Here is a 284,751-nt window from a genome sequence, read left to right as displayed (position 1 = left end):
CCCAGGAGCAATTCCTTCCCAATATCCCACCTGACCCTGCCCTGTGTCCATGTGAAGCCATTCCCCCTTTTTCCCCTGTCCCTCCAGCGGGTGAGTTCCTGGTTACACCAGCTCAGATCCTAGAGCCCACCTATGGAAGTCCCTCAGATCCAGATGATTTTCCAGGAGGCCCAGCCTGTGCTGTGCCCTGGAGCTGCTGCTTGGTCTGTGCTGCCTGCGGGCAGCAGCAGGGTCTGCTTTGTGTCACAGGAGCATCTCCCATGAAGTGAAAAGCTGCTGTGCTTCCCCAGCCGCCTGCTGTCCTGGATTGCCCTTAGCCCATTTATTTGGGGAAAGGACAGATAACTCTGCCAGCAGGGAGATTCTCAATGAATTGTTCCATGATTTTCTTGACACATGGAATATCAGCCTGAGGCTGGCTCTGAGCTTGGACCTGCCAGGACCTGGTCTCTTTTTAGGGAGGCTGTGGGAGAATGCAGTGAGCTCCTCATACACTGATTATCCAGAGTTTATCTCACATTCCCAAACCTGCCAGAGCTCAGGGAGTGCTTGGACAATGCTCGGGCACAGGGTGGCATTGTTGGGGCGTCTGTGTAGGGCCAGGGCTTGCAATGGACGATCCCTGTGGAATCCAGCTCAGGATATTCCATGATTCCATCCCTCTGAGCAGGAGAGAATCCTTTGGGATCTTCTCCAAATCTCTCCTGGAGCCACCCCTCTGCCCCTCTGACCCCAGATCTGGGTTGTATTTCCCATATTCCATCTTTCCCTAGCCCAAAGGGTGTGTTATTCCTTTTCCACGCTGAGGCCCTGATCCCTTGTGTTGGCCGAGGATCGCTGTGTCCCTGGGAAACGAAGGACCAACACTAAGCCTTGAATCCAGCCCAGCTAAGCCTGAGGCAGGGCCTGGCTCCCAGCCCCAGCATTCTGAGCGCTGGAGTCAGCCTGCTCCCTCCCAGCCTCACATTCCCTGGATTTGAGCTTTCTTCAGCATTTCTGGCTGTGTCTGGTGAAGGGTTTGTGTTCTCCAGCCAAGACTGAACCACATTAGTCAGGAGAGTTCTTTGAAACTTGGGCTGCCACTTACGGGAACGGTGCTGTCCTTGCATTCCTCTGGCACCGGGAGAGGAGCTCGGCATCCATCCCGCTCAGAGTTCCCGATCCAGGGCCACTTTGGGAGCTTTGGCACTGCCCCTCGCTGTCCCACTGGCCAAGGACATGGGTATGTGGGGCTGCTGCTGCTGCAGGGCTGAGCAGGGCTGGGAATGACAGCTCCTATCCCACATATTTATGGACTGAGTGGACTCCAAGGCACGAACTCCATATGCTCTTCAGTCCCGGCACAGCTTCCCAACATCCCCATGAATCACTGGAATGGGCCCAAGCCCCACAAGTGCTCCATAATTATTTTATCTGCTGCTGTGTGCAGTAGCTGACTGACAAATGCAGTTTTTATTCCTCCCTGTTATCATCTCCCCTCAGGAAAACATTCTCTCCTGTCTTGCTAAAGGACGTTGGGAAATGGACTTGGAGCCGTGGCTCCCACCCTGGCAGCCTGACAGAATCATGGCATGGCCAGAGCTGGAGGGGCCCACGGGGCTCAGCCAGTCCAGCTCCTGCCCTGCACAGACACCCCAGCAATCCCACCCTGTGGCCCAGAGTGTTTTCCAAACGCTCCTGGCGCTGTGACCTCCCTGTGGCCAAACCCAGCTCCCTGTTCCCAGAGCTTCCCTCCTGCTCCTGGAGGTGAGGACGCCTCGGTCCTTGCACACCCCCAGGTCACTGCAGGTGGTCCCTGTTCCTCCAGCTGGGCCCTGGAATGGTGGAGCAGGGCAGGGAGTGAAAGGTGTTTCCTCCCAGGTTTTCATCCATTGTTTCCAACTCTTTAAACACCACTGAAAATTCATTTTCCTTCTCTGCAAACCCCATTTTTCACACACATCCCTCCCTGATGGATCTTTATCCAGAGCAGCTGCAGGGCTTGGGAAGGAAAGTTTAACCCTTAGGGTGGGTTTTCCCCAGCACTTGCCTGTCTGCCCGCATTTCCAAGCTGCCTGTTGGGCTCTCACCAGGGCACCATTATTGATGTGGTTGTTGCTGACTTTTAAGGCCTCTTGTGTTTCACAAGAGCAGCAGGAGATCTGCGAGGAGCGGAGCAGAATTCCATTTCAGTTGGGACTATTTCCCAAGGGATTGTGTCACAAAGGCTCTGAGAAGGAAGGAATTATATTTAGATGATGTTAATCATTTATAATCATTTATCTCCTCTTCCAGGCTTTCGTGAGGACAGATGAACGTAAAAGGAATTCTCTCGCTTGGACACACAGGGAAGAGCAGAAACAGAGCCATTCCAGCCACAGGCCGTGTCTGCCGTTCCCAGGCTCCGTGTCAAACCCATGGGCTGCTTTTGGGGAGGGATTTCATCCAAGCAGCCGGCTCTCAACTCATCTCTGCAGCATCTTGGATCAGGAAATGGCAAGTTTGGATTCAAAATTTTGGGCTGCCACTATTTGGGATTGCACAGCAAGCACCGGCCTGAAGAGGGAAGGGCCCCAGGACATCAGGTGGAGCTGCTCCTGGTTTCCAGACATTTGGCTCCTTGACCTGGGGTTTCTGTGGTTGCTTTTTGGAGGTGCTGTGGTCTCCTTGGATTCAGGGTGTGTTTCCCTCTGGGCAGGTCCTGCCTGGCAGCTCTGTGGGGCCTTTGGTGGGGGAGAGCAGCCTTTGTCCTTCCCCTCTTCACTGAAATAACAGAAATAACAAGAGACCTTAAATCCCACCCTGTGCCACCCCAGCCATGGCAGGGACACCTCCCACTGTCCCAGGCTGCTCCAAGCCCCAATGTCCAGCCTGGCCTTGGGCACTGCCAGGGATCCAGGGGCAGCCACAGCTCCCTCTCTGCTCCCTGCCTTTCTCCCAGAAATGCACCTGGAGAACTGTGCTGGTCTCCTCCTTTTCCAGGTTTTCATTAATGCTGTTCCCTTTTCCAAAGGTTTATTTGGACTCACTTTGGTTCCCAACACCAAATCTCACATGAGGGCCAGGGAATAATTCCCAGGAGCTTCATCTGGAGCCGTGCCTTTGCCAGCAGCCACAGCTCTGCATTCCCAGAACTGCTGCCTGCATCCAGCATGGATTTCTCTGGAAGCTCTTCCCAGGACTCTGGGCCCTCTCTGGCAGGAGTCCTTGTGCTTCCCACCATGCTGGTGCCACCAGCGCCCTCCTTCCACCTCCAGTCCCTGATGGAGCAAAGCAGGAGCCGAAGGACCACGGAGCACTCCATGGACTCAGTTCCACCTCAGCATTGCTTGGGAGAAAAGAGGAATCTGGAAAAGGAGCTTTGCTGGCCCAGGGAGCTCCAGGACCCCTGGCAGGGGGAGCCTTGGTGGGTTTGTGCAGATGCTGAAAAAGCTAGCAGAGAAATTTTCCTAATTTTTACAGGCGCTTGTGAGAGTCTCCTTTCTCACACAAACCAGCTGAAAACAGCGTGGAGGTTTTTGTAAACCAAGACTTTATCTCACAGGTGCAAACTCGTTGTGCACAGTCTTGTTTTCCACACTGGGAAAAATATTTTGAAATGGGTGTTGTAGCATTCAGCCAATCACTGTGGGAAGTGGGTGGTCAAGCACCCAATGATGTTACACCACTCTTGTGAACAAAGCTATATAAACGAGTCTGGAATTAATTAAATAATTCCATTTTATCCTGGACTTGGGTTCTGTGTCGTTTTTCTTGCCACCCCTGCGGACAGCTGCCAGGTTTGGGGTGTGGGAGGAGCATGAGCAGGAGTGGATTGAGCCCAGGTTGGACACTGCCATCCTGCAGGAACAGCCCGTCCCTCTCCCAGCTTGGTCCTGCCTTGGCTCCCTGCAGGCCCAGGGGCCTAAAACATTCAGAGACACTTTGCAGCTGGCAAAACTGATCACTGTTGATCCTTAATCCTGAATTGAGCTCCTTTCTTCTGAAACCCACCCTGCATCTGTCTTTGACTTGCTCCTTTTCCCTCAGAAACAATTAGGATTATCAGGGTAATTAATGGAAACTCCTCTGAGACTCCAAGAAACAAATGCCTGCATTTCCAGCTAAGGTTCAACTCAATTTACTCCGTATTAAATCCATTCCTCAAAGAGAAATCCAAACTAAAGCACTGGGCTCCGAGGGGATGTGGGGAGGGCTGAGAGCTGATCCCACCACTCCCTCTTTTCTGTAGGTGGAGGGAGCCATTTCATTCCCTGATGAGAAACGAGCTCTGTTACCCTGGCAATGAAGGCCCTGGGGATTCTGGTTGGTGGCAGATACGAGGCACCAGCTCTCCCCTCTCAGGGATCCAGGCACGTCGTGTTTTATCCCCTTGTTCCTCTCTGACACCAAATTTCCCCCTCAAACAAGACGTGAGCTCCACCTGCTGCAATCCCAGCTTCTGCAATTCCCTGTGCGCCCTTCCCCGGCTGCTGCAGAGCCTTCCTGCCTTTGAGGCTCCAACCAGAGCCCTTAATTTGACAAGGGCTGTGGGGGCTGATGAAGCTGGAGCCGGATTTAGCCCTTCCAGGGCTGCTGCCAGAGCCAAGCCCAGGCTGGGGGTGAGGGTCCTTTTCCAGCTGTACCTTGGAGCTGCTGAAATCCAGGGATGGGCAGCCAGGCAGGGGGTTCCTGTCTCCTGTGATCCATTGTTTCCCTGAAAGGTGAGAATCCCTGGCTGCAGCCTGTGCCTGTTCCCGTTCCCATTTTCCTGATGGTTTTTCCCTCCAGCAGCAGCAGCTGCTGCAGAGACCCCAGATCCAGGGCCACCTTCCTGCTGCCAGGGTGCCCTGGGGGGGACACAGGGGTGACCCTGGCCCAGGCAGAGACACCTCCCCTTGCTGGTACTGCACTCACCCTGGCTCTGCAGGAGAGGGTGCCTCTGCCTGCTGGGGGATGAGGGATGGTGATGGATGATGGACAGAGGACGATGGACAGTGCACGGGCTGTGCTGCCCGACGATGGCTCAGGACAGCAACAGCAGGAGCAGCTCCAACATCAAATCACAGACAAGGAGAAGTACAAAACTCTTCCCAATATGAGGGACTTCCTGCAAAGAGGATCCCAAAGATCCCCTGTGGGCCCTGGACCCTGCTGAGAGCCGGGCTGTCCCCCTGGAAGCGGTGCCCCACAGGTCACCCTGCAGCTGGCAGGGCCTGTCCTGGCACCTGCTGCTGCTGCTGCTTTGGATTGATCAGGTTTTCCAAAGAAACGCAGCACAGCTGAGGGCTGATGGCCCTGGCACAGCCCTCCTGGGGATCCCGTTCCCAAGCAGTCCCTCCACATTTGGGAAGGAATGTGCAGCCCTGTCAGCCTGGGCCGTGGCAGAGTTGGGCTGCCCAGGGATGTGGGAGCTGCCTCCCGCTGGCCAGAGGCTCCCTGGGATCCTTCCAGCTGGGTTTATTCCCTGGATTTCCCTCTGAACGGTGCTCATCGAACCCCCAATAGCACAGAAAAGGAGAAGGAGCTGGTCAATGTGAATAATAAAATGCATAATTTCTTCATTAAAGGCCCATTCTGGGCAGCTCTGCTCCACTGCTGGGGGAGCAGCTCTGCCCCTGTCCCAGGAGAGGGAATTCTACACGGGCAGGTGGTGATGGGACAAGAGGGAATGGTTTTGAACTAAAGAGGAGATTGGAGATTAGGAAGGAATCCCTCCCTGGGAGGGTGGGCAGGCCCTGGCACAGGGTGCCCAGAGCAGCTGGGGCTGCCCCTGGATCCCTGGCAGTGCCCAAGGCCAGGCTGGACATTGGGGCTGGGAGCAGCCGGGGACAGTGGGAGGTGTCCCTGCCATGGCAGGGGTGGCACTGGGTGGGATTTAAGGTCCCTTCCAGCACAACCATTCCATGACTCCTCTGAGGTGCCCTGATGCTCCTCTGAACTCCCAAGGAACTTCCCTGCTCACAAACCAGCAGGAAAATTCCCCTCCCATCCAATCCCACGGGAACTCAGCTGTTCCCAGTGCCTGCAGCTTCCCTCCCCAGGGTGTGTAAATATCCATGGGACAGGGACAATCCTTATCCCATCCTTTTTACTCCCACGTTTCAGTGGAGTGCTGCCCAGGCTCCTACAAAGCCCATTTACCTCCATCCCTCTGTCATTTTCAGACTTGGAGATACAATTCCCAGTGCTCCCATTCCCTCTGTTCTGACTCCCAGCCGATGTTTTCTCTCCGGGGTTTTCTCCCACCAATCCAAACCCTCGCAAGTCAGTTTGCAAATATCGCTGCCAGCCCTTAATGACCTGCTAAAAATACCAGGAATGATTCATCTCCCGATCTATGGAAATGGGAATTATTTGCCCCTGGCAGCTCCTGGCCCTGGGCTGGACTGCTGGAGAAGACGAATGAGCAGATCGGGGAATATTGAAGGGATTTTTCTTGCTTCAGGGGAATGAAAACGTTTTCTATAAACCCAGGTGGGTTTTCCATGGCCATGGGGGGTCCCTGGGGTGGTCTCAGGGCTTCTCAAAGCTGCTGTCCCAAATTCGGACAGGGCTGTCCAATTTTACCACTGTAATTTTTAGGCAGAAGTATTTAAACAGCAATAATTTTAACCAGGGATATCCCAAACTGTTTTTGAGAGCCCTACAAATGCTTAATATCCTCTAATCTTTTAATAGGGGCTCTTAAACGCCCTAATAAGAAAATAAGGGCTGTTGTAATCACTTCTTTTTAATTGAAATAATCCCATTGGATTTATTAAAGTGATTTAGGGTTTAATTCCAAACCTCCCCAGCCCTGCAGGATGTTTATTGGGAAGGTTTCCCAATCCCTGCTACACAACGAGGCGCAAAGTGCCTCAAATCCTGCACTTTCCCAGCTCTCTGGGGGCAGATCAGGGCCCCAGATCCACGGGACCCCAAACGGAGCTATAAAACTTCTGTGGGGAATTTGGGAACGAGGCGGCAGCTGCTGGCTGGAAATAAATCGACTTTCAGAAATCTGCAGCAGTTTGTGAGTGTCCTCTTAATGAAAATCCAATTATTCTCCTCAAATAACCAATTCACGCCTGGAATTTCACCGTCTCTGCAGGGGATCCCTGGCAAGGATCCATCCCGGCATTTAGGTCTGGGACTCCAGGGCTGGATGGATCAAAAAACCCACGGAGCAAGGAATTGCAGTCATCTGCCTTTTTATCAATGTTACTTTTGCAGTTGAAATCCAAGAGTTACTGGGGATGGGAGGGTTTGGGAGAAGGCGCCGAGTTTGCAGAGGGAGCTGAGGGACCGGGGGGTCTCTCCCGCAGTTCCTTCAGCCAGGAGCAATTCCAGTGAATGAAACAGGCGGGAAGAGGAGCCAAAAGCAAACATCCCTTGGAAGCCCTGTTTATTGAAATGTGCTTTTATCGCCATGCTGAGGAAGGAGAAAGTGGCTGTGTTTAACCGCAAAGGAAAATATTTACGTAACTGCAGAACCTCCCTGTGTCTGGCTCCCAGCGCTTGGCAGGAGGTTTCCTGCAGAACCTGGCACCTTCCCTGGGCCCAGAGTGGCACTTTGGGATCTCGGTGGGCCACACACCCGCTGCGGGGCAGAGCAGCAGCACCGGCACCTCAGCCCCTCATCCCCCCTGCTCTGAGCATCCCTCTGCATCCTGGGACACAGGCACGGGGGGAACGGCACAAACCCAACGTGGAAATCGGATTCTGGCTCTTATTCCCAGCAGGATGGACGGGGTGTCCTCGGTTGGTGAGAAGAGAGCCGTAGGGATGAGAGTGGAGGCGTGGAAGGAGCTGGTGCAGTTCAGGGCTCGTGGATTTAATGCAGGCTGCCAAGGGAAGGGAAGGAGAGGAGATGGAGAGCGGAAACTGGAAAGGCAGGTCTGGGAGTGCCGCAGCCACGGCTGCATCCTGCGGGGAGCTCCTGAGGAGAACTCGAAGGGTCTGCGCCAGGAGCGGGCGGCCGAGGAAAGGCCGGGGGGCCAAGGCGCCGTGGCCAGGCGGCGGATCCCGGATCCCGGATCCCGGCTCCAGCCCCATTCCCGAGGGGCGCCGTGCCAGGGTAGCGTGGCCGAGCGGTCTAAGGCGCTGGATTAAGGCTCCAGTCCCTGCGGGGGCGTGGGTTCGAATCCCACCGCTGCCAGCTCTGTTTTAGCGCCTCAGGGACCTGGGCAAGCTCCTCAAGCGGCCCCTGGGAATCTCAGGAGGTTTAACCAGGCAGGTGCTGTGGGGCTGCTCTGGGGCACGGCACGGGATCCCCTCGGAATGGGAGATTGGGTAGGAATTGTTCCCTGTGAGGCTGGGCAGGCCCTGGCACAGGGTGCCCAGAGCAGCTGGGGCTGCCCCTGGATCCCTGGCAGTGCCCAAGGCCAGGCTGGACATTGGGGCTGGGAGCAGCCTGGGACAGTGGGAGGTGTCCCTGCCCATGGCAGGGGTGGCACTGGGTGGGCTTTGAGGTCCCTCCCGATCCAAATGGGGTCATTTTATGAAAAGCCTCAAACAAACCCTGATTGCTCCCCCAGCTCCCAGGTGAGGTTGTCCCAAACCTGAGGTTGTCCCGCGTGTGTCCCCCCGGTGACTGTTCGGGGGGCGCTGGGGCACAGCATTAAATCACCTAAAAATGGGTTTGCAGAGCTGAGTGGGCAAGGCCAGCACTGACAGAGCTGTTTCTGTGCTAAAACAGGGCTGTGCTGGGCACCAGCCAGGATGTGGTGAGAGGGGGCAGGGGTGAAGGAAAGCAGCCTGGCCTAAAACCATGGGGTCATGGCAAGGAAAGATTCATCCTGTGGTTTGGGAGGAGGAGGAGGAGGAGGAGGAACACATCATCCACTGAACGGGGGAGTTTTCATTGCATCATCTCCTCAGGCTCTGTGCACAAAAGGAGATTATTTGTAATTTATAGAGCGGTTTGGGCAGGAAGGGACCTTAAAGATCATTCTGTGATTTTATGATACTCTGAGGGTCGCGATTATTTGCTGCTGGATCCAAAACAAAAGGGGAATTTTGTTCTGAATAAAAAGGATGCACTTTATCCAGGTGGTTCCTCGTGATTCCCTCCCTGCTGAGGCCCCAGGTCTGTGGTAATTGTCAAGAATTTTTCGTGCCCGGGCAGGCGGTGCCCCCAGCTCCCAGAGCCGCTGGATCCAGCACTCCCTGCCCCAGGCCATTCCTTATTCCCATCCCGCATTCCTAAACTGGAAGAAAACGCCGTTCCTTCTTTGCAGACTCGCTGAAAAGCAAGAAGCTCATTTTCAGCACAACTTGCAGAAAATATTAAATATCAACACTAATGAGATCAGCCTGGATCAGGGCAATATTAATATTAATTGGGTTAGGTCGAATTTAAGAGGAAACCATGTTTAACGTAATGCCTGTAATAAATGAGGAGGAAGGGAGGGAAGTTTTCCTCCTTTATTAAAAAAAGCCAGAGCAGGACATAAATAACATTTGAAAGATGCCATCGCGGGGGGGGGGGACTGCAGGGACCTGCACGGGGACCTTTGGAAGGTCCCCTCCGCCCAAACCATCCCCTGAGTCTGTGCCAACCCTCCCCACGTGTGGGGGAAAATGTCACCTTGGAGGAAAGTGTCACCTTGTCCCAGCCATGTCCGCCGTGCCTGGCACCTGAGACCCAGCGGGAGTTGTGCTTGTTTGGTTATCAGTGGATTTTATTAACTCTTAGGCACTTCCAAAAGGGAAAACTTTGTCATTTCAGTGGGGTTCTTAGGCCAGGTCAAGCCTGTGGTCTGAATAGAGAGATTGAATCCCCCAAATAAACGGGCAGGGCCATAACTAACGAGGCCATAATTATGTCCTGTTTAATGCTGTTATTATCTCATAATAGTGCAAACAGGATCTGCTCCCCTGTGCAGATTTGCAGCAAGAGAATGATTTAACTCCACTTTTCTGCATCTTTTCTCTGTCAGAAACCTCCAGGGTAATTAACACAGATATAATTGGAGCACCCTGCCCCATGTGAGTGCCCAAACTGCCCCATGTGGTCCCCGCTCTGCTGAGGGTCCCCAAAGGTGACGTGAGGGGCTGTAGGGTGTCCGTGCTGTTTGCAGCTGGAACCCCTCCGTGGGTGGGATCAGGGTGGGATGAGCTCTCCTGCCACCGCCGTTGGACATTCCCAGGACTGTCCCTCACTGTCCCTTCACCCCTGGGCTGGGACACGGGGTGCCATAACCCTTCTCCCAGGATTCCTGAGCTGGAAAGCCCAAACGTGGTGAGATTTTGGATACCCTGATCTGCTTTCGCCAGGCCTTGTTTGGAAACAGGAGAGATCTTGGAATGACGCTCCCGATATCCGAAATCCACGGGAATCCAGCTGTCCAGACAGCCCTCCCTGTCTAATCCCCACGGAGCAGCCTGTTGATCCTGTACCTTTCCTTGCTGCTGTGCTGGAAATTCCTCTGCTTTCCAACACCAGCTCCTATTTTCGAAGGATCCTAAAGACCAGGAGAAGGATAAAAGGGATGGAATGAGGGGACAGACATTCCTGCCATGCCCAAGATAATTCCCGTGCTCCTCAGGGGGGTGGGGGCTCCTCCTGCTAAAGGCCACGTGCGTATTCCTGCAGACATTTCTGTTTTCCACGGAGCAATAATGGATATTTATGGGCTGCCCACTTGTGCTCACGTCTTCCAGCTGAGATGACGCCGTTAATTTGGGACAGAGTGTGCCCAAACCTGGGGGGAAGTGCTCAGGAATTCCGGGCTCCCAGGGCTGACAAAGCAAAGCCTTTAATTAAATCCCACCTTGGATAGGCCTGGCTCAGTGGGAGTGATTAAAGGACGAGGTTTTGAGGTGTTGTCCTGCTTGGGATCTCCCAGATCCAGACCTAATCACGTAATTGCTTCATAATGGAATGATCCCTGCCAGCACCAGGGTCCTGTGGAATAGTGGGAATGATCCATGAGCCCTGTGCAGCAGCGAACCCCCAGCCCCCCTGGGCACCCCGGCTGGGGGGCACCCAGAGCTGGGCTTGGGAACGGGCTGGGAGAAGGTGCTGAGCAGTCTGGGGGATGCACTGCTGCGGGTGTGGCTCGGGCTGCTTTACCACGGGATCATGGAATGTCCTGATGGAAGGGACCCACAGGGACCATGGGTCCAACTCTGCCCTGCACAGACACCCCCAGAATCCCCCCTGTGCCTGGGGGTGGTTTATGTTGTGTTTTCCCTGTTTTCCATCCCCCACTGCACCTCCCCTCCACAGGAAAGAATTTCCTCTACCCTGAATTCCTGCTGTTCCACTGCTCCAAGGAGCTGTTATTCATCAAATTCCCCACTTAAAGAGCTGCTTCACATCTCTAATTTATATCATTTCCATTCCCCTGAAAAACACTCCTCAAAGCCCATCCCATTCCCCTCCCAAGGGCAGGGACACCTCCCACTGTCCCAGGCTGCTCCCAGCCCCAATGTCCAGCCTGGCCTTGGACACTGCCAGGGATCCAGGGGCAGCCCCAGCTGCTCTGGGCACCCTGTGCCAGGGCCTGCCCACCCTCCCAGGGAACAATTCCTTCCCAATCTCCCATCCAGCCCTGCCCTCTGGCAGTGGGAAGCCATTCCCTGTGTCCTGTCCCTCCAGCCCTTGTCCCCAGTCCCTCTGCAGCTCTCCTGGAGCCCCTTCAGGCCCTGCCAGGGGCTCTGAGCTCTCCCTGGAGCCTTCTCCTCTCCAGGTGAGCACCCCCAGCTCTCCCAGCCCGGCTCCAGAGCTTCCTCTGGACTGGCTTGGGTTTTTTTTTAAATTAAAACATGTCCATAAAGCACTTGCAGCAATGTACCTCCCACTTCAGGTGTTTATTTTATCAATATCGAGCAAATATTGGCACCTCCTCGGCTGCGTTTGTTTAACAAACGGAACGGGCCGCGATGGGTGTGGCTCAGGAGCCTCATTAAGGGCGATCCTCATTACAGGTGGTTCTCATTAAGGGCGATCCTCGTTTCTGTTAATGAGGAGCACAGGGCGAGGGGTTGGGGATGGGCTCTGAACCCCCAGCACAGGGACGGGAGCATCGGTGGCCCCCGGCAGGGCTGTCCCTGCCCCTCTGAGCCCCCTCCAGTGCCAGGAACCTCTGGGATCCGTGCCTTGGATCCCTCTCCCGGCTCCCTCCCTGCCAGACCGCAGCCCGAGCCCTGTAATTTGTCTTCTCCTCTGGTTTTAAATTGCTCTTTAAGTCCAAAGCCTCCAGACCCGCTCATTAACGATGCGATTTAATAACCTGCGCTCTCAGCAGCGGCTCGCGGCCAGGGATGTTTTTCCAGGCTTCGGAGGAGCCGCGGCTGCTCGGGGAGCCGGGGCCGGAGTGGCCGCAGCCGCCACCACCCCTGGGCAGGACAAACCCTCCTCCTCCTCCTCCTCCTCCTCCTGCCGCTGCCCGACCCTGCTGCTGCCCGACCCTGCCTCCCGTTTCCAAGGAATTGCCAGCAGACGCAGTGAATCAGAGCACCGGTGTGGGTTTGGGGCTGGTTTTCAGTAGATGCCCGGTTTTTGGGGTCCCTGTGTGCTCCGCTGTTTCTCCACGGCACAGAGCTATCCATCCTCCCGAGCGCTGCAGCCTGGCACGGCTCTGATGTGCCTGGGGATGATTTTGCACAGGCGGCAGCGCCAACGCTCCTCATTTGTAAGAGAACGGCTCTGCGGCTGCTAATGGGTGCAAATCAAATTTGGGATGTCCAGAAGATACCCAGTTTGGAGAACCACCAGGAATTCACCCACTGCTGGTGGTCTGGGGGCACCCAGGGAAGAGGAATTGCTGCTGGAAACCGATGAGTGCACCTAACAACAGTCACCTTCATACACATATTTAACACAAAATATGTATGTGATGAAAAGAAAATAAACAACCTGTTGTTATTTACAAATGGGAGAAGAACATTGGCCTGGAACATCTTCCCATCATCTTCATCTTGAATTACTGTGCAGGATCTGGGCTCAGACTGGAGATGGAACAGCTGATTCATTTAAAAACTATATTAAAAAAAGAAAGTCCTTTACGTGTGTCCTCTAATAAAAGTCAAAGTTGTTTTGAAAGCTTTCCTCTGTGAAATACAGCCCCAGAGAGAAGTGACACGTGTTAACAAATCCCTGTCTTTTTTATCTGCAAAACTTGTGTGCGTGGAAATTCCTTCTCCAGATGCAGGAGGAGTTTTTTCCTTGCTGGTCCATTGTCAAGAGAATTAATCCTGGTGGCTGTCCCGGGTTTGGTAGCTGGAGAGGGATGGGGGTGAGCTCACCCTTGGCTGGGGATGTCACTCAGCTGGGGCCATTGTGGGGATGCTGGGATGTCCTTGGATGCTCCCAGGGATGGGGCAGCCCCATCTCCTCGGGGCCAGCACCTGTCCCAGTGTCCCAGGCTCTCCAAGGGATCTCTGTACAGCAGCTCCCCACGGAGCTGCCGTGTGCAGAAGCCCTGTGTCCATCGCTCTGGGGCAAGTTCAGCCTTTTCCTGGCTGACGGTGACTTCCCAGGGCTGGTTCGGTTCCCATTCCTGCTGTGCCTCAGGGAAAGCCTCTGGAGCCTGGCCCAGGACCTGGTTCTAGAGCTCAGTGACCCTCCCAGCCACATGTTCTAACTGGTCCAGGTCACCAAGCTCAGCAAAACACATCCTCCTTCACTCCAAGGTTGGACTCGATGATCTTGGAGGCCTTTCCCAACCTTTCCCAACCTTATTCCACAATGCTATGGTTCTGCAAAGCCTCTTGTCCAGAGCAGTTCTGTGGGAGAACGTTGCGTTTCCTTTCAACACATTCATCTTTAACCTCTTGGGTCTCGTGTACTGAACCCCCAGGAAAGAGCTGGGAATGGAAAATCTGCTGGAAAATCTGTGCCTTGCAGGGGAAAATTGGCACACAGACTCCAGAATATGAAATTCTAAATAAACTGAATAACATAAATAAACAGAGAGGAGCCAGGAGGGCCTGTGTGCCACTGCTGCTGTGCCCTGCCCCTGGGGACCTCCAGCTCCTCTCTGTCCCTTCCTGCTGCAGCCAGGGCACGGATTTGGAGGCAGAGAGGCTCAGGGCAGGTGGGCACAAGGCTGTGCCAGGAACTGGGGTGGTTTCCCTTCCTGACTCCTCGGGGCTGGGTGGGGCTGGTGCTGCCCCAGCTCTGCTCCCTCCTGGGTGGGGATCTGGGCTCTCCCGGTGTCCCACTGGTGCCACTGGGACCCGCGGAGCCCTGCAGCCTCTGCTCCTGCTGCTCCCAGGGCTGTCCCAGCACCGTGCTCAGCTGGGAGCAGCAGGAGCAGGACAGTCCCCTCGGCACAGGGACACGGCCCTGGCACACCCTGGCACACCCTGGGCTGGCACCTGAGCTCCAAAGGTGCCAGGGAGAGCCCCCAGCTCCGGGATCTGACACCCCAAGTCACCCCCACCAGTCTGGGAGTGTCCCCTGCTCTGTGACGCCGAGGCCACACCGTGCTCAGGGTGCTGGGGCTCCTGGACTCCTGGGACTGTCACATTTTGTGTATCTTGGCAGGATATCCAGGAGAAGAAAATCTGGCTGGAAAAACTCGTATTTTCTTTTTTTTATTTATTTTAAACAACTTCCTCTGCTGCTTTCCATCCCCAGCACTGCACACAGATCCTGCTGAACCAAACACTGTTGTTGATTTACAGGGACAAAAACAATCTCCTGCTGCTGAAACCCACGCTGAATCTGCCCAGAACCCAGCTCTGGAGGGGCTTTGAAAGCACTCCCGTGCCAGCTGGCTCCTCTCATCGCCTCCTCCATCCTGCAGCTTGCGAAATGAGAAGCAGCAACCTTCCAGGCTGGACAGAAGGAATAAACTGCACCGGACAGCTCGGGTTACTGGGTTTAAACCAGGGTTTAAATCAGGCCATGGCCCAGAGGACTGAGGTGAAAAGGTGCAGGGGATGTTCCTGGGGACACCCTTGATGGAGATCAATGTTAATGGGACGTTTTGCTGGTTTTTCAGGCTCACATGCTGGGGCAGGATGGACATCTGCCCACCCAGCACATTCCTGTGGCTGAGGGACCTCAGGAGATCATCTCACACTGAAAATTGTCCTTTGCCAGCCCACGGGGGCAGGGCCAGGGTCACATCTGGGACAGGGGGTGAAGTGAAGGGGAGCAAAGGAGGCCCTGGCACAGGGTGCCCAGAGCAGCTGGGGCTGCCCCTGGATCCCTGGCAGTGCCCAAGGCCAGGCTGGACATTGGGGCTGGGAGCAGCCTGGGACAGTGGAAGGTGTCCCTGACATGGCAGGGGTGGGCTTTGAGGGCCTTCCCAACCCAAACCAGTCTGTGGTTCCATGATTCTGTAATTCCAAAATAATTTGGGAAAGAGCTGCACCTGCTGCTGGGGATTGATTGATCTATTTATCTATCTGTTTATATATTTATTTAGCTCTCTATTTATTGATTGCATTCCCACCCACCTTCCCGCTGAGCAGACCCAGCTGAGGCCCACCAGAATTCTTTGAGCAGGAGCCCAGGAGAATGCAGATGTGCAGCTCAGGGGCTGGAAGCTGTGAAGCTGCCCTGATGCTCTGCAGAGCCTGCCAGGGCTGTCTGGGCAGGGCTGGGCTCTGACCTCAGCCTGGGATGAGTTCAAAGCACTGGGTGTGTGCTGAGGGGCAGCTGCAGATCCCAAATTCCCCTTCTGCCCCTTTCCCTGTGCTCCCGGCACTCTGCAGATGCTCCCAAGCTGTGGCTGCCCCTGGATCCCTGGCAGTGCCCAAGGCCAGGCTGGACATTGGGGCTGGGAGCAGCCTGGGACAGTGGGAGGTGTCCCTGCCTGTGGGGTGAGATGATCTTTAAGGTCCCTCCCAACCCAAACCAGTCTGGGGTTCCCTGTTCCTGGCTAATTCTCTCTTTTTGAAAGTGGCCAAAAGCTTTTGCCAGCTTTGCTGCTTCAGCTCCACTTCCATCCCCGTTCCCTTCCCCACCCTCCCAGATTCCCTCCCTGTGCTCCACTGGAATTGAAGGCACCTCCTGGCTCTGGATCCTGCCGGACATCCGGACCCTGGGATGGCCCCACACCCATGCAGGGACCGAGTTAAATGGAAATAAAGGAGCTTAAAAAGGTAAATCCTAATTAGAGGCAAAGAAAGTCCTGTGGAGAGAAGATGGGGGAGAAATTGGATAGGATTGTCCAGATGGAAAGTCCTGAGCTGCTCTGCCATAATTGGTATTTATGAGCCAGAGGAGAGCACTGGTTTGCCCGTGGGTCGCTGATGTTTGGTGCCTTGGCAACAGCTGGTGCCGAAGGATCAATAAATAAACAAATGGAGATAAACAAATAGAAGTAAAGGCAGGATGTGGGGGAGCAGTGCCTGCCCCAGGTTAAAGTGCTGTTGTGCAGAGAGAGAGATCAGCTGCAGAAATCCCAACTGCAGCTGTGGCAGGGAGCTGGAATTGGCTCCATCTGTTCATTTCCCACACCTGTGGGAGCTGCGAGGGTGGAGGCCAGGCTGACACACCCACAGCACCTCTCAGCAGCTGCTTTTAGGGGCTTCAGCATTTCAAATTCTGGGTGCACAGCTGGGAGTGGGAGTAGGAGCATCACAAGGGCTGCCTGACCCCACTGTTCCAGGAGCTTTCACTTCAGAGGGAAGGAAGTGGTTTGAGGGCTGGTTTTTTCAAAGAACTGTGGCTATTTTGAACAGGGGAAGTCGTGATGTTCAACAGCACTCTGAGTCAGGGTTTTTTGCAAGAAAAAAGATTAGTTTAAAGGATAAGCACTGGTTTTTGTTAATGACAGACCAGCCACGTGCATCTCTGCTGCAAAAGCAAAACCAACCTCCACCCCATTTTGACCTATTTTGGGGTATGGATTAGAGGAACCCCAAAGGTCCCTTCCAACCTAAGCTGTTCTGTGATTCTCCAGCCCTGTGGAAGGTCTAAAGAAAAGCCTGACAGATGGAACACTGCTTTTTTTAGTTTTGGGTTGGTTTTTTTTTTTTTTTTTGAGGATGCTGCTGTTCAAGCTTTGGTTTAACAATCCAGCCTGGAAGAAAACAGCACAGCTGGAGCCAAGGGGAATCACAGAATATCCCGAGCTGGAAAGGATCCTCAGGGATCATCAAGCCCAGCCTTCAGTGTTCACTGGGAAGTGTGGAAATGTACAGATGTGGTTACAAATAAAATCCAAATTGGAACAGGAATGGGGCACTGGATGTGGCACTCGGTGCTCTGGGCTGGTGGGGATGGGTCAGAGGTTGGATTCTATGGTCTTTTCCAACCTTATTAATTCTGTGAATTAGCAGGCTCTCCCCTTCTTGTGGCTTGTTCTAAAAGCAATGATTTCCCCATCTGCACCCCCACTGGAGCCCGTGCTGTCCTGTGGGAAGAGAAATTGCCCCTTCAGAGCTGAATTCCTGCTGGGAGGGTACAAAGCCACCCACAGGGGCACTAGAGGCGAGGTTCACTTCCTCGTGCTCTTCTTGCCCAGCTTTAAAGCCAAGAGCAGGAAGGGCAGCAGGTTTGGGTTCTGGGAAATGCCAGGCTGGGCTCATCCAGCAGCTCTGCCCCTCAGAGAGGAGTGGGCTCAGCTGAGCTCTCAAACCACTGAGGGTGTCTGTGGGGTCTGAGGGTGTCTGTGGGGTCTGAGGGTGTCTGTGGGGTCGATCCCCACATGGGACTGACCCCAAGGAGCAGAGGAGCAGCTCATGTTCCCCTCGTGTCCAGAGGGACACTCAAACCCCAGGTTCCAGCAGCTCAGCCCTCAGGAGAGGTGCAAGGCAGCGGAGGAACGAGGATTGGAGGAGGCAGGAGAAAATCCGGGTGCTGGGGGATTGTTCCCAGCCGGGGTCATTGCTCAGGCTCTGCTCTGATTAATGCAGGGCTTCATTAAGGCCATCAAAGCTCCTGCAGAGGCTGTTTGGTTCTGCCCCCACAGGAAATGAATTGATGTGTTTGGTAAAATACGCTGCAGTTAATATTTAATGCCATGGTTGAAAGGGAAAACGGAAACAAAAATAAATTACCTTTCTTCAGTGCTTGCAACAGTTTAATTTCACTCTGCAAACACTTAGAATAAAAGAAACACCTTTCAGACTCCAGCCTGTGGAATTATTAATGTCTTTATGGGGGTAAATGTGCTATTTGTGCTCTCCCAGGCTGCAGAAACCAGCCAATGGAATAATCCAGCGGAGCAGGGGCTGAATTTCCCTGAATCGCCCTTCCTGTTGGGAAATGGGTAACATTCCGACCCCTTTCCCTTCCATGGGCCACCTGCCCTGTCTCCCAGAGCCTGTGGGGTCGGCAGGAGCAGGGCAGGGTCCCATGGCTGCATCCCAGTGCCCACCCCAGCACAGGTGGGTGACTGGAGCATCACTCCAGGCTGGAGCTCCGAGCGCTGCTGGGAGAGGCTCCAGCCCTCAGGAGCAGCAGCTTTTCCCAAATGCTCCAGTCCAGCAATCCCTGGAGAAAAATCTTTGTGGAAAGATCAGGAAAACAATGGACAAACATAAAACATCATCGATTGGGTCGTGCCCCACAAAATCCAGGGGACGCTCGGATCCAGCATGGAAACCAAACCCAGCTGGGAACCAAACCCAACTGGGAACCAAACCCAGCATGGAAACCAAACCCCACAGAGCGTAGGGGAAGAGGTGCTGGAGGGGGCACCTGCATTGCATGGGGACATGTGCTGAAGGCAAAGGCTGGGGTGGCTTTTACCATGAATCACCATGAATCACCATGACATCACAGTGACATCACAGTGACATCACAGTGACATCACGGTGACATCCCCGCTATTCACCCTCTGCCATGGGATGTCTGGGTCACCCCTCGGCTTCCCTGGAAAATGCCCCTCCAGGGCTCAGCATTTCTTCTTCTCCGCAGAGTTGGTGGGTGTAAAATGGAACCTGGAACTGGAAGTAGGGCTGGAAGTTGTCACAACGCTGTGAAAGAAGTAGATTTTCTGCTTTTTATCTTTTATTTTTATTTTTTAGGGTTTTTTCCTCCTTTTTCAGGCTGTGCTCATCCTTCCTCTCCCCAGCTGAGCTCCGTAGCCTCCCAAGGTCCTGACACAAGGAGCCAGCCCTGATTTGGTGCCTCTGAGCCTCAGCCAGGCCAGGCTCTTCCCAGGTACTTGAGCTGCCCTGACATTGAGCCTCTGGAGCTGTTTCATCTCCTGGGAAGCTTTGGGTCCGTGGGACGTTGTGGAAGGGCTGGAATTCTGCTGCAGCTCCCAGTGGTGGAGCAGGGAACAAGCTCACACAGCTCTCAGCAGACACTTGAGACTGAGGGAGAAAAGGTAAAAGCAGGTGCGATCAGGACAAAAATGTCCTTTTTCACAGGTTTTTTCAGCGTGGGCACAGGGTATGGCAGAGAAGGGCATTTTGTGGCCGTGAATCCGGCTGGGAACCATTGGGCTGCTCTGCCTTGGAGAGCCTCACCGGGAGCTTAAGGAAATTAAATGTGCTTGGGTATTAAGTAAGATTAGAAAACTTAATTTAAAAAACCCCATAAATAGTGAGCAAAGTACAAATAAAATCTCTGCTGCCTCGGGCTCAGCCCTCATGGGCTGGGTTCCCCTCTGCCTTCGGAGGGGGAGGATTTGCAGCGGGGATGTTTTGGAGGAGACAAAAAAGCTTCCCAAAAAAGGAATAAATTGTGGCTCTTGTGCTTAATTTACAGTGCTCCTTGATCCTGCTGGGAAATGCAAGGTGCAGCCCTGAGGCTCAGCTGTCCCCTGTGTCCCTGCCAGGAGGAGCTTCCAGGACAACCAGCGCGTTGGGAATGGCGCTGGAGTTTACAGCAGGAAATGGGAATTGCTGCTGGAGTCATGCCTTAAAATGTGCCAGGGACAGGCAGGGATTGTGTCCAATCACCCAGCCAATTCCCACTGCAGTTCCTGGGGTGTCAGGGTGTCCCCAGAGCTCTGTGGGGTCAGGGCCAGGTGAGGCTCTGGGTGGCCCAGCCTTGCCCCCAGCACTGGCCTGTGCATGGATCTGCTCCAGCCCCGGTGATCCCAGAGACCCTCAATGTCCCCAGTCCCCAAAATCCATCACAAACCTCAACTCCAGAGCCAGCATGGCCCTCCAGGCGGCCTGAGCCCACCCACAGGACTCCATCCATGGGGGTGTGTGGAAACCCTGGGAAGGAGCAGTGAAATCAAAGGTGGAAGATCACGGAATCGCAGAATCCCAGACTGGTTTGTGTTGGGAGAGACCTTAAATCCTATCTCATCCCACCCCTGCCATGGCAGGGACACCTCCCACTGTCCCAGGCTGCTCCAAGCCCCAGTGTCCAGCCTGGCCTGGGACACTGCCAGGGATCCAGGGGCAGCCCCAGCTGCTCTCCTGGGTCTGTGTGAGCGAGGGGCTCTCCGGGGGCCGAGGCTGAGGGATGGGGTGTGCACAGAGGGATCCAAGCCCTGTCTTTCCCCGTTCCTGCCATTCCCTGTGCTCCCAGAGCTGCTGGGCAGGGTCTGGGTCCCCTGAGCGAGGGCTCCCTGGGCTCGGCCCGGCTTGCTCCGCTACTGCAGCGGGGTTGTGGCCATCGTCACTCCTCGCCACTTCCCTGTCACAGAGGAACTCTCCGCTGGCATTTCTGCCTCTCTGCTTTGTTCTGCTGCTCCCGGAGCGCTGCCATCCCTCTCATCCCTGGATCCAGCAGGGGGGATGCTGCCCCTGGCCGCACGGATGCTCCATCCCTGCAGGGCGGACCCTGGATGCGCCGGGAGATGCCTGGGGAAATGCCTTGGGAAATGCCTTGGAAATGCCTCTGGAAGCCCGGCCGGGGCTCTGCTCCTGCCCAGCCTCCCGTGTTCTGCAGGATTCCAGCGGGACAGAGCCGGGGCTGGCCCTGGACACACTTCACTAGGAGCCCTGGAAGAGCTGAGCTCCGCACTCAGCCAGGAACAGGCTGGGCTGCTCCCTCTGATTCACAAAATCCATTGCCAAAAGGGAAAAATTCCTCAAATGCTGCGAGCACGATGCTGACTGCCGCAGCCGGAGGGGGAAAGAGCTGCGGAAGCCGGGGATGTTTCCCTGGGAAATCCCGGGATGTTTCCCTGGGAGTGCCGTGGCCGGGCTCGGCGCGGTGCCGGCCCCGCCGGTCCCACCCGCGGCTCTCGGCACCTTCACCTGGCCCAGGTGTGACCGCAGGGGCTGCGAGGGCAGCGGGGGAAATCAGTGACACCTTCGGGGGTGTAGAGTCCCAGAAGCGCAGACTGGACTGGGCTGGGATTCCCGAGGGACACCTTAGAGCCCATCTCGTCCCGTGTGTCAGGACACCTCGCAGAGCCCAGGCGGTGGCAGGAGGACCGAGCTGTGCCCTCCCTGTGACACAGAGACAATGAGTGATGTCCCTCGCCCTTGCACAACCCGGAGCCTGCCAGGATCTTGGGAAACTTCTCCAGGATTTCAGCACAGCTCCCTCTGCCAGAGTAACACTGTGTCCCAAGGCGAGAGGATTAGCCACAGACAGCTGAAATACAAAACAAGCTCTGCCGGCAGCAGTGGAAGCTCCCCGGGGTCACTCCTGCAGCTGTGCTGTGGCCGGCAGTGCTGGGGTGCCCCAATCCCCGGGCAGGTGTCACCCTCAGCAGGTAAAACCCCGCCGGGATCCGCAGGGAACAGCAGCACACACGGAGCTCGCCCCAAAGCAGGGAATTGGGGCCCCTGAGGGACATCCCGGACGGCTCCAGGAGGGATCTGATGGGGCTTTGGCTGCAGCCCTGTGCTGTCGGCCACAAAGAGGGAGGAAAGCCAGTGGGAAGGCCACACGTGGCACTGCAGCACTGGTGTCCCCAGCGGGCTGGCTTTGGGAACACGCGGTCACAGCCAGCTCCAGCCTTGGCACGGGTAAACCCAAGGGCTTTGGGAATAAAACTGGGCTGTGCTACAGCAGGGCAGTGACAGTGACAGCCCTGAGGGCCGGCCTGGGTGCGGCTGTGGTGACACCTCACTGCTGGCCCCTGGAATGCCAGCCCCTGGAATGCCAGCCCCTGGCACAGTGGCTCTTGCACTCTCACCACCCTTTCCCAACGGTGGCAGCTCCCATTCTGGGAAAGGTCATGCCTGGTGTGAATCCAGGGTGAGTCTCCAGAGAGGCAGTGCTGGGAAGCAGATTGGGAATGTGCCCTGGAGAGCTGGAGTGGCTTCACCCCACATCTGCTGCCGCCGTGAAATCCCAGGGTCACGCTTGCACAAACCCCTCTGGTGTGGGGTGACAGCTTTCATTTTTGGGGTGTTGCTTGCCCCGGTTATTTTGGGAAGGAAAAGGCCATCAGGATGTCAGGCATTGCTAAATGCTTGTTTTGTCAGGAGAGAGCAGTGGGTTTTCCAGAGGCTCTGGAGCTGGCTCTGTGGTTTTCCTTCAAACCCAGCAGACCTCTCTGAGTTTCCAGCACTGAGGAACAGCTCTGGCTGTGACAGTACAGGCAGGACAGAGGTCTGGATGCAGGCAGGGAACTCTCCACGATGTGTAATGCCTGCCTGGACACCCCCAGGACACTCCTGAGGCTCCCAGGTTGAGAGTTTAGGGATGGGAATAGGGCATGTCAATGCAGCTGAAGGCAGACGACAAGGTGATGTTAAGGCATTTATTTTAATATGCTAATTAAAATTATTTGTGTAAAAACGAGGGGAATTTGGTCTCTAGGTGTTTATAAATAGGACTGGAGAAGGCCATGGAATCACAGCATGGGGTCAGCCAGCAGCACTGAGTGATTCAGTTCCAGATTTACACTCAAGGTGGCCTAAGCCACAGATAACTGATGTCTAGATGGGATGGGGACCTTTGGATCAAGTGGGAAACTGGAATTAAAATGCCCTCCTGGCCAGGGGCACCTGGTTGGGGTGAGCCTGGTGGCCCAGCACAGAGCAGAGGGGACATGTGCAGACACCAACCCTGCCCGGGGGACACCTTCCTCCCGGTACTGGGCAGTGCCATGGGGAAACTCCTGTCAGCCATTAACTGCATCTCCTGGGGCACTGCAGAGGTTTCTGAGCTCAGCTGCACCCGCTCTGAGCTGTGCCAGTGCCCAGCAGGTGCTGGGCACGCGAGGGATGCTCCAGGCAGGGAAGTGTGACATGGGTGCAGTGACACTGTGGGTGCAGTGACAGCGTGGGTGCAGTGACAGCGTGGGTGCAGTGACACTGTGGGTGCAGTGACAGCGTGGATGCAGTGACAGTGTGGGTGCAGTGACACTGTGGATGCAGTGACAGTGTGGGTGCAGTGACAGTGTGGGTGCAGTGACACTGTGGGTGCAGTGACACTGTGGATGCAGTGACAGTGTGGGTGCAGTGACAGCGTGGATGCAGTGACACTGTGGGTGCAGTGACACTGTGGATGCAGTGACACTGTGGGTGCAGTGACAGTGTGGGTGCAGTGACAGTGTGGGTGCAGTGACAGCGTGGATGCAGTGACATTGTGGATGCAGTGACACTGTGGGTGCAGTGACACCGTGGATGCAGTGACACCATGGATGCACTGACACCGTGGATGCACTGACACTGTGGGTGCAGTGACACTGTCACCGTGAGCAGGCACATTCCCAGACGGGGAATACAGCTCTCCCTGCCCAGGCCTGCTCCTCGGAGCGTTTCAAACCATCAGCCTGACCAGGCTGGGGCTGGGACACTCTTCAGTGTCACCACTGGAGCCATGAGAGGCCTTACAGAGTCACCCACTGTTTGTGTCTGTTTGGGGTGAAAAATGCAAAGGACGAGAGACGCCTCCGTGTCCCAGAGCACCTGCTCTGCACCCACCCCTGGGAACAGCTCGGTGCTGGCTCCTGGCCCAGAAGGACGGCTGGGGACACTGGGGACACTGGGGACGCTGGGGACACTGGGGGCCGCGGTGACCCAGCCGAGCCGTGTCCTCTGTGGGAGGTGTTTGGTGTGAATGTCCCGCAGCCGCTCAATGATTAACCAGCTGTGCCATTGTTGTGTAACCCCCGGTGGCTGCCGCGGCTCCGAGCCTTCCCTTCCCGCAGCCGGGGGCTGTTCTGCTTGTGTCAACACGGCCGGCAGAGGGAACGCGGCCAGCACACGGCCGGGGGGTGCTTGTGAGGCCAGCAGGGGAGGGGACAAGGCGAACAGCGACACTGAGCCCCCAGGGCCCGTCTGGCTCGGCTTTTGCACAAATCAACGTGGATGAACTGATGGGAGCCTTTGGGTGTCTGAGCAGCTGATACGGGGTGTCCGAGCGGGTTAAACCCGGCCTGGGCCAGGCTCAGCCTGCCGGCAGAGCTCAGTGCCGTGGGGTGGCTCTGCCGGGCCAGGGGGGATGGATGGATGGGATGGATGGATGGATGGAGGGATGGATGGATGGGATGGAGGGGATGATGGATGGGATGGATGGATGGAGGATGGAGGGATGGAGGGATGGATGATGGATGGATGGATGGATGGATGGATGGAGGGATGGATGGATGGATGGATGGATGGAGGGATGGATGGGATGGATGGAGGGGGGATGGATGGATGTGGGATGGATGGAGGGATGGATGGAGGATGATGGATGGATGGATGGATGGATGAGGGATGGATGGATGGATGGATGGAGGATGGATGGATGGATGGATGGATGGATGGATGGAGGGATGGATGGAGATGGATGGAGGGATGGAGGATGGATGGATGGATGGATGGATGGATGGAGGATGGATGGATGGAGAGGGATGGATGGATGGATGGATGGATGGAGGATGGATGGATGGAGGATGGATGGATGGATGGAGGGATGGATGGATGGATGGAGGATGGATGGATGGATGGATGGAGGGATGGAGGGGCCGGGCTTGTCCCCATGGCCTCGGTGGTGCCTTCACTCGGGGCTCCTTCGGGGCACGCTGAGCAGTCCCGGGAATGGGCACTTTAAAAGGAGAACTAAGCCTCGCCCCGGGGTCACATCCCATCCCCTCGCAGCCGGGCAGAGGTTGGGTGGCTCCTGATTGGGGTGATCGGCTCCTCCCTGATGGGTTGCAGGGCATTTCCATCAGCCAAGATGTACTTCCCTGGATTCTGGGCTGTGCCTGGGCCATGGCATTGATTCATCCACTGTGAAGGATATGTGTGAGTTAAGCCTACCTGAAGAAATTCAGGTTTGGGTGGATTTTTATGCTCTGGGATTTTTCCCCATTATAAACTTAGAGAAAAAACCGCTAATTTTAACTGTGGTATTAACTGGGTTTGACTCTTGGTTGTTTTTGGAGGTTGCTGTCAGGCTGTCCTGGGGACGCCTCTGTGCCCTGGACACGGAGTGGGACATGCCGTGGTCACACTTTTGGGGGGGATGTCCCCACCAGAGGGGTGGGACAGAGCCACCTCCAGCAGGAGCCCTGCAAAGGTGGCACCCGGCTGTTCCTGGAGGGAACCTGTCCCTCCCATCCTCGGGCTGGGCAGCCCTGGCACCACTGCCACCCCCACGTCCTGCTGCGGGCACTGAGCACATCCTCGCTTGTCACCAGCGGCAGGGGACATAGGGACAGTGAATTCTTGCCCTTCACAGTGTAAAGGTCCCTGGAGGTGGAGCTGGGCAGCAGGGGCTGGGTCTGGTCTGAGCTGCTGCGCCCTGCTGGGTTTTATCCAGCCAAAGGAGATGTGCTGCAGAGAGCCGGCCTTGCCCTGCCCTTGGGACAGCTGTGTGCCGTAAAAGATTTAATGTTTCAAAGATCCATGGAATCACAGAATTATCCAGGTGGGAAAAGACCTCCAGGACCACTGAGCCCAAGCTTTGGCCGATCCCCACCTTGTCCCCAGACCACTCTTTTGGGTCCAAATGTTTAAAGTTGTGGCGTTTACAGGATGCAGATCCCTCCCAGTCCCAGGAACAGAGGGCCCTGGTGCCGGTGCTGGGGAAGGGGTGGAGGGAGGCTGGGATCCAGGCGGGTTTGGAGCATCCCCAGCCCGGAGTGATGCCCTGGGGTGCTTGGGCTCTGTGAGGGCACTTCCAGCCCAAACCCCTGGCTCCAGTGAGCCCTCTCTGGGCTGGGGCGTTGCACGGGACTGAGCCCTGGATCCTGCTCTGCTGGGCAGCTCCCCGGGGGTGGGGCTGGGCACAGCTCTCCGGTGGCACTGCCAGCTCTGACCTCCCCCTGAGGTCGGGACAGGACAAAGCCGTGCCCAAATGTGGGCAGAGGGTTTCCAGGCCTGTTTCTGTCTCTGTTCCTTGAGGCCTGCTCACGTTCAGGGAACTACAAACACATCAGGCAAAATCCGCCTGACTCCAAACTGTCATGTAAACCACGGACTGCTGGAAGGACATCCTCCCGCTGGAAAGCCACTCCAAGTCGGGATGAACACTTCCTTTCATGTGCCAGCCCGAGAGCCGTTAGAGTGCTGCATTTATTTGTCCTGATGGATGCATGGAAGAACTGTGGCTCCTCGGAGCAAACAGCCTGTGCAGGGAGGGGGGGCAAGGTCTGTCCAAGCACTGTGTTTACAGAAAGTCAAAATAACTGGGCCTTCTATCCCTGGCCACGATGGATTCTTCAAACAAAGCAGCCCCAAACATAAATACATTGTCTTTTACAGAATGCATTTGGGCATATTTGACATATTTCATATTCAGAGCATCTCTTTCATGTTGTGCTGTGGAGTGCAGGGGGGGCTCAGCTCCTGCACCCCCGTCAGTGCTGGGGCTGCTCTGTCTTGCTGACAAGCCTGGCTGAGCTCAGGATTAATTCTCCTTGGGACTTCATCTCTGAAAAATCCGAAATGCTCCGAGGGAAGGCAGAGCTGGAGGAGCCGGCCGGGGACTGCTGCGGGCTGGGGCAGCCGGCAGGGCTGGAGCCAGGGGAGCTGCATTGGCCAGCGCAGAGCGCTGCTGAGAGCCGCACAGGGCATTCCTGCTGCTCCCTGTTTTCACAGGGAATGCTGGGGAAAGGCAGGAGCACAACAGGCAGAGCCCCCGGAGCCTTCCCAGTGCTCGGGCCCGTTCCCTTCACCGTGTTGGGATAACCCCGAGGGCCCTTCCCAAAGCTCCAGCAGCAGCCGGATGGAAAACTCCTCCTGTGCTTCCCAGGAATGACAGACACATGGAGGCAAAGGGAGGGTGGGGTGCTGGCTAAGGACAGCCAGCGTGTGCAGCAGGGAGCAGGGTGACACCCAGGGCTCCCTGGGCATGGCAGCGGGGCTGGGAAGGGCAGAGCTGCCCACGGCGAGCGTGGCAAGTCCTTGGGGTGCAGGGCTGGGATGGAGCTGCAAGCAGCAGGGGCAGCACGGACGCTGCCCAGCACAGCCCAGCGCTGCCCAGCACAGCCCAGCACAGCCCAGGCGCTGCCCAGCACAGCCCAGCACAGCCAGCACAGCCCAGCCCAGCACAGCCCAGCACAGCCCAGGCTCTGCCCAGCACAGCCCAGCACAGCCAGGCACTGCCCAGCACAGCCCAGCACAGCCCAGGCGCTGCCCAGCACAGCCCAGCACTGCCCAGCACTGCCCAGCACAGCCCAGCACAGCCCAGGCGCTGCCAGCACAGCCCAGCACCTGCCCAGCACTGCCCAGCACAGCCCAGCACTGCCCAGGCGCTGCCCAGCACAGCCCAGCACAGCCCAGGCGCTGCCCAGGCGCTGCCCAGGCGCTGCCCAGGCGCTGCCCAGGCGCTGCCCAGGCCGCTGCCCAGGCGCTGCCCACGCTTCCTCCCGCCCGGGGCCAGCCCGAGCCATGAAGCAGGCAGGCAGCAGCAGCAGCAGGGTTAATTTGTAAGCCCGTTCTGCAGGGAAGAGCTGCCCGTTAATGGTGCCCCGCAGGGACCTCCGGAGCATTAAGTGCAGGAGCTGCTGGGTGACTCCGGCCCCACAAAGCCCTGGGGAGCTGCAGGGCTCAGCCTGTCCGGTCCTACAGCCCTTGCCAGCAGTTCTGGGAAATGTGCTGGACCTCAGCAGCCAGGGAAGTGACTGGAGCAGAGTGAAAACTCCATGAAGGAGCTGGAGGAGGTTGTGAGCCTGGAAAAAACACTTTTGTAACACAGGGCTGGATGGGATATTGGGAAGGAATTGTTCCCTGGGAGGGTGGGCAGGCCCTGGCACAGGGTGCCCAGAGCAGCTGGGGCTGCCCCTGGATCCCTGGCAGTGCCCAAGGCCAGGCTGGACATTGGGGCTGGGAGCAGCCTGGGACAGTGGGAGGTGTCCCTGCCCGTGGCAGGGGGTGGCACTGGGTGGGATTTAAGCTCCCTCCCAATGCAAACCAGTCTGGGATTCTGTGGGATCCCACCGAGGCTCCTGTAACCCCGGGCAGAGACTGGTGCGTGTTGAGGGAGCTGTTTGTCCTGACAGCACAGTTTTGGGGAGCCTTCTGCTGTCTCCGGGCAACCAAACCTATCAGCTCTGGCTCTTCCTGCTGCTGCTGCTGAAGATCAGAGAGATTTGCCTTTTGTGGCCCCAGCTCCCTTTCACTGCCTTCACAGCTCTCCTGCCTTCTGCTTGTTTTAAAACCTGGCTGCTGTGTTGCCTTTTGTTTGTTTTTTTTAAACTGAGATCAAACTGACAAAGGGAAACTCAAACCCAGCTGTTCAGTGGGGGCTGGCTCCGAGGTGTTTCTGCCACCGCCTGGGAAATTTTATTTGGGATTTCCTGGAGTCCCCACCCCTAGAGGTGTCCAAGGAAGGCCTGGACATGGCACTCAGGGGGGCTGGGGACAAGGTGGGGATTGAGCACAGGGTGGACTCGGTGGTCTGGGAGGGCTTTTCCAACCTCAGTGATTCTTGGGTTTGCCTGTCCAGAACTCCTGTGTCAGTTCAGACCCAGTGGCCATCAGGGATTTCCCAGTTCTGCTGAGCTGGGGTGGGGTTGCCCATCCCAGTGCTGCTTCCAGCACGAGGGGAGTCACTGCTCCCCTGTGTAAATCTGCTTTAGGAGCTCAAAAAGTTCCTGGTAAAATTCCAAAATGCAAAAAACCAGTAAAATAATGGGAATAATGGGATAAAAAAGTAGCAACAGCCTTGGTGGGACGGGCTGCAGATGGTTCACCTGTGCTGGGACACTGCAGAGCCTGAGCTGATTTGGGATTGGGGTGCAGGGCTGTGCTCCCCAGGGCACACCCGAGCTGGTTTGGGATATTGGGGTGCAGGGCTGTGCTCCCCAGGGCACACCCGAGCTGGTTTGGGATATTGGGGTGCAGGGCTGTGCTCCCCAGGGCACACCCGAGCTGGTTTGGGATATTGGGGTGCAGGGCTGTGCTCCCCAGGGCACAGCTGAAGCCCCAGCAGAGCAGCTCCCACGGGCACTCCTGGCTCACCGGGCAGATAAAATCTGCTCCGGCCCCACCCCGGCAGCAGGAGCAGCTCCTGCAGAAACCCAGCGAACACCAGGGTTACTCCGAGTTTTTATTCTCCCTGGTACAACACACTCGGGGTTGGGACACACGCCAGTGGTTTTCGGGCAGATCTCCAGGTGGATTTTCCGTGCCCTACAGCTCCCAAAACCCCCTGGGCAGAGGGACAACACAGAAAGACCAGGCTGAAAAGGCATCGTTAAAGCAACACAACACAAGCACCCCTTCCCATCCCATGGAAATGGGAATGAAAGCTTCCAGCTACACCTGAGCTCCTCGGATCAGGTTTAGAAAGTGCATCCCATCACAGAGCCATGGCTGGAGAGCAGAGCTCCCACTCCTCCTCTCCTGTAAACAAACAGAAAGCTCCCATTCCTCCCCATTTTGATGAAGTAGCTTCTCCATTTTACCACACCAGAGGGACAGAACTGCCCATCCCAAACATTGTGAATATTCACCACAAAAGGCAGCATTTTATGTGAACTGAGTGAAACCACCCCGATATTGAGAATAAGCTGCCCTGAAATGGCTGGAGGGCCCTTCCCAATGTCACATTCCCGGTTTTCCACACGGGATCGATGCTGCACCCTCCTCTTCCTGTAAAGGAGTGGATAAGCAGGGATGGATTCCCTCTTCCTCACAGAACTCCTCTCCATCCCAGCCGTGGTCCCAGACGATCTGGGAGCGCTGTGCTCAGGAATGTGCTGGCCAGGGCTGATCCAGGCAGCTGAGGTCATCCCGACATATTTCACAAGTGAGCGGCTCTGTTGAGTTCTTTCCCAAAGGAAAAGTACACACAGGGAACAAAAGGGATCCTCTGCACACAACAGGCTTTTTCCAGTCCCAAATAATTCCAAAAAGCCAGAGTCTGACTCCTGCAAGGCACTTTTTTAAGCAGAAAGAGCCCATTTTTCCCTCAAAGCACCGGCCAGGAACTGAAGCACTGACGTACCTGTAGTTGCTACACCCAGGAGAAGCTCAGCACGGAGCAGGGTCCATCAACTCCAGCTGAAAAAGGCATTTATCCCATGAAATTTAGGCTGGCCCTTCAATTAAAGCTAAACCTTGGCTCTTAGGCTGGATTCAGAAATCAGATTTATGTGGACAAGAATCAGACAATGCAGGACGAAAGTGAAGGCACACATTCTTTGCTGAGGAGTTACTTTTATGAACAAATTAAAGAGAGTAGAAATAAAGGTTTTGTGCAAGAAATTCCTCACAGATGCAGGAATTCATTTGCCTGTAAGGGCCCTGAATTCCACAGTCCCTGGTACATGGAATATCAGCTGTATTTTATTGTATTTGCATTTAATTTCACCCAAAGGCCACGAATCAGGAGATGAGAGGCTGTCAGCTCCAAAACGGTGAAGAAAACGAGTAAAAACACAGCTTTTAAAAAATAAGCCTCAGATGTGGCACAAATGGATTGAAACTGAGTTTGTAATAAAACATGGAAGTTTCTTTGGGAAAAGACCTGACTCACACACTTCCACGCACTGCTTCCAGTCTGCTGGAATTAAATTAAACATTCCCAAAGCTGCCACATTTGTGTTTTTGGGGGAAGATGAACTGAACTCTTTGGGATGCTGCTCTGGCCCCTCTGTAGGAACGAAGAGGTCCCGAGTGCCATCCCCATTCCTCACAAAGCATTTGCTGCTCGTGTTACTCCTGGACATGGGCACTTCCCAGGAAAACAGCTCCTGTGGGAGCAGTGGATTTGGCTCTGGAAGCCTTTGCCATTGATCCCCAGCAGGAAGAGCAGGAGTGTCTTTTCCAGGCTGTTTCTCCCCTCTCCATGTGCCCCCAGCAGCTCTGTGGGGTGCAGTGCAAACAGCAATTCCAGCCTGCCTGGGGATTCCACAGGCTGCCAGGGAAAAAATCCAGCATTTCTCCCCTTGGCCCAGTGCTGCATCCGCCTCGAGCTCCCTTCAGCTGCCACACGGATGAGTGTTTATCAGGACACATCCATGAGTCAGGAGACTCGTGCTGCCTTCTGCTCCTGGAAGAGGTGGATGTTCCATCCCTGCCACAGCCCCTGCTCAGTTTTAAGACACTGAAATCCAATCAAATCTAATTTTGTTTTCCTTATTCCCGTGGTTTTTCCCCTTTCTCCCCTTGCCCCTCCAGAAAAAGGAGGAGGAAGGACTCTCTGAAGGAGATAATGTTAGTATTAAACATAGTCAGGAGTGAGTCCCTGCAGCAATTCCATCCGTAGAATCTGCTGGCTGTCAGGAAAACCATTTTTTCCACCTTAAAGCAAGAGAAGCCCCCTCATGCTCAGGCCCAAAATAACCTCCTGTTCTGCAGCTCAGCCACAAGTGGCAACGACCGGGAACGTCCTCATCCGGTTCTGCAGTGCCCATGGAGTGTCCTCACCCCGTTCTGCAGTGCCCATGGAGTGTCCTCACCCCGTTCTGCAGTGCCCATGGAACGTCCTCACCCCGTTCTGCAGTGCCCATGGAGTGTCCTCACCCCGTTCTGCAGTGCCCATGGAACGTCCTCACCCCGTTCTGCAGTGCCCATGGAGTGTCCTCACCCCGTTCTGCAGTGCCCATGGAGTGTCCTCACCCCGTTCTGCAGCTCAGCCACCGCTGACCACGGAGTGTCCTGTCCTGCTGCATCCCAGCACTTTTGGCACCCTGCAGGAGAATGTGGCACTCTGAGTGCAGCAGCGGCACCGGTGATCCCCAGGAAGGTTTCCAGGCGCCCGCTGGCAGCAGCATTCCCGGTGCTGTGGGAAGGTGCCCTCAGGCCGCCGTCCGCTGGATCTCCTCGGCCAGGGTGATGGACCTGTCCCTGCACTCGGCGTTGGAGCACTTGGACACGGCGCTGGCTGCCTGGCAGAACTTGCGCAGCAGGATCTTGCGGAGCAGCAGGTACACCCAGGGGTCCAGGATCTGGTTGAGGGAGGCCAGGCGCACGGCGGTCAGCGACAGGTTGCATTCCCTGCGCAGCTCCCAGCGCTGGGATTCGCCGGAGCCGCCCCGGCAGGGCTCGGCCGTGTGCTCGGAGATCATCCTCAGCATGGTGATCTGGGGAGGGAGCAGGGAAAGGGACACGGGGTCAGGGACTGCTGGCTGTCACCACAGCTGTGCCACCACTGTCCACAGAGGCCGTGGCTGCCCCTGCATCCCTGGCAGTGTCCCAGGCCAGGCTGGATGGGGCTTGGAGCAGCCTGGGACAGTGGAAGGTGTCCCTGCCCATGGAACTGGATGAGCTTTAAGGTCCCTCCCAACCCAAACCAGTCTGGGATTCTGTGAGAGGGCTCCTGAACATCTCCATTTCCTGGACAGGTCTTTTTTTCGCTCTCAGGTCTTTCCTGGGCATGACTTGGAGTCCCCAGCTGTCCGAGTGTGCTGCCTGGAATCCCCGTGGGATTGGGGCTGTGCCCACTGTGCTGTGTGTGCTTCCAGCGCCACACACATGGATGCACACCCAGCATGGCCCTGAGGCACCTCCAGCTCTGTCCTGGCACAGCTCAGCACTTCCAGCCACTGGATAAACTGGCAGCCAGTCCCAAACCTGCTGGGAAGAGCCCGAGGGAGCAGACCTGCCGGGAATCACTCCCAGCCCTGGCCAGCCCCTTGGCTCCAGCCTCTGGAAAGAACCAGGCCAACCTGCCATTCCTCAGGAAGCCTCCTCAGAGCTGTGTCCCCACAAAGGTCACATCTGGCTGCTGCTGTCCCCACAGGCTGGGACAGTGGGAGCCACAGGGACTGGGAGCAGAGGATTTTTCCATTCAAAGGGATATTCTGGGTGCCAGATCAATAACCATGTGTTGACCTTGGAAAGCCTTGGCTGAGTTTGGAGGGCAGGGCAGCGTGGACAGCACAGAACTGTTTGTGTTTCTTTAAACAGAAGCAGTTGAGGATTCCACCCACGACATTTCATTGACATAAGTGGCCATGGATAGAGCCTTGTGAAAACAGGGATACAGAGCTTTGTGAAAACATGGATACAGACCCAGAGCACATCAGGAGCCACTTGGGCACCAGACCCACACAGCCACAACCTGACCACTTCCCCGGCTCTTCACACACTGTCCCTGTCCCTGTCCCTGTCCCAGCACTGCCTGCAGCACCCAGCTCCTGCCCCATCCCACTCCTGCAGCATTCCCGTGTGGGAAGAGCCTGATGGAAACCTGCTGTGTGCCCACGTCACACCCAGCACTCCCAGGACTCACACCGCTGTCTCCCAGGCCAGCTCCTCCTCTGGGAACTCTGCAAGGCCCCTGGTCCTGCAGACTCTGCCATCTCTTTTTCAGATGGAGCTTCAAAACCACCAGGCTAATAAAATACGTCTCCCAAGCACACAACTGCTGCTTATTGCTGGGTTTATTACGTAATATCCCTTTATTGCAATATTTGTTGGGCCAACAAGTGCTTTACTGGAAATTTTATTTGTTTGATATCATTAGAGGTTGTTTATCGTGGCCTGTATTGGTCTTCTAAATGGATTAAAGGCTGCACAAGGCAGAGGGACAACATCAGGTGGAATAAAGTCAACGTAATTTATGCCATTAAAAATTTGGCTCAAAATGCATATAGAAATATAGCTGCTGATTGGATTTATTCAACAAGAGCAGCTAAAACTTTACTGTTATCATGAATGTGGTTTTATACATCTTTAATTTCTGTCTGCCAGGAGGGATAAGGAGCAGAAGTATTTTAACAGGAAAAGCAGCAGAATTCCTGAGCATTTTGGCTTTAAATAACTTTGAAACAACTCTGGGAATGAATCATTTTGTTGCCTGGAACTGCAAGAGTTACTGAGAACTGAGAACTCCAGTTTGTGCTGCAGCAGTGTTTCTGTGCAACCATGGAGCAGCTTCCCCCATTTCACCTCGGAGTCATTTGTCTGCTGCCATCCAGCTCAGGGGTTGTCCCGGAATCCCAGACTGGCTGGGTTGGGATGGAGCTTAAAGCCCATCCAGTGCCACCCCTGCCACGGGCAGGGACACCTCCCACTGCCCCAGGCTGCTCCCAGCCCCAATGTCCAGCCTGGCCTTGGGCACTGCCAGGGATCCAGGGGCAGCCCCAGCTGCTCTGGGCACCCTGTGCCAGGGCCTGCCCACCCTCCCAGGGAACAATTCCTGCCCAAAATCCCATCCATCCCTGCCCTCTGGCAGTGGGAATCATTCCCTGTGTCCTGTCAGTACATGCTCCAAAACAAACAGAAGATCAGTGTGAACTGGAAACCACTTAAGATAAAGCAGCATCATACTGGAGTGGGGGGTTCCCCCCGATGCTCCATGCAGAATTCAACAAGCTCCTGTGTCCATGGAAAAAGGAGGCAATTCCTGCACTGTCTGCTCCCCTCCCTCCTTCCCAAGCCAGCCCAGAGCCAGACATGCAGGACACTCCATGGAGCCCTCCAGAGCACAGCCACGATGTCAGAGCTTTCCCTCTGCTGCTAAATCACATTTGATCTTGTCGTTTACATCAACAGATCAGCTCTAAAAATACCGTGTGTGGCGAGGGCGTTGTTTACCTCACAGCAGCAGCTGTCAGGATGCATTAGTTCTCAGTTACAAAACTCAGATGTCTTTAAAAAAAAACCAGAAACAAAAAAAACCTCTTCTGTAAAGCCCCGGAGTTCTATTTCAACTCCTTTTCTTACAGCTGCCAAGTGCTGCAGCTACAGGTTAAATGATCCCTATGAGCTGGCTTTCACTGAAAAGGCATTTGCATTCTCTGTGGTCACTTCTCCAAAAACCTGGTCTCTAATTCCGAACCTGCACTTCAGAGTTGTACGGAACAAGCTGGGGGCTAAGTATGACAATGGAGGTGTAGGTATGAAAATGGAGGTGTAGGTACAAAAATACTCCTGCAGCCATGAGCTGGATTTTGAGAACTCCACAGAACAAGATCCACACTTCCAAGTGTTGCTGCTGCCGAGGGAAGGGAACTGCTGATGAATTCCCTCGTGCTTGTGGGTTCACTTCTGCCTCTGAAACCACAGAAATGCCCAGGGCACCAAACCACCAAGAGGAATCTCTGCTTCCTCACTGATTTATCTGAGAGCCCTGGTTATGAGGGCGGAGGAAACACTTCCCTCATCTCAGGGATCTGCTCTCATGTGCAAGGCTGGTTACCTCAGGGCTCACAGTGCCGTGTCCCCGGGCTGGCCCAGGAGCAGGATGGATCCCAGGGCCTCGGAGGGCAGAGCCTGTCCCAAAGGCATGGCTGAGAGGGAAACGCTGCAGGGAGGGCAGCAGCTCCAGAAGGCCCAGCGGCTCTCCAGGGATGTAACATGGGCAGGGCCGACCCCAGCACAGCCAGCATGTGCAGGGCTGCACATGGACACAGGGGCAGGCTGCTGCCTCTGCTCACCCCTTCCTCCCTGCTCCCAGCTTCTCTTAACCCCTCAGTGTGCCCTTGTGATGACCACTGCCACTGCTGATGACCTCCAGTAAGTCACTCACACCTTCTGACTGATTTTGGGATGGAGGATTTGATGGAGTTTTAATTCATTTACAAGGGCAACATTACTAAACCAAAGCGTTCTCTTTAGCTCACCCCCACCAGTCGTTAACTTTGTCAGCCCCATTCACAAGAGCTCAAGGACAAGAAGAAAAATAAATCCTTCTCCAACCAGAAAGAACCTTTCACATAGCATAGCTTCAGCCCATCCTGCTCAGAGATCCCAAACACAAATTTTCCAAAAATCCTACTGCTCCTTGATAGAATAACCCAGCCTTTTGGGACAGGATTCCAGACCCCTGGGTGTGAGATGTGGATTCTGCCTCCCCCACTCCTGCATCATGAGGAGGGGTTCTTAAGGAAGGAGTAACAAAATAGTGGAAAGAAATGCAAAGATCCTTAAAAACCAGACTGGGCAAGCCCAGAAGGCTGCTGTAAATCAGACACAGCGAGGGATAAGAGATTATTTTGTAAAGAGATTTATCAAAATACCAGCCACAAGGCGCTCGCAGAGTCACGGGTTGTGCGTTTTCTCACAAGACACTGAAAGACGTTCTGCTACAAGGTGCGAGCAAATAAAACCCCCTAAACCCCATCTGGCCGCAGTGTCCTGCTCCCAGAGCCACTCCTCACGTCCCGCTTTCCTCCTCTGCACAAGGCCTTTGTTCTCCTCCTTTTGACTCCGGTTCCCGCACCTGATTTTCCCGAGCAGGCTGCTCTCGGCTCTCCTCCGGGACCTCTCCCAGCTCCTCTCCCACAACTTCCCACCCCCGGCTCTGTCCCTGTCCCTGCTGCCCTCCCGAGGGGCCGTTCATGGATGTCCCCAAGGAACAGGGATCTCCGGAGCCTCCCCCTGCCCGGGCCCCGCTGGCTCTGCCCCACAGGAGGAGGGAGGAGAACGGGGGTCGCCCCAGGTGGTGCCACGGGACCTACCAGCAGCGGTGACCAGCAGGCCGACAGCACACACATGATGCCCAGCAGCTGGATCAGCGTCTCCATGGTGATCCGGCCCCACTGCGAGCTGGGGTGCGCCGCGCTGGCCTTGGCGCGGCAGCGGGACACGAGCGCCTCGATGGTGGCCAGGTTGCAGGCGCCGGTGACCACGAGGGACAGCAGCCCCAGCGCGGCGAAGGCGGCGGCGAAGGCGCTGCCGCCGGCCGTGCTGATGAAGCACCAGGTGCCGGGCCACTGCAGCGCGTAGCGGCCCAGCCCGGCCAGCGGCAGCAGCGCGAAGGCCACGCCGGCGGCCCAGATGGCGGCCAGGCCGCGCTCGGTGGCCCGCGGGCTCATGTGGCTCGCGTACCAGTGCGGGGCGCGGATGGCCAGCGCCCGCTCCACGGCCATGGCGCTGGCGATCAGCAGCGGGCACAGCCCGAACACCGTCATGCTGAAGCCGAAGAAGTCGCAGAGGCGCCCCGAGGGGTCCATGGCCGCCCAGGGCCGGCCCGACAGGTACACGGAGATGACGATGGGGCTGGTGAGCAGCTGGCCCAGCATGTCGGTGAGCGCCAGGGAGCCGATGCACAGCAGGAACGAGCGCTTCCTGCGGCTGCCCTTGGCGCGGTAGCTGCGGGACACGAGCAGCATGGCCAGGGCATTGCCCACGACGCCCGTCAGCATCATGGTCAGCGGGATGGCCACGGACACGGCGCTGCCGCGCTCGGGCGCCCGGCCCGTGCCGTTCCCCCGCGGGCCCATCCCGCCGGCCGCGCTGGCGTTGGGCGGGCGCTGCTGCCAGGGGCTCATCCCGGAGCCGGGAGATCCCGCATGGAGCGGGCACCGAACGAGAGCTGAGCCGGCTCCGAGCCGGCAGCCCCGCGCGGCCGCTTTATGTGAGGGATGGGCAGGGCCCGCCCCGGGGCCGGGAGAGGCGGGACGGGAGCGAGAGCGGGCAGAGCCTGAGGGCACGGAGCGGGGCCGGGAGGGGAACCGGGCTGGGGAGGGAACGGAGCCCCCGCAGCGGCTGAGGGAGCTGGGAAGGGGCTGGAGAATTCCTGAGGGAGCTGGAAAGGGGCTCAGGCTGGAGCAAAGGAGGCTCAGGGGGGACCTTGTGGCTCTGCACAAGTCCCTGACAGGAGGGGGCAGCCGGGGGGGTCGGGCTCTGCTCGCAGGGAACAGGGACAGGAGGAGAGGGAACGGCCTCAGGCTGGGCTGGGGAGGGGCAGGGTGGACATCAGGAAAGGTTCTTCCCCCAGAGGGTGCTGGGCACTGCCCAGGCTCCCCAGGGAATGGGCACGGCCCCGAGGCTGCCAGAGCTCCAGGAGCGTTTGGACAGCGCTGCCAGGGATGCCCGGGGGGCGTTGGGGGGTCTGGGCAGGGCCAGGAGTTGGACTCAATGATCCCTGTGGGTCCCTTCCAGCCCAAGATATTCCTCGATTCTGTGAAAACAGCTTGAAGTTTTGTTAACGCTCATTTGCTGTTGAAATTAAAGTATTTTCAGTACTTAAAGAACTGCAACAGTGTGAACCCGTGGGATCCATGGGCCAGGTGAACTCACACACGGGATCAGGGTCAGTGCGGGTGACAGGGAAGTCTGAGTGTCCCCAAGACAAAGCACTCGAGCACAGTTGACTCACAGGTTTTATTTACACTTGTCTACAGCATCATTTTGCCTTACACGTTCTCTAAGCCAAATGAACCATCCTCCTCCTCTGCCTGTGGCCTATCAGTTGCTAACTTCAAAACCTCTCATCTGTTAAGTACAGCAACAATTGGAATACAAAGCACAAGAAAACCCAAGGCTAACAACAGAGCGTCTACTTGATCTGGTTTTACAGTTTAGTTGGACGTTGAAGTCAGAGGCACAGTTACAGACTAACCTGCTCTTGTGCAACCTACACACATTTAGCATGGAAATTAAAGAGAAAAGAAAGCATTAAAGAAACTGCATTTTTTCTGCAAAGAGATTTCTCAAAATACCTCTACACCAAAAACATTTCGATTCTAGACCAGTCCGTAAGACGTGGCTCAAAAAAAGAGAAGAAGAAAAAAACAGAGAAAAAAAAGCAGAGTGGAGTTTTTCAATTTTGCTCCATTTGTTTCTGTGCAGTTTATCGAAACAAGCAGCAAATCTGGCAGTTTTATTACTGAAATAAATGAAGGTATATTGCTCTTCGCTTGCTTAAAAAGAAGAATTTTCCTTACCATACTTACCTTGTGATGGCACTGAAGAAACTTAAACCTTTCTTAACCAAACGGAGCTCAAGAGAGACCAAGTTTTATACTCAAAAGGATTCCATAAAGCATTTTAAGCCATAAATTATGTTGAAGGGAAAAAGAATGATCGATGAAGAACACGTTGAAGATGCCAGAACTTTCTACACAGTTTATTCATTCTCATTTTTAAAGAAAAATAAAATTAAGATACCTTGAAAATTTTAGTCAGCCCCAAAGGAAATTTTACAGGCGGCCTGCAGAAGCTTCCCTTGATTCCAAGGAGCCAGTTCCATGCTCCTCCAGCTCAAGAGCAGATCCCAAATGATCCATTTGTAAGGAGGGATCCCAGAGTCTGGAAACCAGCACAGCCACAGCACTGTGCTGGCTGCAAACGTCCTCACTTGCCAGGAATGAAGGCTAATTCCCTCAGTGGAATCATGATGGACTGGGGGGTTTGAGCTGCTAGAGAGGCGTGTCCATCTGCACTGGTACTGCTACAGGGCAAAACGAAACCTGCTCAGCCCCAGGCCTCACTGCTGGCACCAGGTGAGCACAGCCCTGCCCCTGCTGTGGTCCCACGGGAGCTCCGTCCTGCTCTGGAAAACTCTCGGCTTCCTGCTCACACAAAGAGCTGTGCCGGGACATTCCCAACCTGCTCCTCCAGCTGAGGGAGCCAGGAATGGAGGAACTGATCTCAAAAAATAGTAACCCCCCCCCAACACCACAGAACTTCCCCCTGTGCCGGGGAGTTTATGGCTTAAAATGCTACTGCGTGTTTGGGTGATGGATGAACAAAGCTGCAGTTTGCCAGAAAGCCAGGACAGACATGCACCTCTACTAGCAGATTGAGCACTTCTGACCAAGTAAGACACCAACTTCTTAAAAATGTCTCATGCACTGACTGGAATTTTGGTGGGTTTTTGTAAATGTGAGCTTTTATACATTATTTCTTTTTAGAACTTGTACGGGAACCAGAATGGGAGGATCCGGAGGAAGATCTGCGGCGTCTGCAAGATACAAATGGAGAAAGCATGCACAGAAATGAGCTCAGATTCATCCTGGCATCCACTTTGAGCAGCATCCTACCATAGCTGGAAGCCAAGTATATCTCATGGGGGCCTTACAAGAATATACAAGTAACTTTAGGCCACTAATTTAATACTAAAGATCTAAGCTTAATACTGAGAGTAGAATACAATTTCTATTTCAATGCCATATTTACTTATGAAAATAATCCAATAATGAACGCATTAACACTGTCACACACTGAAAGAAGGGTGAGCCAGGTCTTTCTACGGAGCATGCTCCTACCAGGAGGAATTTCACTGGAGGGGGGGGGAATATTAAAAAAAAACCAATTACAGAGGGGTTAACAGGAAGTAAGAGTAGGGCAAGTGAGGAAACTACTTTTACTATGAGAACAACTGCTCAGATTCAATTGTTTCCCAGTGAATCTCAGTCCTTGGATAACTACAGTAAACCATCACACATTTCAATACAGCCATTCTTATTCTACATAAACCCAAACCTTTCGGGTGACCGTGATCTCGAGCGCCTTTTTTTGCGATCACCAGAGGAAGAGGATCTAGAGCGGCTCCGCTTCTTGCCTCTCTCGGGGGAAGATGAGGAGCGAGAGCTGGAGTAAGATCTTTTCCTTGGGGTGGAAGACCCCCTGTAGGACCTGGAGCTGGATCTTTATTGATTGAGAAATAAATCACATTTAATTCTGGGATCATGGAGAAGGCACAAAGACAGAACAAGCAGAGACAGTTTCAATCAACATTCACTACTCTGTTTACTCCAGGGGTGTGGAAAATGAACACGAGGGGCTTCCATACTTACTCTGCCAAGAACACTGCTACTGCCAAGGCAGCTTTCCTAAGGAATTTTGCTAAGTAGTGTTTCCTGATAATTGGACCAGCAATGGTTTGGAAAGCTCTTCCCAGCATTCACCAAAATGAGCCATTTTGGCAGAAAAGCACTGGGAGACTGCTGGCAAGTTCCCTCTGTAAGGACCTTCCTCAGCAGTTAAATTCACACATCAGAATAACTTGGAAACCAGAGATCTAAAGCTGATTTACCATGGTTCACTTTATCTTAAGTCATTTCACACTGATGTTCATCTGACCCAACAGTAACAAATCCAGCTGTTGTATTTATAGATCTCAAACTAAATTTGTGGAGAGAGTAAAACCTTCCTCAACCAAAATACTGCAAAAAGCCTCTTAGAATAGAGTCAGAATATTTAAAAACATCTCTTGGAATACACTGCCTCTCTGCTGGGGCCCAGGGACACCCCTCCTCTTCCCAAAAGCATGGATTCCATCCCATGCTGAACTCCACAGGATAATCCACAGCATGCCCCTGCCCCCAAAGGGTGGTGGCACCATTTGTGATCGTTCTTCCCAACCCAAGCTTCCTCATTTAGAGCTGGGGATTCTCTGCATGTGTGGAGAAGGGACAGCTCTTCATTCCATCACAGAGGGAACGTTCTGCCAGTGGAATGCCTGTGCAAGGACACCTCAAATGTGCTTTTGCTGCTGTGCCCTGCCCAGCTCAGCGATGCTCCACACAAATCACTCTGACTGCTCTCAGCCTCTCCCAGCGTTTGCTACCAACATTTCCCTATCGATCCCCCAGGTTTATACAGGAACGGCTGCACCGTCTCATGGAAGGGGCAGAGTTATCACTGAACACAAAAGCAGAAGTACAGTGGCATTCCTAATGTTCCTGCAGCTCGAGCAGCCCAAGTGGAAACAGGAAAAGCACCCAAATGCCTGCAGCAGGGCACCATGCACTCAAATCCTTCTTCCTCCACTGCAGCTCGGTGGCGTCCGCTCGTCCGGCTTAGGCCAGACTTAACCTCTTGCACCAAAACCTCTGCTCCTCAATGAACACATCTGTGGTGGCAACACCTGGTGCAGAGACCCAGCAACTCTGACTTCCAAGATAAAAAGCAGTTAATGTTTGTCTGAGCAGCACAGCTTTACGGTGGGATCAAAGCAGCTGGAGCCTCTGCCCCTCTGTCTGTGCAGGGACAGGGTGGTACCTCATTCACCTGGATTTGGACCCGCGAGATCGCGACTGTTCCCTGGAGCTGGAGCGGGATCTCGATCTGGAACTGGAAGAACTCCTGGAATGGGACCTGCAACAACATGGGAGATCTTTTTCCAGTGTCTGACTTTCATTTAGCAGAGTTACTGCTCCTGAGAGCAGCAGACACGAGGCAGCAACACAGTCTGAGTCCCTAAAATGCCAGTCCCCTCCTGTCCCCCAGCATCACCACAGCACATTTGAAACCAGACATTTTACACAGCAAGATCTTGCATTAAAAACATTATAAAGTCAGCTTTAGATTATGGTTCCTAAAATAAAGAACAACAATTAAACAGGATTGCAGTTACCTGGCAAAAAGAACTTCCTATCTATTCATTATTTCATGAAATCAATGCCTTAATTTGTGCCCTAACTGGAAACCCATCAGTTTCCTTGAAAGGCAGAGCACATGAGAGCATTGGGACTGGCCAGCTCAATTTTCCCCCCGCCAGTTTTCACAAGCACTTTGTAATTAGCTTCAAATTTTCATAAAGATTTTCCCCTGCATTAAAAATGAAGTGGTTCATTTGGGGCTAAAACACAGCCATATCCAGCACCACTTGTAACTGGCCAAAATTATTTCCCAGTTTTTCACTGATGGATTTTCTGTAAAGCACAAGCCACAAGAGAAATTTAACAATGGCAGCAGGCTCCAGCAACCACTGGAAACAAAAGCATTGCAAACAAATTCTAATAATATTTTCAGGAAAAACACCTTTTACTTGCTGTCAGCCTCTCAGTTTATACTGTTCCCATGACCTTCTCATTTTACTGGGCAGGACACAGCAGTGTGAACATTCCCTAGCTAGGAAACATATTTAAACCTTTTTACAACCCACAAAAACTATGGCAACTGATATTTCCAATTATCTGTAGCTAGAAACAAAAAGTTCAAGAGGAAGTTGAAATCTCAGTTAGGACAAGTTACTTTCTACTTCACTGTTAATGTTTGTGAGTTAATGACCAAAGTTATGGGCAGGGGAGGTTGTGGAGTGTCCTTGGAGCCTCCCAGCCAAGCACTGCACTCAAACTGCTCTGAGGGGTGGGAAGGAGGGGAGGCTGAGGAACAGAAGAGGCAGCAGGAGCAAGATCCAACAGTGATGGGGAGGAGCCAAGTCAGAGACTGGGGCTGACCCCTGGTTACCACGAGGGGCTGCAGAATTTGGGCAGGGAAGTTCTGAGAGCACAGAGGGGCAATGATGGAGCTGGGAAGATTAGAAGAAACTTGAACTTTATCTATAAGAATTTAATAAATGACCCTGGGAGCTTCTTCTGATAAATCAGGATCCTGCTTGCATGAGCTGTAAGGAAGCTCAAAAGCTCCAATATTAATGACATCACCCAATTTCAAAGCATTGACTGAATTGTTCATTTATTACTGAATTTAAACAGTAGTGAGAAAGCTTAAGTCTGCCCAGCTTATGTGTGGTCCCACATAAACCTTGCTATTAGAGAATTCCAGACTGCTTTGGGTTGGGAGGGACCTTAAAGCTCATCTTCACTGTTCCATGGGCAGGGACCTTCCACCATCCCGGGTTCTTCCAAGCCCCGTCCAACCCGGCCTTGGGCACTACCAGGGGTGGGGAGGTTCTGACATTGATGGGAATGTTCTGACAACACTGCCACTGCATTTAAAGCTTTGTCACTTGCCATTAACCCAAGTTCAAGTTTCTTGTCTTTATTCCCAGGATATTCCCATTGTGTCCTTCCCCTGAATCTGCCTGGGCTGCACCGTCACTGCCTCGTCTGCCTCCTCCTCCCGCTCCAGCAGTGCCCCCCTCTGTTCAACAACTGAACCACGCATGGCCAGCAAGCCTGAAAACCTGAAAACAAGTTACATTATTCAATTTATTCAAAGGATTTCATCAAACATCAACTAAAATCACTAAAACAAGCCCCAAGCCCCACGGAGCCTCCCTGCTGCGGCCCCGCGGTTCAGGCAGAGCATCACCACCTCTGTAAATGGAGAGTTATTCACATCAGTACACTACAACTGTAAGGCAGTCAAGACAAAGTAAATAAGGAAGTCAGATACTGACATTTTGCCTGGCGTTACCCTGGACCTGTACCCGTTTACCTGGACCTAGACCTTGAGCTCGAGTGAGAGGATGAGCGCGAGGACGAGCGCGAGTGGGAGGAGCGGGACTTGGAGCGGCTGCGCCTCGGCGGCTTCTTCTTCTTGTTGGTGTCCTCCTCCTCACTGGCATCCAGGTTGTACTTGGACAGGTCAGCATCATCTTCATCCTCATCCTGCGACAGGCACAACACAGCAAGCTCAGGCAATGCTTTTAGCTTCCCTTCAGTTTTGACTTATTCTAGCGTTTATCTCCTGCTCTTTTCCAACCTTTAAAAATTTAATGAGACCCCACAATTTTAAGGAGTAAAGAGGGACTGAAAATTGGTGTTTCAAACCAAAGTAATAAAAACCCTGCAACCCCCACCACCTGTTATTTATAAGCACACAGACACATTTTTACCACTTTAAATGAATGTTCACCCTTAGAATCTCTAACCAAAGCCCAACTCTGCAGAGACAGATATGCAAAGTTTAGTGACTGCTGTGTAAAACACAACCATCTGCACATGTCTCTGCAGGGCTGCTGTCCAAAGATGTGGAAAATCCAATAAGTGATGCTTATGTAGTTCAGAAAAGATGAAAACCCCCCTCTGAGTACTTTTTTAATTTTATAAAAAGTAGATCTGATGTGGTTTTAAAAGCCTAAGAAGAAAACTCAAGAGCACTCGCTATACGTGGTAACCACACATGCACGTTCCAAATAAAGATCTGGGGAGTTTTGGGCTCTGATCTCAGACAGGCTTCCAATCTACAATTTAAGAAGCTGTGCATTTCTGAGTGCAGGTATTTAGAACAAAGCAGAGCTTGTGCACATTTCTTGCAGCAGCTGTGGGCACCGTTGTCCCCAGTGAAAACACAGAGCAGCCCTTCCCCTGCTCCTGAGCAGCGCTGACATCACGATTAAAAACTGGTTCAAAACAACAAACCATCCTACCTCATCCAACTTATACTTGGAGAGATCTTCATCCTCATCCTCCTCATCCTCCCCCTCAGATTCCTTATCTTCCACTTCCTTCAGGATAGAGGCGGGACCCACCGGCTTCCCGCGGTACTTTTTCTTTTTGCGCCCAAACTGAGGAATTTTGTGCCAGGATTAGAACAGGATTTAATCAAAAACAATCACCAACTGCACTTTTTGATAACACTTCTATGAGAAAAGAAATGATCCATCAATTTAAAATAAGATCTTGCTCCAAGGGAAAGGGGAGCATCATGGAACATCGATTAGCAACAAACACACTTTCAAAGAGATACTTGTCTTGGGGACAATGAGACTCCAATTGTCTCTTGGGGACAGTGAGACTCCACAGAGAAGATGAATGGGAATCTGAGCGTTTCTTATTTCAATTTTATGGGATACCCTTATAAAACACAACAAGAGTCTCTCCAGAGTAATCCCTGCCCCTCCCTTACCTCATCATACTCCCCGTCAGACTCTTCCCGCTCTATGTATTCCACGTTCTCCCGTTCATTGAATCCTCCTCCGTAGCCTTGAAAAAGGGGCAAAACAACACAATCCCTTGAGCTGCACCAAACTCGGCTGCTTTGAGCACATAAACTTCTACAGGGGCTCTGGAAACCCTCACAGAACCATAAATGTGCCATAAGGACGTAACAGGATCCCAAGAGGAACATGAATTGCTCCCACACACGTTGATTAAATGCGGCTCCTCAGAAATCCAATTAAAAAAACGGATTAGGACCCACCGACAGCACAGCAGCAGGAATGTTTAAAGGAAGGGAAGAAGAGTAAGAAGTGTTTCAGGATTACAGCTGTGCCAAGAAGCAGCTTCCCAAGGGGCTCCCAAGGCTGCCCTGGGGTGGGTGCACACAGGGATGCCTCCAGGGGCTGGGATGGAGGGCACCACCCTCAAACCCCGAACTCCCAGCTCAGAGCAGCCAGGAGGGAAAGCAGGGAGGCAACACGAGGTGGGGTGTACACACAGATGTGTATACACACACAGATCTGTGTATAGATGTGGCTGCACTGAGCTGTACAGCTGCCAGTTCCCGCCTCCAGAATCCTCCTGCTCCTTCTCACAACAGCAGCGGAGAACTTCAAGGGCTCATTTCCAATCCAGCTGACTTGGTAACTCACTGCAGGAGTGTGCAATGTGCACGTGGCTGTAAATGCCCTCTGCAGGCCAGCAGGACTCAAATAATTAATGAAATACTAAATATTGGACAGCCACAGACTGGTCTGGGTTGGGAGGGACCTCAAAGCTCACCCTGTTCCACCCCCTGCCATGGGCAGGGACACTTTCACTAAAAGTATTTATCAACTTCATTATTAAACACTTCAATAAATTATTTAAGTAATAAATATATGAACATATTACTTGCACTTATAACAATTATATGAAATACAATTATATTCTGTAATATTCTTTACTATTTTCACAATATTCAATATTGAAATACTGTTTCCTTTCAAATAATAAGCTCTGTGCTCTTCTCCAGGCTTCTTTTTTCCTGTGCCTTTGTGTTCCACTCCTGCAGTAAACTCCCTGCCTGATCCCAGGTGCAAAGGGAAGAGTGCAGGAGCTGTAAGGAGATCCTGCTCCAGTTACCTCTGGGCTCATGTTCACGCAGGAGAACTGAGCCCCAGCCCTCCTGAGTAGATAACAGCCTTATCTCCACAGCCTTCTGCACACAGACACCCCACAGGAGGCCTCTGGAGATTAATAAAACATTGCTTCCAAAAGTCCTGACATGAAAATCCGACACAGGGGCAGCTTAGGCTGAATGTTCCCCGATTTCCCACATGGAGCCACCTTTTCCCACAGCACCAAAACTCACTGAGGCCAAGACCCCGCCGCTTGTATGAGCTGTGCCAGTTCTGCTGGGAACACACAGCGTGTCCACTCTGGTTCCCAAAGCCCTTCCTGACAGCAGTGCCAGCAGCTGAAGCAGCCCCATCTCACCTGTCCTCTCCTCCAGCTTGGCGTACTTGGGGGTGTTGCACATGTTACACTCCGACCTCCGTGCCCAGTTCACGTTGCCACAGCTGCAGAAAGGGGGCAGAAAGAGCAGAGACATGGGAAACATTAACCTTCAGTCTGGGGATAAAAGGGTGATGAGACAGCCCTCTGGAAGGTGACAGGACTGGACAAATCCAGGGCAAGAAGTCAATCAATGGGCAGGCTGGCAGGAGCAGGGACAGGAGCACAGCCACACAGAAAGGGTTCATGTTCCTCATTGTGTCTGAGTGTGGCATCCACACTTCAGAGCAGCAAACAAAAATGCTGCCATGGGAATAATGCTCATGGAATCACAGGATGGTCTGGGTTGGAAAAGCCCTCAGACCATCAAGTCCAACCATTCCCAGCACTGCCAAGGCCACCACTGCTCCATGTCCCCAGGTGCCACCTCCACAGGGCTTTGAAATCCCCCCAGGGATGGGCACTCACCCTTGCCCTGGGCAGCTGTGCCAGGGCTGGACAGCCTTTCCAGAAGGAATTTCCCCAATATCCACCCTGAACCAGCCTGAGGCCGTTCCCTCTCCTCCTGTCCCTGTTCCCTGCCAGCAGAGCCCGACCCCCCCGGCTGCCCCCTCCTGTCAGGGACTTGTGCAGAGCCACAAGGTCCCCCCTGAGCCTCCTTTGCTCCAGCCTGAGCCCCTTCCCAGCTCCCTCAGCCTCTCCTGGGGCTCCAGCCCTTCCCCAGACTCACTCCATGGTCACACCCCACTGCACAGTGACAGTCACCTGCTTCCATTTCTCTCTCACAGTACCCAGAAGGCACCTTCAAATAACCACAGCATTTGATTCCAGCTGTCATTTTCCAATTTCTAAATTTTCTCAGCTGATAGCCTGGAGAAGCACACATGTGTCTGTGTGCTCTTCTGCTCATTAAATATTCATGGCATTCCATGGAATTCCAGAATGGTTTGGGTTAGGAGGGACCTTTAAGCTCATCCTGTTCCAGCCCCTGCCATGGCAGGGACACCTCCCACTGTCCCAGGCTGCTCCCAGCCCCAATGTCCAGCCTGGCCTGGGGCACTGCCAGGGATCCAGGGGCAGCCCCAGCTGCTCTGGGCACCCTGTGCCAGGGCCTGCCCACCCTCCCAGGGAAGGCAGAACCTCCCAGCTCCATGTGGGTAGTAGTACCATGGCCACATTCCCTCCAAACCTGGGAAGTGTCTCAGCTTACCAAAGACAAACTTGGCCTTTTTCTTGGGCCCTGCTGCCATTTCAACCTTCCTGCTGCTCTGTTAATTAAGTGCTGTGCAGCAAACGAGGGCTGACCCCAGAGCACACCCCAGGGCTGTGGCCCTGAGCCCTCCTGTGCCAGCCACACAGCGAATTCCCAGAGAAAAGCAGGAGGTGTGTGTTTGGAGCCTACGTTTTGCACTGCCAGTCGTTGGCGCTGAACAGCCCCCGGCTCTTCTCCGCCAGCGTCTTCCCGATCTCCGTCCCCCCCGCCTTCATCATCTTGGCCTCCGTTGTCTTCTCTGCAGGGACGAGACACAAGAGCTCCTGATACAGCAGCCTCGCGATTTATGAGAAGTATTTAGGGTTTTTCTAAACAATAATAGGCGGACTTCTCGAACAGCCTCGGGCTCAATAGGAATTTTTAGTACAGTTTTACGGGGCAGAAAGAGACGCGGGGAAAAGGTCTGTGCTGGCGGCCACTCACCTCTGCCACATCTGTTACAGCTCGTCCTCCTGGCGAAGTTCACGTTCCCACACCTGGGCACGGAGCAGAGCACGAGGGACGGGATTAACCAGGGCTGGAAACCGCCCAGCGCGGGGCTCCGGCGCTCCGCCTTCAACCCGACTTTGTCCCAAGCCAAAAGCCAGCTCCCTGAGGCCGTGCCGGGCCCGCGGTGTCCCTGCCCCTGTCCCGTTCCCATTCCCGCTCGGTCGGTCCCGCTCCCGTTCCGGCTCCCGTTCCCTGACTCGCTCCCGTTCCCGTTCCCGGTAAGTTCTGTCCCTGCCCCGCTCCCGTTGCGTGCCCCGGCCCCGCTCCCGGCCGTGCCCCTCACTTCTTGTCGGGGCAGATCCAGTCCCCGTCGCTCACGCGGAAGTTCTTGGTCGCCATCTCGGGCCGAGCCGGGCCGGGCCGAGCGCCGCCGCCACACGCAGGACCCCGGCCCTGCGCCGCGCGGGCTGCCCGCCGCGCGCCTGCGCCCTGCCCCGCCGGCACGCATTTCCGCTCAGGCAGCGCCGCGGACGCCTCAGCCGCGGCTACAGGAGGAGGGACGGGGGCGCGAGCGCCCCCTGGCGGAGTGAGGGGCCGTGAGGGGGAGGCGGGGGCGGGAGAGAGACCCGGGAAAGGGAACGGGACGGGAGATGGGGAGAGTGGGATGGACGGGAGATGGGGAGAGTGGGATGGATGGGAGATGGGGAGAGTGGGATGGACGGGAGATGGGCAGGGTGGGATGGACGGGAGATGGGGAGAGTGGGATGGACGGGAGATGGGCAGGGTGGGATGGACGGGAGATGGGGAGAGTGGGATGGACGGGAGATGGGGAGAGTGGGATGGACGGGAGATGGGGACAGTGGGATGGACGGGAGATGGGGAGAGTGGGATGGACGGGAGATGGGGACAGTGGGATGGACGGGAGATGGGGAGAGTGGGATGGACGGGAGATGGGGACAGTGGGATGGATGGGAGATGGGCAGGGTGCGACACTGGGCAGGCCCTGGCACAGGGTGCCCAGAGCAGCTGGGGCTGCCCCTGGATCCCTGGCAGTGCCCAAGGCCAGGCTGGACATTGGGGCTGGGAGCAGCCTGGGACAGTGGGAGGTGTCCCTGCCATGGCAGGGCTGGCACTGGGTGGGATTTAGTGTCCCTTCCCACCCAACCCATTCTGTGATTCTGTGTCTGCCCCTGTCTCACCCCAAATCCCCCCAGCCAGCCCTGCCCAGCCCCTCACAGGAAGCTCTCTGGTGACTCCCTGCGCAGCTTCCCCAGGAAAGCAAACCCGGAACGCCCCAGCTGCTGATGGATCACGAAAAATCATCACGCAAACCCTCACCACAGATGGGAAAACACACGAGGTTGGGGCTGGTTTTCCTTCTGATGGTCCCAGTGAAATCCTGATGGGAACAGAGAGTGCTCCAGATACCACAGAATCACCCAGCCATGGAATGTCCTGAGCTGGAAGGGACTCACAGGGATCACTGATCCTGCCCTGCCCAGACACCCCAAATCCCACCCTGGGCATCCCTGGCAGCGCTGTCCAAATGCTCCTGGAGCTCTGGCAGCCTCGAGGCCGTGCCCATTCCCTGGGGAGCCTGGGCAGTGCCCAGCACCCTCTGGGGGAGAACCTTTCCCAGTATCCGAGGGACACGTCAGGATAACAATCAATGTTGGAGTGTTCCAGTCAATCCTTATTAAAATAAATATTCTTAATTTGGATGAATGACCCATGCCGTGGCTTGTGGGCTGGCTTGTGACAGCACTGGGACATTGTCCCCTCTTCCCTGTGTGTTCCCAGGGTGCCATGGCCATGCCCATCCACAGCGCTCTCCTGGCAGCTCCTTCCAAACCACCTCTGATTCCCCCTTCCCTGCTTTCTTTTTTGGACTGGGAATGACGTGCCAAGATCTGCAGTGCTTAGGTGGCTCAGCATTCCTGAATCACGTCCGTGCAACGTGTTTATTTATAGCAAATGTTACCCTCCTGGCAGCTTTTATTCCCTCTCTCCTTCTTGTAGCCACATCCTGTGGAAAAATCACCTGGAATCTGGTTCTGGAGCTGGTTTTTATCGCTCCCCTCTCTGGGTGATGAGGAAGATGACAGTGCTGTTGCTGTTTATTTACAGAAGTGCAAAGCAGTGCCTGGACACCTGCTCTGCTCAGGGGGCTGTGCAAATTCCCACCTGGGGAATGTCCCTGATAATCAGGAAGGACAAACCTGTGTTTTCCTGCTGCCAGGGAAGGGCTGGGCTGGAATTTGGAACGAGGCAGTGAAAGGCTCCTGGAAGGATCCGCTGCTGCCGTGTCCTGGTTCAGTCAGGACAGCAGGTGGCACTTGAGGAACGCGTGTTTTCCACGGGAAAAGACACCTGCTTTTCCATGGAATGTTTAAAGTATCAGCGTATTGATGGGTCCGATAAGGAATACCATCAGTGCCGCCGTGTGTGGCTGGCCCTGGGACACGAGCACCCATGGTCCTTGGGCCGCACCCGGCACAGGACACGGAGCTGTGGGATGCAGCAGGAGCAGCGGGATATTCCCAGTATTCCCTGCCTTCTCCTGGCCAACGGGCAGCCCCCAGCTGCTCCCGAGGGTTCCAGGGAGGGAACAGTCCCAGGCCTTGGGAGCTGATTCATTCCCGGGTGCCTTTAGGGAAAAGCCTTTCACAGAAGTGGGAATATCCATCGGAACGTGTAATGTCGGGGAGACAAAACCATCGGGGCCCAGGGAGTGAATTAGTGAGTGATGGAAGGGATTCTCCTGCTGTGATGTCCTTCTCCGTATCAAAAACGATCGGCTCAGCTGGAATGTTGGAAGGAAAGCTGTGTGCTAAACTCTGCTCATTTCATATTTGGGAAATTTAATGGAATCCCAGACTGGTTTGGGTTGGGAAAGAGCTTAAATCCCATCCGGTGCCACCCCTGCCATGGCAGGGACACCTCCCACTGTCCCAGGCTGCTCCAAGCCCCAATGTCCAGCCTGGCCTTGGGCACTGCCAGGGATCCAGGGGCAGCCACAGCTGCTCTGATTAAAAGCTGAAAAGCCAACTGGGAACTGAAAAATAGCCCCAAACCTTTAATTTATGACTAAAGCAATGCCCAGGTGGACAAGGGGGGACCTGGAGCGCCCAGACACAATCCAGTGTCAGTTCCATGACTATCCAGGATATTCCCTTTACCGACTGAACAGCTTTGCTCACGGATTTCTCTTGTGTTGCTCCTGTTTCCCCGTGTTCCTCCCACAAAGCTCCATTTAAATATCTCTCCCCGTATCCCAATAGCTTGTGAACACTTTTATTGGATTCCTGTTTCTATCACAGCACATTTGGCCTTCAGATGAGGGCGAGGAATTGATAATAACCCGCTAAATGAGAAATACATCAGCCATCATTTTACTGTAATGAAAGCGAGCAGTTGAGAATGAATCAATGTGCAGAAAACTGTTTAATTGGCCCGGCTCTAGACAGCCAATTCCTACCAACGAGCCCTGAAAATCAGTTTCCTGAAGAAAAACTAAATGGTACAAAGGCCAGGAAGATCAAAGACAGGTAATTAAGGAAGGCTGCGGTGCTTGCAGCCCTTCCCTGCCCTTCCCCGGGTGCTGTGTTTGTGCCACGCTCTTTCCTCAGCAGCTCAGGGCTCCCAGGTTTTTAAGCGTCACTTTAAAGCACTTAATACATTGTTGATGCTTTCCAAGACACAGTAATAATAATAATTTCAGCTCTGGGAGTTAAAGGAGTGCAGTGCTTCCAGCAGGGAGATCTGGCTGCTGTGGACCCTGACTCGAGCTGCTGTGATTGCACTGAGTGGCACGGGGGGCTCGGCTGTTCCTGCTCCTTGGACAGCCAGGAATGGTGGGATGGGGAGTGCCTGTGCTGGGAAGTGCAGGTGCCATAAACCCCCTGAGACACTCCCAGGTGGGGGGTCTGTGTGGAATCCAAGCAGTGCTGGCTGGAAGGTTGTAGGATGCCCATGGACAGTTGGTCATCCATGGTCTGTTCAGTGCCACGTTTGGTTGTAGAGCTTTTCAAGCAAGTGATGAGGTTTAGATTTAGGTGAGACATTGGGAAGGAATTGTTCCCTGGGAGGGTGGGCAGGCCCTGGCACAGGGTGCCCAGAGCAGCTGGGGCTGCCCCTGGATCCCTGGCAGTGCCCAAGGCCAGGCTGGACATTGGGGCTGGGAGCAGCCTGGGACAGTGGGAGGTGTCCCTGCCGTGGCAGGGGTGGCACTGGGTGGGCTTTAAAGGCCTTCCCAACCCCATCCATCCTGGATCCCATGATGATTCCATGGCACTCAAGCTGTCGTGCTTTTGGGATGATTTCCTTCAACGTGTGACCCATGCAGAAGTCAGATCCTGTGTGTCATTTGGTGATTTAATAATTAAAGAATGATTCAAGCCTGCTGAGCTCGTGTTAAATCACAACAGAAACGTTTGAAATAATATTCAAATGTGTTTTAGTTAGAGTTGGCAAATGTCCACTAAATCATTTAAAGCCGGGGCTGGAAAGGCCTTGGGACGGGTTTAGGCTCTGCCTGGGGTCAGGGTGAGCTCAGGCACAGCCATGACAGGCGCTGGTCTAAGCCAGAACAGACTCCAGGGAGCCCTGGTTCAGTGGGGCTGCTTTCCTCTGACACAGGTCACACACGTGTCACACACGTGTCACACAGCCCAGGACCTGGGCATTTCCCAGGGGGAAGGGGCTCACACGTGGCCATTTCCCTCCTCCCGCTGGAGGTGCTGACAGGAGTGAAGGGAGAATCCCTTCGGATATACGAGTTTTCATTTTCCATCAACCTTCTATTTTTTTGCTCCTAAACGAGTTATTTTCTGCTCTGCCAATATTCTCTATTTTCCCGTGTCATTAGGGAGGCAGGAATGGGGAATGCTTTGCCTAAGCAGTGTGTGAAACCCCCTCAGCTTCCAAAGGAGGAGCCTTGCTGCCTTGCCCACGTGCTCTGCTCTGAGCCTCCCCAGCCCCTGTGAGCCCTGATCCCAGAAAAATGCGGAATTTCAGCAGTCAGTCGGGCAGGGATGGTGGGAATGGATCACATCTCCTCATTAAATCTTTACTCCCAAACAATAGCAGCACGTTCTCCCCCGACTCCATGGCTGACAGAGCCTCTCCTGCAGTCTCAGTTTGATGGAGATGTGGGATTTTCTCCAGCAAATCCCTCCTGTCAGGCAGCTGCCTCCGTGCTGGGGCTTGGCTCAGGGATCAATCAGCCTCAAGATGCACTTCACTCCTTTGACAGGGACATCCAAGAGTGTGCTTGCCCTCAATTCTCCTGGCACTGGCAGCTCGGGTTAGGGGTCTCTTTTGGAGCCACAGGAGGTCAGGTTTAGGTTTTTAAACTAAGTCTTCAAAGCCGGTGGGAAATGAAGTCAAGTTTTCCTCGTTGTTCAGCAGAAGTCACCGAGCTGTGAGGCCTCTCCCGAGCCACGCCAGTCTGTGATTCTGTGCTTATCCAAGAAACTGCTCTGTGGTTGCTCACTGCTGTTTTCCTTTCACTTTTCCTTCTGTTCCCGTCCTCTGGGATGTCTTTGGGGAAAGGACTGCAGGATTCCCCTCCGGAATCAGAGGAGTCTGTCAGACAAGAGAAAAACCACAAAATCTTGTCATTTGTTCCATGGTGCAGATCATTCTGTGAGGACAGCAAAACCTCCTCCTCCGGTATTGCAGTGCCTCTGGAAAACACAAAAGGCATTTCCATCCCTCCAGCCTGGCAGTCCAGGTGGGCAGGGCGTGGTTCCAGGCATGGGATGTGTGGCACGTTGGGGAATGGCGCTGGCAGGGCTCTGTGCTGCCGTGGCGCTGCAGGAATGGCACTCCCAGCAGGAAAAGCAGGAACCTGGTGTCCTCTAAACCTGCTCCTTGGAGGGAGGGGATGTGCTCCAGAAAAACAGACATCAGTAAGCCAATATTTATAAATTTTGAAGGTGTGTTTGAACCCCAGAGGGGAGAGGCAGGATAAATAATGCCCCCATTGACAGCATTAATTACTGTGCTTCAAAGGACCTGATTCTGAACACAAATTTCTTGGAGCAAAAGCATTTAATGGGCAAGTGTAGGAGTAAAGGTGAGGCAGGTAAAAGGAAGATCTAATATATATATATTTAAAAGCCAGGTTGGAAAAGGTTCCTCATTTAAGGAGCGGTTGTCATGGAAAACAAGATGTGATTAACCTTTGCTGTGCTCCTGCCCTGCTCTCCTCACAGTCACCAACGAGGAATTCCTGGAATTCCTGGCTCATCCTCTCCAGGAATGTCCATCCCCGTGGCATCTGAGCATCTCCTGCTGCCAGTGTGCCCCTCCCTGGAGGCTCCAGCTCTTCCTGGGGAGGTTTCTTTGCTTCCTCAGCTTTGGCTTTCCACACTTCCGCCCGTGGCAGAACCAGCAGCGCTTCCTGCAAGGCTTTGCAGACCAAGTTACTCCTGCAAATTTCAAGTTTACTCCTTGAAATTTGGTGTGAAATTCACCAAAGTGTAACTTGGGCACAGAAATAATTAACCCTTTCACAGCAGTTGGTTTGAACCACAATTTTCTACTTTGTTCTTGTAAATGAAATGTATTTGCCAAAGTATCTCTTCCTCTGGCAATCTGCCTCCATAAACAAGTGCTGCAGTCTGTTCACACGGCTCCCAATCCATGGGAATGTGCCAGTTGTACATTTAAAGGGTAAGGAACAATTCCAAAAGAAACTGTACTGACAAGTTTTTGCACTAATTTTAACTCAAATATTATTACTCCGAGCCATGTTCTTGTTGAAGGCATTGAATTACACCAAACTCTGAGGGCAGAGTTTGGCTCCTCTGGGTGCTGAAGTGGCTCCTTACAGCTGGAGTTCACTGCTGCTCTCTGCTTTTGCGTCTCACTGGCAGGAAATGTTTGGCTTCTTCTCCAAATTGTGTTTTAACAAACTGAAACAACAACCAACCAACCAAAGAGGAAGAGTCTGGCCTAAGGAGCTGAGCAACCCCAAGGAGGGAAGAGCCCAGAGGGTCCTCCATGGTTTGCTGGGTCATTCCTAGACGTGCATCCCTGTGACCTGAGCCTCTGGATGTCCAAGGAGAAGCCCGAGTGTTCCTCGGCTCCTGGAGAATTTGGGAATCCCACTCAAGGCTGTTTACAAGCCACAATGCAAAAGTGATTTCATGTCCTGGATTTCCCAGGCAATTCTGGTGTGGCTTTGCACACTGCAGTGAAATCAGCCTGTGTTCCTGCAGGGCCCCCAGTTACAGTGACACCAACACCCAGAGTCATTTTCAGTGCCCTCTTTACAGAGAAAGGAATGGCCACCGAGGAGCAGAATCCTCTCTTCCACCTCTTTTTTCCTTTAGTGCAGAAGAAAACTCCTGGTAAACTTTGTTTGTCCTCATTCTCAAAAGAACGAGGAGTTCAAAATGCAGTTTCATTTCACATCACGCTCGAGCCAACGTGTGACTCCCAGCCAAGGCAAGGTCAGTGGATCAGAGCCAGAACCCACCCCAGGGAGGTGCTGGGTCTCCAGCTCAGGGGGTTTTGGGGGGTGACAGCTCAGCACCTCTTCAGGACAGAACTTCCCCCAAAACCTTTCTGAGGTGCATCAATCACGCTTTTCCCTGAGGCTGGATCAGGGAGTCCAGCCCAGACCCGTGGCTGGCGAGGGGACGATGCTGGCACTGTGTGGGGCAGAGGGGGGAGCAGGGCGATCCTGGGCGCTCTCCAGGTGCAGCAGTTCTGTCTCCAGTGTGGGATCAGGTCACCACGGCTTTGTCTGACCCCACGCACATCCCACAGCAGAGTCCAGGCCATCCCCTCCCCGCAGAGCCCCAGCAGCCCCCAGGGTCCCTCCCCAGCCCGGGCAGGGGGTGATTCTGGTTCCTCCGGGTGCTGCAGCTCCGCTTGCGCTACCAGCAGGGATTGGGAGCGCGATGCGCGCTCCACGTTGCCATGGTTATGGCAGAGCCGCTCTCAGAGCCTCCCTGAGGATCGAGACAGATCCAAGGGACACTGAAAGCAATCCCCAGGGACACGGGGCTTTCAGATGTTCCTCCTGCTGTCAGCGGCAGTGCAGGTGGCAGAGGAGGGAAGTGCCATCGCCGGGCTTCTGAGGAACAGAAAATCCACTGACAGCTAGGCACTTTTCCATTTAAATTACCTCCCAGGAGGTACCAGCTCAACACTTCAGGCTCCTTTCTACAAGCAGGTGCACTGTTCCCCATCAAAGCTGAAGGTGCCCATGGATCAGGGAACCACAGAACGGTTTGGGATGGAAGGGACCTTAAAGCTCATCCCGTTCCATGGCAGGGACATGGGCAGGGACACCTTCCATAGCCCAGGTTGCTCCCAGCCCCATCCAGCCTGGCCTCTGTGTTCTCTTCTCTCCCCTCTTTCCTCTCCCACGTGTTCACACCCTCCTCTGTCCCTGCTGAAGCACAGTCAAAGAAGCCATCCCCAGAATCCCCATTTCCACAGACCTGGGAGCAATCCCTCTGTGCCAGGCTCTGGAGTGGCTCCCTCGGGTGCATCCACACTTCCCACCTCCCTCTCCCTCTGGGGCTACCCAGCCAGGTAATTGCTGGTGCCAGGTAATGGAGAGTGACAATTCCATCTTTCAGCCGTTTATCAGCCAGGCTGTGCACATCAGGTGTCACAGGGACATGACAACTCTTGTCAGTGAAACAACAGAGCCCTGTGACAGCCTCTCAATTGAATCCCTCACCCAGCACTCCCGGCATTAACACTGCCTTAAAACAACTCCATTATTCAAAAAAGGAAAAAAAACCCAATGAGATGCTGACAAAATATATAACTTTTTTTGAGTCCTAAAAATCCACCTGATTTTGCTTCTTCAGTGCCTTCAGAACAAGCTGTCTGGGTTCATTAAGCGCTGCTTTATTTGTTGTCAGTGAAAAGCCAAGCTCAGGTCATTCTGCCAACTAGTGGGAGTCACTTGTTGGCCATGAATGATTCATAACTCTGATTTTTAATAAAACGCTCGTGTTAGAATTCTACATATGCTCAGAAGGAAGAAATAAAAATCCCTCTCTCTATTTTCATTGGAATTTGTAATAAATGACAACGTGGAGATTTATTCTCGTGTCGGAGTGGCCTCCCAGCAGAGGCACCACACGTGTGCACAGGGCTTGCCCAGGGTCCCTGAATCCCTCAGGGATGCCCAGGGTGGGGTTGTTGGGGTGTCTGTGCAGGGCCAGGGGCTGCACTGGATGATCCTGTGGGTCCCTTCCAGCTCAGGATATTCCACGATCCTCTGATTCTATAATAAATTCTGATTTCCTTTGTGCCTGTTCCCCCCTCCTGCTGCGCCATGCTCTTCTCCAGCCTCCCTCCTGACCCACAGGGGTCCAACAGACCCCACAGATTTCTGCATCCAGTCTGAACACCTTCTTCAGTTCTTTGTACAAAATCCTGTTTCAGCCTGCAGACCTCGGAGGAGGGAGAGTGACACATCTCCCGCTACTCCCTTCCAATTGTATTTTTTTAGCAGTGCATGCTGTCAGGTGTATTTTTTAATTAATATGTCTTTATTCTGCCTGTTGTATCCAAACATTTCAGAAACCCAACTGTTATTCCCAGAGGCCCTCTGGGTCCCTTTGATTTGTGTGGAAGGGGCTGGAATGTCAATCAAATCAGGCTCAGGAGGACTCTTGAGGTTTAATTCCTACCGTGAGCACTCTTCCCTCTCCCCACCTTCAATAGGAGAAGGGGCTGGAAAGGGAAGGTCAAGATGGTGTGGTTGGAGTGTTTAAATTAGGGAACTGAATAGGACGTGGGCAGGTGGGTGTGAGGTCACCCAAACTCATCTGAGAACACAATGGATGAGTGGCTGGAGTTCCGTGCTCCATCCCGAGGAGCCGGGGCCTCTCCTCGTTGCACAGCAACAGCTCCAGACTGAAAAAAACCTCCCAGACGGCTCTGGAGATCGGATTCCTCCCTGAGGTAAAACACGGAGCTTCCTCCTCGCTCTGAGATTAAAGTCTCCTGAGGAGAACGCAGTCCACTGGTGGTGCTAACAGCGACCGAATGTGGAGTTTTTCAAGGATTCCTCCATGTGCTCCCGTTCCCACTGCTCCTGGGCAGCTCCTTCACAGCTTTGACCAATCTCGGCCATTCCCTGGAATTGTTCAGGGAATCAGGGATGTGGCATTTTGTGTCCATGTTTAGTGGGCACAGTGGTACTCGATAAAGGGCTGGACTTGATGGCCTTGGAGATCTTTTCCAGCCTGAATAATTCCATGACTCTGTTTCTTTTTTTAAGCCATTCTTCCAACTCCTGTGGGTTTTTTAAACTCCTCCTTTGAGTCCTGAGTTGCTTTAATTGATGGAGAACAACTCCCCAGGTGGAGTGGGGGGCTCAGGGCATTGGCTGTGCCCTGCAGACTCTGCTGGCCCCATGCCCCTCAGCCAAGGCCAGGTTTGCTGCTGCAGCCCCAGAGGGACAGGGTGGTGCCACTGGCGTCTCCCTGGGCACGGAAATTCCTTTTGCTGCAAACAAGAGGCTTTAAACTGGTAACTGGTGGGGTTGCATCGCTGTGCCCAGGTTCCAGCATCGTGGGAAAGCACCGTGGCTCCATGGGAGGACCTGGTTCTCCTTGGGAAAACATTAACGTGGCTTGGATTGCTTGGGATGGCAGTAACGTGTTGGAATGGTTTTATAAGGATCTGCCACGTGTTGTGGAATTATGGAATGGTCGGGTTGGGAGGGACCTCAAAGCCCATCTCATTGCACTGTTCTGTGGGCTGGGACACCTCCCACTGTCCCAGGCTGCTCCCAGCCCCAGTGTCCAGCCTGGCCTTGGGCACTACCAGGGATCCAGGGGCAGCCCCAGCTGCTCTGGGCACCCTGTGCCAGGGCCTGCCCACCATTCCTCCCTGCTGGCCACAACCCTCGGTGCCTGAGCAGTGGGATCAGCTGGGGCTGGGTGGGATGGGGTGAGTCCAGGGCCTGGGACCACTCGCAGGTGCCACCCCCGTGCTGGGACAGCCCCCCAGCCCTCCCTCCAGGCTGGAGCATGAATATTCAGAGATGTAAAGCAGCAGGTGCAGCAAGGCTCTGCTGAGGATGTGTTCAAAGGGAGAAGGACTCAAACAACTCGCTATGGAAACTCCATCTGTAGCTTTTCACGGGACGTTGAGGGGATTTTTAAATTAAAAGCACAATTTATTTTAAAAAGTACAGATACTCTCGTAAAGGATGGCTTCATACAATTAAATGGCAAAGTATATTAAGGCCATTGATAAAAATGTAAAGATTTGAGTAATTTTAGGTTTCATCTGAGTATGTTCAGAACAAAAACCTTGTCCTGTGCAGTTCTTCGTGTTCCATTTCCGATGGGAGTATTCCTGCTCGCAATTACTCTCTTTCTTCTGGCCTGTTCTTCCTTTGTTCCCGTTTCCCCTCTCTTTTCCCCCAGCTCCTGCGGCTCCTTGTGCTTCCCCAGCAGCTCCTCGTGTTCCAGGGACACACTGCACATGTCCTCAAAGCCAAGGGCCTCTGCAGCTCCAGGGAGAGACTGAGCTCCCAGCAGGGCAGGTCACTGGCAAGCAGTGCCTGCTATTTCCATTTATTTCCCCAAAATGCCTTCACTCATCTCATCTTATCTTTCATTAATTGCTGTTTGTAGAGTCCTGACATTTACATAGGAAAATTCCAATATTTAGATCAATTTGTGCTCCACGGATCTGATTCACCTACTGAGGAAATCAATGGATGTCTTGACTTGTGCCAGACACTTCCAGCTGACCAGAGCTTCCTCCAAAGGAATCTTCCACAGGAGCTGTGGCTGCCCCTGGATCCCTGGGAGAGGGAACGGCCTCAGGCTGGGCCAGGGGAGGGGCAGGGTGGATATTGGGGAAATTCCTTCCTGGAAAGGGCTGTCCAGCCCTGGCACAGCTGCCCAGGGTCAGTCCCCATCCCTGGGGGGGATTTCAAAGCCATGTGGAGGTGGCACCTGGGGACACGGGGCAGTGGTGGCCTGGGCAGTGCTGGGGATGTTGGATTCAATGGGCTCAGGGAATTTTCCAACCTTCAGGATTCTGTGATTCTGTAAAGATCAGCTGATCTCAACATCCAAGAGCTCGTGGCTGAAGGTTCTTGCTGGAACAGAAGTTTTACCCCACAGCCTGTAATTAGCAGTTGCTGCGTGCACTAACACACACTGGTAATTACTCTTTAGGATGAGCTCGCAATCAAAGCCCTGATTTAAACCCACATCTATTTGTCTGTGACCTCTGATCCTCCAAAGCATGAAAATATTGATGTTCCAGTAATTAGCTGTTCCTGCCCTGCTAATCCATTAACTCTGTGATTCTGGGCAGGACAGGGATGGGCTGAGCCAGGGCTGAGAACAGGGAAATAAATTCCATGTGCTAAAGCAGGAGGGTTGAACTCCAGCTCCTCACCAGCATTTACAGTTGCTGCTGGTGGTGTTAACACTGGGAAATGTTATATTGCCGAGAAATTGCTAAAAAATGAAAATAAATGTTGTTTCCAGGAGGTCCTGAGCATCACTGGTGGGAATGGATAAATAAACTGAGAGGTTTATGGGCTGTTTGGCTGATGAAGAATCTGTGGGCAGAGCCTTAGCACTGTGGGTGTGGGAATGCACAGAGCAGCAGAGACCTGCACAGCCAAGGCTCCTGAACCCCCTAAAACCTGGCAAATCCCTCCTCCTCAGCCCTTCCTCAAACACAGCCCAGCAAATCCACTTCCTCTGTGTGAGCTGCTGCACCAAGCTGCTCTGTGGGGATTGTGCTGTGCGGGAGCTTCAGATGCAAGCACACTGCAGTTGTACAGGGACAGTGGTTGAGCCATTAATTAAAAAAAGTCCCAGGATGTGTTGAAAGGAGTTAAAATGAATAATGAATCTGGTTTTAATTAATGCATTGAAATTTATCATAAACCAAGGGCGTTCGGATCCAGGAGTGGGAAATACAAGAGGAAACTTCTTGGGAAGGGATTGTTCCCTGTGGGCAGGCCCTGGCACAGGGTGCCCAGAGCAGCTGGGGCTGCCCCTGGATCCCTGGCAGTGCCCAAGGCCAGGCTGGACACTGGGGCTGGGAGCAGCCTGGGACAGTGGGAGGTGTCCCTGCCATGGCAGGGGTGGCACTGGATGGCTTTGAAGTCCCTCCCAACCCAAACCATTCCAGGATTCTGGGGTTCTGTGATCTCACCAGTTAAACCAGCTCTGGAGCAAACAATCAGCCCTAAATCCCATTCCTAGACTGGACCCTCTGCTTTGGACACGTCTCAGAATGTTGATTAATTCTCTTTACATGCTTTATATTCCTGTTGTTGGATTGTATCTGTATTTTCCCATTAAAATGCACATCCTCTGCATCCCCTTTATTCCACGATCAGCTGCTTTTATTTCCCTTGCCCAGTGGATGGGTGTCAGTTCCATTTGAGCAGCTCCAGCCACAGACAGATCGTCCACACGGTGAAATAGGAACATTTTCCAGCAAAACCTGGAGATTTCTGCTGGGGGTGGCACTTATCCGGGAGAATGGTTTTCTGGGAAGTGTTTCATGTTCTTCAGATGTAGCCTGACAAAATATTGAAGCTAAAAATCGTTTCTCCTCAAGAAACTGTAGATATTATTCTTTGGATCTTAGTTAAACTCCCATAAATCCTGCCTTGAAGAAATCTCAGTATTTCAAGCTTCATTCTCAGCGATGTCAGGAGAGTGAATCTGAAAATTGGAGATCCATAGGAAACAAAAAATCCTGCTCAGAGGCAGGACATGGAACGCTTTAAACAGCTCCGAGCGGGGAGAGCAGGGACGGATGAGAGGGAAAAGGGATTATTTTCAGCGTGTTTTGATTTCAGGCACTTCTGAATCACTGCTCTGCATTAAGGTTGATACCTGGAGGTAATGGACTCTGTGTGGAGACTCCTGGAGATTAATATCCACATCCAGCTACAATGGGAAAAGTGAAGTGATTTCTCTTTACCTGGAAAAGATGGAGGTTGGGTATAAATCTTGTGGAAAACAGCACAAAATCCTTCTCTGAAAGACTCACTGAGGGGATAAAAGCCCTGCAGTCCCAGTGAGCTGGGTGACAAACGGGTCTGGAGGTGTCCAGGCAGGGACCCTAAAGGGCTCAAGCTGTGCCAGGAGAGGATCACGCTAGATACATGAGAAAATTCCTTCCTGGAAAGGGCTGTCCAGCCCTGGCACAGCTGCCCAGGGCAGGGTCAGTCCCCATCCCTGGAGGGATTTAAAAGCCATGTGGAGGTGGCACTTGGGGACACGGGGCAGTGTGGCCTTGGCAGTGCTGGGGATGTTGGATTTGAGAATCTCAGAGGGCCTTTCCAACCCAAACCATTGTGTGGGTCTGTGATTCCATAATCCAGTGTGATGGCTGGCAGCAGAAGGGAAGGGAGACCAAGCTGACAGCATTTGACTTCCCCAGCCTGTGACTCACCAGCCCTCGGAAGGAAGGAAGTCCCCGTGTCCTGTTCTGAGTGTGGCACCACAGAGCTGCTGCCACCCCGAGGCTGGGTCCGAAGCAGGACAGGTTTGAAGACCCCAGACAGACAATTCCAAGTGAGGATGTGTGGGGTTTAATTCCCAAAGTGAGCAGTGATGTGCTGAGCCCACGTTGCTCCCGCTGGGAGCGTGCGGATCTGCTGATCTTGTGCGCCCAGAGCATCCCAGAAGGGTTTGGGTCACACTGAACACCTCAATCCCGTGATGTTTCAACCCATGGAACATATTTCCAGCTGGGCAACAGCTGTGGGAAAGGGTTGGAGTAAATGCAGTGTTTGTGTGTTGCCAAGGCTTCAAAGCTGAGCACGGAGAAGAAAAATCATCTTGGGCCAGGCAATATCCCAAAATATTCCCAGCCAAGTGGGAGCTCGTGTTTCTATAGCTACTGGAACTGGCCAGGACAAATATCCCACTTTAATAAGCATTCCCACCCATCCCAGGAGAGCGAAAATTCCCTCTCCCCTTCCCTGGCTGAGCGAGCACCCGTCCCTGTCCTGTCACCCCTGGCAGCCTCTCCACCCCATTCCCTGGAGCCCTCTGCCCATGGAGCTACAGACCCCTTCCATTCCTGGGAGTGGCAGTGCAGGGAAGCACTGGGAGCCCAGCCCCACCGGGCCCTGCTGCCCCTCCTGCCCATGGCACGGCTCCTCTGGGCTCTGGCTGCTCCTGGGAACAGAGCACAGGGCTGAGGAAACGCCCTGGCACCATCAGCACGGAATTATCATTCCAGGGCCACGCTCATGCATTGTCATACAGCCACCAAGGCCTCCTGAGAAGGCTCCACTGTTCAAGGCTCCTCTTCTGTCTTGAGATATTCGGGCTACATTGTTATTCTTAAATAATTTCTTTTATAATGTGGAGAGTAGGTTGAAATTGAAGACAATCTTACGCCATTTCCCCCCCCTTCTGTTTAGTTCTAACTATTCAAGGCCATTCCCAAATATTTCATTAATTAATTTAGTCTCAAGAGTTGCTATTTTTCAGCATCCAAATCCAATTGTTCAGTGGGTTTCAGTAAATCATCCCTGAAAGCTTTTTTTCCTACTTAGATACTGGTTTTGCACAGCATCAATCATTCTGCTCGTTGACAGGAAAAAATGTTTTCTAAATCTGGCCTGCTTTATTGTTCTCCCTTACATAAACAAAATGATTTATGAAGTAAGAGAAGGCAAGGGGGAACAGTTGGGTGATCTTTTTTAGCACTATTTCTCCTTCATCTGGAGTTCTAGGCAGTTTTTTCTCCTGGGCTCACACTGCTGCTGGAGAAGAATTTCCACTTTCTGCTGACCTCTGCGCTGGTGCTTTTGCACCGTGCTCTGAGATCGGGAAAATCTTTGTGGGTGCTCCAGGAGGTGTTCATGGGGTTTAACTGGGGCAGTTTTGGGCCCCTCAGGATGAGACCCCGAGGGGCTGGAGTGTGTCCAGGGCAGGGAAGGGAGCTGGGAAGGGGCTGGAGCCCCAGGAGAATTCCTGAGGGAGCTGGGAAAGGGGCTCAGGCTGGAGCAAAGGAGGCTCCGGGGGGACCTTGTGGCTCTGCACAAGTCCCTGACAGGAGGGGGCAGCCGGGGGGGTCGGGCTCTGCTGGCAGGGAACAGGGACAGGAGGAGAGGGAACGGCCTCAGGCTGGTTCAGGGTGGATATTGGGGAAATTCCTTCTGGAAAGGCTGTCCAGCCCTGGCACAGCTGCCCAGGGCAGGGGTGAGTGCCCATCCCTGGGGGGTTTAAAAGCCCTGTGGATGTGGCACCTGGGGACATGGAGCAGTGGTGGCCTTGGCAGTGCTGGGGATGTTGGGCTCGATGATCCTGGAGAGCTTTTCCAACCCAAACCATCCTGTGGTTCCATGTTGTTCCAGTCCTGGATTTAATGGATTGCTGGGTGTCCCTGTGCTGTCAGGGCGCTGCTGGGCAGATGTGTCACTGTCCTGTGATGCCCCTCACACCCGTCCTGTGTCCATGGCCAGGACCAGCCCTGAGCCCGAGGCAGCCCCGGGGTTACAGCAGCTCCTGGCACTGCATTTCCATCCTGCTTTTCTCCTGGAGAATCCTCACCCAGGAGGCACCAGCAGAGCCCTGACACCTCGCAGTGCCCAGAGCACAGGGAGCCCCTGCCCAGCTGTGTCCTCACCCAGCTCTGCTTTACAGCAAAGGCTGGGGAAGAAAATGCTGAGACTTAACTTACCAGCCCTTGGTAGATTTTTCTGGGGCAGACAATAGCAGGGAAGGATCATTTATCATAAGTACGTTCCTCTAATATTCGGAGAAACAGGTTTTCTGCTCTGTGTTATCTGTTATTGCTCCTTTTATGTCCTTGTTCCTTACTATGAGTTTCTGTTCAGGAGAAAAAAATAAGTCTGTTTCAGAGTGACTGGAGTCCTACATGCAGCTCTTGTGTGATATGTTCAATATTTTATGATTCCTTTCTTCTTAAGTATTTCTAAGAAGCAGAGCGTCGCCGGCTGCCGAGGAGAAATCGGATTTGTTATTATTGAACAATCCTTAGAAAAGGAGATGGAACCATAGAGGTGTGGGGGAAGCTTAAAGGTTGAACTCTTCCATCTCCAAAGGAACACAGAAGGCAGCTGGAAATAAGAGCTGTGGCTTCTGACCTTTCTGTCATCCCAGTTTTGAAACAGAATCCGGGATTAGAAGCCAGAGGTGAATTTTGGTTCAAAGGCTGTCACTGCCTGATGTTTGTGCCTGTCCCTGGCAGCAGCAGGGTAAAGGATCTCCCTCCAAGGGGAGCAGCCGTGGGGAGAGGCTGGACCCCTGTCCTAGTCTGCCCTGGGCAGAATCCCAGGGTCATGGAATCATCTGGGTTGGAAAAGCCCTCCAGGATCACCGAGCCCAGCCTGTGCCTGATCCCCCCCTTGTCCCCAGCCCAGAGCCCTGAGTGCCACCTCCAGCCCTTCCTGGGACACCTCCAGGGATGGGCACTCCAAACCTCCCTGGGCAGCCCCTGCCAAGGCCTGACCACCCTTTCCATGCAGAAATTCCTGCTGCTGTCCACCCTGAGCCTCCCCAGCCCAGCCTGAGGCCGTTCCCTCTCCTCCTGTCCCTGTTCCCTGCCAGCAGAGCCCGACCCCCCCGGCTGCCCCCTCCTGTCAGGGACTTGTGCAGAGCCACAAGGTCCCCCCTGAGCCTCCTTTGCTCCAGGCTGAGCCCCTTCCCAGCTCCCTCAGCCTCTCCTGGGGCTCCAGCCCCTTCCCAGCTCCGTTCCCTGCTCTGGACACACTCCAGCCCCTCAGGGTCTCTCATCCTGAGGGGCCCAGAGCTGCCCCAGAGCAGAGGACGTGGTTGGAAGAGTGAGGGGAGGGCTCCCATTCACTTGGAACCCTTTGGCATCTGGAACCTCGGGAAAACAATCATTGATGGGAATTCCCGGCCTGGCGGCTGAAACAAAATGAGATGCAGGATATCAAAAACAGCGGGAATTTTATTAGGGCTGAACAGGGACAATAATGAGGGGCAGAAAGTGCCAGTGAGCAACTGGGCACTTGAGATAAATGTCACAGGGCCAGCCTGGGAATTAATTTGCTGTCTAGATTGTCCTGACACGTCACATTCCGGATGAAATGTGCCTTCTGTGGCATTTTTGAGCTCCAGCCCGAGCCTGGGAATCCTCGGAGCCTGCTCTGGCTCTGTCTAAGATTTTTGACTTGAAGCTGCATTTGTTTGGCTTTAAGCACTACACCCCAGGTCCCTGCAATTTGCATTTCAAACTTGGCAGGAGGAGAAGAATAAAAATACAGAGAGCAAATTTTGCTGTTATCTCTGGATTTCTGTGGGTTTATCGCTTCCACTCCGAACCCAGCACGTCTCAGCAAGACTGGCTTGGACAGATAAAAATAGGAATTTCAGATTGCCGAAGCAAAATGTATTGATAAAAGAAGGAAGGGAAAAATAATGGGGGGAAGAGACCCTTCCCATGCTCTGAAAGGATGCTCCAGGTGAGGGACCAGGTGGAAAATGGGAATCTTTAACTGTGGGAGGTGTTTCCTGGGGAGAGTCAGTGCAATCAGAAATCTGTATTTTTATTTGGCTGATGCTTGGACAATTTCTGGAGTGGAAAACTTAATCCTCTGCAGGAGGGAGAAAGAACAAAATTCCATTTTCTTCCCCTCTTGAGGCTCTCAAAGCTGTTTTCAAACAATGCACTTTTATTTGGATCACAGAACCTTCACCTTTCTGGGCCAAACGTGCTCCCTTCCCATTCCTGGGAATGCAGCTGCATTCCATGCTGGAAGCTGGCTGTCGCTGCTGAGGGAATGCCCAGTGTGGGAACACCAGAGGCAGGAACAGGCTGGAAACTCCCCGATCTGATGGAAGCAAGGGAGAAACCTCTGCCTGACCCCGAGCCTGTGCTGGGGGTGACTCCTGCAGCTGCTTCCCAGGTATTACCCTCAACATCCACAGGGGAGAAGGGGGTTGGGAACTGTTTGCTGGGGTTTCTTTTCCCCAGCTGAGGCCAATCACACAAACTGGAAGGTCCAGGGATGCAATGACAGAGGTGCACGGACAAGGCTGGGCACGGCGCTGGTGGGGTTGGGGAGCTCAGGACACAGCCCCAGTCAGGCTGCTGGAATTCCTGGGCAGTGTCTGATGATCCTGCTAGCAAATGCTGGTGGATATTTTGGGTTATGTGCTCCCAGCTGGTGAAGTTTTGCGTTCTGAAGAGTCCAGGCTGGGTGTTTGCAGGAGTTGCATTTTCTGTGCTTTGTCAGGGTGCTTCAATCGGCTTCTGCTCGTGAGGCACACCGTGGCAGTGCCCTGAGAGTGGGAACAAATGGGATTTACCGGGAAAACCGAGGGGGAAAGGACCTGAGGGTCTAAAGAGGAAACACAAACCATGGCCAAATCCAGCAGAGCTGTGTCACTGCAGTCTGTGACTGCCCCGGTGATAAATGCAGGGCTGAGGAAGCAACTGCAGGAGACATCCCTGTGGCTGTGCAGGTGTCAGGACGTGCAGTGGGATCTCCACAGGTGAGTGCAGGGACATTCCCAGGGCAGGCATTTCCCTGCACGGCCCCGTAAGCCGAGCGGGTTTGGCTGCAGGAGACACAGCTCGGTGCAGCAGGGGGAACTGTTCACCTGCACATGGCACAGCTGGGAAAGGCCCACTGCCAGGGGCTCCGGGATGCTGCTCATCCACAGCCTGCCTGGGCAGCAGGGGCGTAATCCAGCCCCAAATTCGGGAAAACAGCCTGGATCCTACACAGATGACAGCAAGTGGGGAGAGGCAGAGGACCTGCCTGCACCCAGAAATTAATGAACGTGTTTTGAGAGTTCCTTCTGTCAGGACTCCAGGAGTGTTTGGGCAACGCTCCCAGCACAGGGTGGGGTTGTTGGGGTGTCTGTGCGGGGCCAGGAGCTGGGGCAGTGATCCTGTGGGATTGTTGGGGTGTCTGTGCGGGGCCAGGAGCTGGGGCAGTGATCCTGTGGGATTGTTGGGGTGTCTGTGCGGGGCCAGGAGCTGGGGCAGTGATCCTGTGGGTCACTCCAACTCAGCATAGTCAGTGGTGATTACAGGAATGGCAGAATCATTCCCACTCGGTGCTCCTGTGGATGAACTGCCTTTCTATCATTCCCCAGAGATCCTTCCTGTATTCATGGTTGTAATCAGTGAGATTCCAGTGCCATAAATAACTCTGTGTGCACAATGTGTGACTTTGTTTTATGGATCCCCATCAATGGATTAAATTAGATTTTCCTGGATATAACATTTACTGGGGAGGAGCTCACTCATAGAGAAAGAGCTGCCTGGGTGACCTTGGGCTTGAACTTTGGGGTTTTGGCAAAAAAAGGGAGTTCAGGGAGGGTAGGAGATGATTCGAGTCAACATGAGGATGCATTTCCTTCTTCCATATCTTCACAGAGGAGTGGAATGGTTTGGGTTGGAAGCTCCTCTCATTCCAGCCCCTGCCATGGGCATCCCTCAGGACTCTCCCCTGCAGGATGGAACTCTCCACGTCCCTCCAGAGTTTTATTCCCATCTTGTGTTCTGGGGAGTGTTGTAAATGTACAAAACAAAAATCCCTTTCTTTGCAAAATAGCCCCAGAAGCCTTTTTTGCAGTGAGTCAAACCTTCCATCATCATCTCTGTCCTGCAGACATTCTCTGGGAGCTCCCCTTGCTCAGGACATGTCCTGCTCCTGGGCGGGAAGGGGAAGAGAAAGGGGAAGGGAAAAGAACTTGTTGTTGTTGTTGTTGTTGTTGTTGTTGTTTTGTTGCTGTTGTTGTTGTGGAAGGGGCTCAGGGCTGCAGCTTTGCCCTCTGGAACTTCCCCCGAGGGTTTCTGTCCATAAGCCCCAAGAGAACCAGAGAGGGGAATTCCCTTTCCAGAGGTGCTCTCGGGCTCCAGAGGGAGCCAGGAACCGTCAGGAAGTTCCACCCTGCAGCTGAGGAGCTTTGAGGCTCCACGGCCCCACAAAGCAGCATTTTTGTCGTGTTGGTGCAGTTCTAGGCTCCCCCAGCACTACAGATGCCACTGGTTTTTCCTTTTCCTAAGGAAAGAAGCAGCAAATAAAGACAAAGGGGTTTTTTTGTGTTGTTTTGGTCCCTTTTTTTAAAGTGTAGAAAACAATCTCTGTTCAGAACCTTGGAAAAAATGTTCCTTTCTGCCAACAAAGGGAGGATGGGAGAGCGTGAGGCATCAGCAGTAGTTTCTTTTTGGGAAGAAAGGACAGGAAAGCAGTGTAGCAGCAAGATTTGTGCTTATTAAAGACAGCACCAGGGCTCGAGGCAACATTTATTAGACACAGTCACAAAAGCCTGGTGTGGGATTTACCACTGCCTATCACTGGGAAAAATAACAACTAATGAAGGCTGCATTTGTTCAAGCAAGTCAAATATGCCATTAAAATTCCTGTTGGCATTTGCAGGTAGGAAAAGCAAGGAAATGCGTTTTCCAGAGGGGTTGTTTGTTAGGAACAAAGAGGAGCTGGGCCCTGGTGGCCCATCCAGGAGGAGCTGGTGTTGGGGTGTGAAGGATCCGCCTCTGCCAGCCCTGCTGGGCAGGGATCGCTGCAGGGTCAGTGCTCTGCGTGTTCCAGGCAGCAGGGATGGAATCCAGGGTTGTTCAGGCTGGAAAAGCCCCCTGAGACCACAGAGTCCAACCGTTCCCCAGCACTGCCAAGGCAACCAGGGCTGGACAGCCTTTCCAGGAGGAATATTCCCAATATCCACCCTGAGCCTCCCCAGCCCAGCCTGAGGCCGTTCCCTCTCCTCCTGTCCCTGTTCCCTGCCAGCAGAGCCCGACCCCCCCGGCTGCCCCCTCCTGTCAGGGACTTGTGCAGAGCCACAAGGCCCCCCCTGAGCCTCCTTTGCTGCAGCCTGAGCCCCTTTCCCAGCTCCCTCAGCCTCTCCTGGGGCTCCAGCCCCTTCCCAGCTCCCTTCCCTGCCCTGGAAGGGAAGAGCTGCTGGTGCCAGGCCAGGTGCTCACTGGAATTGCCAAATGCAAGAAGCAGAAATGCCTAAAAGTAACTTGCAGCAAAATTCTGTTCTATTTATAATATGATTTATATATATATATATATATATATATATATGTTTATAATATTTATATCTCATGCCCATTTAACTCCCTCCATACCAAGCTACTCAAACCCCATTTTCGTTATCCCCACTGAGACCCTCAGAGCACCCAGCCCCAGCTGTCTCTTTGTGAAATCCATTTGCAAAGACTTTGGTGAGAGGAATTGAACAATGAATTCAACTCTTAGTCAGTTTAATCCTAAGTAAGTATTTAAGTCTAAGTAAGGATAATTATTAGAGAGGACCCTCTGGTAAAGGTGATGATTAAAGTGTTCTTGGGCACTTTGCACTCCTCCAGAATTTAATGTGCAAGTTGCCCTTTCCTCGGGGTGCATGGACTTGGAGGTGAAGATCCTGCGGGGGAACAGATGGTTAACTGTGTGTGGGACACAAAAATGAATAAACAAATAAATAATCACAAGGAGTTCTTTAATCTCTTTTTAAGGCAGCATTCTTTGCTCTCCATATATTAATTAAAGCATGACCCGTCTGCTGAGCTTATCTGTACAAAGTCAGAACTGTTCATATTCTTCGTTTTTTGTGCTCCTTTTTATTGGCTTTGCAGCCCAGGCACCGCAGCACTGCTGAACCAATTAAGTGGCCGGAGTACAAGGTTTATTACACATGCTCAGAAATTAAATTCTTCAACACCCGGTAATGAGGCACCTTAAAATGCAAGAGAGTGGGCAGGTGCAATCCATCAAAATAAATCCAGCCTGATACTCTCTTTAAGGGTTTATTGGAGCTATAAAGCCGGAGTAGAGCAGCACTGATCAGAATAGAAACCCTCTGATTAAAATTCCCTTGGTTTCCCCTTGTGGGGTGGAGGAGGCTCCGTTGGACAGGGGAAGGGAATTCAGGCTGCACTCTGGGAAAACCAAAGGGAATTGCAGGAGGGCATCATCCCACTGGAGTCTGGAGCACAGGGCTGGTGCTCCTCCCTGGAATGGGCAGCCTGGTGTCCATGGGAAGAGTTAAATACACACATAAATCCCACATAATTCCCACAACTGCAAAGATGGGGTGTTTCAGAGAAATGTTGTTGCTGGTGTTGCCTGAGACCGTAAATGTTTGGGTTTCCACTCATGAACCTGAAGACAGAAAGCACCGACTCCCTGGGAATGCTGCGGTGCCGTGCCTGGGAGTGATCCAGGCTCGGGGCTCCAGGGAATTCCTGAGGCTGAGCAGGAAGCTCACAGAGCCCCCAGATTGCAGCTGGGGCTGTGTGCCCAGGCTGGTTTGTCCCAGGGAAGCCGTGCTGCTGCAGACTGTCCCTCTGGGACTGATGGTCCCAGGACGGGCCTGGGGCCTGCCGAGCACCGGCGTGGCCACGGGGGTTGGCAGATTTTTGGGGTCAACAGATTTTTGGGGTTACAGCTCTGAGGTGCCATCAGCAGCTCAGCCCTTCAGGGGTTCCTCCCCTGCCTGGCATGTGTCCCTGCCCTCAGTTTGTTTAATTCTCTCCTCAAGCTCATCTCTCCCTTTGGAAGTGGCCGCTCGCAGTGGGGCTGGAATCGGCTCTTGCTCCTCCAGTGGGAATTCCGTGCAGGTCAGCAGAGGCGGGGGGTCCCGAAACTGAGGGTGCTGCCAGCCGTGGGCTGCGGTACCTGAGCTCACAGACACCCCTGAGCTTTGGGCACAAACCAGAGCTTTGGTACAGCCAAGATTCCTTCTGGCAGATGAAGGAAATGACAAGGAAACACCCTCTGCCCCCCACCCCATCCCCGGTCCATGTCTCCCCAGCTTTGGATAAATCCCTGTGAGCCGGCGGGAGAGGTTTGGAGCCGTGCTGCTGCCAGGAGCAGGAGCCCCGCGCCGCCCGGCAGAGCCCAGCGCTGCAGGGATCTGGGGAGCGCTGCCTGGCACAAGGAACGCTGAGATGCTCAGGGAGGGCCATCGGAGGGGCAGCTGCTCGGGGAGGGGGGACAGAAGCGGGAGCTGCAGCCCGTTCCTGGGAGTGTTTATCCCCAGTTCCCTCTCAACTAGCACCTCATCAAGGCAGGCTCGTTTGGGATGCAGCTGCTCCGCATCCCCTGGGGTGTCCGAGATGTTCCCCGTCCTGCCCCAGCTCCCGCTCCAGCAGCGCGGGCACCGGGATATTCCTCATCCCCGCTCCCGCTCCAGCAGCGCGGGCACCGGGATATTCCTCATCCCGGCTCCCGCTCCAGCAGCGCGGGCACCGGGATATTCCTCATCCCCGCTCCCGGCCGCCCCCGGGGGCCCCTCCGCAGCTCCCACCCCAGGCAGCCGCGGTTCAGCGTCAGGTGAAGCGGTCGGGGAGCGTGCAAATGTTTCCGCGGTGTTTTCAGACCCTTCGGAGATGGAAGTGGCTTTAGGAGCCCCGTTATTCCATTGTGATTCTCCTGCCACAGAAACATTCCGAGCGGGAGCATTGTCTTGGCGGGGTTGCCGTGGAAACGCGGCCGATGTGGTTGATGCTTGGAAAAGGTGTCTCTGTGCCGGTGATTGCCGTGCGGTGTTTGGGGGACAGGCAGACGCTTCATCAGCTCTGTTTCCTTTGGAAAGCGGCTCCTTCCTCCCGGGAGCTGCCTCTCCCCCCTGGATGCCTCCCCCGCCGCCCAGAGCTGCCTTGCAGGGATTTATGCATAACCCGGACACCTCAGGGCAGCTGCTTCTCCTCTGAGCTCTTACTGGCCAGGTTTGTTTGTCCAGCAAAACTGCTGGGCTCGGGAGGATCCCAGAATCCCAGACTGGTTTGGGTTGGAAAGGACCTTAAATCCCACCCGGTGCCACCCCTGCCATGGGCAGGGACACCTTCCACTGTCCCGGGCTGCTCCAAGCCCCAATGTCCAGCCTGGCCTTGGACACTGCCAGGGATCCAGGGGCAGCCCCAGCTGCTCTGGGAATTCCATCCCAGCCCTTCCCCACCCTCCCAGGGAACAATTCCTTCCCAATCTCCCATCCATCCCTGCCCTCTGGCAGTGGGGATTCTCTCCCTTTAGTCCTAAGGCTGGAATGCTGCTGTCCCCAGGGATGTCACAACTCAGCCCCTGCAGGGTTCCCCTCACAGAGTCCTCGAGGACTCTCGCAAAGCTCTGCCTGAGCTGAAGAATTGTTCCTTTCTTACCAATAAACGGCAACGTGCAGGAAAATCCATCCAGGAATTCATTGTAGGAGCTGCAACACAAGAGGGACCTTCACTCAGGGCAGCTGGTAATTCACTGCGGAAAATGCGGTCATTCTTCTTTCTTTTTCCCTGAATAAAGTCAATTACTGTGAAATAAATGCACTTTCCCCCTTATAAAGAAAAGGTAAGAGTTAGGAACAATACAGCCAAAATGTTTTATTTGGGCAATACAAATACAATCAAATCAAAAATATCACAGATTTTCATACATTAGTAAGAAGTTACTGTACACTTGAACAGTTGCCATTTTTTACAGCTAAACAAAGCTTTACCTTTATTAAAATGTATTTTCCTCTCACATAAAATATACACTTTGCACTGACGTATTTTACATGGGACACCTCTCTGGGGAAGAACAGCTCACGAACAACGCACGACAGGGCCACCTTCTCTACCCCACACAGAGCACATCGAAGCGAGACACAGGGCTGCTCCTACCGGGCTGCGGGAACACGGCTGCATCCTAAACTGCCGGGCACGGAACGGCGGGAATGCCGCACGGCTCCTGCTTCCAGAGGGGGCTCGGGCAGGGTCTGGCGGCTCTGCCTGGGCTCCGCTGCAAGGAAACGCCCTCCCGGGATGGTCCTGATGCCAGGGCAGGGCGTTCGGGGGTATAACACCGCGGTGGGTCATTCCATACCGGCTCCATCTCCAGCAGCCAGTGGAATTCTGGATCCAGGGGAGTCGGTGGAAGTCTTGCCACGGACCCCAGTGGAACAGGCGGAACCCTGCAGTGGTGCTGTATCCCCGACTATCAGCACAAATCCAAGGAGGGGTGTGGGAACAACTCCGGATCCGACTCTGGATCACCGGGAGATTCCGCGGGAGCTGCCCGGCTCGTTCCGGATCGTTTTGGGATTGAATTTGGAGAACAGATGCAGCAATAAATGCACTCATCCCTACAGGCTGGAGGGAAACCTGGAATGAACTCAGGACTCTGTCAGCCTCGGGTTAAACGAATTAAAGAAACAGAGGAAAAGGAAATGTCACCGTGGTTTAATCCTGGGAGAAGTTCTGCTCTTAACCTAAGGAAAAACTTCTGGAAAAGTGATTTTCCTCCCTGCCCATTGCACAGCAGTGAGGGGACAGGGAAGTCAGCGAGTGGCTTTGGAAAAATCTCCATTAAAGAGGATTTTTGTGGAATTGCAAGGAGGGAGATCTGTGGGATATGGACACAGACACTGTGTCCTGCAGCACTGGCCTTGTAATGGTCTGCCTCGGCTTGAGACCCCCCAAAAAGGCACCAGCCACTTCCTGAGGGTTTGGAGGGGTCGGGCGAGCACTCGGATCTGGGAATGTCAGCCCAAGCCTGGGATCTCAAGGTGCCTCTCAGACCCCAACTCCTCTTTCTGGTCCTGTCCTGCTGCCAGGTTGGCTTTCCACAGAAACACCCTCCCTGCCTCAGGCACCCCTGCCTGCCGGGATTCCTGCAGGGACCTGGGAATAGGGGCTTGTTCCTCTTCCAAAAACTCCTGCCATCCTCAGGAATAAGGCATCCGTTGAGTTTAGTTACTGTAAACCACTTTTGAAAAACGAAAATCCTCACTGTGTCCAGGCATCCCAAGGGGATTTATTTAGAAATGAATAAAAAAGAGTAAAATAGATATTTATATATATATCATTATCCTTTGCTAATCCTAACACAATGTACAGTCTGCAACCTGATTCGGGAATAAAATACAATCCTGGACAGGAACAGAGGGGATGGAGGGAAAAGGGACTCAACATCTCCATTGTTTGTGCATTTACTGGGTTAAATGGCTTTGTCCTCTCTGGGGCTCGGGGTCCCTCAGGGAGAGGCAGCTCAGGGGTTCTGCACCCCCAGGCTCCCCCCATGGAGCCAGATCCTCCCTGGGAGTGAGGATCAAATCCTGACTGGGAACAAGGATAAATCCTCCCTGGGAGCGAGGATGAAATCCTGACTGGGAACAAGGATAAATCCTCCCTGGGAGCGAGGATCAAATCCTGACTGGGAACAAGGATCAAATCCTCCCTGGGAGCGAGGATCAAATCCTGACTGGGAACAAGGGTAAATCCTCCCTGGGAGCGAGGATCAAATCCTGACTGGGAACAAGGATCAAATCCTCCCTGGGAGCGAGGATCAAATCCTGACTGGGAACAAGGGTAAATCCTCCCTGGGAACGAGCCCCACGCGCTGGATTGTCGGGCTGAGAGAGGGATGGCCACACATGGAATGTGCAACCGGCCTTGGCTTGGGTGGATGAGGAATTCCCGGCCCTGGCTGCCTCTGGAGCCGAGGTGGGAGCTGGCCGTGCTCCATCAGCCCTGCCAGGAGCTGTGGGAATGTTTCTGCACGGCTGCAGCTGACTGATGAAGTTTAAGTGGAATTTGATGCAGCTGGAGTGGCCCCAGCCATGGGAATAGATTTCTGCAGCAGGGCAGGGGTGACCAGGGCACTGCCAGGGATTTGATTTCCTTGGATTCGCTTGGCCTGTGCTGCTGTCAGCTGTAAACAAGCCAGGAAACAAACACAGGATCTGATCTTTCCAGACAGACACTGGACGTTGATCTGGAAGAGGGATTTTGGCAGGGATGGGCAATGGGCATTGCCTGGAATGTGATGAAATTATGGCTCTGGAATTGTGAGAATTGCACATTTTACAGAAACACTTCCAGGCTGGTTGTCCAGAGCAGCTGTGGCTGCTCCATCCCTGGAAGTGTCCAAGGCCAGGCTGGACAGGGCTTGGAGCAGCCTGGGACAGTGGAAGGTGTAGGAGAGAGGAACAGGATGGGCTTTAAGGTCCCTCCCAACCCGAACCATTCCAACCCAAAGCATTCCATGATTTTATGATTATTCTTGGATTTATGATGAATTCAGGCAAGAATTCACCTGTGAGGGAGCTGCACGTGCTCCCACAGGAGTGGGAGCTGGTTTTGCTTTTAACTGGTGCAGTTGGTTTGTCTGGGATAAGCCCAGCAGTGTTCATGGCTCTCGTTACCCCCTCGGCTCGGTGCTCACAGACCTGCAGCTCATTAAGGGTCTGCTCTCGTGGCTGAGTTTTCTTCAGCCCCATCATTAATAAAATCAGAATAAATTTATTTAACTAAGGTGAGGTTTGGGAAATCCCATAAAAATGACTTTTTTACAGTTAAGGTGCGTGTGTGGGACATTCTTTAGAGAGAAGGGCATATCTGGAGTTTTTTGTCTTGGAACTGAGCATTCCACGTGTCCTTGCTTTCCTTGGATCACTGGTGTGGCTCTCGCTCTGCAAGGCCAACTTTGGAAACATTCTGGAGTTGTTTAGGATTACCTGGCCTTTTCCACTGTCCCCTGGACCCCAGTCAAACCCCTCCATTTGTGGGCTGATTTTTATTGTTCCCCATATTTAATTCAATGGCTCTGCCTCACTTTCTGTAGGAAATAAGAAGGGAAGGCCAATATTTCCCGTGAATGAAAATGGAAATTCATAAGTCAACACCCTGGGCCAGCCCTCCCTCTCTGTTACACAAACCCAGCAGGGTTTGCTTTGTTTAAACCACCGAGGTTTGCACCTCTCTGATTTTGTATTTATTTCAATAAGAGCATTTGAGGATTGTGGGTGGTTGGCTCTTGCAGCACACATGTCAAACCTGGCAGGTTTGCTTTTCGAGAGAACAGTTTTAGACTGGATTCACCTCAATCATTTATTCTGCAAGAAAAAGAGCACCGGGCTGCTGCCACAGGGCTTTTTTAGCATTTAAGGGATTGAAATGAATGGGAAATACCGGTTTTCATTCATCAGCCTTATGTAAAATGGGTGCTGGTTTAGATTTTCCAAGGCAATGTGATGGAATGGTTGGAATTGCTGATTTTGGAGGCCCTTTCCAACCTTAGTGATTCCATGATTCTTTGTGATTCGGTGAGTCACAGGAAAACCCAAGGGGTCAGGCTCCAGCTACCCCACAGTGAGTTCTCCCCGTGTGTTCTTTTCTTTTACTTTAAGCTGATTTTTAGCAAACAAACCCCGTTTAAATTGCCGTTTAAATTACTCAGACTCTTCCAGTGGGAATCTCCCAGGCTGCGCTGCATTCCCTGGGAAGTGGAAATTCCCTGTCAGCCGGCCGGGTTCTGGAACCACAGCCTGGGAGCTCCAGGGAATTCTGGCCTTTGCCTGCAGGGGTCACAGGGGACAGAGGGGACCCTGGAGCCTGCCCAGGGAAGGAGTGGGAATGCTGGGTTGGCCGGGGAGGGCACCGCATCTCAAAGCATGCCGTCAAAACCCAGCTGCATCCCAGGGCATCCCAGTGTATCCCAGCCATCCCCTCCTCCCTCAGTGCTGCTGTCATTCCCCACCAGCACTAATTCCCAGCGTGGATTAGATTCCCGTGGGAGAAGGGCTGTGGTGTTTGCTCCAGCAGCAGCCCTGGCACGGGAGCTCTGTGTTCCCGGGCAGGGAGGAGCCCAGAATCCCTTCGTGCCCCTTAATGCTTCCCTGACCTCGTTTGCCTTTAAGGAGCTTTGCCTCGGGAGCTGCAATTCCAGGGAGTGATTCCTGCGGGCAGGAGGAGCTGGGCTGGGTGACTCCTGCTGGGTGAGCCCTGCCCAGTGATGCAGTCCTGGGGTCAGAGCTGGGACCGTCAGGACAAGACCCTGCGGGGCTGGAGCGTGTCCAGAGCAGGGAACGGAGCTGGGAAAGGGGCTGGAGCCCCAGGAGAATTCCTGAGGGAGCTGGGAAGGGGCTCAGGCTGGAGCAAAGGAGGCTCAGGAGGGACCTTGTGGCTCTGCACAAGTCCCTGACAGGAGGGGGCAGCCGGGGGGGTCGGGCTCTGCTGGCAGGGAACAGGGACAGGAGGAGAGGGAACGGCCTCAGGCTGGGCTGGGGAGGCTCAGAGTGGACATCAGCAGGAATTTCTGCATGGAAAGGGTGGTCAGGCCTTGACAGGGGATGCTCAGGGAGGTTTGGAGTGCCCATCCCTGGAGGTGTCCAAGGAAGGGCTGGAGGTGGCACTCAGAGCTCTGGGCTGGGGACAAGGAGGGGATCAGGCACAGACTGGGCTCGGTGATCCTGGAGGGCTTTTCCAGCCTCAGTGATCCTCGGATTCTGTTTGGACCACACAAATGTGCTGGAGATTCTCAAAACGCTGGATTTTTTTGGTAAAAAAAAAAAATGAGGAAGCGCTATTTTGCAGCCCCTGCTGGATGGTGGTTTAGGAGTTTTTGTGGGTCTCTCTGGGACCGAAGGAGCCCAATTCCCCTCCCTGATCCTCGGCAGCACCACTGGAGCTTCGGTGCCGGATCCTTATGAGCGTTTACCGCAGGGGCGGTGCAGGGAGGGCAGTGCTTGTGGCTGGAGGGGGCCGGGCCGATGCCGGGACACAGCCCCCGGGCGCTGCTGCCGGGCAATGCTCGGCCACAGCCCGGCTCTGGGCCACAGCCCGGCTCTGGGCCACAGCCCCGAGCGCTGCTGCCGGGCAATGCTCGGCCACAGCCCGGCTCTGGGCCACAGCCCGGCTCTGGGCCACAGCCCGGCTCTGGGACACAGCCCCGGGCGCTGCTGCCGGGCAATGCTCGGCCACAGCCCGGCTCTGGGGCCGGGGGAGCGCGGCTGCCGCCGCGCAGGAAAAACGAAATCAAATCCCTGGGAAAGCTCTTCTCCCCCTGCCACAACGACCAATGCTGTTAACGGGATTTCTAATGGATGTTTTATTCTCTTCCCTCGAAGTCTGCAGCTAATAAAAGTCCCACTTTGTCACAGTTTATGTGTTTACTTGAGGGAATGAAAGGGAGCCGTGGTGCCGGCGGCTCCGAGGCGCCGAGCTGGGAGCCTGGCCCAAACGCACTGAGGGGAACGGGCAGAAAGGCCCAGGAGGGGTCAAATACTGAGGCAAGGGAAGCTAATTCCAGAGCAAGGGAAGCAATTCCAGAGCAAGGGAAGCAATTCCAGAGCAAGGGAAGCATTCAGGGCCACCCCCAGCGCCACGGCCCCGCTGAGCCCCGGGCAGGGACAGGACACAGCTCCCGGGGCCGACCTGTGCTGCTGTGGCTCTGAATTCCACCCTGGGACAGCCGGGGCTGGCTCCAGCAGGTTGGGATTTCCCTCATTTCCCTCATTTCCCTCATTTCCCTGGCCAGGAGGGGTTGGAGAGGCTTTTATGGAGCGTGGAGTGCTCTGCAAGCAAAGGCAAGGCCAGGCTGGAGGGCCTTGGAGCAGGGGTGGCACTGGGTGGGCTTTAGGGTCCCCCAAACCCAACCCAGCCTGGGATTCTAAAATGAAGAGGGAGCACCTTTGGAATATTGAATTGTCTGGGCATTGGCCACGTGACCTGTGGAATTCCAGCAGCACCTTGGAAAGGATGTTCGGCAGAGACAGTGGTTAATTTTATTTTATTTTATTTTACTTTATTTTATTTTATTTTATTTTATTTTATTTTATTTTATTTTATTTTATTTTATTTTATTCCTCTGAGCCAGGCTCTGCTGTTGGCCACTGTCACCTCCCTGGAGAGCTGCTGGAGCTCCAGCTTGCCCAGGCTCCCCTCGCTGTGCCAGGCAGGGATCAGCCCAGACAGAGAAGGGGGAATGGCTCTTTATTCCCTCAGCTGTGCCAGTGGTGCCCATTTTCCCTGGCAGAATAGCCTGATTTGTGGTTTTTCCCTCTGGAGGTGCCTCCCCTGGCACTGCAATGGTTCCCCAGGAATGCCTTTGCCTCATTTCTCCCTTTCCAAGTCCTGCCCTGGAGAGGTGGAGCTGCTCCTGGAGCAGCCTCCTCCCCATCCCCTGTGCCGGGCCAGCAGCTCTGCCCCCACTCATTGCTTTCTCTGGTTAGATAAAGATTTTAAACCAAATCTCTCCTTTAAATCATGTCCCTCACTCAGCAGCCAGGGAGCTGTGAAGTGTCTGGGGGGGCTTAGAGCAAGTTATTAACACGGTGAGATTATTGTGTTTATTCCAATTTCACTGTTCACAGCTCAGCACAAAGCCAGCACCACTTCATAATTCCTAATAAATCACCTTAAAACCACACTTTCATTACTTGTCTGCAAGTATTTTTGTTTTTCTAGGCTATTTTTAGCTTTAATCTCTGCTGCACCATTCAGGTGTTATTGTTGTGTCTGCTGCTTAGTGCCAAGCTGGGCGTTCAGGGCTTATTTATTCCTTGAAATTGTCTTATGAGATGATAATGCCCTAAGCCTTGTGCTCTGGCTCGCCCAGGAGAAGAGATCCTGTGGAATGAAAGCAGATGGCTCCGAACCGAGGTGTGACCCACGGCACTGCTGTACCTGCTCTGAAAAATCCGCCCTGCATTAGCAGAGTAATTAAAGCACCAGCAAGATGCACCAGGACCTGAGGGGTTTGTGCTCAGGGCTCAGTGTGAGGTTGTGTCCCTCAGCTCCCCGATGTAAAACAGGAGGGAAGAATCCAAAGTCTGCCAGGGCAGAGGGATAATCAATAGTTCCAGGCTCTCACAGACATGCTGTGTTTAAATTGTGGGGCACTGCAGCATCCCAGCCCTGCTTCCAGCTGAAGGGGAGGATTTAGATGGGATATTGGGAAGGAATTGTTCCCTGTTCTGGGCCCTGCCTGCCCAGAGCAGCTGGGGCTGCCCCTGGATCCCTGGCAGTGCCCAAGGCCAGGCTGGACATTGGGGCTGGGAGCAGCCTGGGGCAGTGGGAGGTGTCCCTGCCCATGGCAGGGGTGGGATGAGCTTTGAGGTCCCTCCCAGCACAACCCATTCCAGGATTCCATGCGTTTTTATGGAAGCCACAAGACATCTGATGAGCACAGGTGCATTGAGAAGGCCCAGGAGCGGTAACTAAAGCAGCCCCATGTCCCCCAGGACAGCTGGAGCAGTGGCCCCACGGTGACAGAGGCGCTCCCAGTCCCAGGTGTCCCTGAGCTGATTCCCTTCAAGCCCAGAACTTGGCAGTGTCACACCCCAGGGCTTCTGGGGCTGCTCATTCATTGCTTCGTGCCACCATTGACAAAGCTGACTGTTTCCTTTCCCCTTTCCACATCAATTCAGTGACTTTTATGTGTACCTAGGAAAGGTGTGTTTACTTTAAGGAGGCAAATTGTGAATGCCGAATTCCAGCCTGTACCATTGAATCTGCTATTCTGCTTCTGCCCATTGCTGCAGAGCAATATTCTGCTTTGGGAAGGTATTTAAACCTCTTCACAGTGATTTATATATTTTTATTTATTTCTCTTTACTCCAGTCTCTATTAGGTTTCCACAGATAGAAGAGATTTTAGGGATCACCCTTATCTCTGGGCTGAGCAGGGGCAGTACATCTTGCTGGGGAGCCCAGGAGCTGGCTGCTCCAAGGGTATTGCTAATTATGGACCATTAATTACGCAGTTTTAAGCCTTACCCACAGACTATCAGGTGGCTACCTGTGACAGCACCCAGGGACTCTGGGTGTGCTCAGCCTGTTCTGTTCATCCCTGCCCTTATCTGCTGCTCTCAAATTCTCCAGGAGAGGTGAGAATTTGTCACAGCATCGATTTAAAGCAACTCTCCTTTTACAAAACGTGTGTGGGATGGAGGATTAGAATAATAGACTCTAATTCTTATATAATGCTTTAATTTCCTGGGAAGTGCATTATAGGCAGGGCTGCTCCAGAACTGCTTTAGAGATCCAAATCCAAACCACTTCTTTCCTCTCTTAGTCGCTGCTTTCTTACTGCTTCTCACATCACTTTAATACACAACCACTTCCTGAGCCCAGACGTCCTCATTTAAATTGTTACATTATCTCTGGGGTGTTGTTTCTGTCTGTTGGGGTATTTTTTCTATCTCTTGGGGCATTTTTTAGCTGTTTCCCCGTGACTGCACTGGACCCCCAGGCCAGCCCCCGTGCTGGGTGGATCTCTCTCCCAGCCCTTTCAGAGCAGATGTGACCAGCGTTAGCTGTGAACAGTCTGATGGTGCTGGAAGCAGCCTGGTCCAGCTGGATGAGCTCTGCAGGACACTAATGGGCAATTGCTCCTTGGAAGTCCTTATGAATAATGGAGGGAAAGCTGCTTGTGGAGGTGTTCAAACCCCTTCTCCATTTGGGATGATTTTTCCTCCTCCCTAGGAGTTCTGGGAGTCTTTCCTAGGACACTGGAGGTTAAAGGAACCACAAACAGCATCTCCCCACCACTCTGAGCTTGGTGAGCAGCTCCAGGGAGCCGTGGCCCTTTGGGGCTGTTCACTGCAGGAGGGACAGGACAGTCGGGATGCTCTGGTGGAATTCCAGCTCAGAGAAGGCAGAGGGCTGGCAAGGCTTCCTCGGGAAGCCACAGAAACTACACAGGGCCCAAGAAGCCTGAATCTTTCAGCATCTGCTGCAGCCCCCTGGAAGGTCACTGGGATGGTCACATTTTATTGGGCAGCTCCTCTCTGCCTCAGCGTGAGAGATTTCTAAAGTTAATTATGAAATCTTTGCCATTAAATATTCAGGAACACTTATTTTGAGTACCTCAGGTTTAATTTAGGTTCCTTGAAATTTTAATATCTGACTTTAATATTTAATGCTGCCCTGAGATGGGTATAGGAATTTAAAGACTATGATTTGAATGAAAGGAATCCTGGATTTTTTAATGGAAAAGGCTGAGATGGAGAGTTGGGGAAAGGACCTGCCTTGAAAAGATCCAACTCTTTCTTCTTTCACCCTGCACATGTGTATTTTATGTGTAGGGGCACTGTAGGGCTCACTCTGCTCTAATTAAGGCTTCTCATTTATTAAAGTATCTTCAACATGTTTGCAGCACAGTACCAAAAATGAGAAGTATTATGATCCTTTTTAAGGTAATTTTTTTCTTCTGGGAGGAGGATTAGCTGCCCAATTAACACACACCATTAATCTGTGAGCTGCATTCGAAGTGAAACGGGTAACGCAGGATCTGTGGAATTATTTAAGAATCTACATTAGAGTCAAAATGCACAAAAACACTTGGAAAAGTCTCATGAGCTGCTGGGGTTTAGGGTTTGAAAGCTACAGGCAAGGCTGGAGCTGGATGAGCCCGGGGATGAAAAGGGTTCTTGGTAAGGACTTCCATCGTCAGGCACTGGCACAGCTGCCCAGGGCAGGGGTCAGTGCCCATCCCTGTGGGATTTAACAGCCACGTGGAGGTGGCACTTGGGGACATGGGGCAGTGGTGGCCTTGGCAGTGCTGGGGGATGGTTGGATTTGAGAGTCTCAGAGGGCTTTTCCAGCCTAAACAATTCCATGACTCCATGTGATGTATCTTACTCATTGCAAAGGAGGAGACACCAGGTGCTAGCTCTGATGGCAGTGGTGGTGTTTAAATCATGCAGCTGGGGCTCAAGATCCCTTCCAGGGAAGTATTTGATTCCATTCCATTCCTTTTCCTGAGAATGCCCATCCTGCAGAACCATCCTGCTGTTCGCCAGGGGCTGTGGAGCAGCAGGATGTTCCGGCACAGGCAGGCTTGAGGTGGGATAAGGGCGAATGTGGCTTTTAAAGCACAGAAAATGTGATTTTATAATGGAACTGGAGGCAAACTCTGTTCTCACTCTTGTGGCAACTTTGCTAAAGCCATCTTGGATCGGGATTTGTCCCTGTGGGAAGATGCAGCTCAGAAAAGGGAAGGTGGGGAGTAGGAGCAATTCAGGACTTGAAGAAGTGACAAAGAAGGGAAGAGTGCCGAGGCCTGCTGATGGAAATTCATTAGCTCCGGGCTGAATAAGGAGCTGTGAATCTCTTTGAATGTAAGAGTGCTGCCAGCTTGCAAAGGAGCAGATGTGCTCACAAGATGGATAGTTGCAAATAGTCAAAATACTGTTTTTTGGGGGGTTTTTTTTGCTTTAGTGATTATCTTTTTTCATCTAAAATAAATCCAGATTGTGCATAGGCTGGAAAACAAAATAACAATATTTGGAGAGTGGGAGTGTTTATTTAACAGGTGGCTTATTTAGCAAATGGTTTGCTCCTACAAAAATAATATTCCTGCAGGATCCTGCAGCAGTGATTGGGAACATCTGAGAGCAGGAAGGCATTTTGGGGGGTGATTGCTCCGTGTGGGCTGGGGTGGGCTGGTTTAATTAAGAACATCTGCAGGAGCACTTTGCTGAGTGCATTTGCATCTCTAATTGACTGGGAGGTGGGTGCCGGGCCCTGGAGAGTCACCCCTTCTCTGGGAACGGGGGACACCCAGGGATGGGTCCGCAGGGACACACCAGGATGGGTCTGCAGGGACACCGGGATGCTCCCTACAGCAGGGCACTATTCCTGCTGCTCCCAGGAATTTATGCCATAGAGGGAAGGAGCAGGAAGATGCCCTGGTGGAGAAGGGGAAGGGCAGGAGCTGAGCTGGATGAGCAGCCCCAGCCCTTGCCAGCATTTTCCCTAAGGCTGGTTGTTGGTGCAAGTCGCTCTCTGCCCCTCAGTCACCAACTCCAGCCTTGGAGTTCACACAAAGTTTTGAGGGATTTGTGGAGTTGGAGGGCGCTGGGTTTGCAGGACTCTGGTGTCCTGGACCTGCCCAGGTCCCAGCGAGAGCACAGCCAGGCCCTGCCACAGACCAAAGCTGTATTTATGTATTAGATATTCTCCACGCTGGCTGTGAGCGCTGCACTGGAACCTGGGCTGAGAGTTGTTTAATAGCAATATTTTGGGTGGTCAGGGGATAATTGCACATGGATCTGGCTCCCTCCAAGGTCTGGCTTTGTTTTCAGCTGGTGTCTCTCGACATTTAGCAAATATAAAGGACTCCATGGTGTGGGTTTTTTTCCCCTAAAGGATCTTTATTCTTATTAACCCTTCCAAAGGCACTGTCCATCATCACTGGATGATCCTTAAGGTCCCTTCCAGCCCAAACCACTCCACAATTCCATAATAAAGCTACTGGTACTGAGCAGTACCTGCATTGGTGGGCTTTGTTTTGGTTTTGCTATTCTGCCTCAGCCTGTGGAAAGAATTTTTTTCTGAACTATTTGTAATGTGTTGGAATATTAAAGCACTTGTCAGAGCTCCCAGGCTTTTCCAGAAGCGTTAGCATTAAATAAAGGTAAAGTGCCTTTGATGACAGAAGTAATGAACACAATAAAGTGATTCTCAAATTAGAGCAGCCCTAATTCGTGGCATTCATTTGAGGTCCCCACCCCAGTATTTACCCTGCTGATCTGCCATTTACAGCAGCGATGCCATGATTTTGGGTGGGAGAGGATTAGAAATTGGGGAAGGTTTGGAATGGGGGAAAGGCTGGGTTGTTTTTTGCCTGGACTGGCCAAACCAACCCTTCTGGAGGAGAGCCTTGCGAAAGGGGCCGAGATGCCAAACGGGAGAGGAAGAGCCTGACAGCAATCCTGGCAGCTTCCCCCACACGGCAAAAGAATTCCTTTACACCAGCATCAGCTGGATGAGGCAGCAAAGAAAGGAGCTGTGATTCCAGATCACAGTTCTCAGAAAAATGAGCACGTTTGGAACGCTCGGAGCAAGGTCCCATGTTCTCCATCGGGATCTCAGCTGAGAACAAAGCCATGACCTGCAGTGAAACCCTGTTCCCTCTGTCCTCTGGGGAACCCTCCCGCTCCTCTCTGGGGAGGCTGTCCCGGTGGCTGTGGTGCTGGGGCCGAGGGGAGCAGCTCCTGCTGCCAGAGCAGACCTGCCCAGAGCCCTGCACGTGCTGGATCCCATCTCAGAAGCATTTCAGTGAAAAATTCTCTCCTCCCCCCTTGTGCTCATTAACCTTTACTGGAGTGCTAATTCCGTATTCAAACAGAAGGTCAAAGCCCTCAGCTGCTTTTTTTCTGAGGAATTAAGTGTCTGATCCGCAATCTTGTGGGGAGAAATGCCACGCCAGGAGCGCTTCTCGGAGCCTCTTGACTGCGCTGCCGCCGCCACGCTTCCCGAGGAGCGGAGCCGGAGCGGCTGTGCCGGGAGAGGAGCCACCAGGGGTGATTAACTCCAGGAAATTAATTCCTTAAATGCACTCTCTCACAGCGTGGCCTTTGCAAAAAGGTGCTTAAGGCGTTGAAACAGAGAGCGAGGCACTCAGCAAGGCTCCCGGGACAGAATGAGCAGATGGGGAAGGCTCAGGTGTCTCTTCCACTCTGTGTGACATCAGCCATTCCCAACCCGACATCAGCCATTCCCAACCCGACATCAGCCATTCCCAGCCCGACATCAGCCATTCCCAACCCGACATCAGCCATTCCCATCCCGACATCAGCCACTCCAAACCAGACATCAGCCATTCCCAACCTGACATCAGCCATTCCCAACCCGACATCAGCCATTCCCAGCCTGACATCAGCCATTCCCATCCCGACATCAGCCACTCCAAACCAGACATCAGCCATTCCCAGCCCGACATCAGCCATTCCCAACCCAACATCAGCCATTCCCAACCTGACATCAGCCATTCCCAACCTGACATCAGCCATTCCCATCCCGACATCAGCCATTCCCAGCCCGACATCAGCCATTCCCAACCTGACATCAGCCATTCCCATCCCGACATCAGCCATTCCCAGCCCGACATCAGCCATTCCCAACCCGACATCAGCCACTCCAAACCAGACATCAGCCATTCCCAACCCATCAGCCACTCCAAACCCGACATCAGCCACTCCAAAGCCCACTCCCGAGGGAGGCAGGATGGATATGTCCAGCCTGGGGAGGGAAGTTGGGCTGAGCCAAAAGAACATCATGGAGCTTTTGGGTTTGTTTAGGTTGAACTCGTAGCTGGAGAAGAAGGTGGGAGCTCAGCCCTCCGTGCACAAGGAGTGACCCTGTTGTTCTTTGTCTGATGCCTTTTTTAGGGTCCAGGGAATGGGGTGGGAGCTCAGCCTGGGCTGCAGCCTCCTCCTGCTCCCTGCCTGCCCCTTCTCCAGGGCTGGGGAGAGACGGAGACCAAGAGATGGGGATCAAGAAATGAAAACCAAGAGATGGGAACTGAGAGAAGAGGACCAAGAGAAAGGGGCCAAGAGATGGAGACCAAGAGATGGGGAGAAGAGACAGGGACCAAGAGATGGGGACCAAGCCACAGAGTCCAAGGCCTCAGGAGCAGCACACAGCAAAGTGTCCTGTCCCATCACACCCTTTGTCCTTCTGCCACTCATAACACAAAGTACTGGGGAGAATACATGCACCTGTCCTGCTAAAAGTCATTTCTAAATGAGTCACAGGGATTTAGGATCCGTAATTTTTGGCCAACAGACGTTAAATCCTCTTTATGCAGGAAACAGTGGCAAGTGAGAGCCACTGCTCCCCTGGCCCAGCCTCCCAGGCTCTGTTTTTAAACGCTTTTGGGGAGGGATTTACAGTAATTTACTCCAAAGTTAATTTTTTTTCCCTTATGGTAAAAAATGTAAAAAGGTCAAGGATAATGAAAAAGCAGTGAATTTGAAACCCTGTGGAAGAACAAGTCAGCGCTTTTAGCAGTTCACTTAAACGGGAGAGGAAAAGCAGCTCCTTTACGGCTGGAAAGCTTTCCCAGCCTAATGAACCGTGCTGCCTCCTGCAGCTCCGGGTCCCTGCAAGGACCGCGCTCATCAGGCTGCTCTGGAGTAGCCCCAGCCCCGCAGCTCCTGCCCGGCCCCACCTGAAGGGACACGACACGGATGTTGGGCACCTCTCAAAGGCTGCCCCTCACAGCCAGGATTGCTCACCCTCAGAAGAGGAGAGGCTGTTTTGTATTTTAAAAAGCTACAAAACAGAGGGAGGGGGGCCTGGCCCTGCCATCCCATCCTCAGCCACCCACTGGAAAACGAGGCTGCTGCTGCTCCATCTTGGCTTGGAGGGTTATTCTCACTTGGGGTGCACATTTAAGTGGCTGTCGTGGGGGTTAATGGGACGAGTGTGCTTCTGACTCTAATGGGGCTGGGAAGGGGACAAGCTCATGTTACTGCACAGAAATCACAGCGTGTCATGTGCCAGCTGTGTTGGGTTTGGGATGAGAAACCCTGAAGAGAGGGACGGATGTGCATTAGGAGAGAACAGATTTCCCCCTCTGGATACCGACTGGAATATAGATCATCATGCAGGCAGTTTGTTAGCTGGCAGCTGGGAAAGAGGATGGGCATAATGAGTGTTCCAATACTTGGCTGATAAGGGGAATTCCTGTGGCTGGAGCTGCACTCTGCTGTCCCCTCCCTGTCTGTAAATTCGGGCTGCTGCAGAAGTGCCACTCCTGGTGCTCCTGGGCCTCGGTGGCCCTGCTGTCCCTGTGCCAGGGGCGGGGGCACTGGCAGTGAACGTGGGATCACTCTGAGCTGGGCTGGTTTTCACTGCTGTTTTTGGGAGGGCTCAGAGTCCACTGTGGGAGAACCCAGGCCTGCTCTGAGCCAAGGAGAAGGTACCTGTCACACTCCTCCCATCTCCAGGGTGGCTGTTGGAATAAATTCCAGCAAACCCTCGGGGGTAACTCTGGCAGTGGGGAGTTATGGAGCCAGCACTGTGGGACTGATCTGCACCCCTGGGCCCCCTGGGCAGAGACCCCAGGGCCTCTCCCAGCTCATCCCAGCCAAGGGCAGAGCAGCTGGGGTGAGTGGGAACCGCTCCTCCCTCATCCCATAATGCGGATTTTCATCCTGCCGACTGATGGGAATGCTTCATATGCCCTAAAATATGAATGACTGAAAACTAGGCTTATGAGAGGTGGCAAATATGCTGATCTCCACATTTTTAAACAGGAGAGTTTTCTAATAAAAAGGAACCTTGGAGCTCCTCATGAATTAGGCATCAGGCACTGGGAACAAACAGCGCTGAAGGTGCCCCAGTGAAGCCCTTGCTCACACAGAACTCTGGGAGCAGGATTTGCTGAGAATCCCTTCCCCATCAGCCCGAGACCTTTGTGCACTGCCTTGCCCTGGCTGTTTCCAGGTAGATTATGGACTTTCCTGGCTGCAGAATAAATCCCTGCCCTGCCCTCGGAGTGCAGTGAGGGAACACAAGCAAGGACCGACCCCAACCCCAACACAGCCTGGCCATCGTCCCTGCCCCGCCACGTCCCTCCTCAGCAAGGCCAAATTCAAAGGACTTCCTCCTTTCCATGCCAACACTGATTCCTCTGCTCTCAACACTAAGGCTGAATGGAGAATTTTTAATTCCTGTTCTCTAAATTCCCTTTTTCTGTCAACATTTCCTCATTTCAAAGGATCCTGTGTTGCCAGCTGCAGCATGGCAGGAGGGTGTGGGTAGGTGGCTCCACTCCCACAGCCCTGTGGAACTGGGGAACACCCAGACCCCTCACTCTGTCCCAGCTCCAAGGGATGTGGGTGTGCAGGGGGACATGGGAGAGGATGTGGCAGTTCTTGGTGGCACCACAGCACTGCCACCCCACGGCAAAGCCCGCACTGCCCGTGCTGGAGTGTCAGGATAAACTTCATCCTTTCCCTTCTCCTCCTCACACATGGCAGTTCATGCAAGGATTTTTAAATTACTGAAGATTCTTTTTAAAGAAATGCTTTCCCCCCTCATTTTTTTTCTCCAAAGAAACAAACCCCTCCATGGCAGCTGTGAAATATGGATTATTTACCTCCAGACTGGGCACGAGGCGGATCCAGCCTTAGAAGTAAATGCATATTTAGTCTTTAAGGCATATTTATCCATGTAAATACATATTTTGGTATACACATTCTTCAAAACACAGTTCTGTGGACTCAGTGGAGGTTTTGGTAGCAGAACATTTGCCATTGTCTATCTCGAACACTTGCTCAGAAAATGTGCAAAAAAAGCAGCTGTCACTGTGATGGGTTTAACACTCCTGGATCTTAAAAACAGCATCGACTCTAAAAAAAACCTATTGAAAAGCTAAAAAAAGCTGTCTGGCTCCAAAGGATGCTGCCAAGCTACAAACCCTTGAGAAGCTGCATTTGTTCCCAAGTTGTGAGACATCCCTCAGCTGAGTATCAGCACAGTTCCAGGGCCAGCAGTTGTGTGACAGCAGTGTCACCGCTCCGTGTGGGGACACAGCCCTGAGTTACTGCACAAGGAGGACCTTCCAGACTGGGGGGTTCCAACGTGACAACAACCCTGATGGAAATACTCAGCTAAGCCTTTATTTTCATGTGGGAAAGGTGGGAATCAGTAGAGTCAGATTGGCCCGGCAGACATGAACAGGGTGGGTCTGAACTCTGAGGAAGCGCAGAGCAAACCTTCAAACAGCTGCCCAAAGTGCAGCCCACAAATGACAGCGTCGGAACCAGGCGGTCCCTCCCAGCCCCAAACACCCTCCCACCCCACAGTCCCTGGGACGTGGCTGTGGTCACTCTGCTGCCCGTTTTGGGAGCACAGATCCCACCCGGCCTGTCCCACCCCAGCTCAGTGCACGGAGCACGTTCACCAGAGCCAGGTGTCTTCATGTGACCCTCTCTGCCTGCAGCCCCCGTCCTGCCCAAATCCAGGCTGCAGAGCCCAGAGCAGCCCCTGGCGCCGGCAGCCTCTCGCTGCCCCTCACACACACCCAGCCCTGCTGAGCTCCCAGCACACTCCTGCCTCACCAAAACACCCCTGGCACCCAGACATGGCTCCGAATTCTGCTGTTCTTGTGGGTTTGGTTTTTTTCTTTTTGGACTTGACAATAATGATGTCCCCTCAAAGTGAAAATCAAACATGGGACTGGACATCTGTGTCACCCAGTGGCTCTCCCTGGTGCGACTGCAAACATTCAACACTTCACTGTATATTCTTTTTTCGTATTTAATAAAGCTGCTGATCATTCTATTCTGTTGCTGGAAAGATCAGGTTCCGAATATCAGGAATCACTGGAATGCAATATATCACTGGAATGCAGGATTTGATCCAGCCACAGTATAGAACCCTCTCCCAGTTTTACACGTGTGGGTTGGGTCATCCATTTCCTTATTTTTTCGTTCATAAAACCGCACTGACACAAGACTTCCTGCAGCACCACTGTTTCTAGTGAATGGATTCTAAAATAGAGCACTTTAAAGCTGCAATACAAGAGAGATCGGGATATCAGGACTGATAAACTCATTTGAGTTGAGGTTGTACCCTTTCCTTGCAGAATGGGTTTGGTCATGTTATTCCAGGTTTTAAAAAATGCCACATTTCTGAAAACAGCAACTGCTTGGCACACGGCTGTAAATAATAAGAGAAAGAATACAATCTGTCACTGAACACATGCAAAGTGACCCAGGACGTTTTATTGCCATCTTTTGGAGCCAACATCTCTCTGTTCCTGCCCCTTCTCAGCAAGGATAGCAGAGGCACTGCGGGTTCTGGCTGCACACTGGCCTGGGACAGTTCAGATGGAGCCCAGAAAACCCAAGAGTGCTCCTTGCTGGAGAAATGGGATCTCTGTGCTGAGCTTGGGCCTGCTGAGCATTCCCAGCGCTCACCTGGTGCTGCTCACTGCCAAAACCTGCTGTGAGGAGAAAAAATGGGGAACTGGGAAATTTGTGTCACCTACTGGAGCTCAAACACGGAACCTGGGAATGATCACAGTAAGAGTGGTGCTGTCCCACCCCAGGCCAGGCTGGATGGGCTTGGAACAGCCTGGGGTAGTGGAAGGGTCCCTGCCCATGGCAGGGGTGGGGTGGGATGGGATGGGCTTTGAGGTCCCTCCCAACCCAACCCAGTCTGGGACCCTGTGATAATGATTTTGTTATTCCTGCTGTCAATAGTTGTTTGTGAGCAAGTCAGGAGCTCTTGGGGTCACCAGGGGACCTGGTGTCCCAGGGCTGCTGGCCACGGTCACCCCAGTGAGTTACACAGGTGGCAGTTTTCAGTCAGGTGTAAACTGTGAGCAACACTTCACACCAACACTGTCCAGGGGGTTTAAAGAATAAAGTACCATTATTCACTGTTTCTGAGCTTGATCCTTCAGTGTGTGACAGGAGTGTCCTCTCGAGGGCTGCAGCAGCAGGGGGTGGCATGTGAGGGCTGGGAGGTGACAGCCCTGCCCAGGGGAGCAGGTCCCCACCTGTCCTGCCTGTCGAAGTGGCTCTCTTGAGGATGGCCACATGCCCTCAGTAGTTACTGGAGCACCCTCGCTGCCACAAGGATATGTGTAGATACAAAATTCTGCCTGATACCCCAGGGATTTGCAGGTATCTCATGATCCAAAGCATCCTTTATCATTGCTAAATCAGCCAAACCAGTACAAAATTAAGTGCAAGACAAATACCAATTCACATCGGCTTTGCCAGTAATACAAAAGGGACCATCCTGACATTGACAGCCAGGTGGGAATTTGGCTTTAGGGGGACTACGGGAAACGTTCCTACATTCAAAAGATGCCACAAAATAATTTGAGTTCTGTTTTGGAATGGGAAATGTCGTTTTTACAGAGGTCACCTACTTGTCAGTGGTGGTGGAGGGAGGAACAAAAAGGAGTTGGTGCTACCCTTGACCTAAACCCTCCCCCTGGAGGGGGGAGATTCTCCTCGGAGCCCCTAGCACCTTTGTCCTCACCGAGAGATTCCTTATGCTCAAAAGGATGCTTCAGCATTTCCCAAAACGCATTCCAGATTTGTTGGAGAGGAAGAGGAAAGTCGTGTTTCATGAAGGCACAACCATGCTGAATTGGCAGGAAAGAGGGAAGAGAACAAAAGCAGTACTGCGCAATGCAGTTATAGTACAAGGCTCATTCTTGAAACCTGAATATCATGCTAGAAGAAAATCTAGATATGTGTAATATTTTGAAGAAATATTTTGAAGGCAATATTATTTGATTTTTTTTTTTAACTCAAAAAAGAACAAATGTTTCTGTGTAAATGTGGATAGGATGCTAGTTGAGAAGGGAACTGAATGTTTGTATTGCAGCCTTAAAGAAGCACATTTTTACTGCAATATCCTTTTTTTGTAAACTACAGTCTGCGACTCAGCAGACCATGACTGAATGCTTCTGAAAACTTGTCGATTACAAACATGAAATCACAATTAATATCCTCTAAAAGTAATTTCAGAGTTCTCACGTCTTAAAAAAGGACAATGTGTACTGCTCCACAAGGTAATGCAGCTAATCAAAAAAAAAGGAGTCGAATTAAAGTATTTACATAATGAGCAATTCTACAGAAGGCGATCATCCCCATGTAAGCACTGATTATATCCCATGCTGCTTTTAACAAACTCTACCAGATTGGATCCAGTCATCAGCACTTTCAGAGAATCCTTAAAAGCCTTTTATGGGTCTTTACATTTAGTGCAGAATGATGTTCTTCAGGTAGAATATGCTGCTGAGGGAGGACAGCGTCAACACCAGGGACCAGCAGGAGAACAGCACCTCGGCGTCCCCGGTGATCCCGTACTGAGCTGTGCTGGGAGCTGCAAAGACAAGGAGAGGGGGTCAGTGGCAGTTCCCACTCTCAGCCCCCCACATTCGCAGTCTGCAGGAATTGTTCTAAGCTGCCTCTCAGGGCAGCAGCAGAATTCCTCTGAAAAGCAGAGGAAATGCTGCGAGCGCGGCCCGGCCCTGCTGCCACCCCGCCCAGGGAATATCCCTGCTTGCTCCAAGAAGAGGAATTGTTTTTAAGGCAAGCATTCAAAAAGGGGAGTGCTTCGTTTTTAACCAGCTGAATAATTGATCCGTTTTTAAGTTACTGAGCATTAAGATCTGCAGTGCAATCAATGAGAGCGGACTGGATTGAGCTCTCGTGGAAAACAGCTCGTTTTCTGCCTAACTCCAGAAGCCAAAGTTTGACAACTGTGCTCAGCTAAAGACATTAATACTTATTTTGAAGAAATTGTATTTATTTGTTTACCACAAAGTCTTTCTCGAATTCCTGGGTAAATACACACTAAGTGCAAAGAGAGGGGAAATACAAGAAATCAGTGTTGAGAAGCAAGGGAGGAGCTGATCCCTGGGACTGGGCTGGGGCAGGAATGGACCTGGGAGAAGCCTTGTCCTTGAAAGGACAAGGGGAGCAGCCTTAAGGTGGATGAGTGTTGATTTAGGTGGGATATTGGGAAGGAATTGTTCCCTGGGAGGGTGGGCAGGCCCTGGCACAGGGTGCCCAGAGCAGCTGGGGCTGCCCCTGGATCCCTGGCAGTGCCCAAGGCCAGGCTGGACATTGGGGCTGGAGCAGCCTGGGACAGTGGGAGGTGTCCCTGCCATGGCAGGGGCTGGAATGGGTTGGGCTTTAAGGTCCTTTCCAACCCAAACCATTCCATGATTCTATGAAACCCACGGGTTTGGTCCTGGAAAGCCACAGGCAGGAGGAAGGACAAGGAGCTGTTCCCTCACCCTGCACCAAACCCTGTTTGCTTTCACAGGGTGTGGCCTCCCCAGTCCCAAGTTCAGCCCAAATCCTGGAACATGAAGGTCCCTTTTGCTTCTGCACAGAACCCCGGAGCTCCATTTTTAGATTCTGACATTCTATTTGGCACAGAGGATGTGACACAACCCAAAATCCTCAGCTTTCCCCCCATGCAGAAAGGTTCAGGTAATAAAGCCAAAACAAAACAAGATTAAACTTGGTTTTGAAGCTTAGTTTAGCAACTGATGACTGTGACTAACTGCAGGCCAGGGCGCTTCCTCTCCTCTCATTAAAAAAGGACTTTCTGTGCTAAGTCAGGATGACAAATCAACCTTTAATTTATTACAAGGGCTGGGCGAGGAAGCTGAAGCATAACACAGGTGCTATTTCATTTTATGGTATGAAAAGAGTTTCCCCAACTTAAAGATAATTTGAGCTACAGTGGCTATAAAAGCGAGCGGAAAATTATGTAAATCTGATTTCCTGCATATGAACCAGCTCTGTCTTTCCAAGGCTTATTAAATCATACCTGGATTGTTTCTGCACAAAGGCACGAGGGGAGTTAATGGGGGGAGAATGCACTGACTTGGGGAGATAATAGAAAAGAGTTACAGTTCCCAAAGCTGCCTAAGCAGGAGAATTGGATGGGAAAGAAACCTGAAGGAGAAGCATACCTGGAGAAGCTTAATTATCTATTATGATGTCACACTAGGCCTACTGGATGACACACAGCTTCAAATATTGGGCTAGACCCTTAAAAATCTTTACAAATTAATAATCTCCTGCAGACTTCTTTTTCCCCTCAGAATTTTGATTAACTTTTCCTGTGGCTCCCTGAGTTCCTTGCTGGCCAAGCAAAATGCTGTTGCTAGATATTAATAAAATTCCATAGATTTGTGCTGATATGTAAACTTTAAAAAGAAACACACCTTTAAAATTTAAAGACTCTTTGCATGGTCTGCTCAGTCCTTGATCTACTCCGAGTAATTATTTTGGGAAGGACTGAGCACTCCTTGCTTTCCTGAGCATTTGCTGTGCAGGGCCGTGCAAGGTCACTTTGTTCTTGGGCTTGGTAATTTTCAAAGCACTTTTTGATGGTTCTCCATGTCAGACTAAACCCTCAGTTTAGGGAAAACTGAAAAGCTTTAAATGTTTGAGAACAGCATAAACCAGATGCTTTTTTTCCCCCACTGAAATATTACCATGTCATTGTTTCACACACACACACGAGCTCCCAGGCTTAATATTTATGCAGGGAGATAATGGTGGAGGAATGTGTGATTAGGCTTTAAATAAAAGCTGCAATTATTTAAGTCTGTGATTACACCTGCAGCCATCCTGGGCATTTCCATAACCTCCATCCCCACCATCAGACAGAGCACGACATCAGAGCTGAGTTTACAGAGAGTGACAGAGCTTTGGGTGCCCGGAGAGGGGAAGGGGAGCAGAGCTTGAGCTGCACTGACCAGGCTGAGGATTCTCCTCCACAGCAGCTCTGGGTGGCTCTGTGACAGAAACCAGGGTCAGACTGTCTGGGTCCTCCTGTGCTGACCCTTGGGAAGGGGCTGGAGCCCCAGGAGAGGCTGAGGGAGCTGGGAAGGGGCTGGAGCCCCAGGAGAGGCTGAGGGAGCTGGGAAGGGGCTCAGGCTGGAGCAAAGGAGGCTCAGGGGGGACCTTGTGGCTCTGCACAAGTCCCTGACAGGAGGGGGCAGCCGGGGGGGTCGGGCTCTGCTGGCAGGGAACAGGGACAGGAGGAGAGGGAACGGCCTCAGGCTGGGCTGGGGAGGCTCAGAGTGGACATCAGCAGGAATTTCTGCATGGAAAGGGTGGCCAGGCCTTGGCAGGGGCTGCCCAGGGAGGTTTGGAGTGCCCATCCCTGGAGGATTTCAAAGCCATGTGGATGTGGCACTTGGGGACATGGGTCAGGGGTGGCCTTGGCAGTGCTGGGGACAGTCGGACTCTGGTCTGGGAGGGCTTTTCCAACCTGAAGGATTCCATGATTTTATGATCTGGTGCTGCAAATTAACTTCAGAGCCCTGGGAGTGATACCTTGAAGTGCCTTAAAAGAAAGTGAATTTCCATTTAGAAAAAGATTAAAACGAGCTCCATGAACAGCCTGCTGTCTGAAATATCAAATGACCCAGGATTTAGAAGACGCAATGAGTTTAAAATGTCAGCTGCAGCCACGGAGGGGTAATAATTTACTTTCATGCTGCTGGGTAAGTCAAATTCTCCTCAGAGCCAGAGCGGCTGCATCCCTCTGGAAAAGGGAGGAATGGGACACACACGGAGCATCACAGAGGAGCTGGGAAGGGACCCACTGGGGCCTCATGGACTCAGAGTGACTGGGGTTGGAAATTGAGGTTGGAAGGGACTTTAAACATCATCTCAGTGGAAGGAGAAATCCCTGCCAAGGCCGTGGCTGCCGTCGGAGCACGGCCACCACCCAGTGCCAGGCACACCTCGGGTGCCCACGTGCTCTTGTAAGCTCTCCTTTCTTCCCATTTAGAGACTGTTGTACCTAATCCTAATGTTTTACACCAGCCAGCACTTGCGGAAATATTTAAGACACCGTTAGCACAGATAGGATTATATTCAGACATCTCTCCTGGTGCTGAATAGAAAGGAACAAAGTAATATTATATCAGTATCTCTAATTAATACAAGAGATTAGGAGAAGTGCTATGCTGGAACACACAAACCAGCATTTCCCAACACCAAGGGCTGCATCAACCAGAAATAATTATAAGCTTTAATGCTGATGTTGTGTAGACAAAAGCACAGACCCCTTTAGGTTGTCTGAATAAGCAAGACTAATTCTGTTAAATGGATTATGCAGGGAGATGTTAATAAGCATTTCATTTAACTATATTCAGGTTAATAATTTACTAAAGGAAAGCCTTAATAAATTGGATTTTTTGGTGCAACATTTAAAATATACAGAGAAGGAAGGAATAAACTAACTCAAGGTCAAAGCAATAAGGCAAAAAAAAAAGAGGATGAAAAAGGCTGGGCTGTCAAATAACGTTCTTTTAAAAGAAAAGATGGGGAGATAATGGGCCTCAGAAGGCTCAGAGAGGCCTAGGGATAACATCTCTACATTTTGTTACACTTGAAGCTGGTGGAGGATTTATGGATGTGGAGGAGAAGGTCGACAGTCTATAAAAGACTCTCTTAGGGAGCAGCAGTGGTGATGGGGAGAGAATGCCTGGAGAGCTCCACAACCAGCTCCGGAGCCTTTGGCCAGAGGGAAGCTTGGCAGGAGCAGGGAGAAACCTCCCGCTGTGCCTGGAGGCAGGAAGGACTGGGGAAAGCTTGACCTTGGGAGAACAAAACCCTAAAATCTTGTCTGAAAATGAATCATCGAAGACAGGCGGATTTGTTTAGTCTTATGCAAATGCAATCATCCTCAAGGCTGAGTGCCCGAGACAGGAAATGCACTGTGATGGAAAATTCAGGAGTGAAGTTAAATAGATCCGTCTGAAGGAGGAGGCCCTTTTGAAGTGTGTGCCAGATGGAGGCTGTGATTAAACAGAGCTTTGGCCACCATAATAACACTTGGAAATTGCTGGGAATTTCAGTAATGTGGAAATGCCTTTGGACAGTGGCCCTGGGAGCTGAGAGCTGCACGTGGGCACTCAGAAGGTCCTCTCCAGCCTGGTGTTCCTCTGTCCCTGGTGTGGTTTAAAAAGTCCCTCCTGTGCTGGCACTGCTGGGACGCCTCCAGTGCTGGGGTCAGTGCTGGGCCCCTCAGGACAAGAAGGATATGGAGGGACTGGAGCATGTCCAGGGCAGGGAACGGAGCTGGGAAGGGGCTGGAGCCCCAGGAGAGGCTGAGGGAGCTGGGAAGGGGCTGGAGCCCCAGGAGAGGCTGAGGGAGCTGGGAAGGGGCTCAGCCTGGCTGGAAAGGGCTGTCCAGCCCTGGCACAGCTGCCCAGGGCAGGGGGGGAAGCTGTAGGGACAAGGATTCTGGCAGGAACAAGGGAGGAATGTCCTATGGGACTCCCCATCCCACAGCATCACCTACATGAGATATTCCAGCTCAGGGCACAGCAGATTTGGCTCAGTCCATGTCTGGGCAGCCACTCCCTGGGTCCTGGGGCTGCAGTCTGGGGCAGGATCTTGCTTTGGTGTATTTTCTGTCAAGAAGAGCTCAGCACTACTGAGACAAATCTCTCTGAAAATCCTTGAGAAAGGACACAGGGAACATTGCAGAAGTTGTCCAAGAGCTGACTCTGCCCGGTGGATAAGCCAGGGCTGTGGAGGATAAAGCTGGAAAGTGCCAGGTGCTTAACAGAGGGGCTTTATCATCCTCTGAGATGGGAGTGTTGGCAGAAAGATTTCTGCCCCAGAAGAGTGATGGGGTTGATAAGAGAGGGGTGTTATCAGGCCCTGTCCATCAGCACTCACACACAGGGCTGCTGGCAGGGCAGGAACTAGAAAATGAAATGCTGATTTGTCCTTATTTCAAATTTAAATGAATAAAATAGCATTTTCTCAGTCTTAAAATGGAAAAACAGGGACTCAAAGATGATTGCTAGAACTGCAGGAGAAAAAATCAACTGTTTGTTGTGCTGAAATCTGAAAGCCGAGTATTTTAAACACTTGAGCCGTGCCACCAGCAATGTCTTAAAGTGAAATATTACCCCAGTGTGTGTTTGTGTATGCACAGAAAATGAGGCAGAAGCATTTCTTGTTTCAGTCACGAAGACCCCAGTTGGGACATGCCCTGTGTCTAATTCAAACCTGATCTTGATGCTGATTTTGACTGAGGTAAAATATAAAATGTGATACTTACAGGTTGAAAAAAAGAGTCAAGCAATGAACACACGGTAACCATGGCCACCAGCTGTGTAATTCATACTTGTGGGGATCTTTGCCGGGGAATTTGGGTTCCCTGGCTCTGGGAACCCTGGGCCAAGGAGGCAGAAGAAGATATGCGTTTCCCTCCCTGCCCTCCACAGCAGTCGGGGTCACCTTTCCCGTTCCCTGACAAATAACTCATGCTAAGTACTGTAAACAGCAACAGGCTCATTTCAAACTGCTAAAAATACACCCAGCAGTGGAGATTTTAAAGTCAGATCATTTCTGCTTGTGCGGGTGGTGGGGCTGCCAGCCCCACTGTGCAGTGGCTCCAAGCAGAGCTGTTCAAGGAGCGCTGGACAGCCCCGGGCACGGGGGGCAGCAGGGCTGGGACTGAGGCTCTGGGGGCAAAAGGGGGTTAAGGGTCTTAATTCCTGTTCTCAAACAACCCTCTGGAACAAAGCATTTCCCAAGTCAGCAGCTGCTCAAAAGCACTCAGTGGTACCTGAAAATCCCCGCAGTTCCCAGTCCCTCTGTGGGATCTCACTGTGGTTCCTGCTCAGTCATGGAGAAGAAAAGGCTCCAGGGAGAGCTCGGAGCCCCTGGCAGGGCCTGAAGAGGCTCCAGGAGAGCTGCAGAGGGACTGGGGACAAGGCATGGAGGGACAGGACACAGGGAATGGCTTCCCACTGCCAGAGGGCAGGGCTGGATGGGAGATTGGGCAGGAATTGTTCCCTGGGAGGGTGGGCAGGCCCTGGCCCAGGGTGCCCAGAGCAGCTGGGGCTGCCCCTGGATCCCTGGCAGTGCCCAAGGCCAGGCTGGACATTGGGGCTTGGAGCAGCCTGGGACAGTGGGAGGTGTCCCTGCCATGGCAGGGGTGGCACTGGTTGATCTCTATGGTCCCTCCCATCCCCAACCATTCCAGGATCCTGTGAATGGCCCTGCGTATCCCAGAATCAGAGCAATGGTGCTGCTCCAACAGTGCAGGACAAGCTTTGGTGACAGCTCCAAAAACATCCCCCATTTTCAACCCTCTCTCATTGCTCAGGTGTGTCTTCAATGGAATTTCATTTAGACAGAGATAAACCTGATGCTATGAAACAGAAACACCTTCCCTGAAATACTGCAAGGGAAAAGAATCCCTCGAATGCCTTGTTGGGATGAATGAAGTGGGCGCTGAGCACGGAGAGCTCCGAGTTTAACAGGATGAAATAGTACAGCCCTGATGGACTCGGACTCTGCTGCAAGGAATATTTCACAATCCCGAGAAGCATTTGTGAGGAAAATTACTGTGAGGGAACAGAATAAAATTTGGCTTTATATATCATCCTTTATACTCGAGTCGTGTCCCATTTCTTTGTGTGGCTGAGGAGAGCAGTCGTGTTGGAAAAATGAAACATCTCTGAGGAGCTCTGGAGCGATGGATGGGAGCAGCCTTGAGGAATGAGCTGACTTTGAACAGACAGAGGAGATACGAGCCCTAGTCCTGGGATGAACCCGTGCGTAATGGGATCACCACCTCATCCCCTCCAGCACAGGAGATGGCAGAAATCAGCCAAGGAGCAGGGAATTGATGGCTCTAGGCAGCAGGAGCAGACCCTGTCACCCACAGTCCCAAATCATGGCCCCTGGGCCTTCTAGGACTGTCCAAACGCTCCTGGAGCTCCGGCAGCCTGGGAGCTGTGCCCATTCCCTGGGGAGCCTGGGCAGTGCCCGGCGCCCTCCGGGGGAAGCTTTTCCAACCTTACTCAGATGCCTGAGTAAGGTTCAGCCTGTCCCTCCCCCCGTGAGAATCCTCCAGATTTACTGCTCTTGGCACAGTCAGGGCAAAGGAAAGCACGAATCCAGCTTGGGTTTCTGAGTCCAAACCCTGTTGTCTTGTCTGGAAGAAGTGGAATAGCAACAACTGTTGAGGTAGAGGGGAACAGCCACTGGAAGGGATCACTGGAAAGGAACAGGTAAATAATGCATTGTTTCAGGGCACTGTGCAGTCTTCTGCTCACACAACTGCTTTGGGATGGGACGTGTTCAAGGCTGGGACTCGCTCCTCTCCCACATCTGCCCTGATTTTGGGTTCATCTGCAGCAAACAGCAAACCCAACCTTGTTTAGCCTGAAGTTAAATAGAGACCAAGCCTGATGCTGGGTCCTGCCTGGAAGCCCAAAATTAAACAGGAGAATGGCTCAGGATCTTCCACTGGATGTGGCAAACACAGCTTTGGTTAAGGGGACATTGAGAATAAACCATGAAAGTGCCAGAGAAAGCACTGGGAGAAGCAAACCACTCATTCCCATCCCTGTTCCCCCATCCCTGTGTTGCAGGGTGTGGCACAGTTCTCCTCTGTACCCCAGACCAGCAGGTCTGGAAAGGTTCTTGAGGGAAGGAGAACCAGGAAGAGCCGAGGACTGAGGCTCTCCATGGGGGATATTCCCACACCAAGGGATGGGGAAACTTCGGAGTCACCTGCCAGGGTTCCAGGTGGATAAATTCCCCACTCACACGTGGGATGAGCAGCACAACTATGGAGTGAAAACATGGACTGCTGGGAAGCTCAGGTGAGCGTGAAGAGCTCTCGGCTCCTTGTGCAGACAGTTCTGGCAGCCTACAATAACTGCTTCCCTGACAATGTGGCTCTCATTTGTAAGTGTCACATTGGAGACAAGGAAAAGCATTTTAATGTGACAGAAAAATTTGACTTGGGAGCTAATTACTTTAATTTGAGAGAATTTTTGGCTCATCTGCATACTTGACAATTATTTACAACTTACATTGGTAATTAGAGGTTGGGTCTTGTGCTGAAATATTGCAAATGGCTTTGGAGACATTTGCTGATCCTCCTAACTTTGAGAGGAAATGAATTTATTAGTAGTTAATATGTAAAATATTTGTACTTCTGACCTTTTGTTAAACATTCTTCCTATATTTTAAATGATTGGTTGTCAGAGCCATTTTTCTCCAAGTGACGTGTGACATTGTAAATAAGCTCTTGAATTAAGCAGCACATTAAATCTCCGTGTTCAGTGGCAACCTTTGATAGTTCTCATATATCAGGAAGACTTTGTTGGTTCTGCTGTGTTGAGGCAATGTCATACAGGAGCGTGAATGATAATTTTTTCCACTGAACTTTCCAGTTTCTGCACGGTTTCCACATCATTCTTGTGCTCTTGACAAAGGATGTGGAATTAAGCAGGCTGGAACATGATTTCTTGCCTTTTTTTGGTGTATGAGGAAGTAAGTTTTTGGCTGGAAGTGCTGGTAGCCTTTAAGCAAATCTTCCACTGAGGTGGTTGGCAGATGATTTCTAAGATGTGGGGTTTATTCAGCTTTTCTGTTGACTTTCTTAAGCGTTTCTGGAAGGTTCCTCTTGGTCATATTTCTGCATAGTACATGTATTCCTCTCTTTTTATAGGAATATTAAAACCCCCATAATCCGTGGAAATTTATTCCCGAACTGCACCAGTAGCCAAGGAATTAATCATCAATAATGTTTTGATTAGAAGAAGGTGCTGGATGAAGTAAATAACAAAGTCCAACTGTTTGCTAATTCCAGAAGTTACAGTGGCACCTTGAATCACAACAGCCTCAGGCTGGGCCAGGGGAGGCTCAGGGTGGACATCAGCAGGAATTTCTGCATGGAAAGGGTGGCCAGGCCTTGGCAGGGGCTGCCCAGGGAGGTTTGGAGTGCCCATCCCTGGAGGTGCCCAAGGAAGGGCCGGAGGTGGCACTCAGGGCTCTGGGCTGGGGACAAGGGGGGGATCCATCAGGGATTGGATCTGGGGGGCTTTTCCAAGCTCAGTGATCCCGGGATTCTGTGAGCTGTGTCATCCCCCAGGTCTGCCCTGTACACCAGCACTGCTCACTCCTGTCCTTTGTAACGGGGTACGGCTTGAATTGAAGGACACAGGAAAAGTCACCCCCGTAAGGGGATCCAGGCTCGCTGGCACCTGAACCAGCCGCCCTCTCTGCAGCACTACAGCGCCTGATGCGCTCAGCAGCAGCAGAACAAAGCAGGTTACCCTGGCAATTCTCCTTTCCCACAGTCAGCAGGCAGTGGCCACCCTTCCTTCCATGCAGTAAAAAGCGCTGAGCCCGTTCATGAGGGATGATTGCAATTTCCACGGGGCTGTGTATGCAGGGAACAAACATAACTCATCACTGGCTGAGCTATTTGCTCTTCAGATCCAAGAGCGTTTGTCTCCAGCACTTGACGTGACATTAACTATTCATGGAACTCGAGAGTGTTCAAACACTGCCCGAGTAAAATTGTTACAACTTTTCAACTTGATTGAGATCTTCCCCGAGCCAGACTCTGCCGCAGCCAGCACCGGGCTCTCCACACATCGGGAGCAGGGGAGTGTCCAGGTGCGGGGGCTGGGAGCCATGGATGCCCCGCAGAGCCGGGCTCCTCCTCCGGACGGAGCCCCGGGAGCTGCCTCGTCTGGCTCAGACGGGATTTAATGCCTGGACATTGCAGTGAGATGATTTCTCACTCTGAGCACACCGTTTGTCACCTGCAGCTGGGTGCTGGGGCTGCCCGGGGGTGGCTCCAGGGAAGGGATCCATCTCCTGTGTCACTGACCCCGCTGAGGGATCCATCTCCCATCCCTGACCCCGCTGAGGGATCCATCTCCTGTGTCACTGACCCCGCTGAGGGATCCATCTCCCATCCCTGACCCCGCTGAGGGATCCATCTCCTGTGTCACTGACCCCACTGAGGGATCCATCTCCCATCTCTGACCCCACTGAGGGATCCATCTCCCATCCCTGACCCTGCTGAGGGATCCATCTCCCATCCCTGACCCTGCTGAGGGGTCCTGGCTGAGGCTCCTCGTGCCGGCTGCTGCTCTGGCCACTCCTTGCCGCAGGTTTTTATAAAAGCACTGGAGCTGTTTGGTCATTCCCATGTGCTGAACTTCGGGGTGCACCGGCCCCTCCTCCCTGCAGCACCAGGCACAGATTGTTTTCCCTTCCAACACCTTCCTTTTCCTTTTCCATGTGCAAATGCCACCTGCAGCTGTTCTTACTCAGCTGCACAAGTGCCTTTTCCTTGCCTACAGCTACCCACAAGCACAGGATGCCGATTCCAAGAGAAAGTGAGGCTTACAAACTGTGTCTTTGGCCTATTCCAGAAGCCGTGCTTCATTTTAATTGTCTTTGTAACTGTGTAGCTCTTACTCTCCCCTCCATGCCTATGGATCCTCATTCCAATAAATTTAAACAGCACTTAAATGCATGTTATACAACACTGAGGCAAACGTGGATTTCATACACGGATTTCATGGATTTCATACACATCCTCCTCTGTCTGCAACAAGGTCCAATCTCCCAAGGCACAGGGCTCTTGCTCTGCAGGGCCTCAGCTGCTGCTCCAAAGCTGCTGCTCCGGTCCTGGGGGCTACCATTTGTGAGCCCAGGGAACTTAGCAAACACCACGTAAGTCCAACCACAAAACCTACAGAATATGTGTGTATTTAGGTATTTGTCCCTTTTCATGAACGTGCAGATTTTCTTTTTCCTGAAGTACTTTCAGATTTCCCCCTTTTAACCGGGATACTCCGTTAGAACGGGCAGGCCCTGGCACAGGGTGCCCAGAGCAGCTGGGGCTGCCCCTGGATCCCTGGCAGTGCCCAAGGCCAGGCTGGACATTGGGGCTGGGAGCAGCCTGGGACAGTGGGAGGTGTCCCTGCCATGGCAGGGGTGGCACTCGGTGGGATTTAAGGTCCCTTCCAACCCAAACCATTCCATGATTCTGTGGTTCCATTTATCTTTAATCACTGTTCCCTAGGATGAATTATTTGGGATTGCAGCAGGAGCTGATTTGCCATCAGGAGGACTCTGAGCTTTTGCAGCTGCCTGTGGGTGAGAGGGAATGAACCCCCCACTTCCAGAGCCATTTGGGGTTGGATTTCTGCTGGGGGTCCCTTTCCAGAGCCCCTCACCCTTCCTGCCTGCTGCTGCTTCTCCTCTGCAGCTTTTCCTGCTGGTGGAGGATTTTGCATCAGGAGACTTTTCGTGCCCCAGCCTTCCCCACTCGCTTTTCAGCTTCATCCTGAGGATTTTGGAGACATTATGGCTTAGCTTTGCATATGTTATTACACAGAAGAGAGAGAAAAACCCCAATAGCTGATATTTTTCAAAGCTGACTGGGAGGTTCAGCAGGCAGGTTCTGTTAAGAGTCATGCCTTTGAAAATCTCTATCAATTAGTACAGTATTTTGGTGCTTCTGGAAAGCCAAAGATGTATGCCTTAAAACCGACTCTGACAGCCTTGGAGATACGTGCAGAAAGACACATTTTGCCTCAAAACCAATCTTTTTTTTCCCTAGTTTGTACCTTGTATAACCCCTAAGTACTAAAATCCTTCAGGTTTCTCCAAAACCTGATTGGAATTGCACAGTGATAATCTGCATTGAACAGGGTGGGATTTCACCTCTTTTTACAAAAACGCGTTTCCTTCTGCTAGGAGTTGGACTTGGTGCTTGTGGGTCCCTTCCAGCTCAGGACATTGTGTGATTCTGGGAAAATTAAAGACTAAATGGGACTGTGCAACGTGGGAGGGAAGGGCACAGCAGGCTGCAGGTTTGGAATCCTTACTCACAGCAAGGCAGGCATTGCTTATTCCTGCAGTGTCTCTCTAACCAGAGTTCTTTGCTTTGACAATTTCCTGCGGATTATTCAAATGACTCCCTGTTTTCCTATTCGAAAATCCGCACCCCGTTTGTTCCAGCGAACACCCTCTGGAGCTTTCCAAACCCAGTTGTTCTCTGAATTGCCTGGCTTTGGCAGAAAGCTCATTCTGGGTGGTTTTGTGCAGCGGGAGGTTGAGCAGGGAGGCTGAATGGGAGACAATCATTCCAGAGCAATCAGGGACAGAGCAAGGGCGAGTCCTATCACTTCTCTTTTGCACAGAGATGCAGCATTGCCATTGTGGGAGATGATTGAGAGACAGATGCAAAGCTGAGTCATGTACCTCGAAAATGAGGAGGACAAAAGATGCCAAGGTCAATCATTTCACCCCGGTGTTTGCAGTGGCAGGCGCCGCTGAATGTCCCAGTGTCACCCAGCGTCACCTCCATGGCTTGGTTTGATGTGGAGTGGGTGGGTGGGAGGGAGCAGGCTGCCACTCATCCACTGAGTTAATCTTCCGCTGCCTCATGCCAGCAGCTTTTTCTTATGGAAATATCTGACTCAGCAGCTGAAAATGGGAAAATATTTTGCACAACTTCCATCTTAATGAAAAGCGTCTTTAAAATTTTAATCAGATGGCTCCACACTGTTCTGTGGATTCAGAGGCTCAGTTAAAACCTGGACTTCCTGAAAATCCTGAACAGGAACAGGTGCCAGAGCACGAGACCAACTGAAGTGAATTGTGCTTGTTAACCCTGCTGGATCAATGGAGCAGCAAGTGGTAACCGGGCCTGAGCTCCTCATGTGTTTCCTTCCACCTGCACAGCGTGTCCTGAACAGCTGAGGTTTGAGTGGACGCTCTCTGCTCAGAGGTGCAAACCTCTGCTTCTGCCACCCCCCTCTGAAGCAGCTCCCTTCTCTCTGTTGATGCTCAGGTGCCCGTGCAGCCAGGCCCGGCGGGCAGCGATGGTCGGGCAGCAGCAGGACCCCGCGCAGTGCCCGAGTGTGGGACACCGAGTGTGGAACACCGAGTGTGGAACACCGAGTGTGGGACACTGAGTGTGGGACACCGAGTGTGGGACACCGAGTGTGAAACACCGAGTGTGGGACACTGAGTGTGGGACACCGAGTGTGGAACACCGAGTGTGGAACACCGAGTGTGGGACACTGAGTGTGGGACACCGAGTGTGGGACACCGAGTGTGAAACACCGAGTGTGGGACACTGAGTGTGGAACACCGAGTGTGAAACACCGAGTGTGAAACACCGAGTGTGGAACACCGAGTGTGGGACACTGAGTGTGGGACACCGAGTGTGAAACACCGAGTGTGGGACACCGAGTGTGGGACACCGAGTGTGAAACACCGAGTGTGGGACACCGAGTGTGGGACACCGAGTGTGAAACACCGAGTGTGGGACACCGAGTGTGGGACACCGAGTGTGAAACACCGAGTGTGGGACACCGAGTGTGGAACACCGAGTGTGGAACACCGAGTGTGGGACACTGAATGTGGGACACCGAGTGTGGGACACCGAGTGTGAAACACCGAGTGTGGGACACTGAGTGTGGGACACCGAGTGTGGGACACCGAGTGTGAAACACCGAGTGTGGAACACCGAGTGTGGGACACTGAGTGTGGGACACCGAGTGTGAAACACTGAGTGTGAAACACCGAGTGTGAAACACTGAGTGTGAAACACCGAGTGTGGAACACCGAGTGTGGGACACTGAGTGTGGAACACCGAGTGTGAAACACCGAGTGTGGGACACCGAGTGTGGGACACTGAGTGTGGAACACCGAGTGCAGGGCCTGGGCCGAGCTCTGCCTCAGCTCTCTGCACACCACCCCTGTTTGGTTCCTCACTCCCAGCTCCTCCAGCCACTGGCCTCAGTCTGCTCACACTCCAGACCTGTCTGAGTCTCCTCAGGGACTCCTGCACCGCCCTCGTTGGGGCGTTTGCGCCGTCACAAGCAGCTCCTGTTCCGACGGAGCTCTGTCTCAAACAGCTGCAGAGTCCTGCACAAACCCAGCTAAAACCAAGGCAGGGCTGCTCCAGAGAGCAATGACACCCAGTGACAAAGGAATATTTACTTAATTGTTCAGAGCTGCTGCTCAAACCTCTTACAACCCCGCTCTTGGAAGGACGCGGGCCTGGCTTGACCATCACGTTTTTACCCACAAATTTTGGTGCTGTTTTCTTTAACCCAGAGAGATTCCTGGAAAAACCGACATTCAGCCTTTCATGGGTTGCCTGGTGACATGTTAAGAGCTCATCTGGAAAGCTTAAAGAAGGACCAAAACCAGCTTGAAAATCACCTCAGTAGACTGGGCCTTGCACCTGTTTGTAGTGAGGGAAAGGAAAAGATGCAGCGATGCAGCTTTTAAACATCAGGTTCAGAGCACGGACATGGCTGATCCTGTGTCATCCTGGGATGTTGTTTTCCATCCCTGGCTGGAAATGTTGTTGGCAACTCCATCAAAATGTCCATGTTGCACAGATACTCTAAATGCAGCTGGCATGGAACTGAAATTTCCATTTGGTGCGAAATTCAGACGGGGAAAAGACAAAAAAAGAAGAAGTGTTGCCTGGAATGAGATGGGGAGCCTGGAAGGAAGCCAATATATTTTTTTCCACTCAAAACTCAACAGGCCTTTATTTGAATTTCTTTAAAACTGACATATTCATGGAGTTTTCAAACAGGCTTTTTCTGACAAGCCCCCTAATCCCCAAGCCTTCCCTCTATCAACAACCCAAGTTTGTCAGATCCTTCCCTGCCAGCTGTAGCTGTAGGTTTCTCCATATTCCACGCAGAGTTGGGCCCTCCCTGAAGTTATGGATACACAGCTCTATATACATTTTAAATCTCTGCACATGGCCACCCGTCTCATCGAGATGGATATATGCATATTTATTCCTGTACAATTCCTGTAGCCAGCCAGTTCTGGCTGATCAAACCTTCACTTAAAACATATCCTTCTGTGATAAATAAAAACACGGACTGCTCTCTTCCTGCTGGTGAATCACATTCTGGAGTCTCCTGCTTGTCTTCTCTCAGTCAGAGCTGGGACTTGTCTCAATCTCGTGGAAGGTGTAAATAGGTTGGATAAAGAACAAGGGAGCAGCTGGAGCTGGGCCAGGGCAGGCTCAGGCTGGAGATCAGGAAAGGTTCTTCCCCAGAGGGTGCTGGGCACTGCCCAGGCTCCCCAGGGAATGGGCACGGCCCCGAGGCTGCCGGAGCTCCAGGAGCGTTTGGACAGCGCTGCCAGGGATGCCCAGAGTAGGTGGGAGTGTTGAGGGGTCTGTGAAGGAACAGGAGCTGGAATGGATGATCCTGTGGGTCCCTTTCAACTCAAGATATTCCATGACTCTATGAATAGCTGTGTTTTAAACCCCTTTAACTGTGGGAAGTTCGAGCTGTACTGGGAAGATCCCTCCCCATGTTCCCAAGGTTTCCATGCTGGAGTTCCTACCCACAACACACTCACACCTGACAAATGCTGATCCCATCCACAAAAACCGAAAATTAATATGGATGCTGATAAACCCCCAGCACCAAGGACACTGATCCCTTGAGGCTGAGCACTTCCATCCAGGGTGAGCATCCCTCAGAGACAGGGAGGAACCTGGGGCTGCCCAGGGAGCCTGGGAGCCGTGGCTCATCCCGGAATAGGAAACGCGCGAGTGGGAGAAAGCAACAACAGGAGGTTGAGCGTCTCTGCACCTTCCACATCCTCCACCCTTCTCACAGCCTCCAGAAGCCATTTCACACCTGGCCCTGCTCTGCTTTCCTGGCAGCTCTCAGAAGCACTCCTTGGTTAAAATGTGAAATTCCAGCCAAGTGATCAATGTGTGATATTGTAAAGTATTCAGGATTCTCAGAGCAGCTTCTTCTCCTAAGTGGGCTTCTCATATTCGTGGGAAAACTTATTAATATTGAAATCCCCACTGACAGAAGGCTTGTAGGCAATACAGCATCAGGAAAAAAACATTCTTTTTATTTTACATGCCAGCTTAGAGAGTGGGAACCAATGGACTAAAAACGACCTAGTTCTAGTCCTATTTTTCAGCTGACAGAAAGCAGCTCTTTTGATATTAAATAATGCATCTCTTCAGCAAGCAGCGAATAATATGATTTAGTGTGTTCAAACATTCTGCTGGAATGATGATGCAGGCTCTGAACACGCTGAATGTCACTGAGCACACCCTGAGACACTCGTTCAGCTTAAACAGAAATGTTTACCTAATTCCACACATTCACTCGGAGGATGTGCCTTCACCGGATGATTTACAAACACAGAGTTCACCTGTTTGTAGCAGCAGGTGACTGCAGCACGGAAAGGCAGCTATTTCCCACGGGATATAATTCCCAGTGTTCCCGGGCTGGTGTCGCTCAGCCGCGGGTTCCCACAGAAACATGGAATTAACGGTGCAGGTGCACGGAGCTGGCTGAATACAGAAACCAGCTTCTCCTGGCACGGGGAGCCACGCTGGAATTTCACACCTGCCTGGGTTCTGAAATGCAGCAGCAATGCACACGATGTGCTCTGAACATAAAGCTTTCAGCCGACTAACAAGGAGGTTTAATATATTGGTATTTTCTCTTTAGAGATACTCGCCTGTTTGAGGCCAAACTACTCACAGCAAGGCTTGGTAACCCTCTATCTGTTTGATATCTGTTAGCTGGGGCTAAGAACCTCTGGTGATCTGGGACTGAGTGCTGGAGGGGGATTCACCATCAGCTGATGGAGATGGGACACTCTGCCTTCCTTCCCAGGTGGGTTGTTTGGGAGGCACCAAAGTGGCCGCCAAGCATTAAAAGCCCTTAGAACAAACACACATCTGCTCCTAACAGGATTTAGAAGTTAAATTTGCAATGATCCAGGGCCTGTTAACCCGAAATCTGGATCACCTTTTCATGCTCGTTTAGTGTTTTGGAAGGAATTCCACAGACAGGGAAAAGGAAGAACAGTGGGGTGTTGGCTGATGAAGCACAACTGGCTCTGTCTTTTGACCCAGGGCTCTTCCCTGCTCCAGAGTTTGCTGCGCCAATGTCTCCCTCTCACACGCAGAGCCCTCCAGCTGCAGGAACGTGGTGCTTTCCTCACGAACAGACAGAACTAATGGCCAGAAAGAGCACTGGAAATGCCGAATTCAGAGTCCAGCCCTGCAGATTCTCCTTACACAAATTCACTGATTGATTTAAATGGGATTTGCAACTGCATAAGAGGAGAAAAACTGGAGGGGTTGGCAGGTTTCCCATGAAACAAACAGAGCCTGCTTGAAATGAGGTATTATTTGGTATTGTGGCACATTAAATGTGTTAGATGTGCAGAAAGGCAGAGCAGGGAGAAGCAACTGAAGTTCAAGGAGTTGTCCAACCTGCCCAAGTGCTCATTTAAACATACGCTTTTGTTCCTGAGAAAATTAAATAACTTAAGGTCCTTCTCTCTCCAGCTCCAATTTTTATAAAAGTGTTTCATAAGATGTGAAATCATTAATTAAAGAAGATTCCTCAATTATTCTCTCTGACCTGTCACAGTTACTTGTTTAGTCAGCATTAAGAATTCAGCAACATCTTCAAAGGCTTTTCAAGACACCACCTGTGAACTAATTATGCTGAAGGAGGAAAGATTTGTAAGGAGCTCCGGCTCCTGGCGCTGGCTGACAAAACAGATACCAACGGTGGCCCCAATTTTGTAACTTTTGCAGCTAATTCCACATGCTTGAAGCACTGTCACTTCAAATGAGGAAAGTAAATCCCCAAATGTACCGAAAAGGGCTCCAGTAGAGAAATGCACAAATGTGTCACCAGGGCTCTCAAACACGGCGTTGCTTTGCACGCATTAAAAATGTCTGAAATGCTTTGTACCCTGTTGTTGGGAACTGGGGGGGGATCCTGAAAGTTCTCCAGGATTGCTACAGATTCCTCACTTTCTACAAAGAGCAACTTCTGAGTTTGATCTTTAAGGAGGGTCCTGGGAAACTCAAGCAGTAATGATGGAACATCAAACATCCTGTCAGTCGTTTCCCATCCTTTCTGGGAGAGCCTTGGCCTCCAACTCTCCCTCACCCTCCTGCGGTCAGAGACTGACTCGCTTTGGGGTGTTTTCACAACCTCTGGCTCAGTACTGAAACCCTACAAAGGCTCTGTGTCCTTCTCCAGGGAAAACATCCCCTGAAGCTGCACTGAAGTGGTAAAGGATGGTGGTAATTAGCTAATTAGCTGCAGAGCCTTGATTGAGCAGGAAGGAGGCTGATGCTCTGTCTTCTGGCTGATGTGAGACACGAGGATAAAATGAGTTCCTACAGATTATCCATGTTTTGTATTCCTGCATGAGGGAAGCGGGGCAGCCAGACAGACCCAAAGGACTCTGTGGCCAAAACCTCCTGGGAGGACCTTAAACAAAGCCAGAAATGTCCGTGCTCATGGCAGGGGGTGGAACAAGATGATTTTAAGGTGCCTTCCAGCCCAAACCATTCTGTGATTTATGATAAATCTAATTTTCCTGTCACAAGCAGCTATGGACGAATAACCCAGGCTTTCTGCCACCACTTCCCACCCCAACCTGCTGCCTTCCCTGCTGATGCTGCAGCACATGAGGGACTCAGTTCCTGAAACTCTGGGAAGATTTTCATTGCCTCTGCAGCTGAATAACTTGGTAACAATAGCGCTGGCACTATCCAGCTATTTACCAGGCTAAAATTAGCCAAGTAGAGGGACTATCACAGTGTTATTTAATTATGGAAGGCAAACAGAACAGTTCAATGCAATGTCACTGCTGGTACCAGGGCTCATTTCCAGGAGAAAAGACTCAATACTAAATTTTCAACCATTTTGAGAACTGTCTTTAAACCCTCCTCCCCCTTTCTGTTGTCTTTCAGCAGAACAGATGTTGGTTTTCAACTGCAAACTGAGCTCAGAGTACTTTCCTTGGTGATTTAAAGCTGGATTTGCTCATGTAGTTTCATATCTACTGCAATTTTAATGATTCCTAAATTTTTCCTCTGTTGCGTTCAGAGGTTTTCATATTCTCAATTTCATGTTTGGAAAAAGCCCTCTCTATTTAGCACCGTGCTTTCAGAATTAAGAGAGGGATCATTATTAAAGGGCTCTATGCCTTTCCATTCCCCCATCTCCATCCTGCTCCCAAAAATACATGTAATTTTGCTCATTTGGTGCACATTTATGCAGACAAGAATTCAAACACATCTCAACGCTGTGCTACTTGAACAGCAGTTTTTGCAAGTGAGGAATGACTGTGCCTCTGTTGGAGCTCTCACTGATGGAGATTAAACCCAGAAATGTTACTGGAGTCCATTCCAGCTGCAACCACCCAGCATTATCTCTCCTTCCCTGAACAGAGCTTGGAACAGCATCAGGCTGAGGGCACTTTTTCAGGAGTTACAAACCCCAGAGTTAAACAACACACAGAGTGAGGGTCTCCTATCACCACTTTGCACAACCGACACAGCGGTGACTCTTTCCTTCCTCTCAGCTTCTGTTAACTCAAAAATAATTCCCCAGCTTATTTTCAACTCCTTGGTAGTCCAAGGCAACTGTGGAAAATCCCAAGGATAGGGACTTTCATTGCAAGCACTATCAGCTGTTTGCAGTCCAGCCCCCCCATGTGCAGGTTTGGATGGAGGCTGCTCCTGTAGACATCACTCAGAGGGTTTGCTGTGGCTCTGGCACAGCACAGTCTCTGCCCTAAGGAGATGGAGAGCTTTGGGAAGCTCCCTGGGGCCCGGGGAAGGCAGGGAGGCAGCACCTCTGCCCCCCGAGTGACACCGGAGCTTGGCCTCCCTAAGCTCTTTAATTAAAGCACTGAAGATTTAAACCTTGCTACTCCTGTAAGTCTGAGGGTGGTGGAACCACCTGTGCCTGGTTTTCCTTCTGCAACCCTTGGTTTAATCTGCACTTTTGTCTGCCTCACTTGGTTTAATCACCCCACTTTCTGTGGCTTTCTGGCACAGTCCTTCCAATCTTTTTATCTGAGTTAGGAAATAAAAGTACACATCTGGTGTAGGTTTTGCCAGAGAAAAACTCTGCTTGTTTTTGTCTCACAGGTGGGATATTGGGAAGGAATTGTTCCCTGGGAGGGTGGGCAGGCCCTGGCACAGGGTGCCCAGAGCAGCTGTGGCTGCCCCTGGATCCCTGGAAGTGTCCAAGCCCAGGTTGGAGCAGCCTGGGACAGTGGGAGGTGTCCCTGCCCTTGGCAGGGGTGGCACCGGATGAACTTTGAGGTCCCTCCTAATCCAAACCATTCCATGTTTCTATGACCAGCTCCACTGAGGGTGTCCTGCTGGGGAGAAGCAGCAGGAAATCCCCAAGAAAATGGGGATGTACCACAAACATTCAGGACCTGTTAACACCTGCCAGGCACAAGGAGAGGCGCTCAGCTCCCACAAACACCTCACAACAGCTCCTGGCTCCATCCCACAATCAGTCAGTGATGAGACAGCGAGAAATCTGTAAATCCTCAAACCAACATCCACATTTGCAACAACATCAGCAAAGACTCAAAGGGTGAGGTGATTCCAGAGCAGGGACTTGCCCACGCAGAGCAGTGCCCTGCGCACCCCCACCGGGACAGCCGAGAGAGACCCATGGCAGGGACAGGGATGTGGGAGAGGCTGCTCAAAACAGGGAGAAAGAGGACAAGACACAAAGCCTGGAGGGAAGACACACCAATGGAAGCACAAAGACGGAGGAGACAGTCCAGCACTACCACAACACAGCTGCCTGGGTCAGCCCCGGGCACCGATGGCAATGAGGCCCTGCAGGCACCGAGCCTCCTGCGGGGATGCGTGGGGATACTGACCTGGGCTTGAGACACGACTAGAGGTAGTAGGCTCAATAATTTCTACAAAAAGGGAAAAGGAAAAAAAAAAAGAGAACATTTGGGAGTTAATCACACATGGAAGACAAGTACAGAATGAGACAGCAAACAGTCATGCAAGAGACAGCACAGTTTTATCTCAGGTGGGGCCTCGGACAGAGCTGTGGGGCCCAGAGCTCTGTGCCTGGGGCTGCACCCCAGCCCTGCTCCTTCCCTACGTTTTGTGCACACCATCAGCACCGTCACACTCCCACTGGGCCAAGCTTTTTGGCCCTGGAGCTCTCGAGCATTTCTCCGGGGAGGCACTGAAACCTGGCTAAGAGAAGGGCTTTGTTCACTTCATTGAAGGCAATTTCCTCCCATGAATATCAGTCAAGGTAACAATTTTGAACAAAGAATGTTTTAAAGCAATAGTTTTGTGCTTCAGTGAACTTTTAAGAAGGCACATCTTTTTAATTATTGAAGTCTTTCCAGAAGAAAACATTTCTCAGAAACATCAAACCCATTTGGAAGTTGTTTACTTCCCCCAGGCAACCAATACAAACAGGCAAAGTTAAGAGAAGACACAGTTCTCCTGCATCCAGCCTAATGAAACAATCACCTGTGGCTTTTCATTATAATTTGACTTTAGAATTCATTATTCTGGGCCTTTTTATTAGCTTTGAATAGTGCTATGCAAAATGAAATACCAGTCCCAATTAATCTTGCACGGAAGCAAGCTCCCATCTCAATGCAGCAATTCAATACTCCTCATAAAAAAGGTTTAACAAAATTACCAAGCTCAAAAGATCATTGACCATATCTTGACTATAACAAGAAACTAATGAAAAAAAATGGGAGCAAGTTGACAAGCAGGATGTGCAGGGAATGGCTGAGCACACACCAGCTCCTGGCCAATTTTGAGGGGTTTTTTCCACCTACAACTGCTTTTCAGGTTAATACTGTGCAAACACGAGTCCAAGTGAAATAGCAGACAAGTATTTTCCCAAATAAAAAGTTATGAAGTTTCTTTACCCAACTGCTAAACTTCTGCTAATGCAGATGAATGTTTCCAGCCTTTAAACCAATTATTCAACGCCTTGACAAAACACACCGTGGGTGCTGGTGAACCCAAACCACGTTTTTAAAGTAAAATGGAACTTGAGCTGTGTTACACTTTCAATTGACACTAAAATCCACGGAGTTGGTGACACCCTCAGCATAAAAGGGGTTTCAGGTACTGAGGTCTCCTACCCCTGTGCAGAAGCAGGAGCAGTGGGGAGTGCTGAGGCCAGGCAGGTCCATCCCAGCTGTCCCACATCACTTCCCACCACGGCAGCTGGCGCACTGGGAAGGGAGAGCTGGAGGTGAGGGTGCTCTCCATGCGGGAGCATCCCAGGGATGTGCGGCTGGCTCCAGTGAGGAAGAGGAAGGATGGGGAGGATCCTCTGCAGGCTCTGTACTGCAAAGGTCTCTGCTCAGCTGGCTGAGGCACAAACAAGGCTTTTTCCCAGAATATTTAACAGAGAGAAAGCAAAACGACCCAGAAATACAGAAATATGTGAGACACCAAACTGATTTCAGTGATGCCTAAGTTTTAATCAATTGTGGACTTTGTGACATTGGTGTGGGTTGGGAAAGGGGGAAAGAGCCACGATGATGCATTGGTGGGGTTTGGATGACTCTGCTGAAAACCCCAAATCTGCTTTCTCGGGGCAGGGGCACAGGGAGGGCCTGGCTGACACCTGGAGCCCTGCCGGGGTCGGGGCTGCTGCAGGGGACGTCGGGGATTGTCCCCAGCCAAGAGGAGCTGCTGGAGCTCCACACGAGGGAAAAGGGAAACTCACCACAGCAAATGCTCCCCCACCAAAATGTTCCCCTGGGAAAGGAGGGCGTGCTCCTGCACGGAGCAACCCTGGCTTCAGCAGGAGAAACAGGAATTGGGGTCAAACAAGAGACTCAGAGAGAACAAAAACCTATCAAGAATCCCTCAATTTTGGATTTTAATGGCTGTTTTAAAAGTGTGACAACAATTTGATTTAGTGCTCTTAAATTTTTCCCAAACCTTCCCAATCCTGCTCCTCATGGATAATTATCAGCCTGGCTCAAATGTGTTGTGCAATGATGACAAAAGTTATTTTTATGGCTGCCTGAAGTTAACAGCATCTTTTCCTTGGGAATTTAGGAGTCAATCCTCGTGACTGTGGCTTCCTAGGAAAGGAAAAGCTCCTCTTTCTGCAGATGAGCACCATTCTTCCTGACAATCAGGCAAATTAACACACTCAATCAGTACAATATTTCATTAAAAAGCAAAATACCCTACCCAAACCAGCAGGGATTGTGCTGGGATCGTGTCTCCTTGGGAAACATGGGATCTAGGCTTAATTATAGGTGCTTAAGGTAGCATAAAGTCACAGATTCCTGGCAGCATCAAGGATGGAAGCGAAGGTGGTGATTTCATGTATTATTCTTGCAAAAAATCTCATTTTTAAATACATTATTAGATCAAGGCATTGGAGAGACGGATCTATTTCTAGTTTCAAGTTCTAAAATTCTTTGCAAATCTTTATTCATGAAAATGTTCAGGTCTATAGAGAGAAAACAAAACCAGCTGGTTTTGTAGAAGCATGCTAGGCTGGTTCATTCAAATTAAAATTTATTAATGACTCCTTAGGAACACTGGGAGGCAGGGATGTGGGGGGGAGAGGGGCACTATCTGTACCACACTTTCCTGGGACCCCAATCCTACAGTATCAGGACTGCTCAGATTTCCAAGGGTGCTTGTGGAAAAAAAATCTGCAAGTCTAATGGAAAGCCATGACTTTCTGTGCCATTTCTGTGGCTGCAGTGGGGAATTCTCCTTGAGCGGAACTTCGGAGCTTTGTTTCCCAAAGCAGAGGAAGAGCAGCGAGTGCCCAGCAGCTCCTGGTGTGTGTGCAGGACCCTGTGTGCCCTGCAGAGCCACCTCCTCTGGGGAGGCAGGACAGACAAACCCAGCTCGTTAGTTTAAAGTGGCTCAAAAATGTGAAACCGGGAATGTTCTGGGCATAGGGATACTGGCACAGCATCCCTGGCTGCCAAATAAACACGGAAAACTGGGGATTTCTGCCCAGGTCTAAATACACCAATGCCCCAACCCCCTGATTGACTTCCTGGCCTGAACTTGTCAGTGGAGGAACTTTTCCTCATCTCCAAACTAGAGCTGCCCTGGTGCACCAGGGAAATGCTGTGACAGGCGCTGGTGTGGCAGCCCAGCTCTGCTGGGCTGGGGAAGGGGCAATGCGTGTGCAGCAATCTCTAGCACGCTGTCAGGGGAAGAAGTAAAGCCTCATGTTCTCCTTAAAATTGGTTTTGGTTGGGGGTGGTGAGCCAGATCTAACGCTGGAAATAACCCAGCCTCAGACAGTCAGCAGCTGAGTGGGTTTAAATGAAGTGGGAAAATAAACCCCACAGATTTGTAGCTGCAGCTCTAATCCTCAAAAGGGAAACCTCTGGCGAACATAAGCACTAAAGACAGCTGGGCCAAGGAGGTGAGGTTAAATGTCAAGGACATTTAGTGCTGCCTTCTACCGAAAGCACAGAGATTGTATCTAGAAATTCCTTTCTGATCCCAGGCAGAACAGAGCTGGCAGAGAAAACCTCTTACCGAAATGAGAAACCATCCCATGAAAGGCTCCCCAGCACAAGGAGGCAAATTACAGGGAACAAAAGGCGTTGGCTGCAAAAAGGCCATGCCTGGGAAAGCCAGAACGCAGCTCGGAGAGGGAACCACCGCAAACCTGCGGGAAGGCACTCCCTGACCCCAGAGATCACAGAATCATTAAGGCTGGAAGAGACCTTCGAGATCATCAAGTCCAAATTAAACACCACCACGTCCATTAAACCATATAGTGAAGGAATAAGGTACCTTGAGAGAAATGCAAGCCCCTCTGCTCACAGAGGTGCCGCAGAGAAATTCAGCATGGACCCAAATCTGGTTTTGTCTCGGTTTTATCACAAGCTGAAACCCTGGCATTCTGCATAAAAACATGGGAATGGAAATTGCCAGACCAAAGTTAAAGCAAAATTCAATCAGCTCAGGAGGCTGAGGTCAGAGGGATTTAAATATGTTTGCACATAAAATTGTCAAAACAACAGTAAATTCATAGGCAGGGGAGGACAGCAGGGACAGCGGGACTGAGAATTACAGACGTGTTTGAGGAGGGCAGGACCCACAGCCGCGGCTTCCTGACATCCAAGGCTTCGGAAAAATATGAGCTGGAAGGAGCTATTAGAGGATATAGGCAGGTAAAAACAAGCAAGTAAATAAACCCTGACTTTTAGTTTACTAGAGGCCAATTACTTGTAATTATTTGCCCAGCAAATCTCCTTGTACGTGATTAGGAAGGCAGCGATTCATCAGCCCCTGTTTGCACGAGCAAAGGGGCAAACGGAGGGCGGATTCCTTCGGAAATCCAGTGTGGATCTGCACCTCCCCAGCCTGGCTGTGCTCACGCTGCTCCTCCTCGGAGCTCCTGAAATAAACCCCAGCTCCTGTGAGGAGCAAACTCGATTAATTTGGGAAGGGATTACCCGAGGGAGCAGCCTGCAGCGGGAAGGATTAGAGCCACTGACCCAGGGATGCTCCAGGCTCAGCCTCTCAGTAGCAAAGCCCAAACTTTTATCCCCAGAGACCACGGAGAGCTCAGCAAAAGAACAGAGCAGTGATCTCAGTCTGTGCCTGCAGCCAGGAGAGGAGAGGAGAGGCTCTGCCTCCCAGAGAAATCCATCCACACCCAGGCAGGAGCCCAGCTCCTGTTCCAGCTCCCAGCAGAGCCAGCGGCACGCTGGGCACTGCCCACGAGACTTCCAGCACCTTTCCATTTCACGCACCACAGTGCTGATGCTCTTTTCCAGTTCTCTGGAGCCCCCTCCCAGCACAAGCTCAGCACCAGCCCATCCCTAGGACCAGGTCTGAAGTTAAAGCTATGAATCCCATTTTTTGTTACAATGGTACCTTATTTTATCACCCTGCAGCTGGTCCAAAGCCAAACCGTTGTGTTTGGTGCAATCAAAGCTGTTGGAGGGATAACAGGTTTTAAAAATGAAAAATGTGCTTTATTGTGAGTAAAGCCACGCCTAAGCTCTGGTTTTGGGAGTAAAAAGCAACGCTATAATGCAATTCCCAGTGTTCTTCACTGTTTCAGTGGCAGGAAATCCAACACAAACGTGGAAATGTTTAATTGCTTTCTGTAGCCCCTGACCCATGACATTGGTCTCTGTCACTCCTCAGGGATTTGCCAGGGCAGGGTCAGGTTGGATATTGGGAAAGGTTCTTCCCCCAGAGGGTGCTGGGCACTGCCCAGGCTCCCCAGGGAATGGGCACATTCCCAAACCTGCCGGAGCTCCAGGAGCATTTGGACAGCGCTGCCAGGGATGCCCAGGCTGGGGGTGCTGGGATTGTCCCAGGGAGAACTTTTCCCAACTGGAGAATACAAAAAGCTGCTTTCATTTCCATCTGCATCAGTACAATTGTTGGACTTTGATCAACCTGGAGGAATCAATAACTGGACCAAAACACAACTGGCAGTTAAATACCAGCTCATTAGTTAATTAAAAAAACCCTCATAACTGCTTCAATTTATGACCTTTGATAATTAACTGGGCTTATTTAAACTAATCTCCCCCAGGCTTCATCAGCTTTGTTAAAGATTAATGATTTATTGTGAAATCGAGGTCTTTAAGCCTAGGGAAGCCAGAGCCTGTTTGAGTACCACGAAAAATGGAAAAACATTTCATAATAAATCTTTTGGATGGAAACTGTGAGTGTGTGAGTGGATGGGGCAGAGACGTGACCTTAATTTATTCTGTGTCTTTCTCTCACCCTTAATATTTTGCAATTACAATTAGAGCTTTTCTGCAGGTTTGAGTTATTACACCTTAATTGCCTCGTAATGGTTTATTTTATTTAAATGGTTTACTCTTTTATTACAGGATGATAAATATTTAACAGCTCTATGCTGGTGAGACTTTAAAAAAATAATAATTGTGAACTTGAAGTTTAAGTTCTGAAATTGCCAGGGAGTTCTCTCACTCCATCCTCCAGCAGCTCTACACCTCCAGCTGATTGTTTTGCTTGATAGCAGGAGCTTCTCAAGAAATATTCCAGTATTTTTAAGGCTGTGGAAAACCACATTATTGACACCTTTTTGTGCCCTGTTGTAAAAGAATTCCAATGGAAGGTAATTTCTAAGAGCCTCCAGGTCTGTGGATTCCAGCCCCAAGTCCCAGACTTGTTCTCAGCTGGCAGCACAATAAGATGAATTTCAAATTTGACTTAAATTCTGATGGAATTTGATTTTCCCATGGAAAGGCAGAGAAAGATACTGAACATATTGTTTTAATGCCCCAGTCTACTAAAAGCTTATTTTTTTTTTAATAGGTTCCAGAGTGAACCATCATGTTTTATGTAGGATGAATGATTTTATAGTGTGAAAAAAATGGGGTTTAATTTCATTTAATTTAGTTTAATTCGATTTAATTTAATATAAATGTGAGGGGCGGTGTTATGTGTGTGGGTGAACCAGCAACAGACAAATTTATATTTTAATTAAAAACATCCAAAATAATATTTTAATTAAAGGTCACACATTTGATTCTCTTGGCAGTAAAATTATCCTCACTCTAACAACAACTTCACATTTATAAGACACTGGTATATGCTTAAGGCTTTACCTTTTGCAGGACTGCCTTTATTTTGAATAAATGAATAAATCAGGGAACTTTTCCCTCAGCAAATGCATGTTGGCAAAAGCAGCCATTCATTTGCAGGCCACTTTTTGAGTATCAGGAAAATATACCCACTGATGTGAGGGCACATCTTTGCATCAGTATTTACAGCACTAAACCATTAAAAATGAAAAAGTGCAATACAGGAAGAAAAAAAATCTACTGAATGAATCCTGGATTTTATCAGATCCCAAAAATGAATGTGAGCAGTGAGATCTTTAGGGGTTTCAGAAGGACCCTCAGCACCTGCACCCACCGAGGTGTGCCTGGAGAGACTCCTGGCAAGCAGAACTCAGAGGAAAACATAAACCAGGGCAGGCCAAGGATTCGTGGGCTTGGGAAAGCAAAGAGACTTCATCCCTTCCTGGGAGAGAAAAAGTAGATTTGGGTGGATTGGGCTGGATTTGGGTGGTTTGGCCATGGGGAGGGTCCGTGGAGCAGTGAGGAGCTCTGCTTGTGCTCCAAAGTGCCAGATGTGCCAGATGTGCCAGATGTGCCAGTGGCATAGGGACACACAGAGCCATGGAATGTCCTGAGCTGGAAGGGACCCATAGGGATCATCCATTCCAGCCCCTATCCCTGCCCAGAACCCCCAAATCCCAGCCTGGGCATCCCTGGCAGCGCTGTCCAAACGCTCCTGGAGCTCTGGCAGCCTCGGGGCCGTGCCCATTCCCTGGGGAGCCTGGGCAGTGCCCAGCACCCTCTGGGGGAAGAGCCTTTCCCTGCTCTCCAGCCTGAGCCTGCCTGGCCCAGCTCCAGGCGCTCCCTGGGTGCTGTCCCTGTCCCAGAGAGCAGGAAGAACTCACCCATCCTACACAGAGCCTCATAAGGACTTTTTTCCCAGGACACTGAGGCCCTTTCAGAGGCAAGAGGAGATTCCCAGCACTCCCAGTTTCCCACCCAGGGGCTTCCATTGCAGTTTTTTGAATAAAACAATGCAACAGTAACTGCCACAACTAGAGACAAGCTCCGACAGCACTTCTGCATCCTGAGAGGGGACATCCAATGGGCTCGTTTGATGCCAAATCCCAAAGCATTTCTCCCCACACTCTGGATCCAGTTACAAGACACTTTGGAGTATTATCAAAAACAAAAGACAATAAAAAGCACAGCCAGTTTGCAGCCTCTGTGGAGGAGCTGTGTTTATGAAATATTCCACATGGTTTACAATATTTTTCCTATAATGAGGATCAGAAAAGCACCATTGGGGATGTGATTTATGACATTCCCTTCCCCTGCACACCTGGAGCAGCCCCATTCCTCGGAGAGGGGCTGCAGCCAGACCCCAGTGCACTGCCTGCCAACGGGGAAATCCATTGTTTAACCACCAGCAGCTAAGGGAAAGGTTGTGACAGCTCCCTGCTGTACCCCAGCTGTCCCTGGGGTGCCTGAGCACCCATTTCAGCTCAGATGTTGTGGTTTCCCATCAATCCATAAGGCGAAGCATCTGCCAGGGTCCCACAGGTTCTGATAGCAAAGGGCACCCCCAAACTCCAGGGATGAGCCATCCACACGTGGGAACCAGCAATGGAGTAAAAGATCAAGCCTGTGGCTGTGGCTGCCCCTGGATCCCTGGCAGTGCCCAAGGCCAGGCTGGACATTGGGGCTGGAGCAGCCTGGGACAGTGGGAGGTGTCCCTGCCCATGGCAGGGGTGGCACTGGAGGGGCTTTGAGGTCCCTCCCAACCCAAACCATTCTAAGATTAAAATAAATTGTTTTAAAATAAAATGGGTGGAGGAGAGGAATGTCTCTGCTCATGGAAGAGAAAAAAGAACATTTTCGTTTAGGACACCTGACCCTGCTGCTCTGAGCACGACATCCATGAGGGCAGAGATCCGAGGAAGCTGGTCCTGAGTCTGTCCCAGTCCCGGTGCTGTGTCACAGCTTGGGTGAAGCAAAGAGAGAAACCCACGGAATTTCATACATGTGGATATGTCTATGTCACCAAAGGGACATGAAAGACAGCGCTGTGATTTAGTTGTTCAAGTTACTGTGTTCTAAAGGATAAACACTATTTGCTCACTAGTCCTTATTCCCCATTTCAGATTTTTCCAGGGAAAACTGCTGCTTTAATGATTTTTACAGCTGTTGAGACCATAACAAAATGAAGAAAAAGTGACAAAGTTGGCTGTGTCCTTTGAGCTTGGTCTCTCATTCATATGGATAAATGGAAGCTCATGAATAATGCAGGTCTGGAAATCTGTTAGCATTTTCCTGCTCAGAAACATATGATTAACACTGCTCTGACTCCCAGTAATGATATTCCTGTTCTCAGAGGTCACTCTTTAAATCTGCACAACTGTCGCTGTATTTCTGGAAATAAATACGGCAAAATACACACTGGAGATGCAGCAGGGGACATCTGTGAAGGTGCAGCTCCTGGGCCACAAGAGACTCATCTGTCACTGATTCAGGGAAGTGCTGGGAGCCCCCCATGCCATGGGAACACAGGGCTCAGGACAAGTCCCAAGTGCAGCAGGTGTTCGAGCAACTCACACAATCCCACACTGGTGTGGGGTGGGTTGGGAGCTCAAATCCCAGCCGGTGCCAGCCCTGCCATGGCAGGGACACCTCCCACTGTCCCAGGCTGCTCCCAGCCCCAATGTCCAGCCTGGCCTTGGGCACTGCCAGGGATCCAGGGGCAGCCCCAGCTGCTCTGGGCACCCTGTGCCAGGGCCTGCCCACCCTCCCAGGGAACAATTCCTGCCCAAGATCCCATCCATCCCTGCCCTCTGGCACTGGGAGCTCATCACTACACTTACCAGAAAACCAGAAGAAGAAACCTGAGCAATCTGCCTGAGTTACAGCGAAGCAGCAGCTTGGACATGGGGAGCTGACTGGGAAGGGTTCACATGAACTTCAGGTACCCAAATTCCCAGGGTTTGTGGTCCATTTGTGGCCCAAGGGATGGTCCCTGTGGGATTGGGCTCACTGGGCCTTGTGGCAGCCCAGGCAGACGCTCCCCTGATGGGGGGACCGGGATTCCTGACCCCACCACCTCCCGGAGGGCTCCCCAGGTGAAAGCCTCCTGCTGCTGCAGCTCTGGAATACAGGCACGGACACCTCTTTCCAGGACAGAAGCCATTCTCACCAGCAGGCTCTGCCATGGATCCATGGATTCCCACAACATTCAGAGCAAGCCCCCATCCCCGCACTCCTTGTACGGATCAAACACATGCCCACCACTGGATACTCTTCAACTGCTCTGTTATTTGCTTTCACTGGCACAGCAATTTGTGAATAACTTATTTAGTAATTACTGTGTAATTATAGCTCTGCTGATCCCTGACGAGCCGAAATCCACAGACAATGCCTATCAAATGAATCATTACAATCTCTATAAATTACATGGGAGATGTGCCCATGTCACGATGAGATTCATGAAATTACTACAATTCCTGTGAAAGGAGATTAATTAAGATGGAGTTAGAGTTTAAGAAGGAGCAGCTTATCCTGCCCCTGTGCCCAGTCCTGGGGGCACCTCTGGGGTGCCGTGCCCAGCTCTGGCTCCTCAGCCCAGCAGGGCCAGGGAGCTCCTGGAGCGGGGCCGGCGGAGGCTGCGCAGCTGAGGAAGGGCCTGGAGCATCCCCGTGCCCAGCACAGGCTGCTCAGCCTCGAGAGGAGCCCCAGCTGAGAGGGGCCCTCAGCCCTGGCTGTCCCTGGCTGCAGGGAGGGCTCAGGGCAGGGCCCGGGCTCTGCTCCGGGGCCCGGCAGCGGCACCAGAGCCACGGGCAGGGCCTGAGCCCAGGAATTGCCCTGCACAGGAGGCAGAACTGCTGCCCTGGGCAGGGCCCAGCCCTGAGCAGAGCCCACAGAGGCTGTGGGGTCTCCTCCCTGGGGATATTCCAGACCTGTCTGGACTCAATCCTGTGCTCTGGGATGACCCCGCTGGAGCAGGGAGGTGGCACCAGAGGAGCCACTGTGGGCCCTTCCAGCCTCACCCAGTCTGGGATTCAAGACTTGACACCGAACTTTCCAAATGCAATAGAGCCACGGAACGCTGCAAGGCTGGGGAAAAAAAGAGAAGAGCAACAATGAACCCTAATGTGGATGATTGCACTTCCAAATGCGGCACAGGGAAGCACAGCTGCCTTGCTTTGGTACAGATGTGTCCTGGAAATCAGGCAGAGCAGGGGATGAGCAGTGCTGGGCTGTGGCACCAGGCATGGAGAAACCCCCAGCGGAGGGGAATGCATCTGGTGCCTGAGGAGCCACTCAAAGCTGAGCTCAGGGAGGAGTTTGCCACAGACACCCTGCAGGAAAACAGGCTCCAGGCACAGCCAGCAGTGGTTAAAAGAACTCCCAAAATGTGCTTCCCCGAGGAGCCACTGCTCTGCCCAGGGGTTCAGACACCTCCCACACCAATCGCTGCTGTCACACCCGTAACAGCTCCTGGCCAAGGCAGGGACATTGGGAATACTGGAGCTCACACTGCTCTGGTGTCAGGGTCACACCTCCGAAGGTCAGACCCGAGCCAAGGACAGCCCTGCTCAGGCCAAAGCCAGGCTGCTGCTGCTGCTGCTCCTGCAGGAGCAGCCCAGCCCAGTGAGGCACAGTGTCCCCCACAGCCCCCAGAGCCACCCCTGCCATGGCAGGGACACCTCCCACTGCCCCAGGCTGCTCCAAGCCCCAGTGTCCAGCCTGGCCTGGGACACTGCCAGGGATCCAGGGGCAAAAATAATCAACATTCAGTCATTAATCAAAAGTACTTTTTGGAACCAGACATCCTTTATACAACATTCTGCTCTGGTATCAGCAGGAGCCGATTGTTTAAACTCAGCACTTGATTAAGATGATTAAATTGAATTACCTTGATGAAGAAGCTGAAGAAAGGCACAGAACTACCTCTGTCTGTAAAATTACATTTTAAAAAACATTTGTGTCCCCTTTGATTCAGATAAGCCCCAGTGTGATCCTGACTCCAAAGCCGGTTTCCCATTCCTACAGGCATTTCCTCATGTCCTTTGCAGCACCCTGGGCAGCTCAGCACCAGCCTCAGAAAAGGGGCTGGGGAAAATGGACATTTTATTGACTAAATTAAAGCTGCTACATCATGATAGGGTGCAGTCACTCCATGAGATTTGCTTCTTTCTTCCTCACATCCCCAGAACTTCAAAATTTTTCTTCTTTTCCTTGGAATATAATTTTAACTGAATAAATTAACAGAATTTAAATGATCCAGTTCTCAGGTTTATGTTTTATTTTTGAACAAAGTTAGTAAATCTAAATATTGCCAAGCCTAAAATCTGAGTATCAGGGCAATTTATAAGAAATGGTCTCTATAGGAACAGCACCTTGTCTCACAGTAAAATTCAGGTTATTGCTGTAGGTGCTTCATGGCAGAACATTTAAAAGCCAAGAAATCAGCGTTGTTACTTTAGATACGTAGGGGGAAAAGGAAGTTTCTGAAAAATTCATTACAGGCCTTTTTCTGTGAATAGTTCTGATACCACAATCAAAGCCTCTGATGCCAGCGCGTTCCACCCGAGGTGTGGAAGAGCCCTGAGAAGAGAAAGCTTTTATGCTCCATTTATTATTGCAAATGCAGTCCAAATCTCCACGTATAAACCTGGAGGCGGAATTAAGGATAACAGTAACTGAGCTCTTGATTTCTGAGGCTCGTTGAGGCACCTCAGCACTTTGTTACACAGAGGTTAATTAGTGCTTCTAGTGTGGGCTCACTGAAAACCTCTTGTTTTTAAACCTCTGGAGCTATTTTTAGCTTTCTTGCAGCCAAAAAGAAAGATTTGTTTTTTCCCCTTCCTCTTTTCCTTCAGCTCACCGAGCGTCCAGACCCTCAGGAACACACAGCAGCTGCCAGGAAGATGCAGTGGAAGCTGTGCAGACACCACCTCTCTGCATTTTCTGGTGATCTCTAAATGACAAACACTTGACTCGATAGAAGCACGCACACTTTACAGATAAATGTTTGGGTTTAAGCAACTGCTTTTGTCAATTAACCCAGAATTTATCTGGGAAATTATTCCAGTTTTGGCATTTTCTAACCTGTTGGATTATTTGCTTAAATATCAAGGTCTTGGGTTTAAAATCTATTTTCTGATCTCCCTGAAAACTCAGGATATCCTTGATCAATATCTAATTCCTTTGTAAAGCCCCCTGAGCTTTGCTCAACAACTTGATATGAAAATAAGTTCTGCACTTAATAACCTTCTAATGAAGAAGTGCTTTGCATTAGGTTTAAAATTTGCCACTGAGCACTGTAAGTGACTCTCTCCTGGGCCCATGTCATGAGAAAACTTCCTAATGCACCTTCCCCAGACTCACCAGAATTCCAATAACCCACTTTTCCTGCCCAGGATAGACAGTAATTGTGTTTAATCTCTTCACTTGAGGATTGTTTCATCCTCTGCTTCCTATCAGCCCTTTCTGAGCCTCCTCCCCCCATCCTCCCAAAGTTTTGAGGCCAAGCTGAAGTTTGCGTTCCAGATTCAGCTGTAAAATATATTTATATCATTATTTATAGTGCTATTTATAGCACTTCTTGTCCTCATCCCATTTGTTACATGAGGTATTCTTTGGACTTTCTATTTTCTTTGATTTACAAGGTTTTCTACTCTGTGAGAAGAAACTCGAGTCCCAGTGTAAATTCCATGGATGACCTGGAATGTTTTAATCATTGTTTGGACAATGCTCCCAGGCACAGGGTGGGACTGTGGGGCGTCTGTGCAGGGAGTTGGATCAGTGGTTGCTGTGGGCCCCTCCCAACTTGAGATATTCCATGATTTTGTGACAATTAACTGATACTTGAGATAAGATTTGGCCACACTTCAACCCCTCTGATTTATCCAGGTGGGTAAGAAGATGAGTCTGAACCCCGTGAGGTGTGGGTAACTGCAAAATTTGTGAATATAAACACAAATGGAACAAAACAGAGCATCGGGGCAACTTCAGCAAGGCTCCACAGCAAAGACCCCTGGGCTTTTGTTTGGTTTTTGTCTGATTTTTCCCTGATCCACTCTCGGGCCTTTAAATTTCTGCTAAATGTCAAGGAGAAACTTGTGTTCCTGGCCTTGCTCAAACGGGTTATTTCTGCCTCATCCCATCTCAGTCACTTATTGTCATATAATTCATAATAAAGCTCAAGCTGGAAAATGGATTTAGAGAAAATTCCTTCATAACTCTCGGTAATTGTTACCTGGAGCAGCAGTTGGCATCCATATGGAAGGAGCTCAAACCCAACATTGAACAGAATTATTATGACTTACATAAATGGAGGATTTGGCCATTTATCTAATTCCCTGTGAATATATGAATCCAAGGTGCTGGTTTCTAACTCTGTCTCATCAATCTGTTCTGGAATGGCTTCCCTGGTCTCTGCCATGGGAGGGAGGCTCGGTTCAGCCGAACTGCTCACCCTGGGAGAGAGGAGAGGAGACAGGGGAGGTTTTCCCTTTGTCTGTGGGTCCCACTGGGGATGGCTGGAAGTTTTCAGAGCTGTTTTCCACTGGGAAGGGGAGCGCTCCATTCAAACGCCCTGGCTGAATGCACCTGGATCTCTGAGGAGGGTTCCCATGGATTATAACCCTGCTTCTCTGATACCCTGAATTTCAGGAGCTGGGTCCGTGTCCAGGACGGGGCCTTCCCATGATGGATCAGGATCAGCTCTCCTGGAGCAGCCTGTCCTGTTTGCACAGCTTGGACACGGAAAGCAAAACCAAGGCCTTGGATATGAAACGCCCCAGTGAAGACAGAGCACAGAGGGGAGAAAGCGAAATCCCCCTCAGATTGTGAGGGAAGAGGCAAAGCCTGGACCTCCTGAGCTTCCAGCTGGGATGTGCTCCAGGCAAAGCCGTGTCTTGGCTTTGTGAAGGCACACCAGGAACCCTCTGGCTGGGGTCTGGGTGTCCCCTACCCCTGAGCAGGAGCCAGAAGAAGCTCAGAGGCTCAGAACGTGTGACCACCCCTTAACGAAGCATCTGGAATTTCCTAGAACCGATTTCAGATCCATTCCCTGTCCATCACCCATCCGGAGGTGTGGAGGGAGAGACTTTCTCTGCCGGCCCAGCAGGAGCTGGCGGAGCTCAGGACAGTGACTGCACCCAGGGGCAGGACTGGGAGGGATGCAAGGAAAAATGAGCCACACGGCACCAGTTCTCTGCAGCGTGATGGCTCCAGGAGACCTTGGGCTGGATCCAAACCTTATTAAATCAATAACTGTCCTCTGACTGACTGCAGCAGGCTCCTAATGAGAACAGGAATTTTCATTTAAGTTGATAAATATATATATACCTACACACACGTTTTATATTTTCTGACGCAGACCAGCCCTCCTGGCTGAAACAGAACTATGCAAATTGAAATTTGATTTGCTTTCCAGGCCGGTATTTGAGAGATAAAATAGCAAAATCTTTCTTAGGTAATTGGACAACAGCAGAAACTGTGGACACAAAGGGAATTTCCCTGGAGAGTGTATTTCTCTTCAGAAATGTCAGATTTGGTGGGCCAGGCAGAGCTATCGAGCTAAAACCGAGCAGAAACCTGTCACATATCCGAAGGCACTGAGATACGATTTCTCAGTCAATAAAATGAAACTGCTGAGTTTAACGATGACACTGAACTGTGTGAACAGCCACGACCCAAGCAGTGCTGGCACGTTAATTAAGGCTCTGTAAATTCCTGATGAACCTCCCACACCCAGCCTGGGATACGGGGGAGAAATCCCACGGGAGATCCGGGGGTCAGGGCTGGGAGGGGGAGCCCAGAGCTGGCTGCAGCAGGGGCCACTCCGGGCAGAACCACCTACAGTGGCACTGCCCCTCCCTCCCTGTGCCCACATCCCAGTTCTCCTGAGAACCCTGCTCTCCTTCCCACACTGACTGCGCTGGGCGGAGCAGGCTTCAGCTTGGTTTAAATCCAAAGAAAAGTTACCAAAGCGAGGAAGAAGCAGGGCTATAAAATGCCCACAACGTGGAGGCTCTCTCTGGATCCCAGGGAGCGAGTCCAGCACCTGGCAGGAGTGGGAGCAGCATCAGGGCTGTGCCCTCGATTCACACAGGATCATCCAGGCTGGAAAAGACCTCTAAGACCATCGAGTCCGTCACTGAGGAGATCTACAAAGCCCCCTCAGGTCTGGCCCTGATTGCCAGGACTTGGCACAGCGGGAAGCATTGCCAGGAATCACCGTGGAGACGGTGCCCTGGTTTGGCAGAGGGCTCACAGCAGGGCCCCTTCACCCCTTAGCAGAGACCCTCGAGCCCTCTGCACCCCTGGGGCTCCAGCAGCCAACACCAACAGCTCGTGGTGCCACCGGGGAACCACAATTTATAACGAGCTCATTTACATTTGGGGGAGAAAACTCATCTTGTTTATGTTTCCGATACGCAGCCGATGTATTGGGAATATTAATACACGAGTTTAATTAGGAATCTCCGAGTAGGAACCAGCACACCAGGCAATCAACACATGGAAATTGAGGGCACGGTCTGGCGCTTCCGGAATGTTGGAGACAAGATTCCAAGCGTGTGGCACTAACCAGGAGTGCAGTCAGATGCTTGCTCAGTGAAGTCCTTGTGCGATTAAATCAGCACAGAAAATACCACCACATCCCTCTCACAAGGCTCCTTCTCCTTCCAGATGTCACTCCTGACCTCTTGGGCAGCTTTTTGCAATTATTTACATTTTTTTCATAGTTACTAGCAATATATCCAAGGATTCTGTATAAACCTGGACATCAGTAACACCTTCGAATCATATAACCAGCCATGTGAAGGAGCAATTTCTCTGGCAGCTGTTAGGAAAGGAGAAGGATGCTTCCTGTGGATTGCAAGGCTTTCTTAAGAAAGGTGCCCCTTATCAGTCAGGTTATTTCTAGGATTCCTGAAAATATTAGGGAATGTATGGGAGGTGCTCTTTGGAACACAGAAATAATACCTCTTCTTAAGAGAGGTAATAGAGGGGTAATGGTAATTTACATCTTCTCAGAGGTGGTGGCTTTACATGAGCCCAGGCTTTTGTTGGTGACACCTTCAGGGGACACACAGAGGCCCCACAGTGCAGTGAGTTTAATCCCTCTACAAAGTCTCTGGAGTAGGGTTAGAGTTTCTACAGAATAAATCTGCAGATTAAAACTGCAGCACCTGAAGAACCCCTCAGATTCTCACCCTAATTTAACAGGTGCTGAGGCAGAAGAGACGAGGAGCTCTGCCAGGCTGGAGAGGTGTGGGGTTGGCATCACACCCCTGACTGAGCCAGGACTCCAAACCAGTGCTCCCCACAGCCTGATCCACCTGGATCTGCTGTGCCACAGAGCTGATCCCTGTGCTGGGATCTCCAGCAGCTCACCAAAGGCTTGTGGGGACAGCACCCCACATCCCACATCCCATCCTGGGGAGCAGAGGCTGAGATATGGCTCCACCTTTACCCTCATCAAAGAAAGGGAGTAAAACCCTTCTGCCACAACTCAGCTGTGGGGAGGGAAAGTGGGAAAGCCACTCCCATGTGTGGTGAGGAGAGCACAAGGACAGGAGGCACCAGGGTGAGGAAGGGCTGCTTGAGCAGCAATTGAGACATCTCAGACTTGGCTGCTGGGAAAAACTCCTCAATAACCCTCCTTTGGCTGCCAGTGGCTAATGACAATTCCCTCTCCCATCCCCAGAGCCTGGCAAATTTGTCTGTAGGAAAATGCCTTTTGTCTCAAATGAACACTGGGCTAATTTAAAAGCCAAATCTGCTTAATTAGGAATTGCCATTCCCTCGCTCCCTGCTGGCTCCTCGCCCCTGGAGAGGGAACCTCTTGCCCTGGGTACTCTCCCGAACGCCTCATCTCCTGGGCTTAATGAGTCAGCACATCCCAGCTTTACCGACAGCAAAGGACCACATTCCTCTTCCTTTCAAGTACCAGAAATCCTGGGAAAAGCCAGGCAGGCTGAGCTAAACAGCCGATCAGTTGGGCCGGGGAGGCCAGGACGGGCCGGTCTGAGGGGGCCTCCTGGGGCTGCTCCGGGAAGATCCTGCGCTTCAAACGCTTCCCCACAAAAACCAACATAGCTGGAGGATCCAGAGGACCCAGCCATGAATAATTAGCAAATTGCCATTCATTATTCATTTTTTGGAGCCGCTGCTTCTCTGCGTTTTCCCCACCAGGCTGAGACTTTCTCTTTTCCAGCTGCTGGATTTATTATTAATCACTGGATCTTAGGCATGGCCAAAGGGGCTTCAGTCAGGGACAGGATAAACTCCTTCGTGTTCGAGGGATCTGGGATGTTCCTAACTCCCCAGCCAGTGACCTGGCTGCCTGCCCCCAGGGCAGGAGTGGCTCTGGATGACCTCTGACGGATGTCCCCAGCTCACAGCAGCAGCGGGGCTGTCCCCTGGCCCGGGTGAGCAGCCACAGCCCAGACAGCTCTCCTCACCCTGCTACACCCGCCTGTCCAGCTCCACGAATCCACCTGGGCTCCCTCCATGTCCCAGCCACACAGAGTCAGCCTGGACCTTGTCCTGACATTCCTTCACCCTCCTCATGGCTTTCTGTCAGCTCAGGGCTCCTTGATGGATCACAGAGAGCCAGAGCCCTCTCCACAGTAAAGGAGATAATCCTTTTCCTGCTATCCTGGGGTTTGATGTATTTGGATGCAGAGCCCAGTAATGGAGATTGGGCCCAGTCCTGTCCCCGAGAAAGGTGCCCAGCTGTGCCCAGCTGCTGTGCCATTTCGGTACATTATGTACGTTATGTGTGTTATATGGGGACGTGCAAGGAAAAAAACACAGATTATTTAACTCTGCTGCAACATTTTGGTTAAAAAGCCCACCCTGAGAGCAGAAAGCAGCCAGGGGCCACTCCCCAGCCCTGCTGGGCAAGGAGCTGACGGTGGCAGTGCAGGTGTGCCCTGTGCTCAGGGTTACAGCCCAGGGTCACACTGAGGGGCTGAGCTGCTCCCTCTGTGGGGAATTTGGGATCCCCCCCCCATGTCTCTGCACACCCCAGGGGTTCCCCATGGGATGGGGTATCCCAAGCTCCCCCAGGTCACAGCACAGGGTCACACTGGGGCTGAGCTGCTCCCACTGGGGGCGTTTGGGATCCCCCCTGCCACGTCTCTGCACACCCAACAGGGGCTCCCGAATCGCCGCTGTTACGAGGCCACTGCACTCCTCAGACTGTGTCACACCGGTGCAGCTACAGACCGCAATGTTCCCTGAAATAAGGCAGCAATTCTATTTTAACACTCCTCGAGTAACAAATGAAACTGTCCTTAGCCTTACGTTTGGCTATTGAGTGCTGCAACCACGCAGAGCTCGCAGCTCCCTCACACATACCTGAACCAGCACATATGGCCCACTCCCACTGCCAACAAAACGAAATGGAGCAGTTTCACAGAAGGTTCTTGCTGAAGGATTGAGGAGTCCACACTTAACAAGTTGCTACCCTGAGAATTTTTCTAACTTATTTTTTTGTTGTTTTTTTTAAAGGGATAATGCTTCTAGATAATATTAATGTAAATTATAAGCAAAGGAAAAACTCCACCAAATAATCCTGATTCCCAACCAAAATCCAGATCACCACCTTTAGGACAGCTCTCCTTGTTTTGGCTGGCTTAAAACAATCACAGTATAAAATAAGACATTTCAGCTTGGTCTTCGAGTCAAACCTCTGAGCCAACATTCCCCCATTTCCCCCCCGAGGTCAGGAGCACACCCAGATTTCCATATTTTCTCTCAGACCATTCTGCTTCCCACATCCCCTCTCTTTCATGATGGAGAACATCTATTTTTATGATTGGTATCAATGTGCTTGGTACTTCTATGACATTTTCAACCTCTGCCTCTCAAAGAGCTTTTCAAGGGTGGCTACAAGGCACCTCACAATTTAAGATGGAAAAAATCCTGGCAGCAGCTCAGAGACAGATTCAGCTCTGCTCTGTTCAACTGAAGCCAGACCCTTCCTTTTACCTGCTCTGAATTGCAAATACACCAAATTCCAGCTCCTTCTGGTGTAATACTCCTTTGTTTTCACTTGCATTTCCTGTTTAAAATAAGTGTTACATCGTTCCCACTTTGGTAATGACCTCCCAAATATTAAATAAATGGCAGCAAAGGGTCCCCGTAATTTTGTGCCTGTTACGTCTCTTCTGCAGGAATTCAGAACCTCCTGACAACACACATCATAGGGGGAGTAAGTTCAGGAGGAAATTTCCAGGCTGGAAGGCAGTAACTGTGGGATTTTAGCAACTGAAAGCCCGCATTTCCGCTCAGTGAGGAGTATCCTTATGTGCAGGATACACCCCGAGCTTTGTCTCTGCCTTTTGTCGCCATCAGAACAGAGCAGCACCAGCGCTCCACCACAAACACCCGTGGATCCACCAGAAGATGGCTGAACATCCAACAGCAGTGAAATTCCACCAAGCCACAGCTACAAACACCTCCCAAACAGGACCTTGGAGACCCATTTTGGGCAATCTCCACGCTGCACATCCAATGCTTTGCCTCTCACACCGCTCACTGTCTTTTCCAAGAGATTTCACTTCTCTGCCCCAGCGACTGACAAACCGAGGTGTGAGAGAGCTCTGGCACATCCCCCTTCTCCAGCTCAGGGTATTCCTTGGAATGTGCTGGGGAAGCTCTGACCTCTGTCGCAGTGGCCCCGAGGGACCTGTGATTGCCGTTCTGAGCAGGAAGCTGTGGCTGTGCAAACTGTGCCTCTGCACCGCCATGGCGGGGTGGGTTAGCTGGGATTGCTGGCAGATCCGCAACTCCCTGATCCCCCAAAACGTGCCACGGCTCTCAGAGCCCAAACCCTTCTGCAGCACGGAACAACCAGCACCAGGCGCACAACCTCCGAGTCCCGACGAAGGCCACGGCATTTCCAGGGTGCTGAGAGGGAACGAGCACGCTGCTCCTTTTGGGCTTTGGAATCCACGGATGTGGGAAGCACCAACCCTGAACATTTGCCACACGTCCCCGTTACTTACGGTTGAGAGGCAGGCTGGCATTGGTCGTCCCTAGCTTGTTGGCAGCGACACAAGTATAGTTGCCAAAGTGCTCTTCTGTCACATTGGTAACAGTAAGAAGGGATCTTGTACTATAATTTTTAATAGTGATTCCTTGTTGACCATTGATCAGTCTAGAAAGCAAAAAGAAAATGTCTATAACTCACATACCACAACCAAGATTTATTTTTTATACCTCTCTTCTCTTTGCTGGTTTTGCAGACAGCCCTGGGAGCACCGAGAGCTCTTTGCGAGCTGCCGGTGCCTGTGCAGGTCCTGGCACACTGCAGAGTTCATGGACAGCCCCGGGGCTGGGGGTGCTGAGGGAACGGTGCTGCCTGCGTGTCCTGCAGCGGAAGGAACAGAAACACCCACAGCCCCTCCTGCCCAGAGGACGGGGGATAGAAGCTCCCAGGTGCACAGCTTGGATTTTAAGCTGGGCAAAGCCAACTGGAAATTGAAATCCCCTCCCTGGGGCAGAAAGGTACGTGGTAAGTCTTTCTAAGAGGGTTTTTTCAGCCTCTGGAGTTTGCTGCATCCTTTCACAGCTCTGGCTGATGGCAGGTGAAGATTAGCAGTCAGGATTGTGACCATGGTTTCATTTATGGGGCTCTGCAGCTGCAAATGAGCCTTGCAATTAGGGACAAAGTGCTCCAGCAGCACTGCTGAGGGCAGGATCAGGTAATGAAGCACAGGAAAAAGCCAAATGAGGAGTCTTTTCACCCAACTTTGAGCTTCCCACCCCAAATCCATAGGAAAAATGCAGGTGTTTGGATACTGCTCCCAAAGCCATGTCAGGAGCATCGCTGGGCACCAGGACAAAGCAAGAGGACCAACTTTAATGATGTTGTCGTAGGCAAACCACGTCTGCTCAAACAAGGAGACGAGAAGGGGAACCGTGTTATTAAAAACTCGCTACAGTTATTACTCATAATTCCTTCTATTTCCCAAAAGGAGCAGAGTTTTGGATTAAGAATACAATTTTTGTCTGCTATATTGAAGGATATAATCATATATCCTGGGAATTAATGCCATCTTCCACCATTCTGTCTGAAAACCTTGGCAAATCTGTCATTAATTGCACTTGTGCAGGTTGTGGACTGAACATTCCTCATTGTTACGTGAGTGCCCCTCTTCCCATCGGATCCCTGCAGGATGCTGCTCACACAGGGATTTCCTTTCCCTGGGCAATTTGTGTTGCTGTAAAGGACTCTGCTCCTCCAGCCTAAGGTTGGGGAGAGGACATGGCACATCCCATGGACATGAAAACACAGAAAAATGGGATTGAAGTGCCTGGTTTGGGGAGAACACTGCACTTGGAAGATTCATCTTTTTTCCAGAAAGAGAAAACTTCTGTACCAGGCAGAAATTTGTCCACTCAGCCTCTGGATGTTCTTCTTCTAAACCCACCAATGTCTGTCCCTGTTTCCTGCAGAAAATTCCGAGAGAGTTCTTCACTCCCAACCCCCCCCTGCTGCTCCCACACCTGCCCGAGCTGCAGCCAGGGTCACTGTCCCTCGGGTTTGATCCCCGCTCCTCTCCCAGGGGTACCAGAGCCAGAGCTCTGTGTCCACCTCTGCCTGTTCTTCCCTGGGAGGGTGGGCAGGCCCTGGCACAGGGTGCCCAGAGCAGCTGGGGCTGCCCCTGGATCCCTGGCAGTGCCCAAGGCCAGGCTGGACATTGGGGCTTGGAGCAGCCTGGGACAGTGGGAGGTGTCCCTGCCATGGCAGAGGCTGGAATGGGATGGGATTTAAGACCCTCTCCAACCCAAACCAGTGTGGGATCCTGTGGTTTGTACCAGCTGTTTCCAAGCCAGCTCCACCCTTTCGGCCCGTAAGCAGAACTTGAACTGCACCATCTCCATTTCAGTTGTAAGGTTTATCTCCCTCTTTTCCAAGAGAAAATGGAGCGTTGGGATTTTTGCTGTCCCCATGCCCTGTCACACGTGACATCTGCCTCAAAACCATGGAGAGTGTCTGCCTGTTGTGACCTGCTGCCTTCCCCAGGCTGCCCAGGGGACGAGGCCCCAGCTCAGGGCCCTTCCCTTCCTCCCACTGCTCCCACATCCCCTTCCCTCACATCCCTGCTGGGAAGGGGCTGACGCTGGGGATCAGGACTGGAAGTTCTGGAGCAAAGGGGGCAGGACAGAGATGGGTATCAGTGAGCCCCACGATTCCCAGAGCTCCGGAGGGTGGCCGTGTGCGGCGGGAGGCAGCAGATGCTCCTCCTCGTGCATGAGCTGCTCCCTGCGCTGCTGGGCCCTGCTCAGCACCAGCACACGCTCATCAGTCCTGCTCTGGGCCTCGCCCAGGGCTCCCAGGCTGCAGCAGCATTTCGGGGTGTGCAGACACCCTGCACGTACCTTCCCCTTTTGCTCTGTGCCACTTACAAAGGGAAGAGCGAGCTCCTTTTCATTCCAGGGATGGCTCCCACGCATCCCCAGCTCCCCATCAGTGCCAGCCCCCGGGGCCCTGCCTTTGCTTTCATCTTGGAATACCTGCACGTTGTCGTAATTGATGAAGCCATGATAATGAGTTTTGTTATTTCAAATGTAAGTCTTGTTTGCTTTGAGAAGGAAAAGAGAATTAGTATTTTAATATTTTATTTAGGTGACTTTTGGGCTTCTTCCCTGTGGCTGTTTAATGTCTGAGTTCTAACTTCTGTAACCCCAGAACACAGCCTGGGAGCAGATGTGGGTCCAGAGCTGGCACAGTGAAGCCATTCTGCTCTCCATAGGGAATCCTCAACACTCTTCAAAGCCACACACATTTCTAACACCCCATCCCTGAAGTGCCCCTGGATCTCTGGAAGTGCCCCAGGCCAGGCTGGATGGGGCTTAGAGCACCCTGGGATAGTGGAAGATGTCCCTGCCCATGGCAGGGGGTTGGAACATGATAAACTTTAAGATCCCTTCCAACCCAACCATGGGATGTTTCTGCAACAATTTCAAGATGCTTTTATTAACTTCTCCCCCAAAATGTTCTCTTCCCAGTTCTCCCCACCCTGTGCACCAGCACCTGTGGGAAGTTATTGAACAGAACCCCTGGGAGCTCAGTGATTAGGCAGAATTAGCCCTCTCTGCCTCAAAACCAATAACTTTACCTCAGTGCAGTCTGTTACTGCCTCTGTGTTTAGCTTTAATGGTTATTTTATGATGAGATGATCCCTGGAGTCTGGGAATGGTGGGTCTGGATTTACATTAATCTCAGTAACAACAATGCAGTTTCCACCCCCAAAAGCCTTGTTGCAGACACTGCACGCACAGTTATGATTACAGGGATAACTCCCACTGTTAATTTATTGAACAATCCATCCAGATTTCTAAAAAAGAGAAGTCCCAGTCCAAGAGTATCCAAAAAAAGTAGGAATCTCTCTATTGTGTTAGCAGAAAGTCCAGAAGGGTGTGCACTGCCAGGGTGCAAACTCAGCCGTGGAGTACAGCTGCAAATTATCTGCAGGGTAATGTAGGTGCTGCTGTGAGCTCCCTCTGAGAGCTGGACCTCTCAGCTCTGCATTAAAGCAGTGCCTGAGCTGGCCAAGGCTCATCCTGAGCTGGCTGCCCATCCTCTACCTCTACCCAGCGGCAGAGGGGAGACACTGGATCCAAAACCAGCCCGGGGGTATTTTCCTCTTTCCTGCAAGGGACGGGGCTCAGAGATCCCCAGCACCTTTGTAGTCATGTACCAACAACAGCTCACAGGATACCCTGAGCTGGAAGGGACCCCCAAGGATCATCAGATGGATGATCCCCCAAGGGATCATCAGATGATGATTATCAAAGGATGGAGTGTTAGATTTAACCCAGTATTTGAGAAGCAAGACCCAGCAGGACAGAGAGTTTCCTGCTGAGGTGAAACACCAACCAAAACAGGAGCAGAAGCACAGCTTGGGTGTCCTGAAATGCTCTGCCTCACTTTTCCTGCTGCTGCTGTGGCACTGAATGTGCTCAGCAGAAAAGAATTTGGTCAGAGTTATAAACAGAAAGGTGATCAGCATGCTGGGAGCTGCTAATGGAACCCAAAGTGCCAAAACCTGCTCTGAAATCCTTCCCACAGAAACGGTGTTTGTGCCACAACCGCCCCCAGGACAGGCACAACACAACCATGAGCAGCCATGGAAATGGGATGCAGATGGATTTCACCAGCAGGGGAGAAACATTTCCTGGTCCGTATAGGAAAGATCAGTTTCAGAGAAGGTTTGGTGGGATGCAATGGCTCAGCAAGGAGGGAGGAGGACAGCAGCTCATGCTGCAGGAGGGGAGCAGCTGACAAAGGAGCTGACAGATGGCTTTCTGTGAAAAAGGGTCATTAATATTCTCCTGCCAGCTCCCAGGTTTAATGGGATGTTCGAGCTGAAAAACCCACCACTTGGGAGCTTGGAAATTCCCAAAGCTCCCCAGTTACAAGGGACAATATCCACCTCCTTTTGCACCACCGTGTGACCCCAACAAAAATGAGCTCCTGCACAAGCCAAGAGCTGTAACCCAAAATGTCCTGTTCAAAAGAAAAACATCTCCCTGTCCAGTGATCTGCCTTTAAAATCAAGGTGACTCTGCAGAGGTGCCTGTTGCTGTCCCACAGCCCCCATGACCCAGGAGGGCAGGGGGCTGCACACAAACCCAGAGCACATGGTCAGGTTTCAGGTTCAGGCAGGGAGTGCTCCCCTGGCCCCCTTGGCTGCAGTGACCTGCAGAGCTCTGCTGACCCCACGGAACACAGACCACCCCGGCACAACCGGGGCACAATTCACACCGGTTCCAAGTCTTGCTTTCCAAAGTGAGGAAGACAAATTAAACAAAAATCCTTCTTGCAGATTTTCCAGTGCTTTCCTGGCTATTCCCCTTCAAAGGCTGCAATTCCTGCAGCACGCTGGGATGTCAGGCTGTTACTGCAATTTCCACTCTCACAGAACAGGAGCCGTGGCCACGGGGCAGCTCCGGGAGCCAGCAGCTCCAAGCACCCGCTGCTGGAGCTTGGGGAGCTGCTGGAATGGTCACCCCGGGGCAGCCCCAGCCTGGCAGCAGCCCTGGCACACGAGGGGTGGGCGAGCAGTGGCTACTTACTTCCTCTCTCCTTTGTACCACTCAAAGACCGGGGCAGGCACTCCTGCACCTTCGCACCGGATCAGGCCGTTCCCTCCAAGCACCACACCGCTGGATTTAAGTTCCTGAATTGTGGGGGCAACTGAAAAAAAAGAATTGTAAAGTGGACATTGGTATCTGGATAGGCAGGTGACCCAACGCCGCTGCTCCTCCTCGGCCCCTCCGCCTGGCGCGGGGTCTCCTCCAGCTCGAGGTACATTCCACCACTTTTTGCTCCAGCAGAATGAAAATTATCCCACACTGCAGATCCTACTCCGTGTGTCTGGTGTAAAAACCCAGCTGAGACGTGAAGAGAGAGCAATCCAGTCCTGGAAAAAGCTGCTTTTCCAACAGTTACCCAGCACAACCCACAGCCATCAGCATTAGTGCACACGAGGTGTGTTTAAACCCCGAGGGCTGGGAAAAGGAACCCCCAGCACTGGGGCACCGAGAGGCTCCGAGGACCCCCTGTCACTGCGAGGCTGTGGCAGGTCCCCAGGGCCAGCACCTCTTATCTCCTGCATTGGCTGCAAACACCCACAAACCCAGAGCTCAGGTGGCCTTTCAGATCTCAGATTAAAGGAATCAACCTCCAAAATTATGAGCCAACCACAAATATCAGAGACAAGTGACTTTCCCATGATTCCACTGCATATGTAAGTTGGAAGTTTCAGTAAGTGCATTTTGTCTTTTTAAATAGTAAACACTGTAAATAGTAATAAACTTTTGGAGCTTAGAACTACAGACACAAATAAAGATAAAAAGCAATTGTCAGGTTTTCCTGTTGCCAGCAAAAGGAACCGCCAGCTGAAAATAAAACACAGCAAATTCCTCAGGAAAGAGATTATCAAAGGAAACAACTGCCTCCTCCTGGAACTTTTTACGTTCTCTGGTTTTAAACGGTAATTTATGTGCATCATCAAAACGCTGTAAAAACCAAACCACATAACTTATAAATAAAAATCTGTTTATTTTTTCCTGAGCAGTTCTCCAGATGTTGCTTTAAGGTGTTTATGGACACGTGGAGCTCTGCCTGCCTTGCTCTGCTTCCCTCACCAGGAGCTCCTCATGAGCCTTGGCTGAACCACCTGAATGGTGAGGGGTCCCTGGGCCACCCCAGCTGAGCCTGACCCTGCCAGGGCTCTCAAAAAAGCTGGGAAGAAAGCCCAGGAGTTGCTGGCTTGGGTTATGGGCAGGATGGAAACTTGGGGGTGGCCAAAGGAAGCATCTTCCAGCCCCAGCAGTGCTGAGTGAGCCCCACCCGTGTCCACACTCCTCGAGGTGCAAACCCCTCCCTGGTGGGGAAGGCAAAGGGATTTGATGGGAATATCTCACTGAACCACAGCGGGTTTGGATAGGTCCCTTTCCACACCTGGAAACGGGTGCACACCTCGTTGTACCCGGGTGTGAATTGATTACGGGTGGAAACAGCTATCTCTGATCTGTAGTTAAGCATTGCTGTAATTACAGGAAACCCAATCAAATCTCCTTGTAAATCTTAAATACTCAACAATCGAGTGCTGCTAAACCCTTGTGCAGCCTTATCTCTGCATCGTATGCTTTGCAGTCCCTTTTGCATTCCCGGCCTCCGTGTAAATCATCCCGAAGGGCTCCTGATGGGATCTTCCTTCGTGCGCTTTAACCCGCGCAGTACCCAGCTCTGCAAAGCCTCATTTCCACAAATCCAGGTCCAACCCTGCTTTTGCCAGCACTTGGAAGGTGTTCAAGTGACCAAACCCCGCTCTGTGACACAGCCTAAAAGGGAGCTCCGTGTTTTCCACGGGCCTGCCCTGCTGGAGCAGCAGCGGCTCTGGGGCAGAGCAGTGGCAGCCACGTCCCCTCCCTCACACCAGCGGCTGCTTTCCCACCTTGCAGGAGGGGAATCTCCTGGGAATGCAGCTGCCATGGCCAGGGAGAGCAAACACACCCTGAGCACTCAGCACAGTTCCTGATTTTAACAAAACCGGGTGAGGGAGCTTCACCTGGGGTTAAACCAGAGCCGCTTCTCCCTCTTCCATCGCTCCCATCCTCCCACAAGTCAGTCCACAGACTGGCAAATTCACCCTTTGCCTCCAGCTTCCCCATCCCCATGACTACAACAAACCAATCCATAAATGCATTAGCTTTCACCCAGTAACATTAACGTTGGAAGGGGATAATAAATATATAAGCAATTTGCATGTCTATGTCTCCATAATCTGCACAGGAAAAAACACAGATTGGTTTTGTTACTCCATAAAAACAACAGGGACACGTAAAACATTCCCACTCCTTCCCTCAGGTTGTATGAAAGATGTGACCACTGGAAGAGCAAATAAGAGATGAGCAAAGGCCTGAGTTACAAAGTTGTTTTATTTCTAAGAAGTACCACCTTGCTGCTTCCCCCTGGGCCTGCTCAGCTTTTGCTGGCTGTTTTGGGGGTTTTGGGGATGCTTTTGTTTTAGTTGGCTGGCTGGTTTTTACACAAAAGCAGAACACCACTGACAACGTGTTTCAGGATGAAATGGAGCGTAACAACACTTGCTGCTGCTTCTCAGGCAGGAGCACCCGGCCCCGCGCTCCGGGCACAGCTGGGAAGGGGATGACAGCTGCATCCCAGCTCCACATAACAACTCCAGGCTCTGCGGTCTGTTTGGAAACTGCTGGAAAACTTCTGAGGAGGAAATTTTCTCAGATCTCCCTCTGAGAAGGATTTCAGCCTCTGTTTGTTTGGAACGAGAATTGAAATCAATGTTCCCTGCTCCGGGAAATCCCTGGTTAATAAAGGCATGGAAACACAAACCGGAGATCGTTGGAGCCGCTGTCTCTTGGATTTATCACTGTCAGGTTATTTTATGCTTTTTAGTCTAAAGACAAACTGAGGGATGCAGTTGTGTTCCTGGAGCACTGATTAGGGAGCCAAAAATCCATCAGACCTGGAAGACTGAGCAGCTCCAGGTGAAATCCCACACTCAAAACCTGCTGCTCTTGCTGCCGAGGTCTCCTCTGGAACAGGAAGAGACAACAACTGGGAGGAGAAATTTGGTTAAAAAGAAGCTGAGGCTGAAGGGAGGTGTGGGACAAATGAGATTCCAGCTCCAGACCCCCTCAAACTCTCACAGCTGAAGCTTTCCCCTCAGCCAGTGATGTGGGAAGGGATTCCCACTGAGCAGCCGGCACAGTCCTGTGTCTGAGGGTGTGTGGAGCAGCTCATTATAAATAACAGTAAACAGCCAGCAAGGAAATAACACCTTGGCTCAGAGGTATGGAGCAGCAGGAGGGAGGGTAAGCTGGGAGAGGCTGCAGGAGGAGGGAAGCGGGGACAGCCTCCCACAGCTCCCAGGGCAGGATTATCCAGACAAATCAACGGCTGACAGAGACACCGCAATAAAATCTAACAGGGATGTTAACAAGGAAATGTGGTGTAAAACGAATAATTTAAAATGTATTGTCATTTGTAGGTCTCCTAAATAAAGGTTATATAAAATGATAGAGGAAAAAATGTGATTATCTGTGTCTGTCAGCAGCATTGGCTCCTGTAACTCAGATCCAGAGGTTTTCCTCTCTACAGTGGCTCCTTGTTCAATCCCCTCCCGTGGTTCATCCCTGCAGAGCAGGGCACTTCAAATAAATGCCTAATTCCTGGCTTGGAAATGAATTACGGGAACTGACTTAATATCAGTTTCCCAATAGCTGTGAGTGCCTTGCTGGGAAAGGCTCTTTGGAGTGGGTGCTCCGAGACGCCGCCTCACTGGAGTTTTCCCAACGCCCTCCACGTCTGTCCCCCGTGAGATGGCTTGGGAGGGACGGCTGGGCCTGAGCCAAAATACGCGTTTATCATCCCCAAAAAATACAGATTTATGGATCCCCCCCGGAGGGGGCTGAGCAGAAGTGTGGGAGGGAGGAGAACTGGGCCCAGCATGGCCTGGAGGTGCTGTCCGGGGTCACCGAGGGTTCGGTGTCACCACATGGGACCCACGCAGGTCTCACCCAGCACAGAGCTGTGCCCAAGGCCAGGCTGGACACTGGGGCTTGGAGCAGCCTGGGCTGCGGAAGGGGTCCCTGCCCATGGCAGGGGTGGGATGGGATGGGACTGAGGGTCTCTCCCAACCCAAACCAGTCCCTGATCCTGACACTCTGCACATCTGAGCTCCCTAATGCCTTCACACGGAAACCCAAACTTTACACCTGAAGTTCTATTCAAAACCAGCCCAAAGGCCTGTTGAACCTGGTCCTCATCCCAAATATTTTCACTTTGCTTTCAAGTGTCTAAAGGAAGAGTTAAACCCGTGGCATTCCCAGGCACAGGCAACACACCAACTCCAGCCCGAGCAGGTTTCCTCTTTTAACATTTTAATGAGCTTCGGGACTTTTATGCACATTAGTTATGTTGCCCTAATTACTCATTATAATTCTAATGTGCATTTTATATTTAATTACAATGCTTATAAAGATTTGGTATGGACAGTAAATTATTATAACTAGCATGTGCATAATGATTACGAGCTGAATTTATTAACTTTTACACAAGCATTCAGGGCTGGAAACTTCCAATTTCACCTTTGTGAGCCCCCATATTGTCTGATTAAACCAACGTTTTTGTGGCATTAATTGTAAATGTCAAGAAAAAAAAAATCTTTTCTTTTCCCTGTTTTCATCAGCTTTTAATTTGGCATCTTAATGTCACCTTTTGTTAGTGAAATTGCTTTCCAGGGTGTTAAGATAAAAAATTCCAGGTAAGAGAACAGGTTTTCTGAGATGTGTTTTGTGCTCAGAAAAACAGATGTCAGCAATATTGAAATATATTTTTTTATGTATATGCACCCTCAGAGTGTTTTACCAATAGAGTACCAAGTCAAACAGTGTTACTTGTACTTCATGTAATTATATAAACGGTGTTACTTGTACTTTATATACTTTATATACTTGTACTTTATATAATTAAGATGGGCTTTCGATACTCTGGATTATTTAATTTTTCTAATTTATTCAGAGCAGCAGCCCTACCTCTCCCCAGATTAATGGAGTGGTTTAATAATGACTCTTCACGTCAGAACCTTCTCTGCTGTGCAGAAACATTTGAGAGACACGACTGGAACAACCACTGGGCTCAGCAAGTAACAGGCTGATTTATTCCAGCTTTTCTTGATGACTTTTCAGAATCCCGGATTCATTGGGATCTTGACATGTACATTTCCATAAAATTTATACGCAAACGCAGGAGGTGTCGGTAAGAATTCAGTTCTAGATGGAACCCGCTGTCTCTTTTGAGCTTTTCACAGAATCCCAGACTGGTTTGGGTTGGAAAGACCTTAAATCCCACCCAGTGCCACCCCTGCCATGGCAGGGACACCTCCCACTGTCCCAGGCTGCTCCCAGCCCCAATGTCCAGCCTGGCCTTGGGCACTGCCAGGGATCCAGGGGCAGCCCCAGCTGCTCTGGGCACCCTGTGCCAGGGCCTGCCCACCCTCCCAGGGAACAATTCCTTCCCAGTATCCCATCTAAATGTACCTTCCTTCAGGTTTCCCTTTCCTGCTCAGGATTTCCCTTCACCAACCCTGTATTTCCATGTGGATTAATTGAACAATTGTGCCAACCCCTCAGGAGAGAGGATCCTCAGGCATTCCCTGCGTGGGATCTGGGATGTCACAGGGCACATCCGCTTCCCAAACGTGCTCCTCCCTCGGCTCCAGCTCATGGATTGCTTTGTATCCACCCAAATCCCTGGCTGCTGTGCCATTTATGGGTTTGGACAGAAAACCTCCCGGTGCCGAGTGCAAAGCTTAAAATCCACCAGTAATTGTTATGTGGGTGGAAAACATAAAAATCAGCATCACAAAATAGTAAGTAATAGGCCTCCAGACAGGAAACCTGAACAATCTGTTTTACAGGTATTTCAGGGATAAAAAAAAAAGAAGAGGGAAGAACTTAATGAAGCCTCCCAAAAAGCAGCAAAGCAAAGACCTTGAGGGAGCTGCAGAAGAAAAGGCAAGCTGGAAGAACTGCTTTGTTTCTCTGCCCATTGGGGTTTATCTCATGCTGCATCTCTTTAATCTTTCTATTTTCCAGCAAAGCACTTTTCTCCCCATATTCCCTTTAAGGCAGCTCTGTAAGTGCAGTTTGATCCCCTATTAAAGGAGCTGCTCTAGCGTGGGAACACAAACCCCTTCCTTGAGCAGCATCCAAGGAGCGCAGCTCCAGCCACACGCTGGCACCTGATCCGTGTCCCTGCAGCAGGACTCGGGGTCCCTGTGGGCTCCACAGGGACAAACGCTGATTGGGAGCACTGGAAATGGCACATCAGACCCAGAGCGGGCTGCAAGCAGCCCTTGGCCCCAGGGGAGGGGATGCTCCCCACTCTCAGCTGTGCCAGGGGGGTTTAGGTTGGATATCAGGAAAGGTTCTTCCCCAGAGGCTGCTGGGCACTGCCCAGGCTCCCCAGGGAAGGGGCACGGCCCCGAGGCTGCCAGAGCTCCAGGAGCGTTTGGGCAGCGCTGCCAGGGATGCCCAGGGTGGGATTTGGGGGTTCTGGGCAGGGCCAGGGATTGAACTGAGGATCCCTATGGGTCCTTCCCAACCAGGGTGTTCCCTGATTCTGTGATTCAGCCCTGGCTGCCAGGACTCTCCCTCCCCTTGCACGTGTCCACATCCCGTTTGACAGAACAATTCCTGCCACCCCTGGGAATGCTCCAAGGAACAAACCCCTCTGCTCCGGGCACTTCCCACTGCCAGGAACTTCAGAACAAGAGGAACCTGAGGGGGACAAGTGGGACAGGAGCATCCCAGATGGTGGTGCCGATGGCACCATCCTCACCACGAGAGTGACTGAAACCATGCTGGGCAAACACAAACCCGATGGTGCATTGCACACTGGGCCTGCTGGGAGTTCCAGTGTGTCTGGGGGGCCTGAAGGGGAAAAACGAGTCTCAGCATCCCAGAGTGGCACTGAGGAGCAGGGAGGAGCGATGGGGATGCTGCCACACAGCTGGTGCCAGTCCAGAAGGGAGAGCTGGCCCGGAGCCTGGCTGTGACAGACACGAGCGCTTTGCCTTTGCTGCTTCTCCCCCTCCAAGGAAGATAAAAGCGATGGACTTCAACGAATTCCAGGAATTACTAAGTAGCAACTTTTGGCAGCAAAGTTGAGAAGAAAAGGAATTAAAGCAAGCTGGTAGTTTTCCAAGGAAAGAAAGTTTGGAACTAAAAAGGCAAATCTCTCAGAGCAGGTTGGGAACACAGGCAGAGCTCTGCTCCAGTCCCACAGGAGCAGGGAAGGCAGGCAGGAGACACCAAGGGCAAGGAGAAACCACACCAGGGGCACCTCATCGGGATCAAGGAAGAGTGACCCTGCTGGGGTCACCCTGCACAGTGCCCAGCCCCCAAACAGCCATGGTGGGGCCTGTCTGTGCCCCCACCTGCAGCGTGACCCCCCCAAAACCCAGCACAGTCACCATCAAACACCTGCGACCTGGAGCCATCCTGCAGGTCTCTGATGAATTTATTGCCCTCACCTGATGACTTGAGACCACAATTAGCCAGGATCCCCTAGAGGTGCCCCACAGACTCCCTACCTACAGCAAACCACCTGCTTTAGGGCCACGCACTCCTGGGCTGAGCTGGAGCACCCAAAGTTCAGGGAAACAGAAGGAATTTGGCTTAGCAGAGCTGCAGAAGGTGATTTGCTGGGATACACTGCAGCACTGAATATGCACGATGGAAGGGAAGAGGAATCAGCTCTACCCCATCTCTCTGATGGGCCAGGTTTGCAGTAATCAGCCTAAACTGCAGCAAGGCAGGTTTAGGGACGGTAAGGTACTGCTGGAAGATGTTTGAGGAGATGTCAAATGCTCTTCCTCTTTTCTCATTTTAAAAGCAAAGGCTGACAGTGTGAATGCTGACACATGGGACAGCAGCACCAGCCTGAGCCCTCAGCTCCTTCCCAGGATTTTTGTGGTCTCTGAGATCCTGGGATAATTAAGCACCAGAACCAATTCCTTCACTCGTTTCTGGGGATAAACACGTTGTCTTTAAACTGAAATCCATTATTCAACACAATGGGGAAAAATCAGAAATCATACTCTTGTTAGCTCCCAACAGTAATGAAATCTCCAGATTCACACTTAAGTACAAAAATGAGGTAAGGACTGACACTGGAATTTAAAAAAAGAACTCAAAAGGCAGAAGCAGAACTTTTCTGCAGCAAACTGCTCATGTCCAGCTCGGATGTGATTTGACACGCTGCACATCCCCACCAAAGCAGCCAGGTGAGTCCCCCAAACGCTGCTTCCGAGGCCAGAACTCATTACTGCTGTATAATAAATGGAAGCATAAGTCAGAGTTAGCACTGAACAGATTGTTTGGGGTTGCAAAGACAGCAGCTGTCACAGCTTGACAGCTTTCTTGTTAGTGAATCAGCTTTCCTGACAGTCTTTTTGATTGAAAACCCCTGTTCCCTGACAGAGTGTTGGAGCTGATGTACATATGTAGCTCATGAAGAATGAGAAGGAGCCATGAAAGGTCTCGAAGCCCTTGCTCTGTATTAAAAAGAAGTGAAGTTTACATAAAGGGAGGGTTTGGCTCCCCTCCCCAGTGAGCCGTGGCAGATGTGAGCTGATAGGGAGCAGTGACAAGGGCACACCCAGAGCCACGGCCTCAGGGGGTTCTGCTAAAAGCAATAAAGCCACGGAAATCCCGGCTGCTTTCACTCCCGGGAAGAGTCTGCGTAATAAAAAACAAAAACAACTGTAATTTAAAAATAAAACTCTAAAATTCCACCTCAGAGTGACTCTGACAGGGTTTTCCCAGGCCTCCCCCGAGCCCAAAGGGGAGAGCCACTGATGGACACCAGAAACATCCCGGGCTCCACAGCTTGTGCCAAGGATGGGTTCATGTTCTTGTGACAGCCCCTCATCTCCAAAGGATGTCACACATTCCTCAGGAAGGGACAAGAGATCCCAAGCCAACGCCTGGGTGCAGACCTGGCTTTACACGGGAGACCTGGAATACCGGGAGCTCCCCACTTCAGGAAATTGCTGCCTTGAGAAATAATTCCCGATTTGTTCTCTTTCTTTTGGCCATCGATCCCACCAGGTGCAGAAGCAGCACAACACCTGGATTTTGATACATCTGCTATTTCACAGAATTTGGTTCCAAATACACTGGAAATGGTGCATTTTGAAGGCAATTTTTCTAGGAGAACTGAATTCTCCCAGTCCAGCACCAACTATCAAGATCTTTGTGCAACAGGAACCAAAACAATGTGGTCCATGCCTGGAGGCACCAAGTTCCATCACAGAGCCTTGTGTTTGCTCTGCAGCTCCAAGGTGCAGGAAAGGTCACTTCAGCCTCACAACAGTTTGGTTTTATTTGAGAAGAGCAGAAGGGATGAAGAGCAGCAGCTTTATGGATTATAATGCCTGAGGAGTGATGCTGGCAGTTTTTCCTGTCTTTTGCATCCACAGCACTGAGGACTTCTTGAGGCTCCTGTAGCTCCCATCTGCTGCCTCCACACAGCCCTGCCACCACAGGAGGTATTTGAACCTCAGCCCTGTCACCAGGAGAAATCAGGTTGTAATAATATCATTACAGCACACTCCTAGTGCAGAACCATTTCAAACTGCAATGACTGGGATAAAAACCATGAAAAAACCCCAGGGGATGGAGAGTCACACGCACAAGGCTGACACACTGCTCAGGCCTGGCTTTTTGTGACCCCAGCTGGTGTCAGCAGCTGCACTCAAACCCCTCTGACCATCACCTCAAAGGCTCTGGAAGGGACAGGGAGGCCTCAGCCCCACAGCAACCAGGAACAATGCAATTACAGGAGAAAGATTGCTTTACAGTGTGTTGACTATCAGTAAGTATTTTAAGTAATTGTTTTTGCTGAAGAGTGATCTGGGCGAGGGAACACTCCTGGAAGCTCAAGAGCTCTCCATTAATTTTGGCTCTAGCCCGGAGTCTCACACAGCTCTGCTCCAAATTGCTGCTTCAAACGCAGCAGCTCTTTAGAGATGACTCATCTTCTATTAAAGCTTCAATTTTCCTGAACTGTATTTCGCTGGTGTTTAAAGTGGGATCACCTGGAGGCTGGAGAGCTGGCGGTGGGAAAAGGCCCCCGCCCCAAGCAGGACTGGCTCCCCAGGACAGCCTCTCCTCAGCCACTCCCTGGCTCCGCAGCCGTCAGCTTGGGGCTTTAACATCCACCCACAGATGGGAGATTTTAGCACCTCTGAAGATGAGGGGAGCTACTGACCCTCTAGAGAGCCAAATCCATGGAGAGGAGCACATTCCTGCTGCCCCTGAGGCCAGAAGATGCAAGAAAGTCTTCAGAAGACGTGGATGCACAGAGGTGTCCAGAATTGTATTGGAACCTTCCTTTGACTTCAAAATGACAGCAAGAGTAGAACAGTAGATAAAAACTATTAAAAACCCTTTCATGAATTTTTCTGCCCACAGATTCATGGGCTGCTTCCACACTTTCACCAACAATGGCCTGAGAGCTTCACACGGTGCTGTTGTAAAAACCAGCAACAATGTATTGATTACAGTATTTCCCACCAATTTTAGGGTCGTGTGTCATGGCTGCTCCATTATTTCACAGAATCAGGTTGGAAAAGCCCTCCAGGATCACCGAGCCCAAGCTGTGCCCGATGCCCCCCTTGTCCCCAGCCCAGAGCCCTGAGTGCCACCTCCGGCCCTTCCTTGGACACCTCCAGGGATGAGCACTCCAAACCTCCCTGGGCAGCCCCTGCCAAGGCCTGACCACCCTTTCCATGCAGAAATATTCCCTAATATTCAACCTAAACCTCCCCTGCCTAACCTGGCTTTGCAATGTGGTTCACAGCTCAGAGCTGGAGACGCTCTAACACAGCGAGGAGAGAACCTCAGGGGGTTCCTGTGGCCGCAGCTCCTCATCTGCCTTTGCAGCAGCAGTGCTGGTGTTACGCTGCAGTACCAGCTCCTTGCCCATGGAAGCAGCCAGGCTGAACCCTGGTTCTGCAGCCCCCGTGCCCTGGGCAGCCTGGGACCCTGCTGGAGGGCAGCCTGGGACCCTGCTGGGCAGCCTGGGACCCTACTGGGCAGCCTGGGACCCTGCTGGGCAGCCTGGGACCCTGCTGGAGGGCAGCCCTCGCTGCCCCTGGCAGACCTGCACCACCCCCCTGGCACCGCTCCCTCCCAATCAACACCTCTTGGCAGAGCGAAGCAGAGAATTTCTTTGGGAAGATGAAAAGCATCCTCCTTATCTGCTGGAGAGAGATCTTGAGCGCTAATGCCGCAGCTCCTTCAGCAGCAGCGCTCGTTTGGCGTAGCCAAAGCCCTGATTATGTGCTGTGTTAGCACAAATGCCACCATCTCCGAGCAGGAACATCATCATCAGTTCTGTCACGCTCCCACAGGAGAGGTGTTTGTCAGGGATCTGCAGGAACCACACAGAGTTTGCAGAACCTCTGCACAAATCATCACCCCCCCAAAAGAAATCGATATTAATTTAGGAGCCAAATTGCACTCGAGTCACAAATGTGAACTATATTGTTTTAATCTGACTTCTGAAATGTTAATAAAAACACAGGGAGGACATAAAATGACAACCATTACTTCACAAGAGGATTATTTCTCCACCAGAGAAGGGAAAGATTTTCCTCAAAGCAGCATCATTCTTTCCCCACCCAACCAACAGAGGTGGCTTTAATTGCCACACCAGTTTTGATTGAATTGGTGTAAGCTGTTTGTCAGTAAGTGTTGCTATGAGAGAGGACATCACATAACTCAGACAAGTTCTCAGTGATGAGACCAGCTTGCAAATTAGCTAAATAAGAATTGAGTCCTACTGGTGACCAAAAGTAACAAGATAAAACCCAAAAAGCAAAAAAACCCCAACTGATGACATTGTGCACGATCAAAACCTCCAATTTATAGGACAGCAGAAGGCCTTTATCTTATGTAAAAAACCCCCAACACAAACCTTTTATTTGCACTGGTTTCACCTGAAATATTTTGCTGGCAGCCCTTGCCTGATGGCTCCACCCAAACCCAGCTGTGCTGTCCCTGATTTGAACCATGATCCAAATTTCCACAAGGGCCGTGCTGTCCCCTCACCTCCTTCAGCCCAGTGGGCAGCTTTGTGTCCTCACACACTGAACCCACAGATACAGAAACCAAGTCCTGTTTTTTCCCTCCTCTCAGCTGCGTGTGCTGTGCTGCAGGAAATCTGTCCCCTCCATCACTGCTCTGACAGCCTCCCCCAGACTCTTTAATTGAAGCAGTATCTCAAATTTGAGAGTTCTCACGGCCGGGCTGGAGCAGCTGTACCACAGAGAAGCCCATCTGCAGAATCAGGTTAATATCGAACAGCAGCAGGAGGAACGAGCCAGGAGCTGGGCTGGCTGGGACGATAAAAGCATCTCCACAAGCTCCTGGCCTGACCACATTGCAAACGTCCAGTGCATCCTTGCAGAAGCCCATGCCCAGTCCCCAGCAGCGTGTCACGGAGCAGGACTGTTGTCCCCACTCAGAACATCAGCACAACTCCAGCTGTGGTCTCTTGCAAACGTTTCTGGATGCAAAGAAGCGAAGGGAGGACACTCCATTCCCCACGTCTGCAGCTGCTGGACCTCGGGGAATGAATCCCAAACCAAAAGGGGATCCTCACAGCTGCCTTCCCACAGAAAATCTGAACTTTCATGGCACACAGGGCAGGCTGGAGCCGTGCCCTGGGCACAGCTGGCATAGGCCAGGGGCACAGCTGGAGCCTGGGGACTCTGCCCCAGCATCACCAACATCACCCACACATCCCAGACCGAGGGCATCACACAGAGCAGGGCACGTCCTGCAAACCCCACAGGGCACTGAACCCCACCGGGCCATGAAAAGAACCAAACATGAGCCAGGAGTCAGATTTCCAGGAGTCCCCAGTGCCACTTAGAGGCCAAAATCGCCTTTTGGAATGCCAACCTGAGAACTGAGGAAAATGTGTTTTTCCAAAGCAGTGAAACCCCCTGATAGTGAAACTCAGCTCCTAAAGCCAATGCTGACCTTAACCCCAAATCCTAAACTCAGTCAGGGATACAAAGATGGAGCTGCAAATTGGGAGCTATTAAAAACTGAAAGAATCAGAGTTATTGACTACTGCTTCAAGAGAAGCCCTCTCCTCCCCTCTCTTTCATTAGAGGAAAGTGGAAATTAAAGTTAAATTGCTCTGAGCAATTTTATACTTGGTGCCAAAGCAAGAGGAGGACTGAGACCTCCAGAAAATATGTGGGCTTTGTCTTCATATTTAAGAATTTAACGGAGGCAATTTTCCTTCTTGAAGCCAAACTCAAAACCTTGCCAAGGAAATGCTGATCCTAGGTCAGGGATGGTTCACACAGGACACTTCCTGGGAAAACAGAGCCACAGCGACATGTCCAGGTATTGGCAGCCCCACCAAGCCCTGAAGTCCTGCAGTGTTTTTCCCCAGGAGATTTAAGGTTACAGATATAATTAGGCCAGCGTGGCTTGTACAGGATGTCTGATTTCAAAGTAAAATCGGAGTATTATCCATAATATTATGCAAAGCACCATAGCAACAGCGAGGAGCCTTCGAAGAAATGCTAATGAGGGGAGAAATGCTAATGAGGGGAGCTGTTCTGCACAACCGGCCTGGCCAAGCGAAAACGAACACCCCACTTAAAATTCCTCACAAGGAACTCACACATTCCTGCACCAAAAAAACCCCACTGCCTGAAATTCCTTATCAAAGCATCCCAGCGGGAAGGGCACAGGATCCCACACAGCCTTTGGAACACACTCCCCAGAGGCCACAGGAATGGCACTGGGCTGGCTGAAAACCCAGGGAAGGACTGGGATGTCCTTCCAGGGTCCCTCTGCTCCCGACTTGAGCAGGGCCATAACCCAGGGAACGTGGAACCTGCTCTGAGCACACCGACCCAGGGCCCAGAGGCACAGGAAAACTTGATAAAGTTGGGAATAAAGCCCCCAAGCCTCAAATTTAGATGGTTTGCTGAAGAACACAAAACACATGCATGAAAAGGAAAGGATTAAATGACAGAATGTGCTGAGCTGGAAGGGATCCATGAGGATCATGGAATCCAGCCCTCAGCCCTGCACAGGACACCCCCACAAGTCACTGTGCCCCCTGTGCCCAAGAGCATTGTCCAAACTCTTGAACTCTGCCAGGCTTGGGACAGAATCATTCCAAACACAAGATTTCACCAAGTCAGTGACCCTAATATTTTGTTTTGTATTTCAGGTTAAGACAAGGAAAAAATAATGCAGTGAGTACTTGGATAAACCAAACTGATACAAACCAAATCAGCCCAATGAGCTTCAAAAACTCATTAAAGGGCTGAATTACGCAATTGCAGGGCTGCAGTGTAAGCCCTGAGCACCAACCACAGCCTGGGTGAAGCTTTTTCAGGCAAGGAGAGCACAGGAGGAGCCAGGGAATGACACACAGCCCATTTCTCTCCAATGCCCATGGAAATGCTGTTCAAGCAATCAGAGGTGTGGAAGATGATGAGGAGATGAGCAGGTTGGTTAGGAAAGGACTGTGGCAGGTCAGCAGTTCCTGCCCGGAGCAGGGGATGGCAGCAGCTGTGTTTGACCACGGCTCCCAGGCACAAACCAGCTGAGCTGGGCTAAAATCTGCCTTCAGGCGAGCACACGGTGCCTGCAAGACTCTGCTCCTGGTCTGCTCCCATCTGCTCACTTGGACACCAGTCCTGGGCCTGCTGCTGGGTGAGGGTTCATTAACACCGTAACTGGAGATGAGAACCCTGAAATCATCCAGGGAAATGGAAAAAGTGGCCTGAAAACTGGACAAAACCACCCAGGAATGAGTTCAACCACCCAGAAATGAGTTCAACACTCGAGTCACCCTCTGGATGGATCCAGCAAGCAGCTGAGATGGACGCTCTGCAGAGGGTGACCGCAGTTGCTGGGGGAACCTCACACCGCCTGAATGTCCCACTGTCACAGGGAAGTGCCCCAGAGCCAGGCCTATGGAATTACAGAATCCCTGAGGCTGGAAAAGCCCTCCAGGATCGTGAAGTCCAAGCTGTGCCCGATCCCTGCCTTGTCCCCAGCCCAGAGCCCTGAGTGCCACCTCCAGCCCTTCCTTGGACTCCTCCATGGATGGGCACTCCAAACCTCCCTGGGCAACCCCTGCCAATGCTTAAAAACCCTTTCTGTGAAGAAATTCCTCCTGTTGTCCATCCTGACCCGCTGCAGAGAACAGATCCACTCCCACTCCCTTCCCTCAAGGCTTTCAAGGCCTGATGGAGCAGAGCACGCAGAGATGGTGCTGCAGGCAGACGTGGCTCAGTGTCTGCACTATTTTGAGTTTTCTTTGTACTCACTGCCCACAGAACCCGGCAGGTGAGCTCTGTGCTCTGTGGCACAGGGAGGCAGAACCGCTGCAGGTGGAGCCTGGGCTGCATGAGACATCATTTCCTGCAAAGTAACCCATGCCAAAAACCTGCCTGGGAGTTCTGGCCCTGGAATGAGGGCCTGTCCTCCCTCCTGTGCTGCCAGGAGCACCCCGACATCCAGGCCAGCAGAGCCCACAGGGCAGAGCACAGTGGCACTGCCCGGTGCCAGCTGGGACCCTCAGCACAGGAGCTCTCACTGTCACCTCCCCAGTGAGTACCCCCAACCCAGCCTGCAGTGTGCAGCCTGAAATTAAATTATTAAATTATTTTAACTCCAGCTGAATGTCCTTTCCCTCCCCAAAGCCACCGGATCTTGATTCAGTCAAGTCTGAGAGCTCCAGCTCTACCGGAGCTGTCCAAGGTACAATTACAGGAAAACTGACCCTTAGCATGTATTACCCTAAAAAAAAGGGAATTCCACAATAGCACTCCACTTTAAATCCACATTTTCTATTTACTTAGACAGCTGACAGTTTGGAGTAAATGCAAATAAATGCCAGTTTCCTGATGCACACATCCCATTCCTCATCCTTGTTCTGTGGCCTCAGCTCTACTGGAAATTCTAGGATTTAGCAGCTGCCTTTAAGATTTTTTAAGCATGACAGTAATAGTGCAGGAGAGAAGGAGTGCAGTGACAGTAGCACATGGAGAGTTTCAGACCAGCTTTCAGATGACACATTAAATCCACACACTGGTTCATTCAAAGCAGGGTTCAATATTATAATCTATAAATCAGTATTTGCTTTACAAAATGTAATGGAAAATGCTAATAGGATTTACTTGTGAAATGAAATTGGATTACGTCTTATCTATTTTAACTTGATTTGGTGGAGTATTCTTTCAGCACCAACCAGAAGCTTCAATGGGTTTTTTCTTTTTCTTACCCCCCATCCTTCTGGAATTCAGGCAGATTCTCAGGCCACCATTTTTCAAAGGGAAATTAGGGGGGACAGACATAAATTAGGTAGAAGATATAGATTATGGCATATCCAGCAGTAGAATGAAACCCCCTGTAAGTCATTAGAGCCGTAACGTGGGCCGGGAGCTCCGTGTATACGGAGGGCTGGAAGATGCCCAGCCAAGAAACTTGAATTTCACAAAGTAATTTAAACCTGGTAATTCTCTTGTCTCTGCCTGGATGGCTGAGCAGCCGCTCCGTGCCACGAATATCCACGTCCCAAATTCTGCCTGTACCCTCTGGAACCGCTCAGGGCTCGTGGATGCCTTCTATTACCTGGGAGCAACAGAGCCCTGATTTATTGCAGCTCCCAGGGCTGCAGCAGAGAACGCCCCTTTAATAACGTGGGGCACTGTTAGGGGCTGTCAGAGCAGCGTTAACCCCTGCCCCAGGCTGCTCCAGGCCCCGGCCAGCCCGGCCTTGGTTTGGAACACAAGCCACACACGTTACTGCCAGGAGAATTTCCCACATAAATGCTCCACGTGGGAAAGGCAATGGACGTTTTTTGGAATGCCAAGGTCCCTGTGAGACCGAAGGAGGACAGGTGGGTCACAGCCTGAGTGACGCTCACGGAGGAGCTCAGTCACAACTCAGTGGCATTAAAGGCACAGTGGAGGGACCTGGGAAAGGAGCAGAACTTCCCCACACCAGGAGAGGAAGCACGGATTGACACCAGGAGTGGGTGAGAGCAGCAGCAGAGGAAAAGAAATCACAGAATTGTTTAGCTTGGAAAAGCCCTCCAAGAACAGGGAGTCCAACCTTCCCCCAGCACTGCCAAAGCCACCGCTGACCCATGTCCACAGGCACCAAATAAAAGGATGAAATTTCCGGGGAGAAAGCCTTGCTCTTACCAGTTTGCTATGGAAACTAATAGGTATCTTTAAAGAAGAAACAGGACTGAAGAACATTTGACAAAGGAAACTGCCCAGCCAGGGGACCTGAGGGCTTCTTCCCTTTTTTATTTCTTTCATTGAGAGCTTTCCAGATTTTAACTTGAAAATAAACTTGCTATAAATTCCTTCCAAATAGTGACTGTAGGCAGATGTTGACAGAGCTCCTGCTCCGTGCTCAGCTGTTGGGGACACATCCCCAGCCCCGCGGGGCTGTGTGGGCAATGAGCTGACTGTGACAAACCAGCCATGCGCACACTGTTACAGCTGCAGCCACAGCTCAGCTTACACTGCTTCCATGAGATTCCCACCCCTCCTTCTGGAGCTGTGAGAAGTATTTTAAAAAAAATTAAAATACTCTGCATATTCGTAGTGCAGACTTAGAAGTTTGCCTGAATCTGACATGGTACCAGTACATCCATGGTATGGCTGAGGACACTCCCAGCTTGGCCCTGGTGGCTGCGCTGGGACAAGGAGCAGCTTTATGACTTTAGTTTTGACACTTTATTTGTCAGGGTGAGGCTGCAGCCAGCATCACCAAGCCCGCTGGCTGAGCAGCCCAGGACATGTTTGAGCTGCTCACAAAGTGCCTCACACCGAGTGCCACAGTCAGGCCTGAGCACCCCTCGCTTGAGGCAGAGAGGAACGGGACCTCCAGAGCCTGCACGTCCTTCACCACAGACAATTCCCCTTTGCTCCCCTTCCTGAGCCTGCACATCCCTCAGCACAGCTCTGATCCAGGCTGGGACTTGGGCCTGGCTAGGCTGACTTGGAAGGCAAGAGAGAGTCCTTAAGTTTACCACATCCACTGGGGTTTTTAAATGAGAAAAAGATCACAAACACCTCTGAGCAGGCTGAGCCTTCTCCCTTTCTCTGTCAGCTGCTCTCTCCCTTATTAAAACCCCTGATATGAAATAACACAGGCAGTGTTTGTTTGGCTAAAACCAGGCTGGGCTCCCTGTTTGGAAGCTCCCTGTGCTTATGTGACACCACAGACCATCTGGAAGCACAGCTCCTGTGGAGGTGTCACCCCAAACCACCCAGGGCAGGCCTGGGCAAGGTCTGCACAAGGTATTTTGAAGGAAGAACCTACTGCACAAAAAGAGAGTGCCCTCGTTCCCCCCAGCACCAGCCAGTGTGGGTTTCCCTCCCGCACGTTTTCCAAGCACTGCCGGTTTTCAGGAATCCAGAAAAGCTGAGGGAGGTGGAGACACATCAGGGAGGGCAAAGCAGCAGCGAGAGCAGCCCCAGAGCCTGCGGGAGCCTCCTGAGCTGCTCCACAGGCCAGGTCCGTCCTTGTGGCCGAGGGTCGCTGCCCATCACACTGAGGCTGGGCCCTGCAGCAGCATCACCCGGCACAGGGCACTGCCCTGGCACCCAGAGCACGATCCAGCTGCTCCAGAAATGCCACTGCATTGTCCCCACGTGCCCAAGGAACCCTGGTGCCACGTAAACGGGAACAGTCTGGGCAGCAGTGAACACCCCTGAACACCTGGGTGACAGTAGTGGCCCCACAGTGACGGGGGATGAGGGGCTTTGCTGCCCACAGCAACTGGGACAAGGTCTCTGGGGGACAAAAAATGCTGACATCTCGTATTTGTGACCAATAAAGCTGCCACAGCAACTCCGAAACCAGAAACCAATTACAAACTGGGTAATTGAAGTTAACCGAAGAAAATTGTTAGAATGAACAAGAGATATTATTCACATTGTCTTGCCTGTTTTTTCTCACATGTTGGAGGGAAAAAGAATATTTTACATCACGCTGAGTGCTAAAGCAGATTTAGACCCAAGCTGAGAACACCTCCTTGGTGTGAAAATCCCACCTGGTCAGACCAGACAGGCTGTAGGGACAGGTACCAGGTGGCTCCTGGTGTCACCCACCACGCAGCAGGGTCCCCCCTGCCTCCAGTGGGGACTGCATGAACGCCCTGCTGCCTCCTCTGAGAACAGTTCACACTTCCATGGACATCAGCCCCTGTCTAATGACCCAGAGTTTCTCATCTCCTTACATCACCTACAGCACCACCGTGACAAGATAAACCAGGAAGGGCTCAGCCCAACATCCACAGCAGCCTCCAGAACCCGCTCAGATAATGACCCAGAAAGGACAGCTTGCACCTTGCTGTGCCCTCCTTGGTGACACCCAGGTGACACCACACAGCACAGCTCCCTCTGCCACTGGGACAAACCCAGCAGCTCCAGTTTGCTGCTCCAGACTTTCCTTCTCTGCCGCTTCTCCACCACACTGAGGGAATAACAAACAATGGGACTTACAGTTTACTGTGACTTTTACTTTTTTCACGTCCGGGACTGAGACATCGTTTTCTGCACTGCACTCGTATTCCCCAGCCTGGTCTCTCGTAATTCCGTAGATGTCCAGGTACTGCCCGCTCTCAAAGGGCTTGGCTGAAATGAAATAATCACAGAAAGGAATTACTGCAGGCTGAGCACAGAACACCTGAAATTCAACATCTGCACAGCAGCCTGAGAGTTTAACACACACCCAAGGGAAGCTGGAGCCACTGCAGCCTCCACCCAGGAACTCCAACTCCAAGGTGAGCTGAAATCCCCTCAAACTCCTGGGGGTGACCAAAGGTTCTCTCCCAACCCATCTCCAAAGTGAAGCTCAACAACTTCCAGATATATGAGAGTAATTTGCACTTGATGGGTGTCACAGAGCAGAGCAGAGCAGCTGTAGCTGCCCCTGGATCCCTGGCAGTGTCCAAGGCCAGGCTGGACAGGGCTTGGAGCAGCCTGGGACAGTGGAAGGTGTCCCTACCCATGGGAACAAGAGGAGCTTTAAATCCCAAACCAGCCTGGGACTCCACCATTCCCGCCTCCAAAGCTGCAGCACCCCTGAGTGCTGATGGTTTGCAGCCAGGCAGAGCCCTGCCCCTGCAGGACGGAGCAAAGCCAGCGGTCAGGGCCAGCTGCAGGGACCAAAGCCACTCATTAATTAAACATGAACAGCTCTCCTTGGCCACAGGACCCAAAGGAATGGGATCTCGCCGTTTGCTGTGTCACACAGGAGCGAGGACAGCCCGTGAGTGATTCCCAGAGCAGGCACAGACCTGGTGGGAGAGGACAGAGAACCAAACAGCAATGCAGGTGTCCGTGCCTGCTCCGTGCCCTGTCGCCCACCAGGAATTGCTCACGGCCAGGAGCACTGACCCAGCTCAACAGCTCATTTATCCCCCCCTGACACGGGGCACAGCCAGCACAGGCACTGCCACAGCTCCTGAAATCCCAGCACCTCGCAGCCTTTCCCTGCCTCGGTTCCCACCTGGCAGGGAGTGTTGGATATCCCTCACATGGAAACTGCTCCCTGCTCCCGAGTTATCCTCCCACTCCTTCCCAGCAGTGTGCCCCAGGGAATGGCCAGTTAATGGGTTTGCGTTCCTCACAAGGTGCTCACTGCACCACAAACCCCAAAAAGTTACATGTAATTATTATTTTAGCACAGCAGCTCACAGCAGCCATGACCACAGATGCTGGAAATTATAGGCCTGAGGATTTAAAAGACTTGCTAGAAGTGTTTTCCCAGCCTGAAAGCCTTTAATTGGCTGTTAATAACTGTGGCTTTCAAGCTCTGGAAAAGCCCAGGGTGGGCAGTGGGGACAAGGCAGAACTGTTATGTCCTGGCCATCAAGGGGTGAATTGATTTGTGTGTCCGCACATGGATTCATGTTTCAAAGTGTGCAAGGGTCCCACAGCAGCTCTCCCAGCACATCTCTGGGCACGGCAGCACTCACTAACACACACCAGGAAGGGCCTGGTGAGCACTGCTGGTGTGGAGGGGAAAGATAGGGCTGAAACAGGAGAATTATTGGGAATTGAAGGGAATATTCATCAAATGCAGTGAGACACTCTGTAGGACACGAGGAAAAGTTCCCCCTGCACAGGAGGCAGAACTGCTGCCCTGGGCAGGGCCCAGCCCTGAGCAGAGCCCAGAGAGGCTGTGGGGTCTCCTCCCTGGGGATATTCCAGACCTGTCTGGACTCAATCCTGTGCTCTGGGATGACCCCGCTGGAGCAGGGAGGTGGCACCAGAGGAGCCACTGTGGGCCCTTCCAGCCTCACCCAGTCTGGGATTCTGGGCTCTGCCACCCGCTGTCCCCTCCCTGGGTCTGTGCTCACCAGCAGGGCCAGCCTGGGCTTGGCTGCCTCTGGAAAAGGGGAACTGTTGGGTTGGGTTTGAACATTAAAGCTCTGAAATATCCCGAGAGTCACACACTGCTCATTCAAAAGTGCAATGTTTCTCACGTAAAAATGAACTGATATCTGCAGGAATAAGCTCAGCCTGTATTAAAACTCTCATTTTGATTGCATTTTATGAGTTATTAATGAGTTCATCTACTTTTATTGAAAAGTAAGAAATACTTTCCATTTATCATAGAATTGTCAAAAAGAAAAAAGTCCTGTTCATTTCTGTGCAACAGTTTTGGACAGTTTTAGTTTGTATCTCACTAAGATTTTGATCTCACTCTTGTTCCTCAGTTCCTTCACAAAGCCCCAATTATGTGACCATCTTAGTTGGAGTATTCTTCTCCTGAGAAGTGTATTTTAACGAGAATATTTTTTATAAGGCATTTTAAGACGGCCTGAGGATTCCTAGGAATATCTTTAATTGTTCCTGAAGGGATGCTCAAACTTCTAAAACGGTCCTGATAAAAGCAGCATTTTCCTGAGGAGTGTCCCCCAGAAACCCCCAGCTGCAGGGTGATGTCCCCTCACCCCAGGGCGGTGCCTCGTGGCACTGAACATCCCTTAGCTGGGTCCTAATGCCAAATCTCCCAAGGCCGGTACTTACAAGTCCTGTTAAAAAGAGAAGGCCAGAATTCCCATAACCCAAACCCAGAAGACGTGGCCTTTTTCATGGAGAGCTGTGGTTTGGGAAGTCAGTTTGGAGGTGATTTTATTGCTGATCCAAAGGCAGAGGGAGGAATCCTGCCCAGCCATTTCCATTGGGTGCTGCTGTTTGCTCTGCTGTCTTTAAACTGGTAATTAATGCCCTCATTTACTTCACACCACCTCCCCTGGAGCTCTTGGGAAGCTGCCAGCCCCGTGTTTGATACCAGGGACCATTGATTTACTGACAAGTTATGCCTTTATCAGCTGAAAAATCCCTCCAGGATAACGAGCCGGGCCATTAAATTCCTATCAAATATTAATAAAAATCCTCAGCTCCCTGAGTGCTTGCAGGAAGGACTGACCCACCCAAGCCATCAGCAGCACTCCATGAACATCACCATTCTCAGGAAAGGGCTGATGGAAGAGCCTGAGGCCACCTGAGCCATCCCACGTCCCAGGGAATGCAGGTTTGGGGTGTTTTCCAGGAAACACTGCTCTCCATGGCACAGGGTGTAGCTCAGGCACTGCCCAGCTGCTGAGCCCAGCCCAAGCCCTGGTGCTGTGCCCTGGGTGTTAGCAGGGTGCTGTGCCAGGCCACCAGGCTGGGACATCTCCTGGCTCCTGATGGCTGGGAGAAGCAGGAATCCCTGTTCAAGGGGGAAATCCAGAGCTATGGGCTTGTGCAAAGTCCCCATCACGGAGCTGCAAGCCTTGAGCCAAGCTCTGCCTCGGGTGGCCGAGAATGGGGAGGTCACAGCAAGGCAGGAGGAGGAGGAGTGTTCCCTAAAAACCCACCCAGGAGCAGGACACCAAAGCTTTGTAAAGCCCCAGGGAATCTGGGCTCTAAATTGGCATTTGTCAGTGGAATGTGCTGGCATTGAGGAATTCCTGTGGAAACCAGTGACAGGACAGCGACTGGGAATGGCTTCCCAGTGCCAGAGGGCAGGGATGGATGGGAGATTGGGAACTGGGAATTGTTCCCTGGGAGGGTGGGCAGGCCCTGGCACAGGGTGCCCAGAGCAGCTGGGGCTGCCCCTGGATCCCTGGCAGTGCCCAAGGCCAGGCTGGACATTGGGGCTGGGAGCAGCCTGGGGCAGTGGGAGGTGTCCCTGCCATGGCAGGGGTGGCACTCGGTGGGCTTTGAGGTCCCTCTCCAACCCAAACCATTCCAGGATTCCATGATCCAGGAGAAAATAATCCCTGGGTTTGAGGTCTCTGGGCCAAGGCAGCTTGAGGAAGGAGGTCACTGCCGGGCTGTGGAAGCCCCTGCCAATTGCACCTGGAATTGCAGGGTCAGGAAAGGGCAGTGTGACAGTGAGATCCTTCACACAACGCGATTAATTCTGGAGCAGCCTCTCTGTGTGAAGGGGAAGTGGGAGCAGAGCAGCTCCTCACTGATCAGTGGGGGGAACTGGGGGGAAAAACAACCTCCCCAGCAATATCTGCTCCGTGGTTGGGCTTTAGCAAGAAAAAAGAAACAAGCCAGAAACTTGTTTCTAAAACTTCCAGCTTTAAAACCATCTTTAAGCAGGAGATGGAGCATTTTAAGAGTTCGCCCTTTGTACACACACAAAGCCCGGGGAATCTGATGATAATTCACGTCAGTTCAGGATCTGCAGCCTGAAAATCCAGGTTTGAAGCACTTGCACTTCAGCGAAGCCCTTCTCATTTCTGTCACGCGTGGCTCCATCGCAGAGGCGGCAGCTCTTGGGCAGGAGGAGCCGAATCTCTGCCTCAGATTGAGCTGTGTTTGTTTCTTGGCATTTGGGGAGAATTTTATAAATCCCTCTTTGTTTCTCCCTCAGAGAAGGAATGTTCTGCACTGGTGGGATTGGGAAGGGTCCTGCCTGCCCAGGCACTGCCTTTTGTCCGCAATGGAATGGAATCAGCTCTGAGGCTCCTTCCTGTGCTCCGGAGTGCTCAGGACATGGATTGCACCAATCCATCGTGGGGCTGAGGCTGAGCTGCTGATCCAGGAGTGCAATTCATGTCCAGAGCTTTAGGGCTGCCCAGGAGCACGGGGATGGGCGCTGGAGTCCCTGCAGTCCCATCCCACCCCTGCACACATGCCTGTGGCAAAGGGAATGTGCTGGAGAGGGACAGGAGTCACCACGTGGATGTGTTGAGTCTAAACCCAGCCTAATTTCTGGCTCAGTGTAACACCAACACTGTGTTTCTCTGTGGTGGGGAAAAATCAGTTCTTTTGCACATGCTAGACAGTGTTTACAGGGCTTTTTTGGTGTTTTTTTGTTGGGTTATACTGGAAGTGTTTCAGTGTCACCCTTCTCTGGAATCAGGATGGAATGAACGCCGAGTGTCCTGGTGCCAGGGACCTGCCTTCCACTCCATTCCACATGGGAAAATCTGCCTTTATTCGCAGTTTCTGGAGCCCTGCTCCTCCAAATGCAGGTGTATCCCTACATCCAGGTCATCCTCCTGTTTTGGGAAAATAGCTGACCAGGAATGATGGAGATAAAACTGTGAGAAAAAGGCAAAAGAGCAGGGAAGAACTGGAAAATATCAAACTGGAAGTAACCAGGGATCCCAGAATCCTGGCATGGTTTGGGTTGGGAGGAACCTTAAAGACCACTCAGTACCACCCCAGCCATGGGCAGGGACACCTCCCACTGTCCCAGGCTGCTCCCAGCCCCAATGTCCAGCCTGGCCTTGGGCACTGCCAGGGATCCAGGGGCAGCCCCAGCTGCTCTGGGCACCCTGTGCCAGGGTCTCCCAGGGAAGAATTCCATCCTGATCTCTGATCCAAACTGACCCTCCTTCACCTCAAATCCACTGCCCCGTGTGCTGTCGCTGCATCCCCTGAGCATCCCATCCCATCCCATCCCATCCCATCCCATCCCATCCCGTCCCTTCCACAGCTGTGGGAGCTCCCCTTGGGAAACTTCTGTCAAAACCCAAGCGGAAAAGAATTTTGATGCACGGCACCTGAATTTTGGCAAGGAGGAACATTTTATCAGAAGGTTTCTGAGTGTCTGTTGCTGCTGCTGCCAGCAGAGCTGTGCCCAGGCGTTGGTGGGACACAGCAGAGCTAACGCTGCAGTGGGGTCCCCGGCAGAAGTTCATCCTTGAACATTCTGCCTTCATTCCTAAAGTATCGATGCTGCTCTTTGCTCGGAAATGTCAGAACAAAATAAGTAATACCTGCAATTTATTCGGGTGACATTTCCACAATACAGATTTGGAGATTACAACCCGCAGCCCGACCTGTTACGCTGAGTGGGGAGATTTGCTGGATTTACATAATGGGGCTGTGTAATGAATATTTATATAAGGAAAGCATTTACATAATGACTGCAAGTTAAACATGCACAATAAAGATTCCAGGCCAATAATTTACGGACTAAGTTTAAAAATCACCTTGAAATGCATTTTATTTTTATTCCTACGAAAGGTTCAATTTATCTCTTGTTCAGAAAAATTGAATCCGACCTCATGCAAGTCGAGGCTGTGTTGATGTAAATCATGATCATATCCTGGAATTAGTCTACATTGAGTCATTTGTATTCAGAGATTTCAGTTCCTTATCTTTTAGCAGCAGCTTTGACAAACAATTTGCGAATATTCTAAATATGCTTCGTTAATATAATTTAGTGCTGGATTGGAGATGCGCTGCCTGCCTGGGAGCCTCATTAGTGCCGCTGGGAATTACAGCGAGAACGGGCAGAAATTGGAAAGTGCAGATGAAGCTGATGCATAGAGGGAGGCGAGGCGCTGCAGACGGAATATCAACCGCTGCAGAAATCCGGCCTTTTTAGCTCGCTTGCATTTTGTGTTTTAATAGACCCAGGCTGTGTTTGCTCTGTGAAGGGCTGTGGTGCCATTTGTACCTGTCTGCACCCGAGCACGAACTGCTGCCGTGGCACGGCCATGGGAACATCCTGCTGGATTTGGGCACAGAACATTCCCTGTCAATTACGGGCTTGCTCCCATCGCATTTGACATCATTTCTGAGCAAGGAGTTGTTCAGATCCTGTGTTCTCCCTCTCCAGACCCAGCTGTGGCTGTGAATCAGCAGGGGACACCCAGGGCACGTCCCAAGGCACAGAATCCCAGGATCCCTGAGGTTGGAAGTGTCCAAGGCCAGGCTGGACGGGGCTTGGAGCAAGGAACACAACCAGGGGGGTCACCAAAAGCCCTTCTGAGTCTCTGCAGTAATTTCCACAGAGGCATTCAGGGTGGAAAGACCCTCTGAGCACCCTCTGAGCCCCTGGAGTCCAACCAGTCCCCAGCACCGCCAAGGCTACCCCTGACCACGTCCCCAGGTGCCACCTCTTCATTTTGCCTGAACTCCAGATGAGGATGCTCTGCCTCCCCCTCAGCCCCTGCTCCAGCCTGACTGCAGTAATTCTCCTGATCTCCTTTTCCCTCTCCAGGAACACCACCCCAGCTCCTTTCTGCAGCCACTCAAATGCTTTAAGCCATTACTCCGAAGTATCACTGTGGTTTCTAATAAAATTTTATTTGACATTTAGTTAAAATCCATTTTCTGCTACAACTGAATTTTTCCTCCAGTCCCTTGATGGACACTTCAAGCCGAATTCATTGTCATTGTTTTAAAGGTCAAAAGTGAGGGGTTTTTTCCCAGATCTTGCTTTGTAAAGCCAACTGTTCCTCAGGATTATGAGAGGCTGTGACAGCCCACGGAACCCTTCTTGCCTGTAATTACACAGAATTTATCCAGGTCGGGGGAGCAAAGAAATCCCTCACTGCAAACCCGTTCTGACTGCAGAGTCCCAGCAACAGCACCAGTGCAGTGCCTGGGACAGGACAGGGAGCAGCTCCTCTCAGGGGCACAAACCCACCCTCATTTCCAGAGCAGGGATCTCCCCACAGCCCCTGCTTTGCCCACAGGCAGCAGCTTCAGTGGCCCTGCACCAAGCCAGCAGTGGAGAGAAGCCTCTAATGTCAGCCAAAACTTCTCCTTTCAGTGTGTTGGGAGGAATCAAAGGGATAAATGGAAATATCAAACAGCAGGGATAATTTGAGTTGCCATTTTGTTTACAATTTTTCATACATATAATTTAATTCATTCATAAAGCCATTCTAATAAACTGTATCATGGAGTAATGGGTCAGTGGTGTGGAATGCTGGAATATCCTGAGGGAGGGACCCACCAGGATCACGAGTCCAACTCCCAACCCAGACGCCCCAACAACCCCACCCTGTACCAGCGGAAGAAACGACAGTAAATTAAACCTACTGTGTGACCTGTTCCTGTGTTTAACTCTCGTGTTTCCCATTTCTAGAGAGCCCTGTGTGTTCCTCCTTTTGTCCTTGCTTGGGTTTTAACTGGAATTGTTTGATCCATGACTGTTACAACACATGTACAGATATAAATTCACATTTAGGGTGCTCTTTAAACTGGTAATTAATGCCCTCATTTCCACATCCCACTCCTTACTCCTGTGTGATGGCACCATCCCAGTTTTCCCCACCCTCAGCCCGTTTGTTTCCCAGAGGTCTGGATGGACACACCCTTTGGTGACCCCCGAGCCGCCCCAATCCCCGGGGACTCACCGGAGGGGGAGATGTGTCTCCAGGAGATGGAGGGCTCTGGTTTCCCCATGGCCAGGCACACCAGGGTGACATTGCTCCCCTCGTTCACAGTGATGTCACTGGAGATCCGGAATATCTTCGGAGAGACTGCAACGAGACAGGGAGAGAGGTGTCAGGGGAAGCTGCTGACCTACCTGGGTCACCATCAGGGATAAAACACAGGCAGGGGTTGAAGGAAAACTGCAGAACCTCCTTTAGGTGAGCCCAGCCCTTTCCATCACACTGCAGGAACTCAGCCCTGGAGTCCAAACACTACAACCAAAGAGCAGCAATTTCCTCTCTTTGTGCAAAGCAGGAGCTGCCGGAGAGCTCCCGGGAAGATGGATGCTCCTGCTTAAGGGAAGGCTGAGCTTGCTCCTGACACTTTGCAAAGAAGACAAAATTAAGTTTTCCTGGTACTTTCAGAAATAATGATGCTGTTGCAGCCACTCGGTGTGCGCCTGGAGAGTACGAGCTGCTCACTAAAGCACACTTATTCTGTTCTTTCCTCTTGCTTTGGGCCTTGTCCATTCTCCTAACCCAAGTGCCTGTCCAGCTGGAGCTTTTCTGTCCCAATGCCTCCCTGCTTTTGCTGTGTCCCAGCCCAAATCCCTCCACCTGACCCCATACCTGTGTCTGTACCTCCCTTCAGGGGCTGGAAAGCACAGAGCTCTTCCCTGGGCACAGGCTGGGGCTGAGTGCTTTGGGATCTCCCCTTGCTGATGTTCTCCAGCCCTTTCCCTGACCCAGAGACTGGAACGAGCTGGGAATTCTCAGTGTTCGTCCCTCTGCATTTGTGAGCAAAGACATGAAAAGCCTGTGGGGAGCATTTTTAATTAGCAGAGAAACTCTGTCTTCAGGGGAAGGTGTGGGGAAGGCTGATCCCAGTTCCTCTTCTCCAGAATCCCAAATACCTTTAGGATTTTGGGCTGCATCCTCACCTCACAATGCTACCTTGGTTGTTTTTCCCAATTTCCTAACGAGGCAATGAGCACAGCGGGGGGAGAGCAGGTGCTGCTCTCAGCAGCTCCACTGTCCCTTTCCTCCGGGCCGGAATTAATGCCTTGTCCAACCCACCTGTGCCAACACGCCTGCAGCTCTGACTGGGAGCTGGAGTCAGCAAAATCCCTTCCAGCACATTCCTGAGCCCTCCTGCTCCCCAGGACCGGAGCCCCAGGATGCTGTGAAAGGAGCCCCAGTGTTGCAGTGGGGATCCTGCAACACGCATATATCAAACCAGGAGTCCCGTGGAAAGGAAATATATATGGACAGACAGATTCTTGCTAGATGTTTCAGAGATGTTTATTCCTCCAGCCGCATGGCCGGAGCTCTGCCCAGGAACTGTTCCAGTCACGGGACCAAGGGTCCTTCTGCCCGCGCAGGGGAACACAAACCAACCCATGGGAACGAGGCTGAGCAGGGACAGGGAAACCCCGTGTCTGTGCCCTCAGGGCCCCTCTCCCAGGACAACATGGCAGGGGAGGGACCCTAACACCCCAGGATGCTGTGGAGTTCCTTCCATTTCACACATTCCTGATGTCACTGCTCCAGGGGTTGGCACAGGCAGGACACTCCAGCTTTTGGCACACGGGAGGAATTTGCTCCTCCAAACACTATTTTGTGCTCCTTCCTGTGAATCCCAGCACTGAGCATTTGATGAATCAACACCCTCAATTCTCCTCCTGCAGCTTTTGGAGCCCTGGGATGGGGATTCCCAGTCCCAGCTGGCAGCACTGCAGGCTGCACCCACAGGGACACAACATCCAACACTGCCCGGCTCTGCTGGATCATGGAACTGGGCAATCCCAGACTGAGTTGGGCTGGGTTGGGGGGGACCTTAAAGCCCATCCCATTCCCCTGCCAAGGGCAGGGACACCTCCCACTGTCCCAGGCTGCTCCAAGCCCCAGTGTCCAGCCTGGCCTTGGGCACTGCCAGGGATCCAGGGGCAGCCCCAGCTGCTCTGGGCACCCTGTGCCAGGGCCTGCCCGGTGTGCCAGGGAACAATTCCTTCCCAATCTCCCATCCAGCCCTGCCCTCTGGCAGTGGGAAGCCATTCCCTGGGTCCTGTCCCTCCATGCCTTGTCCCCAGTCCCTCTGCAGCTCTCCTGGAGCCCCTTCAGGCCCTGCCAGAGGCTCTGAGCTCTCCCTGGAGCCTTCTCCTCTCCAGGTGAGCACCCCCAGCTCTGCCAGCCTGGCTCCAGAGCAGAGGGGCTCCAGCCCTGGAGCAGCTCCGGGGCCGCCCCCAGACCCAGCACAGCTGTCAGACAGGCACAAACCCTCTCCAGGTTTTGTTGAAGCTGGGATGGGCTGATCCACAAGAAATGTGCAGGCTTTTGCTGGGTTCTGAGGCTCCTCATCAGGAATTTTCCAGTCTTTCTAAGGGAAGATTGGAGCTGTGACATGGTAGAAGGTGGAGAATTTTCCAGACGTACAGAATGCAGATTAAGTGATTTCCTCTTAAGTACGAGCTTTGTTCAGTTCCTAATTGACTGGGCTCTTCTTTAATCTGGGCTTTACAGCGAGGAAATTAAATCAAACCTCGTTGAAGATGTCTGTAAGTCTCGTTACAATGACACTGAGCAGGTCACAGCATTGATGCATTTCCAAAATAGAATTAGAAAAGAAATTAATCTGAGAGGTCCATTAATTAAAAGAACCCCAAATAAGCACAAACTGCAGCCCTGCTGCACAATGTAATCCTGTAAAATGACAGAAGTGATACAATCTGATCTGGGGCTCATGGCAAATTGTGGATGTTATTATTGTCAGTGATTTCCTAGGAAGATGGTCCTTCCCAGGATAGAAATTGGCTTCCATCGTATTTCTGGAGCCTCACAGTTTGAGACAAATCAGGATTTCTGCCGTATCAGTATGCTGCTAATTTTTCTGCTATTTACTGGCTGATAGGGATCATTACATTCAGATCTCTAAAATCTGTGGAATTTAGTAATTACGACTCAAATATATGTGCAGCATCACGATGGAATGCTAATATTTACTAAGAATTAAAAAATGTTTGGTTTGTGTCCGTATTTCTTCCCACACCTCTGAAGACTCTGATCTAGGAGCAGATTTAGCATTTAAAACCTGCTCTGCTGAGCTTGGAGTGCACATTAAACCCATCACAGAGCTACTCCCCTCTTCAACAACTCCTACCCAGATCACGTGGAGCTGTGAAGGTCAGGGAAAAAATTAAATAAAGCAGCAAATAAACATTTATTCAGTAAATGGATTAACAGAAGGCCAAAGAAATGAGATAATAAACCAGGATGAAAGGGGAATTAAACTCCCAAGTAAATTTGGTGCGGGGGTCCAACATGAAAAGCGCTTTGCAGTCATCTGGCTTTTTCTTTTTTAACGTTCTTAAATTAAACCCTTCCCTTTTTGGACAATGTTTTGCAATCGAACCTCCCCTTTTTGGACAGGGTGTGTGACCAAAGGCCTGGGGAGCTGCTGCAAGAGGAAGGCTGAGAGAACTGGGGATGTTCAGCCGTGAGAAAAGAAGGCTCAGGAGAGACCTGAGTTCTCCTTGCTCCAGGATTTACGGGGTGGCTGCAAAGCAGGTGGAGGCCCCTTGCTAAATTCAGCCCCGTGTGTTGGTGGGGATTTTGGAGTTGTTTGTCAGGGATGTGACTCAGGAGGTCCTGGCTGGGCTGACACCCTCCACCATTCCACAATTCCCTCCCCCAGCGCACCCTTGGAGCAGCAGGACCTGCCCACAGCGCGTGGGGGTGGCCGTCACCTGCACCCCTGACCCCTCAATGCTGCAGTGACACCCTGGGGACCCTCGTGGGCTGAGCTGGCTGATGGAAGGGCTGCAAGCGGCCCCTGTTTTCTCTGTGGGAACAGGATAAAGCACCTCCTGCTCTCCCCGCATGCAGAGTGATCTCATTAACATGGGGAAGAGCTGGAAATCACTGACAGGACACAGGAAATAGATTCCTGTTCTTTTTATGGCTTGGACATAATAATTAGTTTTTATGACAAATCCATCGAAAAATTAAAATGTGCTTATGAGGGTGATTAAAGGCAGGGCTGAGCTCCGTTCCCACTAATTGAGAATCCATGGGAGTCCTCAGCTTTCACTCACCACACCCCCAGCAGCTGGGAGCCTTAGAACCCAAATTCCCTGCCACAAGCCAGCCTCTGCCTCCCGTGCTCAGGAATGTCAGCATCTGCACCCACGTGGCAAGAAAACCCTAAATTCCGGTTCTTTCCTTCTCCTCTTCTTCCCATTTTGATCAGAAGGACAAAGACAACTTGTGCCTGAAAATCCAGACACAGCCAGGACACTCAAATAATGGAATTACGGAATCATTGAGGTTGGAAAGGACCTGTAAGATCATCAAGTCCAACCACCACTTTGAGGCAAAAAAAAAGGGAGAAAACACAACAGTTAATCAAAGGAAAGATTTAAGGAAAAAACCAAACCCAATGCAGGTTGCAATGGAATATTTAAATATAGTTAAAATAGCTCAGGATTGCAGAGGATCCCCCTAAAAGTTGGACTCTGCAAGGCTCATTCTCAGCCAGGTGGGTGGGGAAGCAAAGCCCAGTGCTGCAAAATCCAGAACTGCCATAAATGAGCTGCTTGGATTGCTCCCAGAAACAGGGAACCACTGCAGGGGTGGAAAGATCCCGAATTTTGTCAAGGTTCTCAATTTATTTATGTCATAAAATCCCAGAATCCCACACTGGTTTGGGTTGGAAGAACCTTCCAGTGCCACCCCTGCCATGGCAGGGACACCTCCCACTGTCCCAGGCTGCTCCCAGCCCCAATGTCCAGCCTGGCCTTGGGCACTGCCAGGGATCCAGGGGCAGCCCCAGCTGCTCTGGGCACCCTGTGCCAGGGCCTGCCCGGTGTGCCAGGGAACAATTCCTGCCCAAGATCCCATCCAGCCCTGCCCTCTGGCACTGGGAAGCCATTCCCTGGGTCCTGTCCCTCCATGCCTTGTAGAATAAATCCTCCCCCTCCTTGGCAAACCCAGGCGCTGTTTTCATTCTCAGCCCTGGAAACAACATTGATCCCCTGAGCACTGAATGCCACACCCCAAATCCCCGATTTTAAACTAAAACCAACCCTAAACATCTCCAAAAATGATTTCCAACAAACTCCTTTGTATAGTTGAACATCTTGCACCCTAAGTATCTACCACAAAAAAGATAATTGTGCATTTAGGGTAGTAAAATTATGTATCAATACTTACTGGTTTTTATACTTTTTATCCTTTTTTTCATTTCACACTCAGATGAGCTCAATATTTACTGACTTCCTAAATGCCCCCACCACAAACATCATTTCCAGAGTGTCTTGAACACAGCTTTTAAATCAGGAGAGCTTTGAAAGCCAGAGCCCCCAGCCTGTGCTGGCACACACCCTCCCTTCTGACAATCAGTCACCAGCGGGGAGAGCTCAGAACCCTTTTGCTTTTGCATTTCCATGATTAGTTCCTCGAGGCACTTTGATTGAAGAGCGTTGCCTAAAGGTCTCCACCTCCTCCTAATTAAACACAATTTGTCTCAAACGCAGCAGCTTTGGCAAAGTGGGGCTGAGGAAATAAATGATGGGTGGGCTGGGAAGAGAAATGGTTTGATCTTGAGCCTTCATTTATTTCCAATTCATGTCAGCGCTGAGGCGTGACAAAAGGTCTCACAAAAGTGGCACTTTTGTAGGTTTGGGATGAATCTTTTACCTCTTTGATAGCCGTGGCAGCATAACCATAATCTCTATAAATTAATGGGATAGCGTTGATGTTCAGAACTTTATTTTCACCTGTTTTCCGTGGCCAGTTTATTTTAGACCAGTCTGAAGATTAGTCTTAAATCTGCCCAGCTTCAGGGAGGATTCCTCACCCAGAATAAACATTATCAGGGTGTGAGTGGAAAAGGAGTGGTCCTCTTTGGGAGTGCTGTGCGAGTGGGATGACATTTGTGTCTGTGGGCTGTGCCTTTCTGGCCCTTCCTCCCGACAGGGCAGGTGAGCTGTCCCAGTGGGACATTCCTGGACCACAGAGCACGAGGAGCAGGAGGCACAGCTCAGCTTTTCCCTCTCCCTGGAAAAGCTTTCAGACACACCACAAGCCCCTTTCAGCCAGCAACACTCTGCAATCACAGCTCTGCTAACGGTTTAATCATGGAAATGGAGCCAAAAAGTTACAAAGGGCAAAAATAATAATAAGAAAGCAACCTCCTGGTGGCTGAAGCCAAAGCCCTCCCAGCTGGGCACTGATTGCTGGCTGGGAAGGGCCTGGGCCAAGAGCAGCCCCATTGTTGGAGCTCATTAACACACAGGGGTGGGACAGGGCTCTGGAAAATCAGGGATGCTTTCCATTCATCGCCGTGAAAGAGGTGAGTTATTTAATTATTTCCTAGGCCCTGGCACAGGGTGCCCAGAGCAGCTGTGGCTGCCCCAGGATCCCTGGCAGTGCCCAAGGCCAGGCTGGACATTGGGGCTAAAGAAGAATCATCATAAATATGGAAATAGTCAGAGGTTGAAATAATACAAGATTTTATCTGGTTCAAACCTGTGCTCCCCTGGATTCACTTTATAACCAGCAGGGTGATCGCTTAGGCAAGACAGGAAGAAAAGAGTTTACCCCGGGTAAGAAAGGAACAACTGGGTGGGACAAGATAAACATTTGTCACTTAAGACACAGCCTGAATACATCTGAATAAACCAGTCAGAACCTCAAAAACCTTCTGGTCCCAGGAAGCTCCTGAAGATCTCTGTGATTAAGCAGCTGCAGAATGAAAGAGATGAATGAAGTACCAGCAAAACCCCATAAATATCCCTGCACATGGATCTGTTCCATCAGTGAGGCACCAGCAAACACCTCCACCTTCCCCAGGCTGCCAAAACAATCCCAACTCTTCCTTCCTTCCTGTGCCATCAGCCTCGGGTGACACTGGCCCTGTTCCTCCAGAAGGCATCAATAAGCTGCTGTTATTACATAAGGACACACACATTATACCCCTAAAACCCCACTGTTCCTGCTTCCAGACCACAGCCTAAATCCTACAAGGTTCGATTTCCAACCAACAGCGAGAGCACCATCATTTGCTCAGCCAGAAAAGCAATAAAATGTAATAATTCCAAATAAACTCGGATTTCCCTTTCTTTATCCTCACAGACAAAGCAAGAGCCGCACCCAGGGTGTGCAGGCTGCTGACTGCTGAAGGGGCTGTGCAAGTTTAGAGTCAGAAAATCACAGAATTATGGAATATCCTGAGCTGGAGACACCCCCAAGGATCATCCAGTCCAACCCCTGGCCCTGCACAGACACCCCAACAATCCCACCCTGTGGTTCTGGAGCTCTGGCAGCCCTGGGGAGTCTTGGGGTGCCCACCACCCTCTGGGGGAAGGACCTTTCCCTAAAATCCAACCTAGCCCTGCCTGGCACAGCTCCAGCCCTTCCCGTCCCTGTCCCAGAGGCTGGATCTCCCCTGTGCTGCCCCTCGGGAGGAATTTGTACACTCGAGTATGAATGTACAAATCTTTTAAAGACAAATTCCAACGTAAGTGGGCAAAGGGATTTTCACTAAAGGATTTCTGCAACACAGTAAGTGCCAAGAAAAGAATTCTAGACTAGAAAATTAGAGGTAAAACCTCATCACTGCTCCTTACAGGCAAAATGAGAATATTAGAGGGTTGTGACAGGTAAACAGTGATATACCTGTTGCTGCTTGTGCTGTCACAGGGACTAAATAAAAGAGCTGTAATGATTCGAGATGATTTCTTGTAACTCTGCATTTTTCCTTTTGGAGAATTCTACAGGTTCATTCTCTCTCCAGCGAGGCTGAATGACAGATTTACATCGTATTCCCTAGACAGTTATTAAAATAATTTCCCTTGACAGTTCCCTGGCTGCATCACTCCCCCTTCTCTGTATCCCAACCATATGGCTCTGCTTACTTCCCATTTTCAGCATTTTGCTCTGATGTGAGGAGCAAATCCTCGTCCTTCGCTCTCAGCCCCAATTCACGCCCACCCAGCGAGCACAGACCCACGGAATATTTGGGGCTGGAAGGGACCCCCAGGGACCATCGAGTCCAACTCCTCAGGGAATTCCACCGCAGAGCTGAGCCCAGGGCTGGAGCCCCTCTGCTCTGGAGCCAGGCTGGGAGAGCTGGGGGTGCTCACCTGGAGAGGAGAAGGCTCCAGGGAGAGCTCAAAGCCCCTGGCAGGGCCTGAAGGGGCTCCAGGAGAGCTGCAGAGGGACTGGGGACAAGGCCTGGAGGGACAGGACACAGGGAATGGCTTCCCAGTGCCAGAGGGCAGGGCTGGATGGGAGATTGGGAAGGAATTGTTCCCTGGGAGGGTGGGCAGGCCCTGGCACAGGGTGCCCAGAGCAGCTGGGGCTGCCCCTGGATCCCTGGCAGTGCCCAAGGCCAGGCTGGACATTGGGGCTGGGAGCAGCCTGGGACAGAGGACAGCCCAAACCATCCTGGGATTTTATGAACCTTCAGTTCAATCACACAACCCCCCTTGGATGTCACCTCCTTCCCTGTCCCTTTCTCCTCACCACACTGAGGAGCCCAGGGAAGGGACCCCACCATCCTCATGGCCCCTCAGACCCCGATGTGATTTCCACTGTGAAGCAGCTGCTTTTCCCTGTGAGAATTCCCTGCAAGAATTCCCTGCCCACAGGGATGGAACCTTCCCCATTCTGGTTGAATCAGACAGAAAAGGGAGGAAGGTACCAACCATTTCCAACCCAAGCACTGCATCTCCAGCTGCCCTTTCCCTGCAGGATCTGTGGTGTTGTCCTGGATTCAATACACGGCCACTCCAGCTCTGCTCAAGTGCTGCTGCCTGGGTAGTTCCCCTCATTTGTGTATTTGATTTCTCCCCGAGACTCCTGTATTGAATTTCCCCTCATTGATTCCAGAGCGTTCTGAAATCCATCATTTGGGGTTTGAAGCCTGTTGTCACAAGCACTCGCACTTTGATGTCACTGGCAAATTACAGAGATGTATTCTCTAGTACATCACCCCATTCATCCACTGAAAGCCCTATTAAGCCCTTCTGGGATCACCACGGGCCCATTCAGAGCGTCCTTCCCTCGGGACAGTGAATCACTGACAGCCATGCCCTCGGTAATATTTTTAACAAGCTGTGCACCCACCTTGCAGCGGTTTGGACTGGCTGTCTCTAATTTTGGGTACAGAAAGTCAGGACCAGTTGTGTTTGCAGCACTCCAGCATCGAGATGTGACTGCCATGCACTACCTGAGCCTTCCCATGGCGGGGGATTCCTTCTCTGAGAGGGAGATGAGCCTGGTCTTGGTGGGGTCAGCACTAAAAATAACTGTTGCTCATTCATCTCCCATTGCCGTGCGATGGGTCATGAGATTCCCTCTTCCTAACAGGTTAAAGCCAAGCTCTCTTTTGTGCATTTCCTGGAGTCTTCTGTTCAGAGTTTTTTTAAGAACTAAAGACTGGGGTTCATCTTCCACCCAAAGAATTGTCAGGATTCAGGGACAGTTTTCAGAGGTTCGAGGATGGATCGTGCCAGTTCATGTGATAATGGACTTCCCATCCCTGGCAGTGTCCCAGGCCAGGCTGGACACTGGGGCTTGGAGCAGCCTGGCACAGTGGAAGGTGTCCCTGCCCATGGCAGGGGTGGCACTGGATGGGATTAAAGGTCCCTCCCAACCCAACCCAGGCTGGGATTCTGTGATGCTCCTCAGAATTTAATTTGATCTTTCCCTGCTTTGCCCTGGTGGAGGCAGCCCAGAGGAAATTCTGGTCTCTGCACGTGGAAACTTCTGCTTTGCCTTGGCTCTGGCCTCCATGGATAGAGGAGGAAGAGAAGGAGGACGAGGATGAGGAGCAAGAGGAGGAGGAGGAGGATGCACCACCATGGGAGGCTCAGAGGAAGGAGGGGGACCCAGCAGGGAGGTGTCCCCAGTGCCCCGTGCTCAGCTCACCCCTGAGCTCAGCTCATCCCTGAAGCTCTGGCACAGGTCAGATCCCCAGGACCACCCCAAGGAATTCCCACACATCGAGGGATGCCTCTTGTTATCCCTTCACATCCCATGGGACTCAGGAATATGGTTCTCTGGTTGTACTGAACACAAATACATCCTGAGCAAGTTTCCAATGCCTTGACCCAGTCCAAAGGAGGAAAGGCTTGTTCCCTGGATTAAGTCAGTGGATACGAATTTATTCAGTATTTACTTTTGTTCTCACTACAGAGCCTAGAAATTAGTAATGATTATCTAACATTGAAACTTAGAATTGCTTTCCACGTTATTAATTCCTCCTCCTGAGCTGCTGCAGAACTGCCCCCATCCCACGGAAATGTGTTGGGAGTGGTGTGATTTAATCTTCCTGACATTCCAACGACATGGGAGCTGTTGGTATTAATGGGGATTAATGGCGTTATTAATATTCATATTCTACAGACAGTTAACAGCGAATTAACATCAAACTGTTGCCTGCCCAGCAGTTTTGGATGCCTGACCAGACACAGCATCTTCCAGGAGAATTCTGTTCTCGCCCTCTGCTGCAGCACTCAGCAGCCACAAGACTTCTCTGCAGAAAAGGCAGTGGGATTTTAGCTTCTTCCCCAACGTGCTCAGCCCAGCCCAGCCTTGAGACGCTGCTGGGATCGCACTGCCCCTTTTCATTAAGGAAAGCAGCCCTTTGCATGGAGCACTGTCCTGGTAATGGGATTTTAACGAGTCCGAGCCCTTCAGACGCCTCGAGCGCAATCTCCGGGCCAGGAGTGTTTGAGAACGAACAGCAGCTCCCTCTCAGGCTGCTCTCTTCACTTGACTGAGAAAGGGCCAGGAGAAAATTTTCCCATATTTTCAGCCTTGGAATGGCAGCAATAGATCCAGTTCCTGCTCTCCCCATTCGGGTGACAGACACAGCCCGACTGGCACCCGGAATGGCCCCGCTCACAGAGACCAAGGGGAGTGAAAAACGGACCCAGATCCTGTGCCCTGTCCCTATAAATCACACCGGCTATTAAAGACTCCAATAACAAGGGATAAATCAAACCTGCAGAAGGATCACAGGCAGCCAGAGCAGGCAGCTCGCTCCAGGGAAAGGGGCTGCTGGAGCTGAGCACTCCAAACCCCCCTTAATTAGCTCAGTACCCAGCTAATGACTCTGCCTTGATCCTGCAGAGCAGCACTTGCCATCGGAGGGGAGAACGACAGCAGAGGCTTCTCTGTGCTGGGGCACCATGGCCTCAGCACCCAGAAATCAATCAATCAATCAATCAATCAATCACCATCTCAATTAATTCATGGTAATTGGAAGTTAAAAGCCACTGAGCATATTCTGTTCACCCAGGCACTGATGGGGGCCAGGATTCCCTTGGGACATGGGCCAGTGGCAGAATGCCAGGAGCTTCAGTGGGACTGATTAAACTCCACGGGTGTCCTTGGTTACCCCCTGTCCAGTAATTCCATGGTCAGTGTGACCCATAAGGAGAGAGCCACAGAAACAGCCCTGAGAGCCTTTGGTGTGCCCAGACTGACCTGAAGGGGAGCACCATCCTGCTGCATCACACAGCTCCCTGGAAATCACAGAATCATGGGATCCCACATCAGTTCCACCCCTGCCATGGGCAGGGACACCTCCCACTGTCCCAGGCTACTCCCAGCCCCAACGTCCAGCCTGGCCTTGGGCACTGCCAGGGATCCAGGGGCAGCCCCAGCTGCTCTGGGCACCCTGTGCCAGGGCCTGCCCACCCTCCCAGGGAAATGATGTCACAATCACATTATTCCCAAAAAATCCCCTCAAATAATAAAGCCAATCAAAATACGTCCATGAAGAGGTGAAAACCACGCAGCACATAAATAACCATTTCCACAAGATTTCACAGATATCAGGATGTGTATTGGAGATTGTTTCCCATCCTGTGAGTGAGCAGGAGCAGCTTGTTTCCATAAATCAATGGAACTTTGAACAAGGAATGATTTCTTGTTCCTAAAGGACTCTGGGTATCTGTGCTGAGCAGAGTTATGAAGGAAATAATCTGCCATAGCTCACGGCCTCTGACTGGGGTGGGATTTAAAGCCTGGAAAATGAAGCCAGAAACCACAGCGAGCTCTGGAGGTTGCTCCAGGAGCTTTCGGGCACCAGGGGAAGTGTCTCAATGTGCTGGGCACAGAATTCCCGGGGTGCTCCTGTCACCACCAGGAATGGGAATGAGAGAGGAAGAGTGAGGTGAGAGGAACTGAACAGAGGCACTGCAGGGAGAGGGTCAGGAATGGGGCAGCTCCTGGGGCAAAGGCACCGAACCCCCTGAGCACAAACCAGAGGCCTTTGATGGCTGCACACCTTGGGAAAAGAGATCGCAGGAATTCTGCCCAAAATGGAGGAATTTTGCACCTGCCTGCGGGAAGCCAGGGAGAAGTGCAAAGGCAGAACTACTAAAGCCACATTTAATGGGAAGTTTGTATTTTAGTGGGACAGAAACTCTCTGCAGAAAGGGGCTGGATTAAAGAGAGATGCAGGAGGAGACTCAGGGCAAAGGCTTTCAAATCCCAAACCTGGGCCGAGGAAAGTTCCACTCAGAGATTGCTGTTATCACATCCCGGGAGTTGGGAATATTTATGGGCAAAATATTTGAGCGTGCTAACTCCATCCAATTCAGTCGGAACACAAAACAAAGCCTCTGCTTTGAAGTGTTTCGAACTGAGAGACTTTTCCTCCAAACCAGCCCTTTCACTGTGTAATGGAACGCTTGTGTTAATTGTAATTCCTTTTGCCAGGATCTGTTTTACATAACAAAGCTAATCTGCCAACTATTAAGGAAATTTCCCCGTTTTCTCTTACAGATGATAGAAGGGGAAATAATACCATGTTTTAAATGCAAAGAGGGGATGATTAAAATTTCAGTCTAAATAAAACAAGAACATTTCTGAATCCTAAAGACAACAAAACAAGTAATCCACAGGGGTTAACAGAATAACTCACAATTCTCTACTTGAGCCTTTAGTATTACAAAGCTTTTTATAAGTAAGCAAAATTTAGCTGTTTATTCTGCTCCCTGCAACGTTTTCAGCACCGCTGGCCTTGAGGCAGGTTTGGAATCAGAGGCTTAGGAACACTCCGGTTTTATCCAGCTCCTGAAGTGCCTCTTTATCCATTCAAATCTGCACACTCACATTCAAGTTCACGTCTCTCTTGTGAGATTTTTGTTTAATCCTTTCCTTATAAATGAACATATTAACCTGAAGGGAGAAATGTTCAAAACATCAGGTGGGGGGAAAAAAAAAAAAGATGCCAAAACGCGCAGTACAAGAATAGACTGTGTGTGTGCATCTCCTTGAGCACAGCATTCAAAATGTACCCATGGGGCTGTGCTGTGCTGCCTGCAAAAATTCCCGAGCTTTTATCTGAATAGCTGGGATAAAAGAGCTGTGATAAGTAGGTATAATAGGAGTTGGAGTCATATTATGGGATTGTATTACGAATCAATGCTGTGTGGTTTCATTCTGCTGTAGTTTCCTCGTCTGGAGCTAAAGATCTTGTACTATTTATTATCCTTGCTCCTGCCTCACAAATTACAACACGCAGGAACCGAGCCCCGGTAATTTCAGTCACGGAGTTTGCATTGTGTGGCTCCTGCGAGGAAACTCCTCAGAACACTTCCCTGCAAGATCTGCTCCCAGAAACGAACACGGAATGTTACGCAGTTGGGTTTGAAGGCAACCACATCAATCTCAGGCACCCAGGAGAAAGGGAGAGAAAATCAGGGAATCACGGAACCCTTCAGGTTGGAAAAGCCCTCAGACCATCGAGTCCAACCATTCCCAGCACTGCCAAGGCCACCACTGCTCCATGTCCCCAGGTGCCACAGCCACAGGGCTTTGAAATCCCTCCAGGGATGGGGATTCAGCTGTGCCAGGGCTGGACAGCCCTTCCCAGGAAAAACTTCTCCTACTCTCCAGCTGAAACCCGCCCTGGCCCAGCCTGAGGCCATTTCCCCTTGTCCTGTCCCTGTTCCCTGGCACCAGAGCCTGTCCCCCCCAGCTGCCCCCTCCTGTGCCCCTGCATCCCTGCCAGGAGTCCCAGGTAAGGGAACCATGGATTTTCTGCCTGGAACCTTTTGATGGACAACTGAAAAGTTTTCTTTACACCTTTAGGAAAGCTGTACAATCAAAGATCCTCTCCTTCGAATGGAGATTTTCCAGGGAGGAAAAACATTCGATCCCAATCCTTTAAAGCTGCCTTTCAAATTCCTTACAGCTCAATCCTCCAGGATGAATCTGCCACTTTACTTCTCAGTTGTTTTTTCAGTCGTCTCCAGAAATTTTCCTAAATTAGCTCCATACATTCTTTTTAAAGACAGGCATTTGGTTTTGCTCTTTCCAACTGGTGGATTTGGCTGCTTGCAAATACCAGATATTGTCATCATCCTCTCTTTACCCTTTCTTAGGCTATAAAACCAAAATTAAACTGTGGGGGTTTGGAAATAAAGAAGGAACGTGTAGAGCAGATGAGTGTGTGCAGAACATGAGGAAATGCTCCTCGTGTGTGGAGTGTGAGGAGGAGCTGCTGTACCAGATCCATCCCCAGCCTTGGTGGTTCTCCCAGAACCACGAACCCAACACAGCTCAGAGAACAAAACATTTTTCTTCTCCAAGTTCCCAGCTCGTAAATCCAAGCCAAGATGTGCCATGGAATAAATTCCCATGGAAGAATCACATCCTCACACTCTGGAGGAGGGGTTTAGGGAGAAAATGCACCATTGCCATTCCCAATTTGATAAATCACCTTTGCAATGCCAAGCTCTGTCCCCAGCTCCGTTCCCTGCCCTGGACACGCTCCAGCCCCTCTTTCCCAGCTGGTAAATTCTCAGAGATGGGGCTGAGGGTCCTGTGCATTCCCAGAGCCTTTCCAGGACACTGCTCCCCATTTTCCAGAACAGCCTCTGGCTGCTTCCAAGGCCAAGGGCGCTCCTCCTCTGAGCCCAAACACTCAGTGACCCTGACAGAGTCCCAGGCTGTTAAAGTGCTTCAGGTTTGTGCATTTCTCCTCTTTCCTCTTCCTAATGAGCTCTTCCCCCCCGTTCCTGTTCATGGGGTTATTCATGAGCTGCTCACCAGAAGTGGGATATTCCTGCCTGGACATAATTCAGCCAGCATTTGGAAGGAGGCTGGCATGCCAAGAGCTCGTGCAGCAGCGCTTGCTGAGGCAGATCTGGCACCAGGATATAAATCAGGGTCCTCGCACTGCTCAGGGTAACAATCCCATCTCTCAGGCTGACAGGAATTTAAAAGCAGGAATAGACAAACTCACTCCACAATTCCTTCCCTTCTGCCGGGGTGAGGAGCAGCATCACACACTGCAGATAGCAGGAGTCTGCATCACAGGAGGAAGGCAAAGACAAAACAAACCCTCTGTTATCAGCTTCCCCAGCACTAACTGTGGAAATGGAGCATGAAGCGTGCAGCTCCTTTTACTGCAAATATTCTATCAAAGTCCTCCTCCTTACTGCTCCTTCTGCCTGGAACTCCAGCTCCAGTTTCACTCGTGCCTGGCCCAGTTTCATTCCTACCACTGGAGCTTCTTCAAAGAGAAAGGGAAGTGTGGGAAGAGGCTGACACAGAAAAATGAAAAGCAGAGCATTTAAAGCAACCCCCGAAAGAACATGCTCTGTATTAAGGGCATGTTGTGAATTATTATTAGAGAATCCTGAAATGGTTTGGGATGGGAGGGACCCTAAAGCCCACCCAGTGCCACCCCTGCCATGGGCAGGGACACCTCCCACTGTCCCAGGCTGCTCCCAGCCCCAATGTCCAGCCTGGCCTGGGACACTGCCAGGGATCCAGGGGCAGCCCCAGCTGCTCTGGGCACCCTGTGCCAGGGCCTGCCCACCCTCCCAGGGAACAATTCCTGCCCAATCTCCCATCCAGCCCTGCCCTCTGGCACTGGGAAGCCATTCCCTGGCTCCTGTCCCTCCATGCCTTGTCCCCAGTCCCTCTGCAGCTCTCCTGGAGCCCCTTCAGGCCCTGCCAGGGGCTCTGAGCTCTCCCTGGAGCCTTCTCCTCCCCATGACTGAACAACCTCACAGAACAAATTTTGCTGCTACTGAGGAGCCTTTTAACTGCAAATATGGTAAAATTATGAATCCTTGGAGCCCTGAGGCCTGGAATGAGATATTTGTTCCTTTTAAAGAATTGCTGGATTCTGGAATTGCTCACAAGCCTTGTGAGGGTGCCGCAGCGCCATCCGCAGACCAGGGAGGCTGCAGGGCAGCTCTGACTCCTCAGGAAACCTGGAAATTCAGCCCAGTTTCCATTTGTCTCACTTTTTCACCGCTGACTGGACTTGACAAAAGGTTTTTATCCGATTATGGTGTCTCCAGGAGGACATTTCGTGTGTCAGAAGCCATTAGCTGCAGTCAGGCTAAAAGGAAGCCGCTGCCCTTGGTCCTTCCCGCAGTCAGAGGGCCTCAGCTGGGACACTGAAGGATGTTCCAAGTGTCCTTTTGGTTTATCCCCCCTTCCTTCCCAGTCTGGTTTTATAGAAATGGGTTTTCCATACATGGATCCCCGTTGTCATTGATTACATTGAACAGAACTCCTGATAGGCTTTAATGCCTAAAAGTCCTGCTGTGCCAAAGCTGGACCCTTCAAATGCTTTTGCAGTGTCTTGTCCCCAGTTTTATAGGAACAGAAGAGAAGGATGCTTGAAAATTGTGGAACCTCATTGCGGGGAAATCAGTGGGTTTGCTCCTCCTTAGCAAGACTTCATTAAATATTTAGATTTAAACCCTGTGTTCAAGATAAACCCAGGATGTTCCAGACCATCAGGTGGGAACCTCTTTCCAGTCTGGGGGGGTGAGGAAGAGGATGCTCTGAGGAAGAGCTGCAGAGGTTGTCTCCAATGTTCTTCAGAGCTGTTTAATTTCCTTTGTTAACAACACTCCAAGCAAAAGTTAAACTTTCAAACAGGGGGTGCCTTTATTTCTCCTGACAACGGTTGGGCTGAAGCTATGGAAGAGGAAATAAATCCAATGGAAAAGCTCGGATAAATCCCAGCAATGCCAGAGCTCACGGTGACAGGCAGCACAGAGCTCAGTGAGATCTCACACTGCTGGCTGGGGGGCAGAGCTCCAGCAGCACTTGTGGTGTGAAATGGTGGCAATGAGTGACAGAGTAATTACTGCCTCAGTTGGCCCAGGGCAGCCCAAGTGCCTGTAATGAAATGGGAAAGGATGGGAAAGGGACATTGCGAGAGGGATAATGGAGCCTGGACAGTGGGCACTTAAAAGCAACCAGCCCTGGAGAGGGCCATAAACCAAACGTTCTGACTTTAATACTCCAGCAGTTCATTCCAAAATAAAGTTTTGGGGAAGTGTTCAAATGAAATTGCACTTGGATGAAGTAATTGTCATTAAAAAAGGGAATAACAATTAAAAATAAAAGCCCATTTATGGTCATATCATCCATTTCAGATCACTCTAATGTAACAGATCATTCTAAAGTAATTCCCATCATTCCAAAGTAGCACATTTCACCTGTATTTGCCTTAATCCCATAAAACCCTGGAAGGCCCCAGGGCAGACCCAGCCACCAGCTCATGGTACATTCCCAGGCTGAATTCCCATTCCTTCCAAAAACTCCATAATCCCTGTCCTTCAGAAAGCTTTGTGATCCTTTTGCAGCCTGGGGCTCCCTGGACATTCCCAGCTGGGTGGGTTTGTGCCGCTGAGGGAGGTCATGGGGTTGGAGCCACCAGAGCAGAGCCTTGGGAAGGGCACGAGATGCTGGGGCAGGGCTCAGGGACAGAGAACCTCACTGACCCAAAGAACTCCAGACTCAGAGTTCAGCCATCCACAATGTTTCCCTTTGCAGTACATTATCATTTCATTTAACCTAAGGATTTTTGGGGGGATGGGGGTTTTTTTTAGCTTTATCCTATATTTTTTCCTCCTTCTGTGTCTGGCATTGCTGTGTAACATAGGAAGTTCCTGAAAGACCCTTTGGACTCTGCTGAAGGCACCTTTTGCAAGACCCTCAGGGGTCACCAACCATCCCATTCCACTTAATTCAATGGAACAGAACCAATACTCTTCAGGCCCCGGAGGAAATGCTCATTTTCTGTCGATTGTCCTCTGCCTGCAGATTCCAGAAGATGGAAATTTCAGGCTCACAATGGAAATTCGGCTGCAGCCGTGACAAAAGCACCTCCAACATGACAGAATTATGAGTTTCAGATGAGAGCAGCCCTGCTCCACTCCAGATAAAATATCCCTGATTTCCACCCCTGTAAATGAGATCACCTCCCAGCGCAAACATTTCCTGTGCCTTGAGCCTGGCAGAGCAGGGAAAAACCATTCAAACTTAGTTTAGAGTGAGAGATCCCCCGCAGCTCCTGGGAGGGACAAATGTGGGAGGAATTTAATGAATGGATAAAAACTGCAAATCCTGGAGAAAACCTTTGGATCAGTCAGTAATGACACATTAATGAGAGTGGGTGCACTGAGGGAATGGCAAGGCCAAGGATGCTGCTTGTGGGACAGGGAGGATCCTTTGGGGGGTCTCTATCACACAGCAAACCTCACGAGGCTGCCTCCCCCTCCAGAACTGTTTTTCCAAGTCTTTTTCTCCTTGTGCTGAGCAGGGACAAGATGATAACAGCGGCTGGCACCAGCAAGTTAATTTTATAGAGAAAACTGACACCCTGCTCGAGTGCCGGCAATTTAAAAGAGTAATGGATTGTCAGTTTTAGCTGGGAAGTGGTTGTTAGATGATTTTAAAGTCTTTTGCATATTTATTTTGTCCCACTTTAAATAAATTTGGGGAAGATTTATCTTGTTAGCTTCAAATGCAAGTCCCTCTTGGCCTGGCTGAGGAAACAAATTAGACTTTGCAAACATTGCAAAGACTAAATCAATACATTAATATTTAGGGGACATTAAGGGGGTTTATTAAACAGAAAAAGGGCCTAGAGTATTACTTTGGGAACATTATACATGTTTAAATAAAAACCCAAGGTTGTGGTTCCTGACTGAATCTATAAATGGCATTTCCATGGATAACTGAATTATTTACAGCTCCAGTGTCAGGAGCAGATTCCTACAGGAATGGGATGGTGCTGGGAGGGCAGCACAGGAGCAGGGGCTGGGACCCACACACAGGGCTGTCCCGGGGGGTCCAGAACCTGCCCAGCATGGGCTGGATTAAAATAAAAACGTCAAGTAACTGATGGGAGCAAGATTTCATGTCCCTGATTCCCTGGTTTGGGCATTTGGGACTTCTGGAACCAGGAACTGGGCTGCTGTGGGACGGGGAAGGCAGAGAGGACAAGGAAGGGCAGCAGACACTTGGGGACAGGGGTGGCCCAGGGCTGGGACCTGGGATGTGCACCTGAAGGGCCAAAGCAGTGACCTGTGCCAGCTGTGCACCCACAACACCCAAACACAGCCCCAAAACCCCCCGACCCAGAGGATGGGCCAGAGGATCCCAGTGCTGTGCCACCAGCAGCGTCCCCACACGCCTGGTGCACGCTGAGGGACACGGGGACACAGAGCCCCAGGCCTGTCCTCGGGGACACCACGGGCACGGGCCTCACTGCCAACGCCACGGGCACCCTGCCCCGCTGAACCCACGGGCACCATCGCCCCAAACCCGGCCATGCTCCCTGCACAGCCCCCCCACAGCCGGACGGGAGCTGGGACAGGAGCCTGGGGGGACAGCACACAGGGAATGGTGTCCCACTGCCGGAGGGCAGGGATGGATGGGATATGGGGAGAAATCCTTCCCTGTGAGGGTGGGCAGGCCCTGGAATGCAATTCCCAGAGCAGCTGTGCCTGCCCTGGATCCCTGGCAGTGTCCCAGGCCGGGTTGGATGGGGCTGGGAGCAGCCTGGGACAGTGGGAGGTGTCCCTGCCCATGGCAGGGGTGGCACTGGTCCCTCCCAGCCCAGCCCAGGCTGTGGCTCTGGGACAGTCCTGCAGAAATGCTCTCCCTTAGCTGGTGTTTGTTCTTCCTCCCCGGATCCACACCAAGGGCACTGACGAAGCACAACAAACCTCTCCCGACCCTTCATCTCACGGAGCTAAAGGGAGCAATCTCCAGCAGAAGTTCTTTATCCCCCTGCTCACCCTGGCAGCCCTCCCTCGGGGCTGGGGTCCCTTTGAGCCCCCTGCTCCGGCCCCCGTGTCCCTGCTGTCCCAAACTGGGCCCCTGACCCCACTGTGCCCCAGGGTGAGGGAGCATCCCTGTCACATCCCCCCGAGGGATCCGGACACCGGCGCTGTCACCCAGCCCCGATTCCTTCCCAAGGACATTGGCAAACGTGGCTGCAGACTTTTGCAATTGAAAGGAAAACAGCTTGGAGGAGGCAATTTCGACTTTGGTAGAGTAAATGTCAGATTAGAAATGGCAGAAAGCACAACCTTTTGTAGAAAAATTATGAGCAACAGAGTGTGGCAAGAGGAAATTCGGGTTTTTACTCTGCTGTGACAAACATCTGATGTTTAAATCATCTGCAGCTCATGACTCTGCAGATCCAGCATCTGGCACTGAGGTAGATTGAGTTGATTACAGACTGCTGCCATTGAAACTTTTAATTAATTATTTCATAATTCTCACTTCTTTTTAATAAGGTCACTGAAATTACGTTAACTGGATTATCTTCCTCTCTTCCATGTGGTTTTTCCTTCACAGATGTAAATGTGGGCTACAGACACAAGTTCTATTTTATTTTTTAGCAAATATCTCAGTTAATTTCCCTGCTACAAAAAGGAGCAACTGCATTAAGGAGCATCAACCAGGGCTTGACCTGGCGGTGTCCCTCAAGGTGCTGTGCTGGCTTTGCACAGGGATCGAACAGGGATTTGGGAGCCTGAAACTCAACCTGCAGCTCTGCCAGAGATTCCTGGTGGGCAGGGGCCAAACCCCCTGGGCCTGGGTGTTCTCTGTGTGGGACAGGGGGCAGAGGCTGCTGCTTCCCTTGGGAATTGATCCTGTTCCCTGGGTCTGTCCTACTCGTGGGAATTACGGCGTCTTCAACCCATTAAAATGTATTTATTTACTCCTGTGAACACGCTCAGAACCTGTCAGCCCAAGAAGCAGAGAGGAGCATGTTCGACATGACAGCCCCTGGTTCTGTGTGTGGGGAAAGGCTCACACACACTCGAAGGGAAGGAAAAAAGAGGGAGCTGGGTTTACACAGCTCTTGATGTGGAGATTCATGGCAAATAATTTTTCTGTCTGGAGTCTGAAGCTATTTGGGAGCTGAAGATGCAGCCTAAGCCTTCCCTCCTTTCCTTTGTGGCACAAAGCAAACCCCCTGGCTCCTCCAGCTCCGCTGTTTGCAGCAGGAGAAGGTTTTCCACCCCTGAAACAGAGCCTGTGGGGCTGAGGGATTGGAAAGGGCTGAGACTGCTTTCCAGTGTTGCTTTCCTCCTGTGATTTCCTCGGGTCTGATCATTTTTTCCCAAAGCCAAGGGAAGCTCGATGGCCTTTGACAGAATGGTTTTGCTTTGCCCTGAGACTGCTTTGCCCTCACTCATCTCTCCCCAAAGCAGAAGGTGTTTCTAATCTGCAAATACAAAGCTGGGGAAGATCTTACAGGTAAACCTAAAGCTGCTCCCACAAAAACTGCTTGTGTCTGATAAATCCTTGTGTCATCCCACGAGCCCTCTGGAGCAGGAGAGGATGTTCCAGCCTCTCACACCAGTGACCTAAGGGCAGGCAGAACAGCCCTGAGGTGCAGGCTCCTGGTCCCATTGGGAATATAAATGGATGTGAGAGAGTCCTTGCACAAAGGAAGGCGCTGACGGGCTGCTGGAACAGCCCTCCCAGACCTGCCCGATGCCCCCCTTGTCCCCAGCCCAGAGCCCTGAGTGCCACCTCCAGCCCTTCCTGGGACACCTCCAGGGATGGGCACTCCAAACCTCCCTGGGCAGCCCCTGCCAAGGCCTGAGCACCCTTTCCATGCAGAAATTCCTGCTGATGTCCACTCTGAGCCTCCCCAGCCCAGCCTGAGGCCGTTCCCTCTCCTCCTGTCCCTGTTCCCTGCCAGCAGAGCCCGACCCCCCCGGCTGCCCCCTCCTGTCAGGGACTTGTGCAGAGCCACAAGGTCCCCCCTGAGCCTCCTTTGCTCCAGCCTGAGCCCCTTCCCAGCTCCCTCAGGAATTCTCCTGGGGCTCCAGCCCCTTCCCAGCCCCTTCCCAGCCTCTCCTGGGGCTCCAGCCCCTCCTCAGCCTCTCCCCACAGGCCTGTCCCTCCATCCCAACCCTTTCCCAGCCCCGTTCCCCTCTCTGGCCATGGGAAGCACAAACATTTCTGCAGTCCCTGCAGACCCCCCCAAACCGAGCACTGGCGGGTCCCGAGGCCTCTCATGAAGGTCACAAAAATGACCCAGTGATATTTTAATAAAACAAAGTCCCTTTTGCAACAGATACACTCAGCCCTGAGCTCCAGAACAACATTCCTGCAGGATTCCAGAGGTGCCGTGGATAAGGACAACTGGTTTGGGAGGTGGCTCACCCCATTATTTCTGAGGGGTTTCCGTGTGCCACACGGATTAATAGGGATTGCCAGTTCAATTCCTCTCTTTTATATTCATTGCTTTATTACTCATAAAAATGCAAAAGAAAATGTTAATGATGATTGCACCAAAGACTAATAAGTTAAAGCCTTAGGTTATACTTTGCATTTCTGAAGATATAAATGCAATTGCTTAATAATTATGCATATTTTTAACTATTGAGTTATTATTTCTCTATATGCTTGTAGTTAGCCTAATTAATTTTAAGCTCCTGTTGATATATTTTACACATGAAATTAATTTCCAACTTGTTTTTTTAGCCCTTGCATGAGGACATTAATTATTAGGAAGACAATCAAAACCAAGAATTGTTCACCCTGGAACAATACAATAAATATTAAATCCACATAAAAACTGACACCAGAGCTCTGCAGTGCTGAGAGCAGGGAGCTGTCTGGGGGAAATAAATGGACTGTTCTTATCAGCAATGTTGGGATCATGGTGTGTCTGGGGGAAGGCAGGCAGGAAGGAAGGAAGGAAGGAAATCTTTGAAGGGGGTTTAAGTTTCCCATCCATAACCCAGACTCTTCCCTGCCCATCCCCATGGCTCTGTCCCAGCCCGTACCTTGCACAGTGAGGTGCACCTGCATGGTCCTGGGGGTGTGCTGGGTCTGCACAGAGCAGGTGTAGGGCCCGTCGTCCGTCACGTCCACGTCCTGGATCTGCAGGCTGTACTCCCTCCTGTTGGCCGTGGCGATGGACACCCGCGGGTCCACTGACCACTTGTCACTGCCCGCGAAGATGATGCTCGAGCGGTTCAGCCAGGCCCCTTTGGAAGCTCCATCTTCCAAGTAACACCTGGGGAAAAGGGAAACCGTGAGGAGGGGGCTGTAGCACTCACTGCTGTTGATCTTCAGACTGAACACAGCTGTGATTTACCAGAGCTGAACTCACACCAGGCATTATTTGTTAATTCGGAATTATCCTAAACCCCAAAGCCCAGCTTACAAACACAATAAACACAGATATATCTGTCTGCTCTATCTTCCTGCCTGGTTTTCCTGCTGGGAGAGTGTAGTGGAGCAGTAGGAGGAAAGCCTCAGTTATTCCTGACTTTCTCCTGCAGCCTCAGCCCTGAGGATCAGCAGCCACGTGTGCTCCATGGAGAGCTCCTGCCCTGTTCCTGAGGCACAACCACCTTCTGCTGCTGAGGTCAGGAACCAAGAGACATTTCCTAGGAAAAACTGTCCAGGCATCAGAGAATCCAAACCAATTTTTTTTTTTCAGAGGGTTCACAGAACCCCAGAATCTTCCAATGGTTTGGGTGGGAAGGGACCTTAAAGCCCATCCCATCCCATCCCAGGGTGTCCAAGAGGGACAAGGGAGCTCCTCTTGGGGGCTGGGAGTGTGGGGATCCCAGGACAGGGAGAACAGGCAGGAGCAGCTTTATCCACCAGCTGATGGGGGAGCCTGAGCCTGTCTGAGGGGGTGGAGGATGTTTAACCCTGGCTCAACACCACTGTGCTCCAGTTTTCCACATCCAGCATGTGGGAAAAGGCAGAGCAGCCCATGGAATAATGGGCAGGGAAAAACCTCGATGGATTCAGGTTTGAGAGCAGGAAACTGCAAATCCAGGAGCCATCGGGAAGGGATGCTGTGGCACTGGGAAATCTGCATTTCTCTCCATAAATTAACTACTTTTCAGGAAATGTAGAGAACAAATTAGGCAAATTTTAGACTCACCCCCATGCCCACCTTGGAATTTAAGGCTTTGAAACAACTTTAAAAGCTGAAAGAAGGTAATAAGGAAGATAATACAAAGTGCAACAGACTAATGGGACGTTTTTATTTGATAAAGAGCTTTCTACATGAAGGAAATTCAAGAGAAGAAGAGAATGCAATAGAGCTCATCCCTTTGATGAAACATTAAAATAGCACAACCATAGAAACTGGAGGGAGAAAATGGTGATTTGGTGGCTTAAGCATCTGGCAGTATTGTTTAAGGGGAAAATGACATTCCATTCAGGAATAAGAAACTGGAAACATCAGGCTGAAATGGTTCAGAAACAAAGCATGAGAATAACCATTCATTTAATTAATGATCTCAGCATTAAATCTGAAAGGGTTCGGGAGAAGCTGCAACGTGGGATAAAAAAATCACCATTTATAGAGCAGAGAATTGGGATGTCACCGGGAAGTGGCACTTTGAGGTTGGGATCCCTGCAGGAGGAGTTCTGATGGGTCTGGTCCCACCCAGGGAAGGCAAGGAGCCGCTTTCAAAGTCCTGTGAACGTTTTGAACTTGATTCTAATGAACAGCAGGGTGGGAGAGGCAGAGAAGGCTCCGATTCACAGAGGTTGTTCTACCACGTGTTTCTTTGCCACTGTATTTCTGCAGCAGCTGGATCCAGTCCATTACAGGAAACCTGAGCAGCCTGGGCTGAGGGAGCTGTCCCTGCCTGTGGCTTGGGTGGAACGAGATGAGATTTAAGGTCCCTCCCAACCCAAACCGGTCTGGGATTCCATGAAGTACAAATCGGCAGTTTTGCAGGTAGCCTGTAGTTCCAGTGAGCATTTACCAGTTAATTGATTTAACTCTCACACTGGTTATTCACACTCACACATCCAAGCCTTGCAAGGAAGTGTTAGCACTGTGAATTCTTCCCACAAGAGAAAAACCAGCCTCCTCCTCCTCCTCTCCCAGCCCACAAACCCAGCACCACCTCACCAACTCCCTGCTCCCTGTGTGGCTTGCCAGAAAAAAATCAGCTTTCCTTAAAAAAAATTCACAGAATCATTGAGGTTGGAAAAGACCTCCAGGACGAGAGGGCTGGGATGGGATGGGCTTTGAGGTCCCTCCCAACTCCCCCATCCTGGGGTGCCCCCCAGACAAGCTCCTTCACCACCCAAAGCTCTCCCCTCTCCCCCTCACCCCAGCCCTGTGGGAGAGAACTGCTCTGGAACTGCTGCACAGCTTGCCCGGAGCCCGTTGCCCAGGGTGGTTTTCAGATCCAGCAGCAGCCAATATCCTGTATTTTCCCACTGCCCACGTGGGATGTGATGGATAAAGTGCATATTTACCCCATGGAAGCAGCAATCAAATGACTCATCTCAGAAATGTTTTCTAATCTAACAAATTTAATCCCTTTCTGTTTGCAATTGACTCCTCAGTTCTGGAGTCACAGCTATTGCCTGAAACTTTCCTGGACACTCAGAGCACACTTTCCCCCACTGAGCCGCTGCCCATCAGAGGCTGTGCTGCATTTTTGCGCGGGAACAGAAATAAGGAAAAACCAGGGTTTTTTACTGTTTAAAGGAAGGCTTGGCCTTTCCCCCCATACATTTACAGTTTCCTAAGGAAGAGCAGCCCTTCCACGTACGGACTGTGTGCCAAAACCAACCAACTTCACGGGCATGAACATCTGCCAAGAATAACACTGGGATCAATAAAACCACCAACAATCCCACGGGATCTGAGCAGTGCCCAGGACTCTGTGCCGTGCCAGCCCCTTGTGCCCAGGCTCTGCTGTCCCCCTGCATTGCTCATGGGGCCATCCCTGGGTGCACAGCTCCACTGGGACTGGGAACAGGGGTTAACGTCACTTCTGAGGCTGCTGATGAGGACGGAGAACTCTGCATGGCTTTACTGCACCACAGGAACAGCTGGAGCTGGGCCAGGGAGGGTCAGGCTGGAGATCAGGAAAGGCTCTTCCCCAGAGGCTGCTGGGCCCTGCCCAGGCTCCCCAGGGAATGGGCACGGCCCCGAGGCTGCCAGAGCTCCAGGAGCGTTTGGGCAGTGCTGCCAGGGATGCCCAGGGTGGGATTTTGGGGGGTCTGGGCAGGGCAGGATCAGTGATCCCTGTGAGTCCCTTCCCACTAAGGATATTTCTTAAGGCTGCAGCAGGGGAGCTGAGCCAAATGTGTTCCAAAATTTGGGCTGGCTCTGGGACGATTTGCCCATGAAATCTCCCAAAGCCCTCTGGAAGCTCCAACACAAGCTCTGAGCCAGCCTGAGACGTGAGCAGGGAAGTCTGGATTTCCTGAGACGGCACGAGGAGCTGGGAGCTTCCCCTGCAACGCCCAGGAGGAGGCTGAGCCTTGGGCCAAGAGCCCAACTCCTCCTGGCCTGCTGTGGCTGGCAGTGCCACCAGAACCGGGGACAAGGATCCAGAGTCCAGAACAAGGACCCAGAGCCGGGAACAGTGACCCAGAGCCATCCCTGCTCCAGCCAGCACCCGCGGGGCTGAGGGACCAGCCCTGAGCCTGTGCCTCTCCTGCCCCAGGGCATGGCAGGGATCCCAGCAGAGCACGATGGCCTTTGACAAACAGCAGTGATGCCTTTCCTACAGCAATGTCCGGGAAATCATTCACTGAAAGGATGACCAACAGTAAAAACTGCAAATATCAGTGGCTTTCTCTTGCTTTTCCCTTCCCTCTCTTCCCCTAAATCCCGTTTATATTAAACTCCCTGCACATCGCAGCAGCATTTCCTGCAATGTAATTTTTTAAATCTATGCATAGAGCCAATTATTTTTAGCAATTAATAACAACACCACAGCACAGCTAAAGGAAGCATAACAGTCATTAAATAAAAGTGACTTTTGCTCTTTTTACCTTTGCATGGCTTGGAAAACTATTGATGAAACCATAGCTGAACTCAGAAGAAAGTTCTTCTATATTTAAATTTGGAAGATTGGAAAAAAGCACAATTTCTTTTTTAACTGATTATTGTAATCAGAAATTCCCTACACAACAAGCATAAAAAATAGATTTTAATGTTAACTGTCATACATGGCTGAGGGCACTTTATTACTTTTCCAATCATTATTAATGGGGATGATCTTCGGTAATTTGTAAGTACAGAAAAATATAGTCTCACCCAGCTTCCCTCAAGTTTTTAATCCTCCTTTTTTAATGCCTCCCACTTTCCCAGCTCTCTAGTCTATTATTCCCCCATAATTAAATCAGAGACCCATTAATCTTTGTGAAAAACAGTTCTTCCAGTTGCTTAATTAAAACTGCACAGGGGCTCTGCTCCACGAACTTCCATGGTGCTCCCGGGGCTTGGATCCCACCTGGCTGCCCTGAAGGACATTGCCTGGGAACGCACCTGGAGCCTTCCCGTCTCCATAAGTCCCAGGTGTGGGACATTTGCTGCACCCACAGGGACCCCTCCCTGGGGCTACTGCTGGAAGGCATTTGGGCACTGAAAGGAGAAAAATCCCAGAATCCTGGAATGGTTTGGGATGGGAGGGACCTTAAAGCCCACCCAGTGCCACCCCTGCCATGGGCAGGGACACCTCCCACTGTCCCAGGCTGCTCCCAGCCCCAATGTCCAGCCTGGCCTTGGGCACTGCCAGGGATCCAGGGGCAGCCCCAGCTGCTCTGGGCACCCTGTGCCAGGGCCTGCCCACCCTCCCAGGGAGGGATTTGTCCCTCATCTCCACTCTAACCCTGCCTTCCTTCAGCTTAAAGCCATTTACTTTATTGATCCTTTTGCTTTTGTGTTCAGAATTCACTTTCCCACATCTGCTGTAGCTCAAAGCCTGGAATTCTGCACAGAAACCTGCACAGCTGCTCGTTATCCTCCCAGGTCTGGATTTCATTCCCAGAAGGGCTCAGTCCCTCGGGGAGCGGCGCTGGCCCAGCCCCGGCTGCCCCCACAGCCACTCCCTGGCCCCAAATGCCCACAGTGCAAAGGTGCTGCTGCCCCAATTTCACCTTCCCTCGGCGAATTTAGGATGCGCTGCCCCTGCCAGGGCCAGAAGGGTGAACACCCAGACCGGGAGGTCACTGGGGAGGGACTGGCACAGAACGATCCCTGAGGGCAGCGAGCACGGAGCAGGGCAGAGGAATTGCTCCAGGAAGGGAGACTGGGGACTAAGAAGATTTAACAGGGTTTAAAAATCTCAGCCTTAGGAAAGCAGCTTCTTCCTCCGCAGGAAGTAACGCCGTGTATCAGGGAAAGATGCAAATGTCACGGTTTCCTGAAGAGGGAGAGCGCTCCGCCCGGAGCGGGACAGAAACCCCAGAGCCACGCAGGCGGCTCCTGGAAGGGCTGGGCAACGGGAATTATGTAAAAACGGGAGATGAGCCGGTGTTCTGAAACAGGGTTTAAAGCAGAACCCCGAAACTCTGTCTGCCAGCAGCCAAAGCGGACCACAAATGCTGCGGTGTCTGCAGCCGCCCGTGTGCGCCAGCCCGGGGCTCTCTGCCCGGGGCCGGGGGCAGCGCCTGCCTGGGACGGGCAGCGAACGCACCTTCCCGGCCCCTGCCGCTCCCAGAAACGCCGAACCCTCGGGAATCCTGCCTGCCCGGGTGGCACCGCGCAGCGGGGATAAAGGAGAGGTGGCTCCCATGGATCCCACGTGGATTTCAGTCCTGTCCCCCTGCACAGCCCCCAGCTGGCAGCGAACTTTGCGTTTCCTGCAGGTCCTGCAAACACCCCGGGCTCTCTTTGGTGCCCTGAACCGACCCTTGGTGTCCTGCTGTCCCACCACCCCCGTTCCCACCCCAGTATCTGCCCCCAGCATAATTCTATCAGTATTTGCTGATCCATGGACTTCTGCACAAGGAGCAGGTAGCGGGATGAGGTTTTCACCTGGCAAACTGCCTGGAACAGAAGGGGTGCTGTGCTACCAGAGTGTTCTGAGTAATTAGCATCATTAACCTCCCTCCCTGCTCCTGCAGCTCCTCCATTGCTCCAGAGAACTGATGGATTGTTTATTGGCCACGGGAACTCCTCAGATTCCAGCTGCAGCTGCCGGGTGCCTGTGGTGGGACACGGGACACAGCCGAGAGGGAAACCAGGACAGGGACAGGAGGGACTTTGTGCACTGGGCATCTCCAGCTGCTGGATTTTATAATCCCATCTGCCTTGAGATACTCCAGGAAATCTGTCTGCAGATAACCAGGGATTAATCCCTAAATCTGAAACACTCTAAATGGAAAATCAGTCAAATATTAGTAATTAAGAGGAAAAGTGTTTGTTCCTCTACAAGATTTGAAATGTAATTTTCCCTACAGCTGATGCCGTGTGACCTTTGATCTCTATGGGTTCCACTCTCAGCACCTGCCAGTCCATCCAAGCCAGGAGAAAGCCCATTTTCCCAGGGGTTTCCACATTCCCAGGGGTTTCCTGGCACACAACCCCCAGCCATGCCCTTAGTGGGTGTTTCCCTCCTGCTACCAAGAAATGGATTTTTCCCATGGCAAGGACAGAGAAACTGCTGCTGCCACAACTGCAATAAATTCACTTGTTGGTTTTAATTATACAAAAAATCCCCCCCCCGACATATTTTCATAGAGAAATGGACAAAACACTGCAGTGTAAAGCCCAGAATTTATAGTCATTAATCACTTCCTTCATGGGAGCCCATAATATTTTCTCTTTGAAGGCTTAGAAACAATACCCCACAGCATTGTTGGTGTGAGAACCTTGGTTTCAGCTTCAGAGAGTAACTCCTAAATTCATCACATTATTTGAAATATTAAAAAGGGTCTGGCTGCTGCATTTGATATTTATTAATTCCTGGAGATTTATGATAGAGAAACACTGACTTTCAGAAATCATGAAGAAGGCATTACCAATGCAGAAAAGTAAGGAAACAAATCATCACATGGCTTTGTCTTCATGGTTTTGCACTTTTCCTATGGGGAAGGGGTCTTGGAAAATTTGGGAGCTGATTGTGTTTATTTTATAGGACTACCAAAGTCAGAGGCTTCTGCTGATGGTGGAATCCAACCCAGCTGCCAATTTTCCCCTGATTTTTTTACCACACAACACTGAAACACAAATCAATGGAATAAAAAGCACCACAAGCTCTGAGACCACGGCGAGGCAAAGGGCCGTGCCTGGAGAAGGAGAAAACATTTCCTGTTACTTCCCGAATTTCCAATATCCCAGCATGTCACTGAGGGCTCTTAGCACCTAGAAATATCCAGCTGGATTAGAACAGTCATTAAGCGCCTTCATTTTGGTTTTGAAACACTTACATTGGTCCTTATTTTTAATTCTCAGAGGAAATCAAGGTCTCCTCCCCAGCCTGTGGCTCTGACAAAACCTGAGGGGTGGCAGGGGGAGGCTGTGACAGAGCCCTGCCCTGGCTGGGGCAATGGGGGCTGGATGCCCAGGGTGCACCAAACCCTGAGAAATGCCCCGACTGACACGGCTCAGATGGGCTCAGGAGAAACTATAAACTCTATAAATCTGTTCTTCCTGCACTCTGCACCTCTGCTCTGGTGGTTCAGAAGATTGAACAGGGGCAGTGACAGCAAAGCTGCTCTAGGCTGAGGGAGAAATGGTGACGGGCCACATCCAGCCCTTCCTTGGACACCTCCAGGGATGGGCACTCCAAACCTCCCTGGGCAGCCCCTGCCAAGGCCTGAGCACCCTTTCCATGCAGAAATTCCTGCTGATGTCCACACTGAGCCTCCCCAGCCCAGCCTGAGGCCGTTCCCTCTCCTCCTGTCCCTGTTCCCTGCGAGCAGAGCCCGACCCCCCCGGCTGCCCCCTCCTGTCAGGGACTTGTGCAGAGCCACAAGGTCCCCCCTGAGCTCCTTTGCTCCAGCCTGAGCCCCTTCCCAGCTCCCTCAGGAATCCTCCTGGGGCTCCAGCCCCTTCCCAGCTCCGTTCCCTGCCCTGGACATGCTCCAGCCCCTCAGGATCTCATCCTGAGGGACCCAGAACCAGACACAGGATTTGAGGTGGGGTCTCAGCAGTGCCAGCACAGGGGGAAACAGAGGGAGGAGAAGCTGCAGGCAGAGGTGTGGCTGCTCCTGCTCCTCAGCAGAGCTGGGGTACCTTCACCTCTTCTTTCCCAGGCTGCTGCTACCCAGGCTCCAGGGATTTCTCAATATTCATGTTCTTTCCCATGTTGTCCCTGAAAAGGCTTTTATCGCTATCAAAGCTTAATGAAAAAAAGACATTTCCAGATGCAAACCGGTTGGGTTTTACAATCTCCTCATAATAATATGTCCAGTGTGAGTGGGGAGGACACACAGGAGGGAGATAATTGTGTGCTGTGCCACATCCTTTATCGGATCAGCCTTGACCTGGGACCCTTCCTGGAGCCGGTGATGCCAACCCTGCCCCACAGCTCCTCCAGGCTGGTTTAAGTAAAATAATAGAGTTAATGACAGAAGCAAAACTACCTGGAGAGGTGTAATTCATCACGGCGTGTTCCATGCCATTATCTTAAAAACATCCAGTGTAGTAATCACTTGAAGGAGTGATAACACATAATTGTGTGTTCTCCGAAATTATAGGTGAATGGGAGTTGCAGCTAATGAGAGCCAAATAGCAGCTCAGGAGCTGCAGTGATTACAGCAGATGTGGTGATGAATGCATTTATTATTGGCCATTGCAAAGCTTTTTATAGCAGAGACAGCACGTTTATAAATAAATAACCAGCCCCAGAGGTACCACACATCTGACCAAGCAGCTCCGCTCCCAGCCTGCAGCTTCTGGTGCAGAAACACCCAAACCTGGCTGAAAACAAACCAAAGGAGTCCAAATCCCCCCCAAACACTTCCATCCACTGGACCCACGCACCGCTTTGTCACCACTCTCCAAGGATGCACAGGAGCAGAAGCAGCCAAATGAAAAGATTCTGGAGCTGTGTGAGGCGTTTGGTGTTTGACAAACCCCACCTCTCTCTGTGGCACTTTCTCCCCCAGCAGTGTGAGCTGTGGGACCACTCTGCTGCCTCTCCAGCAGATGAAAATCAGCCACAAGGCAGATCAGGAGCAGCTCCTGTCTCCCCGAAGTCTCTGACATCACCTCAGAGCAGAGTCGGTTCCTGCTCCAAAGCCAGGATGATCTATGGCAGATCTTTGCTCTCTGGCAGGCAGAGCAGGTTCCACAGAAGTGTCCCCCAGCAGGTCACTAGATAACAATCTATGTCACACAGTGCTGCTGGCACACACTGCCGTTCCTACAATTCCATTTCTGTCAGAATATTTCAGGAGCAATCTCCAACCCCCGGGGGAATGAAAACAAAATTTCAGAATACCAAAGGCTCTGCTGAAATAGAATTCCCTGCCCAAACTAATGACTAAATGACTCGATTTGTCTCCCCCTTCTACCAGGGCTCATCCATGATTTCATCTGGGCTTATCTCCCGGAACATTTACTTTGTTGATATACCACTGGTTGGAATATTAGTGATAAATAATAAAAGAAGGTAAATTTAATTGTGCTGCAGTCTTTCACTACAATGAATCTTTCAGGAGAATCACAATGATCTCTTGATTTACAAGAGGAGGAACTGGTTGTGGATGGATGATGTAAATACAGGGACTTGGCACAGATGGCTCGGGCTGCATTTGCCAGCAACAGTCAGATTTTTGGATGAACCTCCCAGCTGCTTGCTCCAGACTAATGCATTATTAATAACACTGTGGAACAGCTCCCTGGGGGCAGATCCTGGCGGGAAGGAGCCCCTCTGGACCACCCCAGCAGTGCAGCACTGGGGAGGGATCCCGGGGGCTGGCACTGTCCTTCCCCTGCCATCACTGCTCCTCACACCACCTGGTGCAGCAAGAAAAGGAGCTGTACTTCGGGATAAAAGAGCACAGCCCAGGAAACACTTGGGCAAGGCCAGGATTTCACCCCAGATCTGCAAGAACAGTGCCCACAGGAGGGTGAAAATATCAGCCGAGCTCTCACTGCCCAGCGTGCAGGGCCAGGGCCCGGGGCTGGCGGTGCAGCTGTGTCCCAGCCCTGCCCTGAGCCCTTCACATCGGGCTGCTGGAAGCCAGTTCATAAACCACAGAACAGCCCACGCTGGGAGCAACCTCGAGAGTCGCCTGGTCCAGCCTTTTGTGGAAAAGGGATCCAAATGGGGAGCTTCAGTCCCCTCTGAAATGAAATACACCCGTTGGTGGGTGGGACAAATGGCAATTCTCAGCACAGGGGGTTTGGGACACTCAGGGGATGGTGCACTCAGAGGAAGGAGGAACAACCCTCCCAAGCAACATTCTGGACTGACAACCCCAACACTGATTGCCTGCCCAAAGAAACATTCCCGGACTACCAAACAAACTTTTCACCAATTGCCTTTCCAAACAAACTGTCCTGACTGACCACCACAAACAACCACTGAGCACCCAAACACTGAGCACCCAAACAATCACTGAGCACCCAAACACTGAGCACCCAAACACACATTGAACACCCAAACATTGAACACCCAAACAACCATTGAACACCCAAACATTGAGCACCCAAACAATCATTGAACACCCAACCAACCACTGAGCACCCAACCAACCACTGAGCACCCAAACAATCACTGAGCACCCAAACATTGAACAATCACTGAGCACCTAAACAAACACTGAGCACCGAAACAATCCCTCACTGAGTGCCCAACAATCACTCGCCGATTACCCAAAAATCCCTCACTGACTACCCTAACAAACTTCCTCTGCCTGCCTGTGTGTAATTGTTCTTGTAACTCCTGGGAAGCCCATTCGTGCCCCTGGAGTCCCTTCCCAGGCGATTCCCTTTCCTGCACTGCTCTCAGGCACTGACAACATTTGCATAACCCGTGTGCACCGGGGGCTGCTCTGGAGCCGTTTCCTTCAGCACTTCACCTATAAACAGCTCTTTAATAGCAACAACCAGTGGGAATTCTCTTTTTCTTTTCTCTTTATGCTTTCCCTCTGAAGAAAACATACCCAGTCTCCATGTCCATGTTCAAATTCCATTGGCTGTTCATTTCTTCATAGAAGAAATGGGAAGGTATGGGAATGGGAATGCCCAGCTTCTCTGGGCACTCTGTGCCAGTCCTGATGTTTCACTTTTCTGTAGGAATAAGTGTCAAAGACCCTCCTCTAACCACGGAATAAAAAACTCCAAGGAAAACAGAGGCATCCTGGAGGCAGTGCCACAGCTCCCCACGCCCTGGCAGCAGAGCTGCTGCTGAGAGCACTGGGAATCCAGCTGGCTTTAATCTTTTGAAATGTAACCATTTCCCATCAGAACAGATTTTTATAAACTGTATTGATTATCGATTATTGATAACCTCTGTGTTGAGTTGTGGTAAGATGCCGAGCATGTTAACAGGTGGGAACAATGCACTGGAATCACACTGGAAAACACACAACTCACATGAAAATTCGTATTTACATTAAAAATCTGCAAACTTCTCTCTGTAAGATTTTAGGTTAACTCGTGGAATAGTTTGGGTTCAGAAGGACCTTAAAGCTCATCCCAGTCCCACGGGCAGGGACACCTTCCACTATCCCAGGCTGCTCCAAGCCCCATCCAAACTGGCCTCGGACATTTCCAGGGATCCAGGGGTAGCCACAGCTTCTCTGGGCACCCTGTGGCAGTAATGAGGTTTAATTATGCAGGTTTGACAAGCAAATAATTGTTGGCCAGAGAACGGACGAGCAGACATTTCCTTAATAAACAATCCCTAAATGAGCACTATTAAAAGCATTTATAATCCACTGGGCATTTATTCCGCCCATGTGAGACGAGAGCCGGCCCCTCCCAGGTGAGCATTTGCAGTCCCTGGCGTTGGGAGGCGCTGGGATTGCACAGGAAAAACCCACAGTCAATGATGGGAATGACCGGCTCGATAACTGCACCTCCTCCTGCTGTCCCCCCCTGCACTCCGGTCCAGGGTGATCCCAGACAGGACAACCTGATCCCACATCCCAGTGGGATGAGATCGCTGCTTTATAAACCCCGGTGGGTATAAAATGATCGTGCGCTGTACATCCATCACTGTAAAATCATTATATCCAAACACGGGTGACTCTCAGCCTGCCCAGAAAGGCCTTGAAATGAAGGCTGAATTCAGCTCCAGCCAAGCCCAAACATTAACAGGATTACATTATCCTGGGAGATGGCGCTGAGGGCTGTGTGTGCTGCCTTCCCCAGCACCAGCACCACTCCCTGCCTTCCCGAGGAAATCCCGGCAGGAATTAGCGCCCCGCAGCCCCGCAGCCCGAGCAGCTCAGCAGCCCCACGCCGTGCTGAGCGCTCCGACAGCGAGCGAGCGAGCGGCCGGCAAAAGCAGGGCAGGCGGCACGGCACGGCACGGCACGGCACGGGGAGAGGAGAGGAGAGGAGAGGAGAGGAGAGGAGAGGAGAGGAGAGGAGAGGAGAGGAGAGGAGAGGAGAGGAGAGGAGAGGAGAGGAGAGGAGAGGAGAGGAGAGGAGAGGAGAGGAGAGGAGAGGAGAGGAGAGGAGAGGAGAGGAGAGGAGAGGAGAGGAGAGGAGAGGAGAGGAGAGGAGAGGAGAGGAGAGGAGAGGAGAGGAGAGGAGAGGAGAGGAGAGGAGAGGAAGGAGAGGAGAGGAGAGGAGAGGAGAGGAGAGGAGAGGAGAGGAGAGGAGAGGAGAGGAGAGGAGAGGAGAGGAGAGGAGAGGAGAGGAGAGGAGAGGAGAGGAGAGGAGAGGAGAGGAGAGGAGAGGAGAGGAGAGGAGAGGAGAGGAGAGGAGAGGAGAGGAGAGGAGAGGAGAGGAGAGGAGAGGAGAGGAGAGGAGAGGAGAGGAGAGGAGAGGAGGCACTCGGGATTTTGTGTGTGCAAAGCCTGCTGCCCTCTGCTCCCCATCCCTGCTGTCCCCTGCTCCCCACTCCTGCTGTGCTCTGCTCCCTGTCCCTGCTGCCCTCTGCTCCCCATCCCTTCTGTCCTCTGCTCCCCATCCCTGCTGTCCTCTGCTCCCCATCCCTGCTGCCCTCTGCTCCCCATCCCTGCTGCCCTCTGCTCCCCGTCCCTGCTGCCCTCTGCTCCCCATCCCTGCTGTCCTCTGCTCCCCATCCCTGCTGCCCTCTGCTCCCTGTCCCTGCTGCCCTCTGCTCCCCATCCCTGCTGTGCTCTGCTCCCCATCCCTGCTGCCCTCTGCTCCCTGTCCCTGCTGTCCTCTACCCTCTGTCCCTGCTGTCCCTTAATCCCCATTCCTCCTGTCCTCCAACCCTCTCCCCTCAACCTGTTCTGTCCCTTCTGTACTCCAAGCCCTCAGCCTGCCCTGTTCCTGGCAGGCTGGAACATCCCAGAGGAGAAACAGGAATATTGCTCTGAAAAGAACTGCACAGCAACATCCTCTCACTTAATTATTCATCCCACACGTACAGCCCCAGCTATTTATCAGTGTTTATTTAAATTAATGGGAAAATCTGCTCCCTTTCCCAGTTCCCTGGGCCGGCCATGGGTCAGCAGGCAGAGCTGAGCTGCACCTACAGCCCCAGCAGCAGGGTTTGCTCAGCGCTGGGGGTCCCAGCCCTGCAGAGCACAACCAGCTCCTGTTCCTGGAGTAAATGCAACTGGAAAGAATTCCACTGACTCCCTGAGGGAAGCTGAACTCACAGTGCTGGGAGAGAGGAAAAATCAAACAAACCGCCCCCAGACCTGACCGTGTTGGAGCAGAAATAACTGAAACCACAGGTGGAACCTCACGGCGACATTTGCAAAGAGTGACTTCATTAAAGCCAACTCCATTCCCGGGATTGCTAATCCGCCTTTCCCGCTCCCTCCCAGACAAATGCTCTAAATGCTCTTGCCAGGAGCTTAGCGATGTTCCAGCTGCTCCCTGCCTGCTCCGAGCCATTTTTAGATTCCTGAGTTTCCTTCTTTGTGCTGGTTTCATGGAGGCAGCAGCCGGGGGATGAGACAGGATCACTCCGGGATGGAGCCATCGAGGAACGGTGTCCTTCGACATGGGAGAGGCACCAACCTTCTTCCCACATCACACCCCGTGCCCTGCCAGCCTCGAATCAGCCCAGGATTTGGCTTTTGTACTGAGTAGTGTAGAGGCTAAAAAGCAGGGGCAAAGGAATTTTCCAGCTGCTGAAGCATTTTGTGAAGTTCTCCCTTCTCATGCTTTAGCTGAGAAACAGCGAAAGATGGTTCTGTAAATAACTCTCGATCTCGCACCTGCACAGTCTTGGTTTGGTTCACTAAAGAAAATATTTTGAAATAGGCACTGTAGCATTCAGCCAATCACTCTGGGAGGTGTATGGTCAAGCACCCAATAATGTAATTTCTCTGTTGCAAACCAAGTTATATAAACGAGGTGATAATTAATTAAATAATCCTGTTCATCCTAGACCTGAATTTGTGTCGTGATTCTCACTGTCCCTGGGAACAACAGTGACAGAATAGGAACAGGGATTTTATCCTTTTATAAGCAATTATCACAGAATCCTGGAATGGTTTGGGTTGGAAAGGACCTTACAGCTCATCCCATCCCACCCCTGCCATGGCAGGGACACCTCCCACTGTCCCAGGCTGCTCCCAGCCCCAATGTCCAGCCTGGCCTTGGGCACTGCCAGGGATCCAGGGACAGCCCCAGCTGCTCTGGGCACTCTGTGCCAGTCCTGATGTTTCACTTTTCTGTAGAAATAAGTGTCAAAGGCCCTCCTCTAACCATGGAATAAAAAACTCCAAGGAAAACAGAGGCATCCTGAAGGCAGTGCCACAGCTCCCCACGCCCTGGCAGCAGAGCTGCTGCTGAGAGCACTGGGAATCCAGCTGGCTTCAAGCAACTCCTCCAAGAGCAGGTGGAATGTGGTCAGTCCAGGAGCTGACCTGTGATGGCTGAAGACTTTTGCTCTGCATCTTTCAGTATTGAAAACCCCCAAACATTTGAGCTGCCCCATGAACAGCCAGAATCACACGGCGGTTATCAATCCATGAGAGCCACGTACAGCCAGGATTAATCACCTTCTTCTCCCAAGCAGTGTCTGAGCTCCAGGAGAAAAGCACTCCCAGAAGGACACACCTGCCATTCTTGTCCCTGTCTTAGAATCCATCTTCAGCACACAATTTTTAAATACAGCTTTCTTTTCCACACAATGAGACAAACATCCACCATTTACTCTGATTTATAGCTCAGGAGGGAATTTCCTGGCTTAGCAGGAGTGAGTGATCAGGGCAGTGAGAGGGAAGAGGTCTCTGTCCCTGCCCCAGCATCGTGGGGTGTCCCAAAGGAGACTTAACCCAGGACAGGGCTGTACTGGGCACAGCACTGCACCATTCCCTGGGAAAATCAGCCTTCTTTTCCCAAACAGGGGGGATTTGCCTGTGCTGAGCTCCAAGCTCCCCCTTTGCCGCCTCTGTCTAAGCTGCAAACTTCAAAGCTGCCACAATTATCTTCAAACTCCCATGGGAATGACAGTCCAGGCAGCCAAATCCAGAATGAGGAATGGTTTGGGCCTAACAGGATAAGGAAATACCAAGAAAATGGACCAAACCCATTTGTGTGTACCACATACAAAATCTTTAGCTGTATCCATATTCTGCATTTCAGAGATGAGAGTCACAGAATCAGGGAATACCCTGAGTGGGAAGAGACCCACAGGGATCACCCAGTCCAGCTCCTGCCCTGCACAGAGCCTGCAAGGGACAGCATCCCTTGTCGAGAGAGCAGAGACTCAGACCCTCATTGTTTTTAAAGGCAAGAGCATTTGGCCATTTTTGGTTTGTTCATAGAACACACTGATTTATGTACACAATGGCATAAATTACACATTCCCAGACCACTGTAAAAAATAAAGCCCAGCTTTTCCCTGGTGCTCACCCTCAGCTCACATAACCCCTGCAGCCCCGGGTTGGTGTGCAGGGAGAACTGGACGGAATGGTTTGGGTATTGTTGATGGAGGCTCTGTTGGGGTGTTGGTGGCTCTCCAGCACCGCAGGATGACGGGGATCTGGCTGCCCACAGCACCACAGATGCCTGACTGCACATTATCCATAATGGACACTGCAGGGAAGTGACCCAAGCACTCAGTGCAGGATCTCCTGCCCAGTGCCAGAGCCAGCTGAACACGGATCCTAAAATAGCACAGGGAGGGAGCTCGGGGAAAAGGGGGGGATGAGGGATTCAGTCCGTGGTGCTGGCTCTGAGCACGGAAAAACCGCAGCAGATGGGCTGGAGGGGCCAGCAGGAGCACGGGGGGAAAGGGAAGATGGGGTTCCGTGGGGAGAACATTTCTGCATCCCTCTGGTGAGTTCTGGGCAGGGCCATCCCGTCTGGGAGCTCTTGGGAACACCTGCGAGCTCCTGGGAGCACCTGGGGAGGGCTGGGGACCCCAGCATGGCCATGGAGGGGGTGGATGCAGGAAATCATGGTTGATAATAAACACATTGATCTGCTGAGGGAGCGCCAGGACGGGCAGAGGGTGGAACTGTGGCACCTGGAGAGCAGCTTATCCCAGCAGGATCCATCAGGGCCTGGCTGCAGCGCCAGGGGGATGGACAGTGGCACTGGGACACGGTGTCACACACACACAGCACTGCCCAAAGCTGCCCAGCCAGCTGCACACACTGCAGCTGTACCAAAGCCATTTCATACCACGTTATCTCTGAGCAAAACGTGCAACTGATAAAGATTCCAGCCCTTCCCCGGCCCACTGACAGCACTCATCCCTCTGCTCTCCCGTCCCAGCTGACACCAGCTCCAGCACTGCCACTGCTGGGAGCTGCACTGGGGCCTCTGAACAAAAACAGCCAAAAACAATTGGAAAAGAGAAGCTTCAGGGGGACAGAACTGTGGCCTTCCAGGACCTGAAGGAGCTGCGGGAAAGATGGAGAGAGGCTGTTCACAAGGGACAAGGGGGAATGGATCCCAGTGCCAGAGGGCAGGGAAGGAATTGTTCCCTGGGAGGGTGGGCAGGCCCTGGCACAGGGTGCCCAGAGCAGCTGGGGCTGCCCCTGGATCCCTGGCAGTGCCCAAGGCCAGGCTGGACATTGGGGCTGGGAGCAGCCTGGGACAGTGGGAGGTGTCCCTGCCATGGGCAAGGGTGGCACTGGGTGGGCTTTAAGGTCCCTCCCCACCCAAACCAGTCTGGGATCCTGGGAAAATGGCACAAAATCAGCTCAAGAGCTCACAGCCCGAGAATCCCTTCACGAATATTCCCTACATTTTCTCAAGTAGTCTTGTCTTAATTGTGCTCATATTTCCTGTCCAGAAATTTAATTTCGTGTAGTTCTTTAGTCATGTGTCAACACATCTCAAATTCCTGTAATATTTATTCTCCTGCTCTGGATAACCTTGTCAATCTTAATTAGAGCTGAGGGTAGGCAAACAGAATTGGCTGCATGGCTCCAGATGAGATTCCCATTGTTCAATATGCTGCTGGAATATATTCCAGCCTCCTAATGCTCCCAAGCATTTGAAGTGCTGCTGCCCACTGTGCAGACACTCATTTGAGCTCTCAGCCCCATTTATTTATTTCGATTGCAACCTATAAAACATAAAATAACACATTTCTAAGATTCTAGATGCCCTTGACAAATAATTAAAACTGCAATTCCCCAAATTCTCAGAGAGCACCAGCACATCCCAAACTTTCCTCTGCATAAAATCTCACAAATGTCACAGGATAGGACAGGACAGAAAGGAGAAAATACAGAGAAATCAGAGAAGCCATTTTCAAACCTATGCACTATTTTATAGTGCCTAACTGTTGTCTACATTTTTTCTTTAATTTAAAGGACATTCAGAATTCCTAAGTAAGATTCAATTTCTCTGCTCCAGAAGTGCCACACGAGCCCACCAAGAACCTTTATCTTAATCCTTATCAAGCTTTACGCGAACCCTTGTGCTGCTCATCCCCCTGTCCGTCCCTCCCTGGCATTCCCTGATGGAGCAGGAGATTCCTGCAGCTCCCAGGCCCTGCTGCCCCCATTCCCTTCTGGAAGCCCAGCTAACCATATAACAATTCCTGCTTTCAGCCAGCCTGCCCCAGCCCCACGCAGCCCTCGGGGAGAGAGGAGTTCGGCAGAATTTACACATCCAAGGTGCTCTGGGAGTGACAAATCCCAGCCGGGGAGGCTCCCGAGGGAACAGGGCGGCACATCCTGGAGAATATTTAGCAGGTCTTGAAGTGCTTTGGATTTGCAGCAAGTGTTCTACAGTTGCAAACAAATTTTGTAGAGATTAATCAAGGGAATTAGTGACAAATCTGAGAGGCTCCTGCCGTGACAGGATCCAGCCACCAGGTGATGGCATGGCTGGAAAAGCCAAATGCTGAGGAAGTTTCTGTGACTTTAAAGGCTTTAAAGACTTGGTTCCTAAGGGAATGGTTCTGTACAAATCATGTTTGCATAATGCAGCCTGGAAGTGTGGCTGGAGCACCGTCATCTCATTTTCATGAGGTAACTTGGATGAGCAGGAAGCGCCCATCCCTGAACAATGGTGTTTCAGAAAAATTAAGAAAAAAACTGTCTTAGTTCAAGCTTCCCTAAGGCAGCTTCAAATGGAGAAATCTGGACTTACTTAGCAAATGATGAAGGTTGAATCTCATATATATATTGTGGTACTGGTAATTATTACGGATTTGCTCAGAGGCCAGGCTCTCCCTATCCCTTTAAATCCTAGGATATGAATGGGGACGTTTCCTCAGCAATTAACCTCCTCCCACACGGCTAAGAAATAGGTGAACTGTTGCCCATGTAATTCTCAGCTCCTGTCCTGAGGCTTTTGTTAAAATCCATTGGGAAAATCTCTGTCTCTGCCACGAGTTACCCCATTTGTGGCAGCTCCCACGGCCGGGATCAGCACCAGGCACTGCTGTCTCCTGTGGGAATGGCCAGACAGCCCAGAGCGTGGAATCATAAAATCCAGAGTGGTGTGGCTTGGGAGGGACCTCAGAGCCCACCCAGTGCCGTGGGCAGGGGCACTGCCGCTGGCCCAGGCTGCTCCAAGCCCCAGAGTCCCTCTCCATCCCTCTTGGAGGCCCTTCAGGCAATGGGAAGCTGCGCCAGGATCCCCTGGGAGCCTTGTCCTCTGCAGGCTGAGCAATCCCAGCCCTCTCAGCTTTCCCTGGGTCGGTCTCACACTCAGAGTGTCTCTGTGCCAGCCAGCCCAGGGCTGGCACCGTGCTGGCACCGTGCTGGCACCGTGCTCTCAGACCAACAACCAGGGTTTGCTCCCTCCTCTGCCGGCTTCCCAGAGCCCTCTCCCTGTGGCAGGACCAGCTCCTCACACAGCAGCTGCTCCGCTCTGCTCCTGCAGTATTGATTTTAACAACAAGCTCTGTAAATATCAATATTTTTGTACTCGAAGCAGACGAAGCAGCCAGCGAAACGCACCCCGGCAGCCAAACACCAGGTCAGGCTGCACAGAGCCAAGGCAAGTTTAATGAGAAAGTGAAGCAGACAGGAGGAAAAAAGGAGCTTGGGAGGAGAAAATCAGCCGTGGAGGAGAGGAGAGCTCGAGTGGAGTGGGGGAAAGGCAGCCAGAGAAGCTGCTCACACACACTGGGGCAGGCAAAGCCCGGGAGAGGAGTGAGTGAGACAAGGAGAGCAGCGACCAGCAGGGACAGCCACCAGAACTGGAGCAGACTCTTGGGGTTTCCCATTTTTGGGTTATTTCCACTAAATCCTACTCTCCTGGCCGTGACAAAGAGCCTGTGTTGGGCTCATTAAGTAACATTTCATGATTTTGCGGGGTTGCAAAATCCTACAAAAGGAAGAACTTGTGATTTATTTCCTGGCTGCCCTTCATTCCAGTGGCCACTGAGGAGTCCCAAAATCCCAGAATACTCTGAGACGGAAGGGACCCTCTGAAGTCCTCCCAAGCCTGGCCCAGGTGTGGGCTCCAGGGGAAGTCAACTGGACAAAGGGAGGATTAAAGGGGAGGGTTCAGGGCAGGAGCCCACGGTGGCCCTGCCCTGCAGTGAGGTGGCCAAGCACTTCTCAGGGAGGTCCCAGAGCTCCCGAAGCCTCCAGAGGCAGGAAGGGGCTGCACCAGTGTCCCCCCAGGCCAGGGACTGGGCACATCCAGTGGATGGCTTCTCCCTGTGCTGAGGGACCAGGAAACTCCAGAGGGGACAGGAGCAGCGCTGCTGGCCCAGGACAGGGAGCCCAGGGAGGAGACCAAGTGCAGGACTGAGTGTTCAGTGTTCCCTCTCCTGGCTCCTCTTAGCTGCATTTGCAATAATCCCTTTCCACGGTCCTGTAACACAGAGCTATAGGCAAAACTACATTTTATTATTATTGTTTCCTCATGCCAAACATCATCCAAACTAGCAAATATTGAGCAGCTGAGTGGAGGGAGGCTTGAGGCGCAATCACTCCCTGTGTGCTTTTCATTTGGTTGATGTTTTAAGGGAGGTTGCTCATTAAACTTTTCATGAACTGGCAGAAAGCTGTGGAATGCCAGATTCTGAAGATTTCCTGTAATTTTTTATTAAGCCACAGAATTAAACAGATTTTCTCTGAGGGACTATTTCTTCTTCAGAGAAACTGAGTCCAAGAACACAACAAACCCTGCCTGGTGAAGCCCCATTGCCTTTCTGAGACTCACATTTTACAGCTTGAAGGAAGAAAACTGCCAGAAACGGGTATTCTTCTGTTTCCCAAAGTCCCACAAGTTGCTGAACTCCAACCCACAGACAGTTTGGGTCTTGCAGGTCATTTCAAACCTTACTGGGAGAGGGGTTTTTGGTCCTTCTGCAAAGCAGCCCCTGTGCAAGGCCAGCCCTGCCCACCCCAAACCATCCCAGGAAGTGTCCGAAGGGGCAGCTGGGCATGTCCGGGGGAATGTCACTGTCCCCAGGAGATGCTGGCACAGGAGCCACATTTCCAAAAATGATGGAAAGGACAGATTTAAGTTGTTTTTCCCTCTCAGCCCTAAATGTGCCTTCTGTAACCTGGGTTATGAAACAGGGTTTATTTAAATGAGGCACTGATACAGTTCCAGCTAAACTCAAAACTATTCCTGATGTATTCCTGGCACAACAGTCCCTGTCAAACTGCTCCAGGCCCACTCCTCCAGCATTCCCTCACCCGAATACTGACTCTGGATCTTTCTGATTTTCTTTTAAAAATAATTTTCATGTGCCAAAAATGATGTGACTTAAGAGCTCTAAAATAAAAATCTGACAGTCTGCCAAGGTGAACTGAAAAAGCTCCTTTTTTAGAAGCAAACACACCTCAGCCAGGTGTGCCATTATTAGCTCTGCCACTAATTATGCCATTTTTAAAATTTAAACCTTTTCCCAACTACCTCACACATCTCTGAAATAAAATATTCAAATACATTCAGTGTCTCTAAAAGGGTAAATTCAGCTCTGAAGCACATTTCCATTTTCCTAATGCTTTTTGGCACTTGCTGCTGTCCAGTTACATTAGTCTGTAAAAATGTTTCCAGATTTATCAGCCCCAAGTCCGTGCCAAACCAAATGTGAATTTATAATTCTGAGTAAATAAGTCCTGCACAAAAACTCCCTCAAGAACTAATAATTTGTAATAGGAAGCTGATATATTTTAAATGCCTACAATCACAACACTGCACCCAAAAATGTGATGGATCAAGGGAAAAAAAAACCTTTTCAGGTAAATTCTTGACAAGACTAATAGCTCGTATCTGTTCCCTGTTCTACACAGGATTCTGACAGAGAGAAGGCGAGGACATTTCAGACACATTATGCATTTTGACACTAAGTAACTGGCAATTAGCTGAAGTACATAATTGCATCTTAATGCAGCAAAGGAGAAAATAACAAAAAAGACTGGGAAAAGGGTTATACAACTGAGGGGTTGATGATAGTTAAAACCAACAACAAACCCAAACAAAATCTGGGGAAAATGAAAGACAAAAACACAAGCCTGGAATGACTCACTGCAGGCTAGAAAGGAAGGTGGGTGCCAACACCTGCATCCTCCTTCAGCCAAGAGTCCCGGAAGGCGCTTCCAGGTGGGCTCAGTGCAATTTCCTCAGCTCCAGTTTTGGAATAGCAATTATGAAAATTAATGTAATTACAAACAGGCTGCCCACAGAAGCTGTGGCTGCCCCTGCATCCCTGGCAGTGCCCAAGGCCAGGCTGGACACTGGGGCTTGGAGCAGCCTGGGACAGTGGGAGGTGTCCCTGCCATGGCAGGGGTGGGAATGGGATGAGCTTTGAGGTCCCTCCCAACCCAACCCAGTCTGGATTCTACAGTTTTAAGAAATGAGATCCTGAAGTGCAGCAGTGAAAGCGTTGCCTCGATACATCTGTGGAAGAAAACAGCGTGCAAGGCTCTTGTGGCTTTGAGAAATAAAAGATTTGGTGGCAATAGAAGAAAACTGAGAACGTTCTCAGAGCTGTAAACCCACACTGAGCTCCCAGTGCCGATGGAGTCGGTGCTGCTCCTCCTGCAGGGCTCTCCCAGACCGGCTCTGTGGGACCTGATGGCCACAAACAAAGAGCTAAAGCCTTTCCAAACCCAGCCAGGCCCTTGGTTACGGCCTCAGAAAAGCTCTGCCCCTCAGGCTGAAAACATGACGCAAATACACACCAGCATCTTGTCTCTAATTTCTGGCGTAATTACTGCGTGTTCGGGAAGATGCTAATTGGGGTGTCCATTTAGAGCACGGATCAGATGGATGCCGCTGCTGGAATTCAATTATCTTCTGGGCTTCCAGCAACCCAAGGCAATGTGTGTGTCCAACATGGCACCAGTGTTCGTTTGGACGCCAAGATCATCCAAGTGCCCACAAAGTGAATCTTTTTTAAGAAGCACTGCCTGAAACCAGCTCTGTTGGCTGGGTGTATCACCCCAGGGCGCTGCAGAATCGGGCACTCCTCTGCCTCGGTTTCCCCTCTCCAGGATGATGCCCAGTGATTCCATGTCCTTGGCTCTGCCCCCGGACACTGCAGCGCCCGAGTTTGTGCCCTCCCTGCAGCCAGAGCTGGGCTGGGGCCAGGGGGTTTTGGACATCAGAACATTGAGATTAACCAGGTTTAATCCCCACCTGCCAGTGCAGAAGCTCAGCCCAGACCATCCCAAAGGAGCCCAGGGGAGAGGAGAGGCTGAGGGACAGTCCTGCCGTGGGGATGGGCACTGCTGGCAGCTCCAGCCCCAGGGAGGAGCGGGGTCCCTGCTGCACACGGGATCGCGGGGAGGATGAGGAACCCAGCCTGGAGAGGCTCCTGTGGGGCTGTTAGTGCCTGGAGCGCAGGGATGGGAAACCCATGCTCCCCTGATTCCTCCAGGACAGGGACACAAATGTCCCGGCCCTGACTGTGCTTCTGAATTTTGGAGTTAAACCCAGAATATTTTTATCTGGCCTCAGAGCCGTCTGCATTTAAATTTACCCAGAAATTCTGGGATTTGTCTCTATACCCCACAAAAGACTTGCACATCCTTCCTTTCTTTTCCCCTGAATTTTCCACCTCAGGGATCCTGGTTGCTGCACAGATTTGCCTTGGTGGGAGGCTGTGAGTTGGCCACTGGCAACACCACCAGATGCTGCAATATTCTAACTCTCATTTGAGTGGTAATTGTGCTCAATAGTCACAGCTTGCTCCTTATAGATCATTTGTTAAAAACACATTAATAATGCAAATGGAGTTCTGGCCAGGACCTGAGCAGCTGTGGAGCCATCCCAGACAGGGCAGAGCTTCCTGTGAACGCACCCACTTCAAAATGGTCAGGAAAAGAGCAGATTTTTAAAAAATAATCCTCTAAATCATTTGTTTGCTTGGAAAGTCTGTGAGCCTCCCACTGCCTGCTTTGCCAGTGTTCCAGGGCTTACGGGAATGGGGAGAACTGGGAAGGGGGCGGGGATGACCCTGCCTTGAAGAGACTTCTGGTGAGTCACTGCCACCTCTGGAAGCAGGACTGGGATACAAGGAGTGAAAACAAATGTTGAGATAAGGTTTCTCTGTGTCTTTTTAGCGTTGCCTGGAGAGGCAGCTGCTGCTTGTTACTGCGATCCAAACTAGAGTAACGTTTTTAATTGCAAAAGTGATAAAGACAATGAATTATAAACGCTTTTAAAGGAATATATTAATGAATGTGGGGTATGATATAAAATTTAATTAGAATTTTAAGCCTTTAAGGATAAAGTGAATTAACTAAAAGGCTTTATAATGAACTAATATAATACACAAGCCAGAATTTAAATAGATTTTGAAGGTGTTTTAGACAGTTCTTGTATGGAAAAGCAGCCACACATGTGTCTAACTTTTTAATTGGTTTGGAACACTGGGAAGGAATCATTGCTGGCTTCATTTTATTTGAACATAACTTTTATTTATGCATATTTATTCCCTTATTCTAATGCAAATAGAACACTGGAAATTAGGTAGTTATGCAAATAACTTGATAAGATTAGGAAGAATCATGGAATATCCTGAAGGCACCCACAGGGATCACGGAGCCCAAGCCCTGACCCTGCACAGACCCCCAGCCCCAGCCCATGGTGACCCAGTTGATCCCCAAGGTGTGACCTGTGTCCCCTCAGCCACGGCCCTCGAGGGGCTGCTCCCGGCTCCGGGGAGAACTTCCCAGTGGGAGCACCCAGATCCACCAGCTCCCAATGCCCATGGGCTCCCTGCCTGCTCTGTCCCTGCCCCATCCTCCACTGCCCCTCCATCCCCGTGGCCTTCAGGGAGCCCAGCCAGCTTTGGGAATGTCTAGGGGTGGATCTCCCTAGATCACTCCCGCAACACATCCTCCAAGGCCCCACTGGGTTTTCACGGAACCATGGAATGGATTGGGTGGGAAGTGACCTCAAAGCCCACCCAGTGCCACCCCTGCCACGGCAGGGACACCTCCCACTGTCCCAGGCTGCTCCCAGCCCCAATGTCCAGCCTGGCCTTGGGCACTGCCAGGGATCCAGGGGCAGTCCCAGCTGCTCTGGGCAATCTGTCCCAGCCAGCTCAGGGGCCCAGGTCTCCATTCAGGACTGTCCCACACTGGGACAGGTTTGTTCAAGTTTGTTTTGTTCCAGGCCAAAATCATAGAACTTTAAATCTTCCACCTTATTATAAATATTTTTTGTTCTGTCTAAACCTTTCTTCAGCTAATCCCAGTTTTTCCTTTCTTTACAAGTGCCCAGAGAAGGATGTCAGGAGAGCACAGAGTTACAGGTGTGTCTGGAGGGTGCCATCACACTGCTCAGAGCGCTCCTACATCTCCTGTCTCGGGTGGGGATGTCGGATCTGCCCAACCTGACAGGGAATGAGCTGATACAACCCGGCCTGCTCACTTGAGGGAAAACATTTCTGAAGGGGGACAGCTCCTCAAACGACCCAGACAGCCAGAGATCCACTGGCTGAGATTTCAAGACAGATCCAGTTTAAATTAATGCTGGAAGAGTTCATGCCGGGTTTCCTGAAGCACATGCTGCTCCTCAGGCAAGGACGGGTTTCTTTCACAAAAGGAGTGTTTTAGCTGAAAGAAGCTGGGACTGGATACAACAACTGCACTGCCAGAACACATCAAATCAGATAATCATTAATGGTTTCTTCAGGGCTTAAAATTTATAAATCAGTCCCATGACAGTGGTTTGGGGCACGTTTTACGTGCGTCCACGTGGAGGTCTGGTTTGGATCAGGGGAGAACTCAGAGGATCTCCTGGAAGCTGCCCCTTTCTCACCTCCTGGGGCACACCAGGAGGGGTCACAGAGCACCGCAGCTGCTTCCAGAAGAAATGGAGCTGGGCCAGGTTAGACTTGATGGCTCTGGAGGTCTTTCCCAAGCTCAGAGATTCTGTGATCCTGAGGTGCTCGAGGGCACCAGAGGTGGGCAGGAGCACAGGGCACTGACCAGAGCCACCAAAGCAGCAGCTGCAGGACACGGCCTGTGGATTCCAGGTTCTTTGGCCAAGCTGCTTTCCAGCTCCTGTCCCGCTGCCCCAGCACCTGCTAAGGCAGCCCTGGGCCTCAGGAACCCCCGAGAGCCCCAGGGCAGGACAGAGGGGGTGGCACAGGCAGGAGAGCAGCGCAGCCTGGTGTGACAAGGACAAGGCAGGAGTGTCCGGACGTGCACCAGGGAGCCACTGCAGATAATTATTTCAGAAATCAGCCCTGATATTTGGCTGACATGTCAGCGATGACAAATTCCTTAATGAAGACTCCAGCAAGTGACAGCTGCGGCCAGACCCACCGTGTCCTGCTGCTCTAAGAGATCCACGCTGCAGGAGCAGAGAGGTGTCAGGGACAGCGATGATCTGTCCTTGTTAAGCCTCTCATCTGCAGAAAACGCCTGCATGCACCTCGCCCGGAATCTGTTGTTCTTCCTAAATTATGCTGCACTACAAAGGAGTAAACACTTCATGTGCAGAGCCAGGAGCCAAGGGGAGTTGGGAGCCCAGAAACCCCCAGGGAGATCAGTCCTTAACAGCTTTTAAGTGCAGTTACTGGAGGCTAAAAAGCCATTTTAAAAGCCATTTTAAAAGCCCTCTGAAGAGAAGCAATAATTGCAGTGAAGTGAAGCCAGAGTAGGAGAACAGCCCAGGTAAGAAAGGAGATGGGAACTGAGCCAGAGTAAAGTTTGTTTCCTGGAGAAAAAGAAATAAATGAGAGAAGTAGAGAAAATTGCAGAATGCACATGGAAAGCCCTTTAAAGTTCGCAGGGTACCCAGCAGCGCCCTGAGAGCTCTGTGGGTGCACTGGCAATGATGTCTCCTGGCACCTCCTTTGAAGGGTGACAAGGAGAGGCCTCGGCAGGGACTGCAGGACCGCACCCGCAGACCTCCATCCACGGGGAATTCGAGATTTCCTTCAGCGAGAGGGAAAGAAAATTGACGCCAGGAGATGGCTGTGGCCAGGCTGAGGAGGTCCAGCCGTGCCACGCCGCGGTCCCAGCGTGGCACAGCCTCTGCTGCCGCTGGATCTGTGCCCATGCCAGCCTCACCCGCCGGAGATTTTGGCACAGGTGCTCTCCGTGCCCTCAGCAAGCCCGGCCGAGCTGCTCCACGCCCGCCGCAGCTCCGGCTCGGATGGATGAAGTCCTCTTTTCCCATGTGGAAAACAGTGGCTCACCTGCCTCGGAGCGCTTTCAGAGCCTCTCCCGAGGGCCTGCCAGGGCTTTTTCTGTGCGCTGGGCTGAGCTGTGCAGGACAAAGCAGCGCTGTGCTCTCCCTCCTGCCCCCAGCCGGGCTGCGACATCGTGGGACAGGGGCTCTGTGGGGACAGTGAGGACCACGGGAAACAATCCCACTGCGGCTTGCTCTTAAATTTAGGAGGGAAGAGGCTGCAATGGTTTTCTGCTCTGCAACAGCAAAGCAAAATAAAGTCATTCTCAAACGCCCAGAAGAGCTTTCCTGGTTGTAAAAATACTCATTAAATGGGAAAATGGCAATTCCATGAACCCAGCTCCCCCTCACTCGGGGACCACAGAGCTCCTGCGGGGCCCTGGGCTGGGGAAGCTCTGCTGGCTCTGTGCAGGGCTTTACACCGGGTTTACAAACGCCGACACGGACAGATCCAGGCGTCATCCCAACCTCCTGCAAATACATTTATCCTGCTAAGGGAAGCTCCTGCTCCTGTGGAACAGCACGTGAATGAAACCATGGTTACAGAACTAGACTCGGGTGTTAAATAGTGCAACGCTGCAACATTTTCAGTCTCTAATCTCATTAGGATCAAACTGTGGCAAAGGATTAAAGCCCAGATTAGGAGCTGTGCAGAAGGAAACCCCATCCCTCTGCAGGGACAGGGCAGAAAGGTCTTGATATTGATTAGGATCTAGAACAGGGTTTACTTTACTTACTATTTTTTACTAAATGAGCCTTAACAATCTCAGTGTCCTCCTGAAACCGTGGATTTCAAGGCACAGAGTTGGAAATGACCAGTCCATCTGTCACCTGCTCTGTACCACCATGAGAAGTGGGGGGGGGGAGAAAGGATGGGAGGAAAAGGAGGGGAAAAAAGCATGGGAAGCACTATTGCCTCGTCCTGCCTCCTCTTCTCTCTTGAAGTCTGCTAAATAAGCTTAACTTGAATGAAAAATAACTATGAAAAACAGAAATAAAACTAGGGGGAAACACAGACAAAGTTGTTTTGGCAGTGGTGCAATGTCCTGAATGTCTCAGAGGCTGCAGCCCCAGCACCCATCCTGTGCTGGGAGGGAACAGGATGAGAAGTCCAAGCTTCCACCTGAGGAAGCTGAGGGATGAGCAGGCAAATCCAGCATCTCAGCCGCACCATCTCCCCGAGCTCCCCAGGCTGCTCCTGCCCTGACAGGGGAACTTTATTACGTGTGAATGCAAAACACAATTACCCTCTAAGTTAGCCTCTAATCTCTCTGAGGTGAGCCCACGTCTTGCTGCCTGCCTGGGAACATTTAATGAGATATTTGCATTGTTTACAGCCAGCTTTCATAAATGTGTTATTTACACTTGCCTGCTCAGGAACAGGAGTGAGCCCAGTTAACCCTGTGCTCTCCAGGCTCAGTCCCCTCTGGCTGTGCTGTGAAGCTGAGACACGCTCCAGCCCGTGGGAGAGATAAAAATGGGATAAAGCCCATGGGAGAGGTAAAAATGGGTGTGCACGCCTCGCACACCTCCAGCAGCTCCTGGCTGAAGCCTCGAGCTGGTGCTCACAGGGCCAGGAGGAGGACACAGGGACAGACACTGCCGGTCCCACCCCACTTCCCTTTCCACGCAAAGCACAAAACTCAGTGATCTTTATGGCTTCTTTCAGAGCAAATGGAACATGGGAAGATGTCATAGATCATAAAATCAGAGAATTATCAAAACTGAAATACAGCTCCAAGATCCTCAAGTCCAGCTTTGACAGAACGTGCCCACTAACCCATCACAAAGTGCCTCACCTACTCCTTGTTTGAACACCCCAGGGGTGGGGATTCCATCACTGCCCTGGACAGCCTCTTCCAAAGCCTGGTCAGCCTTCCAGTGAAGGCATTTTCCCAACCTGAACCTCTCCTGGCACAGCTTGTGCTGTCCCTGTTCCCTGGGAGCAGGGCCTGTCCCCCCATCAGGGAGCTGTGGAGGGTCCCCCTGAGCCTTCCCCCAGTGCCCAGCTGGGTAAGAGCAAACAGGGGTGGAAGCCAATCAGCCAAAAGGGCTCCTTGGGTGAAACAAGAGATGCCGTGGTTTCCTGGATGATCTTGTCCTTGCTGGTGACTCATCAGACTGATGAGGATTTTCAGCCAAACTCACAGCGATCGTCATGCACAAAGTTCATCGTGTTAAGAAGGGAACTTGGTTTCAGAAGATAAGAAAATGTTGACTTTTTTTTTTTTTGAAAGATATAAAGAAATACTCTAAAGTTCACTGTGCTGAAGTGTGTGATCTGTGTGCAGAGCCCCAGAGCCCAGGCTTTGAGACACCTCCCACTGTCCTAGGCTGCTCCAAGCCCCAGTGTCCAGCCTGGCCTTGGGCACTGCCAGGGATCCAGGGGCAGCCCCAGCTGCTCTGGGCACCCTGTGCCAGGGCCTGCCCACCCTCACCGGGAAGAACAGGCAGAGGCTGTGATCAAAGGAATATCAAACCCAGCCCTGCTCAGGGAGGAGAGGCCAGAGGAGCAGCAGAGAAAACCAGGATGGCAGCAAAAGTGCGAAGTGGCCAACAATTATTTGTTGTTTCTCAAAACACAAGAACAAAGGGTTGTCAGAAAATAATTAGAGAGTGGGTGCAAAACAAAGAAAAGAAAGTAATTTTTCACATAGTGCATAATTAAAGCGTGGAACTCATTACCACAGAATGCCGTGGGAGCCAGACACATAAATGGATTTGAAAGGCAATTAGACAAATTAATGGAAGAAAAGTCCATCAAAGCCTGTTTAACACAAAGCCATGGATAGGACTATTGACAAACCCACACCAGCACCTCTCTCTTCCCGTGGTTATCTTGGAAATGCCATTTCCCAGAGCCAGAGCAAAGGCAGCACCGCCTGTGCGGCTGCAGCCAGCGCGGGGAATGGCCGGGAATGGCCGGGAATGGCCGGGAATGAGGGTCCCTCCCAGCCCCTGCAGCGACAGCCGGGTGTCACACAAAGGGAAACGAAACCCTCACTGAGCACCAAGGGGGTTGTAAATGAATGGTGAACACTCACTGGAAAAAATACTGGAAATGCCAGCTTGGAAGATGCCACACTTGGGAAAAAATGAAAACTCTGCCGACTGTTAAAAACTTCAGCTGAGTGACAGAGTCGCCCAGGCTGGAAAAGCCCACTGAGCCCAGCGAGCCCCCCAGCACTGCCAAGGCCACCACTGCCCCATGTCCCCAAGTGCCACATCCACAGGGGTTTAAACCCTTCCAGGGATGGGGACAGCCCTTTGCAGGAGGGAATTTTCCCTGACACCCAAGCTGACCCTCCCCTGGCATAGCTGGAGGGTGACTCCTCCTCTCCTGCTGCTTTTTCCTTGGGAGAAGAGGCCGAACCCCCCGGTCCCTCCTGGCAGGCAGGAGCAGAGCTCCCTGCAGCTCGCCTTGGCCACAGGCAAGTCCCTCCCAGCAGCAGGACACTGTCGAGAACACATTTCCATCTCTATTCCAGTGGGAAACACACCCTGGGGCTGCATGTTGGTATTTCTTATGTGGTAACAATAAATGCTCGTTCTGCTTCTTATTAAAGAAATGAGAGAGAAGGGAACTGAATTTTGCAGAGTTTTAAATCTTCCCTGATGACAGTGAGAGATCCTGAGCTCCCAGCACAGCCCAAACACTGCACGCTGTTACTGTGCTGGCGTGTTTGCACTTGGGGGAAAAAATTACAGCTCGGGTTGCTTTGCCACATTTAAAGAACGATGCTGAATTCAAAAGGGTTCTTCTTGTAATTCAGAATTTATACAGGGATAAAATAACAACGAGTATCAGTGCTGGATTCCTGACACTGTGTCCTGCCCAAGTGAGGAGAGCGGAATGCAAACCCTTCTACAGGCACCCACTGAAAAGCAAAACAGGGAGGGAAAAATTACAGCTCCAAACCCTGCCTGTGTACATGAGCATTTTTCACTACAACATATTGCCCATTGGATACTTCTATCTTAATTTGTAAATTCCAGCAGGAGGAGCTGACTCTGAGACATGCTGAGCTGAAAAATGAAGATGTGAAATCTAAAATACTGCTCCTGGCAAACCTTCTGCTTCCACAAACATACCCCAGGCTCTGGACTTCCCACCAGTGCTATGTCCCAATCCCATTTTCCAGTTCTGTACCTCGGAAAGCCATGGCAGGAAAATGCTGTAAGGCCTTCTGGGTGCATAAAAATACAAATGCAAACACCAGCCCACCAGCGGTATTCTCTAATTTAAACTAAACAAAAGGTTTTATTTCTGATTAGTTTTTTGTTCTCACAATAGTACCTCTGATTTTCTAAACAGTTCCATTGATTTTATATACAGATATAACTTAATACCGTAAAGCTCTTCACAGATCTGCCATATAAAAGCTTTTGATAGTTTTTGTCTAACATCTCTGCAATGCTGATTAGGAATAAGTAAATAAAAAATGCTCCTGCTAAATTCTGTGTATTTGGGTTTATACTCAGCAAGTGTGGATTTCACTTTTGGCTTCAACAGCATAATTGAGTTTTTAAAATTAATTTGCAGGCCTGCACAAGCTGGGTCATCTCCTGGTTTGAAGCAGAACAACTTCAGCGCATAAAATGTAAAAATTCCAGTTTTGTAGAATTTCCACTTCTGGTATGGATATGAGCAAATGATAATTACATCCAGTATTTAAATAGGTAAAATCCAGGTTTGTGCCCCCCTGAAATGGCTCTGGAACGTTTGTGCCTGATGATGGACAGAGAGCTGCATTCATTAAATGGAACTGGAGCCTTGTGGAGGTTTCCAATAACTTTTTAATTATAGCTTAATGCTGCTTTCTAGCCCTGGCAGAATTGAAATTTCCCTAGTAATGGTTGCATTTCATATCCCACCTTTCCTTTTGCACAGGAAGGCCGTGGAGCTGCAGCCCAGCAGCTGTGACTGGAGCAGGAAAGGTTTGGGGCACAACAACGCTTCCCTGCTCTCTCCAAAGTGCTGCTGCGCTGAGAGATGTGCCCAGACCCGAGAGACCCCTGCAGCGTGTGCCAGGCTCCTGCCCTGCCTGGGAGGGGGCTGCACTCGTGGCACTGTCTGTGCCCTCTGCCTGGGGCCAGAGGAAGGTCTGCAGGCAGATCCAAGGGGGATGGAGGGCTGGGAAGAGGCACCGAGCTCCAAACTGCTCTGGTGAGCAGCAGAGGGTGCAGCCCGAGCTGGGAAGCAGCTCTGCAGCTGGGGCCCGTGAGGTGACAGGAGGAGGGGAAATGGCCTGAAACTGAAGGGAAGCTCTTTAGAGATTGAGAAGAAATCCCTCCCTGGGAGGGTGGGCAGGCCCTGGCACAGGGTGCCCAGAGCAGCTGGGGCTGCCCCTGGATCCCTGGCAGTGCCCAAGGCCAGGCTGGACATTGGGGCTGGGAGCAGCCTGGGACAGTGGGAGGTGTCCCTGCCCTGGCTGGGGTGGCACTGGGTGGGCTTTAGGGTCCCTCCAACCCAAATCTTTCTGGGATCTGTGACTTCCTTCTCCTGGGACTGGAGCTCTCTTTCCTCACCGCTCCCCTCCTTGGACACCCTGCAGCAGAGTGGCTCACAGCCACCCTCCTTCTGCCACTCACAAATCAATAATTTACAGTGCCCATAATCTGCTCTCAGGCTGAAGGAATTAATCCTGATTGTAATTACCAGGAACATCAAATGAAATATTAATTCAGCCTGTTCATATTTCCAGCCTCAGTCCGGCCCGAGTGCACAAAGGGTGACATTTAGGGAAGACAATATACAATGTTCCACGGCAAAATTCTGATGTGCAGCAACTTTCTGGCTCTGAAGGGTTGTAGTGGCTGTATTACAAGCTCACAATATAGGGCTTTAGGAGATACAAAAGATGACATTTCATTCTTGTTCTCTGGAACATTTCTGTTTGAATGGAATTCTTTCCTAAAGAAAATATCAAAAAAGAGGAGTTTTGAATGACATTTCTAGCACTGCAAAGGCTTTGATTTCAAATGCACACATCTCAGCCCCTGAGCTCCAGAGCCTGGGGGGCCGACAGGCTCATTCCCAGCCAGAGATGGGGTAAATTATCACCACCTTTGGGAATTATCTTGTTGCAATTTAACCTGATCACAGCATTAGTGACCAGTTAGGGAGGGAGAAATTAACAAACCATTTCAAAAGACCAGCAGAAGTCTTTCCAGATTATTAGCAGAAGTTTCAGGATGTCAAGAAAAGCTGAAATATTCTTCAGATGTAGAAATGTGACACCCAAACATGAACCCTTGTTCTGAGAGAGTCCCTGAAAGAATCCACGTGAGTTCTGCTCGAAGCCACCACGGCAGGAATGAAACAGCTTGGATTGACCCTGTGCTTCCCAAACAGAGTTTGTGTTTCCAGTACTCCTGCTGGAATATTCATGGTGGCTTTCACCAGGGAGAGCAGGGAAAGGTTCTTCCCCCAGAGGGTGCTGGGCAGTGCCCAGGCTCCCCAGGGAACGGGCACGGCCCCGAGGCTGCCAGAGCTCCAGGAGCATTTGGGCAGCACTGCCAGGGATGCCCAGGGTGGGGTTGTTGGGGGGTCTGTGCAGGGACAGGAGCTGGATCAGTGATCCCTGTGGGTCCCTTCCAGCTCAGGACATTGCAGGATTTATGACTGACAAGACTCAGCAAAGGCAGTGTGATGATGTGATCCCTGACCTGAGCTGGTCCTGTGGGAGAGCCGGGCAGAGCCTGGGGCCCAGCTGGATAACAGTGGCTCTTTCTGCTTCAGAAGGCTCTGGAACTCGAGTGTTCTAAGGCAGGACTAAGCACCCTTTAGCCTGGGCTCTGTAACGTGGTGCCACACCCTGATGTGGTCCATCAGGCACGTTATGGGATGGAATTGCACAGGCTACTGGGAAGGGAAACCCAGCCCAATTTCTCTCTGCCTCATGGTCTATAGTAATTAGACCATCGTCTGTGCACTTCTGCAATTACAATTATTAGCAAAACCCAAAACATAATCCTCATAACCAAAACAATGCAGCAGGGATGTACTTGGTGTTCATCAGGTTGGAACTAACAAAGCCCCGCTCCTGGGAGGATTGCACTGACAATCCTGGCCATTAACTGGCTGTTCCTCCCTCCTGAGATCAAAATAGAGACTAGTTTATTACCTCTAACTAAAATTTTATCCAGATTTCCCTACTGAAACGATGCTAACACTGCTGGTGTGTGCAGAGCCTGCAGCACAAGTGAGGGGTAAGCACTGCACGCACACAAAGCTTTTAATCCCCTAATTCCTGAAAACCAAGGATCATTCTCCTGTATTTCCTAACTTTTCACTCTGTACTGAACTCCCCTTTTCAGTGGGCACTAAACCTCCCTGTCCTGGCAGGGTAAAGCTCCTCCCGTGCCTTCTCACCCTGTGCCTCAGGGCGAGAGCACCAAATGAATCCTCCATTTACAGCAGGGAATCGGTGGGGACCAACAAACGCTGAGTGAGGAGGGAACGTTCGTTCTGTACCATGAGGCAACTCACAGAGAACACCGGAATACAGCCCAGCAAACATCTCTGTACACAGCAGAACCGTGGTGGGGGTGTGTGCACGCACCTTACTGGTTAATTAAATTCTGAATTCGTGCATGGAAAAGAAACATTTTGCATGGTCCAGAGCAAATCATTTCCAGTTTCCAGGCGCTGAGCACGCACTCCCTGGCAAGTTCTGTTAGTGCCTTTCAGCAAGGGAAAGGTGGGCACTGGGAAAGGAGAGAGAGCACAGATTCCTGCTCAGGGGGCCAGGCCTCAGCAGGCTCTGGGGCACCTTAAACCCACAGAACCCAGCACCGACCCCAGAGCTCCCATCCTCAACACTCTGGAACCTGGATCAACCCTGTAGGGCAGGGCCTGGCACCGGCTGTGCCCACATCTCACACAGCACTGGGGGCAGAGCACAGCCCCAGCTTCCCTGGCACAGCCCTGGGCACAGTCCCGAGGGACAGGGATCGGGATGGGTTTCCCAGGACCTGCCTCAGGTCCCTTCCCTGGGGAGGTGTGGACGTGGCACGAGCTGGGGCTGGCAGCTCTTTGCAGTGATTTGTAGACCCTCATCCACTTCCCCTCCAAGGGCAGAGACATTTGTCCAAAACTTCATGTCCCTCCAATTATGCCCCAAGTTCCTGGGAAGGTGGCACTGACTCATTCCTGGCAGAGCCCAGGATCCCAAAGGGACCCAAATTATTCCTTCCACAAGGGCAATTTGCCTCGGCAGCAAAATGATGAAGAAGGAATCAAACCTAAGCTTGAGAGAAATCTTATGGTCAATAATACATTATTTATGTTTTAAATTAGTTTCTCACGTACGTCATTAGCATAATTGCCCTGGTCTGGGCAGGTCCGAGCATGTTACCTCAGAAATTAATCGAAGGCAATCACACGGAATTTACCTGGCTGGGAATGAATCCCCCCGGTGCTTCCAGGAGTGGGGCTGTAACAGCACAGGGCTGAGGGGAATCACTGCACAGCCCCCACAGAAACACCTCCAACCCCTACAAACCTGCAGGATCTGATTCCCTATTGCACCTCCTCCTAAGGTGCCTCTTACTGCCTTGGGGCTGGTTTTCTCTTTTTTTTCCCTGGAAAGAACAGTCCTCTCATAATATTTAATGTAAAAAAAATCTCCCCCCTATTTTCCAGCTGGCTGTCTCAGGCTCTTCCAGTGTCCCACACACACCCCTCTGCCAGGGCTGTCACATTTCCATCACTTCTCCTTTCAATCCTGGACTGGACTCTCACCATCCCATGGATTTCTGCCATACACCAACAATCCCTCTGTGTGTTTCCACCTTTGAGGCTGAGGGCAGGATTGGTGTAAAATCAAACCGGTATTTGCTTTTCCAAAGACCTGTGCACATCCATGATAAGCTCATTTCTTCATCTCCCTTCTCCTTTTTTTGAAGTTTGCTCCCCAAAGTGAGACCCACGTGCCATTGGCTGCCCCTCTGCAAGGCAGGAATGGCATTTCTAAAGGGATCAGCTGAGGACATCAAATACTAAAAGCTTTTGTAGGAAAGAAATTTCTGCTATTTTTGAAGCATCGGATCTCTCTAAAAGCACTTCAAAGACAAAAGGAAATGATTTGGCCCTGCTTTGAGAAGAGGGACATAAAGACGAACTTGTTCAGCCTCTGTTGAGGGGCTGACACGGAGTGATCTCCCTCCAGCACCAGGAACTCCCCACATCAAAGGTCACCACTGCTGCACTGCCAGGCTTTGGGACACAGGGACACTCTTGTCCTCCGGAATGCCAGAACCATGAATTCCAGAAGGAATGGCTTTGATGACTCCAAACTGTGCCCCCCACTAGTCAGACTCACGCAGTTGGTGCCCCAAGTGTGAGGCAGGGGATGCGTTTTCGCTGCCCTGCCCAGCTCCCACGCGGGAAGCCCCACACAGGAAAAGCAGCCGGCAGAAAGAAACGGATTTCTCACTTGGAACAGAAGAGCCTCTCTTGTCCTCGCCTTCCTGGACCCCGGTGTGAGGTGAGACACGGGATCTGTGGGGAACTTAGAGATGGGACAATATTTGTCCAGAAATAAATGGGATGCTTACCATCAGATTATGATACTTTTAAAAGAGAAGTCTTACACCAGTGTCCAGAGAAAAGAACTGGCAGAGTTGCTGGCCTGGGTTGACAAAAACTTTCCATCTATAAATCCAAAGTCTGCCTTAACCTATGGTTTCTGGGACATGGTGAACTGCAAATTATATACTGCTTTATCTTTGGACCGGGACGAGACACTGGCAAAGTTATTTCCCATGTGTAGAATACTGATGGAGATTTTTAAAAACACGGGATGCCAGGGGAATTTACAGCCTCCCCTGAATCTCAGACCGTGCCGGGGACTTCGCCTGGGTTCCGAGCTGACCCCGCGGCATCCTGCCCGCGCGTCTCTGGTTGGAAACGACCCCACACCATCCCCCGCGAATCGGACTGGCTCCTGCCGTGCCCTGCAGCGTCCCTCGGGTCTCCCCGCCGTCCCAAAACAGTCTCCCGACCCTCCCCGACCCCCATCCCTCGCCTTCCACCGCGATATCCCCGGTTCCCGATGTCCCCGCTTTCCCGTCACTAACATCTCCCGTTTTCCCAGGTTTTCCTCCATCGCAAGCTCATTGCGTCACTGCGTCCGCACCTTTGCCTCCCTCCGACCCCTGGGCCGTCCCTGCCGCCCCATTCCAGCCCTGTCACACATTCCTGGCGGCTCAGCCCCGCCAGACGCCCCACGCAGCCCGTTCCAGCCCTCGCCGATAACCCCCGGGATTTCTCTCGAGCGGGTGGGGGCAGTGGGCGACCCGTCCCTGCCAAATTCCGCAGCCCCGCCGCTGCTCCGAGCTTTGCCGGTCCCCGGGGTGGCCCCTCGCCCCCGGCTGGGTTCCTGGGTTCAGCGTTCTGCCCCCGTGCCCCTGGCCGGGACCCCGCCGCTCTCCCCGCTGTGGGGCCGGGGCCCCGCGCTGCAGCTCCCGGAGCGGCTCCAGCCGCTGCTGCTGCTGTCCCGGGACACAGCCGAGCCCTCGGCACCGCCCTGCTCAGCTCCTGAGGCGGCCCCGGCGCTGGTTTCGCCCCAGGACACAGCCGAACCCTCGGCACCGCCCTGCTCAGCTGCCGAGGCGGCCCCGGCCCGGGACACAGCGGCACAGCCCCTACCGCGCCCCGTCCTGCCCGGGGCTGCGCTGCCGCGCCCGGCGGGGCAGGCAGAAGCTGCTGTTGTAGGTTACACACACAGACACAGGCACTGCAAACACAAATGCAGGTTCGCAGAAAACACAGGATCCTGATTCGTTCGTGGCTGAGCCAGGGTTCCCCTCGCCTGTTACACAAACGGAAAGAATTACAGACGCAAATTCGGAGACTAAGCCTGGACTGGTCTGAAATTCAACGGAACACTAAGCAGAACGAAGGGTTTGGTTCCTTAAAAAGGGCCAGCTTCTTGTTTTGCCTGTGAGATATGGTAAAAATAGTCGCAATCCAAAATACGAATCTCTGTTGTACACGATATTAGAGAACTCAGAAAGAGTGGCTTGTCTTCTCCCTATTTTAATAGTGTGGTGAAAAGCGTTTTTAACTCTCATGACCTTGTTCCTGCAGATTGTAAAAACGTAGCTTCCATGATTTTGACTAATTCACAATACATTTTATGGGACTTGGAGTGGAAAAGACTTCCTGCCAAGTTGATAGATAATTATGGGGATACTCCTTATGCCCACTTTACCCTTGCTCAGATAGCTGGAGGTAGTCCATATGACAAAGCTGAGGACCAGGCAGAAATTCTGCCTAGAAATGTGCTAGGGGATATAAGAATGCTGCCAGGAAAGCTTTGCTTTCTGTTGAGCCAGCAGGTAGCCACATGAATGCATATTCCACAATTAGGCACAGTGAAAATGAGGCTTATAGAGCTTTTTTAGATGGGCTAACACAGGCTGTGGAGAAGCAGTGCCCTGACGAGCAGGCCTTGCCCTGGCTAATGCAAACAAAGAGTGCAGAAAGGTCATTTTAGCTTTGCCTGGTAAGTCCCCGAGTGTCCCACAAATGCTTTCAGCTTGCAGCAGGCTTGACACTCCACAGCGTCTTGCTAGGGTACCAGCTAATGCTCTTGGGGAACAGATTGCAAAATCCCAAGATGCCTTGGGAGAATCCCTGGGGAATAAATTTGAAAAGATCATAGAGGCACAAACTAAAATCATGGAAAAAACTCTTGCTGCTGTACAACTGAACTCTGCTAAGGGGCTTTGTTTTAACTGTGGAAAGCCTGGTCACATGAAAAAGGATTGTCATACAGCAGCTGCACAAATCAAGTCAACTACTGCTTCATGATCTGAGGAAGATCAATGAAGTGACCCCTTCAGCCCGGACTTCCTTCTCTGTCAGTGATTCCTAGAGACCGGCCTCTTGTCATCATGGATTTAAAGGACTGTTTTTTCAACATACCGTTTCATCCTGAGGATAGCCTGGCAAAATAAATGCCATTTTTCATGTTTGGATTAAACCTTTAATTCTTCCATGGGATTTCATCTGAAATACCAAACTTCAGTGTCTCCAGGGAATGCGTTCCACAGCTACTCTGTGCTTGTGGACAGTCCATGGGCAGGCTGCAGTGCCTGAAACCCTCCAGTCTGCTCAGGTCTGTGGCACAGTGATTCAAACCCATGGATTGCAGATGGACTTTTCATGACTCAAGGAATGTGTCCAAGGCAGGCCTGGATGTGGCACTCAGGGCTCTGGGCTGGGGACAAGGTGGGGATCAGGCATAACTTGGACTCGATACCCTGCAAGGGCTTTTCCAACCTCGGGGATTCTGTGATTTCACCAAATCACATGAGGTTTAGCTGGCCAGGATAGGATGGCCTAACCCAAACACACCTCCAAAATATCTATGGAAATCATGCTGTGATTTATGGAAGCAATTTTTGCACTTACACGATACTTTTAGCACAGAAACAACGACCAACTACTGGCAGTGTTTTGGTCCTGCTCCCAAACACTCACTCACACCGAGAAAAGCACAGCCAGATTCCCACTGGCCCTGTCCATATCCCCGTTCCATATGCCTCACGGCAACCCTTTGCCCTGTCCCCATCAATCCGTGTCCAGATCCACCCCAGCCAGGACTCCCTGTGCTGGTGTCACACAGGTGTCACCTGCAGAGCTGGCACAGACCCTTCAGCATCCACCTTCTACTCCATGGCTGCCCTCATCCAAATGAATCAAACACTCCACTCCTTTTTAAGGAGTGCTTGGCTTGCTTCCAGAGCTGTTAAATGTTTTTCCAGAGGCCTTCGTTACAGGATGAACTGTCTTTTTATTATAAACACTGTCAAAGGTTTGAATTGCTGCTCTGCATCCCATCGTTTATCATCTCCCGAATCCGTACCAATCACTGAGCTTGCAGCCCTGCCTTCATGTTCATTCCTTCCCTACACAACAACAACTTTATCCTGGAACAACTTCTTAATGGAATCATTTGAAAGAAAAATTCCAGCACTGCACATTTCTCATTACTGACAAATCAGCACCTTGCCAAAACAGTCCCAAGCAGACACTCCAGTACTTTCAATTCCCTGGATAAATATAATTAGTAACCTCACATCATTTTCTGAAGGTGTTGGCATCACTTTGTGATTCCTCCCGGGGACCAAAGACGATCTGTCCCAGGAATCCACCATCAGAAAGCAAACTGAGGAGCAGTGATGCAGCACTGGGGGCAGCTTAGGGGAGCCCCGTGGGAAGGGTCGTGGTTCCCTCACCTCTGCAGCAGCACAAGCTCCAGGAGGAGGCACCTTCCTCAGGTGCTCCACGGTCACCTGGGAAGCACAACTTTTCCCTGTTTTCAGGAATGAAGTGGATCCTACTCCCAGCACCTCCTGACCCCTGCACTTCCAGATTGAAGCATCTCCTCCCAATGGGAAAATCTCATGGAAGAGGAGGTGAGAATGATCACAATGAAGAAAGTGAGAATGTTTCAATGGGTGGGAAAAAGGAGCAGAGGACACAGGACCCACTTGGCATGAAATGAGCCTTTCTTGGTAAAATGAACGCCTGAAACGCGATGGGGGTGGCAAAGTCCCTCTGGCTGCTGACTACAAATCCAGCCTCAGGAACTCACTTCTCACTCACCCATCAGCAGCTCAAAGGCAGCGATGCTGAGCACAGTGGAAGCACAGCACTGCACAGGAGAGGCTCCCCACGTGGCGGAAGGATGACTCTCCAAGTCCCTGAGACCACCAGCAGAATTCCCAACAATATGTAGAACTCCATGTAACCAATTTAAGCCACGAGCCAACTACACTGACTCCTGCAAGGTTTGCACCTGTTTTTTTTTTCCAAATGCCACAAAAATTGGCAGCAATGTGAAGTGAATGTGCTGAAATTGTTCCTTAATAGGAGTGAAGTGAGAATTAGAACAAAAATAACACAAATATTGTGTTTGCAGCCAAGAGAACAAAGTGTTCACACTTCCAAGTTGATGTCTGAATGTTCTTATTTTTCCCGTGGTAGTTTAATGCCAATTTCAAAGGAAGAGAGGCAGTGGAGGGGGTATGCTTGGGTTTAATAGGAAACAGATTAACACAGCCAAGGGTAAAGGAGAAAAATAAAATACTCTGTGAGCAAACCCTTCAGTGGGAGGGTGACCTTGGGTGTAATCCACCTCCAAGACATTAAAATCAAGGCAAGGTGCAAGGGGAGTGCATCAATCACTCTGATGGCACAACAAGCCACGGCAGCTCGGGACGTGGCTCAGCCCTGGCTGCAGGATCCGCGCTGAGCGCTCCGTGCCCAGGACAGCAGGAATTGTTTTCCCCCAGCTTCATCCCCCCGGGGAGGGGAAGGGAAATGAGAGCTGCCATTCCCAGCACATCTCAGTGACCGTGGCAGGGACAGCTGCACCCAGCGCTGGCGCTGGGGTGGCTCCAGCAGGGACCCGGCGCTTCACCCCGCAGTGTGCTCCTGTGTTTGTGGGGAGCCCTTATGCCACCCTCTGCTTTCTCAGAGCTAATCAAATTTCTCTTACCACGAACAGAGCACTGAGGCTGTTTTTACTGCTTGCCTCTCTTAAGAGTTGCTAATCAAAAGCTTAGAAGTGACTTGAAAATTTCAAAGAAAAAATGGAAATTGCTGAGGTTAATGGAGCCCAAGCACAGGAGCCATGGCACAACCCAGTTTTAGATGCCTGTGATCCCTTCTTAACTTTTCTGTCAGATTTCATACAGAATTTTACCTGTTTGGGTAAGATTTGCCTTTGTCCATAACCTGAATATATCACAGGAAATAGCCCTCTTTCCTGTAGGTTCCCTTCAGGCACTGATGCTCAGGGGGGTCACCTGAGCTGGGGCTCATTTCCAGCACTTCCCTCACCCCCACACACTCCTTTTAATATCAATATTCTTCTTTTTCTGCCATAAACATTTGTGAAAAAATACTTGATCTTGGGACAGCCCCTTCAGCACCAGGCCACTGCTCCTCTCCTAGGTGCTCCTGTGGCCAGTTAAAAACAAAGCCAAGCCCATTTCCCAGCTCCAGTAAATTCTGAGGAGAGCTAGAGAGGATTACACGGAACAGCCGAGCGGGCATATGGCATTCCATCCAAACTGACAGTCGTCCAAACTGTTCCTGTAACAGTTATTGGTAACTAAAAAAGTATCTTACAAAATTGAGAATGAATAAACCACCACCATTCACTGTTAACAAACCCCCTCTTCAATCGTTAATTAGTTCCAACTGTTGAAATATTTTGCTGTGCCCAACAACTGCTACCAGCTCTGTTCACAGAGCTCTACAAAACCCCAGGCAGGAAGATTTATAGGCTAAAATCAGTGCTTGATACCAGTGCAAAGCAGTAGAGACAGAGCACGCAGGGAAGCAGGAAATACAATTTGTGCATCTATTTCTGTATCTGTACACACACGTGCACACACAAACACACCATTTCCACAACCTCTTGATGGAGTTTGTAATCCAATCCTTCTGTGAAAACCTTATGAGAGAATATGGAATATAGATTGACTCCTGTCCTAAAGCTCCCCTCTGAGTCTCCTCATGATTGGCTCCTACACTGAACTCGCTGGGCTCCAACCATCAATTTGTCTGCAGACCTTTAGAAATTGACATTTTACCAAATATTTAATCCTTTTTTTCTTTTGTATCCTGCAAAAATAATTGTTTTAACATTTTAGGTCAAGCTTTTTGTTGTGGATTGGATTTCTGGTGGATGTTTTCTGAGGCTGGGATGAGATCTGGCATTCAAGACCATTACAAGGGCTGGAGGGACAGGACCCAGGGAATGGCTTCCCAGTGCCAGAGGGCAGGGCTGGATGGGAGATTGGGAAGGAATTGTTCCCTGGGAGGGTGGGCAGGCCCTGGCACAGGGTGCCCAGAGCAGCTGGGGCTGCCCCTGGATCCCTGGCAGTGCCCAAGGCCAGGCTGGACATTGGGGCTTGGAGCAGCCTGGGACAGTGGGAGGTGTCCCTGCCATGGCAGGGGTGGGATGGGATGGGCTTTGAGGTCCCTCCCAACCCGAACCATGCTGGGATTCTCTGATTCTCCCAGCACAAGGCAGATCTTTCCCCAGTTTATATATTTAATTAAAGCTTTTCAGATCATTATCATTCAGAGGTGCCACTGCAATTCTCTTCACTTTCAGGTTTCATGAGGATACAAATCATTCACAAAACTTTTGATTTCTCTCTCCCATACTCAAACCTACACAACCCCTCAAACACACAACCCTGGAGATTTCCAGCTGCTCTGGCTGCAGGAGCTGTTGGCCATGGCCAGGTTGTGCAGCAGGATGTGGTTCCTGTTCCTCTGCACACAAACAGTGAGCCAAGACAGCAATGGCTTGGCTTGGTGGGACCTGGCAGCAGAAGTTACCTGCAGGACTTCCCTTCCTGCCCTCGTGCAGGCTAGGAATGTCTTCACCAGCTCTGGGATAAGGGAATAGCTGAGGGGAAGAGTCCCCATGACATTGCAATTATGCAAAGGTGACATATAAATAAAACCTCCAGGCAAGAGGAGCTGCCTTTTCATATTAAGATTGAAATAATTCTCAGATCAGGCCTATATTTCTGTGAGCACTGTCACAGCAATTAGAGGTTTTAAGGAAACCAAAGTCATAGATAATGTATTGAAATAATAAAGTGACATTTTGATATGCAACCAGCAGACATTAAGGAAATGACAACTGACTCCAAAACGTCCAGAAAGATATTTAAATCAGTAATGCTGAATAAATTAAATGAGCAATTACTAGTGTGTTTGACAAAGCATGATACAACAATATATTAGGCATATATTAGCTCAGCCTTTACTCACTGATCTTTATCTGCTTTTAATTAATGAATTTAATTGACTGTAAGGGAGATTTGAGAATAGCTTGCTACAAGTCAAGGAGGAAAACCATTTCATATTTTGGAGCAGAGAAGCAAAGGGAGTCTGGAGTGGGAAACACGGGGGTGGAGCCAGTCCTGGTCTGTGTCTGTGCCCAAAGTTGGGAAGGGACAGGAGAGTCCCCAATAACTGTGATTTTCACAGGGAACCCAGTTCCTGCTGCACGGAAAATAAACTCCGCCCTGCTGAGGCAGCCTGGATCAGCCCCAGCCCAGGCAGTGTCCGTGCTGCCCCTTCTCTGCACACAGGGCGGGTGTTCAGCCCTGCCTGCGCCTCACCAGGCTCAGGTTATCCCCCTCCAAACCCTGCATCTTGTATGTTCTCTGTGCTCTCCTATGCACTTCCCTGCCTGCACCTGTCCGTGTCAGTCCGAGACATGCATTATTCCAAAAAAGTATCAATAATATTAAGTCAGAAAATAAGAGCAAACTCTCTAAAATTGAAGATTTATTGTGCTATTATGCACATAGTCCTTACAAAGACTGAATATTATTATTATTATCATCATCATCATCATTTTAGCTTTATTTTCAATTGCATTTTAAATAGCAACTGTTTGCAGTTTTCTCTCTTTGCCACACCTGGGGATTAAAATAGATGCTTAAACTATTTGAAATTAGTTGAAATTAGTTCTATTTTCCATATCTGGGGAAGAGAATATCGGCTTAAACTGTCTGAAATTAGTTAAGCCTGAATTGTCAGATGGGGCTCACTCCTGGAGTAAAAGATATTTAAAGATAAATATATTTTCCTAGTAACAGATATTTAAATGGCTCGTGGCTTTGGCACTTCCAGAATGGAGCAGTGTAAGGACCAGCAGCACTGCAGGGAATGACCCCCGCAGCTGTAAATTAACAGGGAAAGGTAGCACTGAGGGGAGAGGCTGTGACAGCTCAGCACTGCTCTGGCACAGGCGAAAATGCATCTTTGGTGAAGGATAACAGCTCTGGAGCCTTTGCCATCCCCTCTTCCCAGGGCTGTGCTCTGCCACTGTGAAAGCAGGAAGGGCTCAGCCACTCCAGCTCCAGGGAGCAGTGCTGCAGACACATCCCACGGGAACTGTTCCCTCCACATGCCCTGCTGATGGGACACGTCCTGGCAGCCCTCACGTGGCTCTGTTTGTCCTTTGTCCCCACCAAACATGAAACAAGAGGGCCAAAAATGTGCTCTAAATCCTGAAGGTGCCACTTTCGACAAGTCCAGCTCGGACAGAAAGCTCCCTCACAACTCCCTGCAGCTTCCAAACACAGAGCAGGAGGAACACAGCTCAGGAAACACTTGGGAGGACAAGTACTCATCATTACTGCAAGGGGGAATGGATCCCCGTGCCAGAGGGCAGGGATGGATGGGATCTTGGGAATTGGGAATTGTTCCCTGGGAGGGTGGGCAGGCCCTGGCACAGGGTGCCCAGAGCAGCTGGGGCTGCCCCTGGATCCCTGGCAGTGCCCAAGGCCAGGCTGGACATTGGGGCTGGGAGCAGCCTGGGACAGTGGGAGGTGTCCCTGCCATGGCAGGGGTGGCACTGGAGGGGCTTTAAAGGTCCTTTCCAACCCAAACCAGTCTGGGATTCTATGGTTTTCTAGTCGGGAAATACTCCCACACATACCTAGAGTTTTTCCAGGAACACTGGAGGCTGTTTTTTCACTGACCTTCGATAAGCTAGGACAGAACAGCCCCATTTTTGTTTGCAGTCACAGCTGAACACCTTTTGTCAAAAGCCCAACTCCATCAGAGGGAGGCTGAGGAGGGAACTTTGGAAGCAGGAGCAGCTCCCTGGTCGGCTCTGCCTCGCTTTGCTCCCAGCCAGCTCCATCAGTAACAGCCCAACAACAACTCATCAACCATTCTAACAATGCCATTAGCTGGGCAGCTCCTCAGCACAGCACCAGAGAGGCCAGGAGAACAAGCTGGTGTAACAGCTCTAGTTGTATTAAATATTAAAATATTGTTAAATATTAAAGCAAAACTTCTAAAAGATAAAAGCCAAGCAAAAGTCGCCACCCATTCTAATATTTTACTTAGTTCTGTCTCAAAGCATTTAGTGACAGAAATGGTCTGGGCACTTGGGAAAAACCAAAGGATAAGAACAGCACTTAATTACAGCGTTAAACCATTGGGGTCCTGTTGACTGAGAGAACACAGAACCCAATAATTCAGATTTGCTTGACAAATCCATCTTCCTTTTCTCTGCTTGCTGACTACAACGTGCACAGGAGGAAGGGGAGGAGTCACCAAAGGGAGCAGCTCCTTTGAAATCCTGCCCCTTACCTGCTCCTATACAATGAGTTTAATATTTTTTCTCTTTCAGGAAAAAAGCTCCTTTTACTTCTCTGTGTGCAGTGACCCTGATCAAACCCATTCTACCGAACATGGGTGCAAGACAAGAGATGGGTGAATTCTGTGAAGCCTTTGCCCAAAAGCCAGGCTCTGTGTTCAATGGCAAAGTCACCCAGGAGAGCTTTCATGGATCATCATGCATCCTGCGAGCCTCTGTCAGCACAGCCAGGGGCACCCAGAGCTGGCACTGCCCTTCCCCAGGAGCACCAGGCAGGGGTGCAGGTTTTCATGGCACAGGGAACGGGAATGGGAAAGAGAATCGGGAGAGACAGGCACACAGGGTAGAGGAGAAATTCCAGGCTGCCACTGAGCTGGAGGTGTGACAAACAGGAATGTGCTCTTCCAGCAGAGGACAGCAGGATTCTGTGTGGGAGGGCTGGACACAAAAAGGGAGATCTACACACACAACAGCTGGTGCTGGGGGCTTCAAACCTAGAACAATTTGAGAAGGAGTCCAAGAACAAATCCAGAATCACAGAACTGTTCGGGTTGGAAAAGCTGTCTCAGAGCATTGAGTCCAGCCACTCCCAGCACTGCCAAGGCCACCCCTGGCCCATGCCCCTGTTTTCCTTTGGGTTAAGGTGTTCCTACGTGTTTCATCCCAAGAAGCTGCTACTCATCCCTGCCAAAACTCCCAAAGGTTCCCCCACCTCTGAAATTCCCAGAGTCTTGGGGGGGACATGTGCAGACCACTAAGAGAATAAAGACTGGGATATGGGATCAGAACCTGCGTTCCCCTGGATTTATGGAACACACGGGATCAGACCTTCCTGCAGGCCTTGAGCTGGAAGCACTCGGATTTTCCACGCCAGCTACTGGCACCCCCTGGCACCCCCTTTGTCCCTGGCACCCCGCTCACCCCCAGCCCGGGGCCAGCAGCAAACTCTTTAATTACAAACACTGTGCTCTAAAATTGGATAAATGCACCTAATTGGCTTTTTGGTTGTTTGCACAAAGGAGTGGAGAAAGCACCTCTGAAGGATGGCAAAGCAAACAGGATCTCCAGTACCTCAGGAATAATTGGCCCTTCATTCACTGCCGGGGTAACCATGGCAAATAACTGCTTTGTGCTCAGCCTCCTCGCTGCTGAGGCTGAATTACCTCTTCACTAACAACCACTTGGAGAACAATTAAACTGGCATAAAAAGCGGAATTTTTTTCTCCTCAGAAAGCTCAGGGGTGTCCATTGACAACATTTTAAAATTTTTTCTGGGAACCTTTGCTTGTGCAGCAAATACCAGTGGTCACCACTACTCGTGCAGGGGACACTGATGTCCTCCTGCCAGCCTGCCCTATGCAGCCCTGTGTGACAAGGACAAAAGCCACCTGAGGTGAGAAGCTGCCCTACCTACAGAAAAGGCTAAGGGCACTTGTGTTTACTCCCTGGTTTTCTGACTTAAGGCCCCAGTGGTTCAGTGTGATGAGGTTCTGGAAGGAGCTGTGCCTTGCACCTTCTCAGGGTCTTTGGAAAGCCCTCTTGGAATCCACCACAGCAAAGGAGAGTCCTCCCTGCATCCCCCCTGCATGCAGAGTTCACAATAGCTGGCTGGAAATTAAACAGCATTTCCAAGAGACTTCTATTTCCTACTATGTACATCAGTTTTTGCAGATGGCAAAAAGGCAGAGATGAACCAAATAACTGGTTTGTAGCAGCACACCAAGTATTTCAGACGGGAGAAAGCAAGTTAAAAGGAAACCAATATGAGTACCTGTTTCTAACTGGAAGGATTTGGGAAGCTGGTCCTTTTTTGGAGATTTATTGGCATTGAGGCACTGCTGCTCCTGTGAGCATTCCCTCCCAGCCCTCGCTCACTGTGGCCACACAACTGAATATTAACCTGAATATTCAAAAACTTATGGACAACAACACCTGCAGGACAGATTGCTGTTAATTTTCTTTTCTTTCTCTCCATGTCTTCCCCATTTTAATATCTCTCAGTGCAGATTAGTTATAACCTTATTATTAACTGACCACCCCACTGAGATTGGGTAAATTTGGTTACAAACTGGGCTTCTAATAACCATTATAATTCTGGATATAAACTGGCATTGCACATTTTGGTGAGGGCAGTCCCTCTCCTCCTTTTCCAGTGGGGAGCAGCTCTCCTGCCCTGTGATGCTGGACTGTGCCCCATTCCCGTTATTTTGCAGAGTCCTGACCTGAATTCCAATGGGAGAGGGAAGTGCTGCCTCCCAGCACTTCGGTGTTCCCCTCAGTTCAGTGCCAGTGCAGGCTGCTGGCCTCAGCTGTTCCAGGAAATTCCTATTCAGGTCACACACGTCCCTCACAGACCCCACATCCGTATTTCACAGCCTTACTGTGTGGCTGGGAAATCAAGGATACATTTAACTCCATGGCACTTATTTCCTACGCCTGAAAAGAGGAATTTTCTTGGAATTTCCTTGTGCATGTAGCATTCCCTCATTTACTGCAGCTCCTTTCCCGCTGCACACGGAGCCCTTCGCCTCCCAAACTGCCACGAGCCCACCAGCCCCACCCCAGAGACAGCAGTTTACCTACAGTCACATCCCATTTGGCTTCCCCGTTCCCAAGGGTAACCTTGCAATGCTGTGCCGTGAGCTGTGTGAGAGTCTGTGCAGAACACTAATGCTGTGAAATGAGGGTTCAGATGATCCTAATTTGAGTTAACACAGCCCAACCCGTGGCAGGGCCACAGTTCCCTCTTGGAGAGAAGCCACAGGCAGGAGCAGGAGGGGGCTACATCCCCCTCCTCCTGACAACACACCTGGGAGCCTTTTTCTCTCTCTCTCTGTGCCTTTATTTTTTGTTTGGTGGGTTTGATATTGTTTGTTTTTTTGTTTCTCTGTTTGTTGACTTTTATTGGGGGTTTTTGTGTGTTTGTGGGGTTTTTTGTTAGATCTGTGTTGGGGTTTTTATGTAATAATAAGGGACCTGTTTTGTCTCCCAGTAAATGACTCCTGTTCTACGGACCAGCATCTCTGGAGCTGCTGCCACCCCCAAACAGTCCTAGCATGGAGAAGTACAGAATGAGAGCAATATCCCGATTTCCAATACTTTCTCTCCAGTCAGGGGATGGCTGTTGCTGTGCACACTGGTGCATTCCTTTGGGAACCTCCTGCAGCTGCCACCAACCCCTGTAAAAGCATTTCAGAATTTATCATCAACGAGTTACTGCAAAGCAAGAGCACATTCACAGATCTCTGCAGAAACCCCAGACTGGGTGAGGCTGGAAGGGCCCACAGTGGCTCCTCTGGTGCCACCTCCCTGCTCCAGCGGGGTCATCCCAGAGCACAGGATTGAGTCCAGACAGGTCTGGAATATCCCCAGGGAGGAGACCCCACAGCCTCTCTGGGCTCTGCTCAGGGCTGGGCCCTGCCCAGGGCAGCAGTTCTGCCTCCTGTGCAGGGCAATTCCTGGGCTCAGGCGCTGCCCGTGGCTCTGGGGCCGCTGCTGGGCCCCGGAGCAGAGCCCGGGCCCTGCCCTGAGCCCTCCCTGCAGCCAGGGACAGCCAGGGCTGAGGGCCCCTCTCAGCTGGGGCTCCTCTCGAGGCTGAGCAGCCCCGGCTCCCTCAGCCTGTGCTGGGCACGGGGATGCTCCAGGCCCTTCCTCAGCTGCGCAGCCTCCGCCGGCCCCGCTCCAGGAGCTCCCTGGCCCTGCTGGGCTGAGGAGCCAGAGCTGGGCACGGCACCCCAGAGGTGCCCCCAGGGCTGGGCACAGGGGCAGGATCCCTCCCTGCCCTGCTGGGAATGCTCTTCCCAATGCACCCCAGGATCCCATTGGGCACCGCTGGCTCAGGGACAGCTCGCCGTCCCTCAGGATCCCATTGGGCACCGCTGGCTCAGGGACAGCTCGCCGTCCCTCAGGATCCCGTTGGGCACCGCTGGCTCAGGGACAGCTCGCCGTCCCTCAGGATCCCGTTGGGCACCGCTGGCTCAGGGACAGCTCGCCGTCCCTCAGGATCCCGTTGGGCACCGCTGGCTCAGGGACAGCTCACTGTCCCCCAGCACCCCCGCGTCCTTCCCCAGAGCTGCTCCAGCAGGTCCCCCCCAGCCTGTGCCTGTTCCTCCCCAGGTGCAGGGCCCTGCACTGGCCTTTGTTAAACTTGAGACATATCCTCTCTGCCCAGCCTCGGGAAGAAAGCAGGAATTAAAGGATTCTCCCTGCATGGAAGCAGTGTCACATTTGCCACCCTCCTGCTCTCAGACATCACAGCAAATTTACCAGAACAAGTTGACTTCAGCTGCTCCCAGACATGGGGAAGCCACAGCCCTTGGCTGTTCTCATCCACACTACAGAGCTCTCACAGTGCTGGCAAACGGGAATTCCCAGCTCTATAACACACGATCCCTCCAGCTCCAGCTGCGGATCCCTTGGGATGCTGTTTTCAGGGAATGGCCCTCGCAGGCACTCACAGAACCCCGCGGTTCCAGCGCTTGGCACAGGCCGTGGATCCCAGTCCCAGCCCTCTGAACAAACTTTGTGCTTATTCACAAAAACGCCTTTGTGGAGCTGGCTGAACAAAGGGAATGGCTGTGCTTCCCCTGCCAGGGATAATCCCTGCTCAATTACTCCCGATTTACTGGGATAGCAATCCAGAGGAGTCACTGCACCCAACACAAAGTGACAGCGCTGCGGCTGCCTGGGCTTTGTGCAATTAAATCCCAAGAAAGGCTCCTCTTATAAGTTTAATACACGAGTCAGTTCCAATCTGCTACAACAAGATTGTTTCCACATGATATTTCTCTCTTCCCCTTCGAGATAAAGAAAGAATCCCTAACTTAGGAAATTTTGGGCAGTACCCTGAGCTGGTATTAAACACCATATCACCAGAGTCAGCATTAACTCCAGACTCGAGTTTGGCCCTGCTAATTTAAATTGACTGATAGAACATATTGCTGTTTATTTTACCTAATATTATTTGTATTGCTGTATTATTACTTTATATGTATTTACACACATATATAAAATAGTAAGTAATATAACTTCTCTTACTAAGAGATAAGGAGAAGAGCTAAGAAATCACAGATAAGGAGAGGAATTTTCCTGGAAAATTTACTGGATTTACTGGAAGCTCTAATATGTATTGGAGACCCTCCTGCTCACATCCCGTCCCAACCACCACACACATCCTGGTTTCCCCTGCTCTTGCTCTTCTTCGGTTCCTGTCTTTCAGGGAGACACAGATTGCCTGTTCCACGGGGAACGCCAGTGCAAGTGTAATTAAGGCCATGGCTAATTGCCTGCAAGCAGAGGGAGCTCTGACTCTTCCAGAGCAGCCTCGGTGCTCGGCTCCTCGGGACGGTGCCGATGCTCGGTGGTTTGTCCCCGTTTGCCCCGGAGCTGCTGGCGCTGAGTCCCCGCCCCGCTCCGGCTCTCTGGGAATTTCTCTTCCACGCTCCTTGTGGGAATAAAACCTGGCAATAGTAACGATCCTAAAGGAAATACCTGGCAAGCGCGAGGGAACTTCACCCCACGCCTGCAGGAAACACCTTTGTTCCACATGGAACGGTGTCTGTGGCACTCAAAAGGGACCAAACACCATTTACTGCCCAGTGGAAAATGCAATTTTTATGTGCAAATTTTCAGCAGAATTGCCTCCAAAATGTGCATTTGAGCCCATTTCCCCAAATGTGAGCGAAGCCATCATTGCCTCAAGGCCAAATGCCACTGGGAAGGGCTGAGGCTCAGCCCAAATCCCTCCCCACCAACCCAACCCCATGTCCAGGACGGGACCCCACAACAATGAACCCCCGACATGGGAGCAGCCCCTGCCCAGCCCCACTGCTGCACAAAGGGACACTAAACTGCCTGGAAATCCTCTTTGTTCTTTTACAGACTGTGTGGTTGAAAATAATTAGCATTACTGTTATAAAGTTATGAGGAGAGAACTTCACCTAAATCACAGAATGAAGGGTTGGGACCTTAAGGATCATCTCCTTCCAATCCTTTCATTCTCCATGGAACCCAAACACCAAAATCCTTACACAATTACTGCAAACCTGGGATATTCAAGAATGCTCATTGCAAAACAGACTCTTTCCTTTTGTTGCATAAAGTCAGCCCCTGTCCTGAAAAAACCCCACCCTGGCATGACAGGGACAAATAACAGAAAGCCCCTGGAGAAAACTCCATCAGCTTCTTGATCAGATATGGCAGAAACCCTGACGGGTGCCATTGGTTCGAGGCAATGTTTTCACTGAAGACACAAATTAGGCAGTTTGACTATACATGAACTAATGCAATCAGAATTATGAAACACTTCGAGAGGGAAGAAAATCTTCCTCTTTTGAAGAATTCCCTTGAACATGTCACAGGTTGAGTTAGGATGAACGACTAAAGATAGAGCCCAGTTTTAGAATGATACCCGAACTGAGTCGATGCACTTGAACAAATGTACCTCATTAGGCTTACAGCTTACAGGATAAAGAGCCCCAGGCCAGGCTGGACACTGGGGCTTGGAGCACCCTGGGATAGAGGGAGGTGTCCCTGCCCATGGCAGGGCTGGAATGAGATGGGTTTAAGGTCCCTCCCAAGCCAGCCCAGCCCGGGTTTCCCTGATCCTACAGTGGCACTGCTCACTGGTTCCTACACACTTTAGGTTTGACCTCTGAGCTACTTGTACTTAAATCAGAGTTTCCTTGTCCCAGAGTTTGCATGTCCCAGCTAAGCAGAGCAGAGAGCATTTGCAATTTGCTGTGGGTTGCACACACATCCAGACAAAAGAGAGGAGAGGAGATTACCAGTAATGATTACAGAGCCCCACGTAATCGGTGGGATTACTGAGATGAATTGCATTAGAGCTTTACCAGCACAGCTCCAACCCTCCCAAAGTGAGACACATGCTTCAATAACAGCTGGGGAACAGGTGGAGGCTTGAGACAAAAAGTCTGGAAGCACAGCAATAAATCATGGAACCTGCCCGTGTGACACCCTGGCTCCATCAGGCAGAATGAATTGCCGAGCACAAAGTGTAATAAAGAGAGATGCCAAGGCACGGTCGTGTCTGCCAGTAATAATTTGAAGTTGAAATATAATCACACACAATATATATGATAAATAACACCAGACAAGGTCCCCAGCGACAAAGGTAAATAATAAATTTGTGTGGAAGTAAGGATTTACACTGAAGCTGTGAAATAGAACCAGAGAGATACTGTAAATATTGTCCTGTCCAGGTGATGACTTTAATTTCTCAGACAAGCAACTTCTAAGTTTTCCCAAGGATTTCCTGGACCTGGAACCAACACGTTTCCTATCCCTGAAGTTCCAAGACAATATCCATGTGCCAGCCAGTGGCCAGCACTCAGATCTGAAGGGAGGAATGTATTTGACAGTGAGAGGAGAAGTAAAAGATGAATTATGGGAACTTGTTTAAAAGGGACAGGTTATTCCTATGTCAGACCTCAGAGGAGAAAACAACAGGCAGGGGAAAGCCCTGCCAGGGGCAGAGGCAGCTCTGGCCTGAGGACACCCGGCCACCCCAAGCCCTTCAGCAGCTGCCAGGAGGGTGCTGCTGCTGGAGAACCCCCGGCCCCACAGTCCCACCCTGACCCCAGCACAGGTCTGCCCCTCACACCCAGGATCTGAGCAAAAATGGGCTGTGGGTGCCTCTGCCCTCGGACAGCTGAGCACAGCCAGCCCTGTCCCCTCTGGAGCAGGACGAGGGAATTTGTGTCCCCTAAGAGCCAGGGGATCCCTGCTCGAGGCCTGTGCTGCTGGGAACCCTGCACTGATGCCATGAGGGATGGAGGAAGCTGCAGCGAACCTCCTCGGGAAGCAGGAAGCTTGGCACTGTTCACTGAAGGTGATATTTGTCTCAATTAAATCCATCAACTTATCCAAGCAGCTGTAGGGAGGAGCCCAACCTGACACACGTGAAATTAAACCGCAACACAAAATTTCACCCAGGATTTCACCCTCTGTCCGCACAGAACTGCAAACACATCAAACACACGTTGATAAATCCTGCTTTTCACGTTTAGCTCAAGACAGGCAAGTTTATCTCTGCCACAGGGCTAGGATTTTTCTCCAGCTCAATTATTATTATTCAGACTTGAGTTTCATTGTTTGCATTGTAAGTATTTGAGGGAAGTTTAGTTGGAGTGGAAGCTGTGCCTGTGCGGAGCAGGGCCGTGCCTGACGGAGCTGCTGAGCTCACAAAGCCTCTGCTCTGCCATCGCTCCGCTGCCAGCAACAGCCAGGGCTCCTTATGGCCAGCCAGGACAGAATTGAACACAGGATGAAGAAGTCGATCGTGCCATGAGCCAAAGCAGCATAAGTGACACCCAGGGAGGGCCGAGGGCTGTGGGCAGAGCGTGCTGGGGGCTGGCAGGGATGCAGCCCGGGCTGGATGTCCCACCACAGTGGGGCCGTGGCACCCCTGGCACTGGGAGTGGCACCAGCCCAGCTCCAGGTGGCTCACAGCGATGGCAAAAGGAGCTCCCGAGTCAGGGAGAAGCAGGCGAGAGGTGCAGCCCCCCATGAGCTGAGGGACTGCCCGGGAGGGCTGCTCAGGAGCCCCCTGTTTGACACAAGGGCAGAAGCCGCTGATGGAGATAATCCCTGGAGATACCCAGATTATTCCTCTAAATACTCCATTAAGGGCTTTACACTGCCTCAAACCATTGACCTCACCCGGGAGCCCGAGAGGAGCCGGGCACGGCTGGGCCCAGGGGCTGCCCCAGCCTCAGGCCAGGGAACGAGCTGCAGGACAGGGACACCACGGCCCCAAATGACCTGGTGAGCCCAGTCACCTCCTGCAGGGCCAGGGCTGAAGGGATCTCAGCCCACCACGGGCTCCTGCAGAGCCAGGGCCACCCCACAGACCCTGCTGCTGAAGGGGCTGGGATCCCAGCCCACCACGGGCTCCTGCAGCACTGGAAGTGCCGTGGGCGTTGGGAAGCAGAAGGAACTCCTGCCACGGACAATCTCCATCCCATAACCACACCATCATCCCCTGAACGCCACTGGAGGGGGTCTGACCTCCCACACCAAACTCCAGCGCTCATCCCAATGTCTTGGATGAGAAGCAGGAGCTTTGGGATGGCAGGAAAATCCCGAGAGAGGACAAACACTGGTACAAAGAACTGGAGCAGCTCTCCCAAGGAGGGAACAGGGAGCGGTGCCTCTGTCTCAGCTCAAACGATGCAGCTTCAAAGAGAGCCCTCATTAAACCTGGGCCAGAGCTCGGCTGATTGAAATCTCACTAATTGGGTCTATCATAAACAGGCAGAGACTGCAAAGGGAGAATATTTAGGGTAAGCAAATGGCCTAGAAAACCCCAAAGCTCCAGTGGAAAATGAACTCTGGTGCATGTTCCAGAAAGGGAATTTTTGTCAACAGTTGGACAGGAACTGGGCAGTTTGGGGTGTGGGTGATGCTTCCTGGGGAGCCCAGAGATGGAGCCAGTGTCCCACTGCTGCAGGAAAACTTCTGGGGGTATTTGCATTTAAATCCGTTCACTGTGTAGACTCACATGTATTTTAAAATATTTGGTAGCGTTTTGCTGCAATACAATGGAACAGAACCCAAAAAATGTGTTACAATCTCCTTGTGGCTGCCCCTGGATCCCTGGCAGTGTCCAAAGCCAGGCTGGACATTGGGGCTGGGAGCAGCCTGGGACGGTGGAAGGTGTCCCTGCCTGGCAGGGGTGGCACTGGATGGGTTTAAGGTCCTTTCCAACCCAAACCATGCCAGGATTCTGTGAAATATCCCCCAGCACAGCACACGGGGAGCTCTGCTGACGCTCCTCCCTCACTGAATGGGGTTCCTTGGCACATTTGGTGGGGGCACTGCAGGTCTGTGCCAGGACCAAAGGCCCAGAATCCAGAGGCTGCTGAGCTGCAGCTCTGTCCTCAGAAAGGAAATGGTGACCAATCCCAGTAGGGGAAATAAAGGGCTGTTCTCCAAAACTGAGGAGGGGACACAGTCAGACGGAGCTTTGCAGTGACCTGGCAGACACTGGGAGTGGGGAGGCAGCCCCACAGTGACAGATCAGATCTTTCCTCTTTCTAGTTATCCAATATTTTTTTTTCCTTTTTTTTTTTTTGATACTAACTGGAAGTAACAGGGATGGTCTTTTTTGAATAAAAATTGCCAGCACACAAATGGCAAACAATTTCTGTTTCTCGGAAATTTCCAAAGCAGGAGCATCTGCTGCTGGTAATGCAACATTCCTACATCATTCCTAAAATCCAGAACTTTTACATCACCGTGCTGCCGTTTACACTCCATTCTATCGCAGGCACTTACTCCATTGAAGGGATTATCTCTGCTGCCTCGCTCTGTTTCAAGCAATAAATGGCTGCCAACTTTGGTTAATGGCCAAGAGGAACCTCAGGCATTTAATCAATTTCAAAGCTTTTATTGCAAATATTCTACACCAAGAGCTTACTCCCATTATAAACAAACTATGGAGTGAAAATAAAGAGAACTCTTCTCCCCTCCCCTGGGAAATTGCAATGCAACACAGCCCTGCATTTCCGAGGGATGGGAGTTTTTGCTCCTCTCGAGGCACACAGAGATTTGTGTGTGGAAAAAGGCATTAAAAGAGAGAAATGAGTGGCACGTGTGGAAAACGATGAGCACTCCACACCTGAGGCCCGGTGTGCAGAATTACCCGTGCAAAACTGTGCAATTACACAATTCCGACTAATTACCTGATTTGCATACATAATGCAATCTGAGGCCGGCCCTTCCCACGGGGATTCCAGGGTCACTCCAAGGGATTGGAACATTCCTGCCCACTGCAGGAGGGAGTGACCACCAGGCTTTCAGCTTCCCAAAGTTTACCAGAAGTTCAGTGCTCAGGAGAGGAACCAGGAGAAAGGTGGGGAGAGCAAACCTGTCCTGGCAGCCTGGGCAGGAGCCGAGCACATCCCTGTGCTGGGTTCTCCATCCTGCCTGGGACTGTGGGAATCCAACCTGGCACTGCTGGAGACACGTGCCTTATAAACACCCCAGCCTCTCTCTGCCCCCAGTCCAGGTTTAACTTGATGTGTTTAATATGGAAGGGTGAGAATTCATCGGTGTGCCAGGAGTCAGAGTGAAGGTGTTTAGTGGGGATGGTGGCACCTGATCAAAGGTTGGGCTGGATGATCCTGGAGATCTTTTCCAGCTTTAATAACTTGGTGATCCTTTCGGAACCTTCCTGAGCCAAATCCCTGTTTGCCCCATGGGCATCAAACTCACATTCCAGACCACACTTCCCAACACCTGGAAATACTCCAAATGTTTCACAAACCAGGCTGACCCGAGCAGGACAATGAATCCCAGCATCCCAAAACGGGAAGGTGGGAAAAGCCCTCTGGGATCATCAAGTCCCGACTTTGTCTGGACACCCCATGTCCACTGGAACACCACAGTGCCACTGCCACACGTTTTCGGAACACCTGCAGGGACAGTGACTCCAGCACTGCCCCGGGCAGCCCCTTCCCATGGAGCAGCAGTAACTTTAATTTTATTTATTTCTAACCGCTTGGGATTAGCCATGCACGTGTTCCTGCTGAACTTCCGAGGAACCAAAGCAGTCCCCTTGGGGAGATCTGATTTTCTATTCCATTAGATTTCCCCTGATTTAATTTTGTCTCCCTAAACAGATCGCTGTGACAAACACATGCAGAAACTGCATTCCAAGAGATTTTCTTCCCTGTTATAATTAATTCACTCTATGAAACATAAAAGATAAACCAGCACTGAGAAGGACGTGTTGACCAGAAGCAAACCAAGAATTACACCTAAAAATACTACTAAAAATGTATCAGGAAAAGCTAAACAGGACATTCATGGAATGCTGTGCGAAAGTGACTTCTTGCAAACTGATCCCTGTTGGAGACCAGAAGCAGAAATTCCTGCCCCAGTGTAATATTCTGCTTCCCAGCCCCACAGGGCTGCACTGGGACAGGGAGCTGGTGTGTGGGAAGAGTGTGGGAATGGCCACGGACAGTTCCAGAGCCTGGCAGTGGGCAGGGACCTTTCCTGTTATTTATTATTTATCGGTCTTCTCCACACAGTGTGGAATGAAAACTCTCAGATGTGCTACCTCTGGACCTATGGATTTGCCAGGTGCCCAGGGCTGTCAATTACACAGACCTCTGCTCTGCTCCAGGTTCCCATCCCCAGCATTTCCTCGCTAACAAACAGGAAATGCCTGCCCAAGGAAGAGCTGGGCTTTAATCGATACAGGCTGAGCTGTCAATAAATTCATTTTCTGTAAGCAAGAGCAGCGCTGTCCCCACCACGAGGGCTGGGATGACACGGCTCTGTGTCCCTGACTGGCTTCCAGGATAAGTGATGGATGAGGTCCGTCAGCCTCCAGCCCCATCTGCAGCCGCACTCACGGATGCATTTATTGATCCGGAAAAATTACTCAGCCTAAATTTTCCTGTGCTGTTCTCCAATCCGGAATTTTATAGCACAAAGTACCACAGGACTCCGGCAGAAGTAAATCTTTACAGCCAGTACTCTGGCAACTGCAGCTTCTCCCAGGGACACTGGGCCAATCATTAAAAATTCACAGAAAAAAAAGAAAAGGGTGAATGTGGCCATGCCTCCCCTGGCACAGCCTGAGGACGTTCCCTCTTACCACACAGGAGAGGCCCATATTTGTAAAATAATTTAGCTGTGAAAAGTAGCAAGCAGTAACTGAGGAATAACGACAGAAATTTGATTTCCTGCACTGAACTGCCCAGGTGCCACCGGTGTCTGGGAGCTCTCTGTTTGTCCAGGTGGCCTCTGCAATGCTTTGCTTTGTCTTCTCTGGGCCTGTCAGAGGGATTTCTCCTCATTCCCTTCACAAACCAACACTCTGAATCCACCAGTAATTTGCCTACTTGCAATTCATATTTTAGAGCATTAAAAGTCTGCACCTGAATGTCTTGGGCTGAGAAGATTTTCAAGATTTCCTCTGTCACTCATTTGTCGTCCTTTAATATTAATTTGCATCCCCAGTGAAGCTGACAGCTGTCAGGAGGAACAAACCTTTCCACCTGGAACAATCCCATGAATTTGGAACTGACACACTTGGACTCAGGAAGAAAAAGCTGTTTAGTTGTGGGTTTGGGGTTTGTTATTTTAAGGAATGCATAATGAGAAAAGAATTCTGGCCGAGCTTTCTCCATTAATGCTGGAGAGGTAAGTGATTGGAACAGGAAATCTTTGCACTACCCAGGTTTATGGGAATTGCAGAGAACAGGACCTGGATTCAAAGGACAACATTTTCTGAGTCCATATCAGGAAAATTTTAGGTCCCATTTGAGTGAGTTTCTTGGTCACTGCAAATTTCCCAGTCCAGAATTTATTTTTCTAATGTCAAATGTAACATCAAAGCCATAATGTTAAAGCGTGTTCTTTGTGTTTCAGTCTTCCATGAGAAATCCAGGGGACTATTGGGAAATGCCCGAGTACTGAGCAGTTCTAGACTTGTTTTTATCAGAGAGGCTGCAAATAAGGACAACCTCCAACTTGGGTCAAGTAAGAAGTGGCTCCTGTGCAGCCTTTCCACGAACATTTTCCCTTTGGCTGTAGGTCCCTGGGCTGCTCTGATCAGAGCAGCTTGCTCCTCACAGCACAACTGATCCATACTTATTATGTCTCAATAAAATAGGAAGTTTTTCCACCACAGTGCAATCACAGCCAATTTCTCACACTTTATTTCTCAAACTAACACTTAGTTTGCACCAGTGTTTTATTTTTTAATGGAGTAGGAATAAAACAACTCAGTCTTCTCAGAGCAAGCTGTAAAAGCTGGAGTGAAAAGCAACAGAAAAGGAATGAGGCATCACCCTAATGAGGAAAAATCTCTTTGGCTCCGTTTGCCTGTATCAGAGTCTGTCAGAATGAGTCTGTGGGGTTTTAGGAGAGAACACAAAGCTGCAAAGCCGTCGAGGGCAGTGTTTAACTGCACTGTGCTGGCAGGAGCTGCCCCTGGTGAGTACAGGCAGGGAATGAGTTGGGATTGGTGCTCAGGGCTCTGGGCTGGAACTGGGGTCAAGCGGAGCTGGAAGGAAAAACCCCGAGCAGGAGCTGCCTGGGCAGAGCCACGTGGGACCGACAGCTCCGAGTCCACAGGAGGGGGGAATCCCAGAGTGGGGTGGGTTTAAACCCCATCCCATCCCATCCCACCCCTGCCATGGCAGGGACACCTCCCACTGTCCCAGGCTGCTCCCAGCCCCAGTGTCCAGGCCTGGCCTTGGGGCACTGCAGGGATCCAGGGGCAGCCCCAGCTGCTCTGGGCACCCTGTGCCCAGGGCCTGCCCACCTCCCAGGAACAATTCCTTCCCAAGGATCCCATCCAGCCCTGCCCTCTGGCACTGGGAAGCCATTCCCTGGGTCCTGTCCCTACACATCTTCCTGGAGCATTGGGGGACAATCCCTCCCTGGCCCAGGCTGTGGGATCAGCCCAGGACACGAAATTGTCTCATTGCAGCTTCACACTTTGTTCATCGCAGAGAAACTCCACACTGAAATCTTTACATAAAAATCAGGGTGCCTTTGCTTTTTGCAGGCAGAGGCTGCTCCGAGGCCTCCCAAACACAGCCTGTCCCAGCTCTGGAATGTCACACAGCGCTGGGAGCTGCCCTGAGCCTAGCAGACAGCACTGGCTGTGCTAGAGCAGCACGGAGGGAACGGGGTGTGAAACCATCAAGGTTTCAATTCTGTTCCCAGCCCCAGCAGCTGCTCCCACGGCTGCAGAGGCAGGTGCTGCTGCAGGAGCGATACTGCTGCTACAGGAACAGGCCATTTGCTGATAACTCTGCTCGCTACAACACTGCATCAAAAATACTTTTAAATTTCCCAAAGTGTTCAGCTGGGAAATGAAGTTAAACAAAAAAAAATTGTATTTTGAGAAGAGGAGAGAAAGAAATCTTTTTCTTGCTTGCCTTCATTTCACAGTCCACAGGTGAGAGTAGCTGCAGCATTCCCAGGGGCTCCAGCCCCCAGGGCACAATGGATGTGTCTGGGACTGGGCTCTGCAGCACAGCACATCCAAGAGCAAACCACACTCCGTGGCTCCTCACTTTGTCTTGGGAAGAGATTTGGAAATACTTTTGGAAATGAGATAAGGCATCATGAGGATTAAAAAGGAAGGCTGGGAGAGCAGCAGAGCAGCACCTCACAGCTCAAAACTGGAACTGTGGAGGAAAACGAGCACCTGGAAAAGCTCAGGGACGAGTTCAGCTCTCAGCCTTATCCCAGAAAGGCCTCCCTGCTGTGCACGTCCAGGGCAAACCCTCCAAGCACACCTCTCCTGCTATTCCCAGAGCATTCCCAGAGCATTCCCAGAGCATTCCCAGGCATTCCCTGGCTCAGCAGAGGTGCCAGTGCCTCCCCCGGCCCAGGGGGCCACGCAGACACTCCCAGCCTCCACCAAACCTGGCTCCCAAGGCAGAGCTCAGTCCCGACTACCAAAACACACCCGAGGTCACGCCAGCTTTCCCTCAAAGCCCCGGCTGCCTCCAGGCTGACCGGAGCTCCAGCTCCTGCAGAAAATACTGCACGGGATTCGTTTTGTTTCTTGCTGGATTCCTTTTTCTTATAGTGGAACAGTTAGAGAGGAAATGCTCACATTGCTTATGAAGGAGGATACTGGTTAACAAAACACAAGAGAAGCTTTGCTTTCCCAGATAATGAAAGCTCAAATACACCTCTGTTATGTGCCTTAAAAAAAGTTGGAAAAGGATTCTTGTTTTTAAAAAAAATCATGCTTCAAGTAAAGGTGAAAATAAAAGATACAGAGAAAAGATGAACTTTGATTTCTTCTAAAATATACAGAAATATTTGCTAGTTGAGAAAAAAAAATCCAGAAAGTTGATCAATGAGTACTTTGTAATCCCGAATTGCAGTGCATTAAAACCCAGCCAACCCAACACATCCCGGCAGCCAGGTAGCTGCAGACCTCTGCACTGGGCCAATGGTTTTGAAGAAAAAGCTGATTTAAGCGTGTGCTGGAAACCAAATACAGACACTGATGTAGGAACCCTCGTGGGGTTTGGGATCTCCTGCCAAGAAAGCAGCCGATCCAAGGGGTAAGTACGGGAAGGGTCAGAGGAAGGGCTGGACAGATTGAAGCTATTTGTGACTGGTTCTGACCATCAACCAAAGCACGCATTTTCCCGCAGAAACGCCGCCCCGTCCCGCAGGGCTCCCGTTCCCTGTCCCAGCGCGGACCCCCGGGGGCAGCCCCGTCCCAGGGCGCTGCGGACCGTGCTTGTCCATCCACCCGATGCTCCCCGCTCCGTGCAAGCCCCCGGGGCTGGGCAGGGCTCTGGCAATGCTTGTGTGCTCCTATGAAATGTTTCTGTGCCTCTCCAGACCTCCCACCTTCAATACGCGCCGGCACCGCCCCAGGGCGGGGAGGCTCCCCCCGACCCCCGGCAGGCACTGGAGTTGCTCCTGGAGCTGCCGCCAGAGCCAAGCCCCGTGAACGTGTCCAAGCTCAAGTTCTGGGCGCAGAAGTGCCCGTCTCCCATGGAAACAGGAGCTGGCAGCAGCGAGCGGAGCCGCGGCATCTCCGAGGCAATCAGAGGCAATCTGACAGCATCCAGGATGTGCGCCCGGCTGGAAGCGCAGCGCACACACCAACTTCCCACCGCTGCCCGGCACAAAAGGGATTTATTTACCCTGTGGAGAGCAAATTTCGCGTGTGCTCTGCCTTCCCAGCGCTGCCGCCCGCTGGAAGCAGCCGGAAATTGCAGCTAAATGCACAGATTTGTACCTAATGCGCGTCCCCGTGCCGCGGCTGCCGGGCCGCGGGAGGAGAGGCTCCAGCGCTGAGCTTTCCCGCATCCCACCCCTTCTACTCGCAGGAATTCGCCTGCTGTGTCCTTCCTGAACGGGCAGCTCGGGAGCGCTGCGTCCCGACACCGAGGGAGGAGGGGAGCCGAGCCCTGTGACCGCCCTGCGAGCCCGACCCAGGCCCTCGGGATGGCCCCTCCCGATCCTGCTGCGGGCAGGGCACAGCGCATCCCACCCACCCCTGTCCCCGGTGCTGCCGCCCCTGCTCGGGGCCGCTCTGCTCACCCCGGCAGCCATCAGTGCACCCCGTGCCTCTCCTTCCCCCTCTGCCCTGTCTCTGAGCTTCTCCTTCATTCAGAGAATCACAGATCCCGTAAGTTTGGAAAAACCCACCGAGCCCAAGCTGTGCCCGATGCCCACCCTGTTCCCAGCCCAGAGTACTGTGTGCCACGTCCAGCCCTTCCTTGGGCACCTCCAGGGATGGGGACCCAACAGCTGCCGAGCAAATGTTGTTAAGAGGAAAACAAGTCTCACATCAAGGAAAGATTCCCAATTACAAACTTAGCTTACTTTTGCTGTAATGGTTCAAAGCTAAAGAGAGCTCCTGCTGAGAGCAGGAAGGTAACACACAGATTTCTGTTGTCGTCTCTTAACCATGATCAGACAATAAAGAAAAACCTGGATCAAAGTAGGAGGTAGGGAAAATAACACAGGCAAATCAGAAAAGGAAAACCAACCCAAACCATGCTGATAATCTGAAAGGCTCTGGGAAACCTACGAAATGTTCTCATGAAGAAAAGGAAACAGAGGCAATGATAGAGCGGGAAAAGTGTTGTGCCAGCCAAAAACCCGATCCAGGGAGCCCATCCTGCCTGGCCATGCACGAGGTTCCCTCTGCAGCCCTGCTAAGGGCACACAGAATGGGCAACAAGACAAATCCATGAGGATCAGATGGGTGAGGGCATGAAAGCACAGAAAGGAATTGAAAAACTGGCTCTGAGATCAGTGGCTGTGGAGCCTGTTCCTGCTCCAGCCAGCTGAGAAAGGCAGGGCTGGGGCTGGCTCCCAGTGTGTGCCACGACGGGAATTCACATTGCAAACACCCCGTGGGGGCAGAGACTCGAGCTGGGAGAGGCAGGGAGCGCAGATGGAGGGAAAACTGTATTCCCTAAAACCAGAAACACCATCCCAAGCATCACAGCATGGCCTGCCTTGGAAGGGACCATAAAGATCATTTCATTGCCGTGGGCAGGGATTCGTCCGTGCTCCAAGATTCCCCTTTCACACAGACGGATGTCTCGCTGCATTTTTCCTTTGGAGCTCTGATACAGATGAACTTGGTGGCAAACCCTTTAGATTTCTGACAGGGTGGTTCCCCTTCAGCCCTGCCTCGTTGGCAGCCACAGCCCCTCTGCTCTGATTCCATCCTCATCGTGGCCAGAGCTACAGCAGCAAAAGTTTCCTCATTAACACTCCCATTATCACCTGCCTCCCCCCCTTTACTCATCACAAGAGTTTGTGACGGAGGGGGGTGAAATTAAAGAAGAAGACAAATGCAAGATCTCACAAAGCCCGCAGGGGAAGCCTCACTGCAGAAAACGCAGAGCTCCAGCTCTTGTTGAGGGGTTTGTTTCCCTGGAGGGCTCACGAGGCCGTGCAAGTGCAGCTCCTCACACCAAATTACCAGCTCCTGCTCAGTTCTGAGCTGTCTGGTAAATGCCAGGCAAGGCAGCCTTTGTGCCGGAGTGAAACATGACATTTTCCTTTCCCCATCAGACCCTACTGAGGAAGGAGCTGCCTGTGCTCGGCAGGAAGGCTCCACGTTCCCTGCAGTGACTCTCGATGGAGTCCTTGCAGCGCTCCCACCCAGCCCAGGAGCTGTCCCCATGGGAGACGCTGCTGGCACAGGGAGGGTGGGCAGGAGCTCAAGAGAACTGGGGCATTTTGGAGAGTTTCAGAGTCACAGGGGAAGGCCCAGAGCTCCTCAGTGCTCTCTGATAGCTGATAAACTCAGAAGAACCTAAATTATTAAACCCATAAATTCCTCTCCAGATTCAATTGAGAGGCACATAAAGGTGATAAAAGCGTCTGGTGCTGCTGCACTGATAAATTCCACAATTAAGCACAGGAGGCCCAGCTCAGGATGGAACTGCCTGAAAATTGGGCTCCCCAAGGAGCAGTTCTGAGAGCTCATCAGCAGGACTGTGGTGTTGGGCAGCTGGGCATGGCTCGGGAGGCAGGGCCCACAGGACCTGGAGATCGCTGCCTCTTCGGTTCCTGCTGGCAGCCAGCAGCTCATCCTCCTCCTTGCTGCAGGTCTGCTCTGCCACGGTCCTCACAGCCCCAGCAAGCTCCTCTCAGTGACAGGAAAGGTTTTCTCAGCCGTGGAGAGCTGTTCTCATTGCAAGTGCAAAGTGAGCTGGAGCAGGCACTGCCAGGCAAAGCCAGCTGCCAACTGCACCTTGCAGTTCCAAGGGGGAAATAAAACTCCAATCTACTTTTTCTGTATCCCATGGACCTCGTTCACATGATGAGAGGAGCAATTTTTTTTCCAAAAATCTCAAAGCAAGGTGGACTGAGATTCTCTCAAAGCCCCACGGTGACAGCTCCCAATGAGAACTTGCCCCACACTGGAGCTAAAGCTAAGCCAGGGCACAAAGACCTTGGGATTACAATTACACAGGACGTGGGGAATAGCTGGAGGGCAGGGAGGGATGGGATATTGGGAAGGAATTGTTCCCTGGGAGGGTGGGCAGGCCCTGGCACAGGGTGCCCAGAGCAGCTGGGGCTGCCCTGGATCCCTGGCAGTGCCCAAGGCCAGGCTGGACATTGGGGCTGGGAGCAGCCTGGGACAGTGGAAGGTGTCCCTGCCATGGCAGGGGTGGCACTGGCTGGGCTTTAAAGGTCCCTCCCAACCCAAACCATCCTGGATTCTGTGATACTAACAGGAATAATAAATCTGTCTCTTTACAGACTCCCAAACATCTCTGAGGACTCAGCCACAACTCAGGCATTGCTATGCAGATAATGCAGTTCAAAATGCAGGCAAATTCAAATGCTGGTATTAAAAACACATTATACGAAAATAAATGAGTGTGTGGGTGGAGCATTTGGGATGCCAGACCCCTGAGCTCAATGCACATCCATCTCTGCCTCCAGCCTGTCCCACGCTGGCAGCAGAGCCTGAGTGATGGGCAGCTCTGCTCTGCACACCCCATTCCCCCTCTCCCTCCCTCCTGGGCAGCTCGTGGGAAGTGCAGGGCCCTGGCTGCTGCTGGCTGAGCGTACTCAGGAACCCCAGCTCCTGAACCCAGGCAGCCCCAGTCCCAGCTCCCAGTGCTCACGGTGGGGGCACCGAGCTGCGCTTGCACAGCCAGGCAGGGCTGTCCTGAGCAGAAACCACTGACTCAGATTTGTGGGTGCCTCCATTTCATATTTTACACCTATTTTCCTTCTAACCACTGAAATTGCCTTCACTGCATTGACAGCAGAGGAGCTTTTATTAAGTTGCCTCAGAGTCTTGCTCTTCATATTTATTCTCTGCCTGTTGCTCACACAAAGCAATCACCAGGCTGGGTGAGAGCTTTGGGGAGTGTTTATGGGCATGTCAGAAGCGCCCACCTTCAATAAAAACGCACTTACTTCAGATTGCTGAGAGTGCCTGGGAAATTAATGCAGGAAAATGGGAACTCAGATGTCCTGCTTCGCTTATGCTGCTGAGTAGAGTCTGCTTTTGGGCTCAGATGGAAAGAATCAGGTGAATCTAGTATCTAATTCTGATACAAGTCAAAACTCCCACTTGTGTTACCAAACTTCACTCTCATCTGTAGGAAGGAAATGGAAAATTCAGGTGGCAAGGAAAACAAGGACACATTTCAGGGCCAGTCTCACTGCTGGCATTTTTTCCTATGAACAGACAACATTAATGGCCAGACTAAAAACGACACCTGAAGGGCCTAAAGAAACAAAAAAGGGATTTAAGACGTCGCTACTCAGCAATATTGACTAATTTATCACCGAAATAGCCCGAATTAGTCACTCAGACAACTCTTAGAAAGAGAAAAGGTGTCTGTCTTCCTCTGGAATCAGCTCTGGAATAAACCACTACTTTGTGCAGGAGCACAGAAAGGAAACTCAGTGGGAGCCAGGGCTGGGGCAGCTGCAGCTCAAGGGCTGTAAAATCGGTCCCAGTGTACAGAAGGTCCCTCGTAGCACAGGCACCCACCCTGTCTTGTTTTCCTAATGATGCATTGAATGAGTGAAATCTCATCAGAAAAAGGTAAGAGGGACCTCAGAGCTGTTTTCTCATTCAAGACCAAACCAAGATGAAGCATCCTGGAAAGCTGGACCAGCTCTCTGAAGGCTCCCAGGACTGAACTTCCAGTCTCCTGAATAATTTATTGTCCTGTTTTGGCCCTGGTTACAAAACAAGTTTTCCTTCCTGCTCTTGACGTGATTCATATTGCCAGTGACAGTAACTCAGAGCAGCAGATCCTGGCTCTGCTGGCACCAGCTGGAGCTCTGCCTCTGCCCATGGCAAGGTCTGGCCCTTTCCAGCAAGGCTGCAGCACTTTATTCTTGTTTTCTCCTAGAGAAAAGCAGGGAGGAGTTCCAGGATCCTGGTGGGTCTGTCCTGCTCAGGAGATTGGATGATTCTGTGATTCCAGGTTTGGCATTTCTGCTGTATCCTGCCCATACATGATTCAGATCCAGCTCCTGGGCATGACAAGGGGGAGGGAAAAACTTTCATTTTCCTTTTCCTTTAAGGATGGAAAGCCCTTGGATTTCTAATCTGAGGAACAAAGATTTCCACTGCTCATAAAATCTGATGGCAGAGTCCTGTGCCCTTGGGTTTCTATGGCATCAAGATTTCACCATGGCAAACTGCAGACAGGGAGAAGGCTTTGATTATGGAACACTGATTTTACATCGCTGTGAGAGAAATTAATTAATTCATGAACACAAACACATTGAAGTGTATTTGATTTACATCAAGAGAACCATTTAAGATCAGTAAGAAATGAGCCCTCCAATGGCTCTGTGACCTATACAAATTTCAATTACTAAATGGGAAAGCCAAATTTCCCCACTACCAGAGTACGAGTATTGTAAAAGCAAAAGCATCGCAGTGGCTTCCCCTCCTCTGGAAGGCAAAGCCCAAACTCCCCAGCTTTTCAAACCTCCCATTTGATTAAAAATACATAACAGCCTTGGGCCTCCAGCGAGCAAAGAGCCCTGCAGCCCCAGCCCAGCTCTCCTGCCCAAGACCACTCTCAGCTTCCCCAGCCTCGCTCCCTTCCCCTGTGGCTGGGGACAGGGACTTCTGCAGCAGCACCTTCGTGTTGTTCCCTGCCCTGGGGAGAAGGGACAGCTCCCAAGAGCTGAAAATTCCCTTTCCTACAGTCGTGGAAGTGCAGTGCCTCACTCCTGACATCCAGAACACAAGCTCTGCTCACCTTTCTTTCCAACAACTTCTATGGAAGAGATTTTTTTAAATGACAGAAGTTCTGCCACTAAGTGGATTTCTCATGCTGTGAAGAAGCCCAGGTGTCTACCAGAACTTTTATGATCAAGGTTAGGAAATTATTTTCCAATTCACTAACCAGCAAAATAATTCAGTTACTCAGAATCCTTGGAGGAGCAACCTCAAACAAGCAAGAGAGGCTTTCAAAAGAGGCAAGAGAAGACAAATTGCACAGGGATGCTTTGAAGATGTATTACATTTAGTGTGGCTTTAATTACTCACACCCATCATCTCTTTTAATCAAGGGTCAGCTGCTTTATTTGTCAAGAATAGTAGTTTAAATCATTTTCAATGCAAGATGCAATAATTACACTTTCTGCTAATGAGTCCTTGTGCAGATTATTTGTCATTGCATCTAACGAGGAAGCTTCATGGTCTTGTTCAAATGCTGCAAACCTGCACAAGCTGCTGGAGCAGGAGGATTTCCAGCAGCTCCCCTTCCACACTGACCCCCATGGGACACCCCCAGGTCCCATGGGGGGAGGCCAGGCCAGGCTGTTGGGGGGGCCCACCCAGCCCCAGAGCAGCGCCCGGCCTGGGGTGACCCCAAAGCACAGCTGGGGCTTTTCCTGCTGGGAATGGCCAAGGATGGGACTGTGCCATGACCAAGGGGAGGCTCCCAGCACATCAGCTCTGTTTCCCCTGGAGGCTCCACATGGTGCAGAGGATGTGGATCTGGCTCCAGCGCATTTTCCAGAACTATCCGGAATGCACCACAATGTTCCCTCAGCATTCCAGAATCTGTTACCCTGAGGAACCCTGAGTCATCTCCATGTGCAATTTAAAGTTTGGCCCCTGAATAAACAGAAAATCCCAACTGCCTGCGTGCATTCCCAACATGGATGAGCAAGAAATTCTCAGTTCTGACCATGGTGCTTTTGGAAATGCTTGGCTTTTACCGTCCCTGGAAATGAACATAATGCCACAGAGAACAGAAACTCCTCCCAACCCTTTCGAGGTCTAGAGCAAAATAATTGATGAATGCTTGAAACAAACCCAGGAGCCGCGAGCAAAGCCTGGGAATGTGGATTTACACTTCAGACACAGCCATTCTTTTAGGAAGTACTGAAGACACCATTTATATTCGTTCTGAGGCGCTGGCGCCGCTGATTGATGGGAACCTGTTCATATTTGGATAACCTATGAATCAACAAAATTAAAATCCTCGGATTAGGAAGAAGAATAGACGAGCGAGAAGATACCGACTTCATCTTTGCAGAGCCAGCAGCAGCACCTGCACGTGGGGAGCGGTTTCCAGCTTTCCTGTCACACGGACACAGCTCCCCGTGCCCCTCCCTGGCAGCAGGGGCACAGCCCCATGTGCTCGGGCCAGGACAGGTGCTGGGGTCACCCCCAGCCTGGTGTGGCACAGGATGTGCTCTGCCTGTGCAGCAGTGTCCTGCAGCCCTGGCCCACCATCGCCGGCTCCAGCTGGAGGAGCCCCCTCTGCTCCTGCCCCCAGGTGCCCTCCCCAGTCAGCAGCTCCAGCTATTGACTTTGTTACTCTTTCCCAGGCTGCTGGGAAGCTGAGCTTGGATCCCCGAGGTCAAGGGAGGCTAAAAGCCATGGGGGAGGCCAAGCTAGGAGCCCAGCCCACCCGGGATCCGATGGATTTGCTGAGCACAGCACGGTCAGCCCTGCAAAACCCTCACCCCAAACTGGAGCGCACAGCCAGGACCTGGGGGTTGCTTTGCATTTCCTGGTGTTAAGGCTTTTTCAAAGCTGTGCTGGTTCAAATTGGGAGCCTTATCTTCCCATCACGGGTTTATCAGGAGTGCCACAAATGTTGCTGCAGACAGCAGCAGGCTGTGAGAGGCAGGGATCAGCGTGTTGTGCCTGCCAGGAATGTTTCTTCTCAGGATTCATTTGCATTATCATTTTGAACCCTTTTTATAGAGCTAGTATTGATTTGCAGGGGTTGCTTGCATTTTAAATCACAGCTCTGTGTGCTTCAGCTCCATCTCCATTTGCTTTATTAGAAAGGTGCAGTGTTAATATTTCCTCATTTCTACAGGAAAGCAGCTGCTCCAGAAGATCTTTCCCAGGGTTTCTCACCCCACACCCCATCTGCAGGGGACAGCAGGGGTTGAGCTGCTGGGTTAGAACCACAAAATCCCAGCATGGTTTGGGTTGGGAGGGACCTCAAAGCTCCTCCAGTGCCACCCCTGCCATGGGCAGGGACACCTCCCACTGTCCCAGGCTGCTCCCAGCCCCAGTGTCCAGCCTGGCCTTGGGCACTGCCAGGGATCCAGGGGCAGCCCCAGCTGCTCTGGGCACCCTGTGCCAGGGCCTCACCAAAACTCTGGTGGGATTTGCTGTCAGGGGCTGGTCTGGAGAGGTTAAAACCCAGGTGCCTCCAGTCCCTGAACCTGCAGTGACCGATCCAGCTGGGAGCAGAGGGGCCCTGCCCCTCCTGCCCCCGGAGCTGCTGCCACAGCTGGGCAGGATTAGGGAGCACAGCGCCGGTCCCGCTCCCGTTACACCCCACACCCTCCTCACACCCACTTGTCCCGGGCTCAGGGAGGCTCTGATCGGCACTTTTCCCTGGGAGACATTTTCTTTAATAAGATAAAGTGCTTGAAGTCGTCTGATTTTCTCTGAGCAGCGAGCTGCAATTTGCACATTGAAAATAATCATTAAAAGTGTATTTTTATCCTCCTCCATGTCCCCATACAGATCTTCTGGATATCTCATTCCCAACCAGCAGAAAACACATTTAAATGTGTTGCAACATCACAGATTTCCGTGTAGTGAACCAGCCAGACAACACGAATGACACAAAGGCAATTTTGTGTACTCTGCACACAACATTCAGTTTCTGCATCTCACGTTGTAGAAGAAAACACCAGAAATATTAATTTCTACCATCCAAAGCTGCAGCTGTATTTTTCATTCCCTGAGCTCACTGCTTTGGTCCCCTTGCCCACAGAGCACACCCAGACCCTCACACAGATAACAGGGTTTTGCTATAACCTATAAAACATGACCTGGAACAGAGGTGATGCTTTAGCAGTGTATTTATCCATAAAAGTGTCTGGTAAAACCCACACAGATTTATTAGCTATACTTTTTATATATAATAAAAATGTGAAATATTGCACTATTTTTCATTTCCACATTTGGATGACCCCTAAGGACCCATCTTGGTGGCACAGGTACCTCCTGCTCCTCTCAGAGTCCCTGAGGCTGGAAAAGCCCTCCAGGATCACCGAGCCCAAGCTATGCCCCATCCCCACCTTGTCCCCAGCCCAGAGCCCTGAGTGCCACCTCCAGCCCTTCCTGGGACACCTCCAGGGATGGGCACTCCAAACCTCCCTGGGCAGCCCCTGCCAAGGCCTGAGCACCCTTTCCATGCAGAAATTTCCTGCTGATGTCCACTCTGAGCCTCCCCAGCCCAGCCTGAGGCCGTTCCCTCTCCTCCTGTCCCTGTTCCCTGCCAGCAGAGCCCGACCCCCCCAGCTGCCCCCTCCTGTCAGGGACTTGTGCAGAGTGATCTGATCATTTGCTGGAACAAGTGTGAATTCCTCAGCGTTTCCTTGCCCTCCCGTGAAAACCAACAATAAAACTTTATGCACCTACAAGTTCCTCTGTATTGTTGGAGGACTTGTCTCGCATCTCATTAGTAGCTTCCCTTCATCCTGCAACTTTAATTAGCAGCTCCAGTGTGGGATTTACCTACGACTGCCATGGGTGAGGAGTGCGAGCTAATGAATTATTCAAAGTAAATCTAGAGACCGAGGGAGTTCTCTTCCTGTCTCACACTAATACACAGTTCATTAGCAGAGATTTTCACCTGTGACAGTCACAGGTACCTCGCAGGCTGAATTTCTGTGCTCACCTGAAATGGATTCTGTCTCTGTCCGTGGGAATGTCAAACCCTGAGTTTTACTTGGAGAGATTTCATTAACAGTGACAGTCAGTAAATTGGATCCCCAAGATATGGGATATCTTCATTAATCCGGGCCGTGCTAGGCAGGCAGATTCTCATCACCCTGGGAATGCCCCATGGAGCCTGGCAGGACCCCACCAGGGATCTGTCACCCACCCCAGACCCCTTGGTGCATTGTCTGAAACTTCCTGAAAACTTTCAGCAACTGAGAAAATACGGAGAAAGCCCATCCAGTTCCACAGCCTTCCACCATCCCAGGCTGCTCCAAGCCATCCAGCCTGGCCTTGGACGCTGCCAGGGATCCAGGGGCAGCCACAGCGGCACTCAGTGCTTGAATCTTTAATGCAGTTTATTGTATGAACTGTATCTATTTTCTCTTCAGATATTTCTGTTTCCAGAGTCTGTTGCATGAACTCTCGGACACTCAGTAGTTATAGAAGTTAAAGCAAATTAGTCACCCCTGGCCGTGGGCTGCATCCCAACAGCCAGCAGCCCTGTTCTGGCACGGATCCCCAAAGGACAGCAGGCTGCTCTCAAGGATATCGATCTGCTCCACTCCTCTCCCTCCTAATTGCCACCAGTGCAGTCCCCTGCAATTAGCCACGCTGCCAGGTTTTCCGGAATGAAGCAGGAACCCAGGAGTACAGAGGCATCATTTTTCTGCTGTTGACAGAAATCACTGCTTCTCCAAAGTCCTGACTTTCACAATTTCCAGATAAAACTGACTATTAAATTGAGCCGTTTACTTATAGCACAGATTTATGGCTTTATGAGCAGAGGACACAGGAGTAAATTGTTTCCTAAATAACTGTGGGGGGAAAGGCACAGCAATGCTTTGAGCTGACTGCTTTGGCTCCATGAGGAGCTGGAATCAGCTCAGCTGCCCTCTGCAGCCCTGTGCCACAGGGGTGACAATGACAAGGCAAAAGTCAAGCATCCCTTGAACAGGTTTTGCATTTTTTTCCATACCTCCAGCCTACATTAGAATATTCTCCATCCCATTCCTACACACAACAGCTCTCATTTGGGTCACTAAAGAAATCAGACTGTTGCCATTAAAATTAAATAACAACTTAATGTATCTTAAAGATCAGAATTAATTGCACAGAGACACCCAGTGACACCCAGAAACGAAGGTCTGGATCCAGGGAATCCTCCAATGAGCGCATGGCTGTTCTCTGCTGTGACACCAGCACTGCTGGTGGGGCGAGCTGGGCTTCAGCAGAGCCCTGCACTCCTTTGGCCTGGAAAAAAGGGAGTTTCTCCCTTCCCTCTGTCCAAGAAACCCCCTCCTAACATCATTCAGCTTAACAGGGCCTCAATGCATCTTCTGCAGAGAAGACCAGCCTCGAGAGATGAGAAACCCTGCATTGCTTTGATAGCTGATTCCAGCAGTTAATTGCCTCTAAAACCCTCGCTTCACAGTTAAGTTGGAATTGTTCAGTTTCAGCTTTTAGTCATTAGTTTGCATTATGGGGTTTTTGCCAAGATTGGATTTTCGGAGTTTTTTGACATTAAAACATTCCCCAGCACAATGAGGGTGCCCAGTGCCATTCTGCCAAACTAATTAGCTGCAGTTCCTGAAGCTTCTCCCTGTAAACATTTTTTACTTCCCATACAATATTTTTCTCCCTCCTCTACCCCTTTCTGCTCTGTCAGCAGCTTTGGGAAAACAGGTCCCAGCATGTTTCCATATCAGCAAAGCTTTTGGATTCCCCTCCATGCCCAGCTGTGCACACCTCTGGATCCTGGCCCTGGGGGCTCTGCCCTGGTGTTGCATTAGGGCCCAACATAAACTCTGGTTTTAGAATGGACCCAGTTTATGGGGATGCCCTTTTGAGCAGCTTCCCTCTTCGTTATCTCCTATTCCACTCTTCCCTGTGTCAGGAGGAATTTCCCCATGGAAAGGGTGCTCAGGCCTTGGCAGGGGCTGCCCAGGGAGGTTTGGAGGTGTCCAAGGAAGGGCTGGAGGTGGCACTCAGGGCTCTGGGCTGGGGACAAGGTGGGGATTGGACACAGGCTGGACTCGATGGGCTGGGAGGGCTTTTCCAACCTCAGTGATCCTGGGATTGTCAGATGTTTCCATCCCTAAATTTCATATGAATTTTCAGCACATTCCTGCAAACACCAAAGCTGTCCCCCTTGCTCTCTGCTGAAGAGCCACCAGAAATAACCTCTGCACCCCCACTCAGCATTGATCCCACATTGTTGATTTCTCTAAGGTCTGTGAGAGCCATAAACTCACACCCTGGTTCTGCTACACAAAGATCAAATGCAAAACTTTATTGCAGACGTCAGGAAAACGAGCTTTGCAGTGGCACTGGCACAGCCTCCATCGGCCACGGCCGGTGCCAGAGGCTGCCCCAGCCAGCCACACATAAATTCATGAACGTGGAGACTTAAATTCCATCACGAGATGGATCTGGCCCGGGTGGGGCACTGTGCCTCTCACTTAGGCACAGCTATCACAAACAAGTATTTACCAGCTCGCCCAGAGTGTTTTCTGCCACACTCACTCACCTCCCTACAGAATGTGGGGGGTTCATCCATAACCACCATTCAAATTCAAAAATAAAGTGATTTAGGAAATAAATTCTCATTTAGAAATGTATTTACAGTCATGTGTCTTGGTCCTCTCATTCAAATGTGAAATCTGTTCCTCTCTCTGCCTTCCCTGTTTCCCCGAGGAGCTGGAGGCTCCAGCCTGGCAGGGAGCTCTCCTTGTCCGTTCACACATGGGCTCTCCCACATTAAAGACATTCATTTACAGGGGTTATTCCTGCCTGATAACCTGGGTGTTAAGACAAATACATTATTCCTGGTGAGATGGAGAAGCTGGAAGCAGAGGAAACTCTGAAGCAGATACCAAGAGAACGGGCTGGAAAAATATTCATCACCAGGGTCTGAAGAAATGTCACAGAGCAAGGTGGTGTTTCTTAAAGTACAAAGTTGTTCATTAATCAAGACTAAAAAGCCCAAAACCAGGAGTTTTCACAGAGTCACAGAATTGGTCAGGTTGGAAAAGCCCTCTCAGACCATCGAGTCCAACATCCCCAGCACTGCCCAGGCCACCACTGCCCCGTGTCCCCAGGTGCCACATCCACACAGCTTTGAAACCCCTCCAGGGATGGGAACTGACCCTGCCCTGGGCAGCTGTGCCAGGGCTGGGCAGCCCTTTCCAGGAGGAAGTTCTCATTTCCCAGGGATGTTACATGGAAAGAATCTGCAAGGTTTGGAACGAGGATGGGCAGGAGAGCCAAGAGAGGACCAAGCTGCCAAGCAGGATGGTGATGGAAAAGTCCTTTATTGGGGACTGGCAGAGTGAGACAGAAGGGATTTTGTTTTCTTTCAATGGAATGTTTGAGCTCCTTGGTAGGTATCGACAAGGACAGTTCAGCAGATGAAATGAACATTTCAGTTTGCAAATCCAGGATGCAAATCTGAAACACATCTCTGTGTCATGCTCATGGAGACTGCAAGCTAAATATCCAAGAGCAGAGAGAGAGGAAATGAGGGAGTATCCATGGGGGTCCAGAAGGATCCAGAACCTGCCTGCAGGGCAAAAGTGTGGAGTAATAGGATTCTTCAAAAGGGGAAAAAATTTTTTTTAAAAAAGGAGGAATTTTATGAGGTTTACTTAAAGAATGCATTCACAGCCCTATTCATGAAACCATCCTTTGAGAACAGATGGTCCATAACCTAAATAATTTTTAGTTTAGGCTCCACTTTTGCAAGAAATCTGAAATATTCTGTTAACTGCTGTAAAAGTCTTGCCCTGGAAAGAGAAGCTGATTAAATCAATGTAGAAATAAGTTTTAAAGGATCTTGCCTGAACCCTTTTCTGCACGGCTTGGCACCAACGTAAGGCATCCCAGCTCCAGCATCACGGAAAGCAAGGAGCTGTGGCCCATTTCTGTAACACATCCACTGCAAGAAGGAAGTGCCACAGTTCTGCCAGAGCATCTGAGACGCAGTTTTCCTAAAAATATCACTTCCTGGGGAAAATGGAGCACCTGTGTAAGAAGCACCCTTAAATATTGCCTTTTCAGGTTCCCAAACCCACTTACTCAGAATATACATTGCAATATGGAGCCACATTTGCAGCCCAAGCTCTGCTGAAGTCAAAGATGATCATTAAACCACCTAAATCTTCATTTCCTTCTGCATCACACCACCAGGTCCAACAAATCTTTATGTGGAGCAAAGGCTTTTGTTATTTATAACCATTTTCAGACCATTTTTCAGTATGGATTTGAACTCACACCAACGAAGAAGATAAAATTACCTTCCTTCTTAAATAATCAAGCCAGTCTACTAATGTAAAATTAATGGCATGGAATGAAAATGTTGGGCAGTTTCAAAATAAATTAAGTGTGGAAGCAGGTTACATTTAATCAAGCTGTCATGCAAATCAGCAGCCTCACTCGGTGAGGACTATTTAAAGAACTTCTTAGCTGGTGAAAATGTTTTCGGAACCATCACAGGAACAGTCTCCGTTTTGTTAAGGCACGGGAATGTTAAAAAGCTCCCCCAGAACAGGGTCAGAATGTCGATCCCACAGAGCATTGCTGAGAGGGAAGCACCACATCAGACTCTGGGGGCAGCCAGAGCCAATATTCCCAGAAAATCACTGAATCTGGGGTGTTACACACAGCTGCCAGAACAAAACAGGCAACCAAAAACAAAACAAAAGGAAAAAGTAAAAGCAAACAAAGACATGAAAAATACCAAACCAAAACAAACCCCAAGCCAACCCGAACAAACAAAACAATTATATAAACACAGAATTCTTACAGGGAGAAATTCACAGAATCCCAGACTGGTTTGGGTTGGAAGGGACTTTGAAGCTCATCTCCTACCAAACACCCCCTCCCACTGTCCCAGGCTGCTCCAAGCCCCAATGTCCAGCCTGGCCTTGGGCACTGCCAGGGATCCAGGGGCAGCCCCAGCTGCTCTGGGCACCCTGTGCCAGGGCCTGCCCAGCCTCCCAGGGAGGGGTTTCTCCTCCACACCCAAGCTCTTTACCAGCAGAAGTGCCTTGGGTCTTGTAACTTATCTGCTTTTAATTTATGAATAATGTGTTTTCTCCCCAAATCTGGGAGCAATTATTTTATGTTTTTGCCGTGGTGACACGTTTGTGACCCGCTCACACCAATCCTGGCACCAGGTGCTGGAGGGAAAAGGTCCCACGGCTCGGGAGGAGCAAAGAGCTCCCTGTGAGCCTCATCCCACGGGGTGCAGCGGTTCTGAGGGAACGTTTCGAGTTCAGGCTTTGATGAGTTCCAGTGCAGCTCAAGTGGCAATATAAATACTGGGTAGCTCAGGGTGCCTGGGCTCTCTAAAGATAGATCCCTGGCACGCTGGGGAGCTCGGCCACCTGCACGTTTGGCTCTCCCTGGCCTGTGGCCTCCTCTCCCAGCATCGATGTGGCTGCAGTGAGGCTCCTCCTGCCCACGGAACAACATCATTCCAGTCAGGGAAACAGCCTGACTCTGAACACTTGTAAACGCTTGGGATTTCATTCAGTAACCCTTGGAAGCTCCCCTTTGCCATGGGCTGTGCTGCCTCCTGCTATCTTTTATATCAGCCTGGTAAAGGGAACAGCAGAGGAGATGGTTTCCTGTAACCAAATTTATTTTCAATTCCAGTGTGATAGTTCTGGGCTGACTGCCCTGAAAAGCTTGATTTCTGTGAATTTCACCCATTTTTTTGATTGTGTGACTTTGCATGTTTTATACACATCCAAATCTATTTTCCAAGATTAACCAAGTGAGGGTTCAGAAGGAACATTGTTTTGAAGCATTAATGGAAATAAAGAAGTGGAATAGAAGGTTAGGGATAACTCAGTGCATTTCTTTATCTCTGTGAGTTGAGGTGGTTGTGACTCAGGGCAGAGCCAGGCCAGGCACCAAGAGTCCAGAATTGGCCGTGGGAAGGGGGCACTCAGAAGTTGTCCATGGAGCCCAGAAGGTGTTTGGGTAGCTGATCTGCTCAGTACAGCTACAATGAATCGTGAGGAGAATCCAGCACCTCACTGAGAACAGCTCAGGGTAAATATTCTGGGAGTGATGCTTGGAACTGCAGGTGCAGAAACCAACCCAACACCAAGCAAACCAAAGCTGGAGAAGGTCACTAAAGCTGAGTTTGTGAGAAATCCCGAGAATCATGGACTGATTCTTCTTTGGGTTGAAGAATTTCTTCCTAAATATCCAACCTAAATCTGCTGTCCTGCAGCTCAAAGCTGTTCCCCCTGTTCCCACAGGATGTCCTGGGATCCCCTCTGCCCCAGCCCTTCAGAGCCACCACAGACAGCACTGACCTCTTCCCTCTTACTGGGGACAATCAGCCAAAATTCCCCCCCTCCTGCCTGGTGCTCATCCACCATCTCCTCTCACAGCTGGGCTGGAAGAGGCATTTTCACTCCTGGCTCCCCAGGGAGGCTCAGCCCAGCGTGTCCAACCAGCCTGGGGCCACCCCCAGCTGCAGTGCCCCCAGATAACCTCATTATCCACATTTAATTTCCAGGCTGTGGTTTGTGTTCAGTGCTTCCACCTTCACACTACCAGAAATGTAACAGGAAGGAGGTTTATACAGGTTAAAAAAATTTCACAAACTAAATACAATAATTAAATTAATCTGAAGCTAATTTCTGACCATGTGCAGGACTCTATACTAAAAAAAATAAATAAAAAGAGCTGTGACAAAAGCTATATTTTGCTCTCTCTTCCTCTGCTCTTTAATAGTCTCTGAATGAAAAGTCTAGTACAATTTTCTAGTCCACTTGCTCCAGCCAGGGGGAAAACTGCTCGTTGTAATTAGGCCACTTTCATAACAGATTTCCTCCCACCCCTCCTCCCGTGGACGTGACCAAGGCTCTGCACCTGGGAACTGGTGACCTCTTCCCTCACCAGTCAACTTCCCATCACCTCCCCTCCCCCAGGTTTTGGTCCCTCTCCTCACCTGTCCACAGGGCACGGACAGAACAGCAAAGTCTGCAGAGAAAATCTCTCCAAGAGCGTTGGGTTTGTGACCGTGGCACCCGGGCATTTTCCTGAGGGGCCGCCCTGGCATGCACTGGGTGCCCTGTGTCCAGCTGGGCAGCCCCAGGACACCCTGACCCATCGGGGTGGGGCAAGGCTGGCTGAGGAGCAGGGAGTACAACAACAACTACAGACACCGAATTGTCTCACACAGCCACTGCAGGGAGCAAACAGAGCCCTCCATCCCCAGAAAACCCTTCAGATCCTTCTGGGATCCCCTGGGAGGGTGGGCAGGCCCTGGCACAGGGTGCCCAGAGCAGCTGGGGCTGCCCCTGGATCCCTGGCAGTGCCCCAAGGCCCCCAGGCTGGACATTGGGGCTGGAAGCAGCCTGGGACAGTGGGAGGTGTCCCTGCCCGTGGCAGGGGTGGCACTGGGTGGGCTTTGAGCTCCATCCCAACTCAGTTCCACAGTTCTGTAGGAATCAGAGACAGCCCAGTGGATTTTCAAGCACAAAGTTTTACCCACCACAAAAATACCTGAAAAAGAACCTGACTCACCAGCCTTTTCCCCTCACTGTTCGTATCAGCATTGCACGACATTTTTAATATTTAATTTGAGATTTACTTAACAGTCTGAACAAGAGTTACAAGAGAATTCCGCACTGGAGTGGGATTGGGATGAGGAGCCTGGTGAGTCCAATCACCAAGGCTGTGCCTGAAGTGCCAACGATGCCATTTAACAGAGAGAGAGACCTAAGGCAGCACCTGGACTGAAACATTTTCACACTTTTCTGTACAACACATGTAAAGAATGTGATTTTGCCAGTTTCCTGATTTAATTCCTAGGAGTAATTCAAAATAATTCTGATATAACACATCAAGATAAATGCATACATGCTTCTATTGAATCACCCTATAATTTTATAAATATTAGCTATTACACTGTATTAAATTTATAAGCAAAAATACTAAGTAAGAATATTATACAAATAAATGTTTTCTTTGTTAGATAGGATTTTAATCTCTAAGCAACAGAATACCTGCAAAATTCCTGTATCTTTCATACCTGTCAAAGTAAACAAGCAGCTCAATACTTCCTACTCCACAGATCCCAAAATACACCAATTTAATCTCAGTCCTCTCGAAAACATTGATGCCCAGTTGTGCTCATTTTAAATAATTGAGTTCATCTGATCCAGCCCCCCATTAAAACCTGCTCTGTCACCATGGTCAGACAGAGAGAACTGAAATGGCTGGGTTTAGGCAGAAGGCTGGGCTTTTATTTATCTGCCTGTTCTTGCCAAGACATCCATTCTCCTCTCCACCCTTGGAACCTCATCACTGCCACTGCTCTGTCAAAGTGCTTTGGGATTTTACTAAGAATTGCATTCAACTCCTCTGAACATTCCACGTCCAGGACAACCTCACCTGGAATTCACGGCAGTGTGTTCACGCTGCTCAACCTCCTCCAGGGCTCTTTCTCAATTTCAGTCATAATTAAGCTAAAAGCATCTTCTAAATTTAAAAATCTGCTAGAACAGATCTACTCTTGAAATTTGCTTCACTTATAATCAAGAGACCCAAAAGTCCTTAGGAAATGCCTACACGAGCAAGATTTGGGGGACTGACAGGAAGGCAATTCAAGACAACTTCCAGAATGGAAAAAAAAAAAAAAAAGGAATCCAGGAACCAGAAAACTCTTTGAAAGCTGTATCACCTCAGTGCCTGTCTTTGGTTAAAGTCAGCACCAAAGCAGCAGCAGTCCCACACCAAGCAGGGGTGCCAGAGGCAGCCCCAGCTCCCCTGGCAGGAGCCAGGGCTCCCCTGCACACTCCCAGCCAAGGGGCTCCCAGCCCCTCGGTGCAGAACAGACGGACTTTGCCATCTCCAGTGTCCTGGAAGCAGCAGAAAGGCTGCATGGAAAACCACCCACCCCTTCACCCTTGCTGAGGGCAGCTGAACCTCTGCTGCTCTCCTCCATGCTCCCGTGGGTCACAGCATGGGAGTTTTTCTCCTCTTCCCTGATGGCAGGAAGAAAACTTTGACATTTATTCAGCCAGTCTGGAGAAAATGAGAATTTCTGTATCTTAGAATCACAGAATCATTTGGGTTGGAAAGAACTCTGAGCATCAGCCATCACCTTGCTGAGCCCAGTACAGCCCATCCCTGCAGGCTTCACTCTCCACCTCACCTACACCTTTCTGGAGCCCCACGTGAGCAGCTGTGAGCCCAGCTCAGCACCAGAGGAAGGACACCCAGCCAGGCTGGCTCAGTGTCACACACCCAGGAGATGCTCCATGGACACGAGGTCTGTCAGGGGAGACTCAGGGTTAGCAAGCCCAGGGCTGGAAAAGCAGAAACTCAGGAGGCCTTGACCATCCCAGTCCTCCACTGGGAAGGGCTGAGACAAGAACTGGGGCTCCAACAGGCAGTTCCCAGCTCCCTTTGTCACTGCTCAGAGCACAGCCCTGCCCCTTCCCTGCTCTCCCACCCCCACCAGCCACAGCAGCCTCTGACCACCAGGATTTGGGTACGGAGACTCTGATCCAATGGCAGATGGCATCAGAGATAAGGTACAGCTCGTTCTGAACTGTGTCACCAGCTTTATCCCAACGTGCCACTCACCAAAGTGCCATCCTGCATTTACAGCTCGATTTTGAAACCAAGTGACACCACAATTTACTGGAGGTGAAGGTTATGGGGGAGCTCCTGTGTCAAGCTGAGCGTTTCCAGTGGGTAGCAGCAGCCACAGGGAACAGGAGAAGAGACTGAGCTCAGCCACACATCCCCCATATTCCACTTCTCTGATGGATCATGAACCAGCTCATTCCCGTTTGGCTGTGGGACAGCCAGCCCTCAGCAGTGCCCCATCCCCGAGGCAGTGCCCGGCCAGCCCTCAGCAGTGGCCCATCCCCTCAGCAGTGCCCCATCCCCTCAGCAGTGCCCCATCCCCGTTTGGCTGTGGGACAGCCAGCCCTCAGCAGTGCCCGGCCAGCTCCATGCCCTGCTCCCGCAGCACTGCCCACTGCCCTGGCCTCACACGTTTGAGCCAGGGTTTCAGCTCCCTAGGAGAGCCCACTGGGATACCTCTTGGCTACCAAGAGTTCTCCAGATGAGCCAGAGAAGAAGCAGCCTAATTCCAGCACCTTTGTTCAACAGTGTGGGGCTGCTTGGCCCATGGGACCAGTCCCCTGGGATCCTTTCCCTGGGACATCAGCTGCACTCAGCTCTTGCACATGGTGACAAGAAGAAAGTCATTAAGTCTCTGTTTTCTCCTCAAAAAACCAGCCCTTTGGAACAAATCCCAGTTTTCATCTCTTACTGACTCCTTGTTTTGTTAGTTCCTCTGCAGAACAGCTGAAACATTCACCATTATTTAAAATGATAAATTATTTTAATTTACGCTGACTTTATTTATTATTGCTGCACAGACAAGAGGCAAGTGCCATAATGTGCTTGTTTAATAATTGGCAGGGATTGGGAACGGGAAATTCTTATGCAAACAACAACTTCATTCACTGGGGGTGTGCACAGGAGCCTGAACGTCCCATGGTCACATTTCAGGAATGAAGCTCCATGGAGCTGAAGGATTTATGACCCCAAATTGCACCAGAATATCAAGAGTATGGAAGTCAAGAAAGGAACCTTTTGAAGTCACAAAGGAAAGAAGGGAACTTTTCTGTTTATTACACTCTCCACAGACACAACTGCCCACGTTCACAGCTGCACCCAGCACCGGGCATGCACTGGGGGCACTGCAATGCTGGGATGCACAGAGTATCCCAAAATTCCAATTGCTGCATAAACTCCTTATCCACCTGCTCTTCCTGCTGCAGAACTTCCTTTCCAAATGCTCAGCTCTCAGTAACACCAATGACAATGGATGGATGTTTGACAGATGTGTCACCAGTTTTCCAGGACACCATCACTCCCTAGGCAAAGACTCTCAGCTATGAAGCTGCCCCTGGTGTCAGCCCCACAGCCGGGACCCCTAAAGGGCCCTGCTTTACAAAACCGATGGCAGATGGGCTTCTCCCCCCTGAACCACCCTGAACATTCCCTGGAGCAGAGCCACTGCAGAGAACAAGGAGAATCCCCTGTGTTCCTACAGGAGTGAAGGAGACAACTCCCAGCTGGGAAAGTCGTGTTCAACAGGCAGGGAGAGCTGTGATCCCCAGGAGCTGGAGGGAGCCACATGGAGCCCTGAGTCAGGGCCCAGAATGTACAGAACAGCCTGTCCTGGCACTGCCCTGGCACTGCCCTGGCGCTGCCCTGGCGCTGCCCAGCCCCACGGCCAGGGCACACGGTCCCTCTGGGGGCACAGCGTCACACTCCCCATGTTTGGGGCAGCAGTGGTCCCAGACATCAAGAGCCATGAGGACACCGAGAGCTGCTCCTCCCATTCCTCCAGTGGGAACTTCTCCCACAAGCAGAAGAACTTAGGAAGAGAAGAAGTTGAGAAACTCGAAGAGCAGACACCAAAAAAGGCAGAGTTTCAGAGCAGCCACTTCCCGTGTGCCCAAACCTTTGCACAGCAGTAAAACAGCCCTGGGCAGGGCTGGGCTGCAGGCACAGCCCATCCAGCCTCACCTGGGGCTCATCCAGGTGTTTGGTGTCAGCCCCAGGTGTCCACAGCAGGGGACAGTGCCACTGCCCACAACACGGACCTGGAACTCTCCAAGGTGCACGGAAGCAGCCAAGCCGCACATAAAGGATTTCCAACTCAGCAAACAAACCAAAAAGCCCCAAATCTCCTGATCTATGACCAAAAAAAGGCGTTTTCCTACAATCACCCCTCTCAGGTGACCACTGGCTGCCCCAGCCTCAGACAACACTCACCCCAGGTGGCCAAAGGGACCACTGTGGCCAAACACACGTGGCTGCACTTCACTGACCTGCTGGCCCAGAACTGACCCCTGGATTTCCAAGCCAGGTTCAACAAGAACCCACCCTCTCTGTGACCACAGCTGGACACCGATATCTGCTGGACAGCTCCCCCTGCTCCTTACTGCCAGCCTTCAGGAACCCGGGCGCAGGGACTCCAGCTCAAGGTTTAACCCTTTGCAGTGAAGAACCCACAATATTTTACAGACTGCAGAGCACACATTCCCTAAACTCCTCTATAATCATCTGCTGGTAAAAAGATCTTCTGCTTTTTTAACAACCATGACAACTTCTAAAGCCCAATTTGCTGCGCTGACACAACGTAAAGGTACGATAAAGGTACTCTCACTTAGACTTGTTTTCATTATCCGTGAGCTTTGAGGAAAACAAAACACACGATAAAAACCCTTACTTGCTAGAAAAACCCTTTTGATCATTTTCAGCTTTGCACATTCCGATCTCCAGGGGGATTTGGGTTCCAAATTGCAGGCGGGGTCGGCAGGCACTGCTGACACATCGCTGTCCCCCGGGTCAGGTAAAGCCAAGAGAGCCCCATGCACACATCGGCCGTGCCCGCAGCAGCTCCAGTGCGGCGGGAAAAGGGGAATTCTTATTTTTCCACAGCAGCAGAAATGCCTCCTGCTGCCATCCTGAGGTGAGCTCTCCCCTGTCCTCCCCACATCCCCGGGAAGGGGGGAGCAGCCCCCTCCCAGGAGGAGGCAGCCTCTGTTTGCCCTGAGTGTCCAGCCCTGCTCCCGGGGCAGGGAGGGAGGTGACACGGGAGGTGACCCAGGAGGTGACACGGGAGGTGACCCAGGAGGTGGTGACAGGGGCTGCCCCTGCCGGCTCCCTGCCAAGGGCTCTGCATTTGTCACCTCTCCTGAAACACTCCTCTCCCGAAATTGCTGCTTGTGCTGTCAGCGAGATGGATTTGCTGAAACACAGGGTGATCCCTCTCCGAACAGGGGATCTTGTAAAGGGTCATGGGAGAAGCCTGGTTCTGGAAATACAGCCTGGCTCCTGAATTGCTACCAGCCTGCAACGCAGCAATTTATTCCTTTAATAAAATCATGGGTTTAGGACTTGCTCTCTCTTTCCTCGTGTGTTCTCATGAAATCTTAACCGGCTGCCTGGGAAGAATATAGAAAGGCTGCTGGATGGAATTCTGCTGCTGAAAAGTAGCAGCTTCCCAAAATTGTTCTGCCGTGCAAAACAACTGCGTTACTGACAGAATTCCTTAGAACTTCAACAAACACAAACAGTGCTGGGACTGTGGGGATCCCTCTGGAACCAAACAAAAGGGACCAGGCTTTAATTACTGAGGCTGCAGAAATAACTCATCACAGACAGAACTCCTTGGCTAAGGAGGGATTTTCTTTAAGATCCCCATCCTGTACCAAAACAGGTGCCCAGTGACATCCTTGGCAAACTTTCTCTTCCATCAGTCCCTCGGGAAGGGACACCTGGGCACTGTGACTCTGCCAGCGTTGGGGAGTGCTGGCCTGGGAGGCCACGGGAGAATCCCAGCACCCCTGTGCCACCTGGGCAGCAGCAAAGCACCATCCAGCCCCACCTTGGGCCTGGGGAGGACACCCACCCCTCGGGGGGACATGAGGGTGAGGGGTGGGGGTCTGGCTGAGCAAGAGCAGCACACAGGGAGTGATGCTCCAGGGTGCCAGGGAGGGAATGGTCCTCACAGTGTTGCTGCTGCAGCACCAGGAAAATGCTGTGTGTTTGATCCCAAATTGGTTAATTACACTGATATATGAATTAACTATTTAAAATGGGGGAGCTGGACTACTTATTTTACTTTATGCCAGCACACAGAGGCTTTTCCTGGAAGTCGTCAGCATTCCAAGGAGCCTTTATTCCTGATCCTCAGGCAAGACAACGAAACCTTGATGTGGGAGCTGAGGCCAGGGCCCGGCTCACCCACCGTGGTCCCGGACTCATCGAGAGGCACTCTGTGCCTTCTCCCCTGGTATTCCAGCACAAACAAGGACTCCTGAGGAAAAGTTTGTCCTCATTTCCACTGGGGCATTTGTCCTCATTTCCACTGCCCCGTTAACCCCTCAGGGCACGGGCTGATGTGACCAGCTGCAGCCAGAGCCCCACTCGGGGTGTGAGCCCCACTCGGGGTGTGCGCCCCAGCGAGGGCACCCGCAGGCCCTGGCTCGGGCTGGCTCAGCCCCCAGCCCATAAATCACCCTGGGCTCCTCGCAGCCACGGCAGAGCCGTCCCTACCCCACAGCCACGGTGTCACCAGGAGCCGGCCGCACCCACGGACGGGGGACTCCGAAGCCATGGCTGGCAAAGGGCAGCTGAGCCCAGAGCAGGGACGGGGGGGAATCAACGCGTGCCGGCCACAGGGAGCCCACGGCCACCGGGAGCCCACGGCCACCTGGCCATGAGCGCCTGGAACGACGGAGCACAGCCAACTTTGGGTGCTGCGAGGCACAGCCACTGGAAGAGCTGGATTCATGTGGCTCCAGAGCTGGAGGAACAAACTCTTTTTTCAGCACCCAAATGGCTTTTTCCAGCTCGCTGGAGTTTGTATTTAAATAAGAGCCAATTTCCAATACTGCCAATACCTACAGCCATTATTTTAATGCACATTGGGAGATATTTACAATACAAGCACCCAGCGAGGGACAGCCTCAGAGGAGCAGAGACGATGGGCAGTGAGAGACCCGGGATGAGGAGCCTGAGGCTGCTGCTCTCTCTTTTTCTCCCCCCGTGATCCTGCATCTCCCCTTTCAAGTTACCAGCTTAAAACAGGACAACCCCAGGTTTAAAGCAAGCCTGCCGAGGGCACGGGAAATGAAAGGACTTAACCAGAGGGCACAAGGAAGGAGACCCAGCTGCAGCACACAACATTCCAGCATCCCATCACTCACCCCGGGGCTCGGCAGCGCTGCCAGCATTTCCTGTAGCAGCCTCTCTTTACAAAACACACACTGGCCCTCCCCAGTGAGACCCGAGCGATGCTTCCAGCCTAGAGCTCCCATTTCATTTATGTAACCCACCCAGCTGCACCAGCACCGGGCTCCAAACACAGCCTGAGGCCTGGCAGCCCGGATGTGTTCCAGCTGAACCCCCCAGGAGGTAACCTTGGGAGCAATCACACCGTTTTTTAATAACACGGTTTTAAATGTATTTAGATACTTAGAGCGTTTAATAGTGGCTGAGTATGTCTTAACAGCCTGTGAACCCACCAAGTTACTTTCTCTGCAACCTGTAAACCTGAAACAGTACAAATAAACCACTTTTAAATTATTATTTCCTTTGATTCTCCATTTGTGCCACAGAAAGCACGAGGACCTGAGCACGTCTCAAAATACAGAGGATAATTGAGGTACACATAAAAACCACTTGTCAGCTGCCCTACATAGACATCTACTGTATTTTCAGGAGCTACTACAACAGGAGCAGCCTAAAAGCACTTGCAAATCCCTACCGAAAATGCCTCATGCAGCATTTTACAGCACGCTGCTGGATCATTAAAAATGCTTATGGATAAAATGCATTGAAACCTGGAGATTTCCCTGACAGCCCAACAAAAAATAGTAACAGCCAGAGACTTCATAACTGGGAAGTGCTGCTAATTAAATCAGAGGTTTCTCACCAGCCAGGAGCTTCAACCAACTGCAATCGTATTCCAGAGAAGGAGAAAATGGGGGGATTTGAACTACAGTAGGATCAAGGCAAAAGTACAACACATGGATAAAAAGTTAGAGTGGGGGCTGGGGAATAATCAAATCAAGGCAGAGGATTGCCGAACACAAACCAGAACGAAAGGTTCGAGTCGATTGTGGTGTCTGACTGCTGGTAAATAAATTTTGCTCCAGCCAAGAGATGAGGAGATACGGGAGCACAGGGTCCATCAGGAGAGGCAGGAACAGAGCCACGGGAAGCACAAAAATCTCCTCGTGGCATGGAGCCAGTACTCCAATCATTGAGAAACACAGAAATATGTATCAAAATAAATAATACCGATGCTAATGCTCCTGGCAGGGTGCAATCGTCCTCTCCCTGCCACAGCCCCACGCCGCTCGTTCTGCAGAGCTCCCAAACTGCTGCTGGAAGCCAAAACTGCATCATTTCACCCCAACAACCCATTTCTGAACTTCCAGCAACAGCCAGGGCTTCTTAAATAGAGTTTAAAAAGGGGAAACCGCAGAACAAAACCACCCCGAGGGCCGGCGAGCGGCCCGGAGCTGCAGGGATGCGGGTACCGGGTGGCGCTGGGGACAACTTCCCGCATCACCGGGGCACCCCGCGGGCAGCCCTGGGGCCGAGCGCCGCCGCAGCGTCCCCGAGAGGGGCCAGGGGCTCCGGCGGAGCCTCGGGCATCTCGGGGATGCTGCTGCAGCAGCGGCGACGCTCCGCGCTCGCATCCCTCCCGCCCGCGATCGCCTCCTACCTCAGCACCGCCGTGTCCCCTTTCCTGACCACCAGATTGTCCACGGCAGAGCCCGGGAAGTCTCCGCCCGGCGCAGCGAATCTCCCGGGAGGAAGGAACCAGCAAAGGCCGAGGAAAACGATCGCCAGCCACTGGTGGGAGCCCCCGGCGCTCCGCACCAGCGGCACCATCTCCGCTCCGCGCCGGCCCCGGCAGCGGAGAGCGAGCGCTGCTGCTCCCGGGAAGGGCGGCCCGGGCTCGGCGGCGGCGGTCGGGCACCGGCGGAGCGCGGCTGCTCCCGGGCGGCCGCCGCAGCATCCAGCGAGGAGGGCAGCGCGCCCGCTCTGCGCGGCGGCTCCGCGGCGGCGGCGGGCGGTCCCCGCTGCCAGCCCGTTGCCACGCAGCCGTCGCCTTGGCAACCGGCCCGGCGGCGAGGGATGCTCGGCCCCTTCTGCCGGGCTTCCCGCTCCGCCCTCCCGGCATCCCGGCCCACGGGCACCCCCGTGCCAGCCTCCCGCCGCGCCGCATCCCGATCCTCGTCCCGGCTCCTCGTCCCGCTCTCCCCACAGAATATTTAATGGAAATCGGCCACTTTGCCAAAAGCCAGCGCAGAGTCACAGCCCGTGCTGAGGCAGCAGCGCTGGAAACGGCACCAGCAGCCCCAGTCAGGGGCCACTGGGACATGCTGGAAGCTCCAGACCTTTCTGGAACAGAGGGTCGGGCCACTCTGGTACCTCCATTTCCTAACATTCTACCTAGGAAAAAAAGACTCTAGGCTAGAGACCTTCACCAAAGAGCAAATAAACCACTGACAGGTTATTTCCCCAAATTCTACCAGGAAAGCCAGAGATCCTTACCAAGGAGAAAGAAAAATCACCAACGGATTATTTCCTAAAATTCTCCCAAGACATTCAGAGGTCTTCACCAAGGAGCTAAAACCCACTGATCTGTTATTTCCCAGAATTCTACCAGGGCATCCAGAGCCCTTTGCCAAGGACCTAAAATCCACTGATAGAGTCTTCCAGGATATTTAGAAGCCTTCACCAAGGAGCAAAAACCCATTGCCGGATTATTTCCCAAAATTCTACCAGGACAGCCAGAGACCTTCACACCAAGAAGTGATAAACCATCTATATTTTTCCCCAAATTTCTCACAGGGCATGTGGAAACCCTCCCTGGCAGATTCTACCAGGGCATCAAGAGCCTTTCACCAAGGAACATAAATCCACTGAAAGATTATTTCACAAAATTCTGCTGGGACACCTAGAGACCTTCAAAGAGGAGCAAAAAACCCCCTGACAGAGGAACTCCCTGTAGCAGCCAGGAATGAGCAGCCTCTGTCCCCCCAGGGGCCTTCTCCAACGCACACACAAACCCCTGCCAGACTGGCAAACACGTGGAGCGGGGAGCTCTGTTTGCTCCCTGTGTTTACCCAAACTCCCCCATTCCAGGTTAAACACTCAGCACCAGACCCCCGGCTGCACCTTGCTGGGCTCAGCCTGGATCCCTGCAGGAATTGCTCTCCTCCATAGCTCCAGAGAAGTTGCGTAAGCGCCGCTGTGGAACAGGAATTCCAGGAGTACTCCATGGGGCCGCTCCGAACATTCCCACAGCGACTCGGGCACATCTGGCCCACGCAATGTCACCGCTGTCCCTCCCGCAGCCCCGCCACCCGTGCTGCCAGCCCCAGCCCCACATGTGCCACGCTGGCTCCCTCTCATCCGCTGCCAGGGTGCGGATCCCTCCGTGCACCGGCCTTCCCCACCCACAGTTTGCATCAGAAGGATTTGAGAGTAGAATGTTCCAATTAAAAAAAATCTTTAATAATCAGGATGCTTCTACCGCTCGCTTTCGGTAAAGCCAGATCCCTGTTCCTGGAAGCTTCTTCCTTCGTTACCACATCCCGTGAGACCTTCCCAGCTGCCAGAAGAAATCCGAGTGTACACAAAAGGGAATTCTTCCCCTTCTTCTGCGGCACACGATGCTACAGAGTTTCCTTGATAAGGACAGAGAAGGGGAAGAGAGGGATTGGCTCCCTCACGGTGGCACTGCCTGGAACACAGAGCTGCCTTTTAATGTTAAGCACAAGTGCCCAGTGACACAACTCCTGTGTCACACACGCAGCTGCCACAGCCTGCACTGCCCAGCCCTTGGAACACAGCAGCAGGAGCTTCTCACAAGCACAAGTTGAGCATGAAGTATCAAAAATATCATTAGGAACGCTTCCATGCCATTGGGAATGAGCTGGCCACAGGATACTGGGTGCTCTCACCAACACCGAGTTGTTCATAGCAGGTGGAGCAGCCCCACCCCTCACCCTGCCACCACCACCCACTCTGAGATTCACTGTGACCTCCCCCAGCGCCTTTCCAGACCCAGGAGCTTCTCGAGGCAGCAGCCAAACACATCCCGCACCAAACAGCTGGAAATGGAAGTGTCCTAAAGGACGTGGCTTCCAGAACCCAGACAAGGGCTTTTGACAAGGGCACGGAGTGACAAGGGCACCAGCAAAAACTCCCACACCTGTTTCTCAAGGCTTTTTGCTCCTCCTTCTATCCCACTATCTAAGAGATGTACCCAAACTAGATAATGCCATTTACACAACAATTTTGTAACAAAAAAAGGGAGGTGCACCCCAGGAGAGTTCTGATCCATCAGAGCAGACTCCTGTCTTGCAGAGCTGCAATCCCGAGTGAAACATGGCTCCTCCTCTACCAGGCCTGTAAAGCTGGAACAGCTCAGAATTTGCCAAACCGGTTCACTCCTGAGGCAGAACATTTATCAACACGCTTGTGCTCGTCAGTGCCATTCCACAGACTTTGGGAAACACCTCTCTGAGCTCCGATGCAATGCCTGCAAACTCCCTGTGCTGGCATCAAGAGCAGGACCCACATGGGATTTGGGGATTGGACGAGACAAACTTCACACGGCTGTCACATGTGAGGAGCCCTTTGAATGTTCTGGTACATCCAGTGCTCAGCTCAACCAGAGAGAGTCGGGATGTAACAGCCCAGATCTAATTTCAGGGAGAGCTCTGTAACCTTTAATGAGTCCAATGATGTTGCTTTTACTTGACCTTAACAAACAATCAAGTAATTTGCTCCTCTTTGAATGAGCAGGACAAAAGACATTTCCCCAGCACCATTTGTTCATGTTGCAAAAGATCCTATAAATCTCAATCAACAATAGCAAAGATGAAGCTTTTTATCTTGTTTTGTTCATTTTTAGATTTATATCTTGCCTTTCCTGTTATATGCAGATCAATGGAAAAATGAGCAGGTCAGGGGGCAAGAGCAGTTGTGCCAATCAGAGCTGGTCGGGAGACAGAATTCTTTCATCTGAATCTGCCCTACCTCCTCTCCAAGCTCAGGAAGAATTTGGAGGGGGTGGGGGGAGGAACACAATAAAAGAGGAAAAATCTCACACCAAATGTGTGCATACATAGAAAAAGTATTTCACAGAATCACTGAGGCTGGAAACGCCCTCCCAGACCATCAAGCCCAAGCTGTGCCCGATCCCCTCCTTGTCCCCAGCCCAGAGCCCTGAGTGCCACCTCCAGCCCTTCCTGGGACACCTCCAGGGATGGGCACTCCAAACCTCCCTGGGCAGCCCCTGCCAAGGCCTGAGCACCCTTTCCATGCAGAAATTCCTGCTGATGTCCACTCTGAGCCTCCCCAGCCCAGCCTGAGGCCGTTCCCTCTCCTCCTGTCCCTGTTCCCTGCCAGCAGAGCCCGACCCCCCCGGCTGCCCCTCCTGTCAGGGACTTGTGCAGAGCCACAAGGTCCCCCCTGAGCCTCCTTTGCTCCAGCCTGAGCCCCTTTCCCAGCTCCCTCAGCCTCTCCTGGGGCTCCAGCCCCTTCCCAGCTCCCTCAGCCTCTCCTGGGGCTCCAGCCCCTTCCCAGCTCCGTTCCCTGCCCTGGATACGCTCCAGCCCCTCAGGCTCTGTCGGGTCATGAGGAGCCCAGAACTGTCCCCAGCACTGGAGGTGCCCCAGCAGTGCCAGCACAGGGGGACAATCCCTGTCCTGCTATCACACTGCTCTGCTCCAGGCCAGGCTGTCACTGGCCTTTGGCCACCTGGGCACAGGGCTGGCGAGTGAATGCTCCCCATGGAGGGCAGACAAACTTTCCCTCCAGGCAGCTCCCGCTCGCTTGGACTGCATTTGGCTGTTTTAGCACCAGGTCCTTCCAACCCAGCCCTGCTAAAGCCGTATGATAATTCCTTCTAATTCAGCTGCATATTTTTGTTTAGAACCATTTCAAAAAAGCTAAATTTAGTTGTTGTTTGCAAGTATTCCTTCAACAGTTTGCACAAATACTCAAGACTGATTCCCAGACTTCACACTTGGCTTTTTGCTTCATTTCCTTCTGTGTGTTTAACTCTCCTGCACCCGTTCCCTCCCGCTGGCGACAAAAGATGGA

General features: G+C 51.5%; 4 protein-coding genes and 1 non-coding gene across 8 annotated transcripts; 1 reads left to right on the top strand and 4 right to left on the bottom strand.

Annotated features, from left to right (window-relative positions):
* The first annotated feature begins 8,016 nt into the window (after positions 1–8,016).
* Positions 8,017–8,098, top strand: TRNAL-AAG. The gene has a single exon. It is a non-coding gene; the product is annotated as a tRNA-Leu (tRNA).
* Positions 8,099–29,190: 21,092 nt separating this feature from the next.
* On the bottom strand, positions 29,191–37,382 carry PTGER3 (prostaglandin E receptor 3). Its single transcript, XM_039556512.1, has 2 exons — positions 36,507–37,382; positions 29,191–32,183 (listed from the first exon to the last, which is right to left on the bottom strand). The coding sequence occupies exons 1-2, from the start codon at positions 37,317–37,319 to the stop codon at positions 31,899–31,901; spliced, it is 1,098 nt and encodes a 365-aa protein (XP_039412446.1). The 5' UTR covers positions 37,320–37,382; the 3' UTR covers positions 29,191–31,898.
* Positions 37,383–38,135: 753 nt separating this feature from the next.
* Positions 38,136–49,020, bottom strand: ZRANB2 (zinc finger RANBP2-type containing 2). Its single transcript, XM_039556016.1, has 10 exons — positions 48,890–49,020; positions 48,541–48,593; positions 48,247–48,355; positions 46,827–46,909; positions 45,316–45,392; positions 44,837–44,974; positions 43,903–44,075; positions 41,788–41,874; positions 40,258–40,422; positions 38,136–39,736 (listed from the first exon to the last, which is right to left on the bottom strand). The coding sequence occupies exons 1-10, from the start codon at positions 48,943–48,945 to the stop codon at positions 39,673–39,675; spliced, it is 1,005 nt and encodes a 334-aa protein (XP_039411950.1). The 5' UTR covers positions 48,946–49,020; the 3' UTR covers positions 38,136–39,672.
* Positions 49,021–73,850: 24,830 nt separating this feature from the next.
* On the bottom strand, positions 73,851–76,411 carry LOC120410405. Its single transcript, XM_039556470.1, has 2 exons — positions 75,851–76,411; positions 73,851–75,755 (listed from the first exon to the last, which is right to left on the bottom strand). Exons 1-2 carry the CDS (start codon positions 76,335–76,337, stop codon positions 75,262–75,264), a joined length of 981 nt encoding a protein of 326 aa, XP_039412404.1. The 5' UTR covers positions 76,338–76,411; the 3' UTR covers positions 73,851–75,261.
* Positions 76,412–90,645: 14,234 nt separating this feature from the next.
* Positions 90,646–281,933, bottom strand: NEGR1 (neuronal growth regulator 1). 4 transcript variants are annotated; one of them, XM_019291630.3, is made up of 8 exons: positions 281,815–281,933; positions 191,627–191,859; positions 168,513–168,638; positions 160,402–160,533; positions 140,855–140,975; positions 135,775–135,926; positions 115,085–115,126; positions 90,646–93,899 (listed from the first exon to the last, which is right to left on the bottom strand). In XM_019291630.3, exons 1-8 carry the CDS (start codon positions 281,916–281,918, stop codon positions 93,775–93,777), a joined length of 1,035 nt encoding a protein of 344 aa, XP_019147175.1. In that variant the 5' UTR covers positions 281,919–281,933; the 3' UTR covers positions 90,646–93,774. The 4 variants fall into 4 exon arrangements, with proteins under 4 accessions (XP_019147175.1, XP_039412296.1, XP_039412298.1 ...); XM_039556362.1 differs by lacking the exon at positions 281,815–281,933 and adding an exon at positions 280,352–280,642; XM_039556364.1 differs by lacking the exons at positions 115,085–115,126; positions 281,815–281,933 and adding an exon at positions 280,352–280,640.
* Positions 281,934–284,751: the final 2,818 nt, after the last annotated feature.

The sequence above is a fragment of the Corvus cornix genome, chromosome 8 (genome assembly GCF_000738735.6).
Source record: "Corvus cornix cornix isolate S_Up_H32 chromosome 8, ASM73873v5, whole genome shotgun sequence".
Classification (NCBI taxonomy): domain Eukaryota; kingdom Metazoa; phylum Chordata; class Aves; order Passeriformes; family Corvidae; genus Corvus; species Corvus cornix.
The sequence above is the reverse complement of the archived record's forward strand: the minus strand, read 5'-3'. Positions and strand labels throughout refer to the sequence as shown.

Excerpts from the sequence above, each read along its gene's own strand:
- ZRANB2 (XM_039556016.1), bottom strand. The coding sequence starts at position 48,945 with ATGGCGACCAAGAACTTCCGCGTGAGCGACGGGGACTGGATCTGCCCC. Across the intron at positions 48,356-48,540 it reads CTGTAACAGATGTGGCAGAG|AGAAGACAACGGAGGCCAAG; the intron begins GTGAGTGGCCGC and ends TCGTCCCTGCAG. Across the intron at positions 40,423-41,787 it reads TCTCGCGGGTCCAAATCCAG|ATCCAGCTCCAGGTCCTACA; the intron begins GTGAATGAGGTA and ends CAATCAATAAAG.
- PTGER3 (XM_039556512.1), bottom strand. The coding sequence starts at position 37,319 with ATGAGCCCCTGGCAGCAGCGCCCGCCCAACGCCAGCGCGGCCGGCGGG. Across the intron at positions 32,184-36,506 it reads CCTGCTGGTCACCGCTGCTG|ATCACCATGCTGAGGATGAT; the intron begins GTAGGTCCCGTG and ends CTCCCTCCCCAG.
- LOC120410405 (XM_039556470.1), bottom strand. The coding sequence starts at position 76,337 with ATGTGCAATTCTCACAATTCCAGAGCCATAATTTCATCACATTCCAGG. Across the intron at positions 75,756-75,850 it reads TGGGGCTCGTTCCCAGGGAG|GATTTACCCTTGTTCCCAGT; the intron begins GATTTACCCTTG and ends GCTCCCAGGGAG.
- NEGR1 (XM_039556362.1), bottom strand. The coding sequence starts at position 280,521 with ATGGTGCCGCTGGTGCGGAGCGCCGGGGGCTCCCACCAGTGGCTGGCG. Across the intron at positions 160,534-168,512 it reads GAGACACATCTCCCCCTCCG|CCAAGCCCTTTGAGAGCGGG; the intron begins GTGAGTCCCCGG and ends ATTTCATTTCAG. Across the intron at positions 140,976-160,401 it reads AGTAAAAGTCACAGTAAACT|TTGCCCCCACAATTCAGGAA; the intron begins GTAAGTCCCATT and ends CTTTTTTTTCAG.